Source organism: Drosophila gunungcola, unplaced genomic scaffold, assembly GCF_025200985.1.
Source record: "Drosophila gunungcola strain Sukarami unplaced genomic scaffold, Dgunungcola_SK_2 000085F, whole genome shotgun sequence".
In the NCBI taxonomy this organism is placed as follows: Eukaryota; Metazoa; Arthropoda; class Insecta; order Diptera; family Drosophilidae; genus Drosophila; species Drosophila gunungcola.
In genome coordinates this window covers 103,471-379,859 of record NW_026453247.1, presented here as the reverse complement: position 1 = coordinate 379,859, position 276,389 = coordinate 103,471, and the positions used below count along the sequence as shown (strand labels likewise).

Here is a 276,389-nt window from a genome sequence, read left to right as displayed (position 1 = left end):
AAAGATGCGATTACAGCATTCGAGAACCTTAAAATACTTAGTCTACAGGAGGTTACCCTTGCCTATCAAGTTTCGGAAAAGATTTCAATTGACTATGACGCTTCAATACGCAATAGGCGCAGTATTTAACAAAACATAGGCCAATAACGTTCATTTCACGCACCCTGTCAAAGACGATGAAGAGAACTACGCAACTAACGAAAGAGAGATGCTCGCGAATCGTTTGGGCGCTCCAAGTTTAAGACATATCTTTACGGGTTTCAAAGTGGTATATACACGGATCACCACCCTGAGTTTTTCGAATAGGCGTAAATAACATAACGCTAAGCTTAAACGTGGAGAGACCTCATTGGCGAGTATAACCACGAGATCAGGTACAAGCCCGGAGTAGCTAATGTGGTAGGCGGCGCGTTGTCCCGGGCCCCCGCCAGAAATTAATTCAATCAGCTCCTCAGCATCAGCCAATAGCAACGAAGCTCGTCACACAACCTCATATTTTCAGTAGAAGCTCCAATTAACGTATTTAAAAACCAATTATTATTACTGACTGCCGATACAGATTCCTATAGCTTCGAAATGCCATTCCCAACATACCACAGACACATAATTAAACAAAAATCTTACACGGAAGAAAAACTTATTGCAATTTTAACTAGTAAACTTGATCCTAAGCTTATAACGGAATCATTACATCCGAAGAGGTAATGGAAAAATTCAAAACATTTACCCTACCTATTTTAAATCATACAAGGTAAGGGTTTACTCAAACGAAATAGACGACGTAACTTCGGAATCCCAACAAAACGAAATAATTACCCTCGAACATAAACGAGCCCATAGAGATGCAAAAGAGAACAATTACAATTTTGAAGAATTATTTCTTCCACAACTTACCAAGAAAATCCAAGCAATAGTTCAAGCCTGTCAAACTTGTAAATAATCAAAATACGATAGACACCCCCCAAAAGGAGAAATCCAACCGACCCCTATTCCTAATTACCCAGGAGAAATAGTTCACATAGATATTTATATTACCGAAAACATAGAGTCTTAACGGGAATTGACAAGTTTTCAAAATATGTTCAAGTAAAATTTTAGAGTCAAGAGCATCTGAAGATATTAAAAATCCGTTGAGGGAAATGTTAATTGCTTTCGGTATGCCGAAATGGATAATAATGGACAACGAACGATCATTTGGCTCAGCAGCAATAAAGTTTATGTTAGAAGATGAACTCAAAATATCATTACACACCACCGCACCGTACGCATCGACAAGTAACGGACAAATAGAAATGTTTCATTCAACCCTATCTGAAATCATGCGGTGTCTCAAAAAAGACAACGGGAGCATATCATTTGAAGATTTAATCTTTAAAGCAGTTCAAGAATATAATAAATCGATACATTCTGTAACAAAAGAAAGACCCATAGACATATTTTTCAGAAGCACAATCTCTAGTTCAACAGAAGACATAGAAAAGAAACGAGAAGAAATAAAAAAGAAAATTAAAAATAAACAAACAGCCGACCTCGAATACCACAATCAAGGAAAAATATTACCAAAACTTTTTAAGCCAGGCGAAACTGTACATGTAAAAATAGATAAAGATTAGGAACTAAACTTACACCTAGATACAAACCGAGAAAGTAGCGGAAAATAGAACGACCACCATTAAACACAAACCGGAAAAATCATACATAAAAATAATATAAGAACATAGTTTTTCAGATTATTTTTACCAACATGCTTGGGAATAACTACAGTCCTCGACAATTCCAATTCACAAATCATCTCACTCGAAACCGGATTAGCGGCTAAACAAGACCGAACATTTAAAATCATACACATCTTTAACCTACAAAGCTATGAAGAAACTCTGGCGAAGTTAGAAGAATCATTCATTCACTCACCCCATCTCATCCATTACACCCATATCTTTCCTATGAACTAAAACAGATCCAAACGGATTTACGCATACTCCAAACTCAAAAAAGACAAAAAAGGGCAATAGAAGCAATAGGTACTGCATGGAAATGGCTGGCGGGATCGCCAGATCACCACGACTATTAGATCTTAGAAGACAACAATAGACAATTAGTAATTAACAGATTAATTAATCAAAAATAAACCAACTTACTAACGCTACCAATGCAATGTTGAAAATTACCCAGAGCTCGGAAGAAATCATAAATCAGAAAGCAAATATTTTAAAGTTAATTGAATTTTAAATTAATAAAAGAAGAAATAATTAACATAATATACGCAATTACATGGGCCAAATCTAACACAATAAATTCATTTGTACTTACAAACACAGAAACCAAAATAGTGAAGAAATTTTTAAAAAAGAAAATAACTTATTTTTAACATAGAAGAATTATTGGAATTTGCTCGAATCAAGTTAGCCACAAATGGCAACGACCTTATTTACATTATTAGCCTACCAACCATTGAATCAGATAATTGTAGAACTTTAAAAATTAAAGCAATAAAAAAAGCCCAAATAATCAATGATATAAATATGAAATTTTTTAGAATGTAAGAGACAATTATTGGCAATAATTAAACCTTGTGAATCCTATAATGATAAGACAATTTGTAATTCAGAAAATTTGTTAGATTTAAGCAATGATACTTGCGTAAACGCTCTATTAAACCTTCGAGAACCAGAATGTAAGATGATCAACAATCAACATATACCGGATTTCGAAGAAATACTACCAGGCACCATCCTGCTAAACAACTTCAATGGACCAGTCTCACTAGATGAAAAACTTCTACAACTGCAAGGCTCTTTCATAATACAATATCGTAATTCGACGGTAACAATTGGTGAAACCATCTTCAAGTCAAAGGAAATCAACGTAGTCGAACCAGAACCTCCGTTATTCCAACTATTGGGCGAAAAGACTAAGTTAGAGGAAGTTCTCTCACTACAAATGGTCAACATTAACAACACAAACGCGCTGGAAAAATTAAGAAGCAAGGCAACCATAGAATCTTCCGTTAGCTACGGATCCGCCATCTTCCTACTACTACTTATAATAGGATCAATCACGGAACTCCTACGAAGACGTAGGTCAACGGAAAGTACACAGTTTCCGTGCCAGAAACGCAAGAAAAGCCCACGCATTCCGGACCTGTACTCTACAACGTTGCGACCGAGGACAGTCGCGTTTAAGGAGGGAAGAGTTAACACCCAAAATAATACAATTTCTCAGACAGAGGAAATGAGTAAGCATTGATTGCACAACAAACAGCAAAGCAATGCCCTCAATAATAGAATTTCCCAAACCGAAGAAGAGAGCATTAATTGCACAACTAACAGCAAAGCAATGCTCTCAATAAAGTTCTAACGAACTTAGCTTGCACCTTTTGGTCAGCGATCGTGGGAATGCAGAACAGCCAATTTCCAAAGTTGATCGAACTCAACTTAGTGCATACAACAAAAACTATAATTAAAATGCACTGGCCAATTACAATTAAGTTTGGCCAACGGCGACGGCGACCAAGAACAGCAACCAATAATATGAAAGAACGTCAGCAGAAACATCAACAGCGGCAGAGACGGCGGCAGCGATGGAGCGACGCGTAGCTATAAAAACAATTGTCTAACCTAAGTAAGTTAGTTCTTAATCCAACCCAATAAAGAAAGGTTTGATTTTTTTTATCAAAATCATAATCAATCTATTAACTGGCGCCCGAACAGGGACCTGATTTAAAACCGCGAAAGGATAACAAGTTCCGCGTCTCGCGAAGTTCAGAAAGTAAAAAATTCTGACGTTTCGTTTCAAACCTCCGCCTAATCAGTGAGAAGTAAAAAACAAAAAATACCGAGATTCGGAAGTGCAAAAGTGCCGTTTAAAAAACGCCGCAAATTGTCACTCCTGAAAAAAAAACAGGACTTGTACCCGGTGGAATAATCAGGCCAAATTTTATCGCCGTGATCCCTTTAGTATCCGTTCGAAGGGAACGTGAATTAAGGTACAGAGAAGGCCCCTTAGTAAACTCACACTCAGGAGAGATCGTTGCAGAGTGGGATAAAACGGAATCTGCCGAGCCTGTCATCACGAGAGCACGCCGAGATATGTTACTACTGTAAGAATAGTTTTAAGCAATTTATTAACAAAAACATAAAAAATATTTAATCGAAAAATATTCAAAGAAGAAAAAGTTTTACCCAAATATAAAGTGTAGAAGACATATTTTAGTAAGTTAAAAAGAAAAAAAATCCAAAGTATAGGGAAAATAAAAATTCCCACACAATAATTACAAAGGTAATAAAAAATCGCACACCCTAATTCTTAGAAGACAACTTCCGAATTCTGAATAACTAAAATTAAAAAATTAAATTAAACTAAATTAAATGCTAACTACTACATACCCAAAATGACCGAACAAGATTTGGCAGACAGACTCGCGAATCTTACCGGACCCTCATCAGCCAGTTCCACACAAATAAACACACGAATCATGACCGAGAGGGACATTGAGGAAAAAATAAAAACAATCTTAGAGACAAATCTCAGTAGCCTAGTAAAGGAAATACTTAATCCAAATAAAGATTTTTCCAAATATACAGACCAAACAATTAAAAGAGAATTAACGCACAATCTTAGTGAGTTAGATAAATTACCAGACATTGTTCGGACACTTAGAGACTTTTCAGGAAACAAAAGTGAATATTCATCATGGAGGAAAAGTGTCGAGAGGGTGTTAAAAATCTATGAAAACAGAATTGGTTCACCAAAATATTATGGAATTCTTTTAGCAATCCGTAACAAAATTACTGGTCAAGCGGACGCAGTATTAGAATCATATAATACCCCCTTAGATTGGACAGCTATTTCAAAATGCCTAACAGCGCATTTCGCCGACAAGCGCGACTTAAAGACCTTAGAATATCAACTATATGCTCTTAACCAAGGTAACAATACTATAGATGAATATTATCAGGCAGTTTATCAACAATTATCACTAATTCTGAACCAAATTGGCAGCTTAGATGCCTCACAAGAAACTATACAATCTCTGACAGCCATGTATAGGGAAAAAGCCTTAGACACTTTTGTCAGAGGACTTAATGGAAACCTGGCACAATTGCTGGCCATTAAAGAACCACATGACTTAGGACACGCTCTACATTTATGCAGTCTGCTAGAGAATCAAAATACTAGGAATAACCAGACACCAAAAACTCCGTATTTAGGGAGGGCACCCATGCTACCACCTAAACCCCAACAACCATATCGGATGGTAGCCGTCAAACAAAATTTCCATCCGCATCTCTACCATAACCCAAACCAATCCGGAAAACCCCTAATTACTCAAACTAACCAATTCAAATCTTATAGTCAACCTTATACAAACCAATCCGGTGTAATAGCGCCCTATAGCATACCAAAACCTCCGCCACGACCACAACCGAAACCGGTACCTATGGACGTAGATCAGTCAGTTCGATCACGTCATATAAATTATATGAACAAACCAGCAAATAATGATTATGCAGGGAAAAGACCTCTCAGCACCGCTAATGCCCTAAATAATAATAAGATGCCAAGACAGTTCCATATTCAACCAGAGACAGGAAGTAACGCGCAGCAAAATTCAGATGAAGCTTCATCAAGTTCAGAACAAGAGTATTATTAGTTGGCAGAAGAAAATAACGTTAACGAACTTCAGGAGGAATATGTATGGCAAAGCGATAACGAACAACAAGAATACATAGATATGTCAGAACTTTATTTTTTAGAATAAATCGTTTCTCACTACCTTACTTTAAAGTAACCACGGGGAACGGAAAAATTCTAAAATTCTTAATCGACACGGGCTCTAATCAAAATTATATTCAAAATCAATTAGTACCAAATCCAAAGCCAAATGAGAACACTTTTTCAGTTAGTTCAGTCGGTGGTAACAATAAAATAACACAACACGCAATACTTAAGCTCGCTAATATTTCGGATACACCCATGAAATTCTTTTTACTAGACACCCTGAAAACCTTTCATGGTATCTTGGGCAATGACACAATGAAAAGACTAGGAGCAATAATAGATGTAAAAAATGATATATTAATTCTCGGAAATAAACGCAAAATTAAAATTCATCAACTAGCGACACAAGCAGTAAATACAATTGGACCGCAAGTCAGCCATATGACCGAGTCACAAAAATCAATAATAGAACTCCTCGTACAAAGCCACAAAATCCTCTTCGCAGATCCCGATGCAAAGTTAGCATACACAACTAAAGTAGTAGGTGAGATCAGAACTTCATCAGATTCTCCAGTTTACGGAAAACATTACCCATACCCAATATCACTCAAACAGGAGGTAGAAAAACAAATAACTGAGATGCTAAGAGATGGTATTATAAGACCTTCAAGATCACCATATAATGCACCAGTCTGGGTAGTTCCGAAAAAGTCCGGCCAGTCCGAAGAAAAAAAGTACAGATTAGTAATTTATTATAGGAAACTTAATGAAGTTACTATCTCAGATCGGTATCCCATACCCGAAATTGGAGAAATTATTGCGCAGCTCGGGGACAACAAATATTTTTCGGTATTAGATCTTAAGAGCGGTTTTCATCAAATACCACTGAAAGATACAGACATAGAAAAAACAGCATTCGCGGTAAATGGCGGAAAATATGAATTTACGAGACTCCCATTCGGTTTGAAAAATTCCCCTTCCATTTTTCAAAGAGCGTTAGACGACATATTGAGAGAATACATAGGGAAAATTTGCTATGTATACGTTGATGATATTATAGTCTTTAGCAAAAACGAAGTGGAGCACGGCAAAAACTTGGAAAGAGTATTTTCAACGCTACAAAACGCAAATATGAGGGTTCAAATAGAGAAATGCCATTTTTTTAAAAACGAAGTAGACTTCTTGGGGTACACAATATCAGAAAATGGAGTAAAAACCAACATAGATAAAATAAAAGCGATTACAAAATTTCCAGTCCCAAAAACATTACAAGATCTCCGTTCCTTTTTGGGCATGACAGGTTATTATAGGCGGTTCATAAAAGATTACGCCAAAATAGCAAAACCCCTAACCATTCTTCTAAGAGGCGAAGAAGGCCGGATATCTAAGACCAAGTCAAGCAGAACTGCTATTAACTTGAGCAAAGATGCGATTACAGCATTCGAGAAACTTAAAAATACTCTCGTCTCCAGGGAGGTTACCCTTGCCTATCCAGATTTCGGAAAAGAATTTCAATTGACTACTGACGCTTCAAGTTACGCAATAGGCGCAGTATTGGAACAAAATCATAGGCCAATAACGTTCATTTCACGCACCCTGTCAAAGACTGAAGAGAACTACGCAACTAACGAAAGAGAGATGCTCGCGATCGTTTGGGCGCTCCAAAGTTTAAGACATTATCTTTACGGGTATTCAAAAGTGGTAATATACACGGATCACCAACCCTTGAGTTTTTCGAATAGCGTAAATAACCATAACGCTAAGCTTAAACGCTGGAGAGACCTCATTGGCGAGTATAACCACGAGATCAGGTACAAGCCCGGAGTAGCTAATGTGGTAGCGGACGCGTTGTACCGGGCCCCCGCAGAAATTAATTCAATCAGCTCCTCAGCATCAGCCAATAGCAACGAAAGCTCGTCACACAACCTCATATTTTCAGTAGAAGCTCCAATTAACGTATTTAAAAACCAATTATTATTACTGACTGCCGATACAGATTCCTATAGCTTCGAAATGCCATTCCCAACATACCACAGACACATAATTAAACAAAAATCTTACACGGAAGAAAAACTTATTGCAATTTTAACTAGTAAACTTGATCCTAAGCTTATAAACGGAATCATTACATCCGAAGAGGTAATGGGAAAAATTCAAAACATTTACCCTACCTATTTTAAATCATACAAGGTAAGGTTTACTCAAAACGAAATAGACGACGTAACTTCGGAATCCCAACAAAACGAAATAATTACCCTCGAACATAAACGAGCCCATAGAGATGCAAAAGAGAACAAATTACAAATTTTGAAGAATTATTTCTTTCCACAACTTACCAAGAAAATCCAAGCAATAGTTCAAGCCTGTCAAACTTGTAAATAATCAAAATACGATAGACACCCCCCAAAAGGAGAAATCCAACCGACCCCTATTCCTAATTACCCAGGAGAAATAGTTCACATAGATATTTATATTACCGAAAAACATAGAGTCTTAACGGGAATTGACAAGTTTTCAAAATATGTTCAAGTAAAAATTTTAGAGTCAAGAGCATCTGAAGATATTAAAAATCCGTTGAGGGAAATGTTAATTGCTTTCGGTATGCCGAAATGGATAATAATGGACAACGAACGACCATTTGGCTCAGCAGCAATAAAGTTTATGTTAGAAGATGAACTCAAAATATCATTACACACCACCGCACCGTACGCATCGACAAGTAACGGACAAATAGAAATGTTTCATTCAACCCTATCTGAAATCATGCGGTGTCTCAAAAAAGACAACGGGAGCATATCATTTGAAGATTTAATCTTTAAAGCAGTTCAAGAATATAATAAATCGATACATTCTGTAACAAAAGAAAGACCCATAGACATATTTTTCAGAAGCACAATCTCTAGTTCAACAGAAGACATAGAAAAGAAACGAGAAGAAATAAAAAAGAAAATTAAAAATAAACAAACAGCCGACCTTGAATACCACAATCAAGGAAAAATATTACCAAAACTTTTTAAGCCAGGCGAAACTGTACATGTAAAAATAGATAAAAGATTAGGAACTAAACTTACACCTAGATACAAAACCGAGAAAGTAGCGGAAAATAGAACGACCACCATTAAAACACAAACCGGAAAAATCATACATAAAAATAATATAAGAACATAGTTTTTCAGATTATTTTTACCAACATGCTTGGGAATAACTACAGTCCTCGACAATTCCAATTCACAAATCATCTCACTCGAAACCGGATTAGCGGCTAAACAAGACGGAACATTTAAAATCATACACATCTTTAACCTACAAAGCTATGAAGAAACTCTGGCGAAGTTAGAAGAATCATTTCATTCACTCACCCCATCTCATCCATTACACCCATATCTTTCCTATGAACTAAAACAGATCCAAACGGATTTACGCATACTCCAAACTCAAAAAAGACAAAAAAGGGCAATAGAAGCAATAGGTACTGCATGGAAATGGCTGGCGGGATCGCCAGATCACCACGACTATCAGATCTTAGAAGACAAGATAAATGAGCAGCTAGAAAACAACAATAGACAATTAGTAATTAACAGATTAATTAATCAAAAAATAAACCAACTTACTAACGCTACCAATGCAATGTTGAAAATTACCCAGAGCTCGGAAGAAATCATAAATCAGAAAGCAAATATTTTAAAGTTAATTGAATTTTAAATTAATAAAAGAAGAAATAATTAACATAATATACGCAATTACATGGGCCAAATCTAACACAATAAATTCATTTGTACTTACAAACACAGAAACCAAAATAGTGAAAGAAATTTTTAAAAAAGAAAATAACTTATTTTTTAACATAGAAGAATTATTGAAATTTTCTCGAATCAAGTTAGCCACAAATGGCAACGACCTTATTTACATTATTAGCCTACCAACCATTGAATCAGATAATTGTAGAACTTTAAAAATTAAAGCAATAAAAAAAGCCCAAATAATCAATGATATAAAATATGAAAATTTTTTAGAATGTAAGAGACAATTATTGGCAATAATTAAACCTTGTGAATCCTATAATGATAAGACAATTTGTAATTCAGAAAATTTGTTAGATTTAAGCAATGATACTTGCGTAAACGCTCTATTAAACCTTCGAGAACCAGAATGTAAGATGATCAACAATCAACATATACCGGATTTCGAAGAAATACTACCAGGCACCATCCTGCTAAACAACTTCAATGGACCAGTCTCACTAGATGAAAAACTTCTACAACTGCAAGGCTCTTTCATAATACAATATCGTAATTCGACGGTAACAATTGGTGAAACCATCTTCAAGTCAAAGGAAATCAACGTAGTCGAACCAGAACCTCCGTTATTCCAACTATTGGGCGAAAAGACTAAGTTAGAGGAAGTTCTCTCACTACAAATGGTCAAGGAACTCAACATTAACAACACAAAAGCGCTGGAAAAATTAAGAAGCAAGGCAACCATAGAATCTTCCGTTAGCTACGGATCCGCCATCATCCTACTACTACTTATAATAGGATCAATCACGGAACTCCTACGAAGACGTAGGTCAACGGAAAGTACACCAGTTTCCGTGCCAGAAACGCAAGAAAAGCCCACGCATTCCGGACCTGTACTCTACTACGTTGCGACCGAGGACAGTCGCGTTTAAGGAGGGAAGAGTTAACACCCAAAATAATACAATTTCTCAGACAGAGGAAATGAGTAAGCATTGATTGCACAACAAACAGCAAAGCAATGCCCTCAATAATAGAATTTCCCAAACCGAAGAAGAGAGCATTAATTGCACAACTAACAGCAAAGCAATGCTCTCAATAAAGTTCTAACGAACTTAGCTTGCACCTTTTGGTCAGCGATCGTGGGAATGCAGAACAGCCAATTTCCAAAGTTGATCGATCTCAACTTAGTGCATACAACAAAAACTATAATTAAAATGCACTGGCCAATTACAATTAAGTTTGGCCAACGGCGACGGCGACCAAGAACAGCAACCAATAATATGAAAGAACGTCAGCAGAAACATCAACAGCGGCAGAGACGGCGGCAGCGATGGAGCGACGCGTAGCTATAAAAACAATTGTCTAACCTAAGTAAGTTAGTTCTTAATCCAACTCAATAAAGAAAGGTTTGATTTTTTTTATCAAAATCATAATCAATCTATTAACTTATATATTTGATTTGGTTTTATAAATATGTATTTTAATATGTTTTTTGGCTTCTGGACAGTAATCATTTCATTTGTTTCGTTCCGATAAATTTGCTATTATGTTAAAGACATTTTAGTTTTTTGTTATTCTGTTCATTTTTGAGTGTTCGTGGCATGGTATACAGTTTTCGCTCGGAAGTGATTTTGCTAACAAATTTCTAAGGGAAATTACTATTTGGGGGGTAATAAAACAGACTGTGCCAAAGTTTTCCAGGCAAATCTCTGATCATCATTTGGCTCGCTGCTGTTCCTAATCCTTGTGCATTATTGGTGCACACATTTAATGTATAAAATTAGTCAAAAAATCATTGGTAGCCAAAAATAACAATAACCAACAAAAGTGTTGAACAACTCGTATGAATCACAAGTTTTAGGAACCAAAGTTGCCAAAGACGATGAAAAAGGTCCCAACAAAACACGCTTTGAACGACAAGTACATTAAATTAAGGGGTAATAAAAACAAAACACTTTTAAACTAAACTTAGATAATTAACACTTCTAACCATATAAAAACAACCCGAAAACCGCTTGCTAAAAATAGGTCCCAAGAAAATAATCATTTTTTTGCGTACCATGACAACCCTTGCTTTGTTTCTATCAAAGTCGTTTGGAAACGAGAGCAGGAGCGGATGATTTGCAAAACTCCAGTCGGTTAGAATCGAAGCGATTCTGAGGTGCCATCACAAAATAATTTTTAAAAAGTCAAATATGTTACTATTAACCAAATCTGTTATGCAACAATGTTCATAAAACATCAAAGAATAAGGTAAAAATATCATTGCATTTTAAGTTATCGCAAAGTATTTTAAAAGAATTAATTTCTGTTCTTGCAGATCTGAATCCGTCAAATACTTGTCGGAGAGTTTCCGTGAGTTTTTTGCGGAAGTTAACAGAGAATTTACAGAGGGAACTAAGATTCCATGTAAATCTTTCGGAAGTGAAAATTGGAGCAGGTCTGGGAAATTCGAATCCGTGTGAATTTTTCGGAAGTGAAAACTGGAACAGGGCTGTATATGTTCTAGATCAGCATCACTAGGAGAGTCGATCTAGCCATATCCGTCTGTCCGTCCGTCCGTCCGTCTGTTGAAGTTCGTAAACTCTTCAACGCTATGAATGACAAATTCCTGGCAGTAGAATCTCTGTTTCTTGGACTTAAGATTCTTAGCGAGTCACCGAAAAGAAAAATCCCAAATAATAATCTTCAACTTCCTGTTTATGATTTACCATCCATCTCGACGCCAACTAATGCTAATAATATGGACCTTTCGCCGAACTTCTTAACACCGTCTCTGCCACTGGCTCACACTACCCCTTCTGGACCTTCTTCTGTTCCCTCGCGTGCCTCATTGGCTTCGGAATCACTTGGTAATGTTCTACCCAAAGAAAACATGGCCTCTATTGGATTACAAATGGTTCCTGTTGTTACCAACTCTGCTCCTACATCCGCTCCTACATCTGGTGCTGTTTCCTTCTCCAACGATATGCCTGGCCCAAGCCACGCGGCTCCTAGACGCCCTAATGTCCCTTTAAGTGGTGTTCCGAGAAGTAAATGTCCAAGGAATAGCGAGGCGACTTCTGATGTCTCTGGGATTCCTCTGAGAGGGGTTATTCAAAAATCAATATTCGTGACGAGACTTAATCCCGAAGCCACTGCCGAGGATGTTAGGATCTTCCTCTGTGAGAAACTGCATGCCCCGGACAACGCTATTTCTGAATATAAGTTCATTTTAAGCAAAAGCGCAATATCTCTTCTTTTAAAATTCGTATATGTTCACTGATTCCGATTTCTCTAGGGCACTACACTTTTGCCAGTTAATACTTTAGTATATGAGTATCTTCAGAAAAACCAGCCTCGTGGCTCAAATTCAGCTGTTTCTAAAAACTAAGAAAAACAAATCTGTCAATTTGATACCAAAATGTGCGAAGCCTACTTGGTAAACTGAGTAAGGTGTATGTTAATAGTATTTCCACCGACGCCGACGTCATTGCTTTAACTGAAACATAGCTAAGCTCTTCGGTTTCCGATCAAGAAATATTCGTTGATAAGTTTGTTATCTATAGAACTGACCGCATCTCCCTGGGCGGTGGCGTGTTAATTGCAGTTCACAACTCACTTTCATCGGAGATTTTTCCTTTTGAAACCCACTTTCCATTGAATTCGTTGCAGTTAAAATAAATATCAATAACATTAATATTTATATAACTTGCTCTTACATTCCACCTAGATCTGATACTTCTTTCTATTTAATGCACCTGTCTGCCATTCAATTAGTATCCTCTTCTTTTGCCGATGAGGACTACCTAATTATCTCTTCATTGGACTCCAATCTCCTTTTTGCCGAAAGCCAGCACGACTTTATCGACGGCCTGACGGACTTGTCTCTGGGTCACATAAACTTTGTTAAGAACCATATGGATAGACTTCTTGACTTAATATTTGTTAATAACGACACTCTCGCTGTCCTCAGAAGCCCTTCCTTTTCTCTGCCTAAAGACCCCTATCATCCAACCCTGTTGTTGAATGTTGAGATCATTGCAAAATTTCAGACTAAGGCGACCTTACGTGTAAAATGTTTCCGCAATGCCAATTTTGTTGGTTTACACCAGCATTTGAGTGCTATCGATTGGTCCTTCTTAAAATCATGTAATGACCTAAAAACTGCAGTGTCATCCTTTAATTTGACATTGCAGTCGTCGATAAATCTTTTCGTTCCTGAGGTATCGGTAAGTGACTCTTCTAAGCCCCCATGGTTCAATAGGCACTTGTCTTACCTCAAAAATAAAAAATCGAGGTTGTTAAAAAAAATACTTAAAATCCAATTCTGCGGTGGATTTTCCAATTATGTCACGACCTGCGTGATGCTTTTTAATGCTTCTAAACTTTGTTATGAATGCTACATCGCTCAATGTAGAGAAAACATTCGTAATGATCCGAAAAGTTTTTACCTCTTTGTAAACTCCAAAAGAACTATGAATTTACACAACCGAACTGAATCATCATCTTTAGACATTTCTAATATTTTTGCAAACTTTTTTTAGTCAACCTACTCTCTACAATCCTATGACATCTCCACTCCCTACCCTATCTGCCCTGCATCAATAATATTTTTATTCCTCAACTTGAAGTTAGCGATGTTCTTAAAGCCCTTCTGTCGCTGGTAACCTCCTATTCTGCGGGCCTTGATAACATTCCTAGCTGTGTTCTAAGAAACTGTGCCGAAGCTCTGTCCTGGTCAATCACTTTTCTATTTAACTTATCTTATCTTCAGAGTTCCCGAGAATTTGGAATGAATCTTTTATTATTCCAATTCATAAAAAAGGCTCAAGGTCCGTTGTCGAAAATTATCGTGGTATAGCCACACTTTCTGCCATACCTAAGCTTTTTGAGCAGCTGGTCACTTGTCAACTTCAACATATCTGTGCCTCCATCATGTCTCCCGCACAGCATGGCTTTGTAAAACATCGGTCGACTACTACTAATTTTCTTGAATTTTCTGCTCTCATCCACCGTAGTTTCCTAAATAAAAGCCAAACTGACGTTATTTGGTGTCCCCCAAGGAAGTCATCTGGGCCCACTACTTAGCGTTCTTTTTATTAATGATCTTCCTAAAAGAGTGTCATTTGCCTCTACTCTAATGTATGCGGACGACGTAAACATTTACCTATCATTCTCTGACCAAATGTCATACCTTCTCCTACAGTCGGACATTGATCAATTACAATTATGGAGTTCCAACAATTTGTTACTTCCTAACCACACTAAATGCAAATATATGTCTTTTTACCGGACTCCAGCCCACATACACTCTTACCATCTTGGAAACTCTACTTTAGAACGTATTACGCAAGTAACTGATCTAATAGAAACGGACGGACGGACAGACGGACATGGCTAGATCAACTCTCCTAGTGATGCTGATCAAGAATATATATACTTTATAGGGTTGGAGATGTTTCCTTTACTGCGTTGCAAACTTCTGACTGAAGTCTGCAATGGTATAAAAATTATAACTTTGGTATTCTTAATTTTTTTATTAGTTCTTCGAGATATAGTAATTGCTTAAATATTTTAGAATTACGGTTTAAATTTCATCAAACTCGGCCGACTATAACTAAAGGCTCCCATGGGAACAATAAAAACAAAAAAAAATTTTTTTTTTAATTTATCATTCTTATTTTAATTTTTTTTAGAAATTCTTTATGATTAATAAATAATTTGACAGTTCAGAATTACGCTTTTAATTTTACTAAAATCGGAAAACGATATCATTTAGCTGCCATAGGAACTATCAAATAAGCTTTAAATAGCTTCAATGTAAACATACACGCAAGTCAATCATAATTTTAATGTTTTCAAGAATACTTAATTTTTGCAATAGCTGCAAGGGTATACGAACTTCGGCATTACAAAGTTTGCTTCCTTTATTGTTTTTATTAAATTTGTTTTCTAATAGGCACAACGCTGTTACTTAACAATTTCAAAATAGAGTGCCGGAAGTTTTTGGAGTTATAGGTGCGATCGTCACGTTAATTTTACTTCGTCAAGCGGTGTTTTTGTTTGTATATATAGATATCAATATCTATTTGCAAATTGAATGTTATATTTCCCTAATTTTAATTCACAAATAATATTTTTTGTCACTTCTTACACATACATTTTTACAAGACTCATAATACGTAGACTGCTATTTAAGTTTTAGGCTAACAATGAAAAACTCAGCTTAGGCGTCTGAAAATAATTTGATTGTTTTTTTTTTAATATTCTACGTGATGCTTAATCAGGGTATCCAACCGGTTTCGTAACCGTTATTCTAAACCGGAAAAACCGAATCAAAAGCGTAAAACATACATATATTTTGGCTAACCGAAACCGTAACCAAAATATATAGCAACCTGAAAAACGAAACGTTAATACCAGTTCTGTAAAAATATGTTCTTTAAACAAAAAAAAAAATAGTCGTAAAACGTCTTAACCCTTTAATATTTCAGGCTCTGCCTGAGTATTTTTTCAGAATACATCTTATTGAAAAGAAAAGTAGAAACCAAAAAAATAATGTTGTTCAATTACATAAAAATGCCGCAACCAAAAAAAAGAATTCTATCTAAGATTGTACACGTTCGACCAAGTAAGAAATTTTAGTTAGTGTACTAAGTGTGCCAATGAGTCAATAATATTAATTTATTTATATAAAGCTGCTAAGCGTTCATAAGTAAATAAGTACAAGTAAAAAATTCAAAGCTTTGCACAGCTTTGCAAAAATCTTATTCACTGTAATCGTTAATTTTTTGCAATAATAGATAGTTATCATGTTGGAAATATTATTTTTATTTGACCCCGCACCGCAACCAAAATAATAAACTTTCACCAAAACCGAAATAGTTATCGCAATCAATATAGTTATCTTGGTTGTTAACGTAACAGTAACCGAAATCCCTGTGATTTTGTACTGCGTATTTTGCATTCAAATAAACCAATTTTCGAAGCATTTTTTTTCGGTCGGAACGAGACACCACTAAAACATGCATTTTGAAAGCATCAACCGCTTCTTCTGGCCTTGAAACTGGTGACCGCGTAATTTTTTCTTGATGTTAGGGAACAAAAAGAAATCATTGGGTGCCAAATCAGGAATGTAAGACGGATGGCCCATGGTGAAGGATGATTCGTCTCTTTTTGTTTATTTTTGTATTTCACCGAAAACTTGTGGGAAACAAATAATTGTATACCAATCAGAATTAACTGTCTTACGATTCTCTAATGCCACTTGACCTATAATACCAAAAAAAACAGGCGATCATTTGATTCGGTGTGCATGTCTATTGAACAACTTTTTTTGGATTTTGGTCATCCTGGAAGTCCCAAACAGTCGATTGTTGTTCTGATTATATCCACTTTTTGAAGCACCACGATTTTTTTTTATCATTTTCTTACACCAATAGACACGCGTTTTTTTTTGCTTGATAGTTAAATTAAGAGGGATCCAACGGGAACACACCTTTTTTACACCCAGGTGATCATGACAAATCTTTTTGATGGTCGTACCTCTTTTTCGTGGTATGTCACATGACGATCTTTCTTAAGCAGTTCTTGTACAGCATCGATATTTTATGGCAGAACAAATGATTTTGGACGACCCCACGGGATTCGTCGATGAGCGAACAGCGAACACGAGAAAACTCATGGCAAAGGATGGAGCTTTCTCGCCGTATAATAATTTTAGTTTATCGATGCATTCTTGTCTACTTAATTTAAGCCGAAATTGAAAGTAAATAATTCATTATTCGAGGTTAAATTTTGGTCGTTCATGAAAAAGTTAAATGAATCGAGTTCTGGGAAGTGGGCTGATGTTAACAGGACAACGCTTAGTAAGGATTCCGGAATACACCCCACCAACCATTTTAAAAAAGTTAGTCGATACCCTAAGACATGGGCTTAGGGGTGGTTGATCGAGAAGAACATGCCATACAATTTACACTGGAATATTTGACAATCAACCAGAGGTATTATCCCATATCACCAGCAAAACAACAACTGGTATTCACCGAGCTTGACAGAACGATAGAGCTCGGTGTAATAGAGGGAAGTAATTGTAGCTGGAGTGACCTTGGTGCAAAAAGGTCCCAAGAACTGCCTTTGTTTGGGCGCACGCAAAGTCAATTTACGGACTATATAGGATGTGTTGGATGTGTTGTCACGATCGCAGAGGGTCTTCCACTTATGTCAAGCTTTCAGATAAAGATAGCTGTATACTGTAAACAAAAGTGAGTTCACAAATCATCAAATAATACATTTTTCCTTTACACTCGCGGTTTTCCGCTCGTAAATTTTTTAATAGCGTCTCTTTCCTTACTTAGCACTATCAACCCTAAATTAGGCCATACTGACAAGTAGTTTTAAAAAACTTCAAGCTAATTTAATTTCCATTAAAACTGACTTTTCAACCCTCGTCAGCCTCGCAATATTCACCACCTCGTAATTCTTCAGCGTGGCTTCGCTGAGTATAACCAATCTTCTGCGGTGCGAGTAACATGTCCATTATGAGTAAGCACAACAGCGCTACTTACTTGGCTATCCTTCGCTCAATGAACATGCACAATAATCCCCTTTGTCCAGGAGTTTCGCTTGCTCGTTTCATGGACGATAAGAACTAAGTTATCCATGGACATCGGAGTTGGATTCGGCTTAAAACATTTTGTTCGCCTTGTCAGTGTGGCCAAAAAATCTCGAATCCATCTTTTCGAGAATCAGTCTGCTAGTTGACAAGCAAAACGAAAATTAATTTCCAGTCCGAATCCAGTGCATTCCATTCGGCCGTGCTCATGAAGTCCACTCGAATTGCCAACCAACAAGTAATTCGGTAAAAGAGCTTCCAAATTTGCAGATTCCAACGAAATATAAGTCAGCGGCCTTGAGTTCAAAGTACATTCCACATCGGCCATCGAATTGCCAACCAACAAGTAATTCGGTATAAGAGCTTCCGAATTTGCAGATTCCAACGAAATATAAGTCGGCGGCTTTGAGTTCAAACTTCATTCCACATCGGACAAGGCAGCGCGCCAAACTTCTTCCCGCAGTCCGGCATAAGAAATGATTTCAGTCAGGATCGATTATGTAGAACGCAGCTGCCTCACATGTGAGACGAACCAGGAAAAATGAAAGCAAACGACATATCCGGATACTTGCTTTCTACAGCTGATGTTGATAATTTTTCGATCTTTTGCGCAAGAACTCTGCTAGCGCTACGAAAATTAGTTATATTGTCTGCAAACATTTTTAGAGGTACACCCCGGCGAGCAGTGAACATCTTTAAAACCATCAAAAATGAGTCCGTAGATAATGATGCCACCAGTTTTAAATGGAGAGCTCGAACTGTAAGACAGGTGCATAGGACTCGCCATCTCTTCTTGCGGCGCCTTCCCACGATGACCACTCTAGCATACGTGAATGGTTGTCTTTATTGTCGATTCGACCTTGCACACGCAGAACTCCGAATGGGTCAAGGTATGGTGAGCATTTTAAAATAATACTTTTTCGGTTTGCCAGGCAGCGGTCTTCCTTGAGACATCGAATTGCTAAAAAATATTTTTCCTCTTGACATACCCGTATAAAGATTGTGTCCATTTCTACATCACTCGCGAGTGAAAGTACTTTTTAAATTTAAAAAAATTATAACATTTATATTTTTAATTTTTGTTTTTTTTCCTTTCGACACATAGTAATGGTTAATTATTTCAGAACTACGGTTTAAATTTCATCAAAATCGGACGACTATAGCATATAGCTCCCATAGAAACAATCATAAAAAATAAATAACAAAAAATTATAGCTTTGGTGTTTTTTAAATTTTTTTTAGTCCTTTGAGATTAGTAATGGTTGAATATTTCAGAATTACGTTTTAAATTTCATCAAAATCGGACGACTATAGCATATAGCTCCCATTAGAACAAACATTAAAATAAATAAAAAAAAAATTATAACTTTGGTTTTTTTTAATTTTTTTTTTAGTGCTTCGAGATTTTTTTTTAGTTCTTTGACACATAGTAATGGTTAATTATTTCAGAATTACGATTTTAATTTAATCAAAATCGGACGACTATAGCTCCCATAGAAACAATCATAAAAAATAAATAACAAAAAATTATAGCTTTGGTGTTTTTTTTATTTTTTTTAGTGCTTCGAGATATAGTAATGGTTAAATATTTCAGAACTACGTTTTAAATTTCATCAAAATCGGACGACTATAGAATATAGCTCCCATAGGAACATTCATAAAAATAAATAAAAAAAAATTATAACTTTGGTTTTTTTTAATTTTTTTTTTAGTGCTTCGAGATATAGTATTGGTTAAATATTTCAGAATTACGTTTTAAATTTCATCAAAATCGGACGACTATAGAATATAGCTCCCATAGGAACATTCTTAAAAAAAAATAAAAAAAAATTATAACTTTGGTTTTTTTTTTTTTTTTTTTAGTGCTTCGAGATATAGTATTGGTTAAACATTTCAGAATTACGTTTTAAATTTCATCAAAATCGGACGACTATAGCATATAGCTCTCATAGGAACAATCATAAAAATAAATAAAAAAAAATTATAACTTTGGTTTTTTAAATTTTTTTTTTAGTGCTTCGAGATTTTTTTTTTAGTTCTTCGACACATAGTAAGTACACGCAAGTAAATCATAATTTTAACGTTTTCAAGAGTATTTAGTTTTTGAAATAGCTGCAAGGGTATATGAACTTCGGCACGCCGAAGTTTGCTTCCTTTCTTGTTTGTAGGATGATTTTAGCGCGAATGTTAAAATATCCAAGAAATCCGAGTGAAATTGAAAATGGACTTGACGATGCTCAGCACTCAGCGGGTAACAAATGTCAACATGTCTGACTTTGGAAGCCTCCACATTCCCAAAACCGTTTCCTGCAGTTCCTCATGTGTGCCAAGTTATTTGGCTGGCGCTTCAAATACATCATTCAGAGATTGCAGGACGCGCTTGGAGATGGATAGCCAATTTCTCGTTTTGAATCCACCCTTCGCATGGATTTCCTTAACACTTTGATCTTCCGTATCAACCGACTCCAGCCAATCGTCGACGAAAGTGTTTTGGCAAATCGTTTTTACTGCTTTAGGATGAACCTCGCCAAATCGAGCGAGTGACGGCGAGCACGCGGCGCCAGTCATCTTTTACATTACGAATGTATCTGGTGGGCGATCAACTTAGCCATTTCGCCATAGAAACTTTTGAGATAATTCGGGATCGCGAACCATAATTTGGTGGAACATTTCTCTTATATCTTCCAACACCGCTATAGGTCGTTCTATGAAGAGCATAAGCAATCCCAGCAAGGACACTAGCATATCCGGTCCTTTTGGAAGAGTGTCTTTCAATGATATGCCATATACTTGTGCTGCAGCGACCCGGACTAAACTTGTCTTCTTCTTGTTAGGATTTGTAACTGTAAGAACAGGAAGATACCAGGAACGCAAGCCTTTTGCCAACTCACATTTTTCCAGTTTGCGAATAAATTTCTTCTCCTCGTAGGGCTCTATGCTAGAAGTTTGGAATATTTTCAGCATCGAGTCCTTCAACATTTATGCTTCAAGGCACTTGACGTTTAGAGTCATCTAGTACGAATCTGGCAGCTCGACGTTTTCCTGATTCTATAACAGCCCAGTTTCCCAACGCCTCTCGTTTGCGATATATTTTGTTGTTGCTTCCATTATTCTTACGACTGATCATCTTCCTTGGATCGGAAAGGTTTTACAGGAATGCTTGCGAATTGAGATCAATCTTTAATACCATGTGCCTTTCATTTAATTTAACACCATCGCCAAGAGTAAGAACAATTTTCCAAGCTCGAAAGTCACAATTCACTAATTTCCAAGCTCACTAACCGATCCGATTGTAATTGTTTAGTTAGAGTCAATAAATGGCAAAACACAAGAACTACGATCAAGCGGAGCATACTGAAGGCAGACAAAAGAACAACTAAGTCTACAGCCGCTTGGATTTAACTCCAGTGCCGGAGTTTATGTAAATGACCAACTCTCCAAAGAAAGCTTCGTACTTTCTAAAGAAGCAATAAAAATGAATAAGGCGAAATTCATATCTGCGTTTTCACACGCCGAGGCTTTGAACACGTGAAAAGCGGTGGGTATGGAGCAGAAATTTGTTGCATTGAAAGCTTGGAAGAGCTTTTATCTATTCCCGATCTTAATTCTTAATACCATCTGCAGCTCTGAATTTCTCACTAAAATATGCTGCTGCTGCAGCTGGGGAAAGTAATAGCTTTCGAGTTAATCAACATAATTAATTTAAATTTAGAATCTTTCGTAGTAGGCTTTATACGTATGTGTGTTAAATATGTGCCAATAATGTTTAATGTTTCGAATTCTCCTAAACTGTAAGCAAGGTTTAACGATAAGCCACATAAACGCTCAAAGTCTATGTCACAAATTGGAAGAATTCAGGTATTTATTTGTAAATTCAAATGTCGATATGGTCTGTACTTCAGATACTTGGTTCCAATCAAATGTAGATATTTGTTATGAGTGTCCTGGTTATACTCCATACCGTTTAGACCGTGTGGGTCATGCTGGTGGGTTGCAGGTTACGTAAATTCAAAAATAAAATGTAAAATCATAGAACAACATCCTTCTGATAGTCAAATTGAGTACATCTCCCAAGAAGTTACTAATGTTAGACATAACCCATCGAGAATATTAGTCAGCTGTATTTATAGACCAAACAGACAAATAGACTACACAAATATTATAGAAGTCTTCTCAAGGGTATGTCTTAAATATAATACAAGTAATATTATCCTGGCAGGAGACTTGAACAATTATATTACTTTTCGTATCATAAAAGTTTTATATCATAAAAGTTTTACTATATGACCAGATATCTGTTCCAACATTTTCGAGGCACGATCTCATATTTTTTTAAAAATAAATCTAAACGGGAATACTTAAGCATGAAGCTTTCTGGTGTAACAGAAAACGGAAAAGTCTGGAAAGAATTAAAAAATCTGGGAATTGGCAATGTTGAATCTGTGATAAAAGAAGATGTAAATGTGGACGATCTTAATCGCAAATTTTTAGACATAGATGTACCTGATCCGGACTATAGCACGTAAGAGATGACAGAGACTGTAGATAGTGTGAATAATTGTTTTGGTTTTGTTTGTGTGAATCAATGTGATGTCTTAGGTGCTATCCTACAAATTAAATTAAAAGCTACAGGACTTGATTATGAAGGTCCTACATTTTTACAAATTATACTCCCAATTGACTCACTTGTAACAACATCCACCTTTCCAATAATGATTATAGGCCTATATCAATACTAGTCGTACTGTGTAAAAGTATTTGAAAAGGTAATAGCTGGGCAAATAAATCGGCACTGAACCACAAGTAATTTGTTAAATAATAACCAATCAGGTTTCTGAAGCAGAGAAGCTGCACGACAGCTATCACCAAGATTGTAGAGGACATACGTAGGGAAAGTGATGGGAGTAATATAACATTTTTAGCACTACTGGATTTTAGTAAGGCATTCGACAGAGTTGACCAGTTAAACCTATGTCGTCATATATCACAAATAGGAAGCAAGTCGTTATAATTAAAGAAAACGTATCAAATTTTGAAACAACTAATCCTGGTGTTCTTCAGGGATCGGTATTAGGGCCAATATTGTTTTCAAAGTATATTACGATCTGTCTAATGAATTATCTATGTGTAACGCTCATATGTATCCGAATGATGTTTAGATATTTTACATATGTAAGTCGACCTTTTAGTTTAGTTATTGAATGTATTAATTTGTAAAATATTTGTTTGTACAATGTTGATAACTGGGATAGAAAAAATGACTTGAGCTTTAATCAAAAAAAAAAAAAAACAAAATGCTTAGTTCTGTACAAGAAAAACAAACAAATAATTATCAAAAGCTAAAAATAGGAGATATAGAGCTAGACTATTTTGAAAAAACTAATAACCCGGGCATTTGTTTCAACAAAACACTGCCATGGAATGATTTTGTAAGTGCAGTCACAGGGAAATGTTATGGGTTGGTGCGATAATTACATGCTACACAAACTTTCTTGCCGATTTCTAACCGAATGTTACTTGCTAAAACTTTAGTCAGTCCGATATTTTTTATGGAGTTAAAGTTTTTAGTACATTTTATGCAGCAAGTCAACACAAAATTAAAGTGACATTCAATATTCAATCAAAAATGATTTTCGACTTGAATGTCACAGCTGGATTGACTTAAAAATATAAGTTTCCCTTCATAAAATGATTGATTCTAGATAACCTAATTATCCTTATGACATGATTCGTTTTTCCTCTTCCCAAAGAACAAAAAACATAATAAACATTAGACCAAAACTTGCAAGTTCAGAGAAACAATTTATTGTATAGAGTATGCTATACGATCTTGAATCTTAGTGCCTCATTATTTAAAAACCGATACTGGCACATAAACTTAAACAACACGCTAACACACTCACAAAAATTTAAATTTAAAATAATATAATATTAAAAAGGATTTATATATTAAAACAAATAATTAATACTGATTGAAACTGATTTTGTAATGTAATTAAAATTGTTACTTTGTTTGTAGTGTAATTGTAACAAGAAAGTATGTACGAAGCGCGGTAAGGAATAAGTCTAACACTCGTGGCGCTAGGATATTAAAACAATAAAATTTAAATTAAATTGAAACATCTCAGGTCGGTTTGAAGTAAGGCTGCCGTTTAAATCTGATTTAAATTGGTTGGGAAATTCATTTGAAGTTGCAAAACGGCGGTTTTTGTCGCTTGAAAAAAGGGTGTCCCGAGAAAATGTACTTTGAATTTATGGAAGAGGTCATAACAACATTCCTCCTACTACGCACGTCATCCCTCATCAATGTGCTCTTAGGCCCCAGTGTTAGTCGACCAAACTGCGAGTCATTTTTGATGCGTCGTGTAATACGTCATCTCAGGTGGTTTTTAACTTTACTCCGCTTCCGGCTGCACAGCTTTGCCCTGACTGCCGATGTAAAGAAAATGTATCGTTTATGTAAAGTTAATGTTAATGAAGCGGATAGGCAGTTTCAAATTATAGTGTGAAAACATATGGTACTGGACCAATCCCATTTCTAACTATTCAGTGCTTAACAAGGTTGACTGAGTCTGCAAAACTTTCATTCTCTAGAGCTTCTGAAGTTATTGGATCCGACTTTTACGACAATGAGATGTTGACTGGTGCTGCGTAGAGGAGCTAAAGACTTTTACGTCTGAAGTGTCTCAGGTGCTTCAAAGTGCAGGATTTTAATTGACAAAGTGTTTTCTAACCCGCCTGAAGTCACCGCATCTGAGAGCACATTCAAATCTATTCCTATCTCGGATTTAGAGTCATCTAAGTTGTTAGGAATATCGTGGTTGCCTACAAAGATGCCTTTAGGTTTCGAATTGACACTGCTGTCAGGATTTTCGAGCGACAAAACGGAACGTTTTGAAACAGAATGGAATCTCAATTGGATGAGATATTTATTCCTCGGTTTGTATATACCGATCCGACGTCACCGGCTCAATTACATGCCTTTCCCGGCGCATCCATCAGAGTTTAGGGAGTTTGCGTTTATATTCGTAGCAAAACTGCAGGTTTTAAATTATCGTTGTTGACTTGGATGTCCAAAACTAAAACTCTTCCGAGGCTTGAGTTATGTGCCGCTCACCTTCTTGCAGATCTCTGTCACAGAATCAAGCCCGTATTGAAGGTCCCTATCTAACGAATTGTTTATTGGTCGTATTCTGAAATTACGCTTCATTGGATCCGATCTCATTCATCGTCGTTGTCGACGTTCGTCTCAAACAGGGTAGCTGAGATTCAAGAGTCAGGTGAAGCTACTTGGCGGTATGTCCCAACCTAACTGAACACATCAGAGATTGTATCAAGGGTTGTGGCGTTGACGAACTCATACAGTTAATCTGGTTTACTGGACCACCGTATTTGAAGGATGCAGAAGAGCACTGGCACCAAATTTCAAATTTCGAGTCACCTGAGGAAGTCCTGTTTACTGGAGACAAGGAAGACTGCGGTTGGACTGACCGATGCTGCACGAATTCCGGAAATTGTGGATGTCATCGAGGGATTTTCGTCATTTATTCGTTTATGTGTTCCGCTTTAAAAGAAAATGCAAAGACAAGAGTATTGTTTTCGAAAAAACTCTGTCACCGACCGAATATAATGAAGACTTTAAAAAAACTGTCGAGATAATTCAAAAACACGAGTATCAAGAAAAAATCGAAATAGTTAGAAAAGGCTCCAGAGTCGGCTCAAGTGTTCAGAAATTGAACCCATTTATTCATGAAGACTTGGGAACTTGGTGTAAGTTTGTAATTTCCATTGTTGTTGACAAAACGCTCCCAATTTGAGCAGAACTATGTCAGGCATCTGCACTACTTCAATTTTCATGTCGGTCCACGAGCACTCGTAAGTATCATTCGCCAGCGTGGCTGGATCGTTAACGCTCAGGAGGTCTGCAGTCAAACAGTTCGATCATGTATACGCTGCTTTAAATGCAAGCATCGACTGATGACTCAGTGCTCTCCGACTCTGTGCTCTCCGCCCATTTGCATTATGTAGCATTGATTTTTGACATTTTCGACATTGAAAATTCGCGGAATGCCTCCGTATAAGTTTAATATTGCCCTATATGTTTGTTTTGCGTTTAAAGCGGTTCATCTAGAAATTGTTTCAGATTTATCCAAAGACTCCTTTATTTTGGCTTTTTAAAGGTTTATTGGGCGCCGAGAATGTCCCCAAGTCGTTCATTGCGACAACGCGACGAACTTCCAGGCCCTTCGCGAACAAATAGAGGAGCATTTGGACGTCTAAGAATCGGATGCGAATTTGCGTTCACACCGCCTCGGGCACCACACATGGGAGGACTCTGGGTGGCAGGTGTCTAAACTGCTAAGCACCTTCTCCTATGAGCATGGGCAGCGCGCTTCTTAACGCAGAAGAGCTGGCCACAGTCGGGATAGAGGCCGTAATGAACTCTAGGCCCCTCGGGGCAATGAGCTGCGACCCAAGCGAAGGAGACGCAATTACTTTTAGGCACCTGCTGACAGGCGGGCCGCTACTGAGAGTCCAAAACACTCTGGACCCCGATTGAAAAGTTTTTCGGCGGATCATCCACAAACTGTCGCCGCTACCAGAGGCTTGAAGCCTTACAGGCTTGCAACGGGGTCGGTTTTGGCTCATTGAATTTGTTAAACATTGAAGTTATTTTGAAGTCGTTAACATAAAACTTACTGTAAGTTCGATTAGGGTGAAAGCGGGAGCACAATAAAGCTCGCTCTCACGAATTCGCCCCGTCTTCGCCAACTTTCGTTAAGGTAGGCTCTAAGTACTTTTATAGAAATAAAATATATGCACTCGTAAAATTTGATTTGATTCGATCCCACGTAGTTATTCCTTTTGTTTTTATTTCCCAATGAAGTTCACGCCACTAAATTATTTTCGCTGGTTTTGATAAGCAGCATCTAAAAGCAGCGTTTTAAAAACACTAAGCACCTTTTAAAATAAAAATAAACATATAATCGCAGGTACCAACTTGATTTTACTGTTCTCTCGTTAATGACGCAATGATTTTATTTGTTTTTTTAATGTTTGGAACGTTTCTATATTAATAGTTCACTAATCCAGATACATATTTTATCGAAGTCAAGGTGAAAATAGTTTTGGGTTCGAAAAATTAAAAGCAAAATGGTAATTCTGACCATATTTTTAGTCTCCAGTGGAATAATTAAAATGTTTGAATGTTTTATGTAGCTGACTATTTTTTTCTATGTCGAGGCAGCCAACGTCCGGCCTAACACTTTGGGGCACCATAACTATTTCTGTAGCATATAACGATCTATTGAGGAAGAGATAATGGAAATTAAACAGCACACGATATCCGCGGCACATGTCTGGTCGGCTTGGGGCTGGTAAACAAAACTGAAAACCGCCACGTTATATTAATCGTATGCTACTAGAAAACCATTAAAATTCGCGTACAATTCATTCGAGTAAATTGAGAAGCTAGAGATAAAAGGCTAAGGAAAGGACAGAGTAAGTAAAGAACGTAAGAGATACACTTGCCTGAACATCACTCTTTATACTTCGCAAAGGATGTGATTATACCATGTCTCTAACGGTCCAGCATTTCCTCTTTAGGATACCTTGGAGTGATTACCATTTACTAAAATGAAACTCGGACTTCCATGATCACCGGATAAGGAAAAACTTATTTAAAATGTATTATTTGCAATTTTTTTACCCAATATAATTTCAAGCTAGCCATTTTATATGGGTTGGGGTATTTGTATATCTGTTACTCGTAGAGTAAAAGGGTATATTGTAATTGTTGAAAAGAATGTTACATGTAGAAGGAAACGTTTCCGACCCAAAAGAGTATATATATTCTTGATCAGGATCGATAGCCGTCCATGTCCGCCTGTCCGTCTGTCCGACTGACCGTCTGTATGAATGCCGAGATCTTGGAAACTATAAAAGTGCAAGCAAGTGATTTGGGATTTGAAATGCTGATACATCTTACGCAGCTGAAGTTTATTCCAAACCAAAGCCACACCCACTTTAACGCCCACAAACTTACATTTCCAATATAAATCATCTTTTTCAAAATAAACATTTTTTCAAACTATGGTTTTCTGCAATTGTATCCCAGCAAAAACTACAATCGTTAGCATGGTTACATGGTCACAACAAAACAAATTTGTGGTTATCAAAGCATACGGGTTCATTTGAAAAATCCACTATCGGAGAACTGACTTAAATTATAAACATTTGAAGGAATTGACGAAATTTGGTGGTCCTAGTTGACCGCTTGAATACGGATATGTTTTAGGTCCTTTCTTTAAATTAAATCAAACTTAAAATTATACCAGTTTTTTAACCTATTAAACACGCACCTTTTTAAGCCACTGGTTCTCGAAGTAATTTAGTATATGGTAAAAGCGGTAAATACAAACATTTTAAGAAGATGAGCAAGTTGTTACATTTTAGCATTTTTTCGAGACCGGAAGTCTTTTTGATTGGTTCCACGGAGTTTGTTAATTATTCCTTTTCCCAGATCAGGTCCTCCTCAGTATTTCAACGTTTTTATATTTTATTCAGAGTAATTTAGTAATTAAAGGTATAAAGGTTCTAGTTGCTCAGTTCCTAGTCAGAATGCTTCTGCCTCTCGTTCACTCGGTCCAGGTCCAGCAAGCCTCGCTTGCCGGCGCTGCTTGCACTCGGCGTCGGCTTCGTCGCTGACACTGCAGTTTTGTCCCACCGTTTGTGTTTGTCGTTATTGTAGGTATTAAAACTTTCGGCCGCCGTGTCTTGTGGCTGTACTGCTGGAATTGCTGGATTGTCGCTGGCCTGAATCTGCTGATGTTGGGTGATAACGGAAGCCGTGAGTGTCAACGGCACTTGGAATGCAGGTAGCTTTGGGCAGTCACCGGATATTGCGACAGCGCTCGGATTGTACGGTTCCTCACGGGTGCGGGGGAGAATTTTTAGAGTTCGTTTGACAGTAACAGTTAACGTCAATTTCCTCTACACTGTCGGTGTTTCTAATTAAATTTAACATTAAAATACATGAGTAATACTGCAACAGCACAAAAAAAACCATGAATCGACTATATGTGTCTTATAGACATCGTTGCGCTGAAAGCGATCTACCTAAAATGTTGGCCAAAAGGGAAAAGATGTACATTTTCTAAAGTGCAAAAAAGGTCTGTACAACTAATTGTGTCGCGCCAAATATTAGCCTTTCACATACATAGAATGTTTGCACAGGTTCACGCAACTTTATTGTTGGAATCAAAAAAAACCTTAACCAATATAATGTATATTAGAATAAAAGCAATGTTCCATTGCCGTATTAGTGGACTTTTTAAATGTGCCTGATTCCATTGGCGCATTAGCATTTAGCTATTGCTATTCCGACATGTGGGCTGATCTGGGTTTGTTTACTTTTGAATTGTCGCAAATCAAAACGAAATGAACTAAAAATCATGAATATGAGCAAGGTTTCGGAAATCTTTAACGCCCAGCAGGTCATCCACAATGCGACCGAGGCATTTGCCAGCTTTGGACAACAAGGAAGGGGAGCTGATGGTGCTGTTTGACGGGTTTGCAAAAAGAAACCACCACAGTTTCTAAAAAAGAACAAGGATCACCGTATATGTGGTATTTTTTTCCTTCCAGAGATCCAGCAACACATCAAAAGACCTTAAATTGATTTGTTTGGTGGTGCCTAAGAGTAGGCTATACCATTTTAGTGAAACGCATACAATACTCATGTAAAATTTTAAATTAATACTGTAGGCACTTCCAAAATATATGGGATAGACTATTTTTCGGCACCACCAAACAAAACAATTTTAGGTCTTTTGATGTGTTTGCAATATTTTTCAAATATAAAACTTATGATGGAATGAGGATCCTTAGCCAAATATTTGCACTCTAGCAAAATATGATCATTAGTTCAGGCAGTGAAATTCAGTTATTTAGAGTCAAAGTCCCGGAAAATCAGCCCTTTTGAGTCTTTGAGATAATTTTTTTCGACAACTGAAGGTGATGGAGAAGTTCCAAGAATGAGGACGACTTTAGCACACCTATACCTATATAGTCGCACCAATGTAGATTTTCATCGACCTCGATTTGTTTCACAGTGGAATTGTTGATCACAAAGCGAGACCAAAAGCTGCAATCCTTTACGGTCCGTGATGCAAATTTTATATTTTTAAAATCAATTTTGACCGCAGAGCTGGCAATATTGGGTCTCGAATGCTTACAGTTATAGCTTTGTGTCCAAGTGTGTACAGTAGGAAAGGGAGAAAATAAAACATATACATAAAGCAAGAAAGGAAGCAAACTTCGGCAAGCCGAAGTTCATATATTCTTGCAGTAATTGCAAAAACTAAATATTTTTAAAAACATTAAAATTATGATTTATTATGTTTAAAAGCATTGAAGCAATTATGATTTGTAGCTCAATTATTCGATAGTCCCTATGACAGCTATACGATACCGTCTTCCGATTTTAATAAAATTAAAAGCTTAATTCTGAACTGTCAAATTATTGATAAGTCAAAAACAATTTTTTTTTTTAATATACAAAATAAAAAGGTTATATTTATTTTTACCTTTTTTTTAAATATTTTTATTGTTCCCATGCGAGCTTTATGTTATAGTCGTCCGATTTTGATGAAATTTAAACCGTAACTATAAATATTAAACCATTACTATATATCGAAGATCTAAAATAAAAATTAAAAAACAGCAAACTAGTAATTTTATTTCATTTATTGCTCCGATTGTTCTTATGGGAGCTATGTGCTATACTTGTCCGATCCGGCTCGTTTCGACTTATATACTACCTGCAATAGAAAGACAACTTTTGAAAAAGTTTCATGCAGATAGCTTTAAAACTGAGAGACTAGATTGCATAGAATCGGACGGACAGACGGAGGGACAGACGGACATGGCTAGATCGACTCTACTAGTGATGCTGATCAAGAATATATACACTTTATAGGGTCGGAAACGTCTCCTTCACTGCGTTGCAAACTTCTGACTGAAATTATAATACCCTCTGCAAGGGTATAAAAATTCATGTATGAATCAAAGTTACTTCCAGTCGAGCAGAGCTGTCGTCGAAGTTAATATACCCAGCCATTGCAAAAATAAAAACATCTTTAAAACATTTAAATTTCAAATCCCATTGAAGCTATGATGATTTTCACCCCAATTATTTGATGGTTCCTATGACATATATATGGTGTTATGTTCCGATTTGAATAAAATTAAAAACGTAATTCTGAATTTTTAAACCATTTATATGTCTAAAAAAATTATAAAAAAATTGAAAATGAGAGAAGTAACAATTTTTTTAAATGTGTTTTTTTTTTAAATATTCCGATTGTTCCCTTGGGAGCTATATGCAATAATCGTCCGATTAATCATATTTAAACCCCAATTCCCAAAAAAAAACCATCACCAAATATCCAAGAACTATAAAAAAATTAAATAGCAGCAAAACTTTAATTATTGTTTGTTTATTTTTTCCCCGATTGTTCCTATGCGAGATATAAGCTGTAGTCGCCCGACCCGGCTCGATCCGACTTATGTACTACCTGCAACTGGAAGACAACTTTAGGGAAAGTTTCATGCAGATAGCTTTAAAACTGAGAGACTAGTTTTAGTTGAAACGGACGGAAGGACGGACAGACGAACAGACGGACGCACGGACTGACGCACGGACAGACGCACGGACAGATGCACGGACAGACGGATGCTGATCAAAATATATATACTTTATCGGGTCGAAGATGTCACCTTCACTGCGTTGCAAGCTTCTGACTAAAAGTATAATACCCTCTGCAAGGGTATATATATGCACTAACAATATTTCTGGCTGGTGGGTTTTGCACTTGTATATTTACTGACAGTTTAACGGGGGTTGGGTTTAGGCCGAGAAATTCGTAACCCAAAAAACAAACAACGATGTCCGTCTGCTGGTTGGAGAACCTTTTTTCGTAGAAAACTGGTATCGAAGGCGGTGGAAGTATAATAATAAATACTTATCTGAAGGCGTGAGCTAAGCAGGTTACCCCAAAACGGAAATTTAGCTCTGTCAAAGTTGACACTTACTACAGCCCCTTGACAGCTACTCAGTTTATCTTAACTTTTTGTGTTGCCAGTACGGCAGAGTGCGGTTTCCCGTCTTAGAGGGCGCCAGCTGATTTGATTGGCTGCATTTGTTTTGTGTTTGTTTTTTTTAGTAAAACTTCTGTCTATGGTTAGTATTTAAAATCTCAAAACCAATCACGATGCATACTTTTGGGATTCCATGGAAGATATCGAAGAAGCCCTTCTTGAAGACGCCAGACCTAAGCCTTGGGTGCAACAGTTGTGTAAAACTGTATTTTGTGCAATATAGTATTAACAATCTCTGCATATATTGTAAAATAACAAAAAAAGAAAATATTAACCCAATCGAGGCGGAAGCGAACCCATAACACAAAAAAAAACGGAAGGAGCAAAAAATTGAAACAAAGAAGTTTATAACTTTCCTTTTTGGGTTTGAAATTATTTATGTTGCTTACTTATTATTGTCATAAATACGATCCGCAGTCTCTATATTCATATACATATACAGCAAAACTAACTTGTTATTACTTGTAGGAAATATAGGCAGTGAAAACTCCTTATCTAAAATTGCTTAAGAGTTCTGTTCTTGTAATTCATACAAATATACCTTCATGACTATCGAACTATTTTTTTATTAATACAGTTAATTTTTTTATTTTCAGAATTTATACGTAAAAAGTTACCATTTAAAATTGTCCACCGTGTCGCTAATGACAATATAAATGATTTTCTTGGCGGGTGGATGGACAACAGAGTAAGAGCTCTAATTTTTGAACCACGCAGTTTGATTAGGCTCCGATATCTACTAACCGCCTTTGAATTCTACGACCGCGTCACTTTTGGGTAAGATCTCTTAGCTTAGATGATAAATTGAATATTTTTTAATTCTCTCAGTTTTCCTTGCTGTACATAAGTATTCGTGTATCATATTTGTTAATACGAGTCACCGAAACTTTTCTCTTATTTTTTCGTTACTGACAGTAGTGCTTGAAAATTTTAATTTAGACGGATAAGAGAAAAAAATACAAGACAAACACAAGCTGCGCCATCTGCCGAACTGCCGAGTTCTTATGCAGAGCAGCGACAAAGCACACACGAACAGTATAAACCGCTGTCGGCACACACAAATTGACAAATATTTACCATTACTAAATGTCGAAGAACTAAAAAAAAAATTAAAAATCAGCACAGTTATAATTTTTTTTGAATAATTTTTTTCATTTTTCCAATGGGAGCTATATACTATAGTCGTCCGATTTTGATGAAATTTAAACCGTAATTCGGAAATATTTAACCATTACTAAATGTCGAAGAACTAAACAAAAAATTAAAAAACAGCAAAGTTATAATTTTTTTTATTTATTATTCCGATTGTTCCTATAGGAGCTATATGCTCTTGTCGTCCGATCCGGCTCGTTCAGACTTATATACTACCTGCAATAGAAAGGCAACTTTTGAAAAAGTTTCATGCAGATAGCTTTAAAACTGAGAGACTAGTTTGCATAGAATCGGACGGACAGACGGAGGGACAGACGGACATGGCTAGATCGACTCTACTAGTGATGCTGATCAAGAATATATACACTTTATAGGGTCGGAAACGTCTCCTTCACTGCGTTGCAAACTTCTGACTGAAATTATTATACCCTCTGCAAGGGTATAAAAATTCATGTATGAATCAAAGTTACTTCCAGTCGAGCAGAGCTGTCGACGAAGTTTATATACCCAGCCATTGCAAAAATAAAATCATCTTTAAAACATTTAAATTTCAAATTATATAAAAATAAATGATAACAAACAAACAAATCCCATTGAAGCTATGATGATTTTCACCCCAATTATTTGATGGTTCCTATGACAAATATATGGTGTTGTGTTCCGATTTGAATATAATTAAAAACGTAATTCTGAATTTTTAAACCATTTATATGTCTAAAAGAATTATAAAAAAATTGAAAATGAGAGAAGTAACAATTTTTTTAAATGTGTTTTTTTTTTAATATTCCGATTGTTCCATTGGGAGCTATATGCAATAGTCGTCCGATTAATCATATTTAAACCCCAATTCCCAAAAAAACAAACCATCACCAAATATCCAAGAACTATAAAAAAAATTAAATAACAGCAGAGCTATAATTATTGTTTTTTTTTTTCCCCCGATTGTTCCTATGCGAGATATAAGCTGTAGAGTCCCGACCCGGTTCGTTCCGACTTATGTACTACCTGCAACTGGAAGACAACTTTAGGGAAAGTTTCATGCAGATAGCTTTAAATCTGAGAGACAAGTTTGCGTAGAAACAGTCGGACGGACGGACAGAAGGACAGACGGTCATGGCTAGATCGACTCTCCTAGTGATGGATATGTCTTCTTCACTGCATTGCAAACTTCTGACTGAAATTATAATACCCTCTGCATGGGTATTACAAATAAATGGGATGCTAGATGATCATATAAAGAGAAAAGTATAAATTGGCAACAGACTATAGAAACTATAGACTATCAAATTGATACCCTATCCCGGATATCGAAGAAGCTATTGCACAGATAGAGGATAACAAATATATCTCAGTTATAGACCTGAAGAGCGGATCCCATAGAGATTCCATAGAGTAAACTTCCATTTGTACGACATTTTCAGGGAAAAAAATAATGGTTTTCAGTAAAAGGAAAAGCCAAAGCCTTAGAAAGGTATTCTACTTTTGTAAAAACGAAATAGATTTTCTGGGGTATACAATTTCAGAGGATGAAGTCAAGACAAACAGATAAAATAAATCACGAAATTCCCGATTCCAAAACCGTTTAAAGATCTCCGTTCATTTTTGGGCATGGCAGGGTCCTATAGTCGTTAACTTTGTAGCACACCTTTAACTATCCTTTTACGAGAGATGCATTACGAAAAACAAGTCTAGTAATAGTGGTAAAATAAACCTAAACAAAGATGTCATAAATGCATTTGGAAAACTGAAATTTAGAGTCATCTCCAGAATTCTCGGCATATCCAAATTCTGGAAAGGAATTTCCACTTAAATGCCTCATGATTTTACGTAGGCTCCGAACCCAAAAGATCGAGGAGAGGTAGAGCGTGGAAGTGGTAAGCAGGATCACCAGAAAGCAGGATAACAAAAAACAAAACAATATAAAATTTATATTTAATCGCCTAATATACGAAACAATGTATCAGCGCAGTATTATTACAAATGCAACATTAAAAGATACCACGAGCTATGAGAAATTATAAATCAAAAGGCAACTGTTTATGGGGAAGACAACCAAAATGCCACCCTTTATTTAAGAAATTGAACGCACGATAGGTTAAATCGAAATTATTTATTGATTTTATTAGCTGTGCACGGAGTTGCAGCGATTCTGTATTACTGACTTGCCGAAAGATTGACTTCAAATTTTTGTACATGTTCTCGCTGTAGCTCAGCTGAATAGATAACGCGACAAATGTAGCGATATAAGAAAGGCGAAGAACAATAATCATGCAAAGCTATATAACAGCCCTTCGTGTGCAGCGCACACCTATGAGCATTTGACTAGGTGTGGCTGTCTGCTCTATACATACTCCCCCCGTTGGAAGAGGTACAGTTTCAACCAGTCGCAGAGCGGTTAATTTGGTGACGGCCCTTTTGGTAGGACCTTAGCTGTCCATACCACAGCTACTCTGACGACGCCGTCCTTTCCGGGTATGACTTCATGGATGCACCCAAGCTGCCATTTTATCGGTGGAAGGTTGTCCTCCTGAAGCAATACAACACGACCGATTTGGATATTGGATGTTTTGATTCGCCATTTGCTTCGTTTTTGCAACAGGGACAAAAACTCTCTGCTCCATCTTTTCCAAAAGTGCTGCTGCATTTGTGTTACTCCTTGCCAACTGCTTAACCGGCCTTCGCGAAGATGAGTGACGTAAGGCTCAGGAAACGTTGTGTAGCTGGAACTTTTTAGGAAATGCTCTGGCGTTAGCACCTCAAAATTTTCAGCGTTTTCTGAAATTGGACAAAGTGGACGGGAGTTAAGGATGACAAAAATTTCATATGCAAGAGTTCTCCATTCATCAAGGGCTAAGATGGCTGTATCGACAACTCGGTAGGAGTGAACCGTCTCCCATAGACCACCGAAATATGGGGCACGCGGGGGTATGAACTTTCAATCAATCCCATTCGCTAAACAGAAGGTAGTTATCGAAGCCGTGTGCGGTTCGCTCAAAAATAACTTCTTCAGTTCCGCTGGCTCTCGTTTAGCGCCAACAAAGTTTGTCGCATTATCACTTATCACATTAAAGCTAATGAATCTTCTCAAAGCTGCAATGAAAGAATGCGTTGTGAGATCCTGAACGACTTCCAAGTGCGCAGCCTTCGTCGAAAAGCAGACAAAGATGGCGATGTATCACTTGTGGGGTGCTTTATTCCGGGTTTCTTGTGATAGAATGGTCCACAATACTCCACTCCTGTGGTGTGAAATGCTGGGTTAGGCTCAACTCGATCTGCGGACAGGCTACCCATCACGTGTTTCCAAGCCAAAGGCTTCATCCGAAAGCATGTGACGCATTTGTTGATGAAGCTAGCCACGAACTTTCGGCCTCCAATTGGCCAATACCTTTGCCGTAAAGCAGCGAGCAACGCCTATGGTCCTGCGTGGAAGTATTTCTCATGATAATAGAAGATAATCGCCCTGGTGACCGGATGATCCTTGGATAACAATATCAGATGTTTAGCCTCGTAGTTCAAGCTCGCATTTTGAAGCCTTCCATCAACGCGAAGCAAACCCTCGGAGCTAAGTATTGGCCTTAGCGAAATCAGCTTGCTCTTCGGAGGACAAAGTTTGCCCTGGCTAAGAACCTCATACTTCACAGCTATGTGAACCTGTTGGATGATCCTTTGAAGCAGAACGGTTCCGAAGCTGATCTCTGGTAGTGCTTTCAAGCTTCTGTACAGAATGGTGAGGCAAGAAAAATTGTGGTACCGCTGGACCCCTTAATGCGAGAGACATGTGTTTTAAGTTGAGGTACTCCTGTAGAAATGCCAAATACTGCGCTTTCAGATTGGAGTTTATATTTAGTTTTGATTCCAAACTTTTGAAACGAATCACCTAAAGTTTCGAACCCTGAAGCGAACCGAATATTGACTATTTTACAGGCAACGTAATTTACTTTGAAATGCTGTTCGCATCCTAAGTCCTCGACCTTCAACCTTCCAAAACCGCTTTACTACGGCAGCAAGTGTGTCATCATCTGAATGATCCTTGACAATGGCAGCCAAGACAGCTTTGCGATTTAACATACTTGACACTGCTCCAGAAACTATCCAACCAAGATTGGTGTTTTGAAGCGTGGGCAAGGTGCTATCTAAATGGATTTTCCCCTTAGCTTTTATTTCGAAGAACAGCCAAGCGCCAATTAAAAGATCAATTAGTTTTGATTGGTTGAAATAAGGGTCAGCAAGCGAAAAGTTTTGTGGAAGAAGAAGATTGGGACTCAAGCTTTAAAAACGGGAGCATTTTGGCCAATAATGATCTCTAGCATCGCAAAAATTGGCAAATTGAATGTTTTGAGTTAGTAGCAGAAGTAATCAGTACACTTGCGTTACATCTATGATTGCTATTTCCCACCTGAGGGTTTGGTGTTTGAATTACGACGGCTTGGTCCAAGTTTTCCATCATCCTGCACCTCTCCTCCAAGAAGGACCTTATAGCAGCGCAGGTAGATAGCTCAGCGATTGACAAATCATATTCCCATTTTTCACGGGTCCTTTGATGCAGCTTGTGTGTCACGATATGAATAAGAAATCCTTCCAGAATTTTTTGTTTAGTGGTTTCCAAAGCCACCCCTCAAATATTGTAATTTTTCAATATCACTTAGCTCGTCATCATTCCGGCCATTCTGAGTACGATCCTTAAAAACGAGCAATCTCTTGATTTGGCAATCGAGGTCTCCTAAATCTGAAAGAAAGATCCGCATTGTTTATAATATCAAAGGATGTAGAATTGGCCGCTGTGGCAATCTCTTGATTTGGCAATCGAGGTCTCCTAAATCTGAAAGAAAGATCCGCATTGTTTATAATATCAAAGGATGTAGAATTGGCCGCTGTGGAGTTCGGCAAATGCAGTTTGCGCAGAGCTGCTTAGGCCCGATTTAGTTTCCAATAAGACTGCAGAAAAATCAAACCGCGTATCTTATCTCCGAAAAGTCCAGTTTTTCCAGCGAAGTCTGTGCAGAATCGAATTTCAAGTTCATGCAGTTCACCCATTCCAGCCGCGCGAGGACATCAGCTTCATCAAACTGCGTACTAGCTCCAGCAGTTAAATAATCTTTCATTGCATTTAACTGCCGCAAAACGGAACGCACTTTGGCTCGGTAAAACTCGATGTCACTGGGAGCATTATTTTGAGGCTTAATCGCGTCTCCAGGGTTAAACATTTTTTAAATGTCAGACCGGATTCAGAGGGCAGGAAACACCCAACAACGTAACGGAACCTTTGACTTTGTTATTGTTCTTTTTACCTAAATTTTTGCCTAGCAACAGCGCATTGACTTGGCAAAGTAATATATGTGACCATACACATACACATACACCGCTATTTACACATATATTTTTGCAATATACGCGTTTAACAACAAATAATTGCGATTCACTTTATGTTTAATGTTTGCATCACAACACAGTTTTGCTTCTTTCACAGCGCGAAATGCTCAAAAAAGAACAAACGGCCGGCCGGCAGCGTGCACTTAGAGTTTTCGTGTGTTTGTGACCGAGATGCAGCAAACGACAGCGAAAATAAGTTATTGTTTAAACGATATTAAACAATGTTAAAAACCGAAATGCAGACTCCGATTAAATATTACGTCGGGGTCGACTAAATGTTAATGGGGAAGACAACTAAAATGCCACCCTTTAGTTTAGAAATAGAAATTAAACGAACGATAGGTTCAATTGAAATTACTGAATTGCCGAAAGCTTGACTTAAAATTTTTGTACATGTTTTCACTGTAGCACAGCTGAATAGATAACACGACAAATGTAGCGAGATATGAAAGGCGAAGAACAATAATCATGCAAAGCTATATAACAGCCCTTCGTGTGCAGCGTACACCTATGAGCATTTGACTAGGTGCTGGCGCTCTGCTCTAAACAGCAACTATAATTCAATACAAAATACAACTAATAAAAGAACTAAAATTATACGAAAATCTTCCAACAAGAAAATAATTTATTTTTTAACATAGAAGATTTATTAGAATTTGCCGAAATTAAATTACATTAAAATACATAATATATAAATACAAATTTACATAAATAACATTAGCCTTTTATCCATCCGCATTAAAAAAAGTACAAGAAATTGACGATATTTAATACGAAAATTTGCTACAATATTATAAAAAACTATTCACAATGAAAGAACCTTTCTAATCCCACAATGATAAGACAATTTGTAAATTATAATGTAAAGTTATTTACAATCAACACAAGATTTTTATGAAACACTTCAACAGACTTATTTAACATATGATACATAATCATGATAAGTGGCACTTCTGTGAAGCTCTGCTTTAAACACCGAAAAACACCTTAAACTCGGCTTAAAAAAACTAAAGACTGCTTACTGCAGCAACATTAACAAAACTAAAACACATAAAACTTCTTTTTGACCGAAATAAATCGGTTTTAAACTATAAAAATCGCACTTTTAAGTGCAACAACAAATCCCTTAAGAAACAGTGCATAGCACAACACAAGAGCACAGAGACAAAACACTCAACACAATAAAGCACTCAACCGAAAAACTCTCGTCCCCAACACAAATATGTCTTTCACAGAAAAGCGACTCAGGAAGGAAACTCTCTCCGATCTGACTCCGATGTTCAATTGCTTCACGCGATCGACCTAAGATTTTCCGAGCTAAAGGAAAGCCTTGCATGGGAAATCTGTGATGGTGAGGCACGTATAACCGGCAGTCTGGAGAAAAAAGTTTAAGTTAATAGCAGCTGACTGCATCGAACTTTCTCTGCGAGTCACTCAATTGGAGAGCGAGGTGAGAGAGATGGGGATGTTGAGGCAGCGGGTCCAGGAGCTGGAGGCGAAACTACTACAAAAACTGCCATGATCAGCGCGTTGAAAAGTTGGAGGCTAAGTGGGGTGCCTCCTGCAACGCACACGCGGAGTCTGAAGTCGACTGTGACTTGCGTTGGGATGGGATCTCACAAGTCCAGGGGGAAAATGTGAAAACACTTTGTCTCGCACTGTGCTTCTCTTTCAAACTCACCCCGCCGCCCAAAGAACGTTCTATTTTCCGAATGCGACCGCGAAAACCGACACTTACAGTAGTGGATCCAATTATAATAATTAATAATGAACATGTGCACGATAAAGCGACACTGCTGCGTGCGATCGGGGCATACCGAAAAGAAAACAAAACGCAACTGAGCTTAAAGCTCATCGGCCTAGAATCGCCAGCGTTTATATATATAAACGAATAGCTGAAAAAAACAAAATATAAAATTTTCAAGCGGGCGATGCATCTCAAGAGGCTGAAGCGCCTAACAGCTGTTTTCTCTCGCCGTGGAGATATCTTCGTAAAGGAGAAAGATGGAGGGGAGACCATTTGCGTGCAAAGCTTGGGCGAATTAGCTCAAATGAAGATTTGCACCTCCAATGAATTAGGTGCTCTGGAAGCTGCTAGTTGTGGGACTTTAACTGATAACTCATTTCGCGCCTAAAAGGCTTTTATATTTATAATCCATTCTTGAGAAATAATCAGTAATTTCATTATATTTATTTGTTTTGTAATTTTTTGTATACAGCGAGCGCAGCTAATATTTCAATTAAATAATTTAAAATGGGTGACAGCAATAGCATAAACATAAATCCAAATCGATCAAATAGCTATGCGATGTTAAGGATTCTCGGAAAGAAGAGAGATGGTCCTAATTGAAAAATTTAGATACCTCTTTATCAATTCGAGCGTCGATGTTATATGTGTGTCTAAAACTTGTTCCAAATTTGTGTGATGTTTTAGTTGAATGTGTTGGTTAAAATTTGCATTGCTCTGGTCGTGATAGTCATGGGTGGGGTTGCAATATATGTGAGTAAAAAGTTAAGTTGCACGTTTGTATGTAAACATTCAACCAGTAGTGCAATAGAATACTTATTTGTAGAGATTAAATTTAAATGTATATATCGACCTAACTGTCGGATTAACTTTGACCATTAAATTATTCAGAAGTCATTATAACAGGTCATTAACGATTTTAAGGTAGTTCCACCTCGCTGGGGATGAAGTTGTTTAACTCTGTGACGCCTACGCCCTTTACCAAAACCCGAAACTCGCTTTTGATTTATTTTTTGTTTTAAAACATGACCTCATATTCTTGACTTAATCACTTCACCTACAATACCTGAACCATACAATAGTTTTAGGGATTTGGAAATATCGACTAAGACCTTTTTATTACTGCGTAACGGGGCGTAAAATAAGTGGAGAAGGTACAGGACACCTCAAGCTTACGCGGTGTTTACTGATACCGCCAAGTCAAATTTCTATTCCCGTAAATTCAATAACGCATCTTTCACTCAAGTTTACGCGGTGTTTAATGATCTCGCCAAGACAAATCTCTATCCCCGTAAATTCAATAACGCATCTTTCACTACTCAGACATGGAAAATAATTAAAAATTTGGGAATATGCAAAGTTAAATCAAGACTTGAGCAAGACATAAATGTTAATGAACTAAATAAAAAGTTCTGAGGCTGCACAGTACCTGAAGTCACTGAACAATTTGTACCTGAAATAGTCTGTGATATTAGGTTAAGGTTTATGGTTTTTTAACATAAACACCAAATTTTTAAAAATACTGCTGCCAAAGATCCTTTCATACATAACGTATACCTTTAATACTGCACTGACAAAATCTACATATCCGGACTGTTGGAAAACGGCAAAAATAGTAGTACAGACCCATTTCAATTTTACCATACCTATTAAAAGTATTTGAAGATCTCATGGCTAACCAAATTAATAAATTTATGCCCGACAGTGCAATGCTTAATAAAAATCACTCTGGTTTTAATAATTCAGCACATACCTTGATTGCAAAACCATCAAGTCAAAGTTCTATAACATGCGCTGAAAAGAGTTCACCCAAACGGAAGTCACGAGCACCGAACTTTCACTTTTTCTGCTAACGGTCGTGGGAAACCTACAACACTCAAATTCCATCGGTGCACACTGGTCCCAAAGTCCAAAATTTGTGCAGTAATTAGAAAAATGGAAATATACGCTTGAAACTTGGTACAGTTAATGGTTGTTGGATATTAAAAGCCTGTGCAAAAATTGTTTGCGATCGGGCCACGCCTTCCTTACCTCCCCTTATAAACAACAAAATTACTCATACGTCCGTTTGTCAATTGATATTGCTTTCAGTTTTACATGGCTTAGATTTTAGTTTCTTATCAGAAAATAAATTTTTTAAATGAAAAAATAACTAAAATAGAAAATGAGGAAAGTTTTCGGCTAATTTTATTTATTTTTTTTATCACATATATTTATTAAATTAGTCATTTTCTACATCTAATCAAAAGAATAGTCATTAGTAAATTCAGTTGTGTCCAAGTCATCTCCATCATCATGTGCAACATCTGTATTAATATTATTATTTAAGAAATTGACATTTGGTTGTCTTAACAGGTGAATAACCTCTGTTGGATAACTGTTGTATTTTTTGTTGGCAAGTAGTCTATCGTTGATGTAAATGCTGGAAACAAATGGATCCGACGAATCGAGTGCTCTACAAAAAACATCTGTCATGGTATTCAGTCGACTATTTTGCCTTGCATGCGAACGTTTTATTTATTTATTCCTTTAGGCCTGCACTTATCTTTTGCAGCGATAATTTTTTTTTAGCTCGGATAAATGTCGCAATTCCTGCATTTACTTTGCAGCCTTATGCTCATATACTGTTTTTTTGTAAAACCGTTTTCAATTAAAAAGTCTAAGGCTTCTTCTGGAGTGAAAGGTACAGGCTCTGCTTTGGAAGATATTTCCTCAACGGTCAATCGCGCCTTTTTTGCAGCCAAGTTTGCTGCATGAGCAAGAAGATTAACGTCGTTATTATTTTTAGATGAAAGATCGGCAGCTAATCTTTGCTTTAATCGGCAACTTCCTGTATCATAGTTAAGTCGTGGGCGTCCTGCATTTTTGGGGGCCTCTTCCATAAAATCAGATGGTAATAATTTGATTTTGAAACGTAATGCGAGCCAATTTTCATGCTTCTTCTTAAGTCTTGAAACATCCCGGTTACAATTGTTTAACCGTGTTTTTAATGCAGCAACAAAGTTTGCTATTTTCTTGTCTATGGAGTTCTTTTATGTTCCTTTAATGTTTTAATAATATGCTGCAGCACAAAATCATAAATACTTTTATTTTCAATTTCATTTGCCAGCCAAACCTCTACCATTTCAGCATAGCTCAAATCGATGTTGTCTGTCAAAAAACAATATTTCATGGAATCGGGCAAAAACGGGCAAAAAAAATTAGTGTAATCAAAAAATATATATGTTAAAGATAACATCTGTACCAATAGTTTCTTAAATACGATTAAATACTATATACCTTTATTCCACGGAACACGATAAAAGTTAGGTTAGAATTGCTAAAACACATAACATCACAAAAACACATATTAATAAAGAAATTACACATATAACGAATATTGCAATATTACATAATATTTCACATACCTACACAATTATCATCCATTTTGAATTATTGCAATCGAGATATTAGATTTTACACAATTTGTTTTCAAACTTTGCATTAATTTCACGAGAAAGCAATGCCAAAGTTTGCGGTAAACGATCAGCTGATTTCCAGGGCTGCGAGCGATCGCAGGGATGCAATTTCAATTGAAACTCTATTATTTTCAATTGCCCTGAATATTACTCTATCGCAATAAAATATTGTTTTTGCCCAACTCTTAAAAAAAAATTGGATTCTTGCACAAATTTTGGACTTTGGGACCAGTGTGCGGTGGTTGAACGCGATTAGCTGTCCATCCACCAACTATGACATTGGACAAATTGCATCAGCCAATTATAATAATGAATGGGAAACTGCAACAGCGACAGGGACCAATAACAACAAAGGACGTCAGCAGAAGCAGCTCAGCGGCAGAGACGGTGGCAGCGATGGAGCGACGAGTAGCTATAACCATTTATTGTTAATCATTAAGTAAAGCAGAATTTAACGATGCGCACCAAGGCCGTGTGCACAGGATGCTGTGATGCTGTGATGGGCCGAACTTAAGGAGTATTAACCAATCGAGAGGTATCGCTAAAAAAATAGGGATTACATCCGAATGTGAATATTTTAAAAGTGTATTTATCTAGTCGAATGCTTATAAATTTTTCGTTACAAAGTTTGATATCAGATATTTTGTATGTTGAGGGTTCGATTGTCACGATCGTCCCTTTTTTTCCTCGTTAAGAATTGTTTCTGTTTGGTAAAGTTCAATGGAAAAAAGTTTAATATATTCTTACAAATATAGTAATAGCTTAACTTTAATTTTTGTACATTAATACATAAATATTTCTATACCTATATATATAGTGATTTATATTTAGTATCAAGGACGGCATAAAATCGGTTTGTTGGTTTGGTTATATGTTAACTCCATTTATGGTCCCACTATCTAAAATAAAGGAAGAGGTCCATCCAAACACAGAAGGAGAAGGGACATTGTGAATTTATTAATTTTTATTTATTTATATTATTTTGTCTGTTTTGCAGTTGAGCACACATTTTTAATACTTACTTTAAATGTTTCCAAAACTTACTGCATACTCCGCTCTGTATGCGTCTCTTGCGGAGGGCTGCATACCTCTGATAAGTGTGAACTAAAAAACGAGCCAAATAGCAAAAACTGCAGAGGAGACCACACAGCAAACTGCAAAGGCTGTCCATTATATACGGAGGTCAAAAGTCGGATCAACCAATGAGTGTCAACAGCTCGAACTCACCGCACACCATTGATACCTTCCAAATCCACACCTGAAGTTTTGTTTTCGTCAGCAGCCCAATCTTGACTCGGAAGTTCCACTATAACTAAAAACGTAAGCTTTGCAAGCGTTTTTCAGATCATGCGAGCCATAGAAAACTGTATTACGCAATTATAAAACCTAGCAATACACATGACTGCGTTTCCCCTGGTTTAAGTACACACTGGCCTAGTGACTCCAGAAAACTGCCAGACTTGATTGGCTTCGAAGTAATAAAAAACATCCCACGAAATCTGTTTATCGCCAGTTCTCTCTCGGATATATAATCAGACCACTGGCCTGAGCTCTTTAGCCTAAGCCAACAGCACGTTATTAATGACAACCCCGTCATGTTAACCTCTAACAGCACAAACTGGCTCAAATTTAAAAATACGAAAGTTCGCACATTGAACTTACACCACAGATTACCGGCGAAGATGACATCAACAGTAGCGTAAGCATGCTAGAGTCAGTTTTGACTTCAGCGGCTCGAATCGCTTCAAAATGTGTTCCAGCCAAATCCAAGAACAAACGTGCATAATATAAGAGCGTATACGCTGTTGGTACCATATGCCAGCTGTTCAACGCGATGACAATTCTGGGTTGCTTCCCCAAAAGGTGGAAAAATAATTTCTGAGTCCTTTACACTATATATATAAACTATATAAACTATATATAATATAGCTATATAAACATAAATGTACAAAAATTAAAGTTTAGCTTTTGCTTTTTTTGTAAGAACATATTAAACTTTTTTTTTATTGGACTTTACCAAACAAAAACAAATCTTAACGAGGTTAAAAAGTCGTGACAAAATATCTGAATATTTTGTAACGAAAAATTAATAAGCATTCGACTAAATAAATTCACTTTTTAAATATTCCCATTCGGACCGCTTTATTGAGGTATTTTGCTATCACAGGAATTTTTTGTGTCAGCGTGTCGTATGGGTACACTTAAAAAGTTTATTTAACAAGTCGAATTTTATTCAATTTTGAATAACTTTTGAAGGGAGCATCAGATCCAAGCCAATTCGACGCGTATTTTCAACAAATTTTAACTGTACTAGAAAAGTGAAATATTTTACCAACCCTTGCTCAAGAATTTCACCTAAAAAAATGTTTAGAATACCACTTTTACCGCCCTTTCTCTGGAATCAATTAATTTTTCTAAAGTCCAATCAGTATTTTTTAAGCGATGCCTTTCGATTGGTGTATAACTCGTTACGATCGGCCCATCACAGCAGATTTTAGATTCTGCGGCTATATACTATTCCACTGTGCACACGGTCTTGGTGCGCATCGTTAAAGACTGCGTTACTTAATGATTAACAATAAATGGTTATAGCTACTCGTCGCTCCATAGCTGTCACCGCTGAGCTGCTCTTGCTGACGTCCTTTGTTGTTATTGGTCGCTGTCGCTGTTGCAGTTTCCCATTCATTATTATAATTGGCTGATTGTCATAGTTGGCCAATGTCATAGTTGGTGGATGCACAGCTAATCGCGTTCAACCACCGATGGAATTTGAGTGTTGTAGGTTTTCCACGACCGTTAGCAGAAAAAGTGAAAGTTCGGCGCTCTTGACTTCCGATTGGATGACTTTTCAGCGCATGATATAGAACTTTGGCTTGATGGTTTTGCAATTAAGGTATGTGCTGAATTATTGTTGTAATGATTTCTACGCGTTTGGCTATGGTCTAAGCTAAACTTGGATATACAGCATTTTGGGTGTCAACGCGACTGTCCTCAGTAGCAACAGAGTGCAGGTCCAAAAGGAGATGTCTCATCTTGTGCTTTTGTGGAAGCTGTTATGTCCTCTATGCCTTTTTATGAATTCTGAGAGCAGACATGTTATAAGTTATAACAGGACAATGGCAGATCCATAACTTATGGAAGAATCTATAATTCCCTTACTTCAGAGTTTTTAAAATACCTTCGTGTTTGGGTATGTTTAGTTCCTTGACCAACTGTAGCGATAAGACTTCATCCTTCGTTGGGGAGTTTTTTGTCCAGTTAGACAACTATTTGTATTTGTATTTTATTATAAAATGTTATCCTAACGCTACAAGCTTGGCACTTATAAGTTAATGCGCTGGTCACTAACTTTTGCAAATATTTAAGTGTATCTTATATAAAAAAAATTATAAAAAAAAAAGCCTAAGTCGCCTTCTAATTATACCCTGGCAGAGGATATTATAATTTCAGTCAGAAGTTTGCGACGCAGTGATGGAGATATTTCCGACCCTTTAAAGTACTTATATTCTTGAGCAGCATCACTAGGAGAGTCGATCTAGCCATGTCCGTCTGTCCGTCCGTCTGTCCATCCGTCTGTCCGTCAGTTCTTAAAGCTATCTGCATGAAACTTTCCCAAAAGTTGCCTTTCTATTGCATATAGCTCCCATAGAAAGAATCGGAAAAATAAATAATAAGCAAATATACAACTAAGTTGTTTTTAAATTTTTTTTAGTTCTAATATAACTTCATATAGTAATGGTTAAATATTTTTGAATTCGGTTTAAATTTCATCAAAATCGGACGACAATAACATAAAGCTACCAAAGGAACAATAAAAACACTTAAAAAAATAAATCTAAAAAAATGTAACTATTCTATTTTGTAATTTTTTTAAAAATTCTTTTTGAATTATAAATAATTTGACAGTTCAGAAATATGTTTTTAATTTTATTAAAATTGGAAAACGATATCATATAGCTACCATAGTAACTATCGAATAATTAAGCTTCAAATCATCATAGCTTCAAAGTTTTTAAGCACATACGCAAGTAAATCATAATTTTAATGCTTTAAAGAATATTTAATTTTAGCAATAGCTGCAAGAAATAAAAACTTCGGATTGCCGAAGTGTGCTTCTTTTCTTGTTTTACTTATAGCACTAACCATACAACATATAGACTGGTCATTTCATACAAGGCATTTGGACACAAAAAACGGATCGCGGGAGGTCCCCCGTGCTCACAGCAGCAGGTCCCTGCACTTCGTGTGCGTTCGGGTTTTTTGCTCTCTCATTCTTATTCTCATTTTTATGCTCGCGCACTCCTTGCACGAGTCCAGCCGTTCAGTCTGCCTCTCTGCGCTTTTTGAAGAAGGCTGCCCTGCGCTTGAATTCGTCTTTGTATGTATGCGTGATCATTCATTCTCATACACGGGTGCATGTGTGCGTTTATTTCATTTCGGCGCATCAAGAATATTTTGTCTTTTGCCACTTTTCAAACTTGGTACCCTAAGAATATGGGCGTATTTACTATTGGGTTATGATAAAAATATGAATATTATATGTTCTAATATATTTATTTGTTTACAAATTCAAATAAGTGGTAGCAGTAAAATGTTTTACATATATGTATGTATTCGAATTTATAGAAATCAGTCCACTGAGATGGGAACAGGGCATATCGCAGTCGTGTCACTTGAAACACCGACTGCTCTTCACTGGTTGAGAAAACTTCAAACTAAATCAGCTCTTGTCGATGTTTTGCGAGCGGTTGGTGCCTGCATACCCTACCGACGATTGCTTTTAAGGGGAGCGGGCTTTTAGGATACTTGTTTTAAATGTTATGTTTAGTGATCTTTGGTTGATTTATTTTTTAATGATTCGCAGTGTAATTTTAATTGTCTTTGTATTGTATTGTATTTATTATAAAATTTCATCCTAACGCTACAAGTTTGGAACTTATAAATTAATGCGCTAGTCACTAAGAGTTTGCAAATATTAAATTGTTACATTAAACTTAAAACTAATTTTCATAAAAACTAACTTAAGTCGCCTTCTATTTTTACTTTAATTTAGGTAATAGTGTTTTTAAGGTGTGTGAATAATTTTATCTTGAATTGAGTGGCACTGCTAAAATCTTTAAGATAGTTTAGGAGCTGATTCCATGATCGAATAGCATTAATTAAAAATTGTCTTTCGGATGTCAATGATCTAGGTCTTATGCAAAAAAGATTATTTGCTCTTCTAGAGGATGTAAATTGAAGTTTTTCGAAAAGATACGAAGGTTCTTTTTGGAGAATAATTTTTTGCAGAAAAATTAAGTTTCGCATCTTTATCCATTCATTTAGCGAGATATCGAATATTTTCAGCGAAAATTCGGATACGTGATCTCTATGTGGTTGGTTGAATATATACCTGGCTATGCAATTAAATAGAACTTTAATTTTGTTCTTACTGGTAGTGTTACAGTTTGAAAAAACTTCTACTCCATAAAATAGCGCTGGGACAATGCAGGTTTTAGCTATTAGTAAACATATATGGGTGGGCAGGCAATTTTTAGTTACGGATAATGCCCTTATTATGCCATATGTTTTCCCTACAGACTTTGTAATATGATCATTCCAGGTAAGAGTTCTGTTGAATGTAAAACCTAAGTTTACAGCTGTATCAACGTACTCAAGTGGCGTGCTATTCATACTCAGTGGCTGCAAATTGTTAAAAATTATCATTCTTTTACTTATGACAAGACATTTTGATTTTGATGGGTTGATCCCAAGTCCATTGTTGCCGGCCCACTCATTTACACGTTCAAGTTCTCTGTTACAAACATCTATACATTCATTTATTCTGTTTAAAGGACGACTCACATACATTTGGACATCATCAGCATACAAGTGTACAGATAACGCATTGGGAAGGTCATTAACATATAAGGTAAACAATAAGGGACCAAGCACAGACCCTTGGGGTACACCACGATTAACATTTTCATATGAAGACGAAACGCTAGACAGTACAACAGATTGACGACGATTTTGTAGGTACGAAGACACAAGTTTGACAGAAGTTTTAGAAAACATAAACATATTACGTAGTTTTGCACAAAGGACATTATGGTTTACTGTATCGAAGGCCTTACTATAGTCCAGTAAAACTAAGAGTGTAACATTGTTTTCGTCTATTTGTTCCCTTATGTCGTCTGCAATTTTTATAATAGCTGAGGTACAGCTTCTGTTTTTCCTAAAACCAGACTGATTATAAGTAAGCATTGCATTGTCGGACATAAATTTATTAATTTGATCAGCCATGAGATTCTCAAATACCTTTGATAGGTATGGTAAAATGAAGATGGGTCTGTACTAAATATTTGATTTAGGAAACGGAATAATTTTTGCCGCTTTCCAACAGTCCGGATAAGTAGATTTTGTCAGTACAGTATTAAAGGTATAGGTTATGTATGGCAGGATTTTTGGCAGCAGAATTTTTAAGAATTTAGGGTTTATGTTGTCAGACCCAGTGGCGTCACTCTTAATTTTTAGTATACTTTGAAGGACATCACACTGATTAACACACAAAAACCTAAATCTAATATCACAGACAGTTTCAGGTACAAATCGTGGGTTCAGATAGTTATTATCAGTGATTTCAGCTACTGTGCAGCTTAAGAACTTTTTATTAAGTTCATTTACATTCATGTCTTGTTCAAGTCTTGGTTTATCTTTGCATATTCCCAGGCTTTTAATTATTTTCCATGTCTGAGCAGTGGAAGATGCGTTGTTGTATTTATGGGAATAGAAATTTGTCTTTGCGGTGTCAGTAAGTTTGGTCACTTTTTTTCTCAATGACTTGAACACTGCGTAAGCTTGAGGTGTCCTGTACCTTCTCCACTTATTGTACGCCCCGTCACGCTGCAATATTGCGTCTTTGATGTTTCTTTGGAACCATGGTTTTTCAGAAACACGAATAACTTTGCTACCAACAGGTACAAGACAGTTATATAAATAACCAATATTGTTTTGCAAAAGGTTAACTTGTTCGTCTTCTTCGGAAAGGGAATATATGTCATTCCAATTGCACAAATTAAAGGTGGAGTCCAAAAGGTCATAGTTGATATTTCTAAAGTCCCTAAAAACTATTGGATGGTCAAGGTATTGTATGTCAAGTGCGTAAGTCAAGTATATGAGGTCGTGTTTTGAAAACGATGGGACAATAAGTTGGTCATATGTAGCTTCTTTGTCTGTATTAGACACAAAAAATAAGTCTAAAAGCGTGTTGCGGGTTTTGGTAAAATGCGTAGGGGACACAAAGTTAACCAACTTCATCCCCAGCGATTTCATGTCCTCTGCAAGGTGGGATTCCCTTAAAAAAAATATCGCTATTGGCATCTAATTTCTATTAATAAGTATTCAATTGCTCTACTGGTTGAGTGTTTACATATAAACGTGGAACATAACTTTTTACTAACATATATTGCAACCTAACCCCCATGACTATCACGATCAGAGCGATGCAAATTATAGCCATCACATTCAACTAAAACATCACATAAATTAGGAACAAACCAAGTTTCAGAAACACATATAACATCTACGCTCGAATTGATAAAGAGGTATCTAAATTCTTCAATTTTTCGTGTGAGGCTTTGAGCATTTATATGACACACATTAATACCAGCTCTCTTATTTCCGAGAACCCTTAACATCGCATGGCTATTTGATCGATTTGGATCACAAAATAAAATTAAAATTAATGCGACTGATACTAATCCTAAATAAATATAATAAAACTACTGATAATTTCACAACAATGAAATATAAATATAAGCGCCTCTTAGGTGCGAAATGAATTATCATTTAATGTCCCAGAACTAGCAGCTTCCAGCGCAGCTAATTCATCGGGGGTGCAAGTCTCCATTTGAGCCAGTTCGCCCAGGCTTTGCACGCAAATGGCCTCCTTTCCCTCTCTCTCCTTTACGAAGATATCTCCACGGCGAGAGAAAACAGCTGTTAGGCGCTTCAGCCTCTTGAGATGCATCACCCGCTTGAAAATTTCATATTTTGTTTTGGTCAGCTGTTCGTTTATATATATAAACGCTGGCGAGTCGTGGCCGATGAGCTTTAAGCTCAGTTGCTTATTTTTTTCTTTTCGGTATGCTTCAATCGCACGCAGCAGTGTCGCCTTATCGTGCACGTGTTCCATTTTTAAATTTATAATTGCATCCACTACTGTACGGGTCGATTTTCGCGGTCGCATTCGAAAAATCGTACGTACTTTAGGCGGCGGGGTCAGTTTGAGAAAGAAGCACAGTGCTTTCACATTTTCCCCCTGGAATTGTGGGACCCCATGCCAACGCAAGTCACAGGCGACTTCAGACGCCGCCTGTGCGTTGCAGGAGGCTACCCACTTCTTCTTTTCTTGTTTTACTTATAGCACTAACCATACAACATGTAGACTGGTCATTTCATACAAGGCATTTGGACACAAAAAACGGATCGCGGGAGGTCCCCCGTGCTCACAGCAGCAGGTCCCTGCACTTCGTGTGCGTTCGGGTTTTTTGCTCTCTCATTCTTATTCTCATTTTTATGCTCGCGCACTCTTTGCACGAGTCCAGCCGTTCAGTCTGCCTCTCTGCGCTTTTTGAAGAAGGCTGCCCTGCGCTTGAATTCGTCTTTGTATGTATGCGTGATCATGCATTCCCATACACGGGTGCATGTGTGCGTTTATTTCATTTCGGCGCATCAAGAATATTTTGTCTTTTGCCACTTTTCAAACTTGGTACCCTAAGAATATGGGCGTATTTACTATTGGGTTATGATAAAAATATGAATATTATATGTTCTAATATATTTATTTGTTTACAAATTCAAATAAGTGGTAGCAGTAAAATGTTTTACATATATGTATGTAAATTAGATTTTTCACTTTGCGATATATTAAAAAAAAGCGATTTTTATTTTAATATACAGTGGAGTTTAATTGGTAATGTCTTAATAGTTAGATTCCCAAAATTGAACTGTCTTTACAATTGCATTATTCTTATAACTATGGCTTTTATCAGTGACAGCGACGCTAGCAGCGAAAGTGGACTTCGATCAGAAGATTTGGATTGGTCGAATTAGTGGCCTGATGGGTGGGTTGTCAGGCTGCATCTTTTGTTTATTAAATTTGGATTGGTCAAAGCTTTTATGCTGATGAATGGGTTCTCATGCTGGACCCTTTGTTTAAAAGTTTACCTCTTGTTTATGTCTGCTGTCGTCGGTAAAGGCGTGTGAAATTTTTATAATAAGGGGACTGTTGATAACAGGCGTGGGAAATGTTTATGTCTAACGGGAAATGTTTATGTCTGATTAATTTGAATAACTCCTATAGTAGGCTCTGAAATGTTATGTTTGACAAATGAATTAATGGGTATCTCGGGATATACAGGCTGGGTGTTATGTTTGACAAATGAAGTAATGGGTATCTCGGGATATACAGGTTGGGTGTTAGGCTTGATGTCTGGAGTATTTGGTAATACGTCACTCGCCCCTCCTTTAGAACATTCAACATCCTTGTTGAATCTAACAAAAATTTCTTTTTTGTTGGCTAGGCGCCTGTAGGTAAATATGATGTAAGTAGTGATAGTTAAAACTATAATTATTAAAATTGTGAATACAATACACTTGTAAACTGTTTCTTGCTTTTCTTGATAGCTAATTGATTTCTTAATTTTTAACAATGGAATTGGTTCATATAATGTTACATTGGTGCTAGATAATATAATTTTATATTCGTTTATAATCTTTGAAGTAGTAAATTTTATGTTTCTTATTTCTAAAGTGCATTGACTTAATTGTATTATGTTGTTTCCCTGTATCGTTTTGTTGAATATTTCACAATCTTGCTTAATTTGTGTTTTGCTTAAATTATAAGTTATAATGATGTTCGGTTCAATATATTTTATAGATTCATTTTCTGATACAAACGTGTGTTGACAATTCGCTAGTTGATTAGTAAGAATTTGAGAGATACATTGATCAGTGATTATAAATTTTTGGTCTAAACTTGGTGTGTTTTCTAAATAAAAAACAATGTTTTTATCAGTTACAAAATATTCAAAATTATCATTAATGTCAATTTGTCGGCCTATATTATCTGGGTATTTTATAATTCTATATTTTTGGGTTTCCTTAAATGAAGTTGGTATATGAACTAAAATAAAAGTGTCTTTAGTCTGGCTACTTATCCAAGCTGAAGTTTTGATTGCTAAAAGTTTTTCTTCGTCTATATCATCCAACTCTTCATGTTTCAATATTTTAGGATTGAATATTCCTATTCTTGTTAATTGTAATCCCATTTGTAAATCTTCAATATACTCAAGGAAAATGTTTAATGAATATCTAAAAATGTGTAATGCATCCATTTCCTCTTCATCTTTCACAAGTCTTTTTATGTCTTGGGATTGTTTATTTATTACTGTAACTATTTCATTAAAATCTTTATTTTCAATTACTTGATCTTGTAAATTTTCTAATTTATCTTCTAGCTCTTTTTTATCGTCTTCTGTTAATGTTCCAAATAAGTATTTATAAGCAGTTCCTACAATATTAAATAATCCTCGTTTTTGTCTTTGTGTAGAAATAATTCCCTTGATTTCATGTTTTAGTTGTTTTAGTGCTAAGGCAATATCTGGTACGTAATTAAACTTGTTTTCGTATTTCATAAAGTCCTGGTATGTTTCTAATATTTTTGTTTGATTAATCTGTATCATATGATGTTCGTAATTTAAAGGTATTTTTACAATCCCTGTGTTCAGAAGTAAATAACCGTTGTTTGAAGTGATAGGTGTAATACTAATTTGTTGAGCTGTTGTCAATGTTACATTCGTCCACGTCATTATCAAGATCATTTTCAAGATCAGAGTCAGTACTGTCAGATTCCCTGGAATGATTAGAGAGATTTTGCGCTTTAGCTTTTTTAAATTTACTTATGTGCTTTATTACTTTATGACCCCTATTAGTTTCTTGCCAATGCTTTTCGTCTTTCTGTTCTAATGCTCCTGTCTTTTTGAATGGGTTTACTAATTTCGCTTTACGTTTCATATCTTTTTCAACTTTAGTATATCTAAGATCTACTTCATGTTCCTCACGATTTTTATTAATTTTATCTATTTTATGTTCTTTTTGTTTTTGCATATTTTTACTCGGTTCCATACCATAAAGAAAGATTTGAGCAGGGGTTTTACCAGTGGCATCATGGGTTATTTCGTGATTATAGACATAAGTTGCTTTTTCTATATTCATTAATTTGTCTTCAGCATCTGAGAGTGTATTTATGATTCTAAGTTTTTCGTTAATTGTTTTATGAACCCTTTCTATGTCAGCTATACCGTTTTTACTACTAGTGATTTCAATATTGATATTTTCTTTCTGTAGCCAGTTTTGTAAAGATTTGGATACTAGACCGGGATCTTGATCCATTTTAATAGTTTTCGGTTTACCTATCATATTAAAAATTTTGAGTAATGCTTTTTTACTTTCAATCCAGTCTGTGGTTTTTGTTTCTATGATAGAAATGAATTTTGAATGAATGTCAATACATGTCAAAAATTACGTTGGTCAATAAAATAATAGTCAATAACATATTTGTCACGAATATTTTGAGTTTCAGGAGTCTTTTCAAAAGGGAGTGCAACTTTTCTGTGCTCTGCTTTGCATAAATTACAGGCCTCGCATTTATTTATTATGTTTTGAATAAGTTTTTGTGCGTCTGGGAAATAGTATTTAGTTTTAAAATCGTCATACGTCTTTTTAATGCCTTGGTGTATCGTCTTTTCGTGTATTTCTAATATTTTTTCGTGGAAGTCTGCATATGTGGACAAGTTTGGAAGTATTACTGAAGTTTTCATTAATTTTGTACCAGTGTTTGGTTTAATTAAATCCATATAGGCTCGTTGAAAGATAGCAAAGTCTTCGTCATTATTAATGAACATAACAAAATTGTGTCCACATATGAATTTTATAATTATATCTTTTGCTAAACGGTCAGTCATGTCACTGTAAATTATTTTATTTATAGTTTTGTTAAAGTAGTGAGTAAGTTCGTTAGTGTCTTTATTTCCTTTTTCAAATATTAGTTGGTGATTAAAAACGTTAATAGGTCGTTCTGTGATCTGTATGCAATTGCCATTATCTTCTTGTGCACTATGCACTGTTGCTGCAGTAGTTTCTAATTCATCATCATTTTGAAAAACTTCTTCAAATTTTTTATCTTTAGTTTCCTTTTTTGTAATTCTTGATAAAGCATCTGCTACGTGATTCTCTTTTCCTTTAATGTATTTTATTTCATAATCAAACTCTCTAAGTTTAATTTTCCAACGTTGTAACTTCATATTAGGTTCTTTTATATTATGTAACCAAACAAGCGGTTTATGGTCTGAGCATATTTTAAAACTTCTTCCAAAAAGATAAGGGCGGAAATATTTGGTTGCCCATACTATAGCTAGTAATTCTTTTTCAATAGCTGCGTAATTTAACTCATGTTCATTTAAAGTTCTACTGGCGAAACAAATAGGCTTACCTTCTTGAGATAAAACAGCACCTAATGCATAATTGCTTGCATCTGTAGTTAAATCAAACTTTTTTTCGAAATCTGGATATGTGAGAATTGGGTCGTTACTTATTAGAGTTTTTAATTTTTCAAATGCTTCGTTATAAGTTGGATCTTTAATATTTATTTTGGCTCCTTTCTTTAAACAAAGAGTCATTGGTTTTGCGATTTTTGCGAAATCTTTTATGAATTTGCGATAAAATCCGCAAAGGCCTAAAAATGATTTTATTTGTTTCGGAGAGTTTGGAATTTTAAAATCTTGAATAGCTTGAATCTTATTTGGATTTGCTTTGATTCCTTCAGTTGTAATTATATGTCCTAAAAATTCAGTTTCTCGTTTCATAAACTCACATTTATCTAATTGCAGTTTAAGATTTGATCTGCGAAGACGTTCGAATACTTTTCTAAGAGATTGGATATGCTCTTGCAATGAGGTTGAAAATATGACAATATCGTCCAAATACACAAGACAATGGGTACCTATTATGTCGTATAAAATATTATTCATGCAACGCTGAAATGTCGCTGGGGCATTTTTTAGACCAAATGGCATCCTAGTATACTCATAGTTACCTTTCTTGGTGGAAAATGCAGTTTTTTGTATAGATCCTGGGTCCATTTCAATTTGATGGAATCCTTTAGCTAGGTCTAATGTTGTAAAGTATTGACATTTACCTAATTTATCTAAAATTTCATCCATGTTTGGAATAGGAAATTTGTCATTTATGGTTATTTCATTGAGTCCTCTGTAATCAATGGCCATACGAAATTTGGGAATGCCCGATGCATCCTTTTTCTTTGGTACCATTACAATAGGACTACAATAAGGAGATTTTGATTTTCTGATAATACCTTGATTTATCATTTCCTCAATTTGTTTTTCTACTTCTGTGTCATAAATGTACGGATAACTATATGGTTTCCTATAAATCGGTTCTTCATGTTTTGTTTTTATTATGTGTTTGATTTCGTTCGTGAAAGTCAAATTGTCACCTTCGCGATACTGAATATCAAAATACTTGGACATTAAATAATGAAGTTCAGTTTTTTCTTCATTATTTAAGTGATCGTCTCTTAAATAATTATTTGTTAAGTCTGTTTGCATGGCATAAATATATTCGTCATCGTTTGTTATACTTGAAAAAGTTTGATTCCGTTCCTCTGTTATATTTATCATTGGGAATTCGTAATTATTTAGAATAATAGTATTTTTCATGAAATCAATTTTGGCTGAGGTTTCTTTTAGAATTTTTCTTCCTATGAGAATATCATAATGATTTGAAAAGTTTTTTAAAAAAAATGTTTGCTTGGATGAAAATAATTTTGGGATGCTAAATTCGATATATTTTTCTAAAGTTACAGATTCTCCTATCGTTTGGACTTTTGTCGAAATATTTTTAGTTGGATATTTCAAAAAGTTTTCGTTTATCAAATTTATGCTTGAGCCTGTATCAATAAGACAGAGGCATAGTTTGTTATCAATTTTAATTTTTATTGCGGTGGTGTTTCTTCCGAGGCTATTGTCTGAAAATTTTCACTTGTGTCCATTGGCTCAGTTCTACGTTGTTGACCTGAGTCTGAGGTTCGGGCACGTTTTTGGGGAATATTAGTACTTTGAGTAGTCTGGGCATTTTGTACTTGATTATTTTGAAAAGATCTAGGATAATATTGATTGCCAGAAGAATTATTATTATAGCTGCTATTATTACCCCAGTTCCTATTTGAGTCGAACTTGTTCTGTCTCTGTTGATTGTTGTTATATCGATTTTGGTAGTTATTATTTTGGATTTTTTCTCTTTGACTATTATCTGACTGATTATTTGGGTTAAAGTTTCTTGCTGATCTAAAGTATTGATATTCGTCGTCATCATTAGAGTTTTGGGATGTATACGAGCGGGTATTTAAAGGTTTATCTACAAACAATCCTACAGCTTGGGCAGCTTGTTTTAATTTGAGAGGAGTTGATATGTCAAATTTGCTCAACGTAATGTATGTTTGAACTGGCAATTTTTCACGAATCACTTCAGCTAATGTATCATTCAAAGTTCTTGAAACTAAAACCGTGTTTGATGGATTGTTATCTAAGCTGAGTTTACAACATATTCTACTTGTTTGTTCTTCTAATTCTTCGACAAATCTACGTAAATTATTTTTATATTTAGTCTCACGTAATTCCATAATCATCCGATGTGGAGGTGTTGCGCTGTTGTATTCGCTGATAAGTAAAGTCCTTAATTCCTTCCAGTCCTGTGGTATATTTCTCATCAACAATGTTCGGGCTCGTCCTATTAGAAGGTTTCGGATGGCTGCTTGTATAATTTGATGTTGGGCTTCTGATGTTGTCGGATAATGGTAAACTAGTTCGTCAACTTCCTTTATGAAGAGAGCCAAGTAGAGTGGGTCTCCATTAAATTTGTTTATCTGCTTAAGTTGCAGAAGAAAATGGTTCATGGCCACGTCTGTAAGAATTTGTGTTGCTTTTGCGGCTGTGGCTGCGGCTGCTGTTGATGTTGATGGCATTTCCATTTTTACAGTTTATTAAAAATTTTTTTTTTTAATTTTTTTAAAAAAAAATTTTGTTTACACGAAATATATCAGTTATTAGATTTATTATCGCTGAATTTAGACATTAGAAATCCTCATTCGTGATTTGACTAATGTTGTTGTTTTATTTTCACAATATTTAAGTAAGTTCGTTTTGCGGATACAAATAAATTTATTTTCACGAAGTGATTTTTGAAGTCCTTTTTAGGTAGTCACTCGCGAGGATATTACTTGTATCCTACCGACTGCGCCAATTAGATTTTTCACTTTGCGATATATTAAAAAAAAGCGATTTTTATTTTAATATACAGTGGAGTTTTATTGGTAATGTCTTAATAGTTAGATTCCCAAAATTGAACTGTCTTTACAATTGCATTATTCTTATAACTATGGCTTTTATCAGTGACAGCGACGCTAGCAGCGAAAGTGGACTTCGATCAGAAGATTTGGATTGGTCGAATTAGTGGCCTGATGGGTGGGTTGTCAGGCTGCATCTTTTGTTTATTAAATTTGGATTGGTCAAAGCTTTTATGCTGATGAATGGGTTCTCATGCTGGACCCTTTGTTTAAAAGTTTACCTCTTGTTTATGTCTGCTGTCGTCGGTAAAGGCGTGTGAAATGTTTATAATAAGGGGACTGTTGATAACAGGCGTGGGAAATGTTTATGTCTAACGGGAAATGTTTATGTCTGATTAATTTGAATAACTCCTATAGTAGGCTCTGAAATGTTATGTTTGACAAATGAATTAATGGGTATCTCGGGATATACAGGCTGGGTGTTATGTTTGACAAATGAAGTAATGGGTATCTCGGGATATACAGGTTGGGTGTTAGGCTTGATGTCTGGAGTATTTGGTAATACGTCACTTGTATTCGAATTTATAGAAATCAGTCCACTGAGATGGGAACAGGGCATATCGCAGTCGTGTCACTTGAAACACCGACTGCTCTTCACTGGTTGAGAAAACTTCAAACTAAATCAGCTCTTGTCGATGTTTTGCGAGCGGTTGGTGCCTGCATACCCTACCGACGATTGCTTTTAAGGGGAGCGGGCTTTTAGGATACTTGTTTTAAATGTTATGTTTAGTGATCTTTGGTTGATTTATTTTTTAATGATTCGCAGTGTAATTTTAATTGTCTTTGTATTGTATTGTATTTATTATAAAATTTCATCCTAACGCTACAAGTTTGGAACTTATAAATTAATGCGCTAGTCACTAAGAGTTTGCAAATATTGAATTGTTACATTAAACTTAAAACTAATTTTCATAAAAACTAACTTAAGTCGCCTTCTATTTTTACTTTAATTTACGTAATAGTGTTTTTAAGGTGTGTGAATAATTTTATCTTGAATTGAGTGGCACTGCTAAAATCTTTAAGATAGTTTGGGAGCTGATTCCATGATCGAATAGCATTAATTAAAAATTGTCTTTCGGATGTCAATGATCTAGGTCTTATGCAAGTAAGATTATTTGCTCTTCTAGAGGATGTAAATTGAAGTTTTTCGAAAAGATACGAAGGTTCTTTTTGGAGAATAATTTTTTGCAGAAAAATTAAGTTTCGCATCTTTATCCATTCATTTAGCGAGATATCGAATATTTTCAGCGAAAATTCGGATACGTGATCTCTATGTGGTTGGTTGAATATATACCTGGCTATGCAATTAAATAGAACTTTAATTTTGTTCTTACTGGTAGTGTTACAGTTTGAAAAAACTTCTACTCCATAAAATAGCGCTGGGACAATGCAGGTTTTAGCTATTAGTAAACATATATGGGTGGGCAGGCAATTTTTAGTTACGGATAATGCCCTTATTATGCCATATGTTTTCCCTACAGACTTTGTAATATGATCATTCCAGGTAAGAGTTCTGTTGAATGTAAAACCTAAGTTTACAGCTATATCAACGTACTCAAGTGGCGTGCTATTCATACTCAGTGGCTGCAAATTGTTAAAAATTATCATTCTTTTACTTATGACAAGACATTTTGATTTTGATGGGTTGATCCCAAGTCCATTGTTGCCGGCCCACTCATTTACACGTTCAAGTTCTCTGTTACAAACATCTATACATTCATTTATTCTGTTTAAAGGACGACTCACATACATTTGGACATCATCAGCATACAAGTGTACAGATAACGCATTGGGAAGGTCATTAACATATAAGGTAAACAATAAGGGACCAAGCACAGACCCTTGGGGTACACCACGATTAACATTTTCATATGAAGACGAAACGCTAGACAGTACAACAGATTGACGACGATTTTGTAGGTACGAAGACACAAGTTTGACAGAAGTTTTAGAAAACATAAACATATTACGTAGTTTTGCACAAAGGACATTATGGTTTACTGTATCGAAGGCCTTACTATAGTCCAGTAAAACTAAGAGTGTAACATTGTTTTCGTCTATTTGTTCCCTTATGTCGTCTGCAATTTTTATAATAGCTGAGGTACAGCTTCTGTTTTTCCTAAAACCAGACTGATTATAAGTAAGCATTGCATTGTCGGACATAAATTTATTAATTTGATCAGCCATGAGATTCTCAAATACCTTTGATAGGTATGGTAAAATGGAGATGGGTCTGTACTAAATATTTGATTTAGGAAACGGAATAATTTTTGCCGCTTTCCAACAGTCCGGATAAGTAGATTTTGTCAGTACAGTATTAAAGGTATAGGTTATGTATGGCAGGATTTTTGGCAGCAGAATTTTTAAGAATTTAGGGTTTATGTTGTCAGACCCAGTGGCGTCACTTTGAAGGACATCACACTGATTAACACACAAAAACCTAAATCTAATATCACAGACAGTTTCAGGTACAAATCGTGGGTTCAGATAGTTATTATCAGTGATTTCAGCTACTGTGCAGCTTAAGAACTTTTTATTAAGTTCATTTACATTCATGTCTTGTTCAAGTCTTGGTTTATCTTTGCATATTCCCAGGCTTTTAATTATTTTCCATGTCTGAGCAGTGGAAGATGCGTTGTTGTATTTATGGGAATAGAAATTTGTCTTTGCGGTGTCAGTAAGTTTGGTCACTTTTTTTCTCAATGACTTGAACACTGCGTAAGCTTGAGGTGTCCTGTACCTTCTCCACTTATTGTACGCCCCGTCACGCTGCAATATTGCGTCTTTGATGTTTCTTTGGAACCATGGTTTTTCAGAAACACGAATAACTTTGCTACCAACAGGTACAAGACAGTTATATAAATAACCAATATTGTTTTGCAAAAGGTTAACTTGTTCGTCTTCTTCGGAAAGGGAATATATGTCATTCCAATTGCACAAATTAAAGGTGGAGTCCAAAAGGTCATAGTTGATATTTCTAAAGTCCCTAAAAACTATTGGATGGTCAAGGTATTGTATGTCAAGTGCGTAAGTCAAGTATATGAGGTCGTGTTTTGAAAACGATGGGACAATAAGTTGGTTATATGTAGCTACTTTGTCTGTATTAGACACAAAAAATAAGTCTAAAAGCGTGTTGCGGGTTTTGGTAAAATGCGTAGGGGACACAAAGTTAACCAACTTCATCCCCAGCGATTTCATGTCCTCTGCAAGGTGGGATTCCCTTAAAAAAAATATCGCTATTGGCCTCTAATTTCTATTAATAAGTATTCAATTGCTCTACTGGTTGAGTGTTTACATATAAACGTGGAACATAACTTTTTACTAACATATATTGCAACCTAACCCCCATGACTATCACGATCAGAGCGATGCAAATTATAGCCATCACATTCAACTAAAACATCACATAAATTAGGAACAAACCAAGTTTCAGAAACACATATAACATCTACGCTCGAATTGATAAAGAGGTATCTAAATTCTTCAATTTTTCGTGTGAGGCTTTGAGCATTTATATGACACACATTAATACCAGCTCTCTTATTTCCGAGAACCCTTAACATCGCATGGCTATTTGATCGATTTGGATCACAAAATAAAATTAAAATTAATGCGACTGATACTAATCCTAAATAAATATAATAAAACTACTGATAATTTCACAACAATGAAATATAAATATAAGCGCCTCTTAGGTGCGAAATGAATTATCATTTAATGTCCCAGAACTAGCAGCTTCCAGCGCAGCTAATTCATCGGGGGTGCAAGTCTCCATTTGAGCCAGTTCGCCAGGCTTTGCACGCAAATGGCCTCCTTTCCCTCTCTCTCCTTTACGAAGATATCTCCACGGCGAGAGAAAACAGCTGTTAGGCGCTTCAGCCTCTTGAGATGCATCACCCGCTTGAAAATTTCATATTTTGTTTTGGTCAGCTGTTCGTTTATATATATAAACGCTGGCGAGTCGTGGCCGATGAGCTTTAAGCTCAGTTGCGTTATTTTTTTCTTTTCGGTATGCTTCAATCGCACGCAGCAGTGTCGCCTTATCGTGCACGTGTTCCATTTTAAAATTTATAATTGGATCCACTACTGTACGGGTCGATTTTCGCGGTCGCATTCGAAAAATCGTACGTACTTTAGGCGGCGGGGTCAGTTTGAGAAAGAAGCACAGTGCTTTCACATTTTCCCCCTGGAATTGTGGGACCCCATGCCAACGCAAGTCACAGGCGACTTCAGACGCCGCCTGTGCGTTGCAGGAGGCTACCCACTTCTTCTTTTCTTGTTTTACTTATAGCACGAACCATACAACATATAGACTGGTCATTTCATACAAGGCATTTGGACACAAAAAACGGATCGCGGGAGGTCCCCCGTGCTCACAGCAGCAGGTCCCTGCACTTCGTGTGCGTTTTGCTCTCTCATTCTTATTCTCATTTTTATGCTCGCGCACTCTTTGCACGAGTCCAGCCGTTCAGTCTGCCTCTCTGCGCTTTTTGAAGAAGGCTGGCCTGCGCTTGAATTCGTCTTTGTATGTATGCGTGATCATGCATTCTCATACACGGGTGCATGTGTGCGTTTATTTCATTTCGGCGCATCAAGAATATTTTGTCTTTTGCCACTTTTCAAACTTGGTACCCTAAGAATATGGGCGTATTTACTATTGGGTTATGATAAAAATATGAATATTATATGTTCTAATATATTTATTTGTTTACAAATTCAAATAAGTGGTAGCAGTAAAATGTTTTACATATATGTATGTATTCGAATTTATAGAAATCAGTCCACTGAGATGGGAACAGGGCATATCGCAGTCGTGTCACTTGAAACACCGACTGCTCTTCACTGGTTGAGAAAACTTCAAACTAAATCAGCTCTTGTCGATGTTTTGCGAGCGGTTGGTGCCTGCATACCCTACCGACGATTGCTTTTAAGGGGAGCGGGCTTTTAGGATACTTGTTTTAAATGTTATGTTTAGTGATCTTTGGTTGATTTATTTTTTAATGATTCGCAGTGTAATTTTAATTGTCTTTGTATTGTATTGTATTTATTATAAAATTTCATCCTAACGCTACAAGTTTGGAACTTATAAATTAATGCGCTAGTCACTAAGAGTTTGCAAATATTGAATTGTTACATTAAACTTAAAACTAATTTTCATAAAAACTAACTTAAGTCGCCTTCTATTTTTACTTTAATTTACGTAATAGTGTTTTTAAGGTGTGTGAATAATTTTATCTTGAATTGAGTGGCACTGCTAAAATCTTTAAGATAGTTTGGGAGCTGATTCCATGATCGAATAGCATTAATTAAAAATTGTCTTTCGGATGTCAATGATCTAGGTCTTATGCAAGTAAGATTATTTGCTCTTCTAGAGGATGTAAATTGAAGTTTTTCGAAAAGATACGAAGGTTCTTTTTGGAGAATAATTTTTTGCAGAAAAATTAAGTTTCGCATCTTTATCCATTCATTTAGCGAGATATCGAATATTTTCAGCGAAAATTCGGATACGTGATCTCTATGTGGTTGGTTGAATATATACCTGGCTATGCAATTAAATAGAACTTTAATTTTGTTCTTACTGGTAGTGTTACAGTTTAAAAAAACTTCTACTCCATAAAATAGCGCTGGGACAATGCAGGTTTTAGCTATTAGTAAACATATATGGGTGGGCAGGCAATTTTTAGTTACGGATAATGCCCTTATTATGCCATATGTTTTCCCTACAGACTTTGTAATATGATCATTCCAGGTAAGAGTTCTGTTGAATGTAAAACCTAAGTTTACAGCTGTATCAACGTACTCAAGTGGCGTGCTATTCATACTCAGTGGCTGCAAATTGTTAAAAATTATCATTCTTTTACTTATGACAAGACATTTTGATTTTGATGGGTTGATCCCAAGTCCATTGTTGCCGGCCCACTCATTTACACGTTCAAGTTCTCTGTTACAAACATCTATACATTCATTTATTCTGTTTAAAGGACGACTCACATACATTTGGACATCATCAGCATACAAGTGTACAGATAACGCATTGGGAAGGTCATTAACATATAAGGTAAACAATAAGGGACCAAGCACAGACCCTTGGGGTACACCACGATTAACATTTTCATATGAAGACGAAACGCTAGACAGTACAACAGATTGACGACGATTTTGTAGGTACGAAGACACAAGTTTGACAGAAGTTTTAGAAAACATAAACATATTACGTAGTTTTGCACAAAGGACATTATGGTTTACTGTATCGAAGGCCTTACTATAGTCCAGTAAAACTAAGAGTGTAACATTGTTTTCGTCTATTTGTTCCCTTATGTCGTCTGCAATTTTTATAATAGCTGAGGTACAGCTTCTGTTTTTCCTAAAACCAGACTGATTATAAGTAAGCATTGCATTGTCGGACATAAATTTATTAATTTGATCAGCCATGAGATTCTCAAATACCTTTGATAGGTATGGTAAAATGGAGATGGGTCTGTACTAAATATTTGATTTAGGAAACGGAATAATTTTTGCCGCTTTCCAACAGTCCGGATAAGTAGATTTTGTCAGTACAGTATTAAAGGTATAGGTTATGTATGGCAGGATTTTTGGCAGCAGAATTTTTAAGAATTTAGGGTTTATGTTGTCAGACCCAGTGGCGTCACTCTTAATTTTTAGTATACTTTGAAGGACATCACACTGATTAACACACAAAAACCTAAATCTAATATCACAGACAGTTTCAGGTACAAATCGTGGGTTCAGATAGTTATTATCAGTGATTTCAGCTACTGTGCAGCTTAAGAACTTTTTATTAAGTTCATTTACATTCATGTCTTGTTCAAGTCTTGGTTTATCTTTGCATATTCCCAGGCTTTTAATTATTTTCCATGTCTGAGCAGTGGAAGATGCGTTGTTGTATTTATGGGAATAGAAATTTGTCTTTGCGGTGTCAGTAAGTTTGGTCACTTTTTTTCTCAATGACTTGAACACTGCGTAAGCTTGAGGTGTCCTGTACCTTCTCCACTTATTGTACGCCCCGTCACGCTGCAATATTGCGTCTTTGATGTTTCTTTGGAACCATGGTTTTTCAGAAACACGAATAACTTTGCTACCAACAGGTACAAGACAGTTATATAAATAACCAATATTGTTTTGCAAAAGGTTAACTTGTTCGTCTTCTTCGGAAAGGGAATATATGTCATTCCAATTGCACAAATTAAAGGTGGAGTCCAAAAGGTCATAGTTGATATTTCTAAAGTCCCTAAAAACTATTGGATGGTCAAGGTATTGTATGTCAAGTGCGTAAGTCAAGTATATGAGGTCGTGTTTTGAAAACGATGGGACAATAAGTTGGTCATATGTAGCTACTTTGTCTGTATTAGACACAAAAAATAAGTCTAAAAGCGTGTTGCGGGTTTTGGTAAAATGCGTAGGGGACACAAAGTTAACCAACTTCATCCCCAGCGATTTCTTGTCCTCTGCAAGGTGGGATTCCCTTAAAAAAAATATCGCTATTGGCCTCTAATTTCTATTAATAAGTATTCAATTGCTCTACTGGTTGAGTGTTTACATATAAACGTGGAACATAACTTTTTACTAACATATATTGCAACCTAACCCCATGACTATCACGATCAGAGCGATGCAAATTATAGCCATCACATTCAACTAAAACATCACATAAATTAGGAACAAACCAAGTTTCAGAAACACATATAACATCTACGCTCGAATGGATAAAGAGGTATCTAAATTCTTCAATTTTTCGTGTGAGGCTTTGAGCATTTATATGACACACATTAATACCAGCTCTCTTATTTCCGAGAACCCTTAACATCGCATGGCTATTTGATCGATTTGGATCACAAAATAAAATTAAAATTAATGCGACTGATACTAATCCTAAATAAATATAATAAAACTACTGATAATTTCACAACAATGAAATATAAATATAAGCGCCTCTTAGGTGCGAAATGAATTATCATTTAATGTCCCAGAACTAGCAGCTTCCAGCGCAGCTAATTCATCGGGGGTGCAAGTCTCCATTTAAGCCAGTTCGCCCAGGCTTTGCACGCAAATGGCCTCCTTTCCCTCTCTCTCCTTTACGAAGATATCTCCACGGCGAGAGAAAACAGCTGTTAGGCGCTTCAGCCTCTTGAGATGCATCACCCGCTTGAAAATTTCATATTTTGTTTTGGTCAGCTGTTCGTTTATATATATAAACGCTGGCGAGTCGTGGCCGATGAGCTTTAAGCTCAGTTGCTTATTTTTTTCTTTTCGGTATGCTTCAATCGCACGCAGCAGTGTCGCCTTATCGTGCACGTGTTCCATTTTAAAATTTATAATTGGATCCACTACTGTACGGGTCGATTTTCGCGGTCGCATTCGAAAAATCGTACGTACTTTAGGCGGCGGGGTCAGTTTGAGAAAGAAGCACAGTGCTTTCACATTTTCCCCCTGGAATTGTGGGACCCCATGCCAACGCAAGTCACAGGCGACTTCAGACGCCGCCTGTGCGTTGCAGGAGGCTACCCACTTCTTCTTTTCTTGTTTTACTTATAGCACTAACCATACAACATATAGACTGGTCATTTCATACAAGGCATTTGGACACAAAAAACGGATCGCGGGAGGTCCCCCGTGCTCACAGCAGCAGGTCCCTGCACTTCGTGTGCGTTCGGGTTTTTTGCTCTCTCATTCTTATTCTCATTTTTATGCTCGCGCACTCTTTGCACGAGTCCAGCCGTTCAGTCTGCCTCTCTGCGCTTTTTGAAGAAGGCTGCCCTGCGCTTGAATTCGTCTTTGTATGTATGCGTGATCATGCATTCTCATACACGGGTGCATGTGTGCGTTTATTTCATTTCGGCGCATCAAGAATATTTTGTCTTTTGCCACTTTTCAAACTTGGTACCCTAAGAATATGGGCGTATTTACTATTGGGTTATGATAAAAATATGAATATTATATGTTCTAATATATTTATTTGTTTACAAATTCAAATAAGTGGTAGCAGTAAAATGTTTTACATATATGTATGTATTCGAATTTATAGAAATCAGTCCACTGAGATGGGAACAGGGCATATCGCAGTCGTGTCACTTGAAACACCGACTGCTCTTCACTGGTTGAGAAAACTTCAAACTAAATCAGCTCTTGTCGATGTTTTGCGAGCGGTTGGTGCCTGCATACCCTACCGACGATTGCTTTTAAGGGGAGCGGGCTTTTAGGATACTTGTTTTAAATGTTATGTTTAGTGATCTTTGGTTGATTTATTTTTTAATGATTCGCAGTGTAATTTTAATTGTCTTTGTATTGTATTGTATTTATTATAAAATTTCATCCTAACGCTACAAGTTTGGAACTTATAAATTAATGCGCTAGTCACTAAGAGTTTGCAAATATTGAATTGTTACATTAAACTTAAAACTAATTTTCATAAAAACTAACTTAAGTCGCCTTCTATTTTTACTTTAATTTAGGTAATAGTGTTTTTAAGGTGTGTGAATAATTTTATCTTGAATTGAGTGGCACTGCTAAAATCTTTAAGATAGTTTGGGAGCTGATTCCATGATCGAATAGCATTAATTAAAAATTGTCTTTCGGATGTCAATGATCTAGGTCTTATGCAAGTAAGATTATTTGCTCTTCTAGAGGATGTAAGTTGAAGTTTTTCGAAAAGATACGAAGGTTCTTTTTGGAGAATAATTTTTTGCAGAAAAATTAAGTTTCGCATCTTTATCCATTCATTTAGCGAGATATCGAATATTTTCAGCGAAAATTCGGATACGTGATCTCTATGTGGTTGGTTGAATATATACCTGGCTATGCAATTAAATAGAACTTTAATTTTGTTCTTACTGGTAGTGTTACAGTTTGAAAAAATCTTCTACTCCATAAAATAGCGCTGGGACAATGCAGGTTTTAGCTATTAGTAAACATATATGGGTGGGCAGGCAATTTTTAGTTACGGATAATGCCCTTATTATGCCATATGTTTTCCCTACAGACTTTGTAATATGATCATTCCAGGTAAGAGTTCTGTTGAATGTAAAACCTAAGTTTACAGCTGTATCAACGTACTCAAGTGGCGTGCTATTCATACTCAGTGGCTGCAAATTGTTAAAAATTATCATTCTTTTACTTATGACAAGACATTTTGATTTTGATGGGTTGATCCCAAGTCCATTGTTGCCGGCCCACTCATTTACACGTTCAAGTTCTCTGTTACAAACATCTATACATTCATTTATTCTGTTTAAAGGACGACTCACATACATTTGGACATCATCAGCATACAAGTGTACAGATAACGCATTGGGAAGGTCATTAACATATAAGGTAAACAATAAGGGACCAAGCACAGACCCTTGGGGTACACCACGATTAACATTTTCATATGAAGACGAAACGCTAGACAGTACAACAGATTGACGACGATTTTGTAGGTACGAAGACACAAGTTTGACAGAAGTTTTAGAAAACATAAACATATTACGTAGTTTTGCACAAAGGACATTATGGTTTACTGTATCGAAGGCCTTACTATAGTCCAGTAAAACTAAGAGTGTAACATTGTTTTCGTCTATTTGTTCCCTTATGTCGTCTGCAATTTTTATAATAGCTGAGGTACAGCTTCTGTTTTTCCTAAAACCAGACTGATTATAAGTAAGCATTGCATTGTCGGACATAAATTTATTAATTTGATCAGCCATGAGATTCTCAAATACCTTTGATAGGTATGGTAAAATGGAGATGGGTCTGTACTAAATATTTGATTTAGGAAACGGAATAATTTTTGCCGCTTTCCAACAGTCCGGATAAGTAGATTTTGTCAGTACAGTATTAAAGGTATAGGTTATGTATGGCAGGATTTTTGGCAGCAGAATTTTTAAGAATTTAGGGTTTATGTTGTCAGACCCAGTGGCGTCACTTTGAAGGACATCACACTGATTAACACACAAAAACCTAAATCTAATATCACAGACAGTTTCAGGTACAAATCGTGGGTTCAGATAGTTATTATCAGTGATTTCAGCTACTGTGCAGCTTAAGAACTTTTTATTAAGTTCATTTACATTCATGTCTTGTTCAAGTCTTGGTTTATCTTTGCATATTCCCAGGCTTTTAATTATTTTCCATGTCTGAGCAGTGGAAGATGCGTTGTTGTATTTATGGGAATAGAAATTTGTCTTTGCGGTGTCAGTAAGTTTGGTCACTTTTTTTCTCAATGACTTGAACACTGCGTAAGCTTGAGGTGTCCTGTACCTTCTCCACTTATTGTACGCCCCGTCACGCTGCAATATTGCGTCTTTGATGTTTCTTTGGAACCATGGTTTTTCAGAAACACGAATAACTTTGCTACCAACAGGTACAAGACAGTTATATAAATAACCAATATTGTTTTGCAAAAGGTTAACTTGTTCGTCTTCTTCGGAGAGGGAATATATGTCATTCCAATTGCACAAATTAAAGGTGGAGTCCAAAAGGTCATAGTTGATATTTCTAAAGTCCCTAAAAACTATTGGATGGTCAAGGTATTGTATGTCAAGTGCGTAAGTCAAGTATATGAGGTCGTGTTTTGAAAACGATGGGACAATAAGTTGGTCATATGTAGCTACTTTGTCTGTATTAGACACAAAAAATAAGTCTAAAAGCGTGTTGCGGGTTTTGGTAAAATGCGTAGGGGACACAAAGTTAACCAACTTCATCCCCAGCGATTTCATGTCCTTTGCAAGGTGGGATTCCCTTAAAAAAAATATCGCTATTGGCATCTAATTTCTATAAATAAGTATTCAATTGCTCTACTGGTTGAGTGTTTACATATAAACGTGGAACATAACTTTTTACTAACATATATTGCAACCTAACCCCCATGACTATCACGATCAGAGCGATGCAAATTATAGCCATCACATTCAACTAAAACATCACATAAATTAGGAACAAACCAAGTTTCAGAAACACATATAACATCTACGCTCGAATTGATAAAGAGGTATCTAAATTCTTCAATTTTTCGTGTGAGGCTTTGAGCATTTATATGACACACATTAATACCAGCTCTCTTATTTCCGAGAACCCTTAACATCGCATGGCTATTTGATCGATTTGGATCACAAAATAAAATTAAAATTAATGCGACTGATACTAATCCTAAATAAATATAATAAAACTACTGATAATTTCACAACAATGAAATATAAATATAAGCGCCTCTTAGGTGCGAAATGAATTATCATTTAATGTCCCAGAACTAGCAGCTTCCAGCGCAGCTAATTCATCGGGGGTGCAAGTCTCCATTTGAGCCAGTTCGCCCAGGCTTTGCACGCAAATGGCCTCCTTTCCCTCTCTCTCCTTTACGAAGATATCTCCACGGCGAGAGAAAACAGCTGTTAGGCGCTTCAGCCTCTTGAGATGCATCACCCGCTTGAAAATTTCATATTTTGTTTTGGTCAGCTGTTCGTTTATATATATAAACGCTGGCGAGTCGTGGCCGATGAGCTTTAAGCTCAGTTGCTTATTTTTTTCTTTTCGGTATGCTTCAATCGCACGCAGCAGTGTCGCCTTATCGTGCACGTGTTCCATTTTAAATTTATAATTGCATCCACTACTGTACGGGTCGATTTTCGCGGTCGCATTCGAAAAATCGTACGTACTTTAGGCGGCGGGGTCAGTTTGAGAAAGAAGCACAGTGCTTTCACATTTTCCCCCTGGAATTGTGGGACCCCATGCCAACGCAAGTCACAGGCGACTTCAGACGCCGCCTGTGCGTTGCAGGAGGCTACCCACTTTGCCTCCAACTCGTCAACGCGCTGATCCTGGCAGTTTTTGGACAGTTTCGCCTCCAGCTCCTGGACCCGCTGCCTCAGCATCCCCATCTCTCTCACCTCGCTCTCCAATTGAGTGACTCTCAGTGAAAGTTTGTTGCAGTCAGCTGCTATTAACTTAAATTTTCTTCCAGAGTGCCGGTTATACGGGCCTCGCCATCACGGATCTCCCCTGCAAGACTTTCCTTTAGCTCGGAAAATCGGAGGTCGATCGTATGAAGCAGTTGAGCATCAGAGTCACGGGCTCCCTACAAATCGGAGTGAGTTTCCATCTTAAGTCGCTTTGCTGCTGAAGACATTATTGTGTTGGTGACGAGAGGGTTGAGTGTTTTCATGTGTTGAGTGTTTTGTCTCTGTGCTCTGTTTTGCTATGCACTGTTTCTTTATTGGTTTGTTGTTGCACTCGAAACTGCTGCTTAAAACCGATTTATTCCGGGCAACAAGAACTTTAATGTGTTATACTCTTATTTATGCAGCTGCCGTAAGCAGTTTTTAATTTTTTTAAGGTTTAAAAAAGGTGTTTAGAGCGGAGCTACACAAAAGTGCGTCCATTTCTCTCTCACGGCTATCGATTTAAACAAGTAATAAAAAATAAATACTTTTTTTATTTTTGTAAAGGTACATGGAACAAATATAAAAATCCGCATTTTTTTAATGATAATAAATTTAGATTTTAATTGTACCAATATATTGGATTATAACGAATTGTGTGTATGCAGGCACCAACCGCTCGCAAAACATCGACAAGAGCTGATTTAGTTTGAAGTTTTCTCAACCACTGAAGAGCAGTCGGTGTTTCAAGTGACACGACTGCGATATGCCCTGTTCCCATCTCAGTGGACTGATTTCTATAAATTCGAATACATACATAAATGTAAAACATTTTACTGCTACCACTGATTTGAATTTGTAAACAAAAATAAAATGTATGCTGAAATATTAAATAAATATATTATAACATATAATATTCATCTTTTTATCATAACCCAATAGTAAATACGCCCATATTCTTAGGGTACCAAGTTTGAAAAGTGGCAAAAGACAAAATATTCTTGATGCGCCGAAATGAAATAAACGCACGAGCGGATTTACCATCTCTCTTGCCTCTCGAATTTTTGAGTGAGATGAATTTCGAAATAAGTAAAACAAACCACTCAATTTGATTTCCCCGTGAGCTCATCACTGCAATTTTCTGCCATTTCCGTACTCTCGCTCTCAAATAATATTTTTTTGATTTTAAATTCGTATTGCCATCTTCTTCGAATATTCATTTAATAATCTAATTGTATTGCATGTATTTATGTTCTTATTTAATATCTCTTTAAAATGTTCTCTAGTATTACGAAATTTTATTAGATTTTAAGTATATTTTATAATGATTTGCTAAATTCTATTTTTGTTTGCCTTCGACTAGGATGAGTCCCCTGTAAAACCCGATTTAGTAGAAGGGGCCCTTTAATAATGTTTTGGGAGGTTTTCGGTAAAGAATGGCCAAGGCAGGGAGGGCAGATGTGGTTCCTTAAGAACACCCGAGGAACACTAGGAATTCCGCGAGTAAAATAGCTATCCCTCTTCGTGATTGTGTGGATTCATATGATTTTTCCTATCCCATACCACTTGTCGCTGCACGCAAAATTCGATAAAATTGTAGAATTTACTGGCTCGTGATGAAGGACAAGACCACCACCCCAAATAGCCGACAAGGAGCAGCTGGACCTTCGCGCGTGCGTCCTTATCGTCATGTAACAACACCCTAGCCACGTACTCGTTACAGTAATAATTATATAATTTTATTTATCTGGCTCCCGTCTATGAGAATGCATGATCACGCATACATACAAAGACGAATTCAAGCGCAGGGCAGCCTTCTTCAAAAAGCGCCTCTCTGCGACTGAACGACTGAACTCGTGCAATGAGTGCGCGAGCATAAAAGTGAGAATAAGAATGAGAGAGCAAAAAACCCGAACGCACACGAAGTGCAGGGACCTGCTACTGTGAGCACGGGGGACCTCCCACGATCCGTTTTTTTGTGTCCAAATGCCTTGTATGAAATGACCAGTCTATATGTTGTATGGTTAGTGCTTATAGGTACGTAATAGTATTTTTAAGGTTTGTGAATAATTTTATCTGGAATTGCGTGGCACTGTTAATATTTTTAGGTTGGTTGGGGAGCTGATTCCATGATCGAATAGCATTAATTTAAAATTGTCTTTCGGATGTCAGGGATCTAGGTGTAATGCAAGTTAGATTGTTTGCTCTGCTAGAGGCTGTGAACTGCAGTTTTTCGAAAAGATACGACAGTTCTTTTTGCAAAATAATTTTTTGCAGAAAAATTAAGATTCGCATTTTAATCCATTCATTTAGTTAGACATCGAATATTTTCTGTAAAAATTCGGATACGTAATTTCTATGTGGTAGGTTAAATTAAATAAATTAAATTAAATAATACTTCAACTTTGTTTTTACTGATCATGTCACAGTTTGAAAAAACTTCTATTCCATAAAATAGCGCTGAAACATTGCAGGTTTTAGCTATTAGTACGATAAACATATATGGGTGGGCAGGCAATTTTTAGTTACGGATAATGTCCTTATTCTGTAATATGATCACTCCAAATAAGAGTTCTGTTGAACTTTTTTTTTTGTGAAACCTAAGCTTACAGCTGTTTAAACGTATTCAAGTGTCGCGTTTTTTATGCTCAGTGGTTGCGAATGATTAAAAACTATATTTTTTTTTATTTATGGCAAGACATTTTGATTTTAATGGGTTGATCACAAGTCTGTTGTGGATCATTTACACAAATATCTATACACTCATTTATTCTGTTGAAGGGGACGACATACAAACATTTTGACATCCTCAGCATACAAGTGTACACTACATTCAGATAACGCATTGAGAAGGTCATTAATATATTATGTAAACAATAAGAGACCAAGCACAGAACCTTAAGGTACACCACGATTTACATTTTCAAATGAAGACGAAACGCTCGACAGTTCAACAGATTGACGACGATTTCATAGGCACATAGACACAATTTTGACAGAAGTTTTAGAACACCTAGGCATATTACGTAGTTTTGCACAGGGGACATTGGTTTACTGTATCGAATGCTTTACTTTAAAGAGTGTAACATTGTTTTCGTCTATTTGTTCCATAAGGTCGTTTGCAATTTTTAAAGTAGCCAAGGTACAGCTTTTGTTTTTCGTAAAACTAGACTGATTGCATTGTCGGACATAAGTTTATTTATTTGAGATATTAAAATACCTTTGATAAGTAAGGTAAAACGGTGATGGGTCTGTACTCATTATTTGATTTGGGAATCGGAATTACCTTTGCCGTTTTACAAAAGTCCGGATATGTAGAATTTGTCAGAACAGTATTAAAGTGTGAATAACGCGCGACTTTTTATCTCGCTAAGAGATGTTTTTTTATATCAGAAGTTTTTGATTGAAATTTAATAGTCAAAGTACCCCAATATTATTACCATGATTACAAAAAAATAACTTTTAGCTATACTTTAGTACTCATTTTATTTTAACAAATTACGTTAGAAAGAAATCAAACTTTAGAAAGCCGAAGTTTATATACCTTTGCAGCTATTCCAAAAATTAAATATTTTTAAAACCACAATATTTTGTTTTTTATAATTTGATGTTTTACATCAAATGATATCGCCGAATAAAATTAGAACTGTTATTCTAAAACAATAAACCATCAGTTTGTATCGAAGTTTATTGAAATGAATTGAAAGACAGCGAAGTTATAATTTTCATATATTATCCCGATTGTTCTCATGGGAGCTGTATCATATAGTTGTGCAATCCAGCTCGTTTTGACTACTACTAATAGTATTAAAACCGATAGGTTAGTTTGCGTTGAAACGAGTGGACAAACAGACGGATATGGCTAAACTTTCCCAGAGATGCTCCCACTAGAATATTTAATTTTTCATATCTTCGTTGTTTTTTAGATATTTGCTAAGATGTAAGCATTTATTGCAAAGAATCTGATTTCATATTAATTTGCTAAATAAGGAATAGTTTTAATTTTTTAAAAATAACTATTATTTTTAAAATATTTAGTGAACATTTTTCTTTCCCTAACCAGAAACCATTTTTTATACCATTTTCCTCACCAATAAATGGTGCGCACTTTTAGGAGGAAATTCTTGCCAGGGCAACGTTAACTGATTTAAGCTGAGAAAAGTTTAAAAAAAATCGGTTTTAACAATTTTTAATAATTTAAAACAAAGTATAATAAAAAAGGTATTTTATTTAGACTTATTATGTTAAGGCACCGTGATTAGCACTTGACAATGCCTTTTTAATGACATAAATCACTTAGAACAAACTTTTTTTGTAACAACCTGCCCAACCCATGAAAAATTATTCCAGAATTCTAAAACAACCGAAAAACTTTTATTTTAGGATACACAAAAAAAAAAGTATTTTTTGTATTACTTTTGTACGGAGCATCGGATCCAAACAAATTGGATGCGATTCGACTCGTATTTTTAACAAAAATAAACTGTTAAAAAAAAGTGAACACGTGTTCAAGAACTCCACTTAAAAAAAATAGTTTTCAGTCACCGCCCTTGCTCCTGAACCAATTAATTTTCTTAAAGTCATCGGAAGTAATCTTTATTCTTTTAGCGATACCGTTTGATTGATATGGTGCGGTTATATATAGTAGTCTCCTATGAACACGCTCTTGGTGCGCATCGTCACTATAAAATAAAATCTTGGAACTTTTCAAATCGTATTTTAATTTAATAATTTATCCAATCGGACGTCTATATGCATAGCATAGGAATAATCGTGTAGAATTTGACGAATTTATTTGTTTTCTATGCGTGTATCTTTTTTTTTTCTTATAAAATGGTTAGACTAGACTGCATGGGTATCAAAACTTCGGTATGCCTTAGTTAGCTTCCGTTTTTTTTTTCCTAAATAATTTAAAATATTTATTTTAACAAATCGAACGATTGTAGCATGCAATAGTTTTTTCTGCTTATAAATAAAACGCCTACTTAAAACAACCTAATTTTTTATTCTGATCGCGCGATGGGGGTTGCAAAACGGGTATTTCATGTTAAGGAAACTCAACTTAATTTAATTTTATTATTAAAACAAATTAATTTAACTATTTTTATTTTAGATTTGTTAATATGAATAGTACGCGATCAAGTAACATAATTGCTCGCTTGAAAGTGAACACGAGCTTGGACACTATTCTTTTATTTAATGAAGACTCAAGAAGCTACACAGCAAGTATTTGTATGCCGGACATCCCTATTCGCACACTAATAGATGTGGTTTCTACCAATCAATTCTTGGTTTTACCTAGACTATCATCACAGGCCATGTTAGAAAGTAAGTATTTTTAAAAATAATCAAGAAATGAGCTTATGAAAAAAATTACGGAAACTGAAACGAAAAACTCGTTGGTCCCAATGCACATTATTCCAAAAATTTATCAGTATATCTTAAATTAATATTGTTAATAGCTGATATTCCTCGCTGTAGCTTTAGTTTGTAACTTAAAGCTTACAGCTTGTAAATAAATACATTTTGTCAATTTTTTTTTAAATTACAGGTAGTATATAAGTCGAAAAAGGTCAATTGGAACGATTATATCATATGTCTGCCATAGAAACAATCTAATCTGTCATAAAAACAATCTAAAAATTAATTCAAGAAGCGAAATTCTTTGAAAAAAATGTTATTTTTAAAATCAACTTCCTATGGCAGCTATATAACATAGTCGCCCGATTTTCATTTAATCAAATATTAATGACTATAACGTATAAATTTAGAGATTTCCGAATTAATTTTATTGTCTAAGGTGCGCGGTGTGATTCTGACTTCTTAAGAAAAGCTTAAATCAAGAAATTTCGGAATTTATTTAATTATCTAATTTGCGTTGGGTATGACCGTTGCGGTTTATTTCCAGAATTGAAATAACGAATTGTTTAAAGACAATTAAAATTGTTTAAGACAATTAAAATTACACTGCAGATCATTAAAAAAAAAATCAACCAGAGATCACTAAACATAACATTTAAACAAGTGTCCTAAAAGCCCGCTCCCCTCAAAAGCAATTGTCGGTAGGGTATGCAAACACCATCCGCTCGCAAAACAACGACAAAAGCTGATTTAGCTTGAAGTTTTCTCAACCACTGAAGAGCAGTCGGTGTTTTAATTGACACGACTGCGATATGCCCTGTTTCTATCTCGGTGGACTGATTTCTATTAATTCGAATACATACCACTGATTTCAATTTGTAAACAAAAATAAAATGTATACTGAAATATTATAAAATATATTATAACATATATTAATATTTTTATCATAGCCCAATAGTAAATACGCCCATATTTAGAGGGTACCAAATTTGAAAAGTAGCAAAAGACAAAATATTCTTGATGCGTCGAAATGAAATAAACGCACACATGCACCAGTGTATGAGAATGCATGATCACGCATACATACAAAGACCAATTCAAGCGCAGGGCAGCTTTCTTCAAAATGCGCCTCTTTGCGACTGAACGACTGAACTCGTGCAATGAGTGCGAGAGCATAAAAATGATAATAAGAATGAGAAAGCAAAAAACCCGAATGCACACGAAGTGCCGGTGCCTGCTGCTGAGATCCCGGTGGGCCTGCCGCTATTAAATTGTTGTGTCCAAATTCGTTGTATGAAATGAGCAGTCTATATGTTGTATGGTTATTGTCTCAACATTCCGTCGGTAAATGTATTTTTGGGCTGTTAGCGTAAGTTAAGTGCTATTCGCATATGCTGCGAAGGAAGCGCAGTTTCCAATCTGATGTTCAGCTGAGTTGCAATACACGCATTGATCGGAGTCGTTCCTGGCAGCGACAAACGAAAAACTCCTACTTCCATTCTTCTTAGGGAAAGATTGGGTCTGCTGAATGGTTTTGGGCTTGGTATAGCCTGTTGAGGGCCGCATCACATTCGTTTCAAAGTGGAAGCGAAGGATAATCTAACTGTTCTTTCCCATTTCCTTTTAGTTCCTGCATCGACCTTGCTCATTAACAAATGTATTAAACTAGCATAAGTAATGCGTTTATCATCCCCAAAAGACAGCAAGGAGGCTGTGACCGTGTCGATGAGGGTTCTCAAGGCTGTGGCTGAAGGCTGGAAAATTTTTTGCAAATTAAAAAGTGTCGATATGTTGTCAAAAAAAATAAGACAATCATTATCGTACACCCGCTTCAGGCTAGCAAGGGCTTTGGGATAATTTTCCGCAGAGACTTGAAAGGCCCTAACTGTTCCTAAAGCGTCTCCAGCTAAACACGAAATTAAATGATTGAGTTTTTCAATATCGTGGAAAGTTTCATCTTTGTCAACGAAAGTATCGAAAAGGCTTATAAAATTTTTAAATTCGGAGTGTTTTCCGCTAAATGTTGGGAGAGCAACGCTGACGGCATTGAGGCGAGCGATTTGCTGGCGGAGCGGATTTCTCGATATTATTTTGTTTGCACTTATTTAAAAACGAAATCAGCAATGACTTTGTCATTACAGCCCTCTCTTCCAACTCTTCTCGGTATACATCTTTGGTATCTTTCACTTCTATTTGGTTTTGCAAAAGTGAAGCATTTTCAATGTGCGTATTTAGAATCTTTAATCGACGCTCAAGCTAAACCGGATTCACAGATAATTAAGCTTCTTTTAAATGGCGATACGTTCGGTTAATACTTTTCATGCAAACATCTCGTTGGTTTTTAAGCTCTTCGATATCCTTGGTTGAGATTGCGTTTATTTGTATTTATTTTGTTGGTATCGAAGAGGTGTTAAATATTTATTTTTTATTAATATTATTTATTTGTGAAATAATCTAATAAAAAAAATCAACGAGTAATATACCTATCGCACACAGTGTAGGAGAGCTAAGTGCCGAGAGAATACAGCAAAAATATTTAAATAGGGTAGCGTAAATCAAGCATACCGAAAAATCGAACAAACGTTTAAGCAGACCGAAAATTGCACTGCTGCAGCGAGAACGAAAACGACCAAAGATAACTCGAAATAGCGGCAGCGGTGTCGGTGTGCGTGTGTGTGTGTACGCGGCTAGCGTCTCTTCCTAGGCAAATGCTAACGGAGAATGATACACTGACCGATAACTAAGGGCAACGAATATATAAGCCTAATGGCGAAAGACGCGCAAAAATTATAAAAAGCGCGGGAAAAAGTTCAGACAAACGTCGGTGAAAGTCGTTTTATACCCTAAATTTATACCCTAAATTGGTGCTCACTACGACGAAAATTGGAGGAATTAAGTTTGCACTAATTGGGTCGACGACGAGTATTTTATTTGCGTGTTTATGGGCCAAAGCGATTCACATCTAATCCGAAATATATTATGTTTATTGCAGAATTTTGATTGTTAGTAAATGCAAATTTTTATTTCTTGGCTAGAATGCTCACTATCTACCGATTTTTACACGAATTCAAAAAGTTGAAAGATGGGCCAAAAGACAACAAAAAGCCACAGATTAACTTTCAACTTTTAGCACTCTTTACATGGTTGGCCGAGTTGATAATTGCAACTTATTTTTTACATCCATGTTCCAGCGGCAGCAGCAAATTAAACAATGAAAGTTGCAGCAACAACCAAAGGAACGGCAGAAAATTTCCAGCGAATAAATTTATTTCGGAATTTAATTTTTTATCCGAACCGACACGAATAAATTGCTTTTGTGTGTTTGTTGGTTATTGTTCTAGTTTATTCACCGAACAAAATTGGTAAACATATCGCGAACTCTACTGCGATCACGTCGGGGTCACCATGAAAATTTAATACTATTTTGTATTAACAAACGCGAAACTTGTGACTGCAGTAGGATTCGAGATAATTTTTTGCGATAACTTGTGTAAAACTTGTGCGAAAATGCGACGAGAAAAAGGAGTGGTTACGATTAAGTTCAAATGATCACTAAATTTAATATTCCAATAATTTCTCTTAGAACCTAACTTATGCTAAAATGGCGAGGGACGATGCGAATGCGCAAGAGCGAACGGACGAAAGCTTCATTGTGACTAGTGACTTCAAATAAAAGCGCCAAGTTCGCAAACATCTTCTTTGGAAGACTTTTGACATTGAAATTATTAGATCATTCGTTACTGGCCTGTCGATTGGTGAATACTATTCCGCAGGGAATAGTTTATACTGCTGACGTACCGATCTCACTCCCGTTGATCTGATTGAATATTGTTTCGCATTGATAGATTGGTTGACTTGCACGTGAGATTCCATACAAAGAAGAGAAGATAGTGGAAGAGAACTCGTGGCTTTTAAATAGAGTGCCATTGTCACTCATTAAAGTCTTCGGCACCCTAACACAATTAAAAATGCCATCTCTAAGATATTGTAAAATCAACCTTTATGTAAATTTCTTTACAGAGAAGGGAAAGGGTCAACATAGAGTTATTGAAAAGGTCTATGCGTAACAACTAGGGAACCCATTGCTGGTTTTAAGAGTCAAGTCGGATTTTTGAGGCCTACAACATCCTGCACTGATCAGAATAAATGCCTTTGAATATGTTATAATGTTTTGTTGACAGTGGGGGATTCTATAACGGTATCTCGAAGTCGAACAGGATTAAAAAACTTCCACTTTGCTTCCATGTCTCTATGACTTGATAATCCCCATGCTTCACATATTCCTTTCCTAAGAAGGTTGGAGAGTGCCACTCGAATCAAGGAAGGATATCAGTTAGAGCCGAGATAGTGACTTCTTTTTCGTGAGCTTCAAAAGAGCATCTGCCTCTCTAGTTTGCAATTCTTTACGGTGTTATGTATACAATTTGAAGCCCTGTAGCTCTGATTCATTAACCACTTAGGACTAACATGATGTGTGACTATTCGAAATTTCTTTATCGCTTAAACCACTGCCAAACATTCTAACTCGGTCACTGATTAGTTGGGCTGCGCATGGTTTAGCTCTTTTAACATGTTGGCTATTGGCGGCTCGTTTCCATCTCTATTTGCCTTAGTCAGAACTGCGCAATACCGTGGCAAGATGATATGACTATGAAAGGCAGATTGTAGTTAGGGTGTTGCAAAAAGGGTGCTAAACACAGTTTTGTTTTAATCTCCTCAAAAGATTCTAGGGCAGTTTCATTCCATTCAAAAATTTTTCCTTTCAACCGGTCAGAAACGGCAGAAGTCACTGTTATCGAATTATTCCAAGGAACAGACGTATTTATTGCATTGTTCGGGATCTCGCGAGCTCTGACACGGCTCGTACCTTATTTCATTGACTTGCAGAGTATCTGCTGGAGAAGTTATATTGAGGCCTATTTAGTATAGTTAACGCTTTCTTTGATTTGAAAGAGGCATTAAAGCAGATCTGCCAAATGCATCTTTGAGATTGATTTTAGAGATGCAATGTGACTATTTGCAACCTACTGCCCTTGTAAGCTCGGCATGAGACGCGTCCTTTTTTGTTACTTCAGTCACCTTACGCGAGTCTAGACAGAAGCGCTCCTTGTTGACTTTGACAATTAATACCATTGGTACTGGGCATCTTATGTCGATTCAAATACGTGTGTGATGGTAATACTTCCAGTATCCGATTCGAGATATAATGACGAGCATCCGGTGTCGGACCGTTTCGAACATCCCAGTTGTAGTTTTTCCCCGTCGATTTACAATCCGAACAGCTTTTACACAGCCGTATCAAAATATACGTCGAAGTTTTAAACAATCATGTTGCGGCAACCAGAGTCGTCGCAATTCCAGCATTTAGTAGAGCGAAGGGCATTTACTTCAACTTTGGGTTCTCTTCGAAGTTCACGTGTGCAGCCTCTCCCTAAATAACTTCTTGAACAAAAGGCTAAGGGTTCGGGGTCTTGACAAGAACTTCTTGGTCACGTACACGATTGGTACATGCAAAAGTTTGTCTCAGAAACGAAATCGAAATCAGACAATCGAACGCCCAGGGTATCGGCGATCGCCAATATCGGGTCCAAAAATACGTAGTAGTTCTCGTTTGGTTTCTCCTTTTGTCGCTGATTATATCTTTGATATCTTCATCCAAACGCTGAAGTCGGAATCTCTCGCTGAGTCTTGTGTAAAGTATTACCCAATTTCTATCAGCAGGATTACGATGAGACCGCCAACTGAATGTCAAAGCTGCTTATCAGAACAACAAATAAGCGAATTTAAGAAGCCCAGACAACGAGAAGTTAAACAATTATCCCTACAATTTAAATCTTCAATAGTAATATCGCCTCGAGATCTGTTGCAATCAGACTTCAAATTTTATCGGGTCAACTACCTCCAGATGTTGAATTCTCAGGTAATCCAGATCTTCCTCCTCTCTAGTAAACGGACTAAGGAAGGGAAATTTAAGTTCATAAAGGCAACCCCAATCTGTTTGGCCATTGACATTACTCGGAAAAGATCTAGGTTTTCACTTATATGACTGTGAGCTCGTTGATCGGATACTGCTGCAGTGTTATTAAACACACTATCGGTGTAAGCCCACTGTAAACGCGAAACTACAGAGACATGGGGGCGCTGTGTTACGCGCTAAGAATTTCTTTTTTCGACGCGTGAGGGTGTCAGTGAACTAGCGTTGAATGATCCAGGATTTTCGCGCAGGTTACTCCCTGTGTTAGGTGTAATTTGGAGAATCGAGCCAGTGTCGTCAGTAGCGTTAACGGAAATCGAAGCCAGCGAAGGCAACTCGGGTGCTATGGTCAAACTATTGATCGCGGTTAATATTTTGAGAACAGCTAAGCTACAGGCTGACCGACAGTTAGCACAAGTTTCATTGGTCTGCATTCACTGAGAAGTGCATTCTCTATTGAATCAGTGTCGGCATGTGGTTTCTATAAACGGAATTTTGCCAGTTACGGTATTAACAATTGCGCACTTATCATTGCTAATTGCAAGATGACAGTTATGTATAAGATGATTAAGGCAATTTATTAAGCTTGATGAGTTTAATTTTAAACTTGTGTACACAGAATCTACTCTCAATTATAATAAAAACATTTGACTATTTAATCCCATCCAACAGTTTCGATTTCAACCGTACAAATTGACTTGTTTCAATATATATAGTTATAGTTTGGTGGGCATATAACACTGGGAAAGGGAAGTTTTTCGTGGAGTTATCCGGAGATTCGACTGTCAGATTTTTATTAAAAAAGATAGGAAGCAAATTTCGGCAAGCAACTTCAAAAATTAAATATTATTGAAAACATTAAAATTATGATTTACTTGCGTATATTTTTAAAAACATTGAAGCTATGAAAATTTACAGCTCAATTATTCGATAGTTCCTATGGCTATATGATATAGTTTTCCGATTTTAATAAAATTAAATGCGTTATTATTACAAAATAGAAACGTTACATTAAAAATTTTTTTTTTGAAATAAGCTATAACATAGTCGTCCGAATTTGATGAAATTTAAACCGTTATTCTGAATACATGTCGAAGAAAAAAAAATTAAAAACAGCAAACTTATAATTTTTATTCATTTATTTTTCCGATTGTTCCTATGATAGCTATATGCTATATACCTCCGATCCGGCTTGTTCCGTCTTATGTACTACCTGCAATAGAAAGACAACTTTTGGGAAAGTTTCATGCAGATAACTTTTAAACTGAGAGACTAGTTTGCGTAAAAATGGACGGACAGACGAACATGGCTAGATCGACTTTCCTATTGATGCTGATCAAGAATATATATACTTTATAGGGTCGGAATTGTCTCGTTCACTGCGTTGCAAGCTTCTGACTGAAATTATAATACCCTCTGTAAGGGTATAAAAATCCTTTAGGATACAGATGTTTCCAGCCCCATATACGCCGCCAATTAGTATGTAACGAACGCGACTGGATTATTTACGCCTCAACTTGCCCTCTTGAAAATCTAAGCAAAACTGTTTTAAGTTCTGCTCTCTTCAAAACCGTAGGCGTCCTTATTTAATTTAGTTAAGCATGGGGTTGTTTCTATCTTCATTAAATTACCATTCGTGCGGCATTTTCTTATAAAATAATTTTACTTGTCGATGGAGTTTTCTCTTGATGAATCGGTGATCTCCGGCTATGACGGGACTTGCAGTACGTTAGCTTAGGGCGGCCAACATGCGGTTTTGTTTCATTGCAATACCAATTTTACGAAATCGCACTTTGATATTTTCAACACAAAAGACCAGTTTGATGCCTGAAATAATGAAAGCAAGCTTCTAGCAGCAGCTTTAATATTCCAACAATTTCTCTTAAAACATATCATATGCTAAGGTGGCGAGAGACGGGGCAAAGAGCGAACGAACGAAAGCTTTATTGGCTACCGCGCAATCACACGGTTTATTAAGAGATGTTTTTCAAAGTAGTCTCATCTTGTTTCAAAATTGGTATGGCGAAAAGAAGTATTGTGCGACTCTCATTATATTGATAGGATTGTATTTATGATCCTTTCTCCCTTCTGTTAAGACTTTGGTCCCCAAGTCTGCTTTCTCTTCTTACAGTGAAGTGGTGGTGCTTTAGCAATTTTCACATGAAATTGGTTATTTAAAATTGATTTGATTGTCTTGGACCTAATATATGCACCTATACAATGTCTTGGACCTATATATGTCCCAATGAATTGTTTTTGGTGGCCAGTAGAAATTCCTAAGCCCTAAGATTGCGGTTTTCATATCTAATTCTTTACTAGAAACAAGTTGTTGGTCAATTGAAAATTTGGACAATTTTTCAATGCTAGTAGAAAATATTCATTATTATATGTTTTTAAACTTAGTTTTTTAAAAGTCTATTGCTAAACATGTTTTAGCATTATAAAATTAACGTTTCTAGCTATAAGTAAGTCAAGTCCGATTATTCCGTCAAACGTTGTGAGGTTGGTAATAAGATAAATTTCGTATCTAAATTAAGGCACAATGCACTTTCTGTTAATAGTGTTATAGCCTTGTATGGACCTTACATAAAATTGTTTAATAACAGAAACAATATTTTACTCCTTAAAATCCCGCTGTCTCGGCGCATGGCCCAACGCATTGATGGATAAGTGATTTTATTGTAGTATCGCTCTCTTCCTCACAGTTGCCAATGTGGTATATATCAATCTTACCTCATAACAGACACTGGCTATCTCCACAAGTTTCTCTTCCACCACCTTTTTTCCATCTCTAACTTTTATATATTTATTTATTTATTTATTTGCCAATGGATTAATCCTTATCTGGCTTATCAGCTAACTTAACTTTAAAACTACATATATATATTAAAAAATATTCCCTATGCATTTGCCTAAGCACATCCTTCTTGGATCCCCAACCCAATCGAATACTCAGTGGAAACGAGTTAAAAAGTCTTAAAGCTCTTAAGATTGGCTCATTCCGCGCATAAATGTTTTTCGCAGCACTTTCAAAAAATGGGACGACGGTACGGATGCTCCTGGCTGGGGCGTTGAATTTTAAATATTTTTTCTCCAGCCGGATTTTATTAATATGAACAACACCTGAAGGGTTTCAAATTAAGGAAGCATATTCCACTCTTGAACGTACAAATGCTGAGAATACTGTCAGTCTCGATTATGGGTCCCTGAAATGTATAATGCTTCTTTTGACAAATCCGAACATTGCATATGCCTTCGGCAGAATATTGTTTATATGATTAATAAATAAAAATTTACTGTCGAAGAGGACTCCAAGATCCATAATCTCAGTAAGTGCAGAGAGTGAGTGGTTATTGATAACATATGTAGAAAGAATATTTAAGATAACTTTTGGAATAAGGATATTAACCTACCTATAAGGGTTCGAACAGAAACGTTGCGTACGGTGCTTAATGGCTCTTGGAGCTGTGCGCTGCAGAGATCTTCTGCGGATTTTACTCTAACACATCCTGACTACCGTCAGCAAGCTATGGTAACAGTTTAATGAAATTCATCTGACTTGAGAATTGGAATTAACTGCCGTAAAATTTACTTTCAAAATATATCTAGAATGAGAACCAAAACGCAATACGCAATGCAGAATGGAGTGCGAGTGGATGTGTCATTGTGTTTGTCAGCCTTACATTTTTCTGCTGCGCAGATGTGCTCTTAATAAAGGACTCTCTTCTAGACCGGTTGGCGTTTCAGGTTTCTTGCTCGTATATTCCCCCTGAAAGTGACTTTTCTCTTTACCAGGCTCATATGGACAACATTTCCAGCTTAGATGACTCTGTTGGTTTTGTTGTTTAATATTGAATTTATCAATTTTTACCAGCTTGTTAATGTAGTTCCAATATATAATTCACGGCTGGTTTGCCGTGAGTGGTTGCCTTGTATTATTGAAAATAGATTAAAGTTTTGGCGCTTCATAAATTAAAAATTAAAAATCATCGTCAACAATAGCATACAATAAAGTTTTTGCTTATTCTGGGACTAATTTGCCAACTTTCCTGCTTCCTTTTTCTCTGCCAACTTTTAGCATGCTTCTAGCTGGGGTAACCAGCAAATTTATAAAAAATATTCCAGAAATTTGTAAATTTGGGTCTTTTGATATAGCTGATGAGGGTATTTCTGAAGCCATAGCTCACTTTGACAGTTCCACTAAGCCTGACATTGATAGAGTGCCTTTAAACTCTCTTCTCTTTTTCGGGGTCTCAGGGTAAGCTTATATCTAAATGGAAAATTACTAAAATACTACGGATGCTTAAATGCGGAAACTTTGCTAATCAGTTTGAGAGGACAGTTATAGTTATAATATTATCCTTTATTATAGGTGCCTTTGTTTTCCCTAATCAGCATGGGCTTATGCCTGGTCGTACTACGACCTCGAACTTAGCTTTTTTCTCCAAACATTGAGAAGTAAGGATATGTTCGCCTGGGGTAGGAAGCTGATTCTACCCCACACCTAGGCCGCACGGGCCCGTTGTGATGCCATATAATCCCATATAAAGAAGAATGACCCTAAACTCGCTGAAGATTTGTCTACTTGAACCATCCGGTGAGGATCAAGAATCGTGTAAGGTTGTTTAGTTCAATATCCGGTATTACCGTGACGTTTGTTAAGTGCGGCTACCGAGATGCTTAAATCTTTTCTTAAAAATGCAGAGAGAAGAGTCGTGCCGACAACATGGAAGGAGACAGTCGTATGCCAGACGGTCGCAGCGAAACAAGTTCATTAAATTTTGTGTTAAATATATTTGGTTTTTAAACAATGTCTATAAGGCTATAAAACCTTCATAAGCCACAAGGGAGGCTCCAAATACGAAATTAAATGATATAAAAAGGTAATTTGGGCATTGCAAATATAATGAAATGAGGGACTTCAAGTTTTGACGCAGCGGCAATACCAAAGAGTGTGGCGGAATACGGTCAAAGAAGAGTGCAAGACTTGACGCAACGCCAACGCAGAGACAAAAGTAAGGATTTAGACGAAACGGCAACGCGAAGAAGCGATACGCAACATGGTCAAGAGAAAAGAAGACAACGGAAAAAGCTGAAGAAGATAAGACGTTACGGACCAGGAGTCGATCTAAAATGTTAAACAAAAATGTTAAAACTAGATACTTAATTTATTCTACGCGAGAACACTATTCCAGTCAACGGAAAAAAACACGCAAAGATCGACGAACTCACACAAAACAAACGAGATGAATTGAATTTCAGGCGCAGATCGACCTAATAAAATTAATGGTATCGAGTCTGTCGCACTCGGTACAGGCCATCAGTATACAACAAATCAACCAAGCACAGGCTGGAGAGCCCGCAGGATCGCTTGCGGCGGCGGCATCTATGGAGCAGCAAGATCAAGCAGACACGCCAGCTGGTTGTGTGGCACCTTCAGGCGAGCGCCGTCAGCATCAAGGTATCACTGCAATTCAGGATCGCACAACGTATACCAACACCATTATCAAGGATGTGATTGGGATTTTGCCGGAGTACGATCCAGTCAAGGGTAACATAACCTCACAGAAATTTGTTGCTAAAGTCAAACAGTTGCAACATGGTTATGAGTGGAATAATGGAACAATGTTGTTTGCTGATCAAAAACTACCTTTTACAAGATTTTCCAAGCGTGGTGAACACAGCTGATGTTCACAATGAATTGATGCAAAGTAAAAGTAAACCCAGCGAATCATTCAGCAAGTACTTCTACATCATGTCGGCAATCGGATAGAAGAGCCTTTGATTATTTCTTACATTATTATTATTATTATTATTATTATTATTATTATTATTATTATTATTATTATTATTATTATTATTATTATTATTATTATTATTATTATTATTATTATTATTATTATTATTATTATTATTATTATTATTATTATTATTATATTATTATTATTATTATTATTATTATTATTATTATTAATGTTAGTCTGCGAACCTGTTCAGAACTATACATATCTGTGGAGAACATGAAATCGGTACAAACATTGCAACTGCAGTATACCCCAACTCAGATTGCAATGGGTCAAGATGCAACCAGCGGCGAATTAAATCTCAAAGGAGCAAAGTGCTATTATTGTAACCCAATTGGACACATGGCGGCTAAGTGCCCAGCCCCACAGAAAAAGGGACGATGTGCAATCTGTTCAAAGATTTGACATGAAGCAAAAGATTGCAGAGTCAAGGTGTCTTCAGTCGCGCAGGTGGATTTAGCAAATATCAAGTATTTTCCCCTAATTAATGAAGGAGGCAAGAAGTTTAAAGCATTCGTCGATACTGGCAGCGATCACACACTTATCATATATACTTCTGTACCTCAAGGATCAATTCGGCAGCCATCAATAACACGTTTGCAAGGATTTTGAGGATGTATAGTGGAGTTAAAAGAATGCATACTTTCTCCGATGAAACTTGACATCAGAGAAGTCTACATCCGCTTTCAAGTTGTACCAGATGACATGCTTCCTTACGACGTTCTTTTGGGTAGAGACTTGCAGTCACCGTGAAGAAGCGATATCCAATCCAATGGTGTTGAAGCACCTAGCAAATTTGGCTGGAAACTAATTTCCAAGAAAGCAAGAAATTTTCGGCTTTTATGACCCCGGATGAACTTTACGAGTTCAACGTAATGCAATATGGCTTGGTGAACTCACCATTGTTATTACAGGAGGTCATCATGGACGTACTACTTAAACTGGAACATCAGCGCAGCATAATAAGTTATGTGGATGAAGCTATAAAACCTTACATTAACGAGTTTCTGCAGGCTATTCGATTAGCTGGGCTAACCTTACGCCCATTTAAATGTTCCCGTTCTGCAAACGAAAGTAAATTTTTTGGGACATTTGATAGATGCAGGGTCTTCAGCCTTGAAACGAGAAAATCATATTCATTCGCAACTATGGAGCTTCGCAAAATTAAACTGACTTACGTAGATTCCTTGGTATCACAGTTTTCTTTCGAAAATTCGTCAAAGAATACAGTGTGACGCCAGTCAGTTGTGCTGGCATCTTTAAAGAAAAATTAAAAATTCTTCTGGCAAGAACAGCAAGAAATAGCATTCCAGAAAGTAAAGGAAGCTATAATATCACAGCCGGTGCTGACACAGTATGATCCATCAATACGAAACGAAGTTCACACGGATGCAAGCAGCAAAGATGTTGCAGGAGATCTACTTCAGGACGAAGGACTCAAGCCAGTATTCTATTACAACAGACTTTGCTCGGAAGCTGAGAGCAGTTATTCTCGCTATGCACTGGAAGTTTTAGCTATTACAGAAGTTTTGGAAAGATTCTAATGTATCTTATTGGATCCGAGTTTGTGGCTGTGACCGATTTCAATGCTTTGGCAACTCTCAAGGATTCAAGAGCTCTACAACCTCCAATAGCTCGATGGTGGCTCCGGTTCCAAAAATTCAATTCGAAATGTTGTCAAGTCAGAATGTTGTGTAAACAAAGTAAAAGATGGGAAGTCCGATGGTGAGCTACATTTGCATTAACATTGATCACACTGGACACATAGATACGTTCCTGGTTCCACCTCTCACAACAAGAAAACGACTCCAACTACTAAGGCGCTGAAACCAATTTTTTACGTTTTTGGGCAAACTAGGCGTACAGGTCTCGGACAGAAGAACCTCGTTTACATCGAAAGAGTTCGATGGTTTCATGAGCGTGCCAATTGTCAGGCTGAAAGGATGAATTATACCTTACTCAGTGCACTTAAAACTTGCACAGTTGCACAAAGAATGGAACCAACATCTTTTCATGATTCAATGGAGCATGAATACGAATGTTAACTCGACAAAGAAATTTACTCCAAACGATCTTGTGCTTAATTTTAACTCACGAGATGTTTCCAAAAATCGTCTGATTTAAGCATTAACCTATGATACTGACCCAGATGTTGAGTTAAGCCGCAGCAGAAAATATAAAAATAGAAGCTCGAAAATGAAAGTTACGCTACGATTCAAAACATACTTCGCCAAAGAAATACAATATCGGCGAAATGGGCGAAACACATAAGTTAGATCCAGCTTACAAAGAACCTTATACCGTAACCAAAATTATTTGCAACGACCGTTACATTGTATCAGGTCCTGATCATTCAGTGTCTCAAAGACGCTATAACAACGTAAAATCCAGCGATCACAAGAAGCTTTGGTGTGCATTAATCCCGGATCTGGACAGAAAGGAGAGTCATGCCGGAAACGTGGAAGAAAACAGACGTATCCCAGACGGTCGCAGAGAAGTTATGTGCTGAGCACATGTTTGCAGATACGGCAAAAGTCATGGTACTGGACTCTGATGCTTCGAGCATGATTGCTTATGAGGCAATGTCCTGAGAGTGCACCGACTAGGAGAGATAAATCCGTCCTGTTACACTGTGCAAGTGCCCTTGTGTTGGATAACACTGCAGTTGTTTGGTAGACGATAGAAGTATTTGATGCCTTGCTCAGGGCAGTAGACTCCGCTTAATTGTTTCGTTAGACCCGTCCGTATAGATGTTGATGGCGTCCTCTACCTGGTGATGGAGATTGGCCCAATCTGTACGTAATGGGATGAAAACCTTGTACAGTTTTGAGAAGTTTAGGGAGGGAAGGACACATTCAGTTGTGCTGGGTAAGTTATTAAAGATCTGAAGCATTGTAGAGTGGCCCGTTGGCCCTCACAGCCAAGCCTCCTCTGCGCGCAGTCTTAATGCGGTTTCCGCAGTGTATCCCTTAGCAAGCAGGTCCAAGGGCTCGGGGTTATTAATTTTATCTATGGCATCAGTGCAGAGTTCAGCGCTCCTTTGAATCTTATGTTGTTTGACTAGGTTACTCTTATATCCAGGGATTTCCACCAAACGATAATACCATACAGAAGGTTTGGTCTTAATATTGCTGTATATGGCCAGTGCACCAAAGAAGGATAAAACCCCCATTTACGTTCAATTTGTTTTCATGCAAGCGAACAGAGCTATGGCCGCTTTTCGTGTACGGTCCGCTATGTTTTCTGTCCAGAGACTAATGTATGGAGTGCGGTTTGGATTTGGCTTTTTAATAGGCATGCTGTGCATTTAAGAAAAGGTTCGGGCTTACTGTTGCTCTGATGTGGGTGTCTATATATTATTATGGTTTTCAATAGAAACGAGGAGAGATTTATAGGTCTTAAGATGTAAGTGACGGTTTCCCAGCCTTCAAGATAAAGATGACTTTTACTTCTAGCCATTTCTTGGGTGTGTGTTGCAAAAGTAGACGGTTATAAAACAAACTTTTTACATCGGCAAGATTATGTGGAGGGTTTTTTTGCAGTTTTCCTGGAAAAAAACCCTCTTTTCCTGAGGGTTTAAAGGGCTTGAATGTGCTTTCAGCTCATTTTATGCGCTCTGTGGTTGGTTAGACTAAGATTTCGTGCTTGTCGAGGGGGTCCGAGATACTGAAGGTCATTTTCTCCTGGGGGATATAGGGAAAGTGAGTGTCCAGGACTAGCTCTAGTGTTACTTGGCTGGTTTCTGTCCACTTGTCTGATGGTTTTTTAAGGTATCTTATAGGGGTAGGAGGGTAAGAATCTTCCTAAGCCGAGCTGCCTCAGTGGCTGACTCTATGCTACTGCAAAATACGGGCCCACTCTTTACGTTTGCCCATTCTGATTTCTATTTTGTATTAGCTTTTTTCTGTGTAATTCTCGCTCCAGTTAGTGTTAGTATTGCTTTGTTTAGCCTTGTTGAAAATCTATCTGGATATTGCTGTAGCGCCACCAGTTTGTTTTTCTTAGATTGGTTATTTCTTCATGGCTTGGGCATTAAGCATTTATGGTGAATTCTATGTCTCGGTGGTCGAAGAAGGTGGTCCAGAACTTCCCTTCCATCCCCATTGAGTATGGTGTGCATAAGTTCCTTTGTCGAGGCTGTGTGGACGAGTTCTTGAATTATCATGATTGGTCGATGCCCATCGTGGTCGTGGGGTAGATAGAAAGATGTTATGGTATGGTGTGTATGTGTTTTAAGCTCTAGTCTAACCGTCGTGAGGTCACCATCGCTAAACTGAGAAAGAAGAAATGCGTTAAGGTGTGAGGTTACGATGATACAGATTCTGTGTTTGTCGTCACCGCTGTTGTAGAAAGTTTTATATCTGGGGGTTTTAAGTCCACAGACTTTGTTGCCGACAATGCAGGGTTCTTGGATTAGGATAGGAGGCGTTTTAGAATGGCAGCTGTGGCTGCCTTTGAGTGGTGCAAGTTAATTTTCAGGACCTGCATCATGCGGAGTGTTGGTGGTCGGATAATTGGCCTTATAACCTCTTGGATATCCGACAGTTTATTGCGGGTGCCAACTTCGGTCTGTAGGCTTTTGAGGGACTCCAAAAGCTCTGCGTCGGTTGACACATAGCCTGTGTTGCTTGCCTCCTCATCAGGTTCTAGTTCGTCCCCGCTCGGGGGCTCATTCGATGCACAAGGTGCCAGGTTGTTGTCCGCCCGTTTGTCCGTGTCGTATATACGAAACTTCATTTTCTTGAAGTTTAAAATGAGCATGGTTTCCTTTACCACTTTCCAACAGTCTGTGGGTCTAGTCGGGTTGAACCTGGTAAATATCTTAAGTATCGATTCGGGGTCAAAGGGTCCGAACGGATCCACGCTCTGGCTCTTGGTCGGAGTGAATGTCAGCAGCATCGCAGACATCCAGGCTGGCTCCGGGGTAGTCTTCTCCAATCTTGGCGATCGCAGCTTTTTATAGGGCTGCTGATCGTTCGACCTCGCAAGCGATCATCTTGATATTCCTTTGGTTCCACCCTGCATCTGTGCAGTCTGGTGGTGGGTCTGGGCTCTCGCCAAGGACCTTTACAGAGACCCGTGTGTGGGCCTTCCGGATCAAACCCCAGTGGCTCCTGGGGATCTCCCCATTTCCGTTATGGCGCTTCAAAGGACCTAGACCAGGTACACTAGTTGGTGGTCTTGGCCCTTTTGCTGGAAAGCTGAGCAACCTATATTGATCTCTCCCGCTTACTGATGTCGTCGGGGATCTGGTTGACCTCTAGGTCTTGGAATGTTTGGTATTTCTCCTTTGAAGTTTGAGCCTTGTGTGCAGTCTGGGTATGCTGGCTGCTGGGTAATCTAACCTTTTGGTGTGGTGCTAAGATATGAGACGTTGGTTACGTCTTCCGACTTATTCAGAGTGCCGGTCCCTTGTTTTATTTCATTTGCTTTTATATTGCCCATCTAACGACCTGCGGATACGGGACCAGTCCGCCAGGGCAGAGATCCGCTATACCCGGGTAAGGCTAGATTAGAACAGGCGTTCGCCACTTGTCTGAGCCCACCGAGACATTGTTATTTGTTGGCTCATGCCTCCAGCCAATGTTGCCTACTGCGTACCTGCACTCTTGAAGATAGGCGCTCGATAGCGAGCCTGCTGTACATATATGATATTTTAAATGGTTTACCTGACAGTCCATTCCTATTGAGTTCAATCCATTTAATGCCTAAGTTTATAACTTCGTAGCCATATAAAGATTTAATCCATTGATGGAATTAATAAATAAATAAATAAAAAAGAGCGCATACTTTATCCGAATCTGTAAACGTTGTTCGTTTTGACAGTGAAGCTCAGTCTCGTCTTCCGGGCTATATAACGCTTAAATTGGAGCTTCCAAAAGTTTACCTTTTAATGTCTCGAATGCTACTATTTGTTCCGTTCTGTTTTGATTTCATCATTTAAAGATTTAGCGTTAAATAAAAAGGCCTTAATGTCTTGCCTTAATTCCGTCCCCATTTTCCTGAATGCTTTTTCTGAAATCACATAGCCTAAATAAGTTATTTCACTTTCCAAAGAGCTACACTTATCCAACCTCAACTCTAATTTATTTTCCACTAATAATTTTAATGCCTTTCTAATAATATTATCGTTCTCTTCATAGTATCTTGATGAGATAAACTATAACTTTTCCATCTCATATCTTATTACCAAAAACATTGTCTATAAATCGTTGAAAAAAAAAGCATTTATCAAACCAATTGCCATTCTCAAATATTCGAACTACCCCAACGGAGTTATGAACGCAGTCAATTTTATAGAAATTTTAATCCTCAATATTCAATTGCTAAAATTTGCTTTTCAAAATAAACGATTCCCAATTTCTTGTTTCCGATATACATTTTGTCACACTACCTTTTGCATTGGAGCTATTCATTTCGCTAATTACCATATGCTTAGTTTTTCCACAACCTTATGCTTATGTTACATTTTTTCAAAAAATCTATACAATGAATAACTGAAAATCCCATAGATTTATTAACAACCACCATCAGTTCGCATATTACTGGGGGAATAGGTTGTGGTAACGTTTTAGAGATTAACACAATCCCACTTGATGTATTTAATTTTATTTATAAGTAAGTTATAAGTATAGTTTTTAAATTAATTATAAAGACTTAAGTGGATGATACAGGTCGTTGGTGGATAGCGACGTTTCTCCTATCTCTTCCTTACTCGGTGCAAAATCGTACTTCTTATGGTAAAACTTAATCTCTCGACTTGACCGTTGGCGCGCGGTAGATCCGTTGTTATGAGATGATGTTTTATACCTGGTTAAATTCCTCTGACGTGAACGCAGATCCCTTATCAGAAATGATGTGACAAGGATTGCCAAAAATTTTGCTTTGCTCTTGAAGGCTTGATACTGCAAGTTTTGTAGACGTAGTTTTTGTCGGATAGAGCCGACAAAATTTTGTGAAACTGTCGATAACCGCAAATATGTGTTTGTACTGTTTGTGCGTAGACTCAAAAGGTCCTAGATAATCTATGTGGTACGTTTGTAGCGTTCTTTTGTCTTTGCAGATTGCTTTGAGCTGGTCGTCCTAAGCCTGGATGTACTTGATTCTGCTTTGTATGTTATTCTAAGTGATCATGTGTGCACGGCTTAGAGCATCGGCGTGACGAATGCGGGTACCAGCTAGGTGTTCGACGACATTTTCGAATTCTTGCAGCAGTAGAATCCAGCAAGCTATTCGTGTGCATAAATCCAATTCCTCTACAGTTTTTGCAAGTCTGTGATGAGTTTACAACAGCTTAGATTTCAAGCTCATAACAAGTGAACTTCCTTTGTGCAACGGTTGTTTTCTTGATCATGTAATATACTGGATTCCATTGTTTATCGTCTGGATTCTCTCTTCTGAATTTTAATGATGTGATCTAAGGCTTCTTGTTCGGTTTCTGCCGGTAGTATTATGTCGACTTTTTATGATAGCATTCACGTGTCGTTGAACACTCGGCGAGTTAGAGAGCCCGAATGGAACTCGTACGAACGGAAAATGTCCGTCGTGTGTTACGAAAGTCGTGTATTTACGACTTTCTTCTTCAATGCCTACGTGAAAGAATCCTTTTTTTAAATCAATCGAGCTAAAGATTTTCGATCAAAGGAAGTGATAAAGTGAAAATTATCCCTAATGATGACTTTAGAATTATTTAATTCGCCTGTTATCAATGCATAAGAGATGAGATCCGTCACTTTTCTTTACCAAAATGACTGGGCTTCGATTATGCCGTCCTGTAGCCATTGTTCGGTTTGGTTGTCGATAATGCGGCTTTCTGCTAATGAAAACCTGCGAGGCTGTGAGTGTGTCGGCATATCGTCGTTCGGAACCAAACGGTTTTGAATGTTTGTGAATTTTGTGCTTACCGAATGATAGTTCTGAACCATATTGTAAGCGACCTCTATTGCTTTTGCCTTTGTTGTAGGTTCAATGTCTGCTTTCATTTCCGCAAATTCCGCAATTGCATAGCTAATGAACTGGCCAAACAAGGGACTATTTCCTTCCCGAGAAGGCGACGGTGGGTATGCCAATGGATACTTACAAGCTACCCTTAAAACAGACTGTTTGCTTATTCATTTTTGTTCATTTTGCGTTTTGAGATGAATGAAAAAGTGCTGACTTGTACAATGTAATTAGTCAATGCCCTTAATATACATTTGAACTAAGCGGCGCTTCATGCACTTGTGAGTGTGAAGGTTAGGTTAGATTAAGCGGGTGTCTCGTCCGCTACGATGAAAGCACTCGGAGGCCTTCTGGGCCATTGTGATACCCGCAAAAGGTCCAGTCTAACTCCTTGCTGAAGGTGATGCTCTGCGAAACCAGCCGGCAGCGTCCACAAAGTAAGCTAGATTAAGGAGAGAGACACCTGATACATAGCTCAAGTCCTTGAGGGAGTAGGCTTCAAGAAAACGGTGTCTGTTCCTTTGAAGTGTCGGACATGTACACAGGAGGTGCTCGACAGTTTCTTTTTTCTCCTCATCTCCGCAGTTTCTGCAGAAGTCGTAGTATGGAACGTTGTACCTAGCGGCCATTTGGCCTATGGCATAGTTATTACACCTGTTAAGCTCCAAATCCTTTTCTTGTTAAGGGTAAGAGTTCGGTGGGCCGTTTTCATTGAAATCCGGCCAGATAGCCTTGGAGATGACGCAGCCGAAGACGTTCCGCCAGTGGCCTTGTGCCATCTCCCTCACCTTGCTTTTTAGTGCGGCGAGTAAGTCCTGTAGTGGTTTTGAGACGTCTCTGGCAGACATTGAGAGCGGTGAGGCTGATCCTAGTCTGACACACTCATCTGCAGGTTCGTTGCCAGTTATTCCATAATGAGCACTAGCTGGGTGTGCTGATGGCGTTCCAAGCGTTGGCGTTATTGCTGTCTACGAAGATGACCTCTGCACTAAGAGGGAGCTCCTAGCTCGCGATCAGCTTGGAAGCTCGCCAGATCGCATAAATCTCCTCTTGGAAAACGCTGCACCAATCCGGTAACCTGAAGAAGAGTTGGATATGTTGGCCTATAAAGACTCCGGCCCCTGTCCCCTCCTCAGTTTTCGATCCGTCCGTAAAGATTTCCACTACATTCTGTTTACGTACAGCGTTGCTGTTTCGAAATTTCCTAGAGGGAATCGATACCTTGTCTTTCCTATTCCATCTAGTTTCCGGAGGGCGATAGTAAAATTCTCCTAACTCGGTTCGGCATCCCATAACTTGGAGTATTGATCTGTGACCAGTAGCCCTTGGCAACGCGTTTCTTGCTGCTGTTTGCTTCAGGAATATGCCTATCGGTGTCAAACTCAGTAGGGCATTGAGTGCCCCCGGGGAGTGAATCTTAGTAATCCGGATATTCTTAGACAGGCTGCTCTTTCGACCTTTTGAAGGTTTGCCAGATGGGTTTTGGTGTTGCTCGCACTCCATCATACAAGCGATCCATAGGTAAGAATGAGACGGACGACTGCTGTGCATAACCAGTGAATGATGTATGGGTGCAGTCCCCATCTTTCCTTAGTGTTTCCATTTCAGGAGAGTTTTGCGTCTAGGAAAACCCCTAGATACTTTGTTTTCTTCGATAGCATGACCCCAAGCATGAAGGAATCAACTCAGGTATCTTGTACTTCCTTGTGAACAACACGAGTTCAGTCCTAAGCGGGTTGACCCCCAGACGGTGTGCGTACGTCCAGTTGAGTCAGCTCGCTGACTGTGGAGAGAAACCTCCCCGTTATCAAAAGAACAGAGTCGCCTGCATAAGCGTGACTCTGCATGCCGTGTGTTGAAGCATAATCAGGAGGTCGTTCAAGACAAGGTTCTAGGAGTTGATCAGACGGCGTCTGAGCATGGAGCTCAGCCGCCTTGTGATCATCAGAGGTTAGTCGATTCTGGATAGGGAGCCCTTTACCGATTCGATTTTGACGTAGGCGTGCTGTGCACTGCTAAAGTTGTGTGGGTTGATGCGGCTCCTTAGGTGCAGATCCACTAGTCGTTCTAAGGTTTTCAAAGAAAACGATAATATACTTATTGGCCTGTAGTCTTCTGTAAGCAGTGGTTTATCTTCCCAGCTTTGGGGAAGAAGAACTTACTCACCTCTCTCAACTCTTTTTGGGAATGTATCACAGCAGAAGGCACCACTAGTAATTCATAACAGCCAGGGAACGAGTTCCTTGGTAGCCGCTTGAAACATTACAGGATTGATGCCGTCCGGTCCGGATTTGAACGACTTCATTTCCCAAACAATTTTTTCCTTTGTGATGATCTCGTCTAGTAGCTCTACATCCCTCGTGTGCATGTGGCCTGTGATCTCAACGGGCTAGCCGCCTGGATCTTCGTCGACACTGAACATCCAGGAAAGTAAGTACTCATAAGGAGATTCAGGGTTTTCCGGGTGTATTTCTGTGTAATTGCCGTCCAGGTAAGGGAGAATGCCAGTGTGGTGCCTGCCAGATCCTCACAGAATCTATGCCAGGATTTTAGTTTTGCTTTCTTGCAGGTGCTCTTGAAAGCATTAAAACTGAGCCTGTATTCATCCCAGTCCTCACGCTGAGTCCTCCTCTTGGCCTCGTTGAAGAGCCTACTTGTACCCGTCCTACACTGTCTTAGAGCCTTTGTCCACCACTCATTAGCGATGGATTTTTGGCGGTCTGCTGACCGGACAGGACTAGAGAAAGGCACCCTCCAGAGACCGGTTGACTAGGCTTTCCGATTTCTCGAGTGTGTCTACTCAGGGTGGCTTCCTCGAGGGAGCGGGAAATGTCCGACTGACTATCTCTGAGAATTTGGACCAGTTTGTCTTTTTAGGGTTCCTGTATGGTTTTGCTCTAGTGCTTCTCCGAGTAGGAGCACTCACTGGCCACTCTCCAGTCAGTAAGGTCGAGGGCAGGTACTGCTTGAATGCTATGAATCAATAACCACTTCACGGTTCCTATTACGGAAAATTGTTTGGTTTCCGCTGTTTGCCACAGATTTGTGTCGACTATGTAATCGAACAGTGACTCCCCTCTGCCGTTGGAGCCATCTTCTCCAGAGGAAGTTGTGAACATTCGCATCACATAGTGTAAGAGATTAGATTCCTAAAGTTCTCACAGGGTGGGTCATCTTCTTCATATGGCAAATATGTCGAAACCAAATAGAGAGGTTTGCCTCTCTCTCTCTCTCATATCGCTACAGTCAGTTCCCCTGAGCAGTAAAGAGGTACATTTCCTTGGCTTACCTGCCATCCTGGGGACGAGTGGAAGGTAGCTGCGAGCACCCAGTCCGCAGACCCTTTCACCGAGGATCAAGCGCTCTTGGATGAGCGCTTCGTCAACTTTTCTCTCGTCCATGAATTGCAGCAGGTCCGCCGATGTTACCCTGGAATGGTGCAGATTAATCTATACCACAGTTAGGCTCTTCGACGCCCCTGCCCAAACCTCCGATGACTACGCCTTTGAGAAAACTGACGGTTTCCCCGTTGGCACTTGCAACGGCTTTGGTTCCTTTGTTCCAATTTATGGCCTCAAAGATTGGGTCAAACGGGTTGTCCCGGTCAGAGATGACGGCGTAGATGACATTTATAATGAAGGCCTCCAGAATGAGCCCGTGCTCGACCGTGAGCTTCCCCTCAGGGTTTCTCAGGTCTACAATAGCCACGTGAAGGTCCTCATTGGGGTCCAAGCATGCTAGAATTTCTTCAAGCCTGCTCTTATTAATGGAGGACGACTTTGTGGAATCACTCTAACTAAGTCTTTTAGCCCCTCCGTCCTTTTTATGGCTTCCAGTTCCCGATGGGCTGGAAAATATCTGATTTCCCGTGGGTTTCTTAACCAAGGCCATGTTGGAGCTTTTCGGTTTCCTCGTTTGTCGGTCTCTGGGTTGAAGGGCGCGTCTTCTTGCCGTTAACTGCAGTGGCTTGTGGCTTTGGTCTGCCGTCTTGCCAGCCGTAGAGGTTGAAGGGAGCACCTTCTTCTCCTTAGAGACAGTGGGCGTTGGGTTTGCCCGCATGGTATTCGGTTTGTCGATGGACTTCGCCGGCTTATCCGTTACCAGGTTGCCCGGTGCAGTTTCTGGGGTAAAGGGGGGCTCCATCTTCCCCAAATCGGCTTTGGCTATCGGCTATGGTTCGATCTATGCTTCGTCCTGTTCGTGTCCGTGTCTGTGGTAGAGCTTTAGCCGGGAGCGATGAGAGTGCGGTTCGCCGCGGATCTCCGCTCGTACTTCCTGACGTTGCACTCATGCCCCTTCTTCAGCCTCCGTTCTGTCTGTGTAAGCAGGGTGGGGTTCTTCATGGCCAAATTCTTAAAGAACTTGACCGATGAACGGTATCCACTGCTCTGTTTACTAGAAAGCTCGTCGGCTGAAGCGTCCATTTTGTCATCGTTCGGTGGTGTGGTTTTGGGTCCAGATGTGTGTCCTGTCCTGTCCATCTTACCAGTGTCCCTGGAGTCCGCCAGTCCCCCATTGCCCCCCAGGCAAAGGCCTGAACTTATTCCTCGTCTGTCGTAGCGAGACCGACGTCCTCCTGGCTCCTGGTTTCAGATTCCAGGTGTTGAACCTTGGGCTGAGGCGGGCTCATAGGCTCTGTAGCCTTGCCTCCGTCCTGGTTTACCTCAGGCCAGGACAGAGGTATTAATGATCGCGACACGCAGAGAGGATTGCTCTTCTTTTTGCAAGTCTGTGATGAGTTTACAACAGCTTAGATTTCAAGCTCATTACAAGTGAACTTCCTTTGTGCAACGGTTGTTTTCTTGATCATGTAATATACTGGATTCCATTGTTTATAGTCTGGATTCTCTCTTCTGAATTTTAATGATGTGATCTAAGGCTTCTTGTTCGGTTTCTGCCGGTATTATTATGTCGACTTTTTATGGTATGACTACACCTCTGCAAGATCGCATTCACGTGTCGTTGAACACTCGGCGAGTTAGAGAGCCCGAATGGAACTCGTACGAACGGAAAATGTCCGTCGTGTGTTACGAAAGACGTGTACTTACGACTTTCTTCTTCAATGCCTACGTGAAAGAATCCTTTTTTTAAATCAATCAAGCTAAAGATTTTCGATCAAAGGAAGTGATAATTATCCATGATAATGACTTTATAATTAATTAATTCGCCTGTAATCGATGCATAAGAGATGAGATCCGTCACTTTTCTTTACCAAAATGACTGGGCTTCGATTATGCCGTCCTGTAGCCATTGGTCGGTTTGGTTGTCGATAATGCGGCTTTCTGCTTATGAAAACCTGCGAGGCTGTGAGTGTGTCGGCATATCGTCGTTCGGAACCAAACGGTTTTGAATGTTTGTGAATTTTGTGCTTACCGAATGATAGTTCTGAACTATATTGTAAGCGACCTCTATTGCTTTTGCCTTCGTTGTAGGTTCAATGTCTGCTTTCATTTCCGCAAATTCCGCAATTACATAGCTAATGAACCGGCCAAACAAGGGACTATTTCCTTCCCGAGAAAGCGACGGTGGGTATGCCAATGGATACTTACAAGCTACCCTTAAAACAGACTGTTTGCTTATTCATTTTGTTCATTTTGCGTTTTGAGATGAATGAAAAAGTACTGACTTGTACAATGTAATTAGTCAATGCCCTTAATATACATTTGAACTAAGCGGCGCTTCATGCACTTGTGAGTGTGAAGGTTAGGTTAGATTAAGCGGGTGTCTCGTCCGCTACGATGAAAGCACTCGGAGGCCTTCTGGGCCATTGTGATACCCGCAAAAGGTCCAGTCTAACTCCTTGCTGAAGGTGATGCTCTGCGAAACCAGCCGGCAGCGTCCACAAAGTAAGCTAGATTAAGGAGAGAGACACCTGATACATAGCTCAAGTCCTTGAGGGAGTAGGCTTCAAGAAAACGGTGTCTGTTCCTTTGAAGTGTCGGACATGTACACAGGAGGTGCTCGACAGTTTCTTTTTTCTCCTCATCTCCGCAGCTTCTGCAGAAGTCGTGGTATGGAACGTTGTACCTAGCGGCCATTTGGCCTATGGCATAGTTATTACACCTGTTAAGCTCCAAATCCTTTTCTTGTTGAGGGTAAGAGTTCGGTGGGCCGTTTTCATTGAAATCCGGTCAGATAGCCTTGAGATGACGCAGCCGAAGACGTTCCGCCAGTGGCCTTGTGCCATCTCCCTCACCTTGCTTTCTAGTGCGGCGAGTAAGTCCTGTAGTGGTTTTGAGACGTCTCTGGCAGACATTGAGAGCGGTGAGGCTGATCCTAGTCTGACACACTCATCTGCAGGTTCCATAATGAGCACTAGCTGGGTGTGCTGATGGCGTTCCAAGCGTTGGCGTTATTGCTGTCTACGAAGCTGACCTCTGCACTAAGAGGGAGCTCCTAGCTCGCGATCAGCTTGGAAGCTCGCCAGATCGCATAAATCTCCTCTTGGAAAACGCTGCACCAATCCGGTAACCTGAAGAAGAGTTGGATAATGTATGCCTATAAAGACTCCGGCCCCTGTCCCGTCCTCAGTTTTCGATCCGTCCGTAAAGATTTCCACTACATTCTGTGTACGTACAGCGTTGCTGTTTCGAAATTCCCTAGAGGGAATCGATACCTTGTCTTTCCTATTCCATCTAGTTTCCGGAGGGCGATAGTAAAATTCTCCTAACTCGGTTCGGCATCCCATAACTTGGAGTATTGATCTGTGACCAGTAGCCCTTGGCAACGCGTTTCTTGCTGCTGTTTGCTTAAGGAATATGCCTATCGGTGTCAAACTCAGTAGGGCATTGAGTGCCCCCGGGGAGTGAATCTTAGTAATCCGGATATTCTTAGACAGGCTGCTCTTTCGACCTTTTGAAGGTTTGCCAGATGGGTTTTGGTGTTGGTCGCACTCCATCATACAAGCGATTCATAGGTAAGAATGAGACGGACGACTGCTGTGCACAACCAGTGAATGATGTATGGGTGCAGTCCCCATCTTTCCTTAGTGTTTCCATTTCAGGAGAGTTTTGCGTCTAGGAAAACCCCTAGATACTTTGTTTTCTTCGATAGCATGACCCCAAGCATGAAGGAATCAACTCAGGTATCTTGTACTTCCTTGTGAACAACACGAGTTCAGTCTTAAGCGGGTTGACCCCCAGACGGTGTGCGTACGACCAGTTGAGTCAGCTCGCTGACTGTGGAGAGAAACCTCCCCGTTATCATGCATAAGCGTGACTCTGCATGCCTTGTGTTGAAGCATAATCAGGAGGTCGTTCAAGACAAGGTTCTTGGAGTTGATCAGACGGCGTCTGAACATGGAGCCCAGCCGCCTTGTGATCATCAGAGGTTAGTCGATTCTGGATAGGGAGCCCTTTACCGATTCGATTTTGACGTAGGCGTGCTGTGCACTGCTAAAGTTGTGTGGGTTGATGCGGCTCCTTAGGTGCAGATCCACTAGTCGTTCTAAGGTTTTCAAAGAAAACGATAATATACTTATTGGCCTGTAGTCTTCTGTAAGCAGTGGTTTATCTTCCCAGCTTTGGGGAAGAAGAACTTCCTCACCTCTCTCAACTCTTTTTGGGAATGTATCACAGCAGAAGGCACCACTAGAAATTCATAAACAGCCAGGGAACGAGTTCCTTGGTAGCCGCTTAAAGCATTACAGGATTGATGCCGTCCGGTCCGGATTTGAACGACTTCATTTCCCAAACAATTTTTTCCTTTGTGATGATCTCGTCTAGTAGCTCTACATCCCTCGTGTGCATGTGGCCTGTGATCTCAACGGGCTAGCCGCCTGGATCTTCGTCGACACTGAACATCCAGGAAAGTAAGTACTCATAAGGAGATTCAGGGTTTCCCGGGTGTATTTCTGTGTAATTGCCGTCCAGGTAACGGAGAATGCCAGTGTGGTGCCTGCCAGATCCTCACAGAATCTATGCCAGGATTTTCGTTTTGCTTTCTTGCAGGTGCTCTTGAAAGCATTAAAACTGAGCCTGTATTCATCCCAGTCCTCACGCTGATTCCTCCTCTTGGCCTCGTTGAAGAGCCTACTTGTACCCGTCCTACACTGTCTTAGAGCCTTTGTCCACCACTCATTAGCGATGGATTTTTGGCGGTCTGCTGACCGGACAGGACTAGAGAAAGGCACCCTCCAGAGACCGGTTGACTAGGCTTTCCGATTTCTCGAGTGTGTCTACGTCAGGGTGGCTTCCTCGAGGGAGCGGGAAATGTCCGAGTGACTATCTCTGAGAATTTGGACCAGTTTGTCTTTTTAGGGTTCCTGTATGGTTTTGCTCTAGTGCTTCTCCGAGTAGGAGCACTCACTGGCCACTCTCCAGTCAGTAAGGTCGAGGGCGGTACTGCTTGAATGCTATGAATCAATAACCACTTCACGGTTCCTATTACGGAAAATTGTTTGATTTCCGCTGTTTGCCACAGATTTGTGTCGACTATGTAATCGAACAGTGACTCCCCTCTGCCGTTGGAGCCATCTTCTCCAGAGGAAGTTGTGAACATTCGCATCACATAGTGTAAGAGATTAGATTCCTAAAGTTCTCACAGGGTGGGTCATCTTCTTCATATGGCAAATATGTCGAAACCAAATAGAGAGGTTTGCCTCTCTCTCTCTCATATCGCTACAGTCAGTTCCCCTGAGCAGTGAAGAGGTACATTTCCTTGGCTTACCTGCCATCCTGGGGACGAGTGGAAGGTAGCTGCGAGCACCCAGTCCGCAGACCCTTTCACCGAGGATCAAGCGCTCTTGGATGAGCGCTTCGTCAACTTTTCTCTCGTCCATGAATTGCAGCAGGTCCGCCGATGTTATCCTGGAATGGTGCAGATTTATCTATACCACAGTTAGGCTCTTCGACGCCCCTGCCCAAACCTCCGATGACTACGCCTTTGAGAAAACTGACGGTTTCCCCGTTGGCACTTGCAACGGCTTTGGTTCCTTTGTTCCAATTTATGGCCTCAAAGATTGGGTCAAACGGGTTGTCCCGGTCAGAGATGACGGCGTAGATGACATTTATAATGAAGGCCTCCAGAATGAGCCCGTGCTCGACCGTGAGCTTCCCCTCAGGGTTTTCTCAGGTCTACAATAGCCACGTGAAGGTCCTCATTGGGGTCCAAGCATGGTAGAATTTCTTCAAGCCTGCTCTTATTAATGGAGGACGACTTTGTGGAATCACTCTAACTAAGTCTTTTAGCCCCTCCGTCCTTTTTATGGCTTCCAGTTCCCGATGGGCTGGAAAATATCTGATTTCCCGTGGGTTTCTTAACCAAGGCCATGTTGGAGCTTTCCGGTTTCCTCGTTTGTCGGTCTCTGGGTTGAAGGGCGCGTCTTCTTGCCGTTAACTGCAGTGGCTTGTGGCTTTGGTCTGCCGTCTTGCCAGCCGTAGAGGTTGAAGGGAGCACCTTCTTCTCCTTAGAGACAGTGGGCGTTGGGTTTGCCCGCATGGTATTCGGTTTGTCGATGGACTTCGCCGGCTTATCCGTTACCAGGTTGCCCGGTGCAGTTTCTGGGGTAAAGGGGGCTCCATCTTCCCCAAATCGGCTTTGGCTATCGGCTATGGTTCGATCTATGCTTCGTCCTGTTCGTGTCCGTGTCTGTGGTAGAGCTTTAGCCGGGAGCGATGAGAGTGCGGTTCGCCGCGGATCTCCGCTCGTACTTCCTGACGTTGCACTCATGCCCCTTCTTCAGCCTCCGTTCTGTCTGTGTAAGCAAGGTGGGGTTCTTCATGGCCAAATTCTTAAAGAACTTGACCGATGAACGGTATCCACTGCTCTGTTTACTAGAAAGCTCGTCGGCTGAAGCGTCCATTTTGTCATCGTTCGGTGGTGTGGTTTTGGGTCCTGTCCTGTCCATCTTACCAGTGTCCCTGGAGTCCGCCAGTCCCCCATTGCCCCCCAGGCAAAGGCCTGAACTTATTCCTCGTCTGTCGTAGCGAGACCGACGTCCTCCTGGCTCCTGGTTTCAGATTCCAGGTGTTGAACCTTGGGCTGAGGCGGGCTCATAGGCTCTGTAGCCTTGCCTCCGTCCTGGTTTACCTCAGGCCAGGACAGAGGTATTAATGCTCGCGACACGCAGAGAGGATTGCTCTTCCCCGTGCCCGCTGGTGGTAGCAGCCACGACTTCCACCGTCGTTTGAACTGACATCCCAGCCTGCGTTTGATCTATTGGGACCTCCGGCATGATCTATATTTGGCGAACTACGCGCCCAAAGCATTTTATGCTTAGCTGCCAAGCACCATGGTTTCCTTGCACACAAGGTACGTGGAAGCCTTAGCGAGAGATCGCACTGAGCGACATCGGGGACCACTTGATTGTCTCGAGGCAGTTCGGGGAAGGTTTAGACTAGGATTTTTAAGACCTTGTTTGTGTAAACATAATACAATGATAGATAAGGTTTCCAAACAGCCATAATCGGCGTAGTTAAAATATATATGCAGTAACAAAAAAAAAACATGTATAATTGAGAAATTTTTAAACATTTGTTTTTTGTATTATAGGTGTTTGCCCAACTGAATGGAACCGTCCAAGGAAACGTTTGTGTGTGATTCTTATAACTGATAAGAATAAAAAAAACGATTTTGCTAGAGTCGCCTTTAGAGATATTGCTTTGAATAGTCGATATAGTACAACAAGAGTTCGTTTTGCTTATATGTTTAAGGTAAGTAGAACTTTAGTCACAAATTATTTTATTTAAAAATGCTCCTTAGTCAATTTTGTTATTTGCACCATTTATCTGGCCGACTGTTTGGGGTTGTAGATCTGTTTAACTATGAGCTTCATTGAACTCCCAAAAACAAAGATAAAAAAACGATTATTAAAATTATACTATGCCATATAGCTCCCAATAGAACAATGTTACAAAAATTATAGCTTCGCTCTTATTCTATTTATACATACTTCGAAATAAAGTTATGGCTTACCATTTCAGACTTACGGTCTTAAAATTAAATAAAATCGGGCAATGATATCAAATAACTACCATGGCAAAAATGAAGCGAAAAATCGACATTTTTTTAGTGTCTTATAAATATAGGCATAAAAATATAAATATAGTCGTTGTTAAAATATTTTATGTTTGTCAAACATGCTAGGGTTTATGACTATTATATTTGTGCAATTACACTATCGCATTTATTATTATTGTAAGCAAAACTAATATTTTAATTTTTTGATTATTAAAAAAAACTAAATGTACTCTCTGGCAACCAGTCGTGTTTATTGGAGCTCCAAAAATTTCAACGTTTCAGTGAACAAAACAACTATTAATTGTTCTGCTTTTGGCGTGTTTCCCATAAAAGTGTCTCCCAGGTTTTCTACACTATAAAATAATACACTCCACTGTTTAACAATTTCTGCAACAGAACGTAAGCTGTCAACGACATCAGACGTATTTAATATCGCTCCGCCGTGGGATTATAAATTTAGTGAAATTAACCGAAATCTAGTTTGCTAAAAGTACGTGATGCCCATGATAATTATCAAATTGTTTTAAACACTAGTATAAGTAATGAAATAAAAAAAAAATCAGCTGTGGAGTGTCCAATGCGCGTCCCCCGACCCATACAACCTTACCTACGATCTTCTAATAATAACAACAACCAGCACAATGCCCTTGTTTAAAACTGTGACTACAACTACCACATCAACTGCAGCGTCAACAAGTCAGCGTTCGATATCGTCAGTTCTTTCTGGCAATTATCCCTATCCCAATACCCATACCAATAAAACACGAAAAATGCTAACGTAGCATAACTTCAAAATGAAATTGCAACTAAAAATTAAACCCACAATCAAAGAGGAAAACAAACGCAACCGAAGTAAACAAAACGACTGAAATTAATGTGCAAAACAATCCGCTGACTAATAGCTAATTCTCGATTCTAATTAACCCAACTGCTCAATCACCTAAGTCACCACTAAGGCCGTCACCCAATATTTACTGCACCGTAGAATCAGCGTAGAGGAACCACACAAACGCAATGGATCCGTCCAATGCACGAATTGCCAGGAATATGGACATGCGAAAAACCTATTGCACTCTGCGCGCAGTCTGCGGTGCCTGTGGGAATGCACATCCATCTGAGGCCTACCCTGCAAATAAGGCATACCATTCTGCCATGATATGTAGCAACTGTGGAGAAACCACACCACAAACTATAGAGGCTGCCCTATCCAAAAAAAGTTAAAAACTCGCCTAACTTAACTGCAGCTCATAACCCAGTCACCCGATAAAACGTTTTGTATATAGATTCTTTTTCTCAGGCGTTATGTTACAACAACAGGTCATACGCCTCAACCTCTCAGGCAACACTTCATCTAACCACTGCAGGAATAATGCAGCAACAGACATCGAAGGATTATCCAAACATTACAGCCCATTTGCCTAGTAGATTAGAATCATTGCAGGTAACTACAACAAACACGATGGTAGCAAAACCTCAAACTCTGCAGGGGCTTATGCGCACTCAAAATCGTCTCCTGGAGCTTTTAACTAAACAAAAATCTGTTCAGATGGTTACACTTAAATTATCTTTCTGGAATGCAAATGGAATTTTACAGCACAAACATGAGCTTTTGAAGATCCTAAATTAACACGACATTGACGGCGTGCTAATATCAGAGACTCACCTAACGAACAAAAACTATTTTTACTTAAACGGCTGTACATTTTATGCGACAAACCATCTGGATGGTAAGGCCCATGGATGTAATGGTATTCTGACCAAGAATTGAATAAGGTAATGACCAATTGCCGTCGTTTTCTACAGCCTATATTCAAGTAACATCAAGGCACTCGAAGCGGGTATATAAACATAGGCGCTGTATACTGTCCACCGCGCTTCTCCATCTCCGAAGCAGAATTTGTAAAATTCTTTGACCTATTAGGTGACCGCTTAATAACAGTTTGTGACTATAATGCAAAACACACGCAATGGGGATCTCGACTCATCAACCCCAAAGGAAGAAAAAATTAACAATGCTATAATAACACCACGAAAAAAGCTAAACTTTATCTCTCCAGGCAAGCCTACATTCTTTTCCACAGATATTAAAAAGAAGCCTGACTTGATTAATATTGCTGTTAAAAAAGAGTACCGAAGACTCACAGCATTGACAGCTCAGTAAATGCGTGAGTGTCACTGGATTATAAGTGCTTATAAGCCTTCCAACAGCAGTCGTGATGCTAGGCATATTGAAGAACTACCAAGCAGTAAAAAAGTCTTAAAAAAGAAGTAAAAGAAGGCTTTGACGAGAGTGGCACACCCATAGATTACCTGCGTCGAAGGACATTACTAAGCAAAGCCCTAGATGATGAGAGAAATTGAGGTCAATTATCTATCTATAACTATTTCAAACTACTTTCATCAAATAGCACTTTCCACTGTGGAAAGCTAAATCAGGCATATGTCCACCAATCGGAAGTGAATCACCATTTCACACACAAACAGGGGATTGGGCTCCCAGCAACGAAGAGAGGGCAAATACATTTGCCGTCCATCTAGAAACGTCTTCAAACCACTTTCACCAACAAATAGCTTTAAGCTTCCAGTATGCTTAATCCTAATCATATTTCATTCAGATGATGTAACAAGAGTTACAAAGTCTCTAGATCAAGAAAGCGCCTGGTCACGTGACGAAATGGGGTTATTATCCTAAGCAATGGAGGAAGTCTGTCATCACAATGATCCATTAAGCCAGAAAGGACACGTCTCAACCATCGGCATATAAACGCACTTCAGATGCGGGAGATGCACTGGGTACATACCGGCGAGCAAACAACCAAAAACTGAGCATACACCTGTAAGGCTTCGGTTAAAACATATAATTTCGATATCTTCAACAAAGCTATTCGCCCTAAAAAGCTCAAAGCATTGTCTGCGGTAATTACACGACGTGGGATTGTGCACGTGAACTGCACAGGAAGAGATGATGCTATCTACATCCAGCAATTCGACGAGCTTGTTGTTGCTGTTTCTGCCTCTCACTCTCCGTTCCCTGAAGGAACACCTCTGGATAATGGGAATAATAATAACTAACTTGTCTTATACTTTTTAATTATTCTTATTTTTTTTATTTCAATTGAAGTCACTAGTTGTAGGGCGAGTGCGGGAGCCAATAAAGCTTTCGTCCGTTCGCTCTTGCGAATTCGTCCCGTATCTCACCACCTTAGGATAAGTTAGGTGCTAAGAGAAATGATTGGATTTATTAAATTTAGTGAACATTTAAACTCCATCGAATCGACTCCCTTTCGTCGTCGCATTTTCGTTAACTTTTACACAATTTTTAGATATCGCAAATAAATCAGCCGAATTCTACTGCAGTCACACAAGTTTCGCGTTCGTTAATACAAAATAGTATTCAATTTTCATGGTAACCCCGACGTGAGCATTCTAACCAAGAAAAAAAATTTGCATGTACTAACAATCAAAATTCTGCAATAAACATAATATTTTTCGGATTAGATGTGAATCGCTTTGGCCCATAAACACGCAAATAAAATACTCGTCGTCGACCCAATTAGTGCAAACTTAATTCCCCCAATTTTCGTCGTAGTGAGCACCAAAAATTAACGGCAAAAAACCTCCGCCGCAGATTGTCTAAATTTTTTCCAGCGCTTTTCAGAATTTTACCGCGCTTTTTACAATTTTCCCGCGCTTTTCATAATTTTTGCGCGCATTTCGTTTTTGTTTTCGATCGCTGCAGCGGTGCAATTGTCGGTCTGTTTAAACGTTTGTTCGTTTTTTCGATACGCTTGAGCTTGAAAGATAGCTTCCCTACAGTACGTGCGTACGGCATATCACTCGGCACTTAGCTCCCCTACACTGCGTGCGATCGGTATATTACTCGTTGGTTTTTTTTTAGATTATTTAGATTATCGAAACATTCGCATCAAAAAAAGGATGCGAGTTTGCGTTCATACCGCCCAGAGCACCGCACTTCGGCGGTGCAAAGCACCTGTTCCTTCGGATGGTAGGCCAAGACCTCCTGACCGCGGAGGAGCTTGGAACTCTCCTCACCAGCGTGGAGGCCGTGCTCAACTCCAGGCCCCTCGGAGCTCTAAGCAGCGACCCAAACGACAGCGAAGCCCTGACCCCCGGTCATATGCTCATCGGCGGCCCTCTCCTGGCCCCACCATCAGCGGCGCTCCCGGACCAGATCAGCCATACCTGCTTGCGACGATGGCGAGGTGTCTCGTCTCTCAGGGACATGTTTTGGCAGAGCGCCGAAAGCATGGTTCGCGTGGCGGACGTCAGGACGCAGGAGGGGGTGTATCGGCGAGTAGTCCACCGACGGCCCTGTTGCCTGTTCTGGGCTGAAGGACGTCGTCCCTTCATAGGGGGCGTTTTTGCGCACTTGTCGCTTTTATTTAAATTGAAGTCACTAGTTGTATGGCGAGAGCGGGAGCCAATAAAGCGCACTTGTCGCTTTTATTTAAATTGAAGTCACTAGTTGTATGGCGAGAGCGGGAGTCAATAAAGCTTTCGTCCGTTCGCCCTTGCGAATTCGCACAGTCTCTCGCCACCTTACCATAAGTTAGGTTCTAAGATAAATTATTAGAACATTACATTTAGTGATCATTTGAACTCCATCGAAACCACTCCCTTTCGTCGTCGCATTTTTGCTAACTTTTACACAAGTTACTATCGCAAATAAATCAGCATAATCCTACTGCAGTCACAAAAGTTTCGCGTACATACTAGTATTAAATTTTCAAGAGTAACTCAGGTTTAATTATTTTTTGAAAATACTATCTCCTTAAGAATTAGAGTGTTCCTATTACGTCCATTTGTGTGTGTTTCCAATATTTATAAATTGCAGTCTATTGCAGATCGTTACAAAAAATCTGCATGTAAATACCAGTTAAACAAAATGCTTCAAAATGGCAACAATGTAGCTATAACTATGTTGAACAGGGTATATATCTCGGAATAGAATTTAACTCCAAGTTGACATGGGGTGATCAGATTACTAAGTCTACTGGGAAAACTTATGCTAAAGTCAGTCAGATTTCATTTCATCCCAGAATCTCATTCCTCAATATATCAAAATTTTACCAGCAAAAACCCGTGTAATATTTGCATTGCATTGCATTTTACGACCATATGAAAAAATCGCGGTCGCCATATAAAAGATTATTAGTCCATCCCAAATGATGATTAGACAATCTGCAGCTTAAGGTCGCTTGAGGGGCGTTTGAACGCTCCCAAGATTCTTTTATTAATTCTTTAATTCTATTGCATTGGCGCATATAGCTAACGATGGCTCAGCTATGTCGGCAGAGACGCCGGCAGAGGGACAGTCGACGCTTATGTATAAATGGGTATATATATGTAAGGCTGACGGAGGGTCGCCTGGTAGAGAGGGCTATGTGAACATAGTATCACTTAAAACAGAGCGGTCTCGCATTGCAATTATGCTGACTGTCCAGTCCCAGTGCACTCAAGAGCTGTCATATTACCGAGCACTTTGGGAACTGCTTGGGTCGTATGTATGTATGTACTGTGGCCAAGTGCTACAATGTGATTGTACTTATATTAATGCATAACACCGAGTACAGTCCCTCCCTTTTGAAAAATAAAGTAATTCTATGATGTTATTTTCTTAGTATTATTTTAATATTATTTTTTTTTTTCGAATCAGAAAGAATTGTTTTGTTTATTTTATATTTTGTTCATTATAATTATGGTTCTTATTTTATGTATGGCCATACGTGATATTTATATATAAGAGAATTAAAGTGATTATGTTTTTTCTTATTTTCATTATTTGAAATTACTATGCTATCTTTTTCTTCTATACTTTCTAGTATATTTAAAGTCTAGTTCTAATTAATGTCTATTTTACATAAATTTTAATTATCGAATCGTATCCACAATTACCCATGTCCGTTATGAACGTTTTCATTGAAAAGCACTTCAGAATAAAATCTTCGAAACTTTTGTTTTGTGTTGGTATTGCCAAAATGTATTTAGTTAAATCGTAGATTAGGTTTACTGCATATTCATTTCCTTGTTCGGATTTAGGTAGTTTACCGATCGTATCCACAATTACCCTGTCGGAAGCCATTTGTGGCGTTTCAGTGATAGTCAATGGGGTCTGTGTGTTTCCTTGTTTTGATTTTTGGCATTTTCTTATATTCCTTGATATATTTCTGGTCATGTTTTTCCAATAATAACCCCTTTTTATTTTTGCTAATGTTCTAGCTATGACTGTATGACCTCCTTGTGTTGGATCGTCATGGAATGTAAACAACAATGCTTCTTTCTTTTTATAATTTTTGATAATAGGGTCACCGGCTTGAGTAGCACTACTCTTAAGGATTGTAATTTTTATTGCTCATTATTTTAAAAGATTCCATTGAGACTGTGTCAAAGATCTTTTCACCTTGTGCCACTTTGAGTTGGCTGATATTTAGTATACCGGCTTCTTTTTCAAGCCTTTAAAAGAACTGACCTAAGTCGAGAATTCCATTGGTGTACATATCGCTAACATAAATTCTAGCTAAAACTTTTTTCCATGCTTTAGTAAGCATAGTGAATCTGTTATTCGCAAGGTCGTACCTCGTCATTTACAATGACTTCGTAGACTTTGGGCCGAGGAGCTTTATTTAAAGTTTGCCTAGGCAAATCTATTTTTTCTTTTTCTGTTCCTGCGCAGGTATTTTTCTGTTTACTTTGGTTTCTGGTAGTGACTCTCAGATTATTTTATTATTCGTTTGAATATTGTTTAAGTCTGTTATAATTATTTTTGAAAGCGCGTCGGCTATATGATTGTCTTTTCGCTTAAGATATTCCACAGTATTTATCCTATTCTTCTAAGTCTAATCTACTGGATAGGCTATTGGTAGCTGGGTAAGAACAGCTCCACACGATTGTTTGTTTGCATATGTTGTTATACAAAATTCTTTATTAAAATCTGGATATTTTAGTATTGTGGGTTTCATCAATTGAATTTTAAGGTATTCGAATGTAAACCATAGTGAGCAAGTAGTTTGTTTTGCAATTCGCATTTTCTTCCGGTTGTACTAAGACCTAGCTCTGACAACTCAGCGCGCAATTCTGTAACAAGCAATGCCAAAATCTTTGCCTATTCATTTTTTCTTTAATATAATTATAGAATATAAGGACATAAAATATAGTGCTTATACAATACAAATCCGCATTCACGGCAAAATTAAGTTTTTTATATATACTGGACTTTCAAACTGTGAACTTTACTTTCTTTACTCTACGTTAATTTGAAATGAATGTCAAACTTTAAAACTATGTTATTTAGCTCATAACACAGCAGTCCGACTGCAGGCACGCAATCTCTCTCTCCAATAAGACCAACATGAGGTCTCCAACACGAAATTGGTCAGTGCTGCTCTCAACTTCTCTTTTCTGGCACAGAACCGTCTTCAACCGTTTTCTTTCGCAAGCCCAGAAATGTCTTCTCGCCCTGTCACCAATACAGCTTTGGATTCGTCTCGCTGCCTCACCGGAAATGTCTTTTCGCTGTGTCACCAATACTGATCTAAATTTTCTCGTCGTCACAAATACTGCTTCAAAAATATTCTCAGCGTCACCAATACTGCTTCAAAAATATTCTCGGCGTCACCAATACTGCTCCAGTTTCTTCGCCTACTCTTGACGCACAACTTCTGCGATCCGCTTGCTACCGTATCTGCTCCAAGCCTTCCACTTTGTCCAGATGACCACCGCCAACGATCCTGCCTCTTATTAGATTTGCGCATATAGCTAACGATCGCTCAGCTATGTCGGCAAAGACGCCGGCAGAGCGGCGGTCGACGCTTATGTATAAATGGGTATATATGTGTAAGGCTGACGAAGGGTCGCCGCAGGAGAGAGGGGTACTATGTTCACTTGAAACAGAGCGTTCGCGCATGGCAATTATGCTGACTCTGCAATTTCCAGTCCCAGTGCACTCAAGAACGGCTTGGGTCGTATGTATGTAAGTATTGTGGCCAAGTGCTACAATATGTTTGTACTTATATTAATGCATAACACAGAATACAGTGTGCATTCGATATGTGACCATGCTACATTACTCCTTAAAGATTTTCGAGCTAAGATTTGAGCCCTGGATTAAGTTAAGAATTCTTTTATTTTTACCCAAATTAATATCCAGGAATGAGCCACAGTACCTAACAGATCTTTTGAAAATGTCTGCCTCCGCCAGAACAAATAATATTATTTGCAATCGACTGAAACTAGGATCAAAAGAAAGTTCTCTTTAAGCGATTTGGAGACTATAAAACCAACATATTCACCAGGGCTTTACGGGCCTTCTGGGTGTATGCTTACGTTTAGTGTCACAACTATTTGTAAACCGATTCTTTAACTGTTTCATTTGTCTTAATTTTTTTTTTTAATATCTGGAAATGGAGGATAGACGGATGTACAAAATTATAAAGTCATTTCTAAATTTTTTGCAATTTATAAAGCATTTGAACGCATTATTACTTCTCATTTGCAACAATTGTGTTTCTCCCTAAAAGCGAAGGTCAACCACGTAACTACTTGAATTGACATCTAATGTTAAGGGAATTAATAATAAAATGAAGACTGAATAAGGAATTTATTAAGGCTATTGACTCTGTTAATCATTCTGTTCTTTAATTTAAATAAGATCAGCTTTGGTTTCTGAATAATCTATTAACTTGGATTTTGAGTTATTTGAATGGAAGAACTCAGATGGTTCTGGAGTGCCCCAGGATAGGCGTTTTTTTTACTTTACTTGTTAATGATCTTTCCTTTATCATAACACATTCTCGTGTTTTGTTGTTTGTCCTATACTAATTTTCAGTCGTACTTCAGATGATATTTTTTATGCTCCAAACGCAATGGTTGGGTTGCAGAATACCTGGATCCTTCTGCATCTTTTAACAAAAACCTATCATTTAGAGGGCTTTTAGGCCGTTTGTTGTATTATTGTGCTTAAGAGAACGGATAGGTTTACTTCAATGTTCACTGACTTCAAGTTAAAAAAAAAATTGTAGTCGAGTAAGCCAAATACATAGAATTTTAAGTCGTACATCCCTCTATTACTTGAAACGATTTCAAGTCACTCCCAACTGTTGGAATTCGTAAAGCGAACTCTATGACATACAAGCCATTTACTACTTAAACCCAAAAAATCGTGAAGGAAATAGTTTTCGATTTACCGCGAATACTTCAGTGGTAGCGGGGCAATATTTCTAAACAGACAAGTTTGGGGGTTAATTGTGAAAAATGCCCTTGATGGACCGCACACTTTTTGATAGCCATGTAGTTGCGGTTCTTAAGCAACATTAACTACACCACACGTTCTTAAAAACTCGCGGAACCATTTTTCGCCAATTTAAGGGCTAAACCTCAAACTAGACCATTATCATAAAGCGATTAGCAAGGCTTTTAAATGGTCTGACGAGTGCCAACCATTTTTTTTACTTTACTTCGTCTAAAACTAACTAACTTATTTCGTCTAAAACTTATTAAATGACCTGAAAATTAAAAAAATGGTTTGAATAAAAAAAAATATATAAAATATAAAAAATTAAAAGCTTAGTTTATGGTTGATAAACACATATTTGTTATTACATATATTGCCATCCATTTTTTATAAAGAAATATATTTTGATAAACATGTCAAACACATTTGACAAGCCGAATAGAATAACAAAAAATAAAAGTTTTATTTTTAGTCCATTAAATAATATTAAATAACGTGTATATAACAAATAATATTACTCTCCGTATTCCGGAAGGTGTTCGGCGATCGTCAAAGTTGAGATCCCTCATGGTTACTGTCCGTTGCCGCCGTGGTTCCGTAATGAGTTGATTCGAGTTATTTGACACTCTCATACTCTGTAGCCATGTCAGCTGCTTCAGCGTCTTGAATTCTTTGCATTTAATAAACAGCCGATACTCCGGAGCCATGTTTTCGTATGCTCGGTTTAATTCTTCCTCTCCTCGGTACCCGGCTTACTGCATCTTTGTCCTGGAGCAGGAATAGACGACGTTAACAATGCTGGGTTCTGCTTCGGAGTCAAAAATCTAACGGGCTGGATGGGATACATTAAGGGCGTCTGAAAGTTTCATATTTCGCGTTAGAAGCGAAAATACACCGGTCTGGACCTTCGGTCAAGGCGAAGAAGGATGGGATACTTTGAAGGCGTCGCATTCTTTTTATAATGCGTCGGAGGCGAAAATCCACCGGGCTGGTTTTTCGGGCGAAGTCAAGCCGGTTACGATCCACCGAAAATCCACCGGCCTGGACCTTCGGTTGAGAGGGTGGCAGGGAGAGGGTCCACGCACAGGACCAACTACTACAAATGTAAGAAGGCCAGCAAATGAGTTTGTAAGGCTGTTGATCAGAACAGGAAGGCTGTCCACGTTTTGACTCGACAATACTTCAGAGACGGGCTACTGGGAAAGGAGTAAAGCCTGTATCGCGATTCAGAGACGAGTCCGCGGTTAGGCACCACGTTTTGCTTGCACCGCGATTCCGAATCAAAAGTCAATGGAAAATTCCGCCGGGGCACACGCGGCTTTGGAGCCTGGTTAGACCGTGTTCGGATGACACGTCTTATATGTACCTTCCGTGATTTCGAAACAAGAGAGTGATGCTCGATCCGTGAATGACCGCCTTCTCCTTTCCTTTTTTTTCCTCATTCGGGATTTCTAGTATTTTCCTATTTCTGGTGCCCTTCGAGTATTTATCTCGGGATTATGACGCAATCTCACAGAGGTTCTGTTTTCGGCAAAGCCTAAGGACATGCCATCAGTACTTGCTTTGGCACAAGAGGTGGAGTCGAACCATGATAGGTACATATTCGCAGCTTCATTTGCTTTTTCTGCAACTCAAGCATTATCCCGAGACAGGAAAACTAACTTATTTAAAAATAAAAACAAACCAATAAATGGTGAAAAGACGCTGGCAGCAATGCCAAACAACAAGGTCTCTCTTCCCTAACAAATCTAATAACAAATACAAAGATTGAAATAAATTAAACTAAATAACAATGCCTGCGGGTACATTATTGAAAAGTGCCAACAGCAAGCCAGTGACTCAAAGTCGTGTACAACAACAACAACAGCAAGACGCGCGTCGACTGTCTTAGCTTCAACTGCATACTTAGCTATTGTCTCATCGGAGACAGTAAATAACACAACAACAAGTGCAATGTCGCCGCCCGCTACTGAGAGGGATTGGTGTCTTTCACCAGCACTGTTTACCAACTCAAGCTGCGCTGCTCCAACGCAGTCATGGAGCAATGCCCTTACCCCCTTCCAACTATAGACGCACCGACTACATCAGCTTGTGCGCTCACTAATACGGTGCCCTCAATAACAACTGTCGTATCGACTACAACAACAACAACTTCAACATCGACCAACGTGTGGCCGATTTTGGCATTGCGAGCAATACTCGCTTCTGCTGCAGAGCTCTCACAATCTAAGCAAACTTGCCTAAACTTACGAAAACTTCAAAGCACCACTAAGGCAACTTCTGAACAGAACTTTGCCATACTTGGCGAGCTCGAAAAAGATGAGGGTCAACCACCCCAAGCCATTAAAATTGTAAAGCCACAACCTATGTACATTAGAGATCAAAATTGCTCAGATCTAATTAATAAACTCAAGCAAATAATTGGGCAAAACAACTTTTATATTACTATTTTAAAAAGAGGTAATATATCTGAAACCAAGCTCCAGATCACCAATGAAGCCAACTACCGCTCTGTAATAAACTTCCTGGGTAGTGAGTGTGTAATTATTACACCCACAAAGTCAAAAGTAGCAAAGGACTTCAAGTTGTAATAAAGGGTATCGAGTCAATCGTCCCGGCAGCTGATATAGCTGAAGGACTTAAAGAAAATGGTTTTGACGTTAAAAACGTAATGAACATAACCAACAGGGCAAAAATTCCTCAGCCACTATTCAAGATTGAACTCAAACCAGACGCGACTACTCTGAAGAAAAACGCATTGCACCTCATATACAAACTGCAATACCTACTCCATCGCAGAATAACCGTAGAGGAGCCGCATAAACGAAACGGCCCGGGCAACAAGACCAAACGGTAAACAACGGACCTTGGACCCAAGCAAAGCGGAGACACCGTGAATTATCGGTACCGCACTGGACATTGGACCCTCACACGGCAAGGGCAACAAGGTCGAACGGTAAATTGGCGGACTTCGACCCGCACAAAGGGGACGCACCGTGAACTAACGGTGCGGCAGTGGACCTTGGACCCGATCACGCGAGCTGGAGAAGGGAAATAACGGGACCATCACAGGCTATAAAAAGGAGGCGCAAGCGCAGTGCACCACGAAGTAATAGTGCGAGAATCAAAGCGAGTGCGTGTACGCGAGAACAGTAGCAAGTTAATCAAGTGCCGAGTACCAGGATCAAGATCGCAAAGTCGAGACGTCGAACGACTGAGAGTCTACAAGGCTGAGACTACAACGCTGAGATCCAACGGGTGCTAGGTCGTGGTTAAATCGAGCTCAGGGAGTCCTTGCGTGGAGTCTGCGATTAAGGTGACTGGGCGAAGAGGTCGAACCTAGTTCTACCTGCTAGGCGATACACCTTGCCGGTCCCGACAGTGAGGTTCGCATAATATCCAGAGTCTCGAAGGAGCCGTCACGAGTCAGATACCAGCAAGCAGTCGACGACGAGGAGCGACGCCGCGAGAGACAACGACGATCAGCGACGCCGCAGAGCACGACGACGAGGAGCAGCAGTAGCGGAAGAGGAAAAGTTCAAATACACGCTGCTCCACGCAGTGATAGGCTTCGGGAAAATACTCCTGAGCCCATGGATATCGACCTATCGGCGTCCAGGATGCTTAAGCCATCTCAGGCATATCATAACAGGAAGCCGGCCGTCTCCGATCGATCGAGCCCACACAAAATACAGAGGGTCAGCCCCATCGCGCAGAGCGCAGGCGAAACCGAAGAGAAGTACTCCGCCGCAGCCTCGAGCGCGGCTCAGGAAATTAATGACGACGCCATTCATGAATATGACTCGGACGTTATTTATTTTTTAGGGGAATATCCCTGCTACCCGTCATCAGAGGCAGAGTAGCGGGAATAGATATAAAGTTTTTGATACATACGGGCGCGTCAAAAAATTTCATCCGTCCATACGAAGGATTGAAAGGCGTCCGCCCAGTAGAGTCCATATTTACGATATATTCTATCCATGGCGTCACCAACATCACTAAGAAATGTCTTATTTCCCTGTTCAACTTGAAGGCCACGTTTTTCATTTTACCAGATTTGTCTTCTTTTGATGCCATCATCGGTCTGGACCTGTTAAAACATGCAGGGGCGTCACATTGTCTATGCTTCTGGCCACCTCATATGGGGCTCCGAGACAGAAATGTTAGAATTTCAATGGTGCCCCGATGTCAATTTCACGAACATTGATTGCTTGGACGTACCGCCTCTAGCTAGGGAGGCCTTTATAAAAATGCTCGGCGATAGGAAAAAAGCCTTCGCAAACCCTAATGAGGGCCTACCTTACAACACGTCGGTGGTAGCTACCACCAGAACTGTTAGTGAAGAGCCCATTTATGCCAAGCTTTACCCATACCCAATGGGCACAGCATTAAAAATGGTATAATCCAAAAGTCTAAGTCCCCCTGCAATAACCCAATATGGGTAAAATACAAAAAGGGCACTGACGAAGCGGGCAACCGGAAAATGCGGCTGGTATTGGACTTTCGCAAATTGAACGAGAGGACAAAAGCTGATCACTATCCCGCCAAATATCTTTACGATTCTAGGGAATTTAGGCAAAGCCAACTACTTCACAACTCTCGATTTGAAGTCTGGCTACCACCAAATCACACTGGCAGAGCGTGAGCGTAAGAAAACTTCCTTTTCCGTTAATGGAGGAAAGTTCGAGTTTCGCCGACTGCCATACGCGCATTCAACGCAAAAATCGCGGTTTTTTTAAAAAAAGCGTTAGCTTTTTGGGCTTCATTGTCACCAACCCACTACCGACCCAGAAAATCAAGGCCATTAAGGAATTCCCCGAACCCAAAAATATATTCGAGGTTAGATCGTTCCTTGGCCTGGCCAGCTATTAAAGATTTTGCGTCAATAGCTAGGCCCGTCTCCGACATTCTAAAAGGAGAGCATGGAAGTGTCAGTAAGCACAGATCCAAAAATATCCAGGTGCAATTTAGTGAACAGCAGCGACTTGCTTTCCAAAAGTTGCGTAATATTCTGGCTTCAGAGGATGTCATTCTCAGATACCCTGATTTCAAAAAAGCATTCGATCTAACGACGGATGCCTCGGCATTTGGCATTGACGCGGTACTATCCCAAGAGGGAAGACCCATTACCATGATCTCGAGAACCCTAAAGGACCGAGAGGTTAAATACACTACTAACGAGCGGGAACTATTAGCCATATTTTGGGCACTAGCCAAGTTACGATATAACCTATATGCAGTAAAGGATATAAATATCTATCTATACTGATCACCAGCCATTGACTTTCGCAATATCGAAGTCTAATCCGAATGCAAAAATCAAACGGTGGAGCAAAATAGGGCTCACAAAATAGGGCTCGGAATACTACTTCCCGATTTAGCGAATGAAATCGTCACTAATTGTAAGACCTGCGCTAAAGCAAAGTATGACAGGCATCCTTAAAAACACGAGCTCGGCGAAACGCCAGTCCCGTCTCATGTAGTGGAAATGCTGCACATAGACAAATACTTCCTCACTTGCATTGGCAAATTTGGTACAACCTATTCCCCCTAGAACCATAGAGGATCTCCAGCCGGCTCTACTTTAACTCCTGAACGTCTTCCCTAAAGCCAGGGTCATCTACTGCGACAGTAAGCCCTCTGGAAAATCACTTCGGAGTTAGCATATCGAATGCACCGCCCCTCCACAGCGTCTCAAGCGGACAAGTGGAACGTTTTCACAGCACTCTGGTGGAGCTTGCCAGATGCCTCAAAATCGACAAAGGCATCAGTGACACCGTAGAGTTGATCTTACTGGCCACGGCTCAATATAACAAGTCCATCCATTCGGTCATCGATTAGAGACCAGCCGACGTGGGAGTCACACAATCGAGTGACCCACAATGCGAAATACAGGATAAGATTAGGCATGCCCAAAATAAGCTGAGAAGCAGGGAAAATGCCTCCCGACAGAACAGAGGGTTCAATGTCGGCGACAAAGTTCTAGTGAAATCCAACAGGAGACTAGGCAACAAGCTTTCACCGTCATGCGAGGAGAAAACCGTGGAAGCGGACATGGGACCACAGTCCTCATTAAGGGGAGGGTGGTCCACAAGGACAATCTTAGGTAGGCGAAGCACAACTATTTTGCCATTCGCCTGATAACTTTTCACTATTTTTAAATTTTTTATCCCTAGTCACTTGGCTTTTTGTTTGGAGGAGTACGTGGAAATCAGTATCTATTAAAGACAAACAAAGTTTAACGTCTTACGTGAGTCTGAGACATTTTTGAGCTGCATTAGTGCTGTAATTTAGGAATGGCACTAAGTATTGCAATCACACTGTAGTTTTTATTGTTAGATTTACCACCCTTATTATGAAAGGAAATAGTAAAGTTTTCTTTTAAACTTCTGGCAAAAATTAACGATACATAGATAACTGAAAAAGTTTTGACAGTGGCGTGAAAAATGCACTAGCACAATATTTTGGAACCAGAATAGAAGGAAAACTTGATTGTTTGAAGATTATGAAAAACGTCACATTCACTGATAATGGTTATAAATATACAGTTAGAGTGCGGAAGTGAGTGATGATAGGGTGGGTATTATCGTAGTCAACAAATAAATACGTAGACTAGCAAAATTTGGCAAACAAGTCAAATAAAGGTCAAGATAAAGACAACATTAAGAAAGAGTTGGGAATTGTGAGAAATCAGAGCGCGCATTTAGGTAAATGGAATGGTCTACTTTCGTATTCAATTTTTTACAAAGTCTGGACTTGAAATTTTTTATTAGGAGTGAATTAAGGAGGGTTATAAGAAACGTCATACGAGGGAAATGAAGGCACATAAATATCAAAAAACGAAGCGAGTATAAGAGACCAATCGACTCCAGATAAATAAGGATTAATTACTTTGGAGGAGAAAGACTTTAGTGAAGTCCACCAGTTTTTGTAGGGTTTATAGGGCTTAACAGCTCTCATTGCGATCGGACTTGCTTTCTTCTTCGCTATGTCAATCTATTCCGAATGCAATTCCGAAGTAACCGCCGTGCAGCTTCGCCGTTTCGATACGATTCGGTGTTCTTCTCTTTGCCGCCGCGCTGTCCATAATGACTCTCACTCTAAAGTTGATGAAATCAACAATAGAGTTATTGAACTGGAAAAGAAATTTATCGATTTAAATACCAGAATTCTTAATGGCTTGCCAAATTTGTCTAGTTATATCGATACTATGTCGCGGAACAAGACGGTACCTTCCTCTGAAGGTACGAAATTATAGGCTGCCATGGTACACAAGTGGTCTAAAAAAATATAAAAACCTTCGTAATAAGTTATACAAACGATATCTGGCAACTCGCAACTCTCTTGACTGGGAACGATACAGGCAGCACAAGCGGGAGTTTGAATTTTTAAATCAATTTCTGTACAACCAGTACATTATTAATGTTGAGAATGGTCTTAAACAAAATCCTAAAACTTTCTGGAGGTTTGTTAATTCAAAAAAGAATTTGTCTTCTCTACCTTCTTCTATGACTATGGATAATATTACTATTTCCTGTGAGCTGGGTGTGGCAAATCTTTTTGCAAAATTATTTAATTACAACTTCGAATTTTAAAAATATTTGTGATTGGAACCATCTAGAGACATTGAATAATATTCCGTTTCTTCGTAATATTGGAATTGTGTCCTTCGATGATATTCATCAAGCTGTGGACGTTTTTGATAATAATAATAAGCCTGACCTGGATGGGATTTCTCCCTGTTTCTTAAAAAATTGTGTCTGAGCACTTTGTCAGCCTCTAAAATAAATCTTCGACTTGTCACATTCCAGGGGGTGTTTTATTAAAAAATGGAAAGAAGCCACGGTTACACCAATTATAAATCGGATAGTAAATGCCATATCATTAACTATCAACCCATTGCCAAATTGAGTAACATATCTAAACTTTTTGAGCGGATTATCACCAGGGTTTGTGTCCGGTAGATCTACTACCTCAAATTTAGCTGTTTTTAGTAATTATTGTCTCAATGAATTTCAACGTCAGTGTCAGGTAGATGGTATCTACTAAGATTTTGATAAAGCATTTGATAAAGTTTGGCATTAAGCACTTTTCGCCAAGCTTTTTGATTGATTGATTATATTATATTTGGATCGGAGGACCTATCGGGTCAACATTAATGGTAATCTTTCTTGCCCATTCGTTCCAACTTCAGGCCTTCCTCAAGGTAGTACTTTCTTTTTTTTATAATTTTTATTAACGACGTATCCTGCTGTTTTATGAACTCAGGATATCTTTTATATGCTGAGGATATTAAGATCTTTAGATCTATCCGTTCAGTTGCTGACACTAGCCTGCTTCAAGCTGACCTGAACCTCGTTAGTGCGTGGTGTGTCAATAATATGCTCCCACTTATCTTAAATAAATGCTATTTCGTCAGGTATAGTAAACGCAGTCCCTATTCATTGTACTCACAGCTTTTGCCACACCAATGTGAGTGTTTAGACCTCGGGGTCTTGTTTGATTGTAAATTTAGTTTTCTGGCACCTTAACTATATTATACCCAAAGTCTATGCTATGTTTGGGTTTGTTAGGCGAAATAGTATGCATTTTAACCCTTATACTAAACTTTCACTCTATTCAGCATTTGTGCGCTCCAAATTAGATTATGCCTCTCTCGCATTCAAAAAAAATTTCTCAGATATGCTCTTTCTTCACTTAATTTTGCTGACCCTTTGCCATCTTACTCTAGCAGATGTTGTCTTGTCCATCTCTCTAGCCTTGAAGACCTGGATGACCTTCTTGCTGGCAGCCTTGATTGCCCTGTTCCAAAATAGACTTTTGTGTGCCATGCAGGTCCTTACGTTCTCACGAACCATTTTTTATTAAGCATTGCAGGACTAATTACGCCCTTTATGAGCCTATTTGTCTGGCTCTTCGACTATATAATGCTTTACCACCTAGCATGCGGTTCGACTTCAGTTCCAACAAGCAACAATAACTTATTTTGTTTATTTTAAAGATATATATAGATGTAGCCAGTAAACATTGTTTTGGAGAATAAATAAATAAATAAATAAGCCGTGGGACTCGGTTGATCCAAAAACAATATACACACGTTATTATATCTGCGGCAAATAGTGACCATTCCCAGATCCTTACCCTAGCATGCCCATAGTGGACAAAATACAATTACAAACACAATTAATGGGCGATCTTCCGAAAGCTTGCATTTTGCTTGCACTAACACCAGCCCATTTTCCGACTGGGTGTCCGTTGCTTTCCACAGTCGATTATAAATCGATGGCAACATTTAAGGGCCCAGCATCAGCAGTTCAGTGCGCGTTGGAAAGAGGAGTACCTTAAGGAACTTCACAGGCGCAATAAGTGGCAGAATCCTTCCAGGTATATCCAGGTCGATGATATAGTGGTCGTCAAAGAAAACAATGTGCCATCAAATGATCGGATGCTCTGCAGAGTAGTATTTGTTTTTTTTTCAGAATCCGATAGTAAAGTTCGGGTAGTAGATACCCGTGAAGCTCGTGGGACAATTAAACCTCCCGTCTTGGAGACCAACTTTGAATCGGTTGAAACGTTTCAGGGGCTTCTGATCCTACGGTCCACACGTGTCAAGTTCGCCGTGACCAAATCAAGGCATTAGGGAACAGGGTAGTGTACGAATACGAATTATGTTCAGACGCTATTCTTGTTGGGTACGTGAAGGTATATAAAATTAACAATCCTAGGCTGACATCGGTCAAAAAACTCTTCTATCTCAACGCTTAAACTAACGGCGAGGCGAAGGCAATTGTAGCCAAGTCCCTCTCGATTCGATTCAGCATGGGAAGCGCTTTGAAACCGTTTCAAAAATAACAGACTGCTGATCAACAGCCAACAATAACTTTTTTTTAATTTGGGTTCCGTAAATTCCGAATCTGGGCAGGCTCTGAAAGACCTACAGAGCACACTTCAAGGATGTTAAACAGCGCTGGCTCATTCCAAAATTGCCTCCGAGACTGTCTCCTGGACTCCCTCCTGGGAGCAGTCCCTCTATCAAAGTCCGACATTTCGACCTGGGATGAGATGAACACGTTTCTTAGCGAACGATATCGAACTCTAGATGCCATTGAGGATATGAAACCCAGCCACAGCAATTATCATCAGCTACGTGACTGTACCAGCACAGCGCTGTTTTACGTAACGAGCTTGACATCATACACTGGTGCATAAAGGCAACACCAATTCCCGTGGGCCAAGTTCTAATTCTTCTGCTAGTTCACAAAATCCAGCGATACAGTTGGTCGGCAATGTTTTTAGAAAATCCGCCCAGTAAGTCCAGGTTTCGGGCTTAAGTCAGACCGTTTCCGCTCAGGCGACCAGGCTCTGCCATTTTTCAATTAATAACCTAATAACCGGGAAAGCTGGAGAGAGAGTTCCCAGATAGACGTTCTGATCGGAGCCCACATTTTACCGTCCGTGTTGCTAAGCGGCAGCTCTCCTCTAGGTCAGGAAACTATTTTTGGCTGATTGCTTACCGGCTCAGGGTCCAGCACATCAAACCAAAATCGGGTAGCAGCTTTCACGACCCAGATAGCCGAGACAAGTGACAAGGTATTAGAAAAACTTCTCACCAAGTTTTGAGAGGTGGAGCAGATACCAACTAAAATGGTAACGGAATCCGATTCCTATTGGGAGAGCAATTTTGTCCAAACCCCCACTAGAGACAAAAGCGGGAAATACATGGGTACCTTACCATTTCGCGAGCCCAAAAATTTCGGATCCAAATTGGCGCTCTTACGATCCATTGCACTAGCTCAGTTTTTAAAAAAACGAAAACCGTTTGAAAAGAGGTTGCCCCGTCGTACGATTTTCCAAGCTATTATCTTCCACACCACGCTGTGATCAAACCCAAGAGTACCACCACCAAACTTCGCGTGGTATTCACTGCTTCTAGCCCTTCAGCAAATGGGACAAACGTGAATGACATTCTTCATGCTGGTCCAGCCCTACAATCTGATTTTACCATTCAGATCTTGAAGTGGCGTTGTTTCCATTACATTACATTACAAAGATGTACTGTCAAATCTGGGTCGATCCCAACCATAAGCCTTTCCAAAGAATTTTATTGCGGAATAAAGAAGGGGAAGAAAGCGATTTCAAGCTAAAAACCGTCACCTTTGGTGTCAACTGTGCACAGTATCTGGCACTACGAGTACTCAAACAACTGGTAGACGACTTTGAAATGGATTTCCCTAAAGCAAGCCTTATTATTCGGTATTACATTTACGTAGACGACGTTGTGGCAGGGGCCAATTCCATCCAAGAGGCTCGATTAGCTATCAGTGAGCTATACCACGCTCTTAACCGCGCAGGTTTCCCATTGTGAGACTGGACAGCTTGGGCGAATTATATTTTGTTCCACCACTAGTTTCGATTGAATACACTTACACCAAGAGTGAGGTTTTTTCCCAAATCACGAAGCCGATTATTGTACGCTCAAAAATCCTAATACAAGAAATTTGGTTGCAAGAGTTTGGCTGGGATAAAAAACCTTTCAACAGAAATAAGTCAGAGGTGGCAAGCATTTTTGCGCAGCTGTTCCGAGTTAAATAAGATCCGTATTCCGAGATGGGTTTTGTGATGCTTCGCAGAAGGCATATGGGGCTCAATATACTTACGGGTTGAAGTAGGTCATAATATTATGAAACATCTGTACTGCCAAAACCCGAGTCGTTCCTGTTAAAACGGTATCCCTTCCATGGCTAGAACTGTGTGGGGCATTGCTGTTGCCAGTCATGGTCACAGCTGTCATTTCCAATATGGTCATTTCCAATTCCAACAAGCGTGAATGATGTTCTCCATGCTGGTCCAGTCCTACAATCTGATTTAAGCATTCAGATCTTGAAGGCGGGCAGGCGTTCTAGGAGTTCAAACGGCGCATGGCGAAACATATTCGTTCACGATGATGGCAATAAGCCATCTGTAAAGAGATGGAGAGCTTAGACTGGCCGAAGTCCTTAACAAAGTCCCTATTAAGCAAATTATTGACCAAATTATATACCAACAGTTTTATGAAGACTCTAGGATAGACGCTGTGGTTTACCAGGAATTGTTCAGAACCAATGAACGGATCCGACTAAGGATATGAGGGATATTTACCAAATAGTCTATATTTTAACATTTGCACAGGTATCTCGCTTGGGTCAAGGCCACAAGACAAGCTTGGAACTTTATAATTCGTCCGATTTGTTTTTGGAGTAACGTAATCCTTGCAGATCAGTCAAAGCTTAAACTTTTTGGTTCAGATGTCCGACAATTTAGCATTCATACACTCTCAGCGATTTGAACGTGTATATAAGTACGCAAGCGCGTGCAGTGCCGGTAACCTTGAACTGGTTTTGCGAACTCACATGGAAAGAGCATCTGGTGTAAACTTTTTGTTGTTGTAACTCACGGCTGAAGAGCAAAAGCCTTAATTGTCCGATGCAGCGCGCTGATTTAACATATATTTTTTGGCAATTATTTTATTATACACGCCACACAAGAATGGTCCTTGTTTTCGTAATGCGTAGGAGTGTTCAAAGATCCCAAAAATTCGGGTATCAAGTGCAGGGCAGGTAAAAGCTTGTCAGTATTCCTGTGTCGCCCGTGTCTATCACGACCAAGGTGCGCTGGGTGCCGTCTGCCGAGACGTCGCCGACCCAATGGTGTAGCTAGCCGTCTAGCCAGACGGTTCGTGTGATCCAGCAAGCGATCTCTGTATCGATTTGAAAAGCTACAAATTGTCTCCGTAACCGTCGGCACCCCCGTGTCCTGAAACAACACATGATTTTCTACATAATGGTGCCATTTCACACCCAGTATCCTCCTAAGCGCCTTTGATATTCACGTTTGTACCCTTTTAAAAGATGAACCACAGGCTGTGCCCCAGCAAGTTATTCCCCAATTTAACGTCGGCAGGACAATGGCCTTGAAGAGTCGCAACTTAGCCTGAAGGGTTAGACCGCTACCTGGCCGAAAAAGCCAGTCTATTCTGCCCAGTTTTGATCTAGCTGAGCCACATATGCGGTCAATTTGGCCTTTCCAACAAAGGCGACGGTCCAATGATACACCAAGGTAGGTCACCTTGTCTTCGTTCTTAAGCCTATTCCCATCAAGGTAGAGGCTATGCGAACGGCCTGGGCGGAGAGCAAATGTGGCGTGCTGCGTTTTGTCGAAGATCCGACGTATAAACTGTATACAGGAGTGGCCCAAGGAAGCTTTCTTGCGGGACCCCAGCACGAATTGGGCGTAGTCCAGAACGATGTCCACGGATGTCGACAGCAAAATCCTTTTTATTCGATATTGACACGATAAGCTTCCATAATCCCTCAGGCAAAAATGGCATTAGTTTGTAAAGGAGACCTTCGTGCCAAACTCTGACAAAGGCCTTTCGAACATCAAGAAAGACAGCTTAGCAGTATTTGCGATCTTCCAAATAATCCAGGACAGGCGACTACGAAAGCCAAACTGGGGGACTGGAAGGGCTTCATTGCTAAGAGCCTAGCAAGCATGATCAGCTCAAAAATCTTGGAAAAAGTGGATAGAAGACTAATCGGCCAATATTAATCTGGGTAGCACGAGTCTTTTCCTTTTTTTGGTACCATTGTGGCACGTTTCCAAGAGGCTGGAAAATGACCAAGGTCTAGGGAGGCATTAAAGAGTTGGCAGAGCTGCGTAATGACTGAGCTAGGCAGAGCCTTGCTACCTTTCCGTCAATCGCGTCAATGCCAGGAGCCTTAGTGGAAACTAGTCGCCTAACATGATCACGAACCTCATCCTCGTCTACTGAACAAACATCAACAGAAGGGCTTAAAGCAAAGTCAAATGAAGTGAAGCGATTTTCCAAATCATCTGCAAATACTTCAGCAATCTCGGAATCGCTACGTTTAAGTGAGAATCTTTGAAGCGGTTGTATTTTTAGGTAGCGGGTGCATTTTCACAGCGCAAACCCGTGATTCTGGTTAGGGTCAACGGCACTGAGCTTGTCCATAAAGAATTCAGACTTGGCCAAACGAAGGACTTTATTAAGTTCTGACACAGCAGCCTTCCACCTTGCCATGTCGATGGTATGCCTCGTCCTCACCAGACGCGGCGGAGTGCATGACCTTTTCTGGCCAAGGCAGCAATTTCTGGCTTCAAAGTAGACCAAGTTGGTGGAGGAATAGGAACACTTCTACGGTAGTAAGAGAGGGATGCTCCTGAGTCAGGGCAGAAAGTCGGGCAACGAAACTTCTCATATCCCAACCACGAGGTAGATGCCTGGTTTTGGTAACGACCGTATAGGCAGCAACGCAGAGATATATCAAAAGCGGAATATGGTCAGAGGAAAGACCGGGACACTCCGAGATAGCAAGGTGGCTACACGGGATGCCTCTGTACAACACAAAATTGATAGCCGTCGGAAGGTGGTTATTAATCCATGGAAAATGCGTAGGTCAGCCAGTGGTCAGAACCTGCATACTTGAGTTAGAAACAACCGACATTAAAATTTTTCCCGGGTGCACCCCCAGAAACTGTGTTGGGCTTTCCAATCCCCTCCAATAAGGAAGCGATAACCCACAGGGCCAAACAGGCGCAGATATTCATGAGCTGACCTAGAATAATGGTGACCAGGAGGACAGTAGACAGCACCGAAAGAAATTCTGCCAAACCCAGTGACCAAATTTATGGCAACTGTTTGCAAATGAGGCTATGATATTGTGGCGCTCAGGTGATAGTCGAGGGAGGAGTTAACGATAATGGCAGCACCACCACGATGCCGATCATCAGGTTGGTTTGCGGAGTATGCAGCATATCCATAAATACGGGAAAATGAACGGCTGTTAAAATGTGTCCCCGAAATAAATAGGATGTCAATGTTGCGTTCCTGGAGAAGATGCTCAACCTCCAGAGAATTGCCAATTAAGCCGTTGGCGTTCCAAATTACGACATTTAGCCCATAATTAGTCATAAAAATGCGTAGACCCCTGGGGGTTGGCGTCCTTAAGCATCACGCTCTGTAGCATTTGCAATGTCGCCGTCATCATCGACATCATTTGATCGAAGCATAGCAACAGTTTGTCAATTGCTGCCACTAGAGCTATCGCGGCATTCTCTTGCTGCTTCCTTAACTTATCAATCAAACTTAATATCAATTAATACCAGAAGCCTGTCCTGGGCAGGTTGTTGAGTAGTTGCAAGGTTTGGCTGGCTTAGCGGGGGCAATACATTTTGGGGCAAATCACGCACTGGCAAGGGCTGACTTGAGGATACAGAAGGTCGCGAGGTAAACCAAACATTATGAGCCGGGGGCAAAGCAGGTTTAAGGACAAGCTTTTGAATCGGGATGCGATTTACAGAGGTATTAAGCCTACGTTTCTCAAAAGCCTCTAAATAGGCAGGACATCGGCGGGAGGAAGCAATTTTTTTTTCCTGAGTTTATTTACCTGGGTCAGACGCTCTTTTTTAGAGCCACAGTTAATGCTTTTAAACTGCTCTTCTTTCGTAACTACACACTTATCCTTGTCCTTCGTCTCATGGCCACCACTTAGAAAAAAGTGAGCACAATTTTTAGAATGCCCAAATTCTTGACATCAGAAACTCCTTAACGGTCCTTTTCTCTGTGAGAATATCATAAACTTCTTTGTTGTTTCTCGCTGGTTCCAATTCAACAACAAATATATCGCCATGACATTCTCACCAGGGGGTTTGTATACACTTCGAGAATTGTGCCCCAAGGTTTTAAACCTCGCAGTAATTTCAGCTATCTCAGTAGCCGCATGGAGACCCTTGATGACGACTCAAAAGGCCTTTCGTTCTTTAACTGAAAGTTGCTGACAGGGATTCTATTATCCTTATACAGCTTCCGTCATCCACAGTAATTCTACAGGAAGATCAACCAGTCATCTTCAGGCGAAAACCTGTAGTCACAGATAAAATAAAAGCAATAAGCAAATAAAAGTTTTTGAAAATCAATGACACCCCTCAGCAGAAAGGGAGGGGGACGGTGATTTGTTGTAGTATGAGGATTAGTTGTAGTATGAGAAGAGGCATTGCCTGATGATATCGCAGGAAAGTTAAGTTTGACAGGCTCGGATAAACCACGACCAAGCTCAGGCTCGGTGAAAGGATCAATCATTAGCCATAGTGTCATCGTCAACATCAGACAGAATAGCAAAGCTATTGTTCTTCCCTGAGTAAGTTGACTCTCCTTCATTTAAAGGAGATTGTTGAGAATTCGTAGCAGAGGCGGCTACTTGAGAAAGTTTTTGATTGCTAACAGGCTTTATTAGCGAAGTCTTACTTCTTTTTTTTCTGAGGTTATTTACCTGGGTCAGACGCTCTTTATCAGCAGCATTCTTATTAATCCAATTGGGAGTAAAAGGGTTCAAAGCCGGAAAAGATTCATTGTTTGTCACATTCAAAAATGACGATGAGCAGCTGACAGGTTCAAAACGATCATCACTTACAAAATATTGCCTAAATATTTAAAAACCTTCTGTATTCTTTTAGAGAAAAAGAAGACAAGTTTAATATATTGCAGATGTGATTAAATGTTATACAAATTTGTTGAGTTGCACGATAAGATTATAGAATTAGTTTCATCGCATTATTATTCGATTTGGTTATTGAATAACTTGCAATGTTTAAAACGTATTGTCCAATTATTTAAAAGGTTTCTGTATTCTGAAATAAGGCAAATTTTGTAATTCTCTATAATTAAAGCTAAATTTAAATTTACTCAATATGGATGCCGATATGAATATTGAGCTGGTGAGATCTTTTACATGAAAATGAAGACTTTTCTGACATCGTCAGGCGATTGGGGGATATGTTGTTCGTCGATGGAATATCTTTGCACAGTACCCTTGCAACTCCATTGGTAACGCATATAAACGAAAATGAATTGAGGCTTGCCAACACGTGTGGGCCATATGCAGAGGAGAAGCTTCATGTCATTTGTATCCTATTTATATTGAAGTATTTCAAGATGGGATTTGTAGGTCAAAATCAGGAACTGTAGGCTGCAATGAATAACAAATGTAAATAATGTGGTGCTTTGAAAAGGAAAGATGAGGCCAAAGGCATGTGCTGTGAAGAGAGTAAAGTTCAACTTCCCCGTTTAAGGCATTACCTCAACCTCTTAAAAATGTATTAATTGGAAGCCACCCTGACCATGCTTATTTCATGGAAAATTCAAGAAAATATAATAATGGCCCACGTTCAAAGTGCAAGGACAAGTCTATCATTTAATAGGTAGTCTTTTACCAACTTCTCAAACAAATGCACAATTTCTTCAGATATATTTCATTGGTGAAGATGATTGCGAGGTGAACCTAAGGTGTAAGCACAACTCCGGTGTTAAACAAGACTTAATAAAATCTCTACACTCTATGTTGCATAAATGCAATCCATACATTAAAATTTTAAAACTGCTCTTAATAAAGTTCCCAAAGGTTGCAAAGCCTTCAAAATGGTCATTAATGCTGATAAAAAGCCAGCAAATGCTCATAGAGGTCGTTATAATGCACCTCAAACAAATGAAGTAGCTTTGGTATTAGTTGATCAATAATAGTAAACTTAAGACAATCAGTGAACTTCACCGATCTTATGACTGTCTACAATATCCATTAATTTTTGCCACGGAGGTAATGGATATGCCATAAATATTCCCCAACGTGATCCATTAAAGTATCCTCTTTGATAACAATTGAAACATCAAGTTTTTAAGTTAAATTTGTTTATTTTATTTTGTAGGAGCAGCAATGGTGCCGCTCCAACGGTTTTATGTTTTCTCACTTTTACAATATTCTTTTAATTCTACGTAAGGCTAAGTCTCGTCACTGCGCTGCCCACAGACGGCGGCAGAGAGACGGCTATGTTTATGCTTGGGTATATAGGCTATGCTCCCTTAAGCGGGAGCGCGAGGTCCGTTGTGTTACAATTATGCCGACGCATAGCGATCGGTTCATATTTCGGCCACTTGGGCTTAGACTGGGACATTTGGATAATGTAAACACTGAAAAACAACGTAATAAAGTGAGGTTATTTTCTAGTCATAATGTTTATTTGTTTAAAATATAACATTTTGGTAAATTTAAAAATGTTTTAATTTTTTATTATTTTTTTGTTGGTTTTTATTCTTTTTATTTTATATATATATATAAAATAAATATATATATATATTCTTTAGGTTGTCAAAAAAGTCTTCCTGTATTTTTATTAAATTTTCAATTGTTCATAAACTTGGTTACAATAATGCGATTCAAGTCAAATATGCGCCGTTTTTTTCGATGACGCGTTCTCAACGTGATGCCAACTTCATAATGCCCCTCTCATAGAAGCTCGCTTCCCTATTGGCAAAAAACTCGGAGAGCCAATTTTTACAGGACTCTCTTGTGGTCAACTTCAGACTAACAAGCGAGTTCGCCATGGTCAGAAACAGGTGGTAATCACTTGGTGCGAGATCCGGACTATACGGTGGATGCAAAAGAACCTCCCATCCGAGCTCCCGGAGCTTCTGGCGCGTCACTAAAGATGTGTGTGGCCTGGCGTTGTCCTGATAGAAGACAATTCGGCCTCTGTTGATCAAAGATGGCGTCTTCTGCATTAGTGCTGCCTTCAAGCGGTCCAGTTGTTGGCAGTACAGGTCCGAATTGAGCGTTTGGCCATAGGGGAGCCAATCCCACCAAACACACAGAAGAACCTTCCTGGCCGTCAATCCAGGCTTGGCCATCGTCTGGGCCGCGTCACCGCTTTTCGACCACGACCGTTTGCGCCTTACGATATCGTAAGTGACCCACATTTCATCGCCAGTCACCATACGCTTCAAAAACGGGTCGATTTTGTTGCGATTTAGAAGCGATTCGCATGCGTCGATACGGTCAAAGATGTTTTTTTGCGTCAATTCGTGTGGCACCCATACATCGAGCTTCTTAGTGACTCCAAGCTTCTTCAAATGGTTTATAACGGTTTGATGACTCATGCCCAGCTCTTGACCGATGCTACGACTGCTACTATGCCAGTCTCTTTCGACCAATTCCTTCCGGAGTGTGACGCATCTTCGACCACCACTACACCAGAACGAAAACGTTGAAACCATCGTTGTGCGGTGGAAATGGAAACTATATCGGGTCCATAAACTGCACAAATTTTATTGGCGGTTTGAGATGCATTTTTGCCTTTATCGTAGTAGTACTGTAGAATATGCCATATTTTCTCTGTATTTTGCTCCATGATTGCGACGCTAAAACTCACGAACGACTTAAAAGAAAAGACAATCAATCACACACGTTTTAGCGCGTGAAATGAGCTTTCCAAAAAGGTATAGTATGACCTTCAGCGCCAACTTGCGAAAGTACCGCAAGACTTTTTTGACAACCTAATATATTCTTGATCAGCATCACTAGCAGAGTCGATCTAGCCATGTCCGTCTGTCCGTCCGTCTGTCCGTCCATCCGTTTCTACGCAAACTAGTCTCTCAGTTTTAAATCTATCTGCATGAAACTTTCCCAAAAGTTGTCTTTCTATTGCAGGTAGCATATAAGTCGGATCGAGCCGGATCGGACGACTATAGCATATAGCTCCCACAGGAACAATCGTAAAAATAAATTTAAAAAAATTATATCTTTGGTTTTTTTAATTTTTTTTTTAGTTCTTCGACTTATAATAATGGTTGAATATTTCAAAATTACGGTTTAAATTTTATCAAAATCGGATGATTATATCATATAGCTCCCATAGGAACAATCGGAAATTTAAATACAAAATAAATTATAACTTGGTGTTTTTTAATTTTTTTATTAGTTCTTCGAGATATAGTAATAGTTAAATATTTTAGAGTTACGGTTTAAATTTCATCAAAAATCGGACGACTATAACTTAAAGCTCCCATGGAAACAATATAAATATTAAAAAAATTGTTTTTCTTATTTTATCTTTTTTATTTTAATTTGTTTTAAAATTCTTTATGATTAATTAATAATTTGACAGTTCATAATTACGCTTTCAATTTTATTAAAATCGGAAAACGATATCATATAGCTGCCATAGGAACTATCAAAAAAGCTTTAAATAGCTTCAATGTAAACATGCACGCAGGTCAATCATAATTTTAATGTTTTCAAGAATATTTAATTTTTGCAATAGCTGAAAAGGTATATGAACTTCGGCCTGACAAAGTTTGCTTCTTTTCTTGTTATTTTTTATATTAGTGTATATTATTATAAAATTTTTTGGTTGATCAGACCATTGCTATTTATTTAGTTGAAAGTTACTAATAAAAATTCTTTAACCTATTCTTATGAACTGTTTGATTTTTAGTTTTAGTATTTAAAATTACTATGTTATATCACTAACCATACAACATATAGACTGGTCATTTGTAACGATCCTGCTTTGCTGAGGTAGCTCAACGGTGTCCAGGTGTTCGTTCCAACATTTATTTATGTCAGGAGTGGTTGCTGTAAGAGGTTGACCCGGTTCCCAGAGTATGACACGTAAGCGGGTTCAGTGAAATCGAATCGGTATGCGTTTATTAAGAATTATTTGTTACATAGTATATATAGAGTTCGTGCTGCAGGGGCTCGTCCGCCCGTAGGTTGCCGGGGTCTTCCGTGTCGTCGTTCGGCGTCGTCGTTCGGCGTCGTCGTTGGGCGTCGTCGTCGCGGCGGTGGCGGCGGTGGCGGCGGCGGCGGGTACCCTGTGGATGAGAAAGAAAAAGCCACGTCCCTCTTGGCTATGCTTATGTCTAGGAGGATGAGACAGTTTGGAGGCCGCTTGGGTCTACCAGTTTCGAGAAGAGGGTGGAGCCGCTTGGGTCTGCCAGTTCCGAAAAGAGGGTGGAGGCCGCTTGGGTCTACCAGGGAATGAGAAGTGTCGCGACCACGAGGGGTCGGCCTAGCCGATCTGATCGGTCTTAGTTCCGGGCGCGCAGGGCCGGCGGTGGGCCTCGGAGAACCGAGTGGTGGTCAGGGCGCGTTGCGGACCGACGCAACCCGGGTGAGAACCAGGTGGGATCGGTTCAGCAGACGGCCGAGGAGCGCCTCGGAGAACCGAGTGGTGGTCAGGGCGCGTTGCGGACCGACGCAACCCGGGTGAGAACCAGGTGGGATCGGTTCGGCAGACGGCCGAGGAGCGCCTCGGAGAACCGAGTGGTGGAGTCCCCAGAAGATCGGGTGTCACTAATGACGGTCGGTCTTGGGGTGTGGGATCCCAAAGGTCGGATATCACTGATGACGGCCAGTCCTTAGGGGGGTGGGAAGAAGGGGAAGTTAACTCCCAGAGAAGTTTGCTCACTCCAAAGGGTAAGCCTTACCTTCTCCGATCGCCGTCAGCCGCAGAGTGATCTGTATGGGCCACCGGCGCCCTTTTTATATCCTCCCGGCCCTCGCCAGTGTGACTGTAGTTTCATAATCCTATAGCCATGGCCATACCGCGTGTGGCTTGTGGTGGCTATTGGTCAGTGTGACCGTTTCCTTTGTTTGGCGCGCCCGCCCGGATATTTAAATTTGAATATTTCCATTTAACTTAAATTTATTTCGGCTTCTTGCCTTTGAACTTATAATTATTTCGGCTTCTTGCCTTTGTATTGAACTTATAACTATTTCGGCTTCTTGCCTATTTAACGACTATCTATAGCTACTGCTTATGTTATTATATCTTTTTTGTGCGCTCCTGAGCGTTACACCTCCCCCCCTCTTGAGAAGGCACGAAGTGTCTTATCGTGATGCGGCTTCCCCTTCCAAAGATGACCTTCCACGTCTTCTGGTCGTCCTTCACTAGGATACTCTGCTGTTTCCCTTTTCTCCTCCTGTTCCATCTCTCTTTGATTTCGTTGACCGCCCTGGCTGACATCGTCGCATCTCTGGGTACGATCCACCCCATCTCGTTTGTGAACCACTCCACTCGTGGCGCCTGTGCGTCTGGGCGTGCCTCTGTCTCCTGGCTTGGTGTTGCTTCCTCTGCCTGTGCATCCATGTCCATCGGGTGTAGCTCCAGGATGTCCCGGTCTGGCGACGGTGTCCTTGCCCGTTCTCCCTGTTGTTCCTGGATACTTCCGTTGGTCACTGCCTCAAGAGAGCTGCGAGGAACATGGGCGATCCGGGTCCGTCCGCCTCTATCGGTCGCCACGGCCGTTCTTGCTGGCGGTCGGGCTGTCTGTTGCTCCTCTGGTCGCGACTGCTCTTCTCTTTGTGACAGAGCTAGCCTGCACATTGGTGGTCTGAGGCGAGTCGGTGCTGTCCTGACCCGTATGCCCGCCCCTGCTGGTCTCGCCGGTATCAACCTCGCCGTTCGCCTTTCTTGCTGCAGCCGTGTGCTGCTCTCCCGGAACTTCTTCTTTGTGACGTCGAATTTGTTCATGTTGTTGTTTTCTTTGTTGTTCCAGAAATTTGCTGATTTCCTCCTCCGTCGGCTCCGTATCGTCTGTGCTCTGCTCGGGTTCTATTTCTCCTTGTGTTGTCTCTGCCTCGGTGATATCTAATTCCAGGTTGCCGCATTGGATTCTTGTGCGCGTTTTGGCCAGAAAGTCTATTCCTAATAATATTCCTACTGTCACCTGATTTAAGATGAGGAAGTCCAACTCGAATTCCTCTCCTGCGAACTGTATGTTGGTTGTAAAGTCTCCATCCGATCTTTGCTTTGATCCGTTCGCTAATGTTATTTCTGTCCTTCCCTTCCTTCATTTTCCATATTTTCTCAATTCGTTGTATCTTCTCTTGCTGATCACACTCCGTGAAGCTCCTGTGTCCACTGTTCCTTTTGCTTTTACTGGTCCGATTTTTACCGTGGCAAATATTTGGAATCCGTCACAACTTAATTGTTCACCTGTCGCTGGTATTTGTTTTTGGTCCTGAGCTACCAGCGTTACCTGCTCAGGCCTCTGGCGTTTCCCGCTCCAGCTCGGCAACATTCCGTTGTTCTTGTTCCATTTCTGCCGCATACCCAGCAAAACAATCTTGGGGGGTTTGTGCAGGTTCTTGCGGCGTGCCCTTTTCCTCCGCATCTTAATGCAGATTTCCGACGTCAAGTTCTGGTTTCCTGTTGTTATTGGTCTGTTGGTTCCTTCCATAGTTTCTATTTCTTCCACTTCTTCTGCCAACCTCAGGAATTCTGTTAATGTTTTAAATCCCGACCGTCTCGTGTAGAGCTTTATTTTACTTCTGCAATTTCTGTATATCCGGTCCAGCTTTGTCTCTTCTGAATAGTCTGTAAATCTAATTAGTTTCCTCAGGTTCATTGCGTATTCCCTTGTTGGTTCTGTTTCTCGCTGCCGTAGTTGAGTGGTTTGTGTTTCCAACTGTTCCTGATATCTTGGTGGCAAAAAGTATTCTAACAGTTCCTTCCTGTGGTCCTCCCATGTCCTTATCTGGCTCGGTGTGGTGTTCCACCAGTCCACTGCTACTCCTTCTAGGATGAATGGCATCGTCTGGATCAGGGCATCTTTGTGTATGCCGTAGCCTTTGGCCCATTCCTCCAACTTGCTGATGAATTCCAAGGGATTGGTTGCTCCTTGGTAGCGGATCCCCCAACTCCTTACTCGGTCTAGGATTTCCACTTCTACCTTTTGTTCCTTTCTGTCCGGTATGTCTGGAGTTTCCGATTCCCTCCGTGGTGGGGTGTTGGTTTGTTTGACCCGTATGTCGATCTGGTTCGCCATTGTGTTGAGTTCCTCCGCTGGTGTGCTGTTCTGATCCGTTGCTCCTTTTTCCTTATTGTGCTTCTCTGCTAGTACTCCTAGTCTTTGCATGATCGTCTCCGTGTGGCTTGGGTTCTTTGCGAATGCTGACAGTATCTGTCTTAGCTCCTCCACTTTTCCTGTTGTGTCTAATCCGAACTCTCTTGCGTACTTGATCAGATCCGCCTTAGTTGCTAGGTACACCCACGTCGACATAACTCTGTACCGATGTCTTTCTCTTTGCAACCACTTTAACCTGCTCGGGCGCCATGTAACGATCCTGCTTTGCTGAGGTAGCTCAACGGTGTCCAGGTGTTCGTTCCAACATTTATTTATGTCAGGAGTGGTTGCTGTAAGAGGTTGACCCGGTTCCCAGAGTATGACACGTAAGCGGGTTCAGTGAAATCGAATCGGTATGCGTTTATTAAGAATTATTTGTTACATAGTATATATAGAGTTCGTGCTGCAGGGGCTCGTCCGCCCGTAGGTTGCCGGGGTCTTCCGTGTCGTCGTTCGGCGTCGTCGTTGGGCGTCGTCGTCGCGGCGGTGGCGGCGGCGGCGGCGGCGGCGGCGGGTACCCTGTGGATGAGAAAGAAAAAGCCACGTCCCTCTTGGCTATGCTTATGTCTAGGAAGGTGAGACAGTTTGGAGGCCGCTTGGGTCTACCAGTTTCGAGAAGAGGGTGGAGCCGCTTGGGTCTGCCAGTTCCGAAAAGAGGGTGGAGGCCGCTTGGGTCTACCAGGGAATGAGAAGTGTCGCGACCACGAGGGGTCGGCCTAGCCGATCTGATCGGTCTTAGTTCCGGGCGCGCAGGGCCGGCGGTGGGCCTCGGAGAACCGAGTGGTGGTCAGGGCGAATTGCGGACCGACGCAACCCGGGTGAGAACCAGGTGGGATCGGTTCGGCAGACGGCCGAGGAGCGCCTCGGAGAACCGAGTGGTGGAGTCCCCAGAAGATCGGGTGTCACTAATGACGGTCGGTCTTGGGGTGTGGGATCCCAAAGGTCGGATATCACTGATGACGGCCGGTCCTTAGGGGGGTGGGAAAAAGGGGAAGGGGGGGGAACCAACTAACTACAATGTATTGGGTGGACGGGGTACTAGACCCTATCCCGAAAAAGACTCCGCAGCTAACTCCCAGAGAAGTTTGCTCACTCCAAAGGGTAAGCCTTACCTTCTCCGATCGCCGTCGGCCGCAGAGTGATCTGTATGGGCCACCGGCGCCCTTTTTATATCCTCCCGGCCCTCGCCAGTGTGACTGTAGTTTCATAATCCTATAGCCATGGCCATACCGCGTGTGGCTTGTGGTGGCTATTGGTCAGTGTGACCGTTTCCTTTGTTTGGCGCGCCCGCCCGGATATTTAAATTTGAATATTTCCATTTACTTAAATATATTTCGGCTTCTTGCCTTTGGAACTTATAATTATTTCGGCTTCTTGCCTTTGTACGGTATTGAACTTATAACTATTTCGGCTTCTTGCCTACTTAACGACTATCTATGTGTGTTATTATATCTACTTTGTGCGCTCCTGAGCGTCACACATTTCATACAAGGCATTTGGCACAAAAAAAAGTGCTCACAGCAGCAGGTCCCTGCACTTCTTGTGCGTTCGGGTTATTTGCACTCTCATTCTTATTCTCATTTTTATGCTCGCGCACTCATTGCACGAGTTCAGTCGTTCAGTCGCAGAGAGGCGCTTTTTGAAGAAGGCTGCCCTGCGCTTGAATTCGTCTTTGTATGTATGCGTGATCATGCATTCTCATACACGGGAGCATGTGTGCTTTTATTTCAATTCGGCGCATCAAGAATATTTTGTCTTTTGCCACTTTTCAAACTTGGTACCCTAAGAATATGGGCGTATTTACTATTGGGTTATGATAAAAATATGATTATTATATGTTATAATATATTTATTTAATATTTCAGCATACATTTTATTTTTGTTTACAAATTCAAATCAGTGGTAGCAGTAAAATGTTTTACATATATTTATGTATTCGAATTTATAGAAATCAGTCCACTGAGTTGGGAACAGGGCATATCGCAGTCGTGTCACTTGAAACACCGACTGCTCTTCAGTGGTTGAGAAAACTTCAAACTAAATCAGCTCTTGTCGATGTTTTGCGAGCGGTTGGTGCCTGCATACCCTACCGACGATTGCTTTTAAGGGGAGCGGGCTTTTAGGATACTTGTTTTAAATGTTATGTTTAGTGATCTTTGGTTGATTTATTTTTAATGATTCGCAGTGTTATTTTAATTGTCTTTAAACAATTCGTTATAATCCAAGATATTGGTACAATTAAAATCTAAATTTATTATCATTAAAAAAATGCGGATTTTTATATTTGTTCCATGTACCTTTACAAAAATATAAAAAGTATTTTATTATTTATTACTTGTTTAAAGACAATTAAAATTACACTGCGAATCATTAAAAAATAAATCAACCAAAGATCACTAAACATAACATTTAAAACAAGTATCCTAAAAGCCCGCTCCCCTTAAAAGCAATCGTCGGTAGGGTATGCAGGCACCAACCGCTCGCAAAACATCGACAAGAGCTGATTTAGTTTGAAGTTTTCTCAACCAGTGAAGAGCAGTCGGTGTTTCAAGTGACACGACTGCGATATGCCCTGTTCCCATCTCAGTGGGCTGATTCCTATGAATTCGAATACATACATATATGTAAAACATTTTACTGCTACCACTGATTTGAATTTGTAAACAAAAATAAAATGCATGCTGAAATATTAAATAAATATATTATAACATATAATATTCATATTTTTATCATAACCCAATAGTAAATACGCCCATATTCTTAGGGTACCAAGATTGAAAAGTGGCAAAAGACAAAATATTCTTGATGCGCCGAAATGAAATAAATGCACACATGCTCCCGTGTATGAGAATGCATGATCACGCATACATACAAAGACGAATTCAAGCGCAGGGCAGCCTTCTTCAAAAAGCGCCTCTCTGCTACTGAACGACTGAACTCGTGCAATGAGTGCGCGAGCATAAAAATGAGAATAAGAATGAGAGAGCAAATAACCCGAACGCACACGAAGTGCAGGGACCTGCTGCTGTGAGCACGGAGGACCTCCCGCGATCCGTTTTTTTGTGTCCAAATGCCGTGTATGAAATGACCAGTCTATATGTTGTATGGTTAGTGGTTATATTTTCTTATGCTTTCAACCTTATAGGGTCCAGTAATTTTTAAGTTTAGCTTATGACCTGTTTCATTTTTTAATAAAACCGGATCTTCTATTTTAAATCAAAATCTAAAGTATTTTTGTCATAGCTAATTTTTTGTTTTTGCTTATGGGCTTCTAACATTAATCTAGCTCTCTTAAGTGCTTGTTATAGTCTAAACTTAGATTCTTTAGCATAGTCTTCTATATTCTGTTGGGGTTTTATCTTACCTATACTATTAAAATGTGTAGGTAAATTTGAAGTTTTACCAAAAACTAACTCATACGGGCAATTGTCATGTGCCATAGAGGGGGTTGTATTAAAAAAATATACGAAGTATTTAAGACACACATCCCAATCTGTTTTGTCAACTGAAATGTGGAATCGGATGAACTCATTAAATGTTCTGTGGCTTCGCTCCACGGTACCTACAGTCTGATGATGATGTGCGGTAGAAGTTATGTTTTTGATATTCAAATTTTTGCATATTTCTTCTATTATTGATTTTTTATATTCTGTTCCCATGTCCGTAATGAACGTCTTCATTGGACCGTACTTCAAAATAAAATCTTCAAATATAGCTTTTGCTCCTGTTTTTGCACTTTTATTCGGTATTGGTATTGCTAAAAGATATTTTGTTAAATCGCAGATTAGAGTTACTGCATTTTCATTTCTTTGTTCAAATTTGGGTAGTGGACCGATCGTATCCACAATTACCCTGTCGAAAGCCATTTGTGGCGTCTGGGGTCTGTGTGTTTCGTTGTTTTTGATTTTTGGCATTTTCTTATATTTTTTGATATATTTCTGGTCATGTTTTTCCAATAATAAACCCATTTTATTTTTCTAATGTTCTAGCTATGCCTATATGACCTCCTTGTGTCGGCCCACATGGAATGTAAACAGTATTGCTTCTTTATCTTTATCATTATTTGATAATAAGGTCACCGGCTTGAGTAGCGTTACTCTTAGAGATTGTAATATTTTATTGCCCATTAGTTTGAAAGAGATCATTGAGATGGTGTCAAAGATCTTTTCGTTTGGTGCCACTTTGAATTGACTGATATTTAGTATACCGGCTTGCTTTTCAAGCCTTTGAAAGAACTGACCTAAGTCGAGGATTCCATTGGTGTACATATCCTTACGTCAATTCTTGCTATAACTTTCTTCCCATGCTTTAGTTAGCAAAGTGAATTCGTTAATCGCAAGGTCATTACTTTCGTACCTCATCATTTACAATGACTTCGTATACGTTGGGCCTGGAAGCTTCATTTAGAGTTTGCCTAGGCAAATCTATTTTTTCTTGTTCTGTTCCTGCGCAGGAATTTTTCTGTTTACTTTGGTTTCTGGTAGTGACTTTCTGAATTTTATTATTCGTGGTCTGTGGTCTGTTTTTACTGTGAAGTGTTTTCCGTATATATAAGGTCTAAAGTGTTTAATTGCCCAATGTATAGCTGCTGTCGTGTTTTTATTACTTTCTCCTTTTGTGAATGAACGTGATGCGTATGCTACTGGTAGATGCATTCCATTATGTTCTTGTGTTAGAACGGCTCCGCATGCTTGTTTACTTTATTAATGTCGGGATACTGTAATAATGTTGGTTTCATCAGTTGTATTTTTAGGTACTCGAAGGCTTTTTGACATTGATCTGTCCACTCGAATTTTACATTCTTTTTGCATAATTGCGTTATGTGTGAAAAATCGGAAAAATTTTGAATGAATCTTCTGTAATAATTGCAAAATGCAACAAATCTTCTAGCGCTATCTGCGTCCGTTGGGACTGGGTATTTTTTTGTCACCTCATATTTTGTGTTTTCTGGTAGAATACCTTTGTCTGTACACTTATGCCCAAGGAAGGTCACTTCGTGTCCTGCATAAATCAAAAACGTTTGTGAGGTTTTTAATCATATGCTTTTCTGAACAACCGATGACAATTAGGTCATCCATATAAAGGAAAGCCTGTGAAGGTTCGATACCAGAAAATGCAATTGTCATCATTCCTTGGAAAGAATTTGGTGCTATTTTTAAGCCATAAGGTAATCGCGTGTAACGATAAGAGCCATTGCTCGTGGAAAATGACGTTATATTCCGAGAGTTTTCTTCGAGTTCTATTTGATGAATCCTGACATTAAATCTAAACCTGAGAAGTATTTTGCTCTGCCTAGTTGATCATCTATTCTTGGTTATGGAAATTTATCGGATAAGATTTTCTTATTGATTTGGCGGTAGTCAATTACTAAACGCAAGCTTTTATCGGTTGAATTGGGTAGTGATTTTTTGGGTACAATTAATAATGGACTGTTATATTCTGAAACTGAAGGTTATACTTCTTCTTTTTGACTGTGAGGAATTCTGTAGTTTTTAATATAAACTGGTTCATCATCTTTCAATCTTATTTTTTGTTTGTAAAAATTTATTGTCGATATTGATTTGGTTTCTATTCCGAATATGTCGATGTATTTTGTGAATTAATAGCCTAATTCCATTGCCGCATTAGTGGACTTTTTAAATGTGCCTGATTCCATTGGCGCATTTAGCTAATGCTACTCCGACATGTGAGTGGCACGAGCAGCTGATCTGGGTTTGTTTACTTTTGCATTTTGGCAAATCCAAAAGAAATTAATTAAAATTAATGAACATGAGTCAGTTTACTAAACTCTGTAATGCTCAGCAGGACATCTATAATGCGACCGAGGCATTTGCCAACTTGGACGACAAGGAAGAGAAGCTGATTACGTTGTTATGACGGGTTTGAAATGGAAACCACCACAGTTTCCAAAAAGTGCTAGGATCCCCGTATATGTGGGAGTTATTTTATGCCAGAGATCCAGCAGTAATGCATTGTGGTACTGCGAGCAGAATTTGCAGCGTGCGCTTTAGTTTTCAGTCATTTTTATACAAAATAGATGTTATTCAAGAGAAATCAAAAATTGCGCCAACCTTGCATATAGAAAACAGCTGTTGTAGTGGTGGCCCGAACAAAATATCGTTCAACATCGGTTTTTTCCGGTATTTTTTCTAAATATGTTCGGGGCGAATGGTTTTTAATCGCATTTAAAAATCACATTTATTTTAAATGCGGCATTTAGCCTTATGGGATTCCCTGTGTAAATAAATGCGCATTAGGCTAAATGCGTTTTAATGCGCCAATGGAATCAGGCTATAAGTATTGTTTTAAATTGTGAAGGGAAATATTTATTTAATTTCTTTAAAGTATCTGTATTATTGTCATTTTCGTTTGTTTTTACTATGTCAATTTTTAGTTCCTTTAAGTGGATAATTTCGTTTTTATTTTTAGTATTTAAAATTCGGACAAATGTATTTTTTGAATCCGCAATGGATTTCGTGGTTTGGTATAAATACATACTTGGTTGCTGCGTTTATAGCAATTTTTCGGACAACTTCGGACCTTGCTGGTAGAATTGTCAAATTGTTCTGAAGTGTATGATTTAATGGAATGTTTATTGGTTGATCGAGATTGTTGGGCCTTAGTATGTATAAGCCTATCGTTTTCTGGTTTTAAGTCTATTACAATTATATTTTTTAATGAAGTCAATGCCAAGTATTCCATCACATGTAATTGGAAAATCTGTTGTTACTAAATATATGGGATGGCATAGTTATTTGAAAGGAGTTCTATTGAATTTAGTTCATGATATATCAGCAATCTGCATCTGCATCTGGAATAATGTACATAATTTTTTAGTTTGTTTATTCCTGAGTGAAACGAAAAGATTGAAATTAAGGTTGATTGTATGAACCGTTTCTTTCTATCTTAAGGGAGTTTACTAGTTTTCCGTCGTAGCTTGTACATTTCGGACATTATTATTATTATTATTATTATTATTATTATTATTATTATTATTATTATTATTATTATTATTATTATTATTATTATTATTATTATTATTATTATTATTATTATTATTATTATTATTATTATTATTATTATTATTATTATTATTATTATTATTATTATTATTATTATTATTATTATTATTATTATTATTATTATTATTATTATTATTATTATTATTATTATTATTATTATTATTATTATTATTATTATTATTATTATTATTATTATTATTATTATTATTATTATTTCTTTTTGCGTTGTTAGTAAATACGCCCATATTCTTAGGGTACCAAGATTGAAAAGTGGCAAAAGACAAAATATTCTTGATGCGCCGAAATGAAATAAATGCACACATGCTCCCGTGTATGAGAATGCATGATCACGCATACATACAAAGACGAATTCAAGCGCAGGGCAGCCTTCTTCAAAAAGCGCCTCTCTGCTACTGAACGACTGAACTCGTGCAATGAGTGCGCGAGCATAAAAATGAGAATAAGAATGAGAGAGCAAATAACCCGAACGCACACGAAGTGCAGGGACCTGCTGCTGTGAGCACGGAGGACCTCCCGCGATCCGTTTTTTTGTGTCCAAATGCCGTGTATGAAATGACCAGTCTATATGTTGTATGGTTAGTGGTTATATTTTCTTATGCTTTCAACCTTATAGGGTCCAGTAATTTTTAAGTTTAGCTTATGACCTGTTTCATTTTTTAATAAAACCGGATCTTCTATTTTAAATCAAAATCTAAAGTATTTTTGTCATAGCTAATTTTTTGTTTTTGCTTATGGGCTTCTAACATTAATCTAGCTCTCTTAAGTGCTTGTTATAGTCTAAACTTAGATTCTTTAGCATAGTCTTCTATATTCTGTTGGGGTTTTATCTTACCTATACTATTAAAATGTGTAGGTAAATTTGAAGTTTTACCAAAAACTAACTCATACGGGCAATTGTCATGTGCCATAGAGGGGGTTGTATTAAAAAAATATACGAAGTATTTAAGACACACATCCCAATCTGTTTTGTCAACTGAAATGTGGAATCGGATGAACTCATTAAATGTTCTGTGGCTTCGCTCCACGGTACCTACAGTCTGATGATGATGTGCGGTAGAAGTTATGTTTTTGATATTCAAATTTTTGCATATTTCTTCTATTATTGATTTTTTATATTCTGTTCCCATGTCCGTAATGAACGTCTTCATTGGACCGTACTTCAAAATAAAATCTTCAAATATAGCTTTTGCTCCTGTTTTTGCACTTTTATTCGGTATTGGTATTGCTAAAAGATATTTTGTTAAATCGCAGATTAGAGTTACTGCATTTTCATTTCTTTGTTCAAATTTGGGTAGTGGACCGATCGTATCCACAATTACCCTGTCGAAAGCCATTTGTGGCGTCTGGGGTCTGTGTGTTTCGTTGTTTTTGATTTTTGGCATTTTCTTATATTTTTTGATATATTTCTGGTCATGTTTTTCCAATAATAAACCCATTTTATTTTTCTAATGTTCTAGCTATGCCTATATGACCTCCTTGTGTCGGCCCACATGGAATGTAAACAGTATTGCTTCTTTATCTTTATCATTATTTGATAATAAGGTCACCGGCTTGAGTAGCGTTACTCTTAGAGATTGTAATATTTTATTGCCCATTAGTTTGAAAGAGATCATTGAGATGGTGTCAAAGATCTTTTCGTTTGGTGCCACTTTGAATTGACTGATATTTAGTATACCGGCTTGCTTTTCAAGCCTTTGAAAGAACTGACCTAAGTCGAGGATTCCATTGGTGTACATATCCTTACGTCAATTCTTGCTATAACTTTCTTCCCATGCTTTAGTTAGCAAAGTGAATTCGTTAATCGCAAGGTCATTACTTTCGTACCTCATCATTTACAATGACTTCGTATACGTTGGGCCTGGAAGCTTCATTTAGAGTTTGCCTAGGCAAATCTATTTTTTCTTGTTCTGTTCCTGCGCAGGAATTTTTCTGTTTACTTTGGTTTCTGGTAGTGACTTTCTGAATTTTATTATTCGTGGTCTGTGGTCTGTTTTTACTGTGAAGTGTTTTCCGTATATATAAGGTCTAAAGTGTTTAATTGCCCAATGTATAGCTGCTGTCGTGTTTTTATTACTTTCTCCTTTTGTGAATGAACGTGATGCGTATGCTACTGGTAGATGCATTCCATTATGTTCTTGTGTTAGAACGGCTCCGCATGCTTGTTTACATTATTAATGTCGGGATACTGTAATAATGTTGGTTTCATCAGTTGTATTTTTAGGTACTCGAAGGCTTTTTGACATTGATCTGTCCACTCGAATTTTACATTCTTTTTGCATAATTGCGTTATGTGTGAAAAATCGGAAAAATTTTGAATGAATCTTCTGTAATAATTGCAAAATGCAACAAATCTTCTAGCGCTATCTGCGTCCGTTGGGACTGGGTATTTTTTTGTCACCTCATATTTTGTGTTTTCTGGTAGAATACCTTTGTCTGTACACTTATGCCCAAGGAAGGTCACTTCGTGTCCTGCATAAATCAAAAACGTTTGTGAGGTTTTTAATCATATGCTTTTCTGAACAACCGATGACAATTAGGTCATCCATATAAAGGAAAGCCTGTGAAGGTTCGATACCAGAAAATGCAATTGTCATCATTCTTTGGAAAGAATTTGGTGCTATTTTTAAGCCATAAGGTAATCGCGTGTAACGATAAGAGCCATTGCTCGTGGAAAATGACGTTATATTCCGAGAGTTTTCTTCGAGTTCTATTTGATGAATCCTGACATTAAATCTAAACCTGAGAAGTATTTTGCTCTGCCTAGTTGATCATCTATTCTTGGTTATGGAAATTTATCGGATAAGATTTTCTTATTGATTTGGCGGTAGTCAATTACTAAACGCAAGCTTTTATCGGTTGAATTGGGTAGTGATTTTTTGGGTACAATTAATAATGGACTGTTATATTCTGAAACTGAAGGTTATACTTCTTCTTTTTGACTGTGAGGAATTCTGTAGTTTTTAATATAAACTGGTTCATCATCTTTCAATCTTATTTTTAGTTTGTAAAAATTTATTGTCGATATTGATTTGGTTTCTATTCCGAATATGTCGATGTATTTTGTGAATTAATAGCCTAATTCCATTGCTGCATTAGTGGACTTTTTAAATGTGCCTGATTCCATTGGCGCATTTAGCTAATGCTACTCCGACATGTGAGTGGCACGAGCAGCTGATCTGGGTTTGTTTACTTTTGCATTTTGGCAAATCCAAAAGAAATTAATTAAAATTAATGAACATGAGTCAGTTTACTAAACTCTGTAATGCTCAGCAGGACATCTATAATGCGACCGAGGCATTTGCCAACTTGGACGACAAGGAAGAGAAGCTGATTACGTTGTTATGACGGGTTTGCAATGGAAACCACCACAGTTTCCAAAAAGTGCTAGGATCCCCGTATATGTGGGAGTTATTTTATGCCAGAGATCCAGCAGTAATGCATTGTGGTTACTGCGAGCAGAATTTGCAGCGTGCGCTTTAGTTTTCAGTCATTTTTATACAAAATAGATGTTATTCAAAAGAAATCAAAAATTGCGCCAACCTTGCATATAGAAAACAGCTGTTGTAGTGGTGGCCCGAACAAAATATCGTTCAACATCGGTTTTTTCCGGTATTTTTTCTAAATATGTTCGGGGCGAATGGTTTTTAATCGCATTTAAAAATCACATTTATTTTAAATGCGGCATTTAGCCTTATGGGATTCCCTGTGTAAATAAATGCGCATTAGGCTAAATGCGTTTTAATGCGCCAATGGAATCAGGCTATAAGTATTGTTTTAAATTGTGAAGGGAAATATTTATTTAATTTCTTTAAAGTATCTGTATTATTGTCATTTTCGTTTGTTTTTACTATGTCAATTTTTAGTTCCTTTAAGTGGATAATTTCGTTTTTATTTTTAGTATTTAAAATTCGGACAAATGTATTTTTTGAATCCGCAATGGATTTCGTGGTTTGGTATAAATACATACTTGGTTGCTGCGTTTATAGCAATTTTTCGGACAACTTCGGACCTTGCTGGTAGAATTGTCAAATTGTTCTGATAGTGTATGATTTAATGGAATGTTTATTGGTTGATCGAGATTGTTGGGCCTTAGTATGTATAAGCCTATCGTTTTCTGGTTTTAAGTCTATTACAATTATATTTTTTAATGAAGTCAATGCCAAGTATTCCATCACATGTAATTGGAAAATCTGTTGTTACTAAATATATGGGATGGCATAGTTATTTGAAAGGAGTTCTATTGAATTTAGTTCATGGAATATCAGCAATCTGCATCTGCATCTGGAATAATGTACATAATTTTTTAGTTTGTTTATTCCTGAGTGAAACGAAAAGATTGAAATTAAGGTTGATTGTATGAACCGTTTCTTTCTATCTTAAGGGAGTTTACTAGTTTTCCGTCGTAGCTTGTACATTTCGGACATTATTATTATTATTATTATTATTATTATTATTATTATTATTATTATTATTATTATTATTATTATTATTATTATTATTATTATTATTATTATTATTATTATTATTATTATTATTATTATTATTATTATTATTATTATTATTATTATTATTATTATTATTATTATTATTATTATATTATTATTATTATTATTATTATTATTATTATTATTATTATTATTATTATTATTATTATTATTATTATTATTATTATTATTATTATTATTATTATTATTATTATTATTATTATTATTAATATTATTATTATTATTATTTCTTTTTGCGTTGTTATTATTATTGTAGTTACCGTTATTGACTCCACCACGGTTGTTTCCCCTGTAATTTCCAAGAATAAATAGTTGTTGGTCCGTCATTTCCGTACTAAATTCTATATACTACGTTATGGCATCATTCATTGTGTTAAAGTTACCAGCTTCTAGTATTGTTTTTAGTCAGCCATGCTCAAAGTATTGATGGCTGCTTTTGTGCTGAACTTATTAGCATGTTCGGGTGATAACCCTTCATCGGTATACGAAGCTTTAAGTAGCTTTCTTAAATTGTCTATTTCATTGGTACATTTTTCAGCAGTTTTTTTTTCTGCGTTGTTTTAGTCATTTTAGCCTTTAGTACATCGGATGTTGCACCGACGATATTGGCGTCCAGCTTCGCGATTATTGCCGTAATAGTGGTTTCATTTTGCACCTTGAATAAGTTTGAGCCTACTGTTTTCAACTAAATTACTTCGATAGCCAGGTGTTTAAATGGTCCATTTGTTAAGTCAACCAATTTGACTGCTGTTATGAATCTTCGTAGTCTCAATTTTTGGCCATTGAATTCGGGTATGGCTCTTGATATATGTATATATATGCCCGCTGGCCAATGGTTTCAACTGCCATTATGGTAGGCTTGGATTCAATTATATTCAGGTCTGAATCTTCAGTACCCTGTGTTTTTGGTATTGTTAATACCGCAGGGATGGTTAGATCGTGTAGATCGGTTTCTTCTAACTTAGTTTCTTCCTCTACCTCAGAGTCTGAGCTTTCTTGTGTGTCTGACTCAGTTGGTTCAGGGTTATTTGATTCAAGTTTTTCACTTGGATCTATTGTCAAAGGGGTATTAAAAATTGTTGGTATAGTTATATCCAATTTATACTTCTCTCTGACTGTTAATAAGTTCGAACGTAACTTGATCAATAATTTGGATACCGTTGACCAGTTCGTTTTACTTATTATTTTTCTATATTCATGCACTAATATTCTTGTCTCATTTAATAAGTCGAAAATTTTTTTTGCATGTTTTCTTATTGTATCTTGTTGTATTGGCCTTCTTTGGCTTAAACTCTTATAGGATTTCTTAAAAGCGTCTTTTATTTTATGGATATGGGTATTTAATTCCTCCCATTCCATACTAAGGCTTTTTGTAAGCGACGAAAACTAGTACTCGTCCTAAATATTCATTTTCTTTTATAACTGATTTTACGAAAACTCCTGGAATTGTTGATAATACAATGCCTTTTTGTGTTCATGAGCAATAAATCATTGGTGAAAAATCTAACCAGAATAAATCAATGTAACTGTATTCGAGCTCTGATATGCTCCTCGGGGTGGTTGAGACCAATTGTCGAAAATTTGGGTCATTCCTATAGACCTTTGTAATAGCTTCTAGAGTGTTCATTTTTAGATATTTAAAAAAAATAGAAGGATATTGGGAATTATTATAAGTTGAATGAATATGTTAATACATATTTTTATACCCTTGCAGAGGGTATTATAATTTCAGTCAGAAGTTTGCAACGCAGTGAAGGAGACATCTCCGACCCTATAAAGTAAATATATTCTTGATCAGCATCACTAGGCGAGTCGATCTAGCTATGTCCGTCTGTCCGTCCGTCTGTCCGTCCGTCTGTCCGTCCGTTTCTACGCAAACTAGTCTCTCAGTTTTAAAGCTATCTGCATGAAACTTTCCCAAAAGTTGTCTTTCTATTGCAGGTAGTATATAAGTCGGAACGAACGGATCGGACGACTATAGCATATAGCTCCCATAGGAACAATCGAAAAAATAAATAAAAAAAAATTATAACTTTGCTGTTTTTTAATTTTTTTTAGTTCTTCGACATATAGTAATGGTTAAATATAAATAAATATATATAAATAGCTGCAAGGGTATATAAACTTTGGAAGTTTGCTTCCTTTCTTGTTTTTTTTAATTTTGAGTAAAGCCAATAATGATCGCAATTATGATAAAAAAGTTTTAAATTTTTTCCAAGTCGTTTGCTTGACTTTGGAATCTTTTGAGTAGGCACTTATTTATATATAATTATAATTTATATAATTTTAAAAACGCATTTGCTAAAATTATAATTGCTATTATTATAAGCATTTTTTTCAGATTCGATCTTATTTACAACGTTTTCTTTTGATTCCACCACTTTGGTGTCTACTAAACCCCTTTTTGGGTGTTTTATAATATATGCCAATTATATGAGGTTTTTTTTTTATCGATTTATTATTAATGTGCCATGAATATGGGCTCATGAAGAAAAAATTTTTAAATTGTTTTTTTTAATTGAATTTTTTATTTAATTTTTATTAATTTTGTTTAAATATTTTAGAAATTTGTAATTTTTTATTTTGTTTTTACATGTTCTACCTCATTACGGGCCATACTTCCAACTGGGCAGAAAGAGTTCCGCTCAGTTTTAAAAAATTATAATATATTATTAAAAAAATATGCATTGCAGTGCAATAAAAAATTATGCATCGCAGTGCAAATGGTATTAAAATATGTCTCCGGTGTTCCCCGCGTCAGTTGGTCGTCTCCGGCTTGGCTTCGCTGACGCTCCTTCGAAGGCGCAAGTAACGGATTGCCCCTCGCACTGTAGTTTTGGCTGCTTCCGATAAATTATCTTCTGGTGTTCTCCGCGTCAGCTGATCGTCACCGGTTTGGTTACGCTGACGTTCCTTCGAAGGCGCAAGGGGCGGGGTGCCTCTCACGCTTGTTCAGTTCTCTGCTGCTGTTGTTTTTTTAAAAAATCAAGTTCACCAGTTAATTTTTCTGCGGCTGCCCATTTGGGCGGCGTATTTGTGTATAATAGCCACTTAATGTGAGCTATTATTTTATTTATCTTGCTTTTCTGGCCTCCGCGTTTGCCCATTACTCGCACTCTACTCACTCAGACTTTTGATTTTTCCATCCTATTTGCCAGTTTCCCATGTTGGTTTAAAGGGCGGATTTCACTTTCCTCGGTAATGGTCAGCTTCTCTCTTTTCTCCTTTGCCAGTGTTCCAGGTGTTATTCTTCCATATATTTTGTTTCTTTATTTTGTTGGAGAGGCAATGGTGTCGCTCCAACGTTTATATGTTTTTTTCATTTTTACATTATTCTTTTAATTTAAGTCAGGCTAAGTCTCGTCGCTGCGCTGCCCACAGACGGCGGCAGATAGACGGCTATGTTTATGCTTAGGTATATAGGCTATGTTCTCTTAAGCGGGAGCGCGAGGTATATGCACATGTGGTCCGTTCGTGTTCCAATTATGCCGAGGCAAGCACTTTCGGTGTGTAGTCCAAGACATAGCGATCGGTTGATATTTCGGCCACTTGGGTTTAAGACTGGGACATTTAGATTATGCAAACACTGCAACAAAGTGTTACAGTGTGTACCCTTTAAGTACTCTTGGTACAGTGGGTGCACAATATGTGTGCATACTACATCATTAACAAAAAATGATCTTAAGAAGCCTGTATCTGCATTAAGCTTTTACAGTTATCGAATAATGCTTAGAAAGACTGAAGTCAATCACTTGCATTATTTTAGAGCTATGTTTAATCAATTTTTGGTTGATATAGTGCAAAAATGAAAACTGAACGGCTTAATTATTTTCGAGCAAATCGAAAAAAGTTTAGAGCAGAGTTACATACATCTTCAAGACGCTATAGGTAAGGGAGATGCAGATGTGACTTAACTTGGTCAAATGGTGATTTTACCTTCTACTTTTACAGGCTCTCCTTGATATATATAAGACCTACGCTGCCATCACTTATGTTCGACATTATGGCCGACCTGATCTTTTTATAACATTTACCTGTAGCCCTAAATCAGGATCGGCATGACCTGATATCTCGAGTGATTGTTTTGTGAAGTACAGTGTTTTATGTATTCCATTAAATGGCAAAAACGTGGTCTGCCCCATGTCCACTTACTTATTTGGTTCATGACTAAAATTATGGCCAATCAAATCGAGTCTTCCATTAGCGCTGAAATTCCTGATTTACAACAGGATCCCTTGCAATATGAGATCGTTAAGGCTTACATGATTCATGGACCGTGCGGTACAATGAATATTATTTCGCCATGTATGAATGAAGGAAACTGCTAAAAGAATTCCTTAGAATTCTTAGAATTAAGGAAACTATTTTTGGAATGGATGGTTATCCCCAATCTCGGCGAAGAGCGCCAAGTGATGAAGGGTATTCATTTTAACAAGACTTAGTCGTGGAATGATCATATTAATGATGCTTACTTGTTTTCAAATATTGTTGGCTAGAACTTTTGTTTTGACGCAGCAAGTCGACATAAAATAAAAGAAGATTAAACTTAGCGACCACTTTTAACACACTCAAAATAAACTTAAGCATAAACTCACAAAAAAAAAAAAAATAATAAATAAATAAAATTAAAATTTAAACAAAATATGCTAGGAAGTAGCTCGAGAATATTAAAGGTCCAATAAAAAAAAATATAATATTGATTGTTTTTAGGAAAAAGTATATATTAGAACGGGCTATGTATCAGAAAGCGCAAATAAAATCTTAAGCCTTAAATATCATACTTGATTTGATTTAAGAATCTTAATATTCTTAGACTAAAAAAAAAATCAAACTGAGTATTTGTATGACCTTATCTTCCTCGCAACGAACCAACAATATTGCCTTGTACGTAAGGCTTGCAAGCTCTTTATGCTGTTAAGCTTTTCGAAAACAAACTTAAAACTTATTATTGCTAACACAAATTAAAATATAAGAAATTCAAGAAGTTTCAGAAAAAAAACATTTATAATATTTAACTGTTAATGCTAAATATTAAAATAAAATAAAAAATATAGTTGGTTTTGGCGACCTTTCCAAAGTATATTGGAAAGGATGTTGAAAAAAACACAAAATTATTTCAATTTTGGTAATTTTGTCAATAAATTTCGGTTGCTCTTCGGCAACCGTCTTCAGGACAACTATAAAATAATTACAACGATTTAAATATTTTTAACAAACAGAAAACAATTTACATTTGAAATACATTTAATTTACACGTCTGCGTCCGGCAACGTGGAGTTGTTAGCTAATTTTTTTTTTTTCTTTCCCTAGTAAGTGCCTATATAAATGTATGTATTCACATAAACCGGACCACACATTAAAATCTATATACAACAGAACAAAATCAAAGATAAATGAAATTGACAAAAAATACGTAATTTATAAAATACCGTGCAACGGCAACAACAACGAAATATGTAACATGATATATATAGGAACAACAAAATCTAAACTAAAAACTAGACTAGCACAACATAAATCGGACTTCAAAGCTAGACATCATACGAGCGCGCAAAAAACAGCACTCATGTCCCACTGTGCCAAGAGTAATCACTCACCGAACTTCGAAGATGCGAGTATTTTATCACAAGAACAACACTATACCAAACGATTCACCATAGAAATGCTACATATCATAAAAACACCTACAGACATACGGATGAACTACAAAACGGACACTGACAATTGCGCTCATTTATATAGACACTATTAGTTAACAACTCCACGATACCGGACGCAGACGTGTAAATTAAATGTATGTCAAATGTTAATTGTTTTCTGTTTGTTAAAAATATTAAAATCGTTGTAATTATTTTATAGTTGTCCTGAAACGGTTGCCGAAGAGCAACCGAAATATATTGACAAAATTACCAAAATTAAAATAATTTCGTGTTTTTTACAACATCCTGACCTCGAGCCGGCTAACAATTAATATAAAATAAAAAATAAAATAAAATTATAATATATTTTATAATATTTTTTCATTCTTCATAATACATTTTGCATAATCTAATCTGTCTCTTTACATTTTATAACTATTTGTACAATTATTTAATACCTAAACAATTTATTTGTTTTTCAGGAAAGCCAAACAGATTTTGTTCAAGCAATTTCCAAAGGATCCATGGAGAAAAGTCTTCTAAAAATTGTCATTATTTGGCGACGAGATGCTAATCTTATAAAATACGAATGGGTCTGTGGAGCATATCAGAATACCAATATTGTACCTGAAAGTCTTATCAATTCGACTAAAATCGAAATTTTCGACACCGTGAAACGGCTTTTAAAATCTTCAGAAGCCTTAAATTATGAAGCCTTTGTGCAGGTACTGATTTTTCATCATTTGTGTTTCTGAATATAAATCATTCCAAAACTTTCAGAAATTAATTAATGAGCACTCTCAAGGAATTTTAACAAAATGGATTTCCCGATTCTTATATTTAGTGGATTACCTATTTGACAATATCGAAGAAGAGACTCTTCTTGCAGCATTTTCGCTATTGGGTACAATCGGACTTATGTTTGCCATTGGATATACATTAATGTACTTTGTAAGGGCTGAAGAGGAAAATCTTAAGGCACAAGGTCATATTACTGAAAGTCGAGGTATGTATCCATAAGCAGAATTCATATCTAGTAACATAAAAGAATTTTTATATACAAAGTGGGACGGATCGTAATTTTGAATTAAAAAACGATTATTAATATTGTTTAAGGGTTAAACAAAAAGCCCCCATCACTCGGTCAAGCGGAAGATTATATACCCTGGCACCTATATCAAAAATGCAATTTTCTTTATAAAATATACAATTTTTATTTATTTGCGTATATGTTCCAAAACATTGAAGCAATAATGATTTCCTGCTGAATTATTCGATCGTTCCTATTTAATTTTTTTTAATTTTGAGGGCAGTTTGTTCTTAACTAACGAAGTTGTATATGATTTGTAATACCGTAGAATCACTAAAAAAGAAACATATTTTATCTTGCAAATTGTATTATTTTAAAGTTCAAACGATTTATTTCACTGGAGCGGCTGTAGTTGCCGCTTCCAGCTCTCAGAAGTTTCTTTTTGTTTTTCAAATTTACTTAGAAGCTTAAGAGCTCTGAATCTCATAGCTGCGCTGCCAACAGAGGCAGCGGAGAGACGGTTATGTATTCTTAAATATATAGCTATGCTCACTTAAGCTGGAGCGCGGAGGTATATGCACATACATGAAGTCTGCTCGTGATACAGTTATGCTGACACTTTCACTTTCTGTGTGCGGGCCAAGGCATAGCGATCGGTTCGTATTTCGGCCACTTTGGTTTATGACCGGGACTTTGAATTACGAAAACACTGCAACAAAGTGTTACAGTGTGTTCCCTTTTAGTACTCTTGGTACAGTGGGTGCTCGATATAAGTGGATACTACATCTCCCTCCTTTTGAAAAATAACGTAATAAAATAAAGTTATTTTCTAATTTAATTATGGATTTTATAAAATTTAAGAAATGACGTTATTAAATTTTTTTTGGTTTTTTTTATACCCTTGCAGAGGGTATTATAATTTCAGTCAGAAGTTTGCAACGCAGTGAAGGAGACATCTCCGACCCTATAAAGTATATATATTCGTGATCAGCATCACTGGGCGACCGTTTCTACGCAAACTAGTCTCTCAGTTTTAAAGCTATCTGCATGAAAAATTATAACTTTGGAGTTTTTTAATTTTTTTTCTAGTTCTTCGAGATATAGTAATGGTTAAATATTTCAGAATTGCGGTTTAAATTTCATCAAAAACGGACTACTATAGCATATAGCTCCCATAGGAACAATCGGAAAAAAATACAAAAAAAATTATAACTTTGCTGTTTCTTAATTTTTTTTTTAGTTCTTCGAGATATAGTAATGATTAAATATTTTAGAATTACGGTTTAAATTTCATTAAAATTGGACGACTAAAGCATATAGCTCCCATAGGAACAATCGTATAGCTGCCATAGGATCTATCGAATAATTAAGCTGCAAATCATTATAGCTTTAATGTTTTTAAACATACATGCAAGTAAATCATAATTTTAAAGTTTTCAAGAGTATTCAGTTTTTGAAATAGCTGCAAGGGTATATGAACTTCGGCTTGCCGAAGTTTACTTGCTTTCTTGTTTTTTTATAATTTTTTTTTTGGTTGTAATTTTAATTATTGTTTATTTGTTTTTTTTTTTACTTTAAAGTTGCTGTTCTTATATTATGTATGGCCTTACGTGATATATTTATAAAAGAACTATTGATTTATTTATAAAAGAACTAAATTGATTATGAAATAAAAATTTTTAATCTTTCTTTATGTACTATTTGTTTTTATTTTTATTATTTGATATTGTAATGTTACCTTTATCTCCTATTTGTTCTACCTTATAACGACCTGTATACTTAAAATCTAGTTTATGTTCTGTTTCATTTTTCAATAAAACCTTATCTCCTAAAAATCTTAAGTATTTTTGTCGTAATTCATTTTTTGGTTTTTGTTATGTGATTCTAACATTAATCTAGCTCTCTTAAGTGCTTGTTCTAATCTGAATTTTGATTCCTTAGCATAGTGTTCTACATTTGTATGTTATCTATACTATTTAAATGTTTAGGCAAATTTGAAGTTTTACCAAAAACTAACTCATATGGACAATAGTCATGTGCCATAGATGGGGTCGTTAACGAAGTATCGTAGCCACACATCCTAATCTGTTTTGTCAACTGAGATGTATGATCTGATAAACTCATTAAATATTCTGTGGCTTCGCTCCACAGTTCCCACAGTCTGATAAAGATGTGCAGTTGAAGTTATGTTTTTAATATTTTGATTTTTACATAGATCTTCAATAATTGAATTTTTATATTTCGTTCCCAAGTCCGTAATGAACGTCTTCATTGGACCGTACTTTAAAATAAAATCTTCAATCTTCGCTACTGTTTTTGCACTCTTATTTGGTATTGTTATAGCTACTAGATATTTAGTTAAGTCGCAGATGAGTGTTACTGCGTATTCGTTTCCGTTATTAGATTTTGGTAGTGGACCAATCCACAATTACCCTATCAAAAGCTTTTTGTGGAGTTTCGGTTAATGGGGTATTGGTATGTTTAGTCGTTTTAGACTTTTTGCATTTAGGACATTTCTTTATGTAATAGTATCTCTGGACCTTGGCCAAGGTTTCTGTAATGCCTGTATGACCTCCTTGATTGGATCATCATGGAATGTAGACAATATAGCTTCTTTATCTTTATTATTCGTTTTTAGGGTCACCGGGTTGAATAGCGCTACTCTCAATGATTTTAATATTCTATTGCCCAGATTTTTAAAATTATCAATTGAAACATGTTCAAAGATATTTTCCCACGGTGCCACTTTGAGTTGGCTGATTTTGTTAGTACCGGCCTGCTTTTCAAGCCTTTGAAAGAATTGACCTAAGTCAATGGTTCCATTAGTATACAAATCGCTAACATCATATCTTGCTGTAATTTTCTTTCCGTATTATTATTAACATGAAAGGTCACTACTTTACGTACTTCATCATTATTAATGACTTCATATACGTTGGGCTTTGAAGCTTTATCTGTAGATTGCTTATGCAATTATTTTGTACTTTTCCTGCGCAGGATTTTTGTCTACTTTGGTTTCTGGTAGTGACTTTCAGAACCATATTGTTTGATTGTATGTTTTTTAAGTCAGTGATAGTGATTCTTGATAGCGCGTCTGCTACATAGTTGTCTTTAACCTTTAGATACTCTACCGTAAAATAATATTCCTCTAATTCAAGCCTCATTCGTGTTAATTTGGAACTGGGGTTTACCATTGAAAATAAGTAGGTAAGTGCTCTGTGGTCTGTTTTGACGGTGAAGTGTCTACCATAAATATATAGTCTAAAATGTGTTATTGCCCAATGAATAAATGCTAGTTCTTGTTCTGTTGTGATCTTGTTGCTTTCACCTTTTGTAAAAGATCTTGATGCGTACGAAACTGGAAGCTGTAGTCCACTTTTGTTTTGTGTTAGGTAGTGTTTGCTAGCATCTGTAATTATGCAAAATTCTTTGCTAAAATCTTGGTATTGTAACAGAGTTGGTTTTATTAATGCTGATTTAAGATGTTCGAAGGCGTTTTGGCATTCAGTTGTCCATTCGAATTTTACATCTTTCTTACATAATATTGTTATGCGACGGGAATATTCAGCAACATTTTTTATAAACCGTCTGTAATAATTTCAAAATGCAATGAATCTTCTAGCGCTGTCTGCATTATGTGGGACTGGATAATTTTGAATGACGCCGTATTTTTTGTCGTCAGGCAAGATTCCTTGATTTGTGCACTTATGTCCTAGAACATTTCTCAGGATGTAACTTTAGGTTGTGTTGCCTACATTTCTCAAAAACATCAGTTAAATTCTTGAGCATATGTTTTTCGGAACAACCTATGACTATTAAATCATCCATATAAAGAAATGCTTGCGAAGGTTCCAATCCAGAGAAAGCTATTGTCATCATTCTCTGAAAAGAATTTGGCGCTATTTTTAAACCGAATGGTAATCGCGTGAAGCGATATGAACCATTGTTTGTTGAAAAGGATGTTATATCCCGTGAACTTTTTTCGAGTTAAATTTGGTAAAAACCGGACATTAAGTCAAGACATGAGAAATATTTTGCTCTATCTAGTTGATCTAAAATATAATCAATTCAAGGGAGTGGGAATTTATCAGACAAGAGACAGACGTTTTTTCTTTTGGGTACATTTAATCTCAGTTTTTGTTTATAAAAATTATTGGTAGTGATCGATTCGGTTTCTAGTCCGAATACATCGCTATACTGGGTGCATAATGTTGTTAGTTGTTTATTGAATTGTTTCGGGAAGTTTTTTGAAAGCTGAGTTAATACAATATTTTCTATTGTATTTTTGAAAGCTGAGTTAATACAATATTTTCTCGGTTTTTTAAGTCTGTTTGTACTACATCGTAGTTTGAAAGTGGTTCATGTTGAATGTTGTTAATGTAAACTACCTGATCTGTATTTGTTGTGTTTAATAGTCTTATGTATGCATTTTGGAGTGTTGCTATGGTATTTGCAATATAAATACCATGCTGGATTTCTTGATTCGGAATTAATACACTGTCTTCTTCTGAATTTATTGGGAGTTTCCCGAATTCGTTTGGGCTACCTTAACGTAGTTGTTTTGATAATGTTGTTATTGCCATAGTTGTTTCCCCCGCGGTTGTTTACACCGCGGTTGTTTCCACTTCTGTAGTTGTTTCTATAATCATTGTTATTTTGGTTATTATTATTTCGGCTGTAACTGTTGTTTTGGTTATAGCCGTTGTTTTGGTAATATACGTTGTTTTGGTGGTATCCGTTATTGTGATAGTTACCTCTATTGTTACCCATACCGCGATAATTGTTGTTGTTTACTCTTTGGGTGTACAATATTGAATTGTATAAAAATCTAGATTATACCTACTTATATATTCATATTCTAAATCTGAAATTAATAGAGGCTCTGCTCCGTTTCTAACTATGGCTAATACTCTATTCTCAAAATTTGGTTCCTTATCGAAAGTAATTATAATGCAATCCCTTGTATTCATTGTTAGTTTTCAATTATTTTTATTTTATTTTTAATAATATTAATTTAAAATAAGGTAACTTTTTTTTTTTTTATGATAACATTTATTTCTTTCTTAAATATGTCACTGTCAACATATACATATTTGTATATAATTTGTATTTTTTTTAAACATATTTTTATAACAATTGTTCGCGGTTTATTAATTTATATCTTATCCAGATCGTTCGCCTGGCTACTGTTTACAGCACTTTTTGATATGCCCTTGTTGTGGTACATATAGGCTTTATACAAAGGGCTTTATACAAAATGAATCCGCTCATAATGAAAACAATTATTGATAATAAGATATTTGTTAAATCGGTATCGATATTTTTTGATTAAATTTTGTTGATTACGTTAGCGGTTCAGTCAACTTCTTTTACATCTAGTAGACCCATTTTGGATGTTTTCACAGAATTGTGTATATAAGGGTTTACGTTTAGTGTGCAGTTAATTTGCTTTTTAATTGCCATTTATATTGGCTCATAAGGTAAGAGATTGCAAAATTTTTTTTTGTTATGGAATTGGGAATTAATAAATAAGAAAAAGAAATTTTACATAGTAACCTTTCTAGTTTTTACATGGATTTCAGGCCACACGCGAAATGGGCAACTTTAATGTCGCTCAATTTTTACATTAATTTTATATACCATAAAAAAATATGCATCGCAGTGCAATATAAAAAAATTGTGTAAACGCAGTGCACGGTGAAAAAAAAGGCGCTCTATGAAGCGCTGTGTGTTCACTTTTCCTTGGTCTTACTTGATTGGTAAGACGTTGCCGGTGCTGGCTGCACAGGCTGGACTTTTACGATGGGGCACCGGTGCTGGCTGCACAGGTGAACTCGCAATGGGGCGAGCACAGTGGTCCCTCGCAGTCGTTTGGGCACTTCTTCTTTAGTGCTGGGATCTCTAGTTTCTGTGGCGGAGGTAATTGTTTTTTAATTTTAAGTAGACTTTGGATTGCAGGGTAGGTGGATGTGTGGGTGGTTGTTGTTTGACTTTTTCTTTCGATTATTAGGTTTTTTATGTGTTCAACTTCGGCGTGTAATTTTACCGAATTGTTCCAGTTAACTTTACTTCCGCTATTTAGTAGCTTCAGTAATTCAGCCTTTCTGACTTTGAGTCTTTTAACCACACCACTGCGTTTAGCACACTTCACACTCTACTCACTGCGGTTGTTGTATGTATTGTTTCTATCCTCGAGTCCTGCAATCTTCGGACGCCATGTATTGTTTTTATCCTCGAGTCCTGCAATCTTCGGACGCCATGTATTATTTTTATCCTCGAGTCCTGTCACGGTCGCCATGTATTATTTTTATCCTTTCTTTACAAGTAGCAATTCCATTCAATTCAAGAAAAATACCATTATTCAAGCTCAAACGATTATCGGTTTATTTCACTGGAGCGGCTGTAGTTGCCGGTTTCAGCTCTCAGGAGTTTCTGTTTGTTTTTCAAATTTACTTAGAAGCTAAAGAGCTCTGAGTCTCATAGCTGCGCTGCCAACAGAGGCAGCGGAGAGACGGTTATGAATTCTTAAATATATAGATATGCTAACTTAGGCTGGTACGCGGAGGTATATGCACATACATGAAGTCTGCAGTCTACTACTAGTAGAAGTGGGCTGTCATAAGGTGACACAGAGGGTTCCACTATTTTGTCATTATTGAGTTTTTGAACTTGTTTTTGAATCTCGTTTTGTTGACTATGAGGATTTCTATAATTTTTTATGTATACGGGTTCATCATCATTTAATCTCAGTTTTTGTTAATAAAAATTATTGGTAGTGATCGATTCGGTTTCTAGTCCGAATACATCGCTATACTGGGTGCATAATGCTGTTAGTTGTTTATTGAATTGTGGCGGGAAGTTTTTTGAAAGCTGAGTTAAAACAATATTTTCTCGGTTTTTTAAGTCTTTTTGTACTACATCGTAGTTTGAAAGTGGTTCATGTTGAATGTTGTTAATGTAAACTACCTGATCTGTATTTGTTGTGTTTAATAGTCTTATGTATGCATTTTGGACTGTTGCTATGGTATTTGCAATATAAATACCATGCTGGATTTCTTGATTCGGAATTAATACACTGTCTTCTTCTGAATTTATTGGGAGTTTCCCGAATTCGTTTGGGCTACCCTAACGTTGTTGTTTTGATAATTGTTTTTATTGCCATTGTTGTTTCCCCCGCGGTTGTTTACACCGCGGTTGTTTCCACTTCTGTAGTTGTTTCTATAATCATTGTTATTTTGGTTATTATTATTTCGGCTGTAACTGTTGTTTTGGTTATAGCCGCGATAATTGTTTTTGAAGTTATTGCCGCGATAGATGTTTACGCTTTGGGTGTACAATATTGAATTGTATAAAAATCTAGATTGTACCTATTTATATATACATATTCTAAATCTGAAATTAATAGAGGCTCTGCTCCGTTTCTAACTATGGCTTATACTCTATTCTCAAAATTTGGTTCCTTATCGATAGTAATTATAATGCAATCCCGTGTATTCATTTTTAGTTTTCAAATATTTTTATTTCATTTTTAATAATAATAATTCAAATAAGGTAAATTTTTTTTTTTTGATAAAATTTATTTCTTTCTTAAATATGTCACTGTCAAAATATACATATTTGTATATAATTTGTATTTTTTTATAACATATTTTTATAACAATTGTTGGCGGTTTATTAATGTATATCTTATCCAGATCGTTCGCCTGGGGTCTGTTTACAGCCCTTTTTGATATGCACTTGTTGTGGTACATATAGGCTTTATACAAAGGGCTTTATACAAAATGAATCCGCTCATAATGAAAACAATTATTGATAATAAGATATTTGTTAAATCGGTATCGATATTTTTTGATTAAATTATGTTGATTACGTTAGCGGTTCAGTCAACTTCTTTTACATCTAGTAGACCCATTTTGGATGTTTTCACAGAATTGTGTATATAAGGGTTTACGTTTAGTGTGCAGTTAATTTGCTTTTTAATTGCCATTTATATTGGCTCATAAGGTAAGAGATTGCAAAATTTTTTTTTGTTATGGAATTGGGAATTAATAAATAAGAAAAAGAAATTTTACATAGTAACCTGTCCAGTTTTTGCATGGATTTCAGGCCACACGCGAAATGGGCAACTTTAATGTCGCTCAATTTTTACATTAATTTTTATATACCATAAAAAAATATGCATCGCAGTGCAATATAAAAAAATTGTGTAAACGCAGTGCACGGTGAAAAAAAAGGCGCTCTAGGAAGCGCTGTCGGTTCACTTTTCCTTGGTCTTACTTGATTGGTAAGACGTTGCCGGTGCTGGCTGCACAGGCTGGACTATTACGATGGGGCACCGGTGCTGGCTGCACAGGTGAACTCACAATGGGGCGAGCACAGTGGTCCCTCGCAGTCGTTTGGGCACTTCTTCTTTAGTGCTGGGATCTCTAGTTTCTGTGGCGGAGGTAATTGTTTTTTAATTTTAAGTAGACTTTGGATTGCAGGGTAGGTGGATGTGTGGGTGGTTGTTGTTTGACTTTTTCTTTCGATTATTAGGTTTTTTATGTGTTCAACTTCGGCGTGTAATTTTACCGAATTGTTCCAGTTAACTTTACTTCCGCTATTTAGTAGCTTCAATAATTCAGCCTTTCTGACTTTGAGTCTTTTAACCACACCACTGCGTTTAGCACACTCTACTCACTGCGGTTGTTGTATGTATTTTTTCTATCCTCGAATCCTGCAATCTTCGGACGCCATGTATTGTTTTTATCCTCGAGTCCTGCATTCTTCGGACGCCATGTATTATTTTTATCCTCGAGTCCTGTCACGGTCGCCATGTATTATTTTTATCCTTTCTTTACAAGTAGCAATTCCATTAATTCAAGAAAAATACCATTATTTAAGCTCAAACGATTATCGGTTTATTTCACTGGAGCGGCTGTAGTTGCCGGTTTCAGCTCTCAGGAGTTTCTGTTTGTTTTTCAAATTTACTTAGAAGCTAAAGAGCTCTGAGTCTCATAGCTGCGCTGCCAACAGAGGCAGCGGAGAGACGGTTATGAATTCTTAAATATATAGATATGCTAACTTAGGCTGGTACGCGGAGGTATATGCACATACATGAAGTCTGCTCGTGATACAGTTATGCTGACACTTGCACTTTCTGTGTGCGGGCCAAGGCATAGCGATCGGTTCGTATTTCGGCCACTTGGGTTTATGACCGGGACTTTGAATTATGTAAACACTGCAACAAAGTGTTACAGTGTGTTCCCTTTTAGTACTCTTGGTACAGTGGGTGCTCGATATATGTGCATTCTACAAAATACTGTGAAATTAACTTCAAATTGCAGCGAAATTATGATCAAACTTTTTAGCATATTGGCGAAATAGCACAAAGTTCAATTTACTGGTATCAAGCTAATTTGAAAAAAAAAACAAGAAAGGAAGCAAACTTCGGCAAGCCGAAGTTTATATACCCTTGCAGCTATTGCAAGAATTAAATATTTTTGAAAACATTAAAATTAAGATTTACTTGCGTATATGTTTAAAAACATTGAAGCTATGATGATTTGCAGCTCAATTATTAGATAGTTATTTTATATATTTATATTATTTCTATGGGAGCTATATGATAAAGTCGTCCGATTTTGATGAAATTTAAACCGTAATTCTGAAATATTTGTTTAACCATATTTTAGCCGTCCGATTTTAATGAAATTTAAAACGTAATTCTGAAATATTTAACCATTACTATATGTCGAAGAACTAATAGAAAAATTTAAAAACAGCAAAGTTATAATTTTTTTTTATTTATTTTTCGATTGTTCCTATGGGAGCTATATGCTATAGTCGTCCGATCCGGCTCGTTCCGACTTATATACTACCTGCAATAGAAAGACAACTTTTGGGAAAGCTTCATGCAGATAGCTTTAAAACTGAGAGACTAGTTTGCGTAGAAACGGACGGACAGACGGACAGGCAGACGGACGGACAGACGGACAGACGGACATGGCTAGATGCTGATCAAGAATATATATACTTTATAGGGTCGGAGATGTCTCCTTCACTGCTTTGCAAACTTCTGACTGAAATTATAATACCCTCTACAAGGGTATAATGAACATAAATATTTCAGTACCTAAATACAAACATACAAAAATTTTAAGATAAACTAAAAATCTTTGTACAGCCCCAACACTGTTCCTATGGCAGCAATATGATACTGTTTTCCGGTTTGAATAAAATTAAAGGCGTTATTCTGAATTAATAAACCTCTAATATATAAAAACAAGAAAGGAAGCAAACTTCGGCAAACCGAAGTTCATATACCCTTGCAGCTATTTTAAAAACTAAATACTCTTGAAAACGTTAAAATTTTGCGTGTATGTCTAAAAACATTGAAGCTATTATGATTTGCAGCTTAATTTTAATAGTTCCTATGACAGCTATACGATTGTTCCTATGGGAGATATATGCTATAGTCGTCCGATTTTGTTGAAATTTAAACCGTAATTCTGAAATATTTAACCATTACTATATCTCGAAGAACTAAAAAAAAAATTAAAAAACACCAAAGTTATAATTTTTTTTTATTTATTTTTCCGATTGTTCCTATGGGAGCTATATGCTATAGTCGTCCGATCCGGCTCGATCCGACTTATATACTACCTGCAATAGAAAGACAACTTTTGAGAAAGTTTCATGCAGATAGCTTTAAAACGAAGAGACTAGTTTGCGTAGAAACGGACGGACAGACGGACAGACGGACGGACAGACGGACATGGCTAGATCGACTCTCCTAGTGATGCTGATCAAGAATATATATACTTTATAGGGTCGGAGATGTCTCCTTCACTGCGTTGCAAACTTCTGACTGAAATTATAATACCCTCTGCAAGGGTATAAAAACAGAAAAAAAGCTTACTTTGGCAAGCCGAAGTTTATATAGGCTTGCCGTTATTGCAAAACCAAATTATTTTAATTTATATGCGTATATAATAAAAAAAAACAAACGTTTTTATTGTAGCTATATGATATCGATTTCCCATTTGAATAAAATTAAAAGCGTAATTCTGAATTATTAAAACATTACTATGTCCAAAAGAATTTTAAAGAAAAATAAACAAATTAGAAAAGTTTAATTTTTTTGTGTTTTGCGATTGTTTCCATTGGAGTTATATGATAGTCGTCCGATTTTAACCAAGCTTAAACCATAATTAAACAATTTTGTTTTCGCCTAAGTTTCATGCAGATAGCTTTAAAACTAAGAGGCTAGTTTGCGTATAAACGTACAGACGGACGGGAGGTATAAGATATAGTCGTCCGATTTTAACCAAATGTTAACCGTTATTCTGAAATTATAAACCATGACTATATCTTTTAAGGATGCTCTATGGTCGAGGTCTGACTCCTGTTTATTTTAGTGAACAGTGATTTTTAAGGCAATATCCTGAGGGCCTCCCGCCCACTTTGAATCCAGAAGGATTCACTAACCATTTTCCACATGTTGCCTCACTAGAAATTCACCGCGATTACCCGCGCGCGTGACCACCTCATTGGAAAGCCCGGAGAAAAGAATTGTGTGGCTGCGTTACGTATTTTCCTCTTCTATGCTAAATATCTGTTGCCCCTGCTACCTCGGATTCTTACAGAGTTGTCATCCTGGAGCTGGCAGTCGGGTTTCTTATCAACCTAATGAAATTAAGCTTTAATGATTGACTCCTTGTCGCATTTTTCTTACGATCTACCAAATGAAAACATAAACTTATTACTAAATTATAAACTAATATGAACTACAAATGCTTTTCTATTGTGACTCGCCGGATCTGAGACTGCACGCAATCGCGCGGAATCCGACGAAACGGGATGGACGGGGTACTTCGGATCCTTGATCGTCGGAGGTTTCTTTCTCATCTTCTGGTCCGTGATCGGCTTTTCAAGCCTTTGAAAGAATTGACCTAAGTCAATGGTTCCATTAGTATACAAATCGCTAACATCATATCTTGCTGTAATTTTCTTTCCGTATTATTATTAACATGAAAGGTCACTACTTTACGTACTTCATCATTATTAATGACTTCATATACGTTGGGCTTTGAAGCTTTATCTATAGATTACTTATGCAATTCTTTTTGTTCTTTTCCTGCGCAGGATTTTTGTCTACTTTGGTTTCTGGTAGTGACTTTCAGAACCATATTGTTTGATTGTATGTTTTTTAAGTCAGTGATAGTGATTCTTGATAGCGCGTCTGCTACATAGTTGTCTTTAACCTTTAGATACTCTACCGTAAAATAATATTCCTCTAATTCAAGCCTCATTCGAGTTAATTTGGAACTGGAATTTACCATTGAAAATAAGTCGGTAAGTGCTCTGTGGTCTGTTTTGACGGTGAAGTGACTACCATAAATATATAGTCTAAAATGTGTTATTGCCCAATGAATAAATGCTAGTTCTTGTTCTGTTGTGATCTTGTTGCTTTCACCTTTTGTAAAAGATCTTGATGCGTACGAAACTGGAAGCTGTAGTCCACTTTTGTTTTGTGTTAGGTAGTGTTTGCTAGCATCTGTAATTATGCAAAATTCTTTGCTAAAATCTTGGTATTGTAACAGAGTTGGTTTTATTAATGCTGATTTAAGATGTTCGAAGGCGTTTTGGCATTCAGTTGTCCATTCGAATTTTACATCTTTCTTACATAATATTGTTATGCGACGGGAATATTCAGCAACATTTTTTATAAACCGTCTGTAATAATTTCAAAATGCAATGAATCTTCTAGCGCTGTCTGCATTATGTGGGACTGGATAATTTTGAATGACGCCGTATTTTTTGTCGTCAGGCAAGATTCCTTGATTTGTGCACTTATGTCCTAGAACATTTCTCAGGATGTAACTTTAGGTTGTGTTGCCTACATTTCTCAAAAACATCAGTTAAATTCTTGAGCATATGTTTTTCGGAACAACCTATGACTATTAAATCATCCATATAAAGAAATGCTTGCGAAGGTTCCAATCCAGAGAAAGCTATTGTCATCATTCTCTGAAAAGAATTTGGCGCTATTTTTAAACCGAATGGTAATCGCGTGAAGCGATATGAACCATTGTTTGTTGAAAAGGATGTTATATCCCGTGAACTTTTTTCGAGTTAAATTTGGTAAAAACCGCACATTAAGTCAAGACATGAGAAATATTTTGCTCTACCTAGTTGATCTAAAATATAATCAATTCAAGGGAGTGGGAATTTATCAGGCAAGAGACAGACGTTTTTTCTTTTGGGTACATTTAATCTCAGTTTTTGTTTATAAAAATTATTGGTAGTGATCGATTCGGTTTCTAGTCCGAATACATCGCTATACTGGGTGCATAATGTTGTTAGTTGTTTATTGAATTGTTTCGGGAAGTTTTTTGAAAGCTGAGTTAATACAATATTTTCTATTGTATTTTTGAAAGCTGAGTTAATACAATATTTTCTCGGTTTTTTAAGTCTGTTTGTACTACATCGTAGTTTGAAAGTGGTTCATGTTGAATGTTGTTAATGTAAACTACCTGATCTGTATTTGTTGTGTTTAATAGTCTTATGTATGCATTTTGGAGTGTTGCTATGGTATTTGCAATATAAATACCATGCTGGATTTCTTGATTCGGAATTAATACACTGTCTTCTTCTGAATTTATTGGGAGTTTCCCGAATTCGTTTGGGCTACCTTAACGTAGTTGTTTTGATAATGTTGTTATTGCCATAGTTGTTTCCCCCGCGGTTGTTTACACCGCGGTTGTTTCCACTTCTTTAGTTGTTTCTATAATCATTGTTATTTTGGTTATTATTATTTCGGCTGTAACTGTTGTTTTGGTTATAGCCGTTGTTTTGGTAATATACGTTGTTTTGGTGGTATCCGTTATTGTGATAGTTACCTCTATTGTTACCTATACCGCGATAATTGTTGTTGTTTACTCTTTGGGTGTACAATATTGAATTGTATAAAAATCTAGATTATACCTACTTATATATTCATATTCTAAATCTGAAATTAATAGAGGCTCTGCTCCGTTTCTAACTATGGCTAATACTCTATTCTCAAAATTTGGTTCCTTATCGAAAGTAATTATAATGCAATCCCTTGTATTCATTGTTAGTTTTCAATTATTTTTATTTTATTTTTAATAATATTAATTTAAAATAAGGTAACTTTTTTTTTTTTTTATGATAACATTTATTTCTTTCTTAAATATGTCACTGTCAACATATACATATTTGTATATAATTTGTATTTTTTTTAAACATATTTTTATAACAATTGTTCGCGGTTTATTAATTTATATCTTATCCAGATCGTTCGCCTGGCTACTGTTTACAGCACTTTTTGATATGCCCTTGTTGTGGTACATATAGGCTTTATACAAAGGGCTTTATACAAAATGAATCCGCTCATAATGAAAACAATTATTGATAATAAGATATTTGTTAAATCGGTATCGATATTTTTTGATTAAATTATGTTGATTACGTTAGCGGTTCAGTCAACTTCTTTTACATCTAGTAGACCCATTTTGGATGTTTTCACAGAATTGTGTATATAAGGGTTTACGTTTAGTGTGCAGTTAATTTGCTTTTTAATTGCCATTTATATTGGCTCATTAGGTAAGAGATTGCAACATTTTTTTTTGTTATGGAATTGGGAATTAATAAATAAGAAAAAGAAATTTTACATAGTAACCTGTCTAGTTTTTGCATGGATTTCAGGCCACACGCGAAATGGGCAACTTTAATGTCGCTCAATTTTTACATTAATTTTTATATACCATAAAAAAATATGCATCGCAGTGCAATATAAAAAAATTGTGTAAACGCAGTGCACGGTGAAAAAAAAGGCGCTCTAGGAAGCGCTGTCGGTTCACTTTTCCTTGGTCTTACTTGATTGGTAAGACGTTGCCGGTGCTGGCTGCACAGGCTGGACTTTTACGATGGGGCACCGGTGCTGGCTGCACAGGTGAACTCGCAATGGGGCGAGCACAGTGGTCCCTCGCAGTCGTTTGGGCACTTCTTCTTTAGTGCTGGGATCTCTAGTTTCTGTGGCGGAGGTAATTGTTTTTTAATTTTAAGTAGACTTTGGATTGCAGGGTAGGTGGATGTGTGGGTGGTTGTTGTTTGACTTTTTCTTTCGATTATTAGGTTTTTATGTGTTCAACTTCGGCGTGCAATTTTACCGAATTGTTCCAGTTAACTTTACTTCCGCTATTTAGTAGCTTCAGTAATTCAGCCTTTCTGACTTTGAGTCTTTTAACCACACCACTGCGTTTAGCACACTTCACACTCTACTCACTGCGGTTGTTGTATGTATTGTTTCTATCCTCGAGTCCTGCAATCTTCGGACGCCATGTATTGTTTTTATCCTCGAGTCCTGTCACGGTCGCCATGTATTATTTTTATCCTTTCTTTACAAGTAGCAATTCCATTCAATTCAAGAAAAATACCATTATTTAAGCTCAACGATTATCGGTTTATTTCACTGGAGCGGCTGTAGTTGCCGGTTTCAGCTCTCAGGAGTTTCTGTTTGTTTTTCAAATTTACTTAGAAGCTAAAGAGCTCTGAGTCTCATAGCTGCGCTGCCAACAGAGGCAGCGGAGAGACGGTTATGAATTCTTAAATATATAGATATGCTAACTTAGGCTGGTACGCGGAGGTATATGCACATACATGAAGTCTGCTCGTGATACAGTTATGCTGACACTTGCACTTTCTGTGTGCGGGCCAAGGCATAGCGATCGGTTCGTATTTCGGCCACTTGGGTTTATGACCGGGGCTTTGAATTGTGTAAACACTGCAAAAAAGTGTTACAGTGTGTTCCCTTTTAGTACTCTTGGTACAGTGGGTGCTCGATATATGTGCATTCTACAAAATGCTGTGAAATTAACTTTTTTCAAATTGCAGCGAAATTATGATAAATCTTTTAAGCATATTGGCGAAATAGTACAAAGTTCAATTTACTGGTATCAAGCTAATTAGAAAAAAAAAATAAACATAAATATTTCAGTACCTAAATACAAACATACAAAAATTTTAAGATAAACTAAAATCTTTATCTTTGTACAACCCCAACACCGTTCCTATGGCAGCAATATGATACTGTTTTCCGGTTTGAATAAAATTAAAGGCGTAATTCTGAATTATTAAACCTCTAATATATAAAAAAAACTAGCAAAAAAAGCTAACTTTGGCAAGCCGAAGTTTATATAGGCTTGCCGTTATTGCAAAACCAAATTATTTTAATTTATATGCGTATATAATAAAAAACAACAAACGTTTTTATTGTAGCTATATGATATCGATTTCCCATTTGAATAAAATTAAAAGCGTAATTCCAAAAGAATTTTAAAGAAAAATAAACAAATTAGAAAAGTTTAATTTTTTTGTGTTTTTATTTATTTAATTTTGCGATTGTTTCCATTGGAGCTATATGATAGTCGTCCGATTTTAACCAAGCTTAAACCATAATTAAACAATTTTGTTTTCGCCTAAGTTTCATGCAGATAGCTTTAAAACTAAGAGTCTAGTTTGCGTATAAACGTACAGACGGACGGGAGGTATAAGATATAGTCGTCTGATTTTAACCAAATTTAAACCGTTATTCTGAAATTATAAACCATGACTATTTCTTTTAAGGATGCTCTATGGTCGAGGTCTGACTCCTGTTCATTTTAGTGAACAGTGATTTTTAAGGCAATTATCCTGAGGGCCTCCCGCCCACTTTGAATCCAGAAGGATTCACTAACCATTTTCCACATGTTGCCTCACTAGAAATTCACCGCGATTACCCGCGCGCGAGTTATAGTATGAAATAGTTAACGGTGATTCTTATTCATCCAATATTCAGTTAAGGTTTATATATAGACAGTTGATGTGTTCGCTTTGGTTGTTCCAAACGGAATAATTTTTATTGTGGCTTGAGATTTAAATCAAACCTCCGCCAAAGAATTTTATGTGTTTACAATTATGTATGTGTGGGTGAGTAAATGCTAACAAGGTATTTTCTGGAGCTCTGCTGAGTGGGTGTCGTTTAGCAACATCCTGCCTTGTGCTGATGTTGCATTTCTTATGTGCATCTTATGTGGGACAACGAACGGCTAGCTGTCGGTCACTGTCCACTTGGAAGAGGGTAACACGGGGAGGTTTAGGCGGTGGCATAGTCGATGGTACCGGTACGGTAACTCGCGTGACCTCCTCATTGGAAAGCCCGGAGAAAAGAATTGTGTGGCTGCGTTACTTTTTTCCTCTTCCTACTTTTCGGGATTTCCAGTATTTTCGGTTTTCTGGTTTAGCGTCTATGCTAAATAACTGTTGCCCCTGCTACCTCGGATTCTTACGGAGTTGTCATCCTGGAGCTGTCAGTCGGGTTTCTTATCAACTTAAAGAAATTAAGATTTAATGATTGGCTCCTTGACGCATTTTTCTTACGATCTACCAAATGAAAATATAAACTAATTACTAAATTATAAACTAATATGAACTACAAATGCTTATCTACCGTGACTCGCCGGATCTGGGACTGCACGCATTCGCGCGGAATCCGACGAAACGGGATGGACGGGGTACTTCGGATCCTTGGTCGTCGGAGGTTTCTTCCTCATCTTCTGGTCCGTGATCGTCATATTTGCCACTGGTTTTGGAGTCGGTAGCCTACCGTCGTCTTTCTTATACCCTTCTGCGACTCACTCGTCACGATCAGGGAGATCGTAGTGGAAACTATTGGTATCCCCAGAGTCGACCGACAAAACGATGACGTCATCCATCTGAAAGAGCATAGACTAAACTTAATGGTACGTGGCCCTAAGGTCTCGTTTCTTACGCGAGTTAACTCCCTACATATCGGTACAGTGAAACCCTGAATTTAAAGTACTTAACTTTTTCATTGTGCGTGTATAAATTTTTGTCTTATAAACTACCACGTACTCAGGTTAGGCGATGTGAACGTTGTGACAATGTAGGGCCCGTCGGAATGATTTGCTGCCAGGCTGGCCCCTAAATCTTGGCAACAAATCCTTCTACCGCCTTAGAGGCGGTTGTTGACGTAGCCATACCTGGTCTTTAAGTTTCGGCCTTTACTCCCGGCGTCGAAGTTTGTAGTGTCTCGCTTGTTCTTTAGACGATGCAGGCTAGACCGGAAAATTCCGAAGATTCCACTTAACTAACGCGCTTTGCCTTCGGAGTACCTTAGATTCCATGGCCGATCCGATCATTGTACAGCATGGGGGGTAGTCGGGGCGCTCTTTCTTGGGTAAGGAAAGCAGGGCTGTATCCTGTAGAGTCTATTACACTAGAATTGTTGGCGAGCGCTATCTCTGGCAAACACTGATCCCAGGAATTGCGAAGAATTCCCTTAGAGCTCGGCTAGTAAATTGGGTACCGTTATCACATACGAACTTTCGGGGGATACCGACCCGACCTAGCACGCGTTCGCAGAGGCCTTCTGGACTTAAGCAGCGTTAGCTTTCCGTTGCGGTATTAGCTCAACCCATTTTAAAAAGCATCGAAAAACACGAAGAGTGTGGTATTTCCTTGCCTCAACCGTGGTAAAGAGCCCACAAAATCCGCAGACAATATATCAAAGGTCTTGTTTCTTACACGAGTTAACATCTTACCTGGTCGGGCCAGTCTTCAATTTCTGGCATGACTAGCCATGCTGAACGTAGCGTTTCGCATCCCTTAACATACCTGGCCAAAAGTATCGTTGAGCCAGCTGAGTGGTTGACTTCCGAACTCCCAGATGCCCTGCCAAAGGATCGTCGTGACATTCTTGGAGAGCCCGAATTCTACTCGGACTTGAAACACACAGCTTCCACGGGAAGTAATCCTCGTCATCGACTCTGTTTCCCAAATTCCGGTATAGCTGTCCATTCTCCATCGTGTAATCCAGGAATTACTCGGGGTGATCGCGTATTTTGGTATTTGGTATTGCCCTAGCCACGTCTGCAGTGGTACTAACTACGGGCAAGGAAACGGGATATAAATCCAACTGGGGCACGCCAACGTTCTCTGGATTAACCAGGAATGGTCGTAGCCACGCCTGAGGGATATTAACTACTGGCAAGGATCGGGGATCAATAACTACGGGCAAAGATCGGGGTTATGTCCAAAAGGAGCATGCCAACGTTCTCTGAATTAACCAGGAATTGTCGTAGCCACGCCTGAGGGATACTAACTACTGGTTCAGGTAGGATTAAGGTTATTTTCTAAATAAATACGCAATTAAGAAATGCACTGGGCTCTACATGTGTTTTCGACTTCGGTCATCTGTTGCAGAGGTTCGCATGGCAGCCGGAATAAGACATCGGTCACTATGTTTAACTTTCCTCGGCGGTAGCGTACGTCAAACTGAAATTGTTGTAAATCCAAAGCCCACCGCGCTATCCGACCGGACGGGCTTTTGATTGAATTCAACCATTTCAGCTCTAGATGGTCGGTGATTACTTCCAGCCGATAGCCCTTCAAATAACATCGCATTTTTCGAGCAGCCCATATTCCATACTCTTCTCTGTGGTTGTGTAATTAACTTCAGTGGCAGTTAGTCGGCGACTGGCGGAAGCGATGACTTTCCCTTGACATTCGATGTCTTGTGAAAGGACCACTCAAAAACCCATCGCTAGCGTTCGTTTGTAACACGAACTTCCTGTCGAACTCGGGACAGCCCAACACTAGATCAGTGGTTAGACTCTGATTTATCTTTCTAGAGCGATCAGCTGCTCGTGGCCCCAAATCCACCCCCGACCTTTTTTTAACAAAGTAGTCATTGGTTGTACCAAGGTTGCGAAATTTGGGGCGAGTCGGCGGTATCGACGCCATGCCCAGCCTTTGTCGAAGATCCTTAACGTTGGTAGGCGCTTTTAGATTGGTGATAGTCGGTACTTTCAATGGATCTATTTGGACTCCTTCGTGGCTGAACTCGTGGCCTGGATAAACAAGTTACCGCCTAAAAAACACGCACTTCTTTGAATTCACCTTCAAATTTGCCATACGAAATCTGCGAAAGAAGTCGGTCAAGTTGGCGTTGAAAAGTCGCACTGGCTGAGTGAAGTCCGAAAGGCATCACCTTCTATTGGAACAGTCTTTACATGGCATGAGTGAGCGTTCAATTGTTGATAATCAACGTACATACGCAATTCTTCTTTTTGACCAATACTATGGTCCGACGGCGACTTCCCGAAGTAATTTAACCACTTGTGTATCGATTACATTCTGCATTGCAGGATAACTATTCGGAACGGGTTCACTCGGCCGCTGTCGGTAGTAGACCTAAGCGTCGCCCCTCCGCACTGTATCCGTGTCCCCATTGCGGCCAAGAAGTCCATACCTAATATAACACTATCCAACATAGTAGGCATAACCAGCAATAGCATTACTGCTCGCGGGCCAGCTAATTCCACACGAGTTCGCAATAACTCTTTTAACTCCAAGTTTGATCGGTCGCCCAACGCTATCGCAGTGATGATCTCATGAAACTCCTTCGCCAATCAATAAAAAAATATTTTTTTTTAAGTGTAGTTTAAAAAAAAAAAATTTTTAATTCTTTTTGACCTATTAATAATTTGGCAGTTTAGAATTACGCTTTTAATTTTATTAACCGCGGAAAACGATATCACATAGCTGCCATAGAAACTATCGAATAATTGAGCTGCAAATCACCATAGCTTCAATGTTTTTACGCAAGTAAATCATAATTTTAAAGTTTTCAAGAATATTTAATTTTTGCAATAGCTGCAAGGGTATATTCTTGTTATTTATTTATATCCTATCGCTACAAGTGGTGACTTGTCACCACGGATTGAGTAAAATTTTAATAATATAAATAATTTATATCTACTACTTAAATATTAACAAAATGGAGTACTACAATTGTACAGTATTTTAAGATTGAGATTAAGATATTTAAAATTTTGAAATTTTTGATTTAAAATAAAATAATTTAAGTTAAGTTACAACTATTTTAAGCCTGCAAAAATTATTTTATTAAAGAAATAAGCAAATTACGCTTTTAAAAACGTGAGGAATATTGTTCCATAGGCAAACGTCATTAATAAAGAATTGCTTCCTCGAGCACAAGGTTTTATGTCTAGGGATGATAAAGTTTTGTTTTCTTTGCGAATGAGCTGGAAGAAGTTTCTGAAACAAGAAAACGGTTAACATCATTTTTTGAAAATAAATTAACGTCTTAAGGTCAATCCACTGAATAAGGCTAAGGTCAAGAATATTGTAGATTAGATGGGAAGTGCGGTCAGTACTACGGAGATTAAACACATAACGCTTGAATTACAAGCAACAGATAATTTTTGCATGTCCTGAGTGGCACAATGCCCAAAAATTTAAACACCGTAAAACAGGGTGGGAATTAGAATGGTTTTGGCCACTTGCTTTCGTAGTTGAGTTGGCAAGAACGACTGAGAAGTGGAAAGTTGTGGGCTATTGGGCTATTGCCAATTAATAAATTAGGGAGTTGCGTAGTGTTGAATGGTTGGTTTTTTGTTGGCCCAGTTATTAATTTTAAGAAGACAGGTATAACACATACTAATACAATCGTTAACTTTACATAGAGCCGTACTCACATAGAACTGCACATCATCACCATAGAATACTATGGTTATCTTACTCACATAAAATACATATATTATCACAGTCTGGTAAGGCATTCAGGTACTTGTTGCATGTAGCTTCAGGTACATCGAATTGGTCAAACTTCCTGTTCAGATCATTGACGTTTACTAGGGATTGGGAAAACTGATTGATTTTACCAAGTCCAATATTATAAAGTACTTGTTTTTTTGGATCCATAAAAGTCACACTTTGCAGATCTAATGATCTGCCGTACATTATTACGCGCCCGAGTGTACTGTTTTCTAAAAAAATCGGTTTTATATCGCTGCGTCACGGATCGCTATGATTCTTTTAATGTTATGGGTAAACCAGGGATTTTGCTTTATTTATTGATTTTATAGTTAACAATGAAATGCTAAATTAAAACTATATGCTAAAATAAGTCTAACTTAAATAACTAAATATTACATGATTCGAGAAAAGCATACATGTTTGATGATAACCGATCAATAGAATTTTCCAAAGAAATTACAGGATATACTGCATTATAATTTGAACAAAGCACCCGAAAGGGCTCATGAAGGGCAAAGTTGGATCTACAAATTGGCAAGTGAATAGGGCGAAAAGTACGAGTAAATCTTAAGGGTACAGCGATGTTAATATAGCTAAGAAGGAGGCCAGAATTCACTTCTCCTATGAGAAGCTTATGCAAAAAAATTAATCCGCTGCACATTCTACGATGTTTTAGAGACTTTAGATCAATTAACATTAGCCTTGACGAGTAAGGTGGCAAACGCCTCACCGGGTCCCAATTCAGCTGTCGAAGAGCAAATAATAAAAATTGCTTTCGGACTGACTCGATTAATTTTTGTTGATCAATATATTGAGGGCTCAATACACATGCGCAGTATTCCAAAATAGGGCGAATAATGAAAATGTAAAGATCTTTGTTGTATACGGGTCATCAAACTCCTTGGCCCAACCAATGATGACAGAAATATTGCTTTTGAAACATAATTTGCTATCAAATTGGAACCTAGATCAGTTATTTGCGTAATACGTTGTAAAGTAGAATTTCCAAGATGGTAAGAGTGTATTTGGGCTGAAGTCCGGTAAAAGGACATATATTTGCATTTAGTGTGGTTAAGAAGCAACAAATTGTTGGAACACCATAATTATAATTGATTAATGTCCGACTGTAGGGGAAGGTATGACATTTGGTCAGAGAATGATAGGCAAGTTTTTACGTCGTCCGCATACATTAGAGTAGAGGCAAATGACACTACTTTTGGAAGATCATTAATAAAAAGAACGAAAAGTAGTGGCCCCAGAGGACACCAGAAACATTTACAACGGAGGAAAGTTGATTATTGAAGAGAACGCGTTGAGTTCTGTTTGAAAGATAGGCCGATGGATGGATTGGATGGGTAGTTTTTTGTCAATTTTGCTGTTAAAAATATGCAATTGATGCATGATATTGGGAGACAAATAAATTTTTTTGCTTACATAAATAGCGACACCACCAGCATGACTAAAACGATCTGCACGACATACAACATAACCATCACATGCAATAGACAGATCACTAAAATCGGACAAGAATCAAGTTTCGGACACGAAAATAACATCAACGTTAGACTGAGCAAACAAGTATCTAAATTCATAATTTTTCTTTATAGGACTCTGTGCATTGATATGGACGATCTTAATACCCTTTTTGTGCTTAACTATGATTTTAATGAAACACGCAGCTATGCAACTATCTATTTCAGTCTGGTCGAACATATTAAGGACCTACTGGGAAGCGAGCTTTAGTAAGAATAGGGACTTCAAGAGACAAAAAGAAAGTTGGAAATTTTTAACAATGTTTAAAACTAAGGTCAATAAAAATACGGATAAATATAAAAATAACATTTTAGATAAGAAAGCATGCGATCCAGATAAAGCAACAGAAGTTGTAGGCGATGTATATGATGAAGAGAGGGGAAGAGCGGTTTGTGCTAGTACGCCCAGATCATGAGGGAGCCCTGAAAGCTCATCCATGCGCTCGATGCGATAAATCATATTATCACCGCAGCGGACATGCACAAGGCCTCTGGGAGTAAAGACTGCTGACAAAATTCTTTGCTTTTTAAGCTTCATGGCCTCTTTTAATAATATATATTTATCTCTTTTAAAAGCTGCTTATTAATATAGAGATCAGCTTGGAAATCAAACCCCAACATCTGTAAGCTAAGTTGTTGTTTAGCAGTGCGCCGGTAAGTTCCGATGCAACATAATAGAATGATTTTTTCGTGGAAGTTTTTCATTTTTATAATGACTATGAGAAGAAATTTGTGAGCGGCTGTTATTCGCAGGCCTGAGCTGCCATTTGCTGAGATGAAAGTTTGGCTTCTATCTGCCCCATTTTTTGTTTCAAAATTTTTAGTTCGCAGACCTCCACCTCAAACGAGTCATAAGGCCACCGAGGACTCTCTGTTTCGCATCTTAGACAAGGCCAGAGATTTTTAAAGTTTGCTCTTCGAGACGCAAGTTGAGCATCTCTAGCAGCTGAGGTGACGGCGCATCAGACATACGCTCGTTGCTGATCCCCTTTCATTTGTTGTTGTTGCTGCGCAGACGCAAGTGATTATGTAGAGGTGCAAAAGGTGCTGAAAGCAAGGCACTTAATCGAGGTTCGATTTGCACGATTTGCACACAAGACCAGATACCGGGTTCGATGCACAAAAACAAATTCAAAACAAAGTCAGGGTTTGATGTTTGGGATTTTTAATTGTTTTAAATAGTTTTTAAACTCTACAAGGTCAGTGGCGATGCAGATTCACAATGCTCACAGTGAGTACAGGAGATTGTTCCAATTGTACACTGGAGATTTAAATTTTCCGACCTCAAATACTAGGTAAAAAATTGATTTTCTACGGAGCTATTAAAAACACGTCCGTTCATGCTGTACAAAAATTACTATTCGTGGAAAAATAATTACTTCTCTTTATTGAAAATTATAAAGTAAATATATTATTTATCAGGCTTAAAATCTTAAGGTCTTGAGAACGAGATAATAGATAAATAAATTAAATAACAAGCTGGGAATATATATCACAGTGATTGTAAATAGCTCAAATAAAAATTATGTAAATATTAATTAATTTTTTATGTAATTTCAGACCATTACAATAATAATCTCATCCCGGAACTAAGGCTATACGAACTAAGAGCAGAAAAATATAACGGAATGGTGCGCCTATTAAAACCAGGATGTAGAACATTACTGCTCATTACCGATTTTCAAAGTAGGAATAAACTTATTCCATATTTTCACAAGGCTGTTTGGCCATACAGAAAATCCAAGACACTGCTGTTTGGTCACATGGCAATTGAAAAAGGACTGCCGTGGTTTGCCGAAATTATTCGTTTATCTTTGTGTACAAATCGAAATTTGCAAGTCAATCCAAGAAACTGTGTTGGTACTGTGCTGGCATTAAATGGTCATCGAAAATACTTTTGCATGTACCATGCAAAGCATCCAGAGTCGGTTCGTGGAGCTAAGGTAATTAAAGCTACAAAATTTTAATAAATTTTATATAACGTTAATTCGGCTAGAATATTAACATGTAGACTTGATCAGACTTTGTTTAATTTAAATCTCGTTTTCTTTTATGCTTAACTTTTTGTCATAAAAGGCATTTAAGAAACAAAATTTTGAAAAGCTATACACTCTCTATAATTGCTTGTGACATTGCACCGTTAGGATGATTCATTGGAGAATTTTTTTCTTATACTACCCGGTTTTACGTAGGTGCGGGCAAGACGGACATAAGATTCCGATACGCAATTAATGAGTAAAGTTGACAAAACCGATAACAAACACTGGCCAGGTTTCGGTATAAAAATACCTTATGATAGTACACCACCAATCAATAAGCAAAGTGTAATTTTGCTCATTTATTGTAGTTGCCGACAAAGCGGACCGAAATACTCCCGCTATAAGAAATATTTTTTGGAATTTAAAGCTCCTCTTGTTCCTCTTTTGTTGTTGGATTGTTTACTAATATAGGAAGAGCAAAGTCATATGCATGTGCTGCTCTTAGCATTGCGAAGGCCAAGTACAAGAACAATTTTGAGTGCTCTCCTCATCCTCTTCTTTCGCTGACTCATTTGCATATGCTTTACTTTTTTTTAGCTAATCCAAGGCATTTTGCCTCGTTTGCCAAGAAGAGCAACAACAATTGCATAGGATTTCCCATTAGCCCGAGGGCATTCCGTTGTTGGCTTGCCAAAAACTTTGCAATGCTAGAAATCACTTCTTGTCTTCGTCGCTGAAAGGTTGGTCAACATCGCAGCGAAGAGTTTCTTTTTTCCAGAAAATTGTTTATGTAAGCAGCATTTGTTATTTGTCATACAATAATAAATGGGACAAAAAAATTAAATTTGGAGAGGCATTTTATTATAAATATTTTATAAGTAGTTGTGTGGATTACAGAATTTTTTAGGTGAAACGACTTGAAACGAAAAAAAACTCTCGCACCAATGTACTTGTGTTTCATTGGAATTGTTGTTTGCTCTGTTATAAGCAATGTTTGGGCACCCCTGATTTAAAAGTTTTTAGCTTTTAAACGTTAATATAAGCGGGAAAAAGAAAGAAAGTGGGCAAGAAAACACATATGTCCGTCTGTCAGTCCGTCTGTCCGTCCGTCAGTCTATCCGTCCGCTAAAGCTACTAAAGTTTTCTTCCTATGGCAGGTAGTATATAAGGTCAAGAAAAAAGTAATCAATTATTTGTACATGAAATTCAAAGCTTTTTTATGGTTAGAATTAACCGATTTATTTCAAAAGAGCACCACTTTTTTCTACAATCGATTGCCATTTTGATGGTAATTTCATCATACCCCTCTCATAAAAGCCTTCGTCCTTATTTGCAAAAAACTGATTCATTCGCTTTTCACAATCATCTCTTGTAGCTAATCTTACACTATCAAAAGGAAGAGGTGGTAGTAACTTGGTGCGATGTACGAGCTATAAAGTGGATGCAAAAGAATCTCCCATCCAAGCTCTCGGAGCTTCTGGCGAGTCGCTATTGACGTGAGTGGTCGTTGTCCTGATGGAAAACAATTCCTTTCCTATTGGCTTCTGGGCAGTACAAAACCGAATTAAGTGTTTGGCCATGGGGGAGCTCATAGTAGATAACTCCTTGCCAATCCCACCAAACTCGCAGCAAAACCTTTCTGGCCGTCAATCCTGGCTTAGGCACCGCCTGTCGTAAGTGATACACTTTTCATCACCAGTCACCATCGCTTCAAAAGCGGGACGGTTTTGTTGCAATTCAGCAGCGATTCGCAGATCGATATTCGGTCCAAACGTTTTATTTTGATAACTCACGTGGCAACCATACATCAAGCTTTTTTGTATATCTAGCCTTTGTTAAATGGTTCCAAACTGTTTTTTGAGCAAGGTTTAGCTCCATTATTTGGCTTTCAAAATTACTTAAAGGTGTTTCGGCTTTACTAAATAAAACCTAAAGCACTCACTTCCGTCACAGAGTAAGAACTATATAGAGGCACCATTTGCTCTGCCGCTCTCTTGTTGCCGCTCTGCCAGTGATGTCACATGGATAAAAAGAGAGGAAAATTTCAGTTTCTCACGGTTCGATTCGAACTTGTAATTTGGCCCCGTGGTGAATTTCTGCAGCTGAACTGCTCGCTCTCTTTGTTGACTGAAAAGAGCTCTCAGCAGAGCATGGGCAGAGGTTCGGGCAGAGCAAATGGTGCCTTTAGATAGTTCTTACTCTATGACGGAAGTGAGCGTTTTAGGTTTTATTTAGTAAAGCCGAAACCATCTGAATAAGAAACGAAAGACATTTGACGAGAATGAGTTGGGATTAGTTTGAATGACAATAAGTTTAACGACGGGCAGAGTAATCGTGACCGCACGGGCTAATAAGTCGACGACGCGGATCTGATTGTCAGGTTTCGGGTGGACCTTTGTAACTCTGCCCAGTCGCCACTCTGTTGGTGGGTAGGCATCATCCTTTATGATGACTTTGTCATCGAGAGTCAAATTTGGATTGGGTGTTTCCATTTACAACGACGGTGAAGTTCGGAGAGAAATTCCTCTCGCCAACGTCTGCTCAGTTCATGATGCATTATCTTGCTATTATCTGCCAGCGATTTTGGAGGCTGAGTTTTTCACCTGGGTAAGAGGGGCTCTTCGAATAAAATGGCCTGGAATCAACGGTAAAAACTGGTTAGGATCAGAGTGTAGAGTTAAAAGTGGTCGAGAGCTAAGAATCGTTTCTATTTTTGCCAACAAAGAAGAAAATGCTTCGAAAGACATAGAATACTGCTACTCGTTTATACTGCAGCTTCTTAAAGACCGCCAATGTGTGGGGTGTGAGGAGTAATGAACTGCTATTCAAAGGCCCGGTTGCTATAGATCTTCGTTATGTGACCGCTGGTCGTTTTGAGAAAGGCTTCCCAAGAATTTGTGAGCTCTCGGCTGGCGCCAAGGAAATGTTTCCCGTTATTGGAAACTCCAAGGTCTCCACTTCGGAAACCGTTTCCAAATGAACCGCTTTGATTGAGAAGCATACAAAAACAGCTACATTCCCCTAAATAGTGTTGCTTGAGCGAATTGCTGACGTTTTAAAGGTCCTGCAAAGTTACTGTAAATGCGGGTGTGAATGTGACTCGATCAGACGGGAGGGCTGTCATGATCTGATTGGAAGTTCTCTGATTGAAAAGGGTGCAAGTCGCACATCTTCAAATGCTTACCTTGTTTACTAAGCGAGGAATATACAATTCCTTTATATACAGTGTAGCATGAGTCGGTTTTCTGCATGAAGAAGGATTTGGTGTACAAAACTGATAAATAGAGCGGAGAGTCTAGAGTTTGGATGAAAGGGTTTGAAGGGCTGAAAGAGCTTTTTGATGAAATCAAAATTTTATTGAATAGTCTGTTGTTGTCATATGAGGTGAACTTTCAATACATGTCTTCATCAATCGATTGAGTACGGGATTCTGTGGGAACACATTCATGTAGGAATCAGAAACAAACCAGAACAACAGGAAGAGAGAAACACACGGAGTGGACGTCGGTTCTGAAAACAGAGACAGAGATCGCTAATGTATGCGTGAAGGTAACAGATCAGGAACGAGAAAATCTATTAAAGTCACTCGATGCCGAAATCTCAAGCTAAGCAGTCCACAGAGAAACACTCCACTTTATAAACTCATTAAAGTTTAAAATAACACACAACACTCAGTTTGTTAATTAAATCAAATATGATAATAATAAATATAGCATCAAAATAATAAATTTACATCGTCCTGGAAGTAATTCGCACTAACGGAACTCCCGCGGCCACATTCATGTTTAGGCGAGTTTTGGCCAGACCTCCTTTGTGGCCCATTTCACCATAGTGTAAATTCTCTTAATTTATTAGTTGAGCATCCTCGATTTCCCAGACCTACTGGATTGTCCATCGATTGGACATGGTTCCAACTCGAATTGGGACTTTCGGAGTGAATACTTGCTGTGCGAGTTGCGACGTATGTTTTCCATGTGTCAGGCGGTGGTTCTAGCCAAGTCGCTCCGCAAAAGAGGACTCAGTTTCTCAAGATGAGTTTCTTCGAGCGTGTGCTTGATTAACTTCGCCAGCAATAAAGAGCCGCAAAGCTCAAGGCGGGGTAAACTTATGGTTTTTGCTTTTGTCCAGAGGCAAATGGGATTGAATGAGCCCTGACCCATCTAATAAGAAAATAAAGACATTATGAAAGGGTGATTGACGAGAATGAGTTGGGATTAGTTTGAAGGACAATGAGTTTAACGACGGGCCGAGTAATCGTGCCCGCACGGACTTTGCCGAAATTGTCATCGAATATAGACGTCGTGATTTTCTGTATTTCTAAGTAAAAATCCAGCTGAGTGCTGATCGAATTTCTGTCTGGGCTTTCATGGCACCATCGAGTGTATGATCGCCGGAAAGTATATATAATCATATCAGTTTTTGGCCAATTGTTGCAGGGTTCTGATTGCTAAATAGGGGGCGCAGTTAACGCTGAATGTAACGGTGTTCGAAATCTTTCATAGCGGAACTGCCTTCAGGAAAGCCCTATCGTCGAATAAACAAGAATTTGGAGGTACATTTTTTCAAGTTCCCCGTTTAACACATACTTGTTATCGCCAATTGAGTGATTCCAAGTAAGTCGGCCTATAGAGTAAAGCCCTTGTATAGAACATCGTTAAGATAATAGGCCTGAAGATGTGCAATGGGATGGATCGAAAACAACTCTTAGCTTTGTAAACGTACCTGTGGGCTTTACTACTCCATGATGTGGCAAGTAGTATAGATATAGTTGTTTTTTTGGATAATTTCATATGGCCCAGTTTAATATATTCAGTAAGGACACTATTATGTTGTGATTTGAGTGACTCTTTTTTAGCAAGAGAATTTTGCGTCCGATGTTAGCAATAGTTCTTAACTGACCCAGATTTGAAAGCGAGACAAACCCATACCATTGGGTAATCGTTGGGTGGTACCGATAAATAGTTTCTCGCAGAACTGGTCTGAACGAGCAGTTGGCCTGGGTACCAAATCTCTGCTACTTCCCACAATTTTTGTAGGAGATTGCAAAGGTTTCTGAAGTCATTCACCACACGCGTTGAAAATGAGCAAACGCTTGATGTGGTGGGGAACCAGCGAGAAGTTTATTTGAGAGAAAAGTTCGAATGCACTCCAGGAAGATTTTAGGGGTTATATCAATGCCAATTACGAAATCAATTTACGCAGCGGTCGAGAAATGTGGGTCGGTTAATTCGAGATTGATGAGACATTTGTCTAGGAGTGGTTAGATTAGAAAGTTTTTTAATTTAATTTAATATTTTCTTCTTCTGGAGGTGTAGATGGTATAATTTGGAGGAGGAGTTAGCACACTCTCCTCCTATCCCTAAAATGCTAGTAAAGTGTTTGAGAGTGCGTAATTGAAGTTTGCGTAGTGACTTCTTAGTGATAAAGGTACGCTCTGACCCTTGGTCAATCAAAGCGCGCTGACAGAATAGTTCTCCTTTATGAATTACACGGTCTAATGCAGTTGAGTGATAAAACATTGCGTGGTTGATCATGTACAGTATTTTGTCCTGGCCTTGGTAGAAAATGTAGTAAGGGGTTTTTTTTGGCAATTGTTACAAAGTGGGAATACTTTTACTTTAATTTGCAGAATGGTGATATGAAAGGCAATTAAAGCAGAGATTGGCCTATTTTGCGAATTGAAATCGGTCGTGTGGAATTAGTTTAGTAAATGGACTGCACTGTCGTAAGTGATGTGGTTCTTTACAGTATTTACATGGGGTGTGTACTAGTGTGTTCGGTTTGTTGGAAGACTTGAGGGGTGGTCGAGAACAAATTTTAAAACGGAAGAAAGACGTTTTAGCACTTCCACTCTGATTACTAGAAAATCGTTAGTTTGCTTCCATGTGGGTAAATCCTTTCTGGAATCAAGGGATTGCTCCCAAAGCGTGAGCGTTTGGTGAGGCAATTTTGATGAGCAGAGGTAAACGAACAAGGGGTACCAATTTTCAGTTGTGATTTTCTGAGCCTCTAAAACTGCATGGCAGTGTGTCACAATGCACAGAATATTTTTTATTCCCCCATCATCTTCTTGAAGAACTTTTTCTATGGAATAAAAGCTTTTTTAATTCAGTGTCTAACAACAATTTATAAATTATAAAACCGTTGGGTATTTATTTTATATTTTATTTATTTCCATACGCCCGTAAGGGCATAGGTATTTTATACAGAGTTAGTTCTCTGGAGTACAATTTTTGACTAAACTAAAGAACCTATCCAACTGCAGCTTGAGACCTTTGCCTGACTGCAGCGCTGTCGCCACAGTGCCAGGTCAGCGTTTTGTCCTTGCCCGTGGCGCTCACTCGCTCCGCGAGTGCTCTGTTCTGACTCCGGGTACTTGCACCCGGAACGCGCGGTCAGCGGTTTCTTCGCTGCGCGTGCAGGCCACCGGATATGGTCTGCAACTCAGCAGTTTCGTCTCGTGGGAACTGCCTGTGTTAACTTCTCCCCCCTTCAAGTGGTCGACGTCCCGGGGACCCGCTCGTTCCACATCGTTGTCGGTTCTTGGTTTGGTGTGACTTCTGGCCCTTAGATAGCGATAGCCGAGCCAAATGGTGGAACACAGGAAGAAGGTAGCAAGTAGGGCAAAGGAGTTGCTGAGGAAGGACCCCAGTGTAAGTTCTTCTCTGAGGGTCCCGATGTGGTGGAGATTGCTCAGACTCAGCTCGTGAAGAAATGGGAGACTCAGCCGGTTCTGGTGGGCCGTGATGTTGACTGCGGCCATGGCCGACACAGCAGGTTTTCTCATTGAACTTCCCAATTGATTTACGAACCAAGTTCCGTTGAGGGCTACCTTGTCAGAATAGGTTACCAGGTAGGTTCCGGATATTTTTGTCTCTCGCCCTTGGTTGTCGGTTATGGTCACGTTGGCATCGTTCACGATGAGGGTGCCATGATCCACAATGGTAAACGGATCCAGGTGACCTGGGAGTGTGGAGCAGTGCGCAATAGCCCCAGAAACAATTTGCTGTGCGCAGGTGCCATTTTGCAGCTCCCTGCAGAAGGTGGCGCCGACCGTCGTTTTGCAATGACCGATGTTAAGGTTTCGCGCTGGGCATTCGGCGACAAGGTTCCCATCTTTAAAGTCCAGGATTTTTTTCTGGTGCTGAACTGGATAGACTGTTATCTTCTTACATATTAATTTAGGGCTAGGGAGTTTAATGAGAAAATGTAGAATTTCGGAATTTTGAAAAACACTAATACTAGATACCTCTAATAATTCTATCAAACTAACGTCAATAAGCTGTCTGTCCTTGAATTCGCCAATATCGGAACTGTCCAAAATTGCTGGACTTACGATGTTTAATTTTGCCAGGGTTAAGCCCATTAAAATGTTTTCTAGATCTGTGATTACAATTCTATTTTTTGCTAGAATAATTTCCAAAAGGTGGGTTTCTTTGTCTGTTTCGAATTTATGGATTTGATTCATTGAGTTTGTGAGTTCATTTAGACGTTTCTGAAATTTGATATTTAATTCTGTTTGTCCTTCATCTGTCCTAATTAATTGTTCTTGATTGAATTTTATTTGCTCCCAATCGTTAAAGTCGGTTGTGCCGGCAATAACTTTTAGTGCTGTCCCGAGTAAGTTAATACTCCTAGCGGCTCTATGGTGGATTTTTAAGGTAGTCACCAACTTGCGAATATTTGTAAGGTCCGTCATTATGACTGGTGTCCTGTGATCGTCTGTAAATGTCTTCGTCATTGTTTCCGTCTGGTCGGCGTAGTCTTTATAAGTCGTCACGTTCGTTGAGTGCTGTAGGTATCCGTAGGACTCCCAGATGACACTTTCAGTTGTCTTCTATCGGGATGTAGTCTGCGTTCTTGTAGTCATTAAGTTTTACTGTCGCGTCCGTCTTGACAGCCGTAAGTAAAAAAACTAAAACGAATTTTCCTAACCTAGAAAAATATAAAAAAAAAATAGAAAAAGGGGTTCAGTAATCTCGTGAAGATGGTTAGCGTAGATTGTCCTTGTGGACCACCCTCCCCTCAATTTGGACCGTGGTCCCCAGGTCTGCTTCAATGATTTTTTCCGAACATAGTGGCGAGAGCTTGTTTCCTATGCGTTTGTTTGCCTTTAAGAAAACTTTTTCACCAGCTTGATAGCCCTTTTGGGTCTTATCTTTGTTTACCTGGTCGAGGGATTTTTCTTGAGCCTGTTGGATTCTCTTTCTAATTCTGCTTTCGAAATCCGCGGGTTTTGAGTGAACAATCTCTATGGGTTTTTTGTTGGTTACTGAGTGGATAAAATTGTTGTATTTGTTAGTTGCCAAAAGAATTAGTTCGGTCGTATCGCTTAAGTTGCCCTCTATTTTCAAGCATCTGGCTATTTCTGCCAGGGTACTATGAAACCTTTCTACTTGACCGTTTGAGGTGCTATGTAGGGGCGGGGCGTTGGCGATGGTGATATTGAAATGATTCATGAGTATCGATTTAATTGTTTCGGAGTTGAACGACCTTTCGTTATCACAATAAATTGTTTTGATTTTTGGGAAGAAATTTATTATGTGCAGTATAGGGGATTTTACGTCCACTATGGCCCTCGATGCGATAGCCTGCACCGTGGCGAATTTTGAAAATTTATCGATGCATGTTAGAAAAAGGGTTCCAATTCAAAGTTGTTTCTGTTGCTAACCGAAGCATTTTAGGGAAAAAATAGTCCCTCAAGATTTGCTTTACATTTTCTTGTGCTGCTCGGTGAGCCCTGTTGTGTTCTGCTATGACAATTTCCCTCTGCTCAGTTGTATCCGTTATGTCCTGAACGAAGCTTTTCGTATATTTGAATGACGTGCTGGGGAACAGTTCGACTAGTCGATGTTGAATAAATGCCAAGATCGGTAGGGAGCAATATATTGCGTTTACCACCTCAGCATTAACTAAATCTTGTAAAATGTTAAGCAGATTCTCGGTTAGAAATTTTTATTACGTGTCGCACCTTGCTCTTAAACAAGATGAATGTGTCAACAGAGGAGCTGTTTCCTTCCTCAATAACTATTTGGTTCCGGAAACAGTTTACTGGGTTGTCCGTCGTGTCTATGGTGTAAGTCAGTGATTGTTCGCTGTGAATGGTTGCTACGTCTGATTCTATTTCGTCTTCTAAGACGTTTATGTTCTGGCGAGACAGCGCGTCTGCCACAAGGTTTTCTTTGCCAGGTTTATAAACTAATTTCGCGCCGTGATCGTCAGCGTTAGGGTTTTTGTCCGAGACGGCAAAGGTAAGTGGCTGGTGGTCGGTAAAGATCTGCAAGCCTTTCACTCCGTTCAAGTAATTCCGGAGGTTTTTCAGTGCCCAAACTATAGCGAGGAGCTCTCGCTCGTTGGTTGCATAATTTTTTTCGTTGTCCCGCAGCGGTCGTGATATCATAGTGATGGGGCGGCCATCTTGTGATAGTACTGCTCCCAATCCAGAGCCTGACGCATCAGTCGTCAAGTCAAATGGCTTTTTGAAGTCCGGGTAGGATAGCAGAATCTCCTCTGATGCCAAGATCTCTCTCAGCCTGTCAAACGTTTCTCTCTGTTCTTTGGTCATATCTATGTCGACTTTTCTCGACTGATATTTGCTAATTTTACCATTTTCTCCCTTTAGGATATTCGTTAAGGGTCTTGCGATAGTCGCGAAGTTTTTTATGAAGCACCTATAATAGCTTGCTAGTCCCAGGAAAGATCTGAGTTCGTATAACGTTCTAGGCGGGGGGAATTGTTTTATTGCTTTGACCTTCTCAGGTGAAGTTCGTAGCCCTGTTTGAGACACTATGAATCCCAAGTATTCGACGCTTTTTTTGAAGAACTTTGACTTTTCTTGGGACACTCTCATGCCCGCCTCTAAAAGTTTCGTTAAGGCCCAATCCACGTCCCTAACATGGTCCTCTTTTGTTTTGGAAAATATTATAACGTCATCGACATACACATAGCATATCTTTGAAATTCCTTCCCGGAGGACATCGTCGATGGCCCTCTGGAAAATGCTCGGGGCATTTTTAAGTCCAAATGGCAGTCTACAGAATTCGTATTTGCCGTTGTTGATTGAAAAGGCTGTCTTTTCCCTGTCCTTTTCTGCCAGCTCTATCTGATGAAAGCCTGACTTGAGGTCGAGTGTCGTAAAAAATTTCGACTCGCCCATATTCGACAGTATTGTCGAGATAGTAGGGATAGGGTATCTATCATCTACGGTTTTTTGGTTGAGTTTTCTAAAGTCGATAACCAATCGCTTCTTTTTAACCCCATTTTGGTCAGTTCCTTTTTGTCCACAACCCAGGTGGGGTTATTATATGGGGACTTGGATGGCCTTATTTCGCCGTCCGCAAGAAGTTGTTTAACCTCTGCATTGACGAATTCGGTTACACCCATGGGGTGAGGGTATGACTTAAAGTATACCGGTTCCCCATCTGTTTTAATCGTTGCCAATGTGTTTATGTTGAAAGGCAGTGCTTCGTCCGGATCGGCGAAGGCTTTATGATTTTTTACAATCATTTTATCGAAGGTGGCTTTAATTGCCAGAGGAACGTCCTCGTCATCGATTTTTATGAAGTTAACGTTTTCCGCTTTAGCAAACTGGATCTTTTCAGTTCCATTGCTAGTGTGCAGAACATTGTTAGTAAAATCGAGCTTCGCATTTACTTGTTTAAGTAAGTCGAGTCCGATAATGCCGTTAAAATCCTTAAGGTCATTAAGAATGAAAAAGGGTGTTTTTACGTTGAACACTGAAACTAGACATTTTTTATCTATTTTAGTGAAGCCATGGATCGACTTTACTGTGAAGGGTTTATCCGCTGCCACGATGCCTTTCAGCCCCGGGAGTGGAGTAATGTAATTTTTAGAGGTGCCTGTGTCGATTAATAGTTTTATTTCTTTTCCTGCTACCGTACGTGTAATGTAAGGAAGCAGGGATTTTATTCTAAAAAATTGCAGGAGTCTTCTCCAGCTAACTCGTCCTCTATCTCCGTGGTGCTTGCTTGCGCAACGAAGTCATATTCCTCATCGTCGGTTTTTTCTTCCGGCATGAAGTTTATTTTTTGTTGGGATCGTGTCGACCCCCTTTGCCACGCCGTGGGCTGCTTGAACCTGGAGGAGGTGTCGACCTCCATTGGTTCTGGTGCTGGTTGGCTTGGACCTGCGTTATTATATGGTTTTTGTTTAAAGGAACCGCTCTGATTAGTTGCTCCCTTTTGGGTCCTGACAAAGTGAGGGTTCTTTTTTATCGCCCCCTGGCTTTGGTTCTGTTCATAGTTTCTCCACCCCGTTTGTCGCTGGTTGCTCGGCCTAAATATCTTTTCCTCGCTGTGGCGGGCGAAGGTGGCTGCGAAAGCGCTTCTGTCATTACTTGCCTCAGCTTCTTGAGCTAATGCCAAGGCTGATGGTAAGTCTCTTGGTTGCGCCGGAAAAACGGCTATTTTCAATGACTTTTTTAAGCCAGATATGAACGCATGTAAAGCGTCATCTCTGTGCTGTTCATTTAGGACTGCCGCCGCGGTGGCGTCGTGAGTCATGATTGTTTTGTTGGTAAGAAGCGTTAGCTTCCGTTCGATCTCGTCATAGTATTTAAGAAGGGGCAGTTCTCCCTGTCTTGATAGACTTAACTCTTGTTTTGTCCGCATACGTAAAATCCAACCTTGCCAGTATGGCATGAAAGTTAAACACTGTGTTAAATGAGGCTAATACAGCCGCTGCCGCGCCCCGTACCTTATTTTTAAGTATTCCTACAGCCTGGTAATGTCGGCTGCTGCCTTTGTATGGCTCAAATACCCTATATGCTGCAGTAGCAGCCTGCCTCCAGGAAACATAATTTTCCTGCTTCCCGTCGAACTCCGGGACAGATTTTACCATGTCTAGGGGTTCGTTACATTCTTTTCCCGGTTCTATTTCTATTTCCAGAAAGTCTGAATTTTCGGAGTTTTATCCTTTAATGAGCATAACTCCCCCATAATTTTGGCTAATTTTTCTTCGAATAACTCTTGTTGCCTTTGGAGCGCGCAGGCTATGGCAGCTTCCATGCTCGCAATTTGTTCAGCCTGCATTTCTTCTGTGTTCTGGGTTCGTGCGTTTTTAAAGTCAAGAACACTGTCTCGGATGTGTGGTACCCTGCTGGTCGATGGGTGACAATCTCTTTCAGATTGATTCTGTTCTGACTTCTGCCTTTCTACTCCTGTCTTCAAAAGTTTTTTGTATTCGTCTAGAACTTCTTCGTCCGATGAGACGTTGTCGCTATTTCTATACATGAGTCAGAAAAAAAAATATCGTGGGTGCCACAAAATTCAATCAAGGGTTTGTTAAAAAAATATTTTTGCACCTATTATTTTTTGCAAAAAAATTTAAATATCAAAAATAACGTTTTATTAAAAAAATGTTTTGTATTTTTTTTTTGACGGAAATCAGGCATCAATAATATAAATTTTTATTACTAAAAATTCTCCAAAAAATATAACTGGTTTATTTTATTATATGAAAATTTTAAATTTATTCGTTTTTAAGTGTCAATGAGATTTATTTTTGAAATATTTGCATTAGCGAACACTTAGGACAAAAAGCCTACTCACATGTTCTTATATTTATTTCGTCTTCGAGTTCTATGTTTTGCCGACGGCTTTCGCCGCCACTGGTACTGCCGCAGTCGTTGTCGCTGCCGCTGCTGTCCGTCGCTGCCGCCGCTGTCGTCGCTGCCGCCGCTGTCGCTGCTGTTGTCACTGCTGCTGCCGTTATCGCTGCCGCTGCTGTTGTCTTCTTAGGGAATAATTTTTTGCACTTCCCGTTGCAGACGGTTTTTTCCACTTGTTAAGAGGAATTTCTTAGATTTTGGATTGCAGATTTTGAGTTTCTTCCACTTAGATTTTGAGTTGCAGATTTTAGATTTCTTCCACTTGTTTAGATTTTGGGTGATTTCTTCCACTTGTTTAGATTTTGGTTTCTTCCACTTGTTAAGAGGAATTTTTTTTTCAGTTTTCCTTCACTTTGTTAAAAGTTTTGGGAAATATTATGGTTTGATTTTCGTATTTATTTTTCTAGTGCCAGTTCTTGACCGCACTTTATATTTTCACTTGCACTTATTGCACTGGATCGCATGTGTCGTTGATTTTAATTTTAATTTTTACTTTCACTTGCAATTTCTTGCACTTGGATCGCGTGAGTATCGTTGAGTTGGGCGACAATTATAAAACCGTTGGGTATTTATTTTATATTTTATTTATTTCCATACGCCCGTAAGGGCGTAGGTATTTTATACAGAGTTAGTTCTCTGGAGTACAATTTTTGACTAAACTAAAGAACCTATCCAACTGCAGCTTGAGACCTTTGCCTGACTGCAGCGCTGTCGCCACAGTGCCAGGTCAGCGTTTTGTCCTTGCCCGTGGCGATCACTCGCTCCGCGAGTGCTCTGTTCTGACTCCGGGTACTTGCACCCGGAACGCGCGGTCAGCGGTTTCTTCGCTGCGCGTGCAGGCCACCGGATATGGTCTGCAACTCAGCAGTTTCGTCTCGTGGGAACTGCCTGTGTTAACTTATATACCCCTGCGAGGGTATTATAATTTTAGTCAGAAGTTTGCAACGCAGTAAAGGAGACGTTTCCGATCCTATAAAGTATATATATTCTTGATCAGCATCACTAGTAGAGTCGATCTAGCCATATCCGTCTATCCGTCCGTCTGTCCGTCCGTTTCTACGCAAACAAGTCTCTCAGTTTTAAAGCTATCTGCATGAAACTTTCTCAAAAGTTGTATTTTTATTGCAGGTAGTATATAAGTCGTAACGAGCCGGATCGGACGACTATAGCAAATAGCTCCCATAGGAACAATCGGCAAAATAAATGAAAAAAATCTAACTTTGCTTTTTTTAATTTTTTTTTGTATTTCTTCGACATGTAGTAATGGTTTAATATTTCCGAATTACGGTTCAGATTTCATCAAAATCGAACGACTATACCATATAGCTCCCATAGGAACAATCGGAAAAATAAATGAAAAAATTATAACTTTGCTGTTTTTTAATTTATTTTTTAGTTTTGCGACATATATTAATGGTTAAATATTTTCGAATTACGGTTTAAATTTCATCAAAATAATTGATGTTTTAAATCATATACGCAAGTCAATCATAATTTTAATGTTTTCAAGAATATTTAATATTTTCGATAGCTGCAAGGGTGTATGAATTCCGGCTTGCCGAAGTTTGCTTCCTTTCTTGTTTGTTTTGAAGTATGAAGTTTTGGTAACACTGTACGAACTGTTTGACGATCGTGCTAGCCTTCCCTTGCGTTTTATTTCTCGCATTTTTGCGCTGAGGTTAGTTTCGGGTAATTGCTGTAAACAGCAGTACATATGCCTCTTAGGGCAGGCCAATCTTCATAGCAACCGCTAAATGGTTCGGTGTCACGGTGTTGACGAGAGTCGAAAAATCGGGCTCTTCGTTTGCGTTGAGATGAGCCTCTTCTAGGTTCTCAGGACGTAGATCTTTTAAGAGGGTATTGACTCTGTAAAATTTTGTTTTGAATTCGAAAAAGGTGTTCTTCCCGTTCAACTGATAACTCTTCTTCGGTAGTGACTATTGGGTTTCAAAAATTTTGACTGCTTCCGCAAGAAGACTGCCTAAACGGATTAGTCTCTCAGTAACGAGGAATTCGTACTTGTCTATTGCATAGGTAAGTGATTTAGCACATAACTGAAGCACTCGATTTGTAGAAAAATCAAACTTTCGTTGGGCAGACATTGTGGGGATTATTGCCAATATGATTGCGTTCCCTCATTGCGCGATATTTCGATCAACTGTGTTTGATTCTTAACTGGTTTTTACTCATCTTGTGGTTTTACTGCTTGAGATATGCGAGAACAGACTAATTAACTTTTTCAGTACCTATTAATTATTAGTAAACACGGTTTCACAGAAAAACGGAAGTTCCAAGCTGATCATGCATAAGTGAATAAAATAATGCAAGGCCAGCGACACCTGCGGACGGTGCACAACGACGTTGCCAAAATCCCAAGCTTCGGTCAGCACAATCAGCGGGGAATGCATTCAACGGCGGCTACCCAACACCATGCATGTGCAGCCGGGTCAGCACTTCTAGGGCGTAGGGCTAGCTTTCGTTATCATAATTAATGTACTTAGCAGTTAGTTGAATTTTGGAAATAAGCCGTGATGATCAAACCTCGCTCTTTCAAAGTCTTCTCATTCGTGCGGTGCAGTGCGACTTAAAATAAATCCTTTAAACAGGACATATAATTAATTGGCACCCAACGCGTCGTAAGATGTGTTAAATAAAAAAAACAACGCGTCGTAAGACCCTCAACCTTTGTACAAAAAAAACGAGATCGTAAAACCCTCGATTCGACGTTTAAATAAAAACATTAAATAAAAAAATATTTAAAAACGCGTTCGATGGCTAAAAAAAAAACAACAAAACCAGGCAACAACAAAAAATCAACCAAATAAAAACAAACCAGGAACGAATATAAGAGCGAAACTAAATTAAAAGAAGGAAGACACCGACAGCAGCAACAACATTTAGTTGTATAATTAAAAAAAAACCATGTAAGTAGAGTGTTCATTGATATTCCCACTATTTTCAAATTGCAAAATATTTTAAAAATATTAAAAAAGTGATTTTCCAAGAGTCTCAGTCAAAAGTAAAACAAGTTCGGAAACCTTTTTTAGAAAATATTAAATACGAAAGGAACAAAATTCTTTGTTCTTTGTGTTAAAATCATATGAGCGTTAGAGAGATAGAAGAATTGTTAGACAGATTTCAAAAACTAAACACCGCGGAAAGTTCACTACAAAATAGTTCAGGCATGGCATTGACCAGTGAACAATTAAAATCCATTACAGAAGGCGCAGTTGCGAGCGCACTCGCGCAAGAAAAGAGCTTTGAAAAAAAATTACAAGATTGTTCAGAAGCGATTAGGTGGTGTAAATATCGGCACACCAGAAGTAGAAACGTATAAGGATGCCGAAATCATAATAGGTATCGCGTGCTGCGAAGTCCCTGCCGGACTTTGAGGGAAAAAATGAGACATACGTCTCTTGGAGGAAAGCGGCGCATACCGTCTATAAAGTATTAAAAAAAATGATGGTAGTTCCAAACTCTATCAAGCTTTAGGCATTCTCCGAAACAAAAGAAAAGGCTCAACCGATATGGTTCTTTCGTCGTTCGACACGCCTTTAAATTTTAAAGCTATTATTAACAGGCTTGACTTTACATACGCGGACAAACGACCGATATATTTAATAGAACAGGAGATGTCAACACTCCGTCAAGGAAACATGACACTTTTGCAGTACTATGACGAAGTAGAGAAAAAACTAACTCTGCTAGTAAACAAAACAATTATGACCTACGAAAACACTGTAGCTGCCTCACTGAACGAAAAATACAAAGCAGATGCGCTACGAGTGTTTATTTCAGGAGCAAGGAAATCGCTTAGCTACGTTCTTTTTTCGGCAAGACCAACCGATCGTCCTTCCGCTTTAGCATTAGCCCAAGAAGTAACGCTGATCATGAGCGATACATGTTCGCAAATAGTTTTGCACGTAGCAAAAACACCAAAGGGCTGAACAAAGAAGTGCAACGACAGACGCTAAGTTTAACTTAAATGGTAAAAATCCCCACTTTAATAGAAGACCACCAAGACAACCACCCAGACAGGATCCGACGCAACCAATGGAAGTTGATCCCTCATTATCCCGTTTTAGACAACCAATCCAAAACCAACAAAGTGGACCGTTTTCAAGGAAAATTCAAAACACTTACCAAAATATTCAACCCAACGGTAATAATAATCAGGGACAGACGATTTAAAGGCTCAATAGTAGTAGCGCTAGATATACAGGACCAAAACACCAGAGGATAAATCATCTGGCAGTAGAAAACGACCCACCAAATGATGAATACCCGGCAGAAGTCGAAGAGGAATGTGAGAACATCGACGATGACCTGGTAGAATACGATGAAATACATTTTTTAGGCATAACTCCCTGCTCCCATTCATAGAAAGGGATATCGCAGGGAGAAAAATAAAACTTTTAATTGACACAGGGGCTTCAAAGAATTACATTAAACCTATGAAAGAATTAAAAAACGTTATTTTCGTAAATAAACCATTCTCTATAAATTCAATCCATGGTCACAACACAATAAACAAAAAATGTGTAACCCACCTTTTTAATACGAATACAGAATATTTCTTGCTACCAAACTTAACAACGTTTGATGGAATAATTGGACTGGACTTACTAAAAAAAACTGACGTCGTACTTGACCTAATAGCAGTTCGGAGGAAACTAAATTTTTGAAGTGTGTAGATGCTAATTTTACAAAAGTTGAGGATATAGTAATAACACAGGAAATATTGAAAAAATTTCAGGAAAGGTTAGGAAACCGTACGGGTGTATTTGCAGAGCCAAACAAAGCGCTGCCGTACAATACTAACATTATTGGTACTATCCGGACAGAAAATGAAGATCCGATATAATCAAAATTGTACCCATACCCGATGGGCGTGTCCGACTTTGTAAATACAGAAACACAAGCGATTTTACGTGACAGCATAATCCGACCATCTTGGTCTCCATATAACAAACCTGTTTGGGCTGTAGATAAAAAAGGGACCGATGAACAGGGAACACAAAAAACGCCTAGTAATATACTTTAGACAGCTTAATCTTAAGACAACAGATGACAAATACCCTATCCCGAACGTAGATTTTATCTTGGCAAATTTGGGAACGGCAAAATACTTTACCACATTAGATTTAAAGTCTGGCTTTCACCAGATACTACCCGCCGAAAACCACAGAGAAAAAACGGCCTTTTCAGTAGGAAATGGGAAATATGAATTCTGCAGACTACCCTTTGGATTGAAGAATGCACCCAGCATTTTACAGAGAGCCATCGTCGATGTGCTCAGGGAATAAATAGGGAAATCATGCTATGTCTACGTCGACGACGTAACTAATGTGAAACACATAGCATGGGTCTTAGACAAATTATATGAGGCCAACATGAGAGTTTCGCGCGAGAAATCTAATTTTTTTCAAAAAAAGTGTAGAGTATTTAGGTTTCGTGGTTTCACGCGGAGGCTCTTATGCCTTAACAAAGTAGACGCAATCCGTAACTACGAACTCGGACTAGCTAGTTACTATAGGTTTTTTATTTAAGACTTTGCATCTATTGCAAAACCTATAAGTGACATCCTAAAAGGAGAAAATGGCAAGATTAGTGCAGGACAATCCTAACTGTATAACACCTGTTAACTTCGACGAAAATCAACGTTAGGCATTTGAAAAACTTAATAGTGTTCTCGCGTCTGAACACGTAATGCTATTATATCCAAATAACAAAAAAGATTTCGACTTGACGACAGGTGCTTTGTTTTTTGGTTTGGGAGCAGTCTTGTCACAGGAGGGAAAACCCATAACCATGATATCACGAACTTTTAAGGAAAGGGAACTACATTTTGCAAATAACGAAATGGAGTTATTAGCAATAGTATGGGCCTTAAAAAGCCTCCGAAATTACCTATACGGCGTGAAAAATTTAAACATTTTTACCAACGCAAAAATTAAACACAAAAATTAAGCGCTGGAAAGCATTCATTGATGAGCACAACGCCCAAATTTTTTATAAGCCAGAGAACTACGTCGCTGACGCACTGACCAGGTGCTAGAAGAGGATGCACAGTCAGATATTGCCACAATAAATAGTGAGATATCACTCACCTACACTATTGAAAAAACAGACAAACCGGTCAACTGCTTTCGGAACCAGATAATCATAGAAGAAAGCGGAACTGCTTCAGTTAGAACGGTCATTATGTTTGGTGAAAAAACTCGACATCTCTTATATTTCTTGGATAGAGAAACACTTATACAGAGAGTATGTGATATGGTCAAAAAAGACGTAGTCAATACAATTTAATGCGAACTACCAGTACTCGTATTTATCCAACATAAGTTAATAGAAACTTTCCAGACAACCACACTCCGTTTCACGAACCGTATGGTAACTGACATCCTAGACAAAAACGAGAAAAAATATTACGGTGTCAGAACATAACAGGGCTCATAGGGCCGCTCAAGAAAACGTGAAACAGATTTTGCAAGACTATTTTTTTCCCAAAATGACTCATATGGCAAATGAGGTGGTCGCAAATTGTAAAATATGCCAGAAAGCAAAATACGATAGACATCCTCAGAAACAGATTCTCGGAGAATCTGTACCTCGTTCACAGGCGAAATCCTACACATTGACATATATTCAACAGACAAAAAATACTTTATAGCACGCGTAGACAAATTTTCAAAATTTTCAAAATTTTCAAAATTTTCAATTGTCCAACCAATTGCTTCCAGAACCATTGCAGACGTGCAAACCGCGATTTTACAACTTATTAATTTCTACCGTCGACCGAAAACAATATATTGCGATAATGAGCCCTCTATAAAATCTGAAACAATTAGGTCTCTTTTAAGCAACCGGTTTAGCGTGCAAATCGTTAATGCACCGCCGCTTCACAGTACATCGAACGGACAAGTGGATAGATTCCACAGTACACTAACAGAAATTGCACGGTGTTTAAAAATCGAAAGAGATATTGACGACACGGTTGAATTAATACTCCTCGCGGCTATAGAATACAATAGAACAATTCATTCTGTAACAAATAAATGACCCATCGACATAATTCATTCATCAACCATAAAGCTTGACGCAGAAACTAGAGATATGGTCTCAAATGCACAGAACATCAAACTACAAAGATGAAATAAAAAAAGAAAGGAAGCAAACTTTGGCAAGCCGAAGTTCATATACCCTTGCAGCTATTTCAAAAACTAAATACTTTTGAAAACGTAAAATTATTAATATTATTTACTTGCGTGTATGTTTAAATACATTGAAGCTATGATGATTTGCAGCTTAATTATTCGATAGTTCCTATTGCAGATATACGATTGATCCTATGGGAGATATGGATTTTTATGAAATTTAAAACTTAATTCTGAAATATTTAACCATTACTATATCTCGAAGAACTAAACAAAAATTAAAAAGCACCAAAGTTATAATTTTTTTTATTTTTTTTTATGATTTTTCCTATGGGACAAAGACAGAAATTCTCAAGTAGGAGACAAAGTTCTCGTAAAATCAAATAAGAGGTTGGGAACCAAACTTTCAAATTTGTACACCGAGGAAACCATAGAAGCAGACTTGGGGACCACAGTCTTAATAAAAGGGAGGGTGGTCCATAGGGACAATAATAAAGTTTATTTTTCTTCTATTCTCGCCGTATTATTATTATTATTAATATCGGGGTGTCCAGTGTACCGCGACCTGTAAGATCTATTGTACCCCCACTCAGAGCCTACAGCTCTCGAGGAGTTTTAGTGGGTTGATTCTTCCTAGGAGCTCAGGTGCAAGAGTTCTGGTTCCTAAGATTTTAAATCTTATACTTGCTAACGCCGGACAGTCTGCAATGATGTGTCTAGAGGTTTCGTCCTCTATCTCGCAGAATCTGCAAGTTCTACTGCTGGTTATTCCCATCTTACCTAGGTGACTTTTCAGTCTACAGTGCCTGGTTAGTAATCCGGTAACGATCCTAAGTGAATTTTTCCCCAGTTGAATAAGTTCCTTGAACCTCTTCTTGATATAGTTATTTATTTGAGTTTTGGCTTGCCTTAGGCCTGGGGTATTTCTCCAGTGTTCTTGTCTCATGGCGCCTTCCACTTTCCTAAGGTATTCTTTTATAGTGTGCCTCCCTCTGCCACAGTAGGGCTCTGGGCCTACCAGGGGCTGTTCGGCTCCTAGTTTTGCCATTTTATCGGCAAGTTCATTTCCGGATATATCCTTATGTCCCGGAATCCATCTGAGGGCCAGCCTGTTTCGGCTGCCCAGTATATTTAGCTTACTCTTCACCTCTAGGACTAGCTTCGAGGTGATTTTGTTGCTATGTAAAGCAGTAATTGCTGCTCGGCTGTCCGAAAGGATCGATATGTCCTTTTCTTTGTATCCACGCTGTATGTTGAGCTCTGCACAACGTCCAATGGCACATACCTCAGCCTGGAATATGCTGGTGTATTGGCCAAGGGATTCGTGGTATTTTATGCGAGGCCCTACCACTCCAAGGCCCGTGCCTTGTTGTGTCAGGGATCCATCTGTGTACCATGCAATGGTGTGTTTAGCCATCGGGTGCACTTCAGACAATGTGGTCTAATCTTTCTTATTGCCTAGGTGTGCTGTGAAGTTCTGCTCGAAGATTAGTTCGGCTGTCATTTCATCCCTAGGGTGGAGTATTAGGGGCACCTCACCTAACAGATTAGTCGCATCCCTGTTATTTAGAATGCAACCACTACCTGTGCCCTCAGTGCTTATTCTCAGGAGTGTAGCTTTGCGTTGGATATCAATCACATAGTGAAGTGGTGTTAGCTCCATCAAAACTTCTAAGGCAGTTGTAGGTCAGGTCCTCATTGCCCCTGTCATGCATACGCAGGCAAGTCTTTGTAGTTTTCCTAGCTGGTTTTGCATGCTGATGAGCTTAGCTCGTTTGCCCCATGCAAGTGCTCCGTAAGTGAGGATTGGTCTCACGATCATTAAGTATAGCCATCGTATTATCTGAGGCCTGGTTCCCCAGGATTTCCCAGCAATTTTCCGACAGGTATAGAGTGCTCTGTAACACTTTTCCAATGTCTTTTGGACATGGGAAGCGAAAGTCAGTTTACTATCTAAAGTGATTCCTAGATATTTAACCTCTCGGCTAGTTTATATAGGAGTTCCTAGCAGTGAGATTTTTCTCATTCTCTGTAGTTTGTACTTCCTTGTGAAAGGAACGATGACTGTCTTAGCAGGATTTAAGTTGAGTCCAACCTCCCTGCACCAGTCTAGCGTTGTCTTTAGTCCGATGTCGCAGAGTGTCGCTTCAAATTTGCCTCTGGCGATTATCACGATGTCATCGGCGTATCCCTGACATTGGATTCCTTTTCCAGCAAGTTTGCTGAGAAGGTCATCTACTAGCAGACTCCATAGCAGAGGGGACAGTACTCCTCCTTGCGGGCAGCCTTTGCTGGTAGCAATTGTCACTCTTTCCGAACCCAGTGTACATGTTGCTTGCCTGGATTCAAGTAGGTTGCCAATCCATTTGCTCGTAGTAGTGTCTATGTTCCTTCTGGACAGGGCAGCTCGAACTGCATCATGTGATGTGTTGTCGAAGGCTCCCTCTATGTCTAGAAAGGCACAGATAGCTATTTCTTTGCTGTCAATTGCCCCTTCTAGGGTGCGACATAGTTGATAAAGTGCAGTGTCTGTTGAACGGCCTGCTCTATATGCATGCTGTGTGTTTTGCAGCGGACAGTCTCTGAGAGCTGTTCTTCTGATGTTGTAGTCTACCAGTTTTTCCAGCGTTTTAAGACAAAACGAAGTTAAGCTGATAGGTCTGAAGGACTTTGGGCTGGTGATGTCTTTCTTCCCGATCTTGGGGATGAAGACCACCCTAGCGCTGCACCATGCACTTGGGATATACCCAAGGGCTAGGCTGCTCACCATTAGTCTTCTTAGGCGGGTTAGGAGTAGTTCCTGCCCCTGCTGTAAGAAAGCTGGAGAGATCATGTCTAATCCCGGTGATTTAAATGGTTGGAAGGTTCCAATAGCCCATTTGAGTTTCTCGGGCGTAACTATAGATTTGGCTGCTGCCCAGTCACTGGCTACTGTCCTAGGGGTTCTATGTTGATCACGCCTTGCGTTTCCCATAGTGGGAGTATTCCCCGGGAAATGCGTGTCAAATAGCAATTCTAATTTCTCCCGATCCGTGGAGGTGAAGGTGTTATTCCCTTTCCTCAGGGCTAAATAACTATCCGCTGCACTTTTAGCCATTGCTTTTTGCAGTCTCGCGCCCTTGTTGACGTTACTTATTGCCTCACAGAAGTTCCTATAGTTTTTCCGTTTGGCCTTCCTGATCTCTTTGTTGTAGAGCGTCAGGCTTTGCCTGTATAGTTCCCAGTTTCTATCAGTTTTTGGTTTGTTGAAGAGCTTCCGAGTGGTTACTCGTAGTCGTTCAAGACTAGCATTCCACCATGGTGCGTCTGTTTCCCGCCTCTGTCTGCCTAGAGGACAACTGTCTTCAAAGGCATTTACTATCTTGTGGCCCAGGTTGTCTACCGCTCTGTCTAATTCCAAGGGATGCCTAGGGTATCCTGACGGATCGTTGGAAAGATTGAGCTCTAGAGTTGACCTGAATTTGTCCCAGTTTGTTTTTCTGGGGTTTCTTTTAGGGTTACATCTTTTTGTTTTGAAGGCTACTTCAAACAAAATTGTCCTGTGGTCGGACATTGATTCTTCTGGTGACACATGCCAGTTCTTAATGTGGGGTTTAAAAGAATTGGTTACTAGAGTTATGTCTAGCACCTCTTCTCGTACCCTAGTAACAAATGTCGGCCTGGCGCCGACATTACAGATCTCTAGGTTATTGTTTAAAATAAATTCTAGTAATTGCTCACCTCTGTTGTTGACATCCGTGCTACCCCAGATCACGTGATGTGCGTTGGCATCACATCCTATGATGAGGGGGTTCTTGTTCGTCCGGCAGTGGTCCACTAGCCCGGGTATTCCTGGCGGTGGACAGGCCTCCTCCCCGGCAAAGTAGGCGGAGGCCACTGCTAGCTTCGGTGCAGCTTCTGTGCCGTTGATGGTTACGGCGACGCAGTCTCTGCTCATGAACTCTGAAAAGATACTATAATTGATATCTTCCCAGGCCACCATGGCTCCTGTACAAGGGCTAGCCCGAGGTGTTGGGAGGTGAACATCCTCGCCAAGACAGCAGATGCTGCTTTGGCCCGATGGATGTTTACCTGGGCTAGCCGAGTGCTGCTTGTTGCAGCCATCACTCCGAGGTTTGATGCTCCGTGAGGTCTGGTGAAGAAAGAGAGCAAGTCTCTCCACCACCGTCTATCACGGTAACCTCGGCTTCTTCGCAGCTTTCGTCCAGGAGGAGCTCCTGGGCCAGCTCTTGGGATGACATAGGGTGTCCATCCCCTTGGTCGTCCCCAATGTCCATGCTGGTGATGGATTGTTCATCCTGCTCACCACTCTGTAGCTTCGGCCCCACATTCAGTGGTTCGAGGGTATCCTCGACAGCCTTGCATGTGCCGTCATTGGGCGTCTCTTCCGGAGCTCTCTTGGTCTTTTTCAGACCGCTCACGGGGACGTGGCCAAACCGGAAGTTGAGTTTGTGGTCACGCTCCACTATCTCATCCCTTCCGGTCTGGTCCATCCCTACGACCAGGAGTGCACCAGCTCCGTCGTTCTTCCTGGAGATGACCTTCCAGGCGTCCGTCTCGACCCGGTTTTGGAAACCAATGAAGGCCAATATTTCCTCATTGGTCCGGTCGGAGCTCCTCGGGCAGAACAACGTGGCGTTGTACGCTGCCGGGATGTCTGCTCCCGTGCGGGTTTCTAGGGGTACTCCCTTCCACGTCCGCAGCTGAGGTACGGCAATCTTGAGCCAATCAGCTGAGCCTTCTTCCAGGCAGTCGATAATCAGGTAACCCACCCTGAAGTGGATTCCCCTGAACACGACGGGACCGCTCCACGCTGACGTGAGCATCTCGTCCATGACCGACTCCTGGAGCCCGGATAGTTCCTCTGCGGTCAGGCTGGCCGCCGGTAAACCCTCCGGGAGTATAGCCACCCTGATGAGGGTGGCTTTCTTGGCAAGTCGGACGGGGTCCGATGACCGGTGGTGCCGAGCTAGAAGGTCTTCCTCCAACGGTTGTCAGCTTCTGGTTTTGGTGGGGCTGGGAAGGTATCTTCCTGGCCTGCACTTTTGCCTTTTCTGCCGCTGCTGCTGATGTGCTAGGCCCCTCTTGCTCAGGGCCCCTTGAGGACGTCTCACTAGCCCCTGGGCCGTGCCTAGACCTTTTGGGGGTGTCCGTTGGTGGTGTGCGGCTGGTGTTCAGCCGTTTGCCAGCCGGTGCTGTCCCCAATGCCGGCTGCTCCCTCGGCTCCTTTGCCTTCTTCAAGGCCTCCTCCGGTGTCATGCCCTGCATGAGGTACCTCAGGTACCACTTTACCTTTGACCCTGGCAGGCCACGCCTGTTGGGGTCGTCCAGTCCTCCGGGCTGTCCCAGGGCTGGAAGGGCGTCCTGCTTCTTCAGCTGTCTGATAGAGGTTGGCCTATCAGATGCGAGAGGTGGGCGTGCTGGCAGGGTAGCTCCTGCTGGCACCCCACGCTCCCTGGCTGGGAATGTCTGGGCTGCTGGTGTAGTCCTAGGCGGGTGCGCTGCCGCCTGGGGTCTGTCGCCTTCGAGGGATCTTTCCTCGAAGTGTCTTGCGACACCGGTTGCAGGGATATCCTGCGGGATTTTTATTGTTTTATTATTCTTCATGGGGTCCCACGAGTTGCGGAGAAGTATGTGGTCCGCCCGGGCAGAGATCCGCCGTACCCGGGTAAGGCGTACTTAGGACAGACGGTCGCCACTTGCCTGAACCCTCCGTTTGCGACTGGGCTATTTGTTAACTCGGGCCCCCAGCCAGGCTGACTATCGGCACGGGTCGAATGACACCTTAGTCCGGCACCGAGGTGAGATGTGGGGGATAGGATGGAGGTAGGTAGTTGTGAGGGAGGGGATGTGTAAGGCTACGGTGTTAAGACGGCCAAACAAGCGTCTTGTCGGTATACCTCCATCGGTATACCCGCTGTTTGTCCGGGGTTGCTTATTTGCTTACGCTTATTCGCAACTAACCTTCCCAGAAGGTCGTTCGCTATCCGCAACCCGCGACCCGCCTGGTGGCCTCAGCTAAGCCTCCCTTCCAACCATCCCACTAGTTCTTGAGGACCAAGTCTCGCCGTATCAATAACAGCCAAAATCACCGATTTCTCGGCCTCAAATTACATACCAATTATAGACGGAGACGTGACCATTTGGAAAGACTTCCAGTACCAAAAACATTCGACCAATTTAACAATGTATTCGGATTTACGACACATGAAAACTCTCATATATACAGTAAATGTTCACCATAGACACGCTAGAAGCATCAACTTATTAGGCACCGCATTAAAAATCGTAGCCGGTACTCCAGATTTCGATGACTCCGAGAAAATTAAATTCACTCAGAAAGAATAAACATTAACACAAAGACCCAGATAAATATCCTAACAAACACAGTAAACATTTTAGAAAAAAACGCAAAAGTAGAACAGATAAATACAGAAAATTTGTATGAAAAATTGCTATCAAGAAATAGAAAAATTATTTCCGAACTCGAAGCCTTAGTGTTGCCAGTAACACTTTCGAAAATTGGAATAATCAACCCCGCAATTTTAGATTCAAATGATTTACAAAATTTAATCAAAGAACCTTCTACAAATGTTGCTGTTACTGATCTAATGGAAGTGCTCAATTTAAAGTTTTATTAAATAATAATTTTTTACACATTATATTAAAATATCCTAAGCCGTATGTAGCTTGTAAGAAGATAACCTTGCACCCCGTTGAAAACAACGGCACTATTCATAATTTTGATGAAGACAATACTATAGCTGACTGCGGTAACAAAATCATGCCGATTGGAAACTGCAGCACCGCCCTTACAACAACATTTTGCAGATAAATGTCCTACACAGCCTGCGCACAGCAACTTCACTCAGGAGGCAACCAGCCACCTTGAACACCTAACAATCGTCGATGATGGCGTTATCATTCTCAATGACGGAATAGCTACGATCAATGGACAACTGGTAACCGAAACGTTCCTCGTTACATCCGACGACGAGGTAAAAATAAATAACACCGCATACCAAAACTTGAAGAGCTACGTTAAAAAATCACCAGCCCCAGCTGCATCAACAGTCCTTAACATTACGGGCCATCAAGAAATACTGAGCTTACCGTACTTACAAAAATTGAATATGAAAAACTTACGTTACATTGGCGAAATAAAAAAGGGACTGGAAACACGGCGTATAATATCTGGAGTGGACGCGATCGCCTTCTTGGTCATCTGCTTTACTATTTACAAGCTCTATCAGAGATGCCAGCGAGACCAACGTCAGCGTGACCTTCAAGTTATCATTGACAGCTTCAAGAAGTCCGAGGACGTACTTCATTTAGTGTAAGGGAGGAGTTAACACGGTTTCACAGCAAAACGGAAGTTCCCAAGCTGATCATGCATAACCGAATAAAATAATGCAAAGCCAGCGACACCTGCGGACGTCCCAAGCTTCGGTCAGCGCAATCAGCGGGCAATGCACTCCGATGCAACGGCGGCTACCCAACACCATGCATGGGTAGCCGGGTCAGCACTTCTAGGCTAGCCCTATGCCTTCGTTATAAGAATTAATCTACTTAGCCGTTAGTTGAATTTCGGAAATAAGCCGTGATGGTCAAACCTCGCATTTTCAAAGTCTTCTCATTCGTGCGGTACAGTGCGTCTTAAAATAAATCCTTTAAACAGGACATATAATTAATTTATACGTATGTGTGTATGTATGTATGTATTTAACCCTGCAGTTCCAATCCCAAAAGATTCCCTAAGGAATCCCCCGGGAACCGCTAGGAATTTCTAAGGAATCCCGGGGAATTTTCCATACAGAACGGCGTTGTTTTTGTTGTTGGAGTCTAAGGCGTGCGCATGATTCTTTTCCGCCGGCTGCTGGCCCCCATCACAGATATGCTGTCCGTAAACAAAACACATATGTATTTTAGAATAAAATACGAAGTCTGATATATTTTGCTCAAAGATACATACATCACGGAAAAGAACGCTGGAAAGCTCTTAAGGGTCTTTTTTTCCGTTGACGCCGTCTACATTGACCTTGCAAAGAAGGGGCTCTGCTGAAACTCCTTCTATAGCCTTCGGCAGGTTGTTTCGCTTCAGGATTGCGATGATGGTCTCAATCTGTAAAAAAAACACAGAAATAATTGCACGCTCATCTTCTTCATAAATATTTTACTTTGACGGTTTTAGACGACGATCATATTTTAAGCTCCAACGCCACCAGTTCCTCCTCACTTTCGATCGGGAACGAATCGTGGACCTCTGCATCCTTGGACTTACCCTTAAGGAAAATATGCAGCTTGGCCGTCAGCTTTGAAATCTGCTGCGTGCATTCACCTAACTGGGTCGTATATGCCTCTATGGTCTTTGTGTTGGCGTCCAGTTTTCTCTCCAAGTCACGAACCCACACCTTATGCTCTTCAATCTGGTCCTTTGGTGGGGATCCTGGTGAGGGTCTGTCCGTCTGTCCATCTGTCCGTCCGTCCGTTTTTACGCAAACTTGTCTATCTGCAAAAAACTTTTCCAAAAGTTGTCTTCCTAGCCGGATTGGACGATTATAGCATATAGCTCCCATAGTAACAATCGCAAAAACAAATGAAAAAAAATTATAACTTTTCTGTTTTTTTAATTTTTATTTTAGTTCTTTAAAATATAGTAGTAGTTTAGTATTTCAGAACTACGATTTAAATTTCATTAGAATCGACTACTATATGATATAAGATCACATGGGAACAATCGTAAAGAAAAAGAATTTCATAAAGCTGGAACAATCAAATAATTTTTTTATATAATTTTTTTTTAACTTTGCTTATACTGATTACTAACAATAAGTTAACGAATCCTAACATTTAAATTTAACGAACAGTATACTTAGACTGTATTCTGGTTGCGCGTCATTCAAGTAGGTCGCTGGGGGGCTAAGTCGTTGCGACGGTTGCACAACCTTGTTAGACCTCTCGCCAGGTGGTTAAGTGCAAAGATAGATTGGTAAAGTACTTTTCCTTATGTTCTGCGATCACTTCTTTGACTAGAAGAATGTTAAGTACCACGGTTTTGCACCTCACAGCAAATTTTCTGTCGTAGGGGTAAGACTGTAAAGGCTTGTGGGTGTTGTAGGGGAGCATTGTCTTGATGTCAAATACTTGAGAGAAGTCTAAAAATATGGCAGTACAGTACTCTCCGAAATTCTGATGAAATACAGTACTCTCCGAATTCTTATCCGATTGACCTGCTCAATTTTCCCGAGCTTTTCACGAAACCAAAATTGATGCTATGGGATTCATTCCTGGATTCTTAGGTATGTGTTTATCCGAGTCATTATGCATTTTTCAAAGAGTTGGTATTCACTGTTCTTTTCTAAATTGGATCTCTTCTTATTTTGCAAACCGATCCTATCATGTTGAAGTCAGCGGGTTTGTTTCTAACTTCTATGAAGCAACTTCTGGTCTTCCTCAAGGCAGTTCTCTTGGTCCTTTGCCTTTTATTATTTTCATTAATTATATTTGTTTCTGCATTCAATCTGCCAAGTATCTTCTTTATGCGGATGACCTTAAAATGTACATGCCAGTGTATTCCTTAAATGACAGTTATTTGTTACAATTGGACTTGAACAAATTCAGTTTATGGTGTATTCAGAACAATTTACCTCTCAACCTAAATAAATGTTATGCTGTTCCTATAGTAAATGTATCTTAAATATTCTTTCTACATATGTTATTAATAACCACTTACTCACTGCACTTACTGAGATAATGCATCTTGGGGTCCGCTTTGACGGTAAAGTTTTGTTTATTAACCATATAAACCATATTTTGCCGAAGGCATATGCAATGTTCGGATTTTTCAAAAGAAACACTATACTTTTAAAGGACCCATACTCACGACTGACAGTGTTCTCAGCATTTGTGCGTTCAAGAGTGGAATATGCTTCCTTTATTTGGAACCCTTCAGGTGTTGCTCAATATAATTGAGAGGTTACAGAAAAAATACCTAAAATTTGCACTTCAGCCGTTAAACTTCTCGGAACCTTTGCCAGCTTTCTCTAGCCTATGTTGCCAACTGCATACCTGCAGTCTAGTAGATCAACGTACGATAGCGAGCTTGCTCTTTATCAACGATGTTATAATTGGTAATATAGATAGTCCATTCATATTAAGCCCAATTTAATTCAATGTCCCAGCTAGGAGTCTCCGTACCGTCATCCCATTTTTTGGAAGTGCTGCGAGGACTAACTATGCTCGGAATGAGGCAATCTTAAGAACCTTAAGACTTTTTAACTCTTTGCCACTAAGTATTCGATTGGTTTGGGGATCTAAGAAGGATGTACTTAGGCAATTGCTTAGGGAATACTTTTTAATTAATATTTAGTTTTAAAGTTAAGTTAGCTGATAGCCAGATAAGGATTTATCCATTGGCGAATAAATAAATAAATAAATAAATAATAATAGCCTCGTAGTTGAAATTTGTATTTGTTAGTAAGGTGAAAGCAGCATTACGTCGATATGATTATCTAGTAGGAATTGAACTAACTCAAGTTTATGATCGATACGCCGTTAGCGTTCCACGTAGATATCCGTAGGGAAGTCATTATTTGGATTTGGTTTCGCATTAAATCTTGCATAGTTGTGCGCATAAACGACATAAACTCCGTAAGGCTTTATTGCAGGCTGCATATCATAGCTTCAAAATTGCTTTTTGGCTGCTCCGGCGATTGATGCGGTTGAGCCGTGTTCGGTTCTTGATTGCTGATTGCAAAAAAAAACTTTTTGAGACAGGGGTAGCCACATTATGGGTATTCGTGAGGATCTGGCTGCAGTCGAGAAGAAGACTTCAGGGTTTGATCTGGAAGCTGTCACCTGTGTATTTTGGCTGCGGGCAGTAGGTCCTATGTAGTTAGCAATGTGATTGCCACCACAGCTTCCGCACTTTTTTGAGTTGCAGTTATCTTTCCTCGCTGGGCAGTGAGCGGAGTCATGAAGCTCTCCACAAACTGCACACACCGGGCGCAGTTTACAGTATGACCTTGCATGGCCATATTCTTAGCAGTTCGCACATCGTATCGGGCCATTGCGTTTCTGCGGTGCAGCAGGAACTGAAGAATGTATATAGGGTGCACTTCTTATTTCTTTAGGAGCTTATTTTCTGGTGCGAGCTCTACCTTAAAGAATGGCTGCGGCTTTCTATCCCTGTATTGAAGACTGTCTCTGCAGGCGTTACGTCGGACTCTATGCCCTTAAGTACAACTCGTAGACCCTTGCTATTTTTTAGCTGATACGTGTAAAAGTTGTTTATATTCTCGGTAAGATATTTCAATAATACTCTGTAATTATCTTGAGACTTTATTTGAACTTTTGTTTCTTGAATGTTGCTCTTTACAAGGGGTAATATGTGGAATATAAGCTCGATAAGATTGTTGACAAAATCATTGAATCTTTTTTCTCGAATACAAATATGCAATTTCAGAAGATTCGGCCGCCTGAACGTCAGAGACGGGTTATTTTGCGTTGAGAATTCAGAGGGCTCAGCTTCCTTTTGATTTGGATATACCGATACATACCAGTCTGCAAAGCCGGCTTAAAATATTCATTGTGTTTGTTCTGTTTTTCTGGCAGCGCAGCGGCAGACTTATTAATATTTGCGCTGCTAGCATTTGTTAATAAAATTACTGATTATGTCGTTATTCGCGCAGTCGGTACAGTGTCAGTTGTTGTTATTGTTACAGTTGACGTTGTTTAAGAAATTGTGGAGCCAGTTACTGCTGATGAGCGTACGAGCATTGGAGCACATTCAGCGCTCTTTGGCTACAGAGACATCGATTGTAGCGAGGGAGAGCAAGGACGCGCTCTCTTGCTCGCTACGTTTAAGAACTTGGTCAAATTGGGGGTTATTGACCGCGCTTGATCAGAGTTTGCATAATTTTCGATTGCTTTAAAAGATAAGTAAGAGTTTTTTCTTTGTACTGAGAGCTTGTACGTGAGTTTTATGTGTTAAGTTTTGTATAATTTAATTGATCAATCAATATATACATTTGCGATTTCATCGCAGAAAGCGTCTTTTCGCGTCATAGTAGATTTTTTAAACTGTACTGCACTTGTATGATTTTATTGAATACTTTTTCCCGGAGCATAATAAACACACGCCTGCATGCGCAGACGGTTCAACAACGGTTTAAGAAGAATAAATTAGCGAAGAATAAGTGACTGATTTCTTGTGACAAAAATCTTACTTTTGCTGCCCTTTGATTACATATAATTGGGATATTGATTGGACATAAGATTGAGAGCAAGTTTGGGATGTTGATTGTATACAATAATTGTTTATTTTATTGAAGAGCGGCATCGCCTGCTCCTAATGTGGATTGTTTACTTGATTTAGCGTGGGATCGCATAATCTTATTTCTTGGTATATAAACGAATACATATTCAGTATGTGTCACTTTCCTCCCCTTAAAAATGTTGCCTATGCTTGGGCTGGAACTTCAGGGTACAATGCAGACAACTGGTTTTGTGCCGGTTCTATTTCTTTTGGTGGATCTTAATTATTTTTTGCTTGTTTTCCAAATATATGTACACAGAGAAAATTAATCAATAATATTTCACTCAATCTGAGAATATTCGTTCTCAAATAAAAATCAAAGAGCAAAAATTCTCACTTTGAGTCCATTTTACTCAGTTTTAGTGCAAATTTTCAAGAATGAGAGAACTCAAATTGAATACATATGTGATGTTTTCAAGTATTTTTTCTCAAAATGAGAATCTACCAAAATAAATCGGCCAATAATGTAACTAACATTTTCTTTCAACTTTATTGTTTGTTTTACATACATATTTATAGAAATTTAATTTGAACACGAGTGTCGGTCTTTGTTGTCCACTTGTAGAGCCAAATTTATTCTTTATAAACATAAGAATTCATAGTTAAATGTTATACATATTATTTATTTACGCTTTAAATAAAATCATTTTCTTAACGAAACATTTTTATGAAAAGCACATGCCTCGACTGAGAATTGAACCCGGGACCTATCGCGCAGTAGATGTAAGCCTTAACCACTCGTCCATGCACGGTCTAACTTGTCATTTAGCTAAAGTCGCACAACTATTTTCTTTGGAAAGGCGAATTCGTATTTTAGGCAAAATATTCGCGGTATTTTTTAGAAAGAGTTACATAAATAAACATTAATAAAAAAAAAAAATAAAAACCACGAAAAACAAAAAAAAAAAAAAGAATCACACAACTCGAAGTGAACTCGGAACCTCAAAATCTTGGGTGCTGGCTTTCTGGTTCGGACATCTCAGACCGCTAGACCACAGATTTTGAGTAAATTTTGCCTCATTACTAGAACATTTTTTATCAAATTCAGAATATATCCTCATTTTAAGTATTGAGTGTACAAGTAGAAAATCGCCGTTTTCCACTGGGTGTCGCAACCTTTGGAAATCGGTGAAGGAATTCCGATCAGAAGCATCACATGGCAAGCTTAGGTATCGGTCAACAACTCCACATCATCTCACTCGTTTATTCTCGTTGTCCATTTTTTTGTTGGTGCGCGAACATGTCGAAAATTGAACCGAAGTAAGCGTCATTTGCGGGAGATTTTGCTTTTCGCGTTTCAATCGTAAAAATATGCTACTGAGGCGCGTCGAATGATTGTAGCAACATATAGTGAGTCGTGTATTAGTGAAAGAACGTGCCGAGAATGGTTCGTGAAATTTAAAAATGGTGAATATGACGTGGAAGACAAGAATCGGCCGGGTCCCGTGAAAAAGTTTGCAGATGCAGCTTTGGAGACTCTGTTGGATGAAGATTCTTGTCAGATATAACAAGAATCCAGATCTCTACCGGACCCAGCTGATGCGCAAGAGCCGAGCGCTGAAGGAAAAACGGCCACAATACAAGGAAAGGCACGATAAAGTGATAATCCTACACGACAACGCCCGGCCTCATGTTTCCAAGGTCGTAAAAACTTACCTGGAAACACGGAAATGAGACATCCTACCCCACCCGCCCTACTCTCCAGACATCGCTCTCTCCGATTTTCACTTGTTTCGATCGATGACTCATGGTCTAGCTGAACAGCACTTCCAGTCTTACGATGAGGTCAAAAATTGGCTGGATACATGGATCGCGTCCAAAGACGAACAATTTTTTCGACGCGGAATTCACATGCTGCCAGAAAGATGGGAGAAAGTTGTAGCCAGCGACGGAAAATATTTTGAATAATCAGTATGTAGCTATTTTTACGCAATAAAGCTTCAAACTAAGAAAAAAAACGGTGGTTTTCTACTTGTACACCCAATATTTTTTCTTAAATGAGTAAATATTCTTAATGTGAGTTCTTGGTCAAAACTGTTCTCAAAATGAGTATATCCTCAAGTTGAGAATTCAAATTCTCAATTTCTGAACGTCAGAATTTTCTCTGTGTATATATAAAAAATTCCACAGGAACTTTAATTAATTTAATGGAAATCAAAATCATCACCTTAAACAACGGCATTGTTTCTTAAATTGTGTATTGGGTTAGTATTGAGTTTCCCTTTTTCGATTAGTAATTTTGTAATGGTTTTCGTATTTTTTTTCTAAATTTTTATTTTCTTTAAATAAATTTTCTAATTTTCCCTCTTGAATTGGAACTATTCGGAAATAATAATTTGCCATTTGGAAAGAAATAAATTTCTTTAAATAATTTTGTCATTTTCTGTATATATGGATAAAAATGATTTCTTTCTTGAAATAGTTTATTGGCTTTTCTGTTAAGTGAATAGGGTTGCTTTTGTAACTTCTCGATGATAATTTTCTTTAATTTTTGGCTCTCCATCTTTGTAACTTGGCATTCGGTTATTTTAAGATATGCAGTCATCTGAGAGGTTGATGGTCACTAGCAATGAGAAAATGTCGTTCTAGTAAATAATGTCGAAACATTGTAGTGGCTTTAATTTTAAAGGGGTTTTTGGTTTATTTGGGTACTATTGAACTACTTTTCCTAATTAATCAATGATTAAATTTGTACTGTTTGGGTACTGTTTTGAATAAATTGGTGAGTTATAGTATACCGTATTAGAAAAACTGTGTACATAAAATGGTTCATTTGTTTTAAAAACACTATTGCTGGGTAATATAATCATTTGATGTCAAAACTTCACATTAAGTATTTTGAATAGAAAGCCGAAATATATTTTTATTGATCATATTTATTGAGAATCCTGTGTCTATAAGGCATTTGTATGTGCAAGCTTTGTATGCTATTTCTATGTACTGGTGTTGTACGGGGCTGTTAACCTAAAATTTTCGTTTGGCTGTGAGCTATTTTGTTCATCTGTATTTTGCATGGATTGTTTGCAAGCCGTTATCGGATCTTGACTTTGTTGATCGACTTTTAGACCTATCATTAAAAAAAAAATGTATCCGTAACTCTTTAAATGGGCATCTTGAATGGGTATCTAGAATTGACCATCTGGCTTACACAAGAGCTTCAAAGACTTAAATACCTAAAAAACAAACACTTACAAAAAGTACAAAAGGACGGGCAAGCCATCTGATTTTTCGAAATATGTGATTGCTCGATCGGATTTAAATGTTTTGAACCGGTGTAAAACAAAATTTTCAAAAAATCCAAAGCAATTTAATAACTTTGTAAATGTCAAGAGACAAAATTCCGCCTTGCCTTCATTAGTACGTATAAATTATCAACTAGGTTTTGTTAAGCGAAGGTCTACTACCACGAACCTACTTGAATCGAAATATATTATAGTTAAAGGATTTAATAATAAAATGCAGACTGATTTTAATATTCAGATTTAAGTAAGGCTTTTGATTCTTTTAAGCATTCTCTTCATTTATTTAAATTAGATCGAATAATATTTTAACTTGGATTTCAAGTTATTTGAATGGAAAAACTCAGAGGGTTATTTTTAAAAACGCAGTTTCCAATATAATTTACGTAAAATCTGGAGTGCCTCAGGGTAGTCATTTGGGGCCTTTATTCCTAAATGATCTTCTTTCTGTCAAAACACATTCCCTTGTATTAGTGTATGCTGATGATGTTTAGCTTTGGTTCATGTAAAGATCCATAAAAGACTAGGAACACTAGACACTAGACAACTGAACGAATGTCAGAAAACCTGAATTCGAATGTACAATGCTTAAAATGAGTTAAGTGAATTTGAATGAGAAGTTAGACAAGTATGAGTGAGTGAGTTAGTTTTCTCACCTGCTTTTCAGTGGTACGACAAACCTGACAGAAAACCAAATTAACGAATGAGAACAGTATGTAATTGAACGAGTTATTCGAATGATTGTCAGAAAAAATAAGAAATACAAAAGTTTTATTAATACTTTATTTCTTCTATATTAGAATTCAAAAACATAATCTGGGTTTTTTTGTCAGAGTTGGTGGCTATTAGACAACGCTTATTTGAGATGGTCGAAAAGTCGAGAACATAACGGTAAGGTCGTTAATCACTGGTCAATTTGCCCTAAATATGTTGATAAATCGTTATAATTAATCCCATCAATATTTATACATTTAACTATACCTACACTAAATAAGCTACAATAACCTTACATACATATAACATGATGCAATGCAGATGTCTAATTTACACCTAAGTATTAAAAAAAAAGTAGCAGAAAATAAAAATAATACCATTAAACACAAACATTTCACTCTAAACCGGACAAGTGGCAAAACAAGATATGCAACAAAAAAACAACAATAGCAACTTGAAATTGAATGGCCAATTAAGGAAACAATCAATATAGTAACGTAATATATGCAAGACTAAAAGACACTCAGAGCTGGGAAAAAAATTATTAATCAAAAAGCAAATATAATGAAACACAAAATACTCTACTACATGGCAAACAAAGTAAACTCATTCATATTTTCAGCAATTAAAAACAAATATTATAGAAATCATTTTCAAACATAAAAATTATTGGAATTTTTTTAAATAAAACGAGCAACAGACGGAAAATACTAAATTATATTATTTGTCTACCAAAGGTCAAAGCCTTAAAAAAAAAACAAGAATACAACAATATTTATAACGAACATTTTATTTAATGAAGGAACCAAATTCAATAAAAGAACAATTTTTAATTCAGAAAATTTTTTAGAATGCTCTCCTCAACATTAGAACAGAAGAATGTAAAGTTATCAACAATCAACACTTTCCGGGTGCGAAAAAAACTTTAACGCTGAACGACTTTAACTGACGACTCACTGGACGAAAAACTCCTGAAACTACACTCTTGGTGCCGGCTTTGCTCGACGGATTTGGGGTAGGTTCTTTGGAAACCACTCCCTCCAATACATTTTTTTTTTTTTAATTTCTTTGAATCTTTTCCTTTCGGATACTAACAATAAGTGTATCAAATCTTATGGTAATAACCTATCTTACTGTCGTTTGACTGAGTTATGGTACCCTAAGAATTATTGCTGGGTTGGGAGGTCGTTGCGTTGTAGGCGGGTTCTGCTGGAAATCCGAGTCAAGCCTCTTGTTAGATGATTTGGATGCACAAAGAGTTTTTCATTGTAGGTCACATTTTGTTTGTCTATTTCATCTTTTACTGCAAGAGTGCCAAGGTCCCTGTGGATGTTTTGGTAATAGGGTGCCCCAGTGATAGTTCTCAGGATTTTTGATTGTGCTCGCTGTATGATGTCTATATTGCTGTTGCTCGCCTTCCCCCATAGCTGGGAATCAAATGTCCAGATGGGCTTGAGAGTGGAATTGTACAGCAGGACCTTGTATTCCAGACGCAGTTGCGATCGAGCGTTTAATATCCAGTGGAAGCTGCTAGCTTTTAGTTTTAAATGTAGTTTCTTGCATTCGAAGTGTCTTTTCCAGGTTAGTCGTCTGTCTAGGTGAACGCCGAGATACGTTACTTCGTTGACTTGGGAAATCTGCGTACTATTCAATGATAGTGGAGGGCATGTTTGCTTGTTCAGAGTAAACGTAATGTGTTTGCATTTTTGTTCATTTAATTTAATACGCCAGTCAGATAGCCACCTCTCTATTACGTTGAGGTGTTGTTGTGTTGCTTTTCGGTTTGGAAACTAGAGCGACTTAAGATTGCAGTGTCGTCAGCAAACGTAGATGTTGTAAGCTGCTCATTCGTAGGAATATCCGCTGTGTATAGGATGAACAGAGTAGGTCCAAGTGCGCTTCCTTGCGATACTCCAGTTTCGATAATGTAGTCGTCAGATGTTGTTGTGTTGCACCACATTGCGAAGACTGTTGTAGAGATATGTAGGCAAGTTTGTTTTGATTTTATACATTAGGCCATTGCGCTGCAGTATTCCAGATGCTCGAAGGCTGTGCGAATTTATGATGTTAATCTGTTAACTTGTTCGATTGTTCCATGGCTTTGACAGAAGGCAAATTGACGTGCCGGGGTGACATTCTGTGCTTCCAGCTATGGAATTATGCGTTTAACACGCATTTTTTCAACAGTTTAGACAGACACGATAATAAACTTATTGGTCTGGAGGACGACGGAATGGTGTGGTCTTTTCCGGGTTTCGGTATCATTATGATGGTAGATTTTTTCCATTTTCTAGGAAAAACCTCAATAGCAGAGTTTGGAAGTTCAATTATCATTGGGGTTAGAAGGTCACCGCCCGGGGCCTTTTTCGGTTTCATTTCCCCTATCCGCGATCTCTTTTGATTGAAACAGTGTTCGTATGGAAATAGTTTCAGATTCGGTTTGTGGTAACACAAATGGACCAGTGGCTGAGTTCGGCTTGAAGACTTTTCGGAGATGTCAAGCAAAAGTTCGGGTCTATCTTCGTCGCTGCGGGCCCAGCTAACTGATGAATTTCTTATCGGAGTGACTGTTTCGATTGAAAAGCTCAGGTTTGGATGGGCCCTCTACAGAGGATATTTTGTATTGGTTGGCGAAAGTTTTTCGATGTGCCATAGTTGTGCGTTTTCAGCGTCTTTCTTCAGGGCTTAGTTTAGTGTGCGTGTGGCTTCCTTGGGACTTTGTTTTAAGGATGGCGATCTGTTGGTTTGCCAAGAAAGTCGCAAGCAACTGTAACACCATGCTCTGGTTTTAAACCAGTGTTTGCATGGTCGATTTCCTGAAGTACAGAAATTCCATCGTACTTTGTTGCATGGTAACCATCATTGATTCCAGTGTGCTTTGTGACTGTCCTGCGACCTGCTGAAGGTTTCCTATATTAGGCTGGAGTGGGTTTTCCATTCCTGATCGAAGGCATCGGCGTATTAGAAGCCCTTCTGGTTATTAAGCTGACCAAATGAGGAGTGAGTGTTTTCCGGCAGTAACATTCTGATTTTATGCAAAAGGCCATCGAGACAGACTTTGTCGAAAGCCTGCGCAACGTCAAGGAATACCGCACTGCAGTATTCCCGAAGCTCGAATGCAGTTCGTATTTCTGTTGTTAATCTGTTGACTTGCTCTATTGTTCCATGGCTTTCTCGAAAGCCAAATTGATGTGCCGGAATAACGTTGTTCTCTTTCAGATATGGGGCTTTGCGCGTCAAAAGGAATTTTTCGAGCAGTTTTGACGGACACGAGAGTAAACTTATCGGTCTGTATGAAGCTGGTATTGTGTGATCTTTTCCTGACTTTGGGATCATTATGATTACCGATTTTTTTCCATTTTTTTGGGAAGTAGCCAAGTCGTGTAATCCCGTTAAAAAGTTTACAAATTACCTCAACTGCACAGTTTGGGAGTCTTAGGATCACCGCCTGCGGCCTTTTTTGTTTTTAATTGCTCGCTGATGACTTTTGCAACTTCGTTTGGTTGAAACAGAATTGGCGCCGTCTCAGTTCCAATTTGAATTGAACGCGACGGTAGTGTGAATGAATTATTTGCAGGGTTTGGCATTACATTTCGAGGGTGTAAAGCAAATGTACAAGCTATGTCTTGTCGCTTCTGGCCCAGCTGCCTGAAGAGTCTCTTATGGGAGTTACTGTTTCGGCCGGCGCACTTAGATTTGGGTGGGCCCTCCACAAGGGATGCTTGGTGCTGGTGGGTGAAAGTTTCTCAATGTACTGGCGTTGTGCTTTTTCTTCTTCGTACCTTAGAGCCCTGGTAAGTCTGCGACCAGCTTCCTTCAGGCTATGTTTTGAGGATGGCGATCTGCTGGTTTGCCAAGCACGTCTCAAACGTCTTTTTTCCAAAACAAGCTGTTCGATTTCATGGGTAGTTTTGTTTTGGTGTATGTGCCCATCCCTCCCTTGCGGTGTAGAGACTGGCTGCTGCGACGAGTACAGACTCCAGTGCATCAGCATAGCAGTCGAAGTCCTCCTTCGTGTTGACCTGTGGGATAGTTCAATGTGGGAACTTACGTACTTTTTGAACTTCAGCCAGTTGGTTCGATGCTATTAGCAGCTATTAGCACCGGTGAGTGGTCCGATTATAAATCCAAAAGCGATTTTGCAGATATTAGATTGCGAGGAATATTTTTTGTCACAGCAAAATCAATTAAATCAGGTAGTTTTATAGGATCTGTAGGCCAGTATGTAGGACCGCCTGGTGAAACGTAGTCCAGTTTGTTGCATGTTTTGATGAGTGCATTATACAGTTGCCTTCCTTTGGGTGCCAGTGTGTGTGCTTGGAGTTGTAATCACCTGCTGCTATGAATCGTTCTCCAAGTGAATTGTAGAAGTCCATGAATTGGTCTTCGGAGACTGTAAAGCGGGGTGGGCAGTAGACAGCGGCAATGGCAAGGTTTTAGTTGCCCAATTGTAATTTTATCGATGTAGCTTGCAGATAATTTTTTGCAAACCGTTGGTGATAGTGGTGTTTGATACGGTCTCTTATTAGGATGCCGGTTCCGCCGTGTGCTTTACCATCTGTATGGTCGGTGCCGTAGAACGTGTATCCCCGTATTTGAAACTTATATTTGCTGGTGAGATGCGTTTCTGCCAGCAACATAACGTCGATGTGGTTTCCGTTCAGAAATTGAGTTATTTCAGGTATATGCCGTGAAACACCGTTGGCGTTCCACAGAGTTTTTTGAAGGCTAGGCAAAATTTATTTGGACTGCTAGCTGCAAGCATTTGTAACAAGATATTTTGGTTTTGCATTAGAGTTTCCATCATATTTTGTTGCAAAGTTATCATCATAGTTTCCATGTTACTTTGTGGCTGTCCCATGGCCTGCTGTATATTATCAATTTTCGGCTGTATGTGAGATGTGCCTGATCTTAGACCACTGGCGTAGGAAATGTCGTTGGTATTCGTTGAAGGCCCAAATGATGACCTGGCTGCTTTTGCGAAGAAAACTTCCAATGTCGTTTGTGATTTCATGTAACTGTTCTGGCGTGCCGTTGTCGCTCGTTGCATCTCCTTGTAGACTGGAAAGCTTTTGTAGTTTGCTGTGTGGTTTCCTTGACAGTTTACACACTTTTTAGAGTCTTCCTTGTTGGCAGGGCAGGGTTCGGAGCCGTGGCAGTTTCCACAAGCTACACAAACTGACCTGAGGGTGCAGTAAGCCCTGGCGTGTCCGTATTCCTGGCAGTTTGTGCATTGCACTGGCCCGTTCCGTTTGTGCGGCTCTTCTACTGTGATCCTACGGTGCAGAAGGTACTGCAACTTGTATTTCTGCTGTCTGGCTCCAGCTCGACCTGGAAAAGTGGTTGTGGCTTTTTATTTTTGTTTATAATATTTATAAAATTTTTTGCGCAAAAACCGTTTTCTTTTATAGCCTCTATAACTATTCACTATTCCCTTCTATTCCCTTGAGCACAACTTGTAAGCCTTTGCAAATTTTCAGCTGGTACGTGTAGTTATTCTTTTTGAAATCGTTTAAGTACTTCGACACTGCTCGGAAATCATCTTCTGTTTTGGTTTGAAGTTTGGTTTCGCTTATATTCCCTTTCACAAGCGGAATAACATGAAAGCTATCTTTTCCGACAAGCTCAACTATTTTGTTGACTAGGACGTTGGAGACCTTCTCCCTAACATAGATAGGTGGGGGCTTAAGTTTCATTGGGGCTAATTCTTCAAAATCTGTTTCAGGCTCCGCCAGAATGGAAAATCTATTTTCATTTAATGGCCCGAGATTTTCAGGGCCTTTGTTGGTACGGTTTATGTTGGGCATATTGCCGTCATATTTTTTTGGGACTGTTAGTTTGCGCTTGTAAATATTAATGTAGCGATCCATGCCTGTCTGCATGGCCGAACCCGCTTGCGGAATTGACATTTCACCTACCGTAGCTTTGTTTTTGCCGTTTGACCCGATTTTTGCACTTGGTTGTGTTGTTGCTTTACCCATTGCTGGCGACAGAGACCGTTGTAGTTGACGTAGAAGTTGCTGTTGTTGTTGCACTAGGGAGCAGAAGCTCGGTTGGAGTTTTGCATTGCTCACTCCATGGCGTTTGAGCTGTGAAAAGTAGGGCGGGAGAGCAAGAACTAGCTCTCTGGTTTTCGGCGGTCAGTAAACTTCCACTTTCATGCGCTTTCGGTTCTAGAGTATTACTAGTGAATGAGAAATAAGCATTGTTGCGGGCCAAGGAGAGACGACGTTTGTCTTGCTCTCTTTGAGTTTTTTCACGGGCTTCATCTTGTTGTTTTTGGCGTTGAGTGCGCTGATCCACGTTCTTACTCTTTTGTTTATTGTTAGAGCGTAAAGATTAATACATTAATTAATTAAAACTTTAGTTTACGATATGCGATATTAGCATCGCGAATCGCAAAACCTCGCGTTTATAATTTTTTTTCGAACGTTTTCGACTGAGTGACTAATTGTTTTTCCGGAGCGTTAAGAATACACATTTACACGTGACCGGAACCAAATGACTTCAACAGTTATGGAACGAAAAACTTCTTTGTTATGAGAGACTTCCTTTAATGCAGAAAGTGTCATTCCTTCGAGTACGATTCGTTCAAAACAACATCCTTGAGATACGCGGATTTTGTGACGGAGTGCTCTACCAGCCATGTTACAATAACTAAAGGAAGTCTCGTCAGCTGTTGTTGACGGAAAAGGTTGTGTGCGGACGAATTTTTAAAAACATGAACCCTTATATATGTCCAATTCATATACAAAATTAAATAGTTGAATCTGATATTTTTAGGTCTTGCTAATGATAATTTTAAAATAACAAAAAAGTGTTAAGAAAACTGCTGAAAATGTAAATATGTATACAAAAATTATATTTTAAGATAAGAATTCAATTTTAAGGTTCTTACTTCTCAAAAAACTTGCTCTACAGAAACAAAAATAATGACTAGTATCCCACTCAAAATTAATAAAAAATTAAATTATGTAACATTTTTGTATTGTAAACCGACACATTCTATTGTTGTGTCGCTTGCACTTGCTAGGCCGAGCACGATAAGACTACTTTTAGTTATTGTATCATGCTACCAGCTAAGCTTATCAGCTCCAGGCTTTCGATGCATGGGCCGGCATACTTAACGAAAAGCAAGGACCAGTGTCCGGAATCCTTTACACTCAATGTACCATCATTGGAGACTAGGAAAATAATCTTATTCGTTAATTCATTCATTCGCAAAAATGCAACGTCTTCTGCAACTTTAAAGACGTGCTTATTGTTTAAACAGCTTTAGGCCTCAACAAGCATTAATTACCTGCTTGCTTGTAAGCAATTGAATCAGGTGATTTTGATTCCCCATAGTTGCATGAATGATTCAGTAATTAAAGGCGTGTAGGTCCCGACTATTAGACACTTGCTTATTACTTTCAAAGTAAATAACCCCCAGAAAACCATTGGGCTTTAGTTGCTGCCATTTTCCAAACTACAGGGTACTACTTCAAGATAAAAGCAAGCAGTTCCTTTTACTTTTAAAATAATGTAATAAATATATACAGATTTAAACCTGGCCTTTAACACATCTCATAGTGACATGACAGACTTTCGCTATGACAAAACTAGAACCTGCATGTCAAGTCACAAACGTCTGGCTTTATACCTTTTCAAAAATGGTAGACTGTTATAAGTTCCTTCCTTTAAAATTGATAAGTAATACTGCTATACTTTTGATCTATTTCAGAGAATCTTAAAAATAACAAATGTTCTTTTGGACACAATGGAGGATCCTGAGGTCGGAACTTTTCTTGAAAAATGTAACTTTGAAGAGTCTGAGGCAGAAGCAAATATTCTTTTGGAAGATAATTTACTTAATAGCCTGGATGATTGGCTTGTTAGATTGTTTGATGGGAGAACACAAAAATACTATATAAACTATTGGCCGGACTTTTCAACAAAGTGATAACTAAGAAGTGCTAATGTAAAACTAAAAAAAAATCAAGCAAATGTAAACCCTTATAAATAATCTGGCCTGTCTAACGTTTGAATTCTGTTACTTAATATCACTGCATAATAAATAAAACTTTAAACATTTGCTTTGAATAAAGTTATTTAAACAATGCCCTTTCAGGGCAAAAAAAAATTGAACAACTTGGTTTTCATTTTTAAAATCAATAACATGTTCATTTCAGATTTGGTGCCGACTAGACATCTGCGTAACTGCGCGCATAACGTCCGAAAAAACGTCAGATCCTAAAATAATAGCCAATGTGAATGGGAATTGAGATTCGTTTGGGGTGAAATGCTCGCGCCATTGAGGCATTGTGAACCAGGATCGTTGCCGTATGATGTAATTTGGGATCTCTGTGTTGCAGCAAAGCAGTTAGTGACGATGCCGGAGCCCGTGTTTCAGGCTGGTGTTAAGATGGAGTGATGGATGCCGTTCTTTTAACTTGATGGGGTGACTGTGAACCGATGGAGGAAGATTTCGACCTCGGTCGCGGAGAAGGCGTTGTTTCCGGACGTGTATTAGTGTGGGGTGATCGGCAGGGTCTACCCGAGTCTTCGTGATCAAGGCAGTCAGCACAGTACCCGACGACTAGTACTGCCCTGAGTCGTTTCTACATGTTCAGCCTCAGAAAACGACCGCACTTCTTGAGAGGGTAGACGCCTCAGCAAACTCGGCATCGGTAGGAATTAATATCACGATTACATTAACGCTCATTGCCTTGTACCTACTCTCGGCGTGGGTGTTGCGGCATTATGGGATGAGGACGTGAATGAATGAATGGATGTAGATGATCTGAAAGATTAAATTAATAATGAAACTAGTGATGACTAGTAGCGTTGCGAATTATTCAAACGTATACTTAGAAGTAGCCATAAGTTTCTAAAAATGAGCCTTAAAGATTTTCCCTCCCTCTTCCCATACCCAGTCCATGTGGGGAGCACCGGGAGGGATAAATCGTCACTTAAGCTTTTGATGCTGGTATGTATTCAAAAGTAGTCTCTTTGTAGATTCAAAAAGGTCGGAGTTTAAGGCTTTAGTTGCACCGACATAGTCTTTACCATTACATGGGCAGTCACGCTATAAAGCGGGCAAAGGCAGCAAGAAATGCTTCGAGTGATAAATCGGCTCGTAAAACTCTTTATTTTGAACGGACCCGCAAAGTGTATAATGCAAACTTTACATGCTCACGATAACGGCCTTTACAATACTTTTTAAATTTGGGATCTGTTTTAGGATATTATGGATGTGAAACAAACCAACAAACGCGACAAATGACTGGCTGCTGAGAACAAAATAGAATATCATTCGTTGTAGGACATGGAGTCTGGCGCTTGAACACGTCCACAAGCTCACAGCACCTTCTCTTATCTATAACAGGATTGTGACTTACAATTGATCTGGCCACTGAAAGATGATCCTTCTTTTTGAGAAGTCCACGTTCATTCCGATAAGTGTTATTATTTCCAAAGCCACTTATAGTTTTGAATCTTTAAGCTTAAACGTCGACGATCGCATTGCTCGGAAAGCTTTGCAAGATAGATTGGCACTACTCGGCCGGGTCGATGGGCGGCTCATCATCTCTGGTCAATTCTCTTAGCCACAACTTCTGCATCAACAACTTTGCACGGACGACGAACGGAGCCAGCCTACTGGTCGCTTTTTGTTTGATAATATTCTTTTACAGCAAGAATGCCGAGGTCCCTGTGGATGTTTTGGTTGCGAAAATACCATGGTGCCCCAGTGAAAGTTATTTTCGATTGTGCGCGCTGAATGAAGTCTATGTTGCTGCTGCTCGCGTTCCCTCATAGCTGGGAGCCATACGTCCAGAGTATAGCAGATCGAGCGTTTAAGATCCAGTGGAAGCTGCTGCTTTTTAGTTTTAGATGTAGTTTCATGCATTCGATATGTCTTCTCCAGGTTAGACGTCTCTCATGTGAAAGCCGAGATACGTTACATCGTTGACTTGGGGAATCTGTTTTGTTGTTGCTCGGTTTGGGCACCTAGAGCGACTTAGGATTGCAGTGTCGTTAGCGAACGTAGATGTTGTTAGCTGCTCGTTCGTAGGAATATCCGCTGTATATAGGACGAACATAATAGGTCGAAGAGCGCTTCCCAGCGGGACTCCAGCTTCGATAATTATTGGTCAGTAGGATGAAGGAATTGTGAGGTCTTTTCCGGGTTTCGGTATCATTATGATAGTAGATTTTTCCAATTTCTAGGATAGTAGCCGAGACGTATTATCCCATTGAAGAGTTTACAAATAACCTTGATAGCAGAGTTTGGAAGTTCAATTATCATTTTTGGGGTTGTAAGGTCACCGCCCGGGGCCTTTTTCGGTTTCATTTCCCCTATCCGCGATCTCCTTTGATTGAAACAGTGTTGATACGTAATTAGTTTCAGATTCGGTTTGTGGTAACACAAATGGACCAGTGGTTAAGTTCGGCTGGAAGACTTTTCGCAAATGTGAAGCAAAAGTTTCGGGTCTATCTTCGTCGCTGCGGGCCCAGCTACCTGATGAATTTCTTATCGGAGTGACTGTTTCGATTGAAAAGCTCAGGTTTGGGTGGGCCTTCTACAGAGGATATTTTGTAATGGTACCGTAGTTGTGCGTTTTCAGCGTCTTTCTTCGGGGCTCAGTTTAGTGTGCGTGTGGCTTCCTTGGGACGTTGTTTTAAGGATGGCGATCTGTTGGTTTGCCAAGCAAGTCGCAGTCGCCTCTTTTCCAGTACAAGCCAATTATTTGGACTGCTTTGCTGGAAGCAACTGTAACACCATGCTCTGGTTTTAAACCAGTGTTTGCATGGTGGTTTTCATAGTACAGATATTCCATCGTACTTTGTTGCATGGTAACCATCACTGATTCCAGTGAGCTTTGTTACTGTCCTGCGACCTGCTGAAGGTTTCCTAGATTAGACTGGAGTGGGTTTTCCATTCCTGATCGAAGGCATCGGCGTATTAGAAGCCCTTCTGGTTATTAAGCTGACCAAATGAGGAGTGAGTGTTTTCCGGCAGTAACATTCTGATTTTATGCAAAAGGCCATCGAGACAGACTTTGTCGAAAGCCTGCGCAACGTCAAGGAATACCGCACTGCAATATTCCCGCAGCTCGAATGCAGTTCGTATTTCTGTTGTTAATCTGTTGACTTGCTCTATTGTTCCTTGGCTTTCTCGAAAGCCAAATTGATGTGCCGGAATAACGTTGTTCTCTTTCAGATATGGGGCTTTGCGCGTCAAAAGGAATTTTTCGAGCAGTTTTGTCGGACACGAGAGTAAACTTATCGGTCTGTATGAAGCTGGTATTGTGTGATCTTTTCCTGACTTTGGGATCATTATGATTACCGATTTTTTTCCATTTTTTTGGGAAGTAGCCAAGTCGTGTAATCCCGTTAAAAAGTTTACAAATTACCTCAACTGCACAGTTTGGGAGTCTTAGGATCACCGCCTGCGGCCTTTTTTGTTTTTAATTGCTCGCTGATGACTTTTGCAACTTCGTTTGGTTGAAACAGAATTGGCGCCGTCTCAGTTCCAATTTGAATTGACGGCGACGGTAGTGTGAATGAATTATTTGCAGGGTTTGGCATTACATTTCGAGGGTGTAAAGCAAATGTACAAGCTCTGTCGCTTCTGGCCCAGCTGCCTGAAGAGTCTCTTATGGGAGTTACTGTTTCGGCCGGCGCACTTAAATTTGGGTGGGCCCTCCACAAGGGATGCTTGGTGCTGGTGGGTGAAAGTTTCTCAATGTACTGGCGTTGTGCTTTTTCTTCTTCGTACCTTAGAGCCCTGGTAAGTCTGCGACCAGCTTCCTTCAGGCTATTTTTTGAGGATGGCGATCTGCTGGTTTGCCAAGCACGTCTCAAACGTCTTTTTTCCAAAACAAGCTGTTCGATTTCAAGGTAAGTTTTGTTTTGGTGTATGTGCCCATCCCTCCCTTGCGGTGTAGAGACTGGCTGCTGCGACGAGTACAGACTCCAGTGCATCAGCATAGCAGTCGAAGTCCTCCTTCGTGTTGACCTGTGGGATAGTTCAATGTGGGAACTTACGTACTTTTTGAACTTCAGCCAGTTGGTTCGATGCGACGTCAGCCTGCAAAAGTGCTCGACTAATTCCAGTCTTTGAAGAAAAGTTATTAGCACTGGTGAGTGGTCCGATTATAAATCCAAAAGCGATTTTGCAGATATTAGATTGCGAGGAATATTTTTTGTCACAGCAAAATCAATTAAATCAGGTAGTTTTATAGGATCTGTAGGCCAGTATGTAGGACCGCCTGGTGAATCGTAGTCCAGTTTGTTGCATGTTTTGATGAGTGCATTATACAGTTGCCTTCCTTTGGGTGCCAGTGTGTGTGCTTGGCGTTGTAATCACCTGCTGCTATGAATCGTTCTCCAAGTGAATTGTAGAAGTCCATGAATTGGTCTTCGGAGACTGTAAAGCGGGGTGGGCAGTAGACAGCGGCAATGGCAAGGCTTGCAGCTTGCAGATAATTTTTTGCAAACCGTTGGTGAAAGTGGTGTTTGATACGGTCTCTTATTAGGATGCCGGTTCCGCCGTGTGCTTTACCATCTGTATGGTCGGTGCCGTAGAACGTGTATCCCCGTATTTGAATTGAATACTTAATAGCCTGGATGATTAACTTGTTAGATTGTTTGATGGGAGAACACAAAAATACTATATAAACTATTGGCCGGACTTTTCAACAAAGTGATAACTAAAAAGTGCTAATGTAAAACTAAAAAAAAAAATCAAGCAAATGTAAGCCCTTATAAATAATCTGGCCTGTCTAACGTTTGAATTCTGTTACCTAATATCACTGCATAATAAATAAAACTTTAAACATTTGCTTTAAATAAAGTTATTTAAACAATGCCCTTTCAGGGCAAAAACAAATTGAACAACTTGGTTTTCATTTTTAAAATCAATAACATGTTCATTTCAGATTTGGTGCCAGCTAGACATCTGCGTAACTGCGCGCATAACGTCCGAAAAAACGTCAGATCCTAAAATAATAGCCAATGTGAATGGGAATTGAGATTCATTTGGGGTGAAATGCTCGCGCCATTGAGGCATTGTGAACCAGGATCGTTGCCGTATGATGTAATTTGGGATCTCTGTGTTGCAGCAAAGCAGTTAGTGACGATGCCGGAGCCCGTGTTTCAGGCTGGTGTTAAGATGGAGTGATGGATGCCGTTCTTTTAACTTGATGGGGTGACTGTGAACCGATGGAGGAGAATTTCGACCTCGGTCGCGGAGAAGGCGTTGTTTCCGGACATGTATTAGTGTGGGGTGATCGGCAGGGTCTACCCGAGTCTTCGTGATCAAGGCAGTCAGCACAGTACCCGACGACTAGTACTGCCCTGAGTCGTTTCTACATGTTCAGCCTCATAAAACGACCGCACTTCTTGAGAGGGTAGACGCCTCAGATTCGGCATCGGTAGGAATTAATATCACGATTACATTAACGCTCATTGGCTTGTACCTACTTTCGGCGTGGGTGTTGCGGCATTATGGGATGAGGACGTGAATGGATGTAGATGATCTGAAAGATTAAATTAATAATGAAACTAGTGATGATTAGTAGCGTTGCGAATTATTCAAACGTATACTTAGAAGTAGTCATAAGTTTCTAAAAATGAGCCTTAAAGATTTTCCCTCCCTCTTCCCATACCCAGCCCATGTGGGGAGCACCGGGAGGGATAAATCGTCACTTAAGCTTTTGATGCTGGTATGTATTCAAAAGTAGTCTCTTTGTAGATTCAAAAAGGTCGGAGTTTAAGGCTCTAGGTGCACCGACATAGTCTTTACCATTACATGGGCAGTCACGCTATAAAGCGGGCAAAGGCAGCAAGAAATGCTTCGAGTGATAAATCGGCTCGTAAAACTCTTTATTTTGAACGGACCCGCAAAGTGTATAATGCAAACTTTACATGCTCAGATAACGGCCTTTACAATACTTTTTAAATTTGGGATCTGTTTTAGGATCCAAATGACTGGCTGCTGAGAACAAAATAGAATATCATTCGTTGTAGGACATGGAGTCTGGCGCTTGAACACGTCCACAAGCTCACAGCACCTTCTCTTATCAATAACAGGATTGTGACTTACAATTGATCTGGCCACTGAAAGATGATTCTTCTTTTTGAGAAGTCCACGTTCATTCCGATAAGTGTTATTATTTCCAAAGCCACTAATAGTTTTGAATCTTTAAGCTTAAACGTCGACGATCGCATTGCTCGGAAAGCTTTGCAAGATAGATTGGCACTACTCGGCCGGGTCGATGGGCGGCTCATCATCTCTGGTCAATTCTCTTAGCCACAACTTCTGCATCAACAACTTTGCACGGACGACGAACGGAGCCAGCCTACTGGTCGCTTTTTGTTTGATAATATTCTTTTACAGCAAGAATGCCGAGGTCCCTGTGGATGTTTTGGTTGCGAAAATACCATGGTGCCCCAGTGAAAGTTATTTTCGATTGTGCGCGCTGAATGAAGTCTATGTTGCTGCTGCTCGCGTTCCCTCATAGCTGGGAGCCATACGTCCAGAGTATAGCAGATCGAGCGTTTAAGATCCAGTGGAAGCTGCTGCTTTTTAGTTTTAGATGTAGTTTCATGCATTCGATATGTCTTCTCCAGGTTAGTCGTCTCTCAGGTGAAAGCCGAGATACGTTACATCGTTGACTTGGGGAATCTGTTTTGTTGTTGCTCGGTTTGGGCACCTAGAGCGACTTAGGATTGCAGTGTCGTTAGCGAACGTAGATGTTGTTAGCTGCTCGTTCGTAGGAATATCCGCTGTATATAGGACGAACATAATAGGTCGAAGAGCGCTTCCCAGCGGGACTCCAGCGTCGATAATTATTGGTCAGTAGGATGAAGGAATTGTGAGGTCTTTTCCGGGTTTCGGTATTATTATGATAGTAGATTTTTCCAATTTCTAGGATAGTAGCCGAGACGTATTATCCCATTGAAGAGTTTACAAATAACCTTGATAGCAGAGTTTGGAAGTTCAATTATCATTTTTGGGGTTGTAAGGTCACCGCCCGGGGCCTTTTTCGGTTTCATTTCCCCTATCCGCGATCTCCTTTGATTGAAACAGTGTTGATACGTAATTAGTTTCAGATTCGGTTTGTGGTAACAAAAATGGACCAGTGGTTGAGTTCGGCTGGAAGACATTTCGGAAATGTGAAGCAAAAGTTTCGGGTCTATCTTCGTCGCTGCGGGCCCAGCTACCTAATGAATTTCTTTTCGGAGTGACTGTTTCTATTGAAAAGCTCAGGTTTGGGTGGGCCTTCTACAGAGGATATTTTGTAATGGTACCGTAGTTGTGCGTTTTCAGCGTCTTTCTTCGGGGCTCAGTTTAGTGTGAGTGTGGCTTCCTTGGGACGTTGTTTTAAGGATGGCGATCTGTTGGTTTGCCAAGCAAGTCGCAGTCGCCTCTTTTCCAGTACAAGCCAATTATTTGGACTGCTTTGCTGCAAGCAACTGTAACACCATGCTCTGGTTTTAAACCAGTGTTTGCATGGTCGTTTTCATAGTACAGATATTCCATCGTACTTTGTTGCATGGTAACCATCACTGATTCCAGTGAGCTTTGTTACTGTCCTGCGACCTGCTGAAGGTTTCCTAGATTAGACTGGAGTGGGTTTTCCATTCCTGATCGAAGGCATCGGCGTATTAGAAGCCCTTCTGGTTATTAAGCTGACCAAATGAGGAGTGAGTGTTTTCCGGCAGTAACATTCTGATTTTATGCATAAGGCCATCGAGCCAGACTTTGTCGAAAGCCTGCGCAACGTCAAGGAATACCGCACTGCAGTATTCCCGAAGCTCGAATGCAGTTCGTATTTCTGTTGTTAATCTGTTGACTTGCTCTATTGTTCCATGGCTTTCTCGAAAGCCAAATTGATGTGCCGGAATAACGTTGTTCTCTTTCAGATATGGGGCTTTGCGCGTCAAAAGGAATTTTTCGAGCAGTTTTGACGGACACGAGATGGTTTTGACGGTCTGTATGAAGCTGGTATTGTGTGATCTTTTCCTGACTTTGGGATCATTATGATTACCGATTTTTTTCCATTTTTTTGGGAAGTAGCCAAGTCGTGTAATCCCGTTAAAAAGTTTACAAATTACCTCAACTGCACAGTTTGGGAGTCTTAGTATCACCGCCTGCGGCCTTTTTTGTTTTTAATTGCTCGCTGATGACTTTTGCAACTTCGTTTGGTTGAAACATAATTGGCGCCGTCTCAGTTCCAATTTGAGTTGACGGCGACGGTAGTGTGAATGAATTATTTGCATTTCGAGGGTGTAAAGCAAATGTACAAGCTCTGTCTTTGTCGCTTCTGGCCCAGCTGCCTGAAGAGTCTCTTATGGGAGTTACTGTTTCGGCCGGCGCACTTAAATTTGGGTGGGCCCTCCACAAGGGATGCTTGGTGCTGGTGGGTGAAAGTTTCTCAATGTACTGGCGTTGTGCTTTTTCTTCTTCGTACCTTAGAGCCCTGGTAAGTCTGCGATCAGCTTCCTTCAGGCTATTTTTTGAGGATGGCGATCTGCTGGTTTGCCAAGCACGTCTCAAACGTCTTTTTTCCAAAACAAGCTGTTCGATTTCAAGGTTAGTTTTGTTTTGGTGTATGTGCCCATCCCTCCCTTGCGGTGTAGAGACTGGCTGCTGCGACGAGTACAGACTCCAGTGCATCAGCATAGCAGTCGAAGTCCTCCTTCGTGTAGTTCAATGTGGGAACTTACGTACTTTTTGAACTTCAGCCAGTTGGTTCGATGCGACGTCAGCCTGCAAAGGTGCTCGACTAATTCCAGTCTTTGAAGAAAAGTGGAGTGGTCCGATTATAAATCCAAAAGCGATTTTGCAGATATTAGATTGCGAGGAATATTTTTTGTCACAGCAAAATCAATTAAATCAGGTAGTTTTATAGGATCTGTAGGCCAGTATGTAGGACCGCCTGGTGAATCGTAGTCCAGTTTGTTGCATGTTTTGATGAGTGCATTATACAGTTGCCTTCCTTTGGGTGCCAGTGTGTGTGCTGCTGCTATGAATCGTTCTCCAAGTGAATTGTAGAAGTCCATGAATTGGTCTTCGGAGACTGTAAAGCGGGGTGGGCAGTAGACAGCGGCAATGGCAAGGTTTTAGTTGCCCAATTGTAATTTTATCGATGTAGCTTGCAGATAATTTTTTGCAAACCGTTGGTGAAAGTGGTGTTTGATACGGTCTCTTATTAGGATGCCGGTTCCGCCGTGTGCTTTACCATCTGTATGGTCGGTGCCGTAGAACGTGTATCCCCGTATTTGAAACTTATATTTGCTGGTGAGATGCGTTTCTGCCAGCAACATAACGTCGATGTGGTTTCCGTTCAGAAATTGAGTTATTTCAGGTATATGCCGTGAAACACCGTTGGCGTTCCACAGAGTTTTTTGAAGGCTAGGCAAAATTTATTTGGACTGCTAGCTGCAAGCATTTGTAACAAGATATTTTGGTTTTGCATTAGAGTTTCCATCATATTTTGTTGCAAAGTTATCATCATAGTTTCCATGTTACTTTGTGGCTGTCCCATGTCCTGCTGTATATTATCAATTTCGACCTGGCTGCTTTTGCGAAGAAAACTTCCAATGTCGTTTGTGATTTCATGTAACTGTTCTGGCGTGCCGTTGTCGCTCGTTGCATCTCCTTGTAGACTGGACAGCCTCTGTAGTTTGCTGTGTGGTTTCCTTGACAGTTTACACACTTTTTAGAGTCTTCCTTGTTGGCAGGGCAGGGTTCGGAGCCGTGGCAGTTTCCACAAGCTACACAAACTGACCTGAGGGTGCAGTAAGCCCTGGCGTGTCCGTATTCCTGGCAGTTTGTGCATTGCACTGGCCCGTTCCGTTTGGGCGGCTCTTCTACTGTGATCCTATGGTGCAGAAGGTACTGCAACTTGTATATCTGCTGTCTGGCTCCAGCTCGACCTGGAAAAGTGGTTTTGGCTTTTTGTTTTTGTTTATAATATTTATAAAAATTTTTGCGCAAAAACCGTTTTCTTTTATAGCCTCTATAACTATTCACTATTCCCTTTTATTCCCTTGAGCACAACTTGTAAGCCTTTGCAAATTTTCAGCTGGTACGTGTAGTTATTCTTTTTGAAATCGCGACACTGCTCGGAAATCATCTTGTGTTTTGGTTTGAAGTTTGGTTTCGCTGGTTTCATAAGCGGAATAACATGAAAGCTATCTTTTCCGACAAGCTCAACTATTTTGTTTAATAGGACGTTGGAGACCTTCTCCCGAACATAGATAGGTGGGGGCTTAAGTTTCTTTGGGACTAATTCTTCAGACTCTGTTTCAGGCTCCGCCAGAATGGAAAATCTATTTTAATTTAATGGCCCGAGATTTTCAGGGCCTTTGTTGGTAGGGTTTATGTTGGGCATATTGCCGTCAGATTTTTTTGGGACTGTTAGCTTGCGCTACGGGCCAAGGAGAGACGACGTTTGTCTTGCTCTCCTTGAGTTTTTGCACGGGCTTCATCTTGTTGTTTTTGGCGTTGAGTGCGCTGATCCACGTTATTACTCTTTCGTTTATTGTTAGTGCGGAAAAATAATTAATTAATTAATTAATTAAAACTTTAGTTACGATACGCGATATTAGCATCGCGAATCGCAAAACCTCGCGTTTATAAATTTTTTCGAACGTTTTCGACTGAGTGACTAATTGTTTTTCCGGAGCGTTAAGAATACACGTTTACACGTGACCGGAACCAAATGACTTCAACAGTTATGGAACGAAAAACTTCTTTGGGATGAGAGCCTTCCTTCAATGCAGGAAGTATCATTCCTTCGAGTACGATTCGTTCAAAACAACATCCTTGAGATACGCGGATTTTGTGACGGAGTGCTCTACCAGCCATGTTACAATAACTAAAGGAAGTCTCGTCAGCTGTTGTTGACGGAAAAGGTTGTGTGCGGACGAATTTTTAAAAACATTAACCCTTATATATGTCCAATTCATAGACAAAATTAAATAGTTGAATCTGATATTTTTAGGTCTTGCTAATGATAATTTTAAAATAACAAAAAATTGTTAAGAAAACTGCAGAAAATGTAAATATGTAATTAAATAACTTAGATATAAAAAAAATAATATATTAAGAGAAGAATTCAATTTTAAGGTTTTTACTTATCAAAAAACTTTCCCTACAGAAACAAAAATAATGACTAGTATCCCACTCAAAATTAATAAAAAATTAAATTATGTAACATTTTTGTATTGTAAGAGGCAAATTTTAAGCCCTCGCACCATCTAAGGGTAAACTGACACATTCTATTGTTGTATCGCTTGCACTTGCTAGGCCGAGCACGATAAGACTACTTTTAGTTATTGTATCATGCTACCAGCTGAGCTTATCAGCTCCAGGCTTTCGATGCATGGGCCGGCATACTTAACGAAAAGCAAGGACCAGTGTCCGGAATCCCTTACACTCAATGTACCATCATTGGAGACTAGGAAAATAATCTTATTCGTTAATTCATTCATTCGCAAAAATGCAACGTCTTCTGCAACCTTAAAGCCGTGCTTATTTGTTTAAACAGCTTTAGGCCTCAACAAGCATTAATTACCTGCTTGCTTGTAAGCAATTGAATCAGGTGATTTTGATTCCCCATAGTTGTCTGCATGAATGATTCAGTAATTAAAGGCGTGTAGGTCCCGACTATTAGACACTTGCTTATTACTTTCAAAATAAATAACCCCCAGAAAACCATTGGGCTTTAGTTGCTGCCATTTTCCAAACTACAGGGTACTACTTCAAGATAAAAGCAAGCAGTTCCTTTTACTTTTAAAATAATGTAATAAATATATACAGATTTAAACCTGGCCTTTAACACATCTCATAGTGACATGACAGACTTTCGCTATGACAAAACTAGAACCTGCATGTCAAGTCACAAACGTCTGGCTTTATACCTTTTCAAAAATGGTAGACTGTTATAAGTTCCTTCCTTTTTAAAATTGATAAGTAATACTGCTATACTTTTGTTCTATTTCAGAGAATCTTAAAAATAACAAATGTTCTTTTGGACACAATGGAGGATCCTGAGGTCGGAACTTTTCTTGAAAAATGTAACTCTGAAGAGTCTGAGGCAGAAGCAAATATTCTTTTGGAAGATAATTTACTTAATAGCCTGGATGATTGGCTTGTTAGATTGTTTGATGGGAGAACACAAAAATACTATATAAACTATTGGCCGGACTTTTCAACAAAGTGATAACTAAGAAGTGCTAATGTAAAACTAAAAAAAAAATCAAGCATATGTAAACCCTTATAAATAATCTGGCCTGTCTAACGTTTGAATTCTGTTACCTAATATCACTGCATAATAAATAAAACTTTAAACATTTGCTTTAAATAAAGTTATTTAAACAATGCCCTTTCAGGGCAAAAACAAATTGAACAACTTGGTTTTCATTTTTAAAATCAATAACATGTTCATTTCAGATTTGGTGCCAGGTAGACATCTGCGTAACTGCGCGCATAACGTCCGAAAAAACGTCAGATCCTAAAATAATAGCCAATGTGAATGGGAATTAAGATTCATTTGGGGTGAAATGCTCGCGCCATTGAGGCATTGTGAACCAGGATCGTTGCCGTATGATGTAATTTGGGATCTCTGTGTTGCAGCAAAGCAGTTAGTGACGATGCCGGAGCCCGTGTTTCAGGCTGGTGTTAAGATGGAGTGATGGATGCCGTTCTTTTAACTTGATGGGGTGACTGTGAACCGATGGAGGAAGATTTCGACCTCGGTCGCGGAGAAGGCGTTGTTTCCGGACGTGTATTAGTGTGGGGTGATCGGCAGGGTCTACCCGAGTCTTCGTGATCAAGGCAGTCAGCACAGTACCCGACGACTAGTACTGCCCTGAGTCGTTTCTACATGTTCAGCCTCAGAAAACGACCGCACTTCTTGAGAGGGTAGACGCCTTAGCAAACTCGGCATCGGTAGGAATTAATATCACGATTACATTAACGCTCATTGCCTTGTACGTACTCTCGGGGTGGGTGCTGCGGCATTATGGGATGAGGACATGAATGAATGAATGGATGTAGATGATCTGAAAGATTATATTAATAATGAAACTAGTGATGACTAGTAGCGTTGCGAATTATTCAAACGTATACTTAGAAGTAGCCATAAGTTTCTAAAAATGAGCCTTAAAGATTTTCCCTCCCTCTTCCCATACCCAGTCCATGTGGGGAGCACCGGGAAGGATAAATCGTCACTTAAGCTTTTGATGCTGGTAAGTATTCAAAAGTAGTCTCTTTGTAGATTCAAAAAGGTCGGAGTTTAAGGCTTTAGTTGCACCGACATAGTCTTTACCATTACATGGGCAGTCACGCTATAAAGCGGGCAAAGGCAGCAAGAAATGCTTCGAGTGATAAATCGGCTCGTAAAACTCTTTATTTTGAACGGACCCGCAAAGTGTATAATGCAAACTTTACATGCTCAGATAACGGCCTTTACAATACTTTTTAAATTTGGGATCTGTTTTAGGATATTATGGATGTGAAACAAACCAACAAACGCGACAAATGACTGGCTGCTGAGAACAAAATAGAATATCATTCGTTGTAGGACATGGAGTCTGGCGCTTGAACACGTCCACAAGCTCACAGCACCTTCTCTTATCTATAACAGGATTGTGACTTACAATTGATCTGGCCACTGAAAGATGATCCTTCTTTTTGAGAAGTCCACGTCCACGATAAGTGTTATTATTTCCAAAGCCACTTATAGTTTTGAATCTTTAAGCTTAAACGTCGACGATCGCATTGCTCGGAAAGCTTTGCAAGATAGATTGGCACTACTCGGCCGGGTCGATGGGCGGCTCATCATCTCTGGTCAATTCTCTTAGCCACAACTTCTGCATCAACAACTTTGCACGGACGACGAACGGAGCCAGCCTGCTGGTCGCTTTTTGTTTGATTATATTCTTTTACAGCAAGAATGCCGAGGTCCCTGTGGATGTTTTGGTTGCGAAAATACCATGGTGCCCCAGTGAAAGTTATTTTCGATTGTGCGCGCTGAATGAAGTCTATGTTGCTGCTGCTCGCGTTCCCTCATAGCTGGGAGCCATACGTCCAGAGTACAGCAGATCGAGCGTTTAAGATCCAGTGGAAGCTGCTGCTTTTTAGTTTTAGATGTAGTTTCATGCATTCGATATGTCTTCTCCAGGTTAGACGTCTCTCATGTGAAAGCCGAGATACGTTACATCGTTGACTTGGGGAATCTGTTTTGTTGTTGCTCGGTTTGGGCACCTAGAGCGACTTAGGATTGCAGTGTCGTTAGCGAACGTAGATGTTGTTAGCTGCTCGTTCGTAGGAATATCCGCTGTATATAGGACGAACATAATAGGTCGAAGAGCGCTTCCCAGCGGGACTCCAGCTTCGATAATTATTGGTCAGTAGGATGAAGGAATTGTGAGGTCTTTTCCGGGTTTCGGTATCATTATGATAGTAGATTTTTCCAATTTCTAGGATAGTAGCCGAGACGTATTATCCCATTGAAGAGTTTACAAATAACCTTGATAGCAGAGTTTGGAAGTTCAATTATCATTTTTGGGGTTGTAAGGTCACCGCCCGGGGCCTTTTTCGGTTTCATTTCCCCTATCCGCGATCTCCTTTGATTGAAACAGTGTTGATACGTAATTAGTTTCAGATTCGGTTTGTGGTAACACAAATGGACCAGTGGTTAAGTTCGGCTGGAAGACTTTTCGCAGATGTGAAGCAAAAGTTTCGGGTCTATCTTCGTCGCTGCGGGCCCAGCTACCTGATGAATTTCTTATCGGAGTGACTGTTTCGATTGAAAAGCTCAGGTTTGGGTGGGCCTTCTACAGAGGATATTTTGTTATGGTACCGTAGTTGTGCGTTTTCAGCGTCTTTCTTCGGGGCTCAGTTTAGTGTGCGTGTGGCTTCCTTAAGACGTTGTTTTAAGGATGGCGATCTGTTGGTTTGCCAAGCAAGTCGCAGTCGCCTCTTTTCCAGTACAAGCCAATTATTTGGACTGCTTTGCTGCAAGCAACTGTAACACCATGCTCTGGTTTTAAACCAGTGTTTGCATGGTGGTTTTCATAGTACAGATATTCCATCGTACTTTGTTGCATGGTAACCATCACTGATTCCAGTGAGCTTTGTTACTGTCCTGCGACCTGCTGAAGGTTTCCTAGATTAGACTGGAGTGGGTTTTCCATTCCTGATCGAAGGCATCGGCGTATTAGAAGCCCTTCTGGTTATTAAGCTGACCAAATGAGGAGTGAGTGTTTTCCGGCAGTAACATTCTGATTTTATGCAAAAGGCCATCGAGACAGACTTTGTCGAAAGCCTGCGCAACGTCAAGGAATACCGCACTGCAATATTCCCGAAGCTCGAATGCAGTTCGTATTTCTGTTGTTAATCTGTTGACTTGCTCTATTGTTCCTTGGCTTTCTCGAAAGCCAAATTGATGTGCCGGAATAACGTTGTTCTCTTTCAGATATGGGGCTTTGCGCGTCAAAAGGAATTTTTCGAGCAGTTTTGACGGACACGAGAGTAAACTTATTGGTCTGTATGAAGCTGGTATTGTGTGATCTTTTCCTGACTTTGGGATCATTATGATTACCGATTTTTTTCCTTTTTTTTGGGAAGTAGCCAAGTCGTGTAATCCCGTTAAAAAGTTTACAAATTACCTCAACTGCACAGTTTGGGAGTCTTAGGATCACCGCCTGCGGCCTTTTTTGTTTTTATTTGCTCGCTGATGACTTTTGCAACTTCGTTTGGTTGAAACATAATTGGCGCCGTCTCAGTTCCAATTTGAATTGACGGCGACGGTAGTGTGAATGAATTATTTGCAGGGTTTGGCTGAAATACATTTCGAGGGTGTAAAGCAAATGTACAAGCTCTGTCTTTGTCGCTTCTGGCCCAGCTGCCTAAAGAGTCTCTTATGGGAGTTACTGTTTCGGCCGGCGCACTTAGATTTGGGTGGGCCCTCCACAAGGGATGCTTGGTGCTGGTGGGTGAAAGTTTCTCAATGTACTGGCGTTGTGCTTTTTCTTCTTCGTACCTTAGAGCCCTGGTAAGTCTGCGACCAGCTTCCTTCAGGCTATTTTTTGAGGATGGCGATCTGCTGGTTTGCCAAGCACGTCTCAAACGTCTTTTTTCCAAAACAAGCTGTTCGATTTCAAGGTAAGTTTTGTTTTGGTGTATGTGCCCATCCCTCTCTTGCGTGGTAGAGACTGGCTGCTGCGACGAGTACAGACTCCAGTGCATCAGCATAGCAGTCGAAGTCCTCCTTCGTGTTGACCTGTGGGATAGTTCAATGTGGGAACTTACGTACTTTTTGAACTTCAGCCAGTTGGTTCGATGCGACGTCAGCCTGCAAAGGTGCTCGACTAATTCCAGTCTTTGAAGAAAAGTTATTAGCACTGGTGAGTGGTCCGATTATAAATCCAAAAGCGATTTTGCAGATATTAGATTGCGAGGAAAATTTTTTTGTCACAGCAAAATCAATTAAATCAGGTAGTTTTATAGGATCTGTAGGCCAGTATGTAGGACCGCCTGGTGAATCGTAGTCCAGTTTGTTGCATGTTTTGATGAGTGCATTATACAGTTGCCTTCCTTTGGGTGCCAGTGTGTGTGCTTGGCGTTGTAATCACCTGCTGCTATGAATCGTTCTCCAAGTGAATTGTAGAAGTCCATGAATTGGTCTTCGGAGACTGTAAAGCGGGGTGGGCAGTAGACAGCGGCAATGGCAAGGCTTGCAGCTTGCAGATAATTTTTTGCAAACCGTTTGTGAAAGTGGTGTTTGATACGGTCTCTTATTAGGATGCCGGTTCCGCCGTGTGCTTTACCATCTGTATGGTCGGTGCCGTAGAACGTGTATCCCCGTATTTGAATTGAATACTTAATAGCCTGGATGATTAACTTGTTAGATTGTTTGATGGGAGAACACAAAAATACTATATAAACTATTGGCCGGACTTTTCAACAAAGTGATAACTAAAAAGTGCTAATGTAAAACTAAAAAAAAAAATCAAGCAAATGTAAGCCCTTATAAATAATCTGGCCTGTCTAACGTTTGAATTCTGTTACCTAATATCACTGCATAATAAATAAAACTTTAAACATTTGCTTTAAATAAAGTTATTTAAACAATGCCCTTTCAGGGCAAAAACAAATTGAACAACTTGGTTTTCATTTTTAAAATCAATAACATGTTCATTTCAGATTTGGTGCCAGCTAGACATCTGCGTAACTGCGCGCATAACGTCCGAAAAAAACGTCAGATCCTAAAATAATAGCCAATGTGAATGGGAATTGAGATTCATTTGGGGTGAAATGCTCGCGCCATTGAGGCATTGTGAACCAGGATCGTTGCCGTATGATGTAATTTGGGATCTCTGTGTTGCAGCAAAGCAGTTAGTGACGATGCCGGAGCCCGTGTTTCAGGCTGGTGTTAAGATGGAGTGATGGATGCCGTTCTTTTAACTTGATGGGGTGACTGTGAACCGATGGAGGAGAATTTCGACCTCGGTCGCGGAGAAGGCGTTGTTTCCGGACATGTATTAGTGTGGGGTGATCGGCAGGGTCTACCCGAGTCTTCGTGATCAAGGCAGTCAGCACAGTACCCGACGACTAGTACTGCCCTGAGTCGTTTCTACATGTTCAGCCTCAGAAAACGACCGCACTTCTTGAGAGGGTAGACGCCTTAGCAACTTCGGCATCGGTAGGAATTAATATCACGATTACATTAACGCTCATTGCCTTGTACCTACTCTCGGCGTGGGTGCTGCGGCATTATGGGATGAGGACATAATGAATGAATGGATGTAGATGATCTGAAAGATTATATTAATAATGAAACTAGTGATGACTAGTAGCGTTGCGAATTATTCAAACGTATACTTAGAAGTAGCCATAAGTTTCTAAAAATGAGCCTTAAAGATTTTCCCTCCCTCTTCCCATACCCAGTCCATGTGGGGAGCACCGGGAGGGATAAATCGTCACTTAAGCTTTTGATGCTGGTAAGTATTCAAAAGTAGTCTCTTTGTAGATTCAAAAAGGTCGGAGTTTAAGGCTTTAGTTGCACCGACATAGTCTTTACCATTACATGGGCAGTCACGCTATAAAGCGGGCAAAGGCAGCAAGAAATGCTTCGAGTGATAAATCGGCTCGTAAAACTCTTTATTTTGAACGGACCCGCAAAGTGTATAATGCAAACTTTACATGCTCAGATAACGGCCTTTACAATACTTTTTAAATTTTGGATCTGTTTTAGGATCCAAATGACTGGCTGCTGAGAACAAAATAGAATATCATTCTTTGTAGGACATGGAGTCTGGCGCTTGAACACGTCCACAAGCTCACAGCACCTTCTCTTATCTATAACAGGATTGTGACTTACAATTGATCTGGCCACTGAAAGATGATCCTTCTTTTTGAGAAGTCCACGTTCATTCCGATAAGTGTTATTATTTCCAAAGCCACTAATAGTTTTGAATCTTTAAGCTTAAACGTCGACGATCGCATTGCTCGGAAAGCTTTGCAAGATAGATTGGCACTACTCGGCCGGGTCGATGGGCGGCTCATCATCTCTGGTCAATTCTCTTAGCCACAACTTCTGCATCAACAACTTTGCACGGACGACGAACGGAGCCAGCCTGCTGGTCGCTTTTTGTTTGATTATATTCTTTTACAGCAAGAATGCCGAGGTCCCTGTGGATGTTTTGGTTGCGAAAATACCATGGTGCCCCAGTGAAAGTTATTTTCGATTGTGCGCGCTGAATGAAGTCTATGTTGCTGCTGCTCGCGTTCCCTCATAGCTGGGAGCCATACGTCCAGAGTATAGCAGATCGAGCGTTTAAGATCCAGTGGAAGCTGCTGCTTTTTAGTTTTAGATGTAGTTTCATGCATTCGATATGTCTTCTCCAGGTTAGTCGTCTCTCAGGTGAAAGCCGAGATACGTTACATCGTTGACTTGGGGAATCTGTTTTGTTGTTGCTCGGTTTGGGCACCTAGAGCGACTTAGGATTGCAGTGTCTTTAGAAAACGTAGATGTTGTTAGCTGCTCGTTCGTAGGAATATCCGCTGTATATAGGACGAACATAGTAGGTCGAAGAGCGCTTCCCAGCTCCAGCTTCGATAATTATTGGTCAGTAGGATGAAGGAATTGTGAGGTCTTTTCCGGGTTTCGGTATCATTATTATAGTAGATTTTTCCAATTTCTAGGATAGTAGCCGAGACGTATTATCCCATTGAAGAGTTTACAAATAACCTTGATAGCAGAGTTTGGAAGTTCAATTATCATTTTTGGGGTTGTAAGGTCACCGCCCGGGGCCTTTTTCGGTTTCATTTCCCCTATCCGCGATCTCCTTTGATTGAAACAGTGTTGATACGTAATTAGTTTCAGATTCGGTTTGTGGTAACACAAATGGACCAGTGGTTGAGTTCGGCTGGAAGACTTTTCGGAGATGTGAAGCAAAAGTTTCGGGTCTATCTTCGTCGCTGCGGGCCCAGCTACCTGATGAATTTCTTATCGGAGTGACTGTTTCGATTGAAAAGCTCAGGTTTGGGTGGGCCTTCTACAGAGATTATTTTGTATTGGTACCGTAGTTGTGCGTTTTCAGCGTCTTTCTTCAGGGCTCAGTTTAGTGTGCGTGTGGCTTCCTTGGGACGTTGTTTTAAGGATGGCGATCTGTTGGTTTGCCAAGCAAGTCGCAGTCGCCTCTTTTCCAGTACAAGCCAATTATTTGGACTGCTTTGCTGCAAGCAACTGTAACACCATGCTCTGGTTTTAAACCAGTGTTTGCATGGTCGTTTTCATAAAGTACAGAAATTCCATCGTACTTTGTTGCATGGTAGCCATCACTGATTCCAGTGAGCTTTGTTACTGTCCTGCGACCTGCTGAAGGTTTCCTAGATTAGACTGGAGTGGGTTTTCCATTCCTGATCGAAGGCATCGGCGTATTAGATGCCCTTCTGGTTATTAAGCTGACCAAATGAGGAGTGAGTGTTTTCCGGCAGTAACATTCTGATTTTATGCAAAAGGCCATCGAGACAGACTTTGTCGAAAGCCTGCGCAACGTCAAAGAATACCGCACTGCAGTATTCCCGAAGCTCGAATGCAGTTCGTATTTCTGTTGTTAATCTGTTGACTTGCTCTATTGTTCCATGGCTTTCTCGAAAGCCAAATTGATGTGCCGGAATAACGTTGTTCTCTTTCAGATATGGGGCTTTGCGCGTCAAAAGGAATTTTTCGAGCAGTTTTGACAGACACGAGAGTAAACTTATCGGTCTGTATGAAGCTGGTATTGTGTGATCTATTCCTGACTTTGGGATCATTATGATTACCGATTTTTTCCATTTTTTTTGGGAAGTAGCCAAGTCGTGTAATCCCGTTAAAAAATTTACAAATTACTGCCTGGGGCCTTTTTTGTTTTTAATTGCTCGCTGATGACTTTTGCAACTTCGTTTGTTTGAAACAGAATTGGCGCCGTCTCAGTTCCAATTTGAATTGACGGCGACGGTAGTGTGAATGAATTATTTGCAGGGTTTGGCTGAAATACATTTGGAGGGTGTAAAGCAAATGTACAAGCTCTGTCTTTGTCGCTTCTGGCCCAGCTGCCTGAAGAGTCACTTATGGGAGTTACTGTTTCGGCCGGCGCACTTAGATTTGGGTGGGCCCTCCACAAGGGATGCTTGGTGCTGGTGGGTGAAAGTTTCTCAATGTACTGGCGTTGTGTTTTTTATTCGTCGTACCTTAGAGCCCTGGTAAGTCTGCGACCAGCTTCCTTCAGGCTATGTTTTGAGGATGGCGATCTGCTGGTTTGCACGTCTCAAACGTCTTTTTTCCAAAACAAGCTGTTCAATTTCAAGGTTAGTTTTGTGTTGGTGTATGTGCCCATCCCTCCCTTGGGGTGTAGAGACTGGCTGCTGCGACGAGTACAGAATCCAGTGCATCAGCATAGCAGTCGAAGTCCTCCTTCATGTTGACCTGTGGAGATAGTTCAATGTGGGAACTTACGTACTTTTTGAGCTTCAGCCAGTTGGTTCGATGCGACGTCAGCCTGCAAAGGTGCTCGACTAATTCCAGGCTATGAAGAAAAGTTATTAGCACTGGTGAGTGGTCCGATTATAGATCCAAAAGCGATTTTGCAGATATTAGATTGCGAGGAATATTTTTTGTCACAGCAAAATCAATTAAATCAGGTAGTTTTATAGGGTATGTAGGACCGCCTGGTGAAACGTAGTCCAGTTTGTTGCATGTTTTGATAAGTGCATTATAAAGTTGCCTTCCGTTGGGTGCCAGTGTGTGTGCTTGGCGTTGTAATCACCTGCTGCTATGAATCGTTCTCCAAGTGTATTGTATAGGATCTGTAGGCCAGTATGTAGGACCGCCTGGTGAATCGTAGTCCAGTTTGTTGCATGTTTTGATGAGTGCATTATACAGTTGCCTTCCTTTGGGTGCCAGTGTGTGTGCTGCTGCTATGAATCGTTCTCCAAGTGAATTGTAGAAGTCCATGAATTGGTCTTCGGAGACTGTAAAGCGGGTCGGGCAGTAGACAGCGGCAATGGCAAGGTTTCAGTTGCCCAATTGTAATTTTATCGATGTAGCTTGCAGATAATTTTTTGCAAGCAGTTGGTGAAAGTGGTGTTTCATACGGGGTCTTATTAGGATGCCGGTTCCGCCGTGTGCTTTACCATCTGGATGATCGGTGCCGTAGAACGTGTATCCCCGTATTTGAAACTTATATTTGCTGGTGAGATGCGTTTCTGCCAGCAACATAACGTCGATGTGGTTTTCGTTCAGAAATTGAGTTATTTCAAGTATATACCGTGAAACACCGTTGGCGTTCCACAGAGTTATTCGAAGGCTAGGCAAAATTTATTTGGACTGCTGAGCTGCAAGCATTTTTAACAAGATATTTTGGTTTTGCATTAGAGTTTCCATTATATTTTTTAGTTATTATAATAGTTTCCATGTTACTTTGTGGCTGTCCCATAGCCTGCTGTATATTATCAATTTTAGGCTCTATGTGAGATGTGCCTGATCTTAGAGCACTGGCGTAGGAAATGTCGTTGGTATTAGTTGAAGGCCCAAATGATGACCTGGCTGCTTTTGCGAAGAAAACTTCCAATGTCGTTTGTGATTTCATGTAACTGTTCTGGCGTGCCATTGTCGCTCGTTGCATCTCCTTGTAGACTGGACAGCCTCTGTAGTTTGCTGTGTGGTTTCCTTGACAGTTTACACACTTTTTAGAGTCTTCCTTCTTGGCAGGGCAGGGTTCGGAGCCTGACCTGAGGGTGCAGTAAGCCCTGGTGTGTCCGTATTCCTGGCAATTTGTGCATTGCACTGGCCCGTTCCGTTTGAGCGGCTTTTCTACTGTGATCCTATGGTGCAGAAGGTACTGCAACTTGTATTTCTGCTGTCTGGCTCCAGCTCGACCTGGAAAAGTGGTTGTGGCTTTTTATTTTTGTTTATAATATTTATAAAATTTTTTGCGCAAAAACCGTTTTCTTTTATAGCCTCTATAACTATTCACTATTCCCTTCTATTCCCTTGAGCACAACTTGTAAGCCTTTGCAAATTTTCAGCTGGTACGTGTAGTTATTCTTTTTGAAATCGTTTAAGTACTTCGACACTGCTCGGAAATCATCTTGTGTTTTGGTTTGAAGTTTGGTTTCGCTTATATTCCCTTTCATATCATATCTTTTCCGACAAGCTCAACTATTTTGTTGACTAGGACGTTGGAGACCTTTTCCCGAACATAGATAGGTGGGGGCTTAAGTTTCTTTGGGGCTAATTCTTCAGACTCTGTTTCAGGCTCCGCCAGAATGGAAAATCTATTTTAATTTAATGGCCTTTGTTGGTAGGGTTTATGTTGGGCATATTGCCGTCAGATTTTTTTGGGACTGTTAGTTTGCGCTTGGAAATATTAATGTAGCGATCCATGCCTGTCTGCATGACCAAACCCGCTTGCGGAATTGCCATTTCACCTACCGTAGCTTTGTTTTTGCCGTTTGACGCGATTTTTGCACTTGGTTGTGTTGTTGCTTTACCCATTGCTGGCGACAGAGACCGTTGTAGTTGACGTAGTAGTTGCTGTTGTTTTTGCACTAGGTGGCAGAAGCTCGGTTGGAGTTTTGCATTGCTCACTCCATGTCGTTTGAGAGGTGAAAAGTAGGGCGGGAGAGCAAGAACTAGCTCTCTGGTTTTCGGCGGTCAGTAAACTTGCACTTTCATGCGCTTTCGGTTCTAGAGTATTACTCGTGATAGAGAAATAAGCATTGTTACGGGCCAAGGAGAGACGACGTTTGTCTTGCTCTCCTTGAGTTTTTGCACGGGCTTCATCTTGTTGTTTTTGGAGTTGAGTGCGCTGATCCACGTTATTACTCTTTCGTTTATTGTTAGTGCGTAAAAATTAATTAATTAATTAATTAATTAAAACTTTAGTTTACGATACGCGATATTAGCATCGCGAATCGCAAAACCTCGCGTTTATAAATTTTTTCGAACGTTTTCGACTGAGTGACTAATTGTTTTTCCGGAGCGTTAAGAATACACGTTTACACGTGACCGGAACCAAATGACTTCAACAGTTATGGAACGAAAAACTTCTTTGGGATGAGAGCCTTCCTTCAATGCAGGAAGTATCATTCCTTCGAGTACGATTCGTTCAGAACAACAGCCTTGAGATACGCGGATTTTGTGACGGAGTGCTCTACCAGCCATGATACAATAAGTAAAGGAAGTCTCGGAAAACATTAACCCTTAGGTATTTTCAATTCATAGACAAAATTAAATAGTTGAATCTGATATTTTTAGGTCTTGCTAATGATAATTTTAAAATAACAAAAAAGTGTTAAGAAAACTGCTAAAAATGTAAATACGTAATTTAATAACTTAGATATAAAAAAAAATTATGTTGTAAAATAAGAATTCAATTTTAAGGTTCTTACTTATCAAAAACTCTCTCTACAGAAACAAAAATAACGGCTAGTATCCCACTCAAAATTAATAAAAAATTAAATTATGAAACATTTTTGTGTTGTAAGAGGCAAATTTTAACCCCTCGCACCATCTAAGGGAAAACCGACATTCTATTGTTGTATCGCTTGCACTTACTAGGCCGAGCACGATAAGACTACTTTTAGTTATTGTATCATGCTACCAGCTAAGCTTATCAGCTCCAGGCTTTCGATGCATGGGCCGGCATACTTAACGAAAAGCAAGGACCAGTGTCCCGCATTCCTTACACTCAATGTATCATCATTGGAGACTAGGAAAATAATCTTATTCGTTAATTTATTTATTCGCAAAAATGCAACGGATCTTTGCATATATTTGCAAACTGATCTGGCTTAAAAGTGGATGATATTCGTTAGGGAACGAAATTGCTTTTGCGATTGACATCTCAATTAGGAAATGAGATAAGGATTCTTAAATCGCGACCTTTCCCAAACCATCAAATTCGATCGCCTTTCTTTCTCCGTTTTTAGATGAAAGCGGATTATTGCGTGCTGGTGGGCGACTTGGAAACTCTACTTAAAATTTTGCAACACTACATTATTAAGCATTTCCATGTCACGCATCTTTACGCAGGACCGCAACTGATTTAGGCTATTATACGACAGACTTACTGACTAATAAAAGGTCGGAAAACCGTACCTCTTGTCACCCAGAAATCTGTGAGATGCTTCGTTAGAGAAATCAACGGATGATCTACACGTTGAACGTGTGACAAAATCGCGAGCATTCGTAAGTACCGGCGTGGACTATTGTGGACCATTCCTGCAAAAGTCTTAAGTTCGCAAACGTCAACCTACAAAATGCTATCTGATAATTTTCATATGCTTTTCTACTAAAACAGTTCACATGTAGCTCTAAAAGACCTCTTAACACAAGCTCCAATCTGCCCTGAGACGGTTTTTATGCACTCGCAGGCGTCCAAGTCGGATTTTGTCCGATAATGCTACAAATTTCGTTGCAGCCATAAACGAGCAATCCGAGTTGAAAGCATTGTTTCTAAGAGATTCTCACCAAGCGGCTTTTTATTAATTATTATCGGTTGCATTGATCGACGATTTATTTACCCACACCTCGGAGACTGATGGGAAGCTTTAATTAAATCTGCATAATATGATCTCGCGCCCTGGAATCGTTGTTGCTGAACTTTGATGAGCTGCAACGTTTTCTCGATTATTAGTTCGAGACCATTGTTTCCCATTTCAGAGAAACCTGCAGATCTTGAGGCACTAGGTCTTGCTCATTCTTTGGACAACAAACTAATTTCAAAAAATTTCCTGGGTTCGAATACGCGAATCGTACTTATCAAGTCTTCGGGAACGAACGAAGTGGCGCAAACAGATATATAATCTTCGAATCAACGATGTCGTTCTTGTCAAATATGAAAACCTACCACCTCTAAATTGTCCGGAGACTGTCGTTCAACTCATACCAGGAGCAGATGGAGTGATGCGTGTTGCTTTAATTATGACTGCTACTGAATCCAGCCTCCTAGCAATTCGAGATTAAGTTGACGTCCCGAAAACCACAGCAGGGAAAGCTTGTTTTGGGCTAGGGATAAGTTGGATGTGCCTGCTCTTCTCCCAATCTCTCTTAATACATCTTCCCTTCTGTTATTGTCGCCTAGCGACTTGAGCTGCAGCTCCGACTGCAAACTTGTAGTATAGTTTTTTATGGGTCAAACTGAAGTTAGGATCGCTCGTCACTTAATTGTCTTTGGCATGAACTAATTTCGTTTGTCGTACCCACATCGAATTCTATTGTGAACAACTCTAAATTGGAGGCTCTCGCCTTATTTCACCCTTGTTAAATAAAAATTATAACGTCTTCTGCAACAGCTTTAGGCCTCAATAAACACTAATTACCTGCTTGCTTGTAAGCAATTGAATCAGGTGATTTTGATTCCCCATAGTTTTCTGCATGAATGATTCAGTGATTAAAGGCGTGTAGGTCCCGACTATTAAACACTTGCTTATTACTTTCAAAATAAATAACCCCCAGAAAAACATTGGGCTTTAGTTGGTGCCATCTTCCAAACTGCAGGGTACTTTTACAAGATAAAAGCAAGCAGTTTCTCGAATATTCATATATCATGAGTTTACATTTATGCCAATAACTTTTAAAATATTGTAATAAATATATACAGATTTAAACCTGGCCTTAACACATCTCATAGTGACATGACAGACTTTCGCTATGACATAACTAGAACCTGCATGTCAAGTCACAAACGTCTGGCTTTATACCTTCTTAAAAATGGTAGTCTGTTATAAGTTCCTTCCATTTTAAAATTGATAAGTAATATTGCTATACTTTTGTTCTATTTCAGAGAATCTTAAAAATAACAAATGTTCTTTTGGACACAATGGAGGTTCCTGAGGTCGGAACTTTTCTTGAAAAATTTAAATATAAAGAGTCTGAGGCAGAAGCAAATATTCTTTTGGAAGATAATTTACTTAATAGCCTGGATGATTGGCTTGTTAGATTGTTTGATGGGAGAACACAAAAATACTATATAAACTATTGACCGGACTTTTCTACAATGGGAAATTATTTATCAGTGCTAATGTAACATTAATAAATAAAATTCAAGCAAATGTAAACCCTTATAAATAATCTGGCCTGTCTAACGTTTGAATTCTGTTACCTAATATCACTGCATAATAAATAAAACTTAAAACATTTGCTTTAAATAAAGTTATTTAAACAATGCCCTTTCAGGGCAAAAACAACTTGAACAACTTGGTTTTCAATTTTAAAAACAATAACATGTTCATTTCAGATTTGGTGCCAGCTAGACATCTGCGAAACTGCGCGCATAACGTCCGAAAAACGTCAGATCCTAAAATAATAGCCAATGTGAATGGGAATTGAGATCCATTTGGGGTGAAATGCTCGCGCCATTGAGGCATTGTGAACCAGGATACGGCAATGATGTAATTTGGGATCTCTGTGTTGCAGCAAAGCAGTTAGTGACGATGCCGGAGCCCGTGTTTCAGGCTGGTGTTAAGATGGAGTGATGGATGCCGTTCTTTTAACTTGATGGGGTGACTGTGAACCGATGGAGGAAGATTTGGACCTCGGTCGTGGATAAGGCGTTGTTTCCGGACGTGTATGTGGGGTGATCGGCAGGGTCTACCCGAGTCTTCGTGATCAAGGCAGTCAGCACAGTACCCGATGACTAGTACTGCCCTGAGTCGTTTCTACATGTTCAGCCTCAGAAAACGACCGCACTTCTTGAGAGGGTGGACGCCTCAGCAAACTCGGCATCGGTAGGAATTAATATCACGAGTACATTAGCGCTCATTGGTTTGTAACTACTCTTGGCGTGGGTGTTGTGGCATTATGGGATGAGGATGTGAATGAATGAATGTAGATGATCTGGAAGATTAAATTAATAATGAAACTAGTGATGATTAGTAGCGTTGCGAATTATTCAAACGTATACTTAGAAGTAGCCATAAGTTTCTAATAACGGCCTTAAAGATTTTCCCTCCCACTTCCCATACCCAGTCCAAGTGGGGCGCACCGGGAGGGATAAATCCTCACTTAAGATTTTGATGCTGGTATGTGTTCAGAAGAAGTCTCACAAGTCACAAGTAGTAGCCCCGACATAGTTTTTACCATTACATGGGCAGTCACGCTATAAAGCGGGCAAAGGCAGCAAGAAATGCTTCGAGTGATAAATCGGCTCGTAAAACTCTTTATTTTGAACGGACCCGCAAAGTGTATAATGCAAACTTTACATGCTCAGATAAAACCTTTACAATATTTTTTAAATTTGGGATCTGTTTTAGGATATTATGGATATTATGGACAAACGCGCCAAATGACTGGCTGCTGAGAACAAAATAGAATATCGTTCGTTGTAGGACATGGAGTCTGGCGCTTGAACACTCTTCTCTTATCTATAACAGGATTGTGACTTACAATTGATCTGGCCACTGAAAGATGATCCTTCTTTTTGAGAAGTCGATGTTCATTCCGATAAGTGTTATTATTTCCAAAGCCACTTATAGTTTTGAATCTATAAGCTTAAACGTCGACGATCGCATTGTTCGGAAAGCTTTGCAAGATAGATTGCCACTACTCGGCTGGGTCAATGGGCGGCTTATCATCTCTGGTCAATTCTCTTAGCCACAACTTCTGCGTCAACAACTTTGCACGGACAACGAACGGAGCCAGCCTGCTGGTCGCTTTTTAGTTGATTATATTCTTTTACTGCAAGAATGCCGAGGTCCCTGTGGATGTTTAAGTTGCGAAAATACCATGGTGCACCAGTGAAATTTATTTTCAATTGTGCGCGCTGAATGAAGTCTATGTTGCTGCTGCTCGCGTTCCCTCATAGTTGGGAGCCACACGTTCAGATAGGCTTGAGAGTGGAGTTGTATAGCAGATCGAGCGTTTAAGATCCAGTGGAAGCTGCTGGCTTTAAGTTTTATATGTAGATCCTTGTATTCGATATTTCTTCTCCAGGTTAGTCGTCAGTCAGGTGAAAGCCGAGATACGTTACATCGTCGACTCGGGGAATCTGTTTTGTTGTTGCTCGGTATGGGCACTTAGAGCGACTTAGGATTGCAGTGTCGTTAGCGAACGTAGATGTTGTTAGATGCTCTTTTGTAGGAATATCCGCTGTAACTAGGACGAACATAGTAGGTCGAAGAGCGCCTCCTTGCGGGACTCCAGCTTCGATAACTATTGGTCAGTAGGATGAAGGAATTGTGAGGTCTTTTTCGGGCTTTGGTATCATTATGATAGTAGATTTTTACCATTTTGTCGGATAGTAGCGTAGTAACGTATTATCCCATTGAAGAATTTACAAATAACATCAACATTTTCGATTTCAGTTCCCCGATGACTTTCGCGATCTCCTTTGGCTTATACAGTGTTAGTAAGTAACTAATTTTAGATTCGATTTGTGGTAAAAGAAATGGACCAGTGTCAGAGTTCGGCTGAAAGACTGTTCAGAGATGTAAAGCAAAAGTTTTGCCTCTATCTTCGTCGCTGCGGGCCCAGTTATCTGAGGAATATCTTAACTGATTTGGGTGAGCCCTCCACAGATGATGTTTTGTATTGGTTGGCGAAAGTTTTTCGATGTACCGTAATTGTGCATTTTCAGCGTCTTTCTTCAGGGCTCGGTTTTTTGATTCAGCACTGAGACTCGCTCTCGAACCTTCGTACAGGTCTCCATCCGCTGTCCCTACGCTGTCCCGCTCCAACTCTTTTCCCAAGTCTCCGTTCCGCGCTGGAGTTAAGTTCAGCTTATGTTAGTTCCCCTTTACAAGTTATAATAAACACCCGCACGTCGCGCAAAAACCCCAAAATTCCTGAGTCTTTTATATCGCACTTTTACGTGGGAATCGGTTTTGTTCTCCTGATCCAGCCTAAAGAAGCCACCTATCACCCCCTCAGTATAGGAAATCTTTGTAGTCCTGAAAAATTATTCAGAAATAGAAGTTCCCTCGGACCCCGAGCGATAGAGGCTTTTGCCGTGAAAGCCGTACCATTGTAAATGACGTGCACAAGTGGAGTTCCTAGCAAAACGCCTTGGTGTCCCCTTGCGAAACAGTGCGTGCATAATTTTTGCTGTCGGATGGAATTAGCTTTCACTTTCACTGTTAGTTGCAGGACGCGCAAACACAAGCGAGTTGGGTGACTGTTTTTGGAACAAAACTTGCAGTTTTGTGACTTTGCGCTTACTTACTTTCGAAAGCATGTAGGTTTTTCGTCTTCGTTTTATGTCTTCAACCGCTTCCAAAGTTTAGTACCTCTCACTAAGGAAGGTGTTCCTTTCTTCCAGTTTCGGAATCTCTGACTTGTTAGAGACAAAGAAAGTGCTCCCACAAAGAGAGATTCAGTTTTGGCAATTGACTCGAGTACAGGAAAAGGAGCAAACAATACCAGTTTTTGGTGGATATATTTAAGTGCTTGGATAGCTCATTGGAGCTCTTTCAGCGTGACGCCTGATTCTGCCCTATCACATATTAAAGAAACCGCTAAAACTTCTGGGTTATCCTCTCGCTATATTTCGGATGCTCTTCGGCAAACCGTCAACGGCAAAGTACAACAACGATTTTAATATTTTTAACAAACAAGAACAATTTACATTTAACATAGATTTAATTTACACGCCTCCGTCCGGTGACGTGGAGTTGTTGTTTAATGTGTCTTTTTCTTTTTTGTGTAAATGTCTTTATAAATGAGCGCAATTGTCAGTGTCCGTTTTTTAGTTCATTTATGATATGTAGCATTTCTCTGGTGAATCGGTTGTCATAGTGTTGTTCTTGTGTTAAGATACTCGCCACTTCGAAGTTCGGAGAGTGATTATTCTTGGCACAGTGGGATATAAGTGCTGTTTTGCCGTTGCACGGTATTTTATATATCACGTATTTTTTGTAAATTTAATTTTTCTTTGATTTTGTTTTGTTGTATATAAATTTTAATGTGTGGCCCGGGTTTTGTTATATAAATTTACAATGGAACTAGAAGAAAACGATCAATTAGCTTATTTGGACCCAGTAGTAATTCGGCGTAGAAACCGATTAAAATTGAAATGATACAAGAAACCAATTGCATCCGGACTAATCATCAGTTTCAACTGCAGACACCCAAAACAAATGATAATAAATATAGCTAGAAGCTGTATACAGAGAATACTGAAAATTTTACAGACGGATTTTTGTGGTACCAAAGAGTCGACTCAGGAGATACAACTAATTTTAACAGAAAACGATTTTCCAAAACACATAATAAAAACGTTATTATCGGAACACAAAACAACAATACAAAATAGCGGTAAAAATAATAAAAACAAAAATATATGTCAATAACAGACGACATTATCCAAATGTGTAGCGAAATCGGATTGTTGCGACAAAGGAAACATAAGCATCGAACAAAACCCGGACCACACATTAAAATGTATATACAACACAAAACACATAATAAAAACGTTATTATCGGAACACAAAACAACAATACAAAATAGCGGTAAAAATAATAAAAACAAAAAATATATGTCAATAACAGAGGGCATTATCCGAATGTGTAGCGAAATCGGATTGTTGCGACAAAGGAAACATAAGCATCGAACAAAACCCGGACCACACATTAAAATGTATATACAACAGAACAAAATAAAATCAAAGATAATTTAAATTTACAAAAAATACGTGATACATAAAATACCGTGCAACGGCAAAAACAACGAAATATGCAACAAGATATATATAGGAACAACAAAATCGAAACTAAGACCCAGACTAGCACAGCAAGAATAATCACTCTCCGAACTTCGAAGAGGCGAGTATCTTAACACAAGAACAACACTATGCCAAACGATTCGCCAGAGAAATGCTACATATTATTAAAAACATCTACAGACATACGGATGAACTACAAAACGGACACTGACAATTGCGCTCATTTATATAGACATTTACTAAAGAAAGAAAAAGAAAAATTAGATAACAATTCCACGTAACCGGACGCAGACGTGTAATTAAAATGTATGTTAAATATAAATTTTTCTTGTTTGTTAAAAATATTAACACCGTTGTTATACTTTGCCGTTGACAGTTTGCCAAAGAGCCTCCGAAATTTATGGACAGAATAACTCAAAATTAAAATTGTGTTATTTTTTCAACAACAATTTTATAACTATAATTTTATAATTATAAATAAATTTAAGCCCGCCAAAACAACCGCCGCTCTAAACAAGCTCATTTTAATTTCCAATCGTCTGAGCCATTTCGAGTCCAGCGTCAAAAATTCTTCTATATCCATTCCAACCAATCATTATGGGATAAGGTGGATAAGCTTACTATACATGCTCTGAATATATTGTGGGTGCAGGCGAAGATGACGCAGACACCTTATCCATCCACAATTCAAAGCAAGAGCAATCGAAAATTCTGCCGCTCAGCTCAGAGAACAAACCGAACAGAAATCCTCCCAATCATATCAGGCAGTACAATTTAAAAATTCTATTTCGTCTGGCTGTCGGCATCCTTCTATCGATAAGGAGATTTATCTTCGTTGGCCGACTTTCAGAGACCTTTTTACGTCGATATTTATAGACCGAGTCTTTCGCCTGTTGAAAAGCAATTTCATTTAAATGAAGCTCACGCCATAGTTTCAAATTCACCACTAACGAACGACGGCTTCCGCTCAGCTTGGGATAACCTAACTGAGCGCTCCGAATCAAGCGAATGCAGATCAATAGTCACCTGAGCCCATTTCTCATGAATTTGCGGCAGCCTTGAAAAATCTTCAAAACAGCATTCAAGGTTGTTTAACATCCTTAAAATTTTCCGGCATTTAAATTGAGAATTGGGACCCTATCCTAGTTTACACGGGTTCCACAAAACTTCAAAAGCTCACTCTCTCATTATGGGAGCAATCCTTACACAAGAAAACCGAAATTCCAACTTGGTTCGAGCTCAATTCTTTCCTGACCGAGCGCCATCAAACCATAGAGGCGGTAGATGGCATCCGATCGACAAACGGATAAATTCCAATCTCCAAAAATAAATTCATTTACCACGAGAATAATTCCCATACCCAAAGGCTGCGATTTGTATTCTAGTGTGAACCATACAGTTTGTAAATGTTTACGCTTCCAGCAAATGACAGTTGACGATCGTCTAACCTATACTCAAAGGAAACAGTTGTGCACAAATTGTTTCGCAAGCGGCCACCAACTTGGCAACTTCCGTTCCGTACTCTTCCGTTCGATATTCCGCAGTTTTAGACAATATATAATGAAGAATAATAAATATTTTATTGTAAAATTAAATAAGATAAAACTGAGTTCAGAGCCAGAGGTGGTAACGCCAACCGAAATTTATCCCGAATGCGGGAAAAAGGAGGAAAAGGGAAGGCGGTCATAGGAAAGTCTTCTAAACGCTTAAAACGGTGTAGCGGACACAAGCTGAGCGTAGGTTCTACGGGATAAAGGAAAATAAATTTAATAAAATAGAGCCGGATTCCCTGCTGTGTGATTTCTGTCATCGACAATATGATCTAAGCCTATTCTTACCCCACTTTCCCACAGTTTTACCGGTGCAGCTTTTTTGGGTCCGAAGGTGGACATCCTTCCTGTTTGACCCAAAAGCCTTACTTTCTGTAATAGTAGCCCGTTGCCGTAGTATTGTCGGGTCTGAACGTGGACACCCTTCCTGTTCGGTCCAGTAGCTTTATTTCCTTCCCCCTATTTGTACGTGGTTGTAGTATTGTCGAGTCAAAACGTGGTTACCCTTCCTGTTCAGCTCCAATCTCCTGTTCAGCCCCCCTTTCCCTCGTAGCTTCCAGATCTGTTTGGGTCACCTGTCCCGACTGATCTATCATCCAAGTTCCCTCCATTCCTTCGTAGTAGTAGGAACTGCGCGTCGACCCCTTTCACGACCGGTCCCATGTTCCCTTCTCCCTGCTACCCTCCGCCCTCAAAGTATCCCATCTGGCTTGGTCTCGCCCGAAGGTCCAGCCCGGTGGATTTTTCACCTCCTCCGAGAAATAAAAGACTCGGTCGCCCGCAAAGTATCCTTCCAGCTTGGCCTCTCCCGAAGTACCAGCCCGGTGGATTTTCGACTCTGACGCGAAATAAGAGACTCGGACGCCCGCAAAGTATCCTTCCCGGCTTGGTTTCGCCCGAAAGTCCAGCCCGTTGGATTTTTAACTACGAAGCAGGACATAGTACAAGCCTCTCGACGTAAATATAAATCTTCGGCGTGACCACTTGAAACTATTCGTTCACTTGTTGAGCGGAAGTCTCTATTCCGGTGTTTCGGTGATTTTCAAATTTCTTGTAAAGGACTTCTGGATCTGACTGAGATCAGTACCCCGGCAAGAAAGCATCCTTACAAAGTAATGCTAGTTTCCTGAAATGCTTGTGATTCACAGAAGCTCGAATTGTTGCATCATCTTATGCTTTGCCTCTTTGCATTATCATTGTTTCTCTTCGCTCGCCTTGCAAGGTAAGGTAAGAACTGTGCGATGCCGGAGAGATTCCTGTGTGGCACCACAGAAGTAACGCGACACACAGCTATAAATATCGACGTAAAAAGGTCTCTGAAAGTCGGCCAACGAAGATAAATCTCCTTATCGTTAGAAGGATGCCGACAGCCAGACGAAATAGAATTTTTAAATTGTACTGCGTGATATGATTGGGAGGATTTCTGTTCGGTTTGTTCTCTGAGCTGAGCGGCAGAATTTTCGATTGCTCGTGCTTTGAATTGTGGATGGATAAGGTGTCTGCGTCATCTTCGCCTGCACCCACAATATATTCAGAGCATGTATAGTAAGCTTCCTCCACCTTATCCCATAATGATTGGTTGGAATGGATATAGAAGAATTTTTGACGCTGGCCTCGAAATGGCTCAGACGATTGGAAATTAAAATGAACTTATTTAGAGCGGCGGTTGTTTTGGCGGGCTTAAATTTATTTATAATTATAAAATTATAGTTATAAAATTGTTGTTGAAAAAATAACACAATTTTAATTTTGAGTTATTCTGTCCATAAATTTCGGATGCTCTTCGGCAAACCGTCAACGGCAAAGTACAACAACGATTTTAATATTTTTAACAAACAAGAACAATTTACATTTAACATAGATTTAATTTACACGCCTCCGTCCGGTGACGTGGAGTTGTTGTTTAATGTGTCTTTTTCTTTTTTGTGTAAATGTCTTTATAAATGAGCGCAATTGTCAGTGTCCGTTTTTTAGTTCATTTATGATATGTAGCATTTCTCTGGTGAATCGGTTGTCATAGTGTTGTTCTTGTGTTAAGATACTTGCCACTTCGAAGTTCGGAGAGTGATTATTCTTGGCACAGTGGGATATAAGTGCTGTTTTGCCGTTGCACGGTATTTTATATATCACGTATTTTTTGTAAATTTAATTTTTCTTTGATTTTGTTTTGTTGTATATAAATTTTAATGTGTGGCCCGGGTTTTGTTATATAAAATTTACAATGGAACTAGAAGAAAACGATCAATTAGCTTATTTGGACCCAGTAGTAATTCGGCGTGGAAACCGATTAAAATTGAAATGATACAAGAAACCAATTGCATCCGGACTAATCATCAGTTTCAACTGCAGACACCCAAAACAAATGATAATAAATATAGCTAGAAGCTGTATACAGAGAATACTGAAAATTTTACAGACGGATTTTTGTGGTAACAAAGAGTCGACTCAGGAGATACAATCAATTTTAACAGAAAACGATTTTCCAAAACACATAATAAAAACGTTATTATCGGAACACAAACAACAATACAAAATAGCGGTAAAAATAATAAAAACAAAAAATATATGTCAATAACAGCCGGCATTATCCGAATGTGTAGCGAAATCGGATTGTTGCGACAAAGGAAACATAAGCATCGAACAAAACCCGGACCACACATTAAAATGTATATACAACAGTAACAAAATCAAAGATAATTTAAATTTACAAAAAATACGTGATACATAAAATACCGTGCAACGGCAAAAACAACGAAATATGCAACAAGATATATATAGGAACAACAAAATCGAAACTAAGACCCAGACTAGCACAGCAAGAATAATCACTCTCCGAACTTCGAAGAGGCGAGTATCTTAACACAAGAACAACACTATGCCAAACGATTCGCCAGAGAAATGCTACATATTATTAAAAACATCTACAGACATACGGATGAACTACAAAACGGACACTGACAATTGCGCTCATTTATATAGACATTTACTAAAGAAAGAAAAAGAAAAATTAGATAACAATTCCACGTAACCGGACGCAGACGTGTAATTAAAATGTATGTTAAATATAAATTTTTCTTGTTTGTTAAAAATATTAACACCGTTGTTATACTTTGCCGTTGACAGTTTGCCAAAGAGCCTCCGAAATTTATGGACAGAATAACTCAAAATTAAAATTGTGTTATTTTTTCAACAACAATTTTATAACTATAATTTTATAATTATAAATAAATTTAAGCCCGCCAAAACAACCGCCGCTCTAAACAAGTTCATTTTAATTTCCAATCGTCTGAGCCATTTCGAGGCCAGCGTCTAAAATTCTTCTATATCCATTCCAACCAATCATTATGGGATAAGGTGGAGGAAGCTTACTATACATGCTCTGAATATATTGTGGGTGCAGGCGAAGATGACGCAGACACCTTATCCATCCACAATTCAAAGCACGAGCAATCGAAAATTCTGCCGCTCAGCTCAGAGAACAAACCGAACAGAAATTTTCCCAATCATATCAGGCAGTACAATTTAAAAATTCTATTTCGTCTGGCTGTCGGCATCCTTCTATCGATAAGGAGATTTATCTTCGTTGGCCGACTTTCAGAGACCTTTTTACGTCGATATTTATAGACCGAGTCTTTCGCCTGTTGAAAAGCAATTTCATTTAAATGAAGCTCACGCCATAGTTTCAAATTCACCACTAACGAACGACGGCTTCCGCTCAGCTTGGGATAACCTAACTGAGCGCTCCGAAATCAAGCGAATGCAGATCAATAGTAAACCTGAGCCCATTTCTCATGAATTTGCGGCAGCCTTGAAAAATCTTCAAAACAGCATTCAAGGTTGTTTAACATCGGCATTTAAATTGAGAATTGGGACCCTATCCTAGTTTACACGGGTTCCACAAAACTTCAAAAGCTCACTCTCTCATTATGGGAGCAATCCTTACACAAGAAAACCGAAATTCCAACTTGGTTCGAGCTCAATTCTTTCCTGACTGAGCGCCATCAAACCATAGAGGCGGTAGATGGCATCCGATCGACAAACGGATAAATTCCAATCTCCAAAAATAAATTCATTTACCACGAGAATAATTCCATACCCAAAGGCTGCGATTTGTATTCTAGTGTGAACCATACAGTTTGTAAATGTTTACGCTTCCAGCAAATGACAGTTGACGATCGTCTAACCTATACTCAAAGGAAACAGTTGTGCACAAATTGTTTCGCAAGCGGCCACCAACTTGGCAACTTCCGTTCCGTACTCTTCCGTTCGATATTCCGCAGTTTTAGACAATATATAATGAAGAATAATAAATATTTTATTGTAAAATTAAATAAGATAAAACTGAGTTCAGAGCCAGAGGTGGTAACGCCAACCGAAATTTATCCCGAATGCGGGAAAAAGGAGGAAAAGGGAAGGCGGTCATAGGAAAGTCTTCTAAACGCTTAAAACGGTGTAGCGGACACAAGCTGAGCGTAGGTTCTACGGGATAAAGGAAAATAAATTTAATAAAATAGAGCCGGATTCCCTGCTGTGTGATTTCTGTCATCGACAATATGATCTAAGCCTATTCTTACCCCACTTTCCCACAGTTTTACCGGTGCAGCTTTTTTGGGTCCGAAGGTGGACATCCTTCCTGTTTGACCCAAAAGCCTTACTTTCTGTAATAGTAGCCCGTTGCCGTAGTATTGTCGGGTCTGAACGTGGACACCCTTCCTGTTCGGTCCAGTAGCTTTATTTCCTTCCCCCTATTTGTACGTGGTTGTAGTATTGTCGAGTCAAAACGTGGTTACCCTTCCTGTTCAGCTCCAATCTCCTGTTCAGCCCCCCTTTCCCTCGTAGCTTCCAGATCTGTTTGGGTCACCTGTCCCGACTGATCTATCATCCAAGTTCCCTCCATTCCTTCGTAGTAGTAGGAACTGCGCGTCGACCCCTTTCGCGACCGGTCCCATGTTCCCTTCTCCCTGCTACCCTCCGCCCTCAAAGTATCCCATCTGGCTTGGTCTCGCCCGAAGGTCCAGCCCGGTGGATTTTTCACCTCCTCCGAGAAATAAAAGACTCGGTCGTCCGCAAAGTATCCTTCCAGCTTGGCCTCTCCCGAAGTACCAGCCCGGTGGATTTTCGCCTCTGACGCGAAATAAGAGACTCGGACGCCCGCAAAGTATCCTTCCCGGCTTGGTCTCGCCCGAAAGTCCAGCCCGTTGGATTTTTAACTACGAAGCAGGACATAGTACAAGCCTCTCGACGTAAATATAAATCTTCGGCGTGACCACTTGAAATTATTCGTTCACTTGTTGAGCGGAAGTCTCTATTCCGGTGTTTCGGTGATTTTCAAATTTCTTGTAAAGGACTTCTGGATCTGACTGAGATCAGTACCCCGGCAAGAAAACATCCTTACAAAATTACAAAAAATAATTTAAAATTGCGAACACATGTAATTATTATAATGAAACAAATACAATGGTAAAATAAATGTAAGGCTTTATATTGATTTATCCCTTCCTTTTCGTATATCAAAATCAAAAATTTTACTATTGTAAACAAAAATTGTAATTGATTTTGAGTTGAAAAGATTATTTTTGCACGCATATGTTGGCGAATGGTATATCTCAGTGTATAAGTAATGCTAGTTTCCTGAAATGCTTGTGATTCACAAAAGCTCGAATTGTTGCATCATCTTTTGCTTTGCCTCTTTGCATTATCATTGTTTCTCGTCGCTCGCCTTGCAAGGTAAGGTTAGAACTGTGCGATGCCGGAGAGATTCCTGTGTGGCACCATAGAAGTAACGCGACACACAGCTGCGTTGACAACTTCTTCTATTTTATCTTGTCTCTTTTAAGAGGAACCGTAATGGAGAGGCCTCAGGGTTGTGTCGCAGTATAGGCGGTTGGAAAAACGAAGAGGCGGTCTTTGTAGATCGACGCCTGTGTTCAGACCGAAACTCACTTCTTAAACTTAAATTTACATCAGAAGATGGATCTGACTCTCAGCCTACTACAATGGATGGACAATGGCGTGCCATCATGGAAAATATCCTCTGCCATACATAAGGGATCAAATAGATAGATTTCGGATTAAATTATCTTACATGTTTAGATATGGCCAGTGGATACTACCAAATTCCTTTGGATGCGGATTCTATGTCTTTGCCATTCGGGTTTAAAAACGCGCCTTTTGTTCTTCAGCGCTCAGTAATACAGGATTTATCCAATTCTTATGTTATCGTCATGCTAGCTGCCACAACACAATGCGACGCGTTTGAAAGAATGGAGATTGTTTTAAATGTTCTGACAGAGGCTGGGTTTTCAGTCAACATTACAATGTGTTCTTTCCTGAAAACATCGGTTCAAAAATTTAGGCTACAGTGTTAGTGCTGGTGAAATTCGTCCCAACCCTCAGATAATTGTAGCGTTAACTACCCTTCTACCACCACAGTCTGTAACAGCACTTAGACTATTTATTGGATTATAAAGGGATACCAGTCCTTGTTATTTTTGACCCAAATTATCCAATTGAATAATAACAAACCCCAGGTAACAGAATATTATAGCAAAACTACTTCACCTGAGTTGGAAACTTTAGCGGTTTTTAACTCAATTAAAAGTCTTCGACATTATTTGTTGGGTAGGAACTTTACTGTTTATACCGACTGTAGCTACCCTTAAAGTAGACAGTGAGAGTTACATAAAGGCTGCAAATACCGCTGTTTCGTTGTTTGGAGTACCAAACCGAATAATAGCTGACCAGGAAAGGTGTTTTACTGGAGCAAAGTTTAGTGAATTTTGACGAGGGCAAGTTCTCTAGAAATTTTATTAGGAAAAGTAGTCCGGCCATTAGAAATAGCTGAAAACAATATTTTAGTTACTGCAGTTTATGATAAGGAACGGTTTGATAAAAGTAAGGCGAAAGTACGTAGACACAATTTTGGAGATTTTATATTACTTAAAAACAAAAAAAGTAGCAAACTTCGGCAAGCCGAAGTTCATATACGCTTGCAGCTATTGCAAAAATAAATAATAATATATATGAAAACATTAAAATTATGATTAACTTGTGTATATGTTTAAAAACATTAAAGCTATGATGAAAAGAAATGTTACATAAAAAAAAAAAATGTATATATATTTATTGTTTCCATGGGAGCTATATGATATAGTCGCCCGATTTTGATAATATTTAAACCGTAATTCTGAAATATTTAACCATTATTATTTGTCAAAGAACTAAAAACAAAATTGATAAAACAGCAAAGTTATAATTTTTTTTTTTTTTTTTCCGATTGCTCCTTTGGGAGCTTTATGAGCTTTATAGTCGTCCGATTTTGATGAAATTTAAACCGTAATTCTGAAATAATTAACCATTGGGAAAGTGTCATTCAGATAGCTTTAAAACTGATAGAATAGTTTCGTAGAAACGGACGTACAGACTAGATCGACTCCCCTAGTGATGCTGATCAAGAATATATGTACTTTATGGGGTCGGAAATGCAAGGGTATAACAAGGAAAGGCATCATACCAAGCTGAGTCCAAAAATTCAAGGGGCCTTTTGACGTAACACAAGTTCTAGAGGGTGACACGAAGATTTAAGAATTTTACCAGATTGGGAAGTTCCCGAGAAGCTTAATGTGTGTGATGATTATAACAATGTTTAAAGCGATAATGAAAATATTGAGAATGTTGAAGTTGCTGAGGAAAGTGAAGTGCCCCAATAAGGGTGGCAAAAAGATGTAGTAGATGTAGGACATGGCAGCGTAATTGGATCGTGTAATGCAAGCTCAGAAATGAAATTTAAAAAATAAGAAAATAAATAAAAAATGTCAGCACAAGTGCAGAACAAACTAATTTTTGTTTTGGTCATGGCGTGTGGTGCATTAGATTTAAGAATGGATGAATTGAATTTTTTTTTTTTTTTTTTACATATGCATTTTATTTATTGAATCTTCTCTGAATTGAGACTAACAATAAGTATATAAAATCTTAAATTAAAAAGATATATCTAGTCAAGATGACTGACGCGGGATAAAAGGGCACTAATAACTATTGCTGAGCTGGAAGGTCATTTCGTTGCAATCGGGTCAGGTTGGAAACCCTGGCTAGGCCCCTGGCGAGCTGGTTTGGATGAGAAGTTAGCTTGGTGTGGTAGGACGCCTTTTGTTTTGAAATTTTGCCAAGATCTCTGTGGATGTTGTCGTTCCGAACTAACCAAGGTGCACCAGTGATAGTTCTCAGGATTTTTGATTGTGCACGCTGGATAATGTCGATGTTACTGCTGCTCGCGTTTCCCCACAATTGGGAGCCGTAAGTCCAGACTGGTTTAAGCGTTGAATTGTAGAGCAGGACCTTGAAGTCCAGGCAGAGGGGGGAGCGAGCGCTTATGAGCCAATGGAGGTTATTGGATTTTAGTTTTAGATGAATTTTCTTAGCTTCGATATGTCTCCGCCATGTAAGTCTTCTGTCAAGGTGGACGCCAAGGTACGTTACATCTTCAGCTTGTGGAAGTGGCGTGATATTCAGAGTTAGCGGGGGACACGTTTGTCTGTTAAGAGTAAACGTTATGTGTTTACACTTTTGCGCATTTATTTTTATACGCCAGTCTGATAACCCCCTTCCACTACCACGAGATGATCAGCTAGTTGTGCTGTTGCCCGAATTGGGCATTTGGACCGACTAAAGATCGCGGTATCGTCTGCGAATGTAGAAGTAGTTAGCCGCTCGTTCGTGGGAATATCTGCGGTGTAAAGGAGAAATAGAGTTGGACCAAGGGCGATACCTTGAGGAACTCCAGCCTCTATCGTGTAATCGTCGGATATTGTAGTGTTGCATCTCACGGCGAAGGCTCTGTTGTAAAGGTACGATTCAAGTATCCTGTGAGTATTTTCCGGTAGTAACGTTCTGATTTTATGCATAAGGCCATCGAGCCAGACTCGGTCGAAAGCCTGCGCAACGTCAAGGAATACCGCACTGCAGTATTCCCGAGACTCGAATGCAATTCGTATTTCTGTTGTTAATCTGTTAACTTTCTCTATTGTTTCAGATATGGGATTATGCGTGTCTAAAGGCATTTTTCGAGCAGTTTTGACAGACACGAGAGTAAACTTATCGGTCTATATGAGGCTGGTATTGTGTGATCTTTTCCTGGCTTTGGGATCATTATGATTACCGAATTTTTCCATTTTTTTTTGGGAAGTAGTCAAGTCGTGTAATCCCGTTAAAGAGTTTACAAATTACCTCAACTGCACAGTTTGGGAGTTCAATTAGCATCTTAGGAGTTATTAGACCACCGCCTGGAGCCTTTTTTGTTTTTAATTGCTCGCTGATGACTTTTGCAACTTCGTTTGGTTATAACAGAATTGGTGCCGTCTCAGTTCCAATTTAAATTGACGGCGACGGTAGTGTGAATGAAGTATTTGCAGGGTTTGGCTGAAAACATTTCGAAGGTGTAAAGCAAATGTACAAGCCCTGTCTTTGTCGCTTCTGGCCCAGCTGCCTGAAGAGTCTCTTATGGGACTACTGTTTCGGCCGGCGCACTTAGATTTGGGTGGGCCCTCCACAAGGGATGCTTGGTGCTGGTGGGTGAAAGTTGTCAATGTACTGGCGTTGTGCTTTTTCTTCTTCGTGATTTAGTACAGACTCCAGTGCATCAGCATAGCAGTCGATGTCCTCCTTGATGTTGAGCTGTGGAGTTAGTTCAATGTGGGAACTAACGTACTTTTTGAACTTCAGCCAGTTGGTTCGATGGGACGTCAGCCTGCAAGGGTGCTCGAAAAGTTATTAGCACTGGTGAGTGGTCCGATGATAGATCCAAAAGCGATTTTGCAGATATAAGATTGCGAGGAATGTTTTTTGTCACAGCAAAATCAATTAAATCAGGTAGTTTTCTAGGATCTGTTGGCCGGTATGTAGGACTGCCTGGTGAAACGTGGTCCAGTTTGTTGCATGTTTTGATGAGTGCATTATATAGTTGCCTTCCTTTGGGGGCCACATGGCGGGATCCCAGTGTGTGTGCTTGGCGTTGTAATCACCTGCTGCTATAAATCGCTCTCCAAGTGAATTGTAGAAGTCCATGAATTGGTCTTCGGATAATTTTTTGCAAACCGTTGGTGAAAGTGGTGTTTGATTCGGTATCTTAATAGGATGCCGGTTCCGCCATGTGCTTTACCATCTGGATGATCGGTGCCGTAGAACGTGTATCCCCTTATTTGAAAGATATATTTGCTGGTGAGATGCGTTTCTCTGCCAGCAACATAACGTCGATGTGGTTTTCGTTCTGAAATTAAGTTATTTCAGGTATATGCCGTGAAACACCGTTGGCGTACCACAGAGTTATTCGAAGGCTAGGCATAATTTATTTGGACTGCTGAGTTTGAGTTAGAGTTTGCATGGTGGTTTTCATGAAGGACATAAATTCCATCATATTTTGTTGCAAATATCATAGTTTCCATGTTACTTTGTGGCTGTCCCATGGCCCTGCTGTATGTTATCAGTTTTCGGCTCTATGTGAGCTGTGCCTGACCTTAGAGCACTGGCGTAGGAAATGCTGTTGGTGGTAATTGAAGGGCCAAATACATGGATGACGAGTTGATTAGTCGGTCAACCCGGGTTGCCTTCCTTTTGAGCTCCACCATGTCTTAGCAGGAAAAGTTGAGAGTAAGACTCCCTTCTGAAAATCAAGATTTTCTTTTAAGATGCCTTGGCGACGCTCCATTGGCTCTTTGATAGTGGCGTAATCATAATCAGACAAAAATGTTCTGGTCATCTCGCAGGCCAAAGTCAAACTCATTTTCGTTAGCTTTGTCTTCCATTAGCCGCCTGTACCATTTGGCTGCTGCTCCTGTAAGAAGACAGGGGAATTCGCAGAAAACTTGCTGCCTTTTTACTTTATACAGCTCATGTTAACGGTTGATACGGAACAGGAAACTCTCCACAGCCATTCCTCGAAAAGTCCCATCAAACCTGATGGTCCATTTATCTAGGCGCACACCTTTAGAGGCTGAATCTTGTTGCTCTCTGGTGCTGTCCAGGTCTGACTGTTTCTGATGACTTTTTTCACTTCGCCCTTCGTGAAGGATATTTTGTCCAGAGGCTTCTTGTTAGGGTGTGTTTGGTGTCAGGGTGTCTTGCTCTAGCCAGAAGCTACCAGTAGGGACCGTGTTGCTCTGGCGCAGTCCGAAGCAGAGTGTTCGTCTGTAATGGTTGCCTTGACCAAATTAAATATCTAGCTTAAAATTTAAAGTTTTGTTTACGCGCCTTACGATATTCACAACTACTCTGCAGCCCTGTTCGCTAATCTCGAGTATTTGAGTATATCGAGTATCGTGAAAAAAAGAGATCAGCTGTTGGTGCAGTATCAAATTGCATCCACGTTTCCCAGAAAAAAAAAACTTCGGCCACAACCTTCTCTTTTCCGTTTGCAACGTGAAGATAACCAGACGTACCAATTGGCCAGATCCTCAATTAAGCCCACATGATTAGTTAAACCTATAAAAATTAAGTGCATCATATACCACCGCATTCCAGTTAATGAATTAACTTTTGCAATTATTTCAATTGGAATTGCCATGGTAAATATTAACGGCAGACGCCGCATTAAAAAAAAAAATTAAGGAACCACCAGCTTAAATTCCGTTCCGTCTAGGTTGCACTGGCTCCCAACTAATCGTGCCATCTCAAACGGCCAGGATACGTTGAAATACCAAACAAAGTCTTGGGGAACGGCCCCCAAAAATTGCATTAGTTCGCCCTAACCTCAAACCGCCATAAGCGTTCCGCTTCCCATCAGCCAGAGTGAGACCATCAAATCCGGTCCTCTGCACTTCAGTGCCTATCAGCCGTGCGCCACCGCTTTTCTATTACCACACACAGACTCCCCCGGTGTCTTCCTCTTCTCTAGTATCGTGCAAGCAAAAAAACAGAATCACTAGTAGCTCCGCCGAGGGACAAAACATTTACGGGCGGATTTGGAAAACTAGCGCCGCCATGTAGAGACCGACAATTTGCCAACCCCCAACCCAGCTAATGCGCTCGGGTTATACACTTCACATTTAGATACCTAAGCAATATGTGCATATAAGCCTACGCGATCGTTTATGGCCAGGCCCGACTGTGCCTTAGCCAGGACGACAACCAATACATTTTCCAGCTTTGTGAATTCACTCGCAAATTAGTTACGGAAATGCACAACACTGGCTGGAAGTGCGCAAGCGATGCCATAAATCTTTCAGTGCAAATCGAATCAAAACAAAGGAAACAATGCGTACTCAAATTTCAGGAACTAATTATTGGCATTAAGTTAAATAAACCTTCCTCCCCATACACTAAAGCACGGGACTAATCAACTCGTCATCCATGTATTCTTGAAGGCCTTCAACGAGGATTGGACGCGGGTAAGTGTACCAAAAGAATGTAGTCTAAATACGGTGAATCAATTTTAGCTCAAAATTAAAATTGTGTTATTTTTTCAACAACAATTTATAACTATAATTTTATAATTATAAATAAATTTAAGCCCGCCAAAACAACCGCCGCTCTAAACAAGTTCATTTTAATTTCCAACCGTCTGAGCCATTTCGAGGCCAGCGTCAAAAATTCTTCTATTGCCATTCCAACCAATCATTATGGGATAAGGTGGAGGAAGCTTACTATACATGCTCTGAATATATTGTGGGTGCAGGCGAAGATGACGCAGACACCTTATCCATCCACAATTCAAAGCACGAGCAATCGAAAATTCTGCCGCTCAGCTCAGAGAACAAACCGAACAGAAATCCTCCCAATCATATCACGCAGTACAATTTAAAAATTCTATTTCGTCTGGCTGTCGGCATCCTTCTATCGATAAGGAGGTTTATCTTCGTTGGCCGACTTTCAGAGACCTTTTTACGTCGATATTTATAGACCGAGTCTTTCGCCTGTTGAAAAGCAATTTCATTTAAATGAAGCTCACGCCATAGTTTCAAATTCACCACTAACGAACGACGGCTTCCGCTCAGCTTGGGATAACCTAACTGAGCGCTCCGAAATCAAGCGAATGCAGATCAATAGTCACCTGAGCCCATTTCTCATGAATTTGCGGCAGCCTTGAAAAATCTTCAAAACAGCATTCAAGGTTCAAAAGCTCACTCTCTCATTATGGGAGCAATCCTTACACAAGAAAACCGAAATTCCAACTTGGTTCGAGCTCAATTCTTTCCTGACTGAGCGCCATCAACCATAGAGGCGGTAGATGGCATCCGATCGACAAACGGATAAATTCCAATCTCCAAAAACAAATCCATTTACCACGAGAATAATTCCCATACCCAAAGGCTGCGATTTGTATTCCAGTGTGAACCATACAGTTTGTAAATGTTTACGTTTCCAGCAAATGACAGTTGACGATCGTCTAACCCATACTCAAAGGAAACAGTTGTGCACAAATTGTTTCGCAAGCGGCCACCAACTTGGCAACTTCCGTTCCGTACTCTTCCGTTCGATATTCCGCAGTTTTAGACAATATATAATGAAGAATAATAATATATTATTGTAAAATTAAATAAGATAAAACTGAGTTCAGAGCCAGAGGTGTAACGCCAACCGAAATTTATCCCGAATGCGGGAAAAAGGAGGAAAAGGGAAGGCGGTCATAGGAAAGTCTTCTAAACGCTTAAAAACGGTGTAGCGGACACAAGCGGAGCGTAGGTTCTACGGGATAAATGAAAATAAATTAAATAAAATAGAGCCGGATCCCCTACTGTGTGTTTTCTGTCATCGACAATATGATCTAAGCCTATTCTTACCCCACTTTCCCACAGTTTTACCGGTGCAGCTTTTTTGGGTCCGAAGGTGGACATCCTTCCTGTTTGACCCAAAAGCCTTACTTTCTGTAATAGAAGCCCGTTGCCGTAGTATTGTCGGGTCTGAACGTGGACACCCTTCCTGTTCGGTCCAGTAACTTTATTTCCTTCCCCCTATTTGTACGTGGTTGTAGTATTGTCGAGTCAAAACGTGATTACCCTTCCTGTTCAGCTCCAATCTCCTGTTCAGCCCCCCTTTCCCTCGTAGCTTCCAGATCTGTTTGGGTTACCTGTCCCGACTGATCTATCATCCAAGTTCCCTCCATTCCTTCGTTGTAGTAGGAACTGCGCGTCGACCCCTTTCGCGACCGGTCCCATGTTCCCTTCTCCCTGCTTCCCTCCGCCCTCAAAGTATCCCATCTTGCTTGGTCTCGCCCGAAGGTCCAGCCCGGTGGATTTTTCACCTCCTCCGAGAAATAAAAGACTCGGACGCCCGCAAAGTATCCTTCCCGGCTTGGTCTCGCCCGAAAGTCCAGCCCGTTGGATTTTTAACTACGAAGCAGGACATAGTACAAGCCTCTTGACGTAAATATAAATCTTCGGCGTGACCACTTGAAACTATTCGTTCACTTGTTGAGCGGAAGTCTCTATTCCGGTGTTTCGGTGATTTTCAAATTTCTTGTAAAGGACTTCTGGATCTGACTGAGATCAGTACCCCGGCAAGAAAACATCCTTACAAAATTACAAAAAATAATTTAAAATTGCGAACACATGTAATTATTATAATGAAACAAATACAATGGTAAAATAAATGTAAGGCTTTATATTGATTTATCCCTTCCTTTTCGTATATCAAAATCAAAAATTTTACTATTGTAAACAAAAATTGTAATTGATTTTGAGTTGAAAAGATTATTTTTGCACGCATATGTTGGCGAATGGTATATCTCAGTGTATAAGTAATGCTAGTTTCCTGAAATGCTTGTGATTCACAAAAGCTCGAATTGTTGCATCATCTTTTGCTTTGCCTCTTTGCATTATCATTGTTTCTCGTCGCTCGCCTTGCAAGGTAAGGTTAGAACTGTGCGATTGCCGGAGAGATTCCTGTGTGGCACCATAGAAGTAACGCGACACACAGCTGCGTTGACAAC

General features: G+C 39.1%; 1 protein-coding gene across 1 annotated transcript; it reads left to right on the top strand.

Annotated features, from left to right (window-relative positions):
- The first annotated feature begins 32,808 nt into the window (after positions 1-32,808).
- LOC128264920 (dnaJ homolog subfamily C member 16) lies at positions 32,809-241,096 on the top strand. The gene is made up of 7 exons (XM_053000639.1): positions 32,809-32,991; positions 77,390-77,604; positions 107,848-108,008; positions 158,972-159,214; positions 159,270-159,495; positions 184,239-184,621; positions 240,712-241,096. The coding sequence occupies exons 1-7, from the start codon at positions 32,891-32,893 to the stop codon at positions 240,928-240,930; spliced, it is 1,548 nt and encodes a 515-aa protein (XP_052856599.1). The 5' UTR covers positions 32,809-32,890; the 3' UTR covers positions 240,931-241,096.
- The last annotated feature ends 35,293 nt before the right edge of the window (positions 241,097-276,389 follow it).

Excerpts from the sequence above, each read along its gene's own strand:
- LOC128264920 (XM_053000639.1), top strand. The coding sequence starts at position 32,891 with ATGGACAACAGAGTAAGAGCTCTAATTTTTGAACCACGCAGTTTGATT. Across the intron at positions 77,605-107,847 it reads ATCACAGGCCATGTTAGAAA|GTGTTTGCCCAACTGAATGG; the intron begins GTAAGTATTTTT and ends TTTGTATTATAG. Across the intron at positions 184,622-240,711 it reads AGTCGGTTCGTGGAGCTAAG|AGAATCTTAAAAATAACAAA; the intron begins GTAATTAAAGCT and ends GTTCTATTTCAG.